At 47.4% G+C, this 211,640-nt stretch overlaps 17 protein-coding genes, 1 long non-coding RNA gene, 2 other non-coding genes and 1 pseudogene across 35 annotated transcripts; 6 read left to right on the top strand and 15 right to left on the bottom strand.

Annotated features, from left to right (window-relative positions):
* Window positions 1-13,150: 13,150 nt before the first annotated feature.
* On the bottom strand, window positions 13,151-23,766 carry C1S (complement C1s). The gene is made up of 12 exons (XM_090272797.1): window positions 23,600-23,766; window positions 22,585-22,736; window positions 22,143-22,350; window positions 21,767-21,944; window positions 20,802-20,927; window positions 20,167-20,366; window positions 17,790-17,943; window positions 17,309-17,424; window positions 16,830-16,908; window positions 16,179-16,307; window positions 15,401-15,475; window positions 13,151-14,364 (listed from the first exon to the last, which is right to left on the bottom strand). Exons 2-12 carry the CDS (start codon window positions 22,623-22,625, stop codon window positions 13,565-13,567), a joined length of 2,106 nt encoding a protein of 701 aa, XP_090128923.1. The 5' UTR covers window positions 22,626-22,736; window positions 23,600-23,766; the 3' UTR covers window positions 13,151-13,564.
* Window positions 23,767-30,630: 6,864 nt separating this feature from the next.
* Window positions 30,631-66,605, top strand: LPCAT3 (lysophosphatidylcholine acyltransferase 3). The gene is made up of 13 exons (XM_090272792.1): window positions 30,631-30,894; window positions 60,591-60,698; window positions 61,203-61,309; window positions 61,897-61,990; window positions 62,151-62,188; window positions 62,606-62,784; window positions 63,585-63,693; window positions 64,409-64,495; window positions 64,574-64,740; window positions 65,352-65,499; window positions 65,577-65,735; window positions 65,845-65,981; window positions 66,202-66,605. Exons 1-12 carry the CDS (start codon window positions 30,744-30,746, stop codon window positions 65,959-65,961), a joined length of 1,464 nt encoding a protein of 487 aa, XP_090128918.1. The 5' UTR covers window positions 30,631-30,743; the 3' UTR covers window positions 65,962-65,981; window positions 66,202-66,605.
* LOC150011296 (eukaryotic translation initiation factor 1 pseudogene) lies at window positions 50,943-51,399 on the top strand (annotated as a pseudogene).
* A 232-nt stretch (window positions 66,606-66,837) lies between the features above and the next one.
* On the bottom strand, window positions 66,838-72,102 carry EMG1 (EMG1 N1-specific pseudouridine methyltransferase). 3 transcript variants are annotated; one of them, XM_090272795.1, is made up of 6 exons: window positions 72,027-72,102; window positions 68,199-68,300; window positions 67,964-68,105; window positions 67,657-67,715; window positions 67,433-67,582; window positions 66,838-67,115 (listed from the first exon to the last, which is right to left on the bottom strand). In XM_090272795.1, the coding sequence occupies exons 1-6, from the start codon at window positions 72,084-72,086 to the stop codon at window positions 67,002-67,004; spliced, it is 627 nt and encodes a 208-aa protein (XP_090128921.1). In that variant the 5' UTR covers window positions 72,087-72,102; the 3' UTR covers window positions 66,838-67,001. The 3 variants fall into 3 exon arrangements, with proteins under 3 accessions (XP_090128921.1, XP_090128920.1, XP_090128922.1); XM_090272794.1 differs by lacking the exon at window positions 72,027-72,102 and adding an exon at window positions 71,794-72,006; XM_090272796.1 differs by lacking the exons at window positions 67,433-67,582; window positions 72,027-72,102 and adding an exon at window positions 71,794-72,009.
* Window positions 72,103-72,164: 62 nt separating this feature from the next.
* Window positions 72,165-76,818, top strand: PHB2 (prohibitin 2). The gene is made up of 8 exons (XM_090272793.1): window positions 72,165-72,471; window positions 72,608-72,692; window positions 72,989-73,068; window positions 73,975-74,159; window positions 74,473-74,602; window positions 74,703-74,806; window positions 75,248-75,325; window positions 75,705-76,818. The coding sequence occupies exons 1-8, from the start codon at window positions 72,345-72,347 to the stop codon at window positions 75,783-75,785; spliced, it is 870 nt and encodes a 289-aa protein (XP_090128919.1). The 5' UTR covers window positions 72,165-72,344; the 3' UTR covers window positions 75,786-76,818.
* Window positions 74,885-75,158, top strand: LOC150011293 (small nucleolar RNA U89). The gene has a single exon (XR_016511064.1). It is a non-coding gene; the product is annotated as a small nucleolar RNA U89 (small nucleolar RNA).
* An 894-nt stretch (window positions 76,819-77,712) lies between the features above and the next one.
* LOC150011291 (uncharacterized) lies at window positions 77,713-78,905 on the bottom strand. Its single transcript, XR_016510654.1, has 2 exons — window positions 78,720-78,905; window positions 77,713-78,347 (listed from the first exon to the last, which is right to left on the bottom strand). It is a non-coding gene; the product is annotated as an uncharacterized LOC150011291 (long non-coding RNA).
* A 2,050-nt stretch (window positions 78,906-80,955) lies between these two features.
* On the bottom strand, window positions 80,956-96,823 carry PTPN6 (protein tyrosine phosphatase non-receptor type 6). 3 transcript variants are annotated; one of them, XM_090272789.1, is made up of 17 exons: window positions 96,519-96,823; window positions 94,389-94,476; window positions 91,338-91,460; window positions 90,930-91,124; window positions 88,017-88,206; window positions 87,741-87,857; window positions 87,522-87,635; window positions 87,085-87,181; window positions 86,614-86,693; window positions 86,267-86,416; window positions 84,401-84,532; window positions 84,119-84,273; window positions 82,280-82,347; window positions 82,022-82,173; window positions 81,832-81,923; window positions 81,313-81,454; window positions 80,956-81,150 (listed from the first exon to the last, which is right to left on the bottom strand). In XM_090272789.1, the coding sequence occupies exons 1-16, from the start codon at window positions 96,520-96,522 to the stop codon at window positions 81,340-81,342; spliced, it is 1,872 nt and encodes a 623-aa protein (XP_090128915.1). In that variant the 5' UTR covers window positions 96,523-96,823; the 3' UTR covers window positions 80,956-81,150; window positions 81,313-81,339. The 3 variants fall into 3 exon arrangements, with proteins under 3 accessions (XP_090128915.1, XP_090128916.1, XP_090128917.1); XM_090272790.1 differs by having other exon boundaries at window positions 94,389-94,514; window positions 96,519-96,822; XM_090272791.1 differs by lacking the exons at window positions 94,389-94,476; window positions 96,519-96,823 and adding an exon at window positions 91,553-91,713.
* A 362-nt stretch (window positions 96,824-97,185) lies between these two features.
* CUNH12orf57 (chromosome unknown C12orf57 homolog) lies at window positions 97,186-98,873 on the bottom strand. The gene is made up of 3 exons (XM_090272788.1): window positions 98,629-98,873; window positions 98,158-98,334; window positions 97,186-97,415 (listed from the first exon to the last, which is right to left on the bottom strand). Exons 1-3 carry the CDS (start codon window positions 98,678-98,680, stop codon window positions 97,264-97,266), a joined length of 381 nt encoding a protein of 126 aa, XP_090128914.1. The 5' UTR covers window positions 98,681-98,873; the 3' UTR covers window positions 97,186-97,263.
* A 74-nt stretch (window positions 98,874-98,947) lies between these two features.
* On the bottom strand, window positions 98,948-99,010 carry LOC150011288 (U7 small nuclear RNA). The gene has a single exon (XR_016510964.1). It is a non-coding gene; the product is annotated as a U7 small nuclear RNA (small nuclear RNA).
* A 722-nt stretch (window positions 99,011-99,732) lies between these two features.
* On the bottom strand, window positions 99,733-111,383 carry ATN1 (atrophin 1). 3 transcript variants are annotated; one of them, XM_090272784.1, is made up of 10 exons: window positions 111,236-111,383; window positions 106,660-106,853; window positions 106,370-106,507; window positions 106,105-106,218; window positions 103,420-105,419; window positions 102,973-103,195; window positions 101,941-102,637; window positions 100,960-101,103; window positions 100,444-100,624; window positions 99,733-100,278 (listed from the first exon to the last, which is right to left on the bottom strand). In XM_090272784.1, the coding sequence occupies exons 2-10, from the start codon at window positions 106,684-106,686 to the stop codon at window positions 100,245-100,247; spliced, it is 3,558 nt and encodes a 1,185-aa protein (XP_090128910.1). In that variant the 5' UTR covers window positions 106,687-106,853; window positions 111,236-111,383; the 3' UTR covers window positions 99,733-100,244. The 3 variants fall into 3 exon arrangements, with proteins under 3 accessions (XP_090128910.1, XP_090128913.1, XP_090128911.1); XM_090272787.1 differs by having other exon boundaries at window positions 101,941-102,634; XM_090272785.1 differs by having other exon boundaries at window positions 103,420-105,416.
* Window positions 111,384-115,567: 4,184 nt separating this feature from the next.
* On the bottom strand, window positions 115,568-123,414 carry ENO2 (enolase 2). The gene is made up of 12 exons (XM_090272777.1): window positions 123,308-123,414; window positions 122,161-122,260; window positions 121,344-121,439; window positions 121,131-121,189; window positions 120,756-120,825; window positions 120,155-120,288; window positions 119,707-119,929; window positions 118,619-118,816; window positions 117,676-117,877; window positions 117,008-117,116; window positions 116,789-116,847; window positions 115,568-116,493 (listed from the first exon to the last, which is right to left on the bottom strand). Exons 2-12 carry the CDS (start codon window positions 122,243-122,245, stop codon window positions 116,424-116,426), a joined length of 1,305 nt encoding a protein of 434 aa, XP_090128903.1. The 5' UTR covers window positions 122,246-122,260; window positions 123,308-123,414; the 3' UTR covers window positions 115,568-116,423.
* Window positions 123,415-123,753: 339 nt separating this feature from the next.
* On the bottom strand, window positions 123,754-131,625 carry LRRC23 (leucine rich repeat containing 23). Of its 6 annotated transcripts, none has more exons than XM_090272779.1 (8): window positions 131,531-131,625; window positions 130,923-131,116; window positions 130,730-130,842; window positions 130,044-130,297; window positions 127,289-127,419; window positions 126,510-126,646; window positions 124,654-124,957; window positions 123,754-124,070 (listed from the first exon to the last, which is right to left on the bottom strand). In XM_090272779.1, exons 2-7 carry the CDS (start codon window positions 131,046-131,048, stop codon window positions 124,678-124,680), a joined length of 1,041 nt encoding a protein of 346 aa, XP_090128905.1. In that variant the 5' UTR covers window positions 131,049-131,116; window positions 131,531-131,625; the 3' UTR covers window positions 123,754-124,070; window positions 124,654-124,677. The 6 variants fall into 6 exon arrangements, with proteins under 6 accessions (XP_090128905.1, XP_090128907.1, XP_090128904.1 ...); XM_090272781.1 differs by having other exon boundaries at window positions 124,712-124,957; XM_090272778.1 differs by lacking the exon at window positions 123,754-124,070 and having other exon boundaries at window positions 124,114-124,957.
* An 11,203-nt stretch (window positions 131,626-142,828) lies between these two features.
* On the top strand, window positions 142,829-145,157 carry SPSB2 (splA/ryanodine receptor domain and SOCS box containing 2). The gene is made up of 3 exons (XM_090272776.1): window positions 142,829-143,026; window positions 143,155-143,908; window positions 144,774-145,157. The coding sequence occupies exons 2-3, from the start codon at window positions 143,245-143,247 to the stop codon at window positions 144,899-144,901; spliced, it is 792 nt and encodes a 263-aa protein (XP_090128902.1). The 5' UTR covers window positions 142,829-143,026; window positions 143,155-143,244; the 3' UTR covers window positions 144,902-145,157.
* Window positions 145,158-145,243: 86 nt separating this feature from the next.
* Window positions 145,244-148,592, bottom strand: TPI1 (triosephosphate isomerase 1). The gene is made up of 7 exons (XM_090272775.1): window positions 148,376-148,592; window positions 147,117-147,240; window positions 146,927-147,011; window positions 146,720-146,852; window positions 146,354-146,439; window positions 145,975-146,062; window positions 145,244-145,853 (listed from the first exon to the last, which is right to left on the bottom strand). Exons 1-7 carry the CDS (start codon window positions 148,590-148,592, stop codon window positions 145,735-145,737), a joined length of 852 nt encoding a protein of 283 aa, XP_090128901.1. The 3' UTR covers window positions 145,244-145,734.
* Window positions 148,593-149,487: 895 nt separating this feature from the next.
* Window positions 149,488-162,235, bottom strand: USP5 (ubiquitin specific peptidase 5). Of its 2 annotated transcripts, none has more exons than XM_090272773.1 (20): window positions 162,055-162,235; window positions 159,216-159,341; window positions 158,897-158,963; window positions 158,565-158,698; window positions 158,273-158,418; window positions 157,826-158,010; window positions 157,298-157,392; window positions 156,466-156,659; window positions 155,640-155,711; window positions 155,258-155,345; window positions 155,004-155,129; window positions 154,327-154,480; window positions 153,845-154,019; window positions 153,137-153,225; window positions 152,312-152,503; window positions 151,660-151,803; window positions 151,439-151,584; window positions 151,087-151,240; window positions 150,731-150,815; window positions 149,488-150,135 (listed from the first exon to the last, which is right to left on the bottom strand). In XM_090272773.1, the coding sequence occupies exons 1-20, from the start codon at window positions 162,163-162,165 to the stop codon at window positions 150,042-150,044; spliced, it is 2,577 nt and encodes an 858-aa protein (XP_090128899.1). In that variant the 5' UTR covers window positions 162,166-162,235; the 3' UTR covers window positions 149,488-150,041. The 2 variants fall into 2 exon arrangements, with proteins under 2 accessions (XP_090128899.1, XP_090128900.1); XM_090272774.1 differs by having other exon boundaries at window positions 152,381-152,503.
* An 824-nt stretch (window positions 162,236-163,059) lies between these two features.
* Window positions 163,060-165,136, top strand: CDCA3 (cell division cycle associated 3). Its single transcript, XM_090272771.1, has 6 exons — window positions 163,060-163,104; window positions 163,322-163,497; window positions 163,733-163,862; window positions 164,139-164,429; window positions 164,554-164,657; window positions 164,782-165,136. The coding sequence occupies exons 2-6, from the start codon at window positions 163,378-163,380 to the stop codon at window positions 164,935-164,937; spliced, it is 801 nt and encodes a 266-aa protein (XP_090128897.1). The 5' UTR covers window positions 163,060-163,104; window positions 163,322-163,377; the 3' UTR covers window positions 164,938-165,136.
* A 939-nt stretch (window positions 165,137-166,075) lies between these two features.
* GNB3 (G protein subunit beta 3) lies at window positions 166,076-171,743 on the bottom strand. Its single transcript, XM_090272770.1, has 9 exons — window positions 171,667-171,743; window positions 171,366-171,404; window positions 169,637-169,743; window positions 169,471-169,534; window positions 169,179-169,341; window positions 169,015-169,081; window positions 168,727-168,928; window positions 167,420-167,636; window positions 166,076-166,679 (listed from the first exon to the last, which is right to left on the bottom strand). The coding sequence occupies exons 1-9, from the start codon at window positions 171,721-171,723 to the stop codon at window positions 166,573-166,575; spliced, it is 1,023 nt and encodes a 340-aa protein (XP_090128896.1). The 5' UTR covers window positions 171,724-171,743; the 3' UTR covers window positions 166,076-166,572.
* A 1,687-nt stretch (window positions 171,744-173,430) lies between these two features.
* On the bottom strand, window positions 173,431-183,467 carry P3H3 (prolyl 3-hydroxylase 3). 4 transcript variants are annotated; one of them, XM_090272766.1, is made up of 15 exons: window positions 182,919-183,467; window positions 181,832-181,984; window positions 181,283-181,481; window positions 181,046-181,192; window positions 180,442-180,578; window positions 179,925-180,014; window positions 179,623-179,675; window positions 179,421-179,488; window positions 179,176-179,300; window positions 175,992-176,093; window positions 175,575-175,725; window positions 175,222-175,339; window positions 175,072-175,147; window positions 174,133-174,273; window positions 173,431-173,979 (listed from the first exon to the last, which is right to left on the bottom strand). In XM_090272766.1, the coding sequence occupies exons 1-15, from the start codon at window positions 183,402-183,404 to the stop codon at window positions 173,818-173,820; spliced, it is 2,208 nt and encodes a 735-aa protein (XP_090128892.1). In that variant the 5' UTR covers window positions 183,405-183,467; the 3' UTR covers window positions 173,431-173,817. The 4 variants fall into 4 exon arrangements, with proteins under 4 accessions (XP_090128892.1, XP_090128893.1, XP_090128894.1 ...); XM_090272767.1 differs by having other exon boundaries at window positions 181,061-181,192; XM_090272768.1 differs by having other exon boundaries at window positions 183,273-183,464.
* Window positions 183,468-184,304: 837 nt separating this feature from the next.
* On the bottom strand, window positions 184,305-190,031 carry GPR162 (G protein-coupled receptor 162). Its single transcript, XM_090272765.1, has 5 exons — window positions 189,968-190,031; window positions 187,055-188,354; window positions 186,159-186,348; window positions 185,392-185,543; window positions 184,305-185,062 (listed from the first exon to the last, which is right to left on the bottom strand). Exons 2-5 carry the CDS (start codon window positions 187,919-187,921, stop codon window positions 184,523-184,525), a joined length of 1,749 nt encoding a protein of 582 aa, XP_090128891.1. The 5' UTR covers window positions 187,922-188,354; window positions 189,968-190,031; the 3' UTR covers window positions 184,305-184,522.
* Window positions 190,032-191,327: 1,296 nt separating this feature from the next.
* On the bottom strand, window positions 191,328-210,476 carry CD4 (CD4 molecule). Its single transcript, XM_090272763.1, has 9 exons — window positions 210,377-210,476; window positions 210,072-210,242; window positions 197,009-197,170; window positions 196,356-196,601; window positions 194,787-195,131; window positions 193,812-194,012; window positions 193,239-193,363; window positions 192,859-192,926; window positions 191,328-192,511 (listed from the first exon to the last, which is right to left on the bottom strand). Exons 1-9 carry the CDS (start codon window positions 210,423-210,425, stop codon window positions 192,481-192,483), a joined length of 1,398 nt encoding a protein of 465 aa, XP_090128889.1. The 5' UTR covers window positions 210,426-210,476; the 3' UTR covers window positions 191,328-192,480.
* Between the last annotated feature and the right edge of the window lie 1,164 nt (window positions 210,477-211,640).

The following is a 211,640-nucleotide window of genomic DNA, read 5'->3' as shown; positions in this document are numbered from 1 at the left end:
TGGGAGAGAGAGAACTGATTAGGAAATTTTGACTTCCTGAGAGCATTAACTGTCCACTTGAGATTCATGGTCATGAATTAAGAGTGAGAGGAGATGGCAGCAGAGTAAGTGGAAGCTGAGTCTACTTACTCTTGCCCCCAACTCAGACTCTTGGCTGGTCTTCCAACAAATAACCTGAACAATCAATGGATTCTTAGCTGATAAAAAGTTTTGAAGCCAAGGAGTACAGAAGATGCTTCACAACGGGCAATTTTGCCAGTGGGAGGAACATCACTTTGACATTGGGATGAAAATCAACAATTAAATTTGAATGTCCAGGAGCATTATCAACAATGAGCAAAATCTTGAAGGAGAAAAACCCCACTTGGAACATTTCCTGAGCCAAAAAGAGGAAACAAGTAGAACTAGACCTAGAAAGAGTGAAAAACAATTTTTGTTTTAGTTTTAGTCTTGGATTATTGTGGTCAAGGTAAATGTCATGAATGGGAAAACTGTTCTCTAAGCTCCAAATTAGACTTAAGTTATAGTTTGCTTTATCTGTCATGAATAGAAAAACAAAACAAAACAAAACCCCAACTTTATAATAGAGTCCCACTTCTGGGGCTAAAGACTTAGAAAATATTTTAAAAAGCAAAATTTTTCTGACTTCCAGTCAGTATGGTGGCATAGGTAAACGTGACTCTCTTCCTCGCACAACCACAAAATTACAACTAAAATATAGAATAACCATTACTCAGAACCATCAGAAATTGAGTTGAATGAAAGTAAGACAACTACAGGATTAAAGAAACCACATCCATCCAGAATGGTAGGAGGTGCAGAGATGTGAAGCAGACTGGTCCCACATCCATGTGTGGTGGGTAAATATTTGGAAGGGATATCTTGGGAGTGAGGAGTCCCAGGCCCACACCAGGCCCCCTAGCCCCAGGGTTTTAGTGCCACAAATATAAGTTCTACTTCTGGCTGCAAAAACTAGCAGTGATTGAGTCAGTGGAAGAAACTTCTGGAGTCCCAAGCACTTCCCCTTAAAGAACCCACACATGCACTTACTCAGACTCACTCACTCTGAGCACCTTGAATATCCAGCTTGGGTGATAGGGGAGGCTGTTCCACTGGACCCTACAGGACACCTACTACATTAGGCCACACTACCAGGACAGGGACTCATAGCAGCTCTACATAATACATAGAAACAAACACAGGGAGCTTGACAAAATAAGGAGACAAAGAAACATGGCCTAAATGAAAAAACAGATCAGAACTCAAGAAAACCAACTAAACAAAATGAAAAAAAGCATCTATCAGATGTAGAGTTCAAAACACTGGTTATAAGGATGCTTAATGAACTTAGTGAGGACCTCAACAGTATAAAAAAGATCCAGTCCTAAATGAAGGATATATTAATTGAAATAAAGAACAATTTACAGGGAAACAACAGTAGAGTGGATGAAGCTGAGAATTAAATCCATTATTTGGAATATACAGAAGAAAAAACAAACAATCAGAACAAAAAGAAGAAAAAAGAATACAGAAAAACAAGGATAGTGTAAGGAGGTTCTGGGACAACTTCAAGGATTCCAACATTCACATCATAGGGGTGCCAGAAGGAGAAGAGAAAGAGCAAGAAATTGGAAATCTATTTGAAAAAATAATGAAATAAAACTTCCCTAATTTGGTGAAGGAAATAGACATGCAAGCCCAGGAAGCACAGAGAGTCCCAAGCAAGATGAATGCAAAGAGTCCCGCTCCAAGACACATCATAATTAAAATGCCAAAGGTTAAAGATAAAGAAGAAAATCTTAAAAGCAGCAAGAAAAAAGCAGTTAGTTACCTACAGAGGAGTTCCCATAAGACTGTCAGCTGATTTCTCAAAAGAAAGTTTGCAAGCTAAGGGAATGGCAAGAAATATTCAAAGTCATGAAAAGCAGGAACCTACAGCCAAGACTGCTACCCAGCAAAGCTATTACTTAGAATCAAAGGGCAGATAAAGAACCTCCCAGACAAGAAAAAACTGAAAGGGTTCATCATCATCAAACTATTATGATATGAAATGTTAAAGGGACTTATTTAAGAAAAAGAAGAAGAGCAAAACTATGAACAATAAAATAGCAAAATAATACAAATATATCAACAATTGAATCTAAAAAACAAACTAAACGAGAACAGAGACATAATCATGGATATGGAGAACATTTTGATGGTTGCTAGATGAGAGGAGATGTGGGGGAATGGGTGAAGAGGTGAGGGGATTAAGAACAACAAATAGGTAGTCACAGAATAGCCATGGGGATGTAAAGTACAGTATAGAAAATAAAGTAGACAAAGAACTTATATGCATGACCCATGGACATGAACAATGGTGTGGGAATTGCCTGAGGGAGTGGGAGGTGTGGGTAGAGGGAGGATAAGGGGGAAAATTTGGACAACTATAATAGCATAATCAATAAAATATAATTTTTTAAAAGTGAGATGGTTGTTCTCATTTTTGTATGAAATTCATGTGAGTTTGGTTGTGTGTTTTTCCCCACCGCTATCATCTGCACTGATACAGGCATAGAGGAGGCAGGTTTGATTTTGCCAAATGAATATATTGAAACCATAAAGGAGCAAGAGGATCTATGGTGTATCCAAAAGAGTTATTATATGGAATTTAAGTTGGATAAAGAGGAGATCAAGTATGAAGAGATGATGGATAGTAAATATTCAGTAGGGTTGATGTATCAGTGTTTCTGGTGCTGTGGAATAAAAGAAATGCAGCCCTACAGGAAAAATAGGAGGTAGTAACAAAAGAATAAAATGTGTGAAATTGAGATTATTGAAGAGGTTATAGTTATTGGTAATGACAAGGTATATCTAGGCATTACCATGGGATTGTGTGGCTGAGATAATGTGGAAGACTGATAGAGAAGATGCATGGAACTACAAGACCAAAGCTTTAGAAAAATCACCTGTTGAAATTGCCCAAAATTAAGATAGGAAGAGTGTTAAAATGACAGTGAATCAGGAACCAAGATTATTGAGAAATGAAGGGAATGACCCAGGTTCCAGACAATTACAACAGTGAATAGATGTGGGTAAAATAGTCTGATGACATGAGCTTCAAAACTGAAGGGTTGAGAGAAAAAGGGGAGAATGATCTGGCAATGAGGACCAAGGAAGTCATTCATACACTACCAGGCCCAGTGGAATGGAGGCTGTGGAAGAAAAGCAGTTACCAATTGAGAGAGCTGCAGTAGGGTACAGTAATTCAGGGAACTGGCTCTGCAATCAAACTGACTGACTACTTTCTACCCATGTTACCTTGGCAACTTACTCAGTGTCACTGAGCTTCAGTGTCTTTGTCTATACAAAGAGATAATAATAGTATCCCATACAATCTCATACAAATATTGATGAGTTAAATGAGATAATGCATACAACAGGCTCAATGCAGTGTCACGCACATTGTAAGCTATACTGGGGAGATGTCCTTCTGGTACCTTACTACCTTAACATCCACAATCAGAGGGCACGATCGTTCTTTGTGACTGTGACCTTAGAATCACATTTTTAAAAAATCTTCACTAGAGGGTGTTTATTGATTTTAGAGAGTGGGGAGTGAAGAGAGAGAGAGGGAGAAACATCAATGTGAGAGAGAAACATTGATTGGTTGCCTCCCGCACACACCCTAACTGGGGATCAAACCTTCAATCTAGGTAGGTACCCTGACCTGGGATGGAGCCTATATTTTTGGTGCATGGGATGACACTCTAATCAAATGAGTCGCCCAGCCAGGGCAAAATCACACTTTTTACCCCTTTTCCTCCCAATACAACTTCAGTCAGTTTGATAAAATGCAACAAAAACTAATAGTCATTGAAAGTATAGGAACAGAGACGTGGTACAATTTCCTGGGTCCCAGGATAAACTTAAGGCCCCCGACTCTCAAGTAACCCCCCTCCTTTTTTCTGGCTGGTGATTAAAATGTTATTAAAAAGGAGCAAAAGTCCTTCAACCTTTATATATAAGTCAACCTGATGAATTGACTTATATCTATTCACATCAAAGGACAATAGATGCTAGTAAGGACAGCACAGGATGCTGAAAGGAAAAGGAGTGGCCAAGGACCAGGAAAGAAGGTTAAAAGTGGCTCAGGGCCACCTAAGACAAATTAAGACAACTTATAAATTTCTAGGGGGAGGGTAAAACCCTACATTAAATTGTGTCACAAGTAACGACTTCCCCCACTCACTCCCAAGAGCCATGTAGAGATTACCTACATCTATTTTAGGCAATTAATGTTTTTCAAAATCCCTCTCAGGGTATCTTTGTCCACATCCTGGGTTTAGCCCTTGCCCATGCTTACTATCTCTGCTCGGTTTCATGATGCAACCAAATTCTCTATTTTGGGGCTTCTTTAAAACACTGGCCTCCTATGGTTCCAGATTCTGTTTTTCTTTTGTCCTGAGTTCTCACCCTCCACCCCCACTATGTACTTAGACACTGTTTTGCTTTTGTCGTCAGCTTCTGTGAATTTTCATTTTCTATTTATTTTTCCTGTTGGAAACCTTAGGTTCTTTTGCTCCCTATCTAAGAGAGATCAAGAAACATCTTCAATTTATCCATAATACCCAGAAAAGACAGAATATTATGCCAAAAATATTTTAGTCAGTCCAAAGTATCAAAGACAAAAAGAAATAATTTGTTTCCACACTGAACATAAAGGGAGACAGGTCAGATAGAGTACAATATTTAAAATTAAAACCAGTGCCTTACTAGTAATTGCTGCTATTCTATGTTTTTTGTATTCTTCTGTAATAAAACAAGAGACTGGTAAAACAGAATCTGCACCCCAAGAGAACAAGACCTATTAGGGGGTCTCTCTCTTTAGGTTTAATGCTCTCCACTTTGAAGTTTCCCAGCTGTGGTTCCTGAAGCCACAACTTCATCTGCCCTCCATCATCCACCCAGCTGCCCGCTTTCTCTGGCTGAAGGGGGTGCACCCAAAATCCAATTCCCTTGACCTCTTAACACAAGTGAGGAAAGCCTGGATCTTTCAAAAGTGTCTTTTTAACACTGTAAGAAAAAATTTAAAAGTGTTATTGTACAGGGATAGCATGAGGGAGATTTCTGAGTTGACAAACAGTTCTGTATCTTGGTTGCAGGAGTGGTTACATGAATCTCCACATATGATAAAATGACATGAAACTATAAACACACATTGTACCAATATAAGTTTTCTGGTTTTCATATTATACTATAGTTACACAGAATATAACCACTATAGAAAACTGGTGAAGAATACACAGGCCTTCTCTGTAAGATCTTTGCAACTTCCTGTGAATCTTTATTTCAAAAGATTTTTTAAATTTTTATTTATTGATTTGAGAGAGAGAGAGAAAAAAAAATATATCGATTTTTTGTTCCATCCATTAATACACTCACTGATTGCTTCTTGTATGTGCCCTGACAGGGGATTGAACGTGCAACCTGCAAACTTGGTGTATTGGGATGATGCTCTAATCAACTGAGCTACCCAGCCAGGGTCAAGGAAGAGATATTTTTAATCATTATTTTAAAAATGATGGCAGAGTCTATGAATTTGATCAAGATTAAATAGTGGGGTTTTCTTTGTTTTGTTTTTTTTACACCACTTTCAACAACAGATCACCCAAACAGAAAATCAATGAAGAAATGTTGGTCTTCAATGACATGTTAAATCAGATGGCCTTAGCAGACATATACACAACATTCCATCCAAAAGCAGAAGAATACACATTCTTCTCAAGCACCCATGGAACATTCTCCAATGGATCATATGTTAGGTCACAAAACAAGTCTTAATAAGTTTTAAAAGATTGGAATCATATTAAGTATCTTTCCCAACCACAATGGCATGAAACTAAAAATCAATGATAAGAAAAAGAACTATAAAATTCACAAGTATGTGGAGGTTAAACAACATCCTCTTGAAGAATCAATGGGGACAAAGAAGAAATAAAAAGAGAAATCAAAAAATATCTTGAGACAAATGGAAATGGAAACACAACATACCAAAATTTATGAAATGCAGCAAAAGCAGTTCTTCTAAGAGGGAAGTTTATAGTGATGAATGCATATATTAAGAAACAAGAAAAATCTCAAATAACCTAATTTTACACCTCAAAAAGCTAGAAAGGAAAAAGAAACTAAGCCTAAAGTAAGTAAAAATAAGAAAATAAAGATTAGAGCAGAAATGAATAAAATAAAGACTAAAAATACAATGGAAAAGATCAATGAAACTAAGACCTGGTTTTTTGGAAAAAACAAAAACAAAATAAACAAGTCTTTAGTAAGACATATCAATAAAAAAGAGAGAAGATTCAAATAAATAAAATTATAAATGAAAGAGGAGACATTACAACTAATACCACACAAAATCAAAGAATCATAAGAGACTATGAATGCCAACAAAATGGACATTATAAGAAGAAATAAATTTCTACAAACATGCAACCTACCAAAACTGAATCATTAAGAATATGAAATCTAAACATATCAATTCCTGCAAATAGATTGAATCAGCAATCAAACACCTCCCAACAAACAAAAGTGCAGGACCACATATCTTCACTGGTGAATTCTATCAAACAGTTAAAGAAGGTTAATCCCAATCCTTCTCAAACTCTCCCAAAAATAGAAGAGGAGGAAAGACTTCCAAACTCATTTTTAAAGGCCAGAATTGAAGAAACCATTCTTGGACTTCCAGCCAAGATGGAGGCGTAGAAAGACACACTGCGTCTCCCTCCACAACTAAGAAGGAACACAACTACCTCAAAATGAGAGACAACCAGAAGTTCCAGAAAGGCGAGCTGCATGGAAGTCCAACAAACAAAGATATAAAGAAGAAATACTCATCCAGACAGGTAGGAGGTGCAGAGCTGGGGCAGAGAGGATGTGGTGTGGTGGTGGCAGCAGTGGTGGCAGCAGTGGCAGTGGCAGGCCAGCAGAAAGTGCAATCAAATATTTTAAAAAGTTGAGAGGGACACCTGGGGAGCACCCCCAGCACCAGTCCAGACTACACAGTTCATGGTCCCAGTGTCAGGGGAAATAAGAGCCTCATTGCTTCTGACTGTGCAGGCTGGTGGGGGTTGGGGCAGAGGAAGAGACTGCCAGTCTCTCAGCAGAATCCACTTGTTTAAAGGGCCCCCACGGCCCTGGAATGTCTGCAGACCCACCCACTCTGGGGGTAACAGCTAGAGAGACACCAGTTCCATACAGAAGTGGGAGAAGTGCCTGGAAAAGGGGCGAGTGCTGAGCAAGCGGCATTGTTCCCTCGCAGACCCCTCCCCCACATACAGCGCCTCAGCGTGGTGAAACAGGTCGTGCCATACTGACAAATACCTAAGGCTCCGCCCCTTACAATGTAACAGGAGCAAGAGGCACAGAGGCAAACAAACACAGGAGCCTGTCAAGATGATGAGACAGAGAAGTAAGGCCCAAAAGAGGGAACGGATCAAGGTTCCAGTGAGAGATCTAATCGATGAGGAGATAGCAAACCTAACAGATGCAGAATTCAAAACACTGGTGATAAAGATGCTCACAGGCTTGACAGATATGCTTGAGTATGGCAAACACGTAAGGGAAGAAGTGAAGGCTATGCTAAGTGAAACAAAGGAAAATCCACACGAAACCAATGGTGAGTGAAAGGAAACCAGGATTTAAATCAACGATTTGGAACATAAGAAAGAAAAGAACCATCGACCAGTATAGAATGAGGAAACAAGAATTGAAAACAATGAGGAGAGGCTTAGGAACCTCTGGGACAACTTTAAACATGCCAATATCTGAATCATAGGGGTGCCAGAAGGAGAAGAGGAAGAGCAAGAAAACTTATGTGAAAAAATAATGAAGAAAAACGTCCCAAATTTGATGAAGGAAATAGACATACAAGTTCAGCAAGCACAGAGAGTCCCAAACAAGCTAGACCCAAAGAGGAGCACACCAAGACACATCATCATTAAAATGCCAAAGGTGAAAGATAAAGAGAGAATCTTAAAAGCATCAAGAGAAAAACAGAGAGATGCCTACAAAGAGGTGCCTATAAGACCATCAGCTGATTTCTCAAAAGAAACTTTGCAGGCAAGAAGGGACTGGCAAGAAGTATTCAATGTGATGAAAAGCAAGGACCTACAACCAAGACAACTCTATCCAGCAAAACTATCATTTAGAATGGAAGGGCAAATAAAGTGCTTCCCAGACAAGGTAAAGCTAAAAGAGTTCATCATCACCAAGCCATTATTATATGAAATGTTAAAGGGACTTACTTAAGAAAAAGAAGATCAAAATTATGAACACTAAAATGACAACAAACTCATAACTATCAACAACTGAATCTAAAAAATAAAAACAAAATCCAACTAAGCAAACCAGAATAGGAACAGAATCACAGGTATGGGGATCATTTGGAGGGTTATCAGCTGGGAGGGGGGAGGGGGAGAAATGGGGTAATGGTGCAATGATTAAGAAGCATAATTGATTGGTACAAAATAGACAGGGGGGAGTTAAGAAAAATATAGGAAAGGGTGAAGCCAAAGAACTTACATGTGTGATCCATGAGTGGGATTGCTGGAGGGAAGGGGGGTACTGGGAAGAGGGAAGCAAAGGGGAGAAAAATTGAGACCACTGTAACGACATAATCAATAAATTACACTTTAAAAAAAAAAAAGGCCAGAATTACCATACTATCAAAGCCAGACAAGGACACTAGAACAAAAACAAAAAATTACAGATCAATATTCCTGATGACTATAGATGCAGAAGTCCTCAACATAATATTAGTAGGCCATATTCAATAGTATATTAAAAGGATTATACATCATGATCAAGTGGGACTTATTCAAGGGTGCAAGGATGGTTCAGTATCCACAAATCAATCCATGTGATACACCACATTAACATGAAGAATAAAAATCATGATCATCTTAATAGATGCAGAAAAAGCATTGGACAAATTCAACATCCTTTCGTAATAAAAACTCTCAAAGTACGTATAGACGGAATGTACCTCAACATAGCAAAGGTCATATATGAAAACTTCACATCTAACATTATACTAAATAGTGAAAAGCTTAACTTTTTTCCTCTAAGATCAGGCGCAAGACAAGGACGCCCACTCTCACCAATTTTATTCAACATAATACTAGAAGTCCCAACCAGAGAAATTGGACAAGAAAAAGAAATAAAAAGCATTCATATAAGAAAAGAAGTAAAATTGTCTTTATTTGTAGATGACATATTACACATACAAAACCCTAAAGATGCCACCAAAACATTGTGTGAAGTTTCAGGATACAAAGTCAATATACAAAAATCGGTTGTGTTTCTATACAATAACAACAAACTATCAGAAACATAAATTAAGAAAGCAATTTCATTTTAATAGCATCAAAAAGAATAAAATACTTAGGAATAAATTTAACCAAGGACATGAAAGATCTATATACTGAAAACTATAAAACATTGATGAGAGAAACTGAGGATGACACATTAATAGAAGGGTATTTCATGTTCATGGATTGAAAGAATTAACATTGTTGAAATGTCTATAATATCCAAAACTCTCTATAGAGTCTGTGCAATCCCCATCAAACTTAATTTTTCACAGAAATAAAAAAACAATCCTAAAATTTGTATAGAATCAAAGATGACCCTGAATAAACAAAGCAATCCTGAAAAAAAAGAACAAGGCTGAAGGCATTACCCTTTCTGATTTCAAACTATATTACAAAGCTACAATAATCAAAAACATATGATATTGGCATAAAAACAGACACATAGATCAATAAAACACAATAGAGAGCCCAGAAATAAACCCACACGTATATGGTTACTTAATTTTTGAGAGAGGAGCCACAAACATACAATGGGGAAAAGGTAACCTCTTCAGAAGATGAAGTTGGAAAAACTGGATTACCACATACAAAAGAATTAAACTAAACCCTATCTTAAACCATACTCAAAAATCAACTTTAGCCCTGGCTGGTGTGGCTCAGTAGATTGAGTGCTGGCCTGTGAACCAAAGGGTTTCCTGGTTCTATTCCCAGTCAGGGCACATGCCTGGGTTGTAGGCCAGGTCCCCATCTGGGGGCATGTGAGAGGCAACCACACATTAATGTTTCTCTCTCTCTCTTTCTCCCTCTCTTCTCCTCTCTCTAAAAATAAATAAATAAAATCTCCTTTAAAAAATCAACTTTAAAAATACATTTAATTCTAAAGACTTGAATGTAAGACCTGAAACCATAAAACTTCTAGAAGAAAACATAGGGGATACACTCATTGCACTGGTCTTGGCAATATATATATTTTTTAATCTGACACCAAAAGCAAAAGCAACAAAAGCAAAAATAAACATGTGCGACTACAACAAACTAAAACGTTTCTGCTCAGCAAAGGAAACCAACAAAAAGTGAAAAGGCAGCATAACAGATGAGAGAAAATGTTTGTAAACCACATGTCTGATAAGGGGTTAATGTTTAAAATATACAAGAAACTCACACACCTCAATAGCAAAGAAGAAAATAACCCAATTTAAAAGTGGGCAAAGAATCTAAATAGACATTTTTCCAAAGAAGATATAAAAACAGCCAACAGGTACATGAAAAGGTGCTCAGCATCACTAATCATCAGGAAGATGCCAATTCAAACCCAATGAAATAGTACTTCACCTCTTAGGATGGCTATTATCAAAAAGACAAGTGATGACAAATGCTGGCAAGCATATGGAGAAAAAGGAGCCCTTGTGCACTGTTATTAGCAATGTGAACTGGTATAGCCACTACGGAAAACATAATGGATATCGCTCAAAAAATTAAAACTAGAACTTAACCATGTGATCCAGCAATCCCACTTCTAGGTATATATCCAAAAGAAATTAAGCCATTATCTCAAAGAGTTATGTGAACTCCTACATTCATTGCATCATTAATCACAATAGCCAAAGTATGGAAGCAACCTAAGTGTCCATCAACAGACGAGTGGATCAAGAAAATATCATACACGCACACACACACACACACACACACATACAATATGGAATATTGTTCAGTCTTTAGTAAAGGAGGAAATCTTGTCATGTGTGACAGCATGGATGAATCTGGAAGACATTGTGCTAAGTGAAATAAGCTAGTCAGAGAAAGGCAAGTACTGCATGATATCACTTACATGTGGAATTTTTTTTCAAAGAAAAAAAAGTCAAACTCATAAAAACAGAAACTAGAAAAGTAGTTGCCAGGGGTGGGGAGGTAGCAAATAGGGAGCGGTTGGAAAAAGGGTAACAACTTTTTGTTATAAGATAAATGAGGTCTGATGATATAATGTATGGCATAGTGACTATAGGTGATAATATTATATTGTGTAATTGAAATTTGCTGAGAGCAGAACTTAAATGTTCTCACTCCAAAAAAGAATTTTTAAGGGTCGAAATGTTGGGTGATGGGTACATTAACTAACCTGATAAAAGCAATTCTTTTCATAATGCATATGCATATCAAATCATCACATTGTATACTTTAAATACCTTATAACTTATTTGCCAATTACATCTCAATAAAGCTGAAAAATAGTTTTCTCATATTTTTAGTTTTAAAAAAGAGAACAGATATGCAATAACTATAAAGTCACATTTCCACAGAATATATTTCTGATACTAGGCATCACAATAAAAAGCAACTTTAGCTCTGGCTGTTGAGGCTCAGTGGATTGAGCGCTAGCCTGAGAACCTAAAGGCCATTGACTCAAATCCCAGTCAAGGCACATGCCTGGGTTGCGGGCGGGTCCCCAGTTGGGGGCGTGTGAGAGGCAACCCATTGGTGTATCTCTCACATATCAATGTTTCTCTCCCTCTCTTTCTCTCTCCCTTCCCCCTCTCTAAAAATAAATAAAATCTTTTTTAAAATAAAATTTAAAAAGCAACTTTAGAGAGCCCCAAAATTCCTCTAGTGCCTTCTGGACTAGTCCAATTTTAACTGGGTCCCTTCCTATCAAGTTCTATTGGCCTCTGGGCACCTTCTTTTCTCCTTGCCATGAGGAGCTGATCCACCAGTTCATTTTCTACTGACCAAAGAAATGTGACAATTCATCTGCTTTAAAAAGTTAAGTCTCAAGTGATTTGCAAGACAGTGTCATTGATATCCTTTAAGCCACAATGGGTGGTTTTCTAGGCCTTGGTGATGAGCCCTTCCCAGCTCTGAAGTCTTCGAGGATGATTCATGTAGAACCCCTCCCTGCCATTCAACCAGGGAAATGATCTCGGGGTAGAGTTAACCATGCCAAACCATAACCATCCCACTGTACAAGGCAGCTGTGATGAGGGAATTTGTCAACAGCAGAACTCAAATAGACTGAAGATTCTCTCTGGCAGGGTAGACTTGTTTTTTCTGTTACTTGTCAGATTCTATTATCCAGTTACAAAAAAGAAGAAAAATTTCTACATCATGAGCATGTTTCTTAATCTTAACGTTTTTCCAATTCTTTTTTTCTCTGGAGAAATCCTCCTCCACCCAAAACACTGTAGTCCAAGATACAACGTCAATTTCATTGCACGTGTAATGACAGGCAGGTGGGGGAAGGGTGTTCAAGTTAAACAGTTAAGAAACAATGTAAATGGCTTTATGCTGCTTGGTCGACTTGTCATAATCTTTCTGAAGGTTCCCTACTGTGATTCCCTCTTGGTTCTTCAGACCCTTTGATTTGAGTTCTAATTACTTCATCATGTGTTAACCTCCAGTCTAAGGTCAACTGTTGAATTTAGCCCTTTTGGTCTATGGAAGATCAAAGTCCTCCTTTATTTTTTCTTTTCTTTTTTCTTTTCCCAGCAGTTGTCCCATTTTTTCCCCCATTGCTCTCCCCTACCCCATCCCCTCTCCCACAGTCAATCCCCACCCTGTTGTCCATGTCCATGGGTCATTTATACATGTTCCTTGACTAGACCCTTCCCCTTCTTTCTCCCTTCTCCCCCTCCCCTCTCAAAGTCCTTTTTTGATGGGCACACATACATATATACATACTCATATATGAGTATATACATTTAGCTGCTAAATGTCTGAATTTCCATAATATAATAGCCCTCTCCTCACATTCTCCTTCTATGGTGCTAAGGTTTTGATATGGAATAAGATAAGTCAGCCAGAACTGGGTTATAAACCTGCTTTATTACAAGTAGATAGTAGACACTGAGAATGATAAAGTAAGTGGAACATTGAATAGATAAAGGGGAAACAAAAAATCAAGGGTGTGCCCCACAATGAATTTCAGAGTCAGAACTGTAACACCAGGCAATCATCAGGAAAGGAGACTCCCTGTGGAATAGTGCAAGATAGCAGTGCCCTTCCCATGTTGTCATCCACTGATAATAAACCACACTGAAGCACCAAAACGATGTCATCATCAGACACTACCTCCAGCCTTGTAACCCAACACCCAAGTTCTATTTAAATCATACTCCTATGTCTTCTCTCAGTCATGGTGAAATAATGAGACTATTGTGAGGAACGGAAAGCAACAGATTGGTCCTAGCCCTTGGAGAAGCTGGTGGAATATGTGTGGATTAGTTAATACTTGGGGTACTATTTTCCTGCATAGTCTTCATTATCCAGTCAATGTAGTTCTTCACTCGTGTGTAAATCCCGTAAGTCCCACATTCAGGGCCCCAGGACACCAAGCCAGCTACATAGAATTTGGGATTCTGTTCAGTGGGGTCCTGAATAGCAAGGGCTCCACCACTGTCCCCATCACAGCTATCAACACCTTTCTCTCCTCCAGCACAGATCATGTTATCAGTGAAGACGTAGCTATTTATATCCACATTACGATTTTTTGCCTTCACCTGCCGACACTTTGATAAAGAAGCAATGGGTATCTTTGCCCCTCTGAGCTTTAAAACATGATCTCTTGTGTTTGTTCTGCCCCAGCCTGAGATCAGTCCTATGACTTTCTCCGAAGGGTTGTATTCTGAGGAGTTGCCTGGCAAGCAGATAAGGGAGACACTGGGTCCCATTTTCACTGGGTCTTTAAGCCGTATCAGTGCAATATCATTGTCAAAATTCTTTCGTGTTTCTGGGTTCTCCAGGAATTCCCAACCTGGGTGAAGAATCACTTGTTCAGCAGTAAGCATCTGGGCGTTCTTCAGTTTTTCACGGTTCACTGAGGTGGACCCAACATACATTGTTGGGGTGTTGGTTTTCTCCACGACATGAGCAGCTGTCAGCACCCAGTACTCATCAATGAGAGCCCCACCAGCCCGTGGGTCTGAAAAGTAGACTTGCCAGGGGAAATTTTTAATATCTGCAAGATATCCTCCAAATATCCTCTGTGTTCCTTTAAAGGGCTCACTGGGGGTGCCACAGACTAGGAAGGAACAAGAACAAGGTGGGGAGGGAGCAGGAAATAAATTGCTGGCCTTCTACAAGTCCTTCAACCACTCAAAAAGCTGCCGGGCTTCAGAGTTCTCTAGCACAATATTTCAACACCTGACTCATTCTGAACATACCTATGGACCAAACATCCCATGTTGCTTATTCCACAAGCAAGCTATGGGAGAGACTGGGTAAACTGAGGCAGTGTGTGAACTACTACTGCTTCACACTGTGGGCAACTTGACTCACAGCCCTGAAGACTTCGGCCCAGGCTCAGCAGGCAGGATCCATCTGGGAGCCAGGCTGGGAAACTCTTTCCTCATACCGGTAGTGAGGGAAGCAAGCATTCTACCTTCGTCTGATGCCCAAATCAAAAGCTTATCACCTTCTTTACTGAAGTCCTAATTGCAGCTGAGTCCCTCCTAGTGATTCATGGAACTGGGGTAGAGACAAGGTTCTCTTCTTTCATCTCATTTCCCATTGGCTGGTTCTAGGTTTGATCACTTTGCCATTACCCAGTATAACTAAAAATGAATTTTATTTCAGATTAAGTTGCCTTACCTAAATTCCTCACTGGTCAGCCTCAATGGGCTCTGAGTTGAGCATAACAGGCTTTGGACTCAGACCTGGGTTCAAAGCCTACCCCTGCTTCTCACTAACTTTGTGAACTTGCACTTAATTCACTCATCTGTAAAGTGAGCCTAATAATACCTACCTCATAGGGCTGTTGCAAGGGTTTGAATGAGACAATAAATGCAATTAATTAGCACAGTCCACAGCTCTCAGTAACATTGCTGTTAGTACCAGTATCATTATTATCTTGGCTTTGCCTATGAGCCTTCTTCTACTCAACTCTGATCTGTCTGCAACCCCTCATTTCTTTTACAGTCTCCACCTCCATGAACTAGGCTCTGGTAGGCCCAAATTGTTAAGTCTTTTCCCAAAAGAATTACAGCTACCTTCAGAAGGTGACTCCACTTACCTGCACCTGTGACTCTGGTTCCCACCCAAGCCTGAGCCCTGATTACCTGGAACACAATTTGGCAGCTCTGTGCCCAGCAACTCATTAACCCAGCTCCCGTTTCCAGCGCAGTGATACTCCCCTGGAATAGCACAAGGGACACAGGACACACTCACCACCACATCTTCTATCTTCTATTCCAACCCCTCTTTCATTCATCCTCTGGGATTTAGGATGATATTAGATCAAATAATTAGAAAATAATCTTGAGAATATCTTCCAAACAATTTCTCTGGCCTCTCTCCTGCCTAGAAAGGGAAAGGAACAGTCTCCATAGCAGAAGAAAGAGGATTATGGTAGAGACTGGGAAAGCGCTTCAAGGAGAAAAAGAAAATTAATCAATTAACTAAAATTAAATGAAAAGCAATGAAATGGGACATATTGTGTCTCATCCAGTCCTTCCTCTAGGACTACCAAAGCCTTTCCATCAAGAACACCTGTCATCATAGCATGGTGACTTGAAGCTGGAAGCATTACCTCTGCAGGCTCTACATTAAATAATTGGTCAGACGCTGGGTAACCACATGAAAATAGATATTGTAGGGGGGATTCCTGCCACAGTTGTGAAGCTGAGCTAGGTGACCTCTATGATTCATCATTAATGATTCTGTGAAACCTACCCTGCCCATATGAAAACTATATCTTTAGAATAAACCAAGAGGATGAACAGAGTCCATCTCATCTCCTTCACGTCTCTCCAAACTCTCTCTGACGTAGAAAGATTTAACTATTTACCCTCCAACACTCTCACCCTTTCTCTTTATTCTCTCATCAAAAAAACCTACCACTTTCTTCGTTCTGCATGTAATAATATGGCTCCTCACAAGTGTAGCGAACAACAGCACCAAATGAAGTATCTTCTGGTTCTTCGACTTTACCATTCCTAATGGGTTCAGGAGAGCCACAATCCACAGCTACAAGAGGAAGGCAAGAGATTGATGGTCTGGATAACCACTTCTTCCCAGGAAGTCGCTGGTCATTAGGCCACTCCCATCCTCCCAGCTATGTCCCTCCTTCCTTCCCCACGCCCACATCCATAAGCACACTTGGAATGATTCTCCACACCAGCCTTTCTGTAGCCATGCTTTCCAATTGGCAGCACTCGATTCCCCAGCCAACTGACTCTGCCAACTAAGATAGCCCCTTTCAAGCTGCAAGGAGGAACCTGGTTCTCCGTGGTTGGGGGAAGCTCCTGCAGAAGCCAGGAATAGATCTATATGGTGCCACCAATCTCACAGCTTCTTTTTTTTTTTTTTTTAAAGAAACCTGCCAGGCTGACCTAAAACCAGATCAGGGCTGGGAATTCATGACTGGCTTCCCTTCAAAAACCCGACCCACTCTCACAAACTTAAAAGCAAATCATATATTTGAATCTTGATTTTTCAATTCCCTTTGAGAGGGGAAAAAAAAAAGTATCATTTTAAAGAGATACATACGTTCACAAACCAGTTTGGAATTACTCCACTTTCCATTGCTTTGACAAGTAGAATAGAAATATGTCAAGCCAACACTTCCCTAGAGAATGATAGATGCCACCATTAATTTATAAGAAGGTATATGGAATATTAAAATAAAAAATGAAATCAATCTCTGGCCTTGAGTCAGAGGAATTCTCACCACACAAACCCTCGGGACGTCTTAGCAGAATGACCCAAAGCACCCAGGAGTTGGGGCTAAAACTTTGCCACAGCATATCAGCTTCCCTTCCCCCAGGAAGACTGTGGGCACAGAGAGAATGCCAGGCTGGCCAAGGACCTCCCCGACTCGCAAGGAAAGACTAAAAATGCTGAGCTGTTCTGTTTATGGAGAAGGTGTTATACCTTGCTTAAACAAGAACACTCGGCAAACAATAGGACGATTCTGGTATGCTCATCCTCACCTAGAGATTAGGGAAAAGCCCCTAACAGTACTGTACCTTTACAACTTCAAACCCTTCCTGACAGGTTATCTTCACCACATCCTTGAACACATATTTTTCCTTCTCAGGCTCCCAAAGAGAATTGGCAGACACTTCTTTAGGACAAGGGATTGCTTGGAAATGACAGGAAAAATAATTAACCAAATAGTTGGATAATCTCTGTTCTATTTACACCATTCTCACACTTTATAAAATTATTCAGTCATCCTCAATTCTGATTCCTGTAATTTCAATATGGAGATGTCTTAAATAATATGGCATTACTAACTAACCACTCCCCAAGTTGTCTGCCCTCATAGGTCCGATTGAAGCACTCCTAGATGATGAGGCATTTCTAGTAACCACTGACAGGTTTAAATCTTACTGAAGAAGAGGCATAATCAGGATATCCCTCCATACAACAATATACCTGTTTTGATTTTACCTTGTCCAGGGACTTTGTTACAACCAAACAAAGAACAACTTTTAGATTACTCACGATCTCCATGATAACGAAGTTTCCAGCCCTTTTCTTGCCCTGTTTGATCTGTTTGGAAGATGATATCAAGAACATTACTCTTGGTTTCAATACTTAGTGGCCCAGGGAATCCATTTCCGCAGTAAGGACCAAATTTCTGGTTTCTTGCAACAAACTGAAAGGACACAAAATAATGAAATCAGAAGAGAGAAAGAGCTAAAAAATATAAAAAGGAAAGACTAAAAGTTAGAGAGGAACTTCTGGTGAAGATGGAGATGTAAGAAGACATGCTTCACCTCCTGGTGCAACCATAGAAAGAATTATGACCAGATTTCAAAAACAAATAACAACCAGAACTGTCAGAAAGTCAAGCTATATGAAAGTCTGACAACCAAGAATTTAAAGAAGCCATATTCATCCAGATGCGTAGGAGGGTCAGAGACATGGAGATGGGACCGAGAGAGAGGGCAGCTTGGACAAGTGGCAGTGGTGGCTGCAGAACAGACAGCCTCACATTCACGCATGGAGGATAAAAATCAGGAGGGATGCCCCAGGATCAAGCAATCCCAGCCACAGTTCAGACTGCACAGCCCAGGGTTCCCACACCAGGAAGATAAATCTCCATTACTTCTGGCTGTAAAAACCAGTGGGATTTGGGGCAGTGGAAGAAACTGCCAGATTTGCCTCTTAAAGGGCCTGCATGGTCTTAGAACATGTGCAAACCCCAGGGCCACAACTGGAAGGGCACCAATCACATATGGTAAATGGGTAAAGTGACTGGAAAAGGAGCAAGTGCTGAGCAAATCACCAGAAGCCAGGCAGCAGCATTGTCCCCTCTCTGAGCTCCCCACCACAAACAGAGCCACAAAGCGGTAAAGCAGGTTGCCCCACCCTGGCAATTGCCTAAAGCTCTGCCCCACACATTCACTGGTGCCTTTGCTAGATGGGCCACACTACTAAGACAGGAAGTAAAAGCAGCTCTACCTAATACACAGAAACAAACACAGAGAGGCTGCCAAATTGAGGAGGCAAAGAAATATGGCCCAAATGAAAAACAGAAAGGAAAAAAAAAAACAGAAAAAGAACTAAATGAAACAGAGATAGCTAACCTATCAGAGGCAGAGTTGAAAACACTGGTGATAAGGATGATTAGAGAAATCATAGAATATTGCAAAAAAATAAAGGAAGAAATGAAGGTTACACAAAGTGAAATACAGAAAAATATACAGGGAACCAACAGCGAAGGGAAGAAAGACGAGGTTCAAATCAATGATTTGGAACATAAGGAAGAGATAAACAGTCAACAGTACAGAATGAAGAAACAAGAATTGAAAAAAACAAGGAGAGGCTTAGGAACCTCTGGGACAACTTTAAACATACCAACATCCAAATCATGGGGGTGCCAGAAGGAGAAGAGGAAGAGCAAGAAATTGAAAACTTATTTGAAAAAATAATAGAAGAAAGCATCCCAAATTTGGTGAAGGAAATAGACATACAAGTCCAGGAAGCACAGAGAGTCCCAAACAAGTTGAACCCAAAGAAGAACACACCAAGATACATAATTAAAATGCCCAAAATTAAAGATAAAGAGAGAATCTTAAAAACAGCAAGAGAAAAGCAGAGAGTTACCTACAAAGGAGTTCCCATAAGACTGTCAGCTGGCTTCTCAAAAGAAATTTTGCAGGCAAGAAGTATTCAATGTGATGAAAAGCAAGGACCTACATCCAAGATTACTCTATCCAGCAAAGCTAGCATTTAGAATGGAAAAGCAGATAAAGTGCTTTCCAGACAAGGTAAAGCTAAAAAAGTTCATCATCACTAAGTCATTATTACGTGAAATGTTAAAGATACTTATTTAAGAAAAAGAAGAAGATCAAAACTATGAACATTAAAATGACAACAAATGTACAACTATCAATAACTGGATCTAAAAAACAAAAACAAACTAAGCAAACAACCAGAAAAGGAATAGAATCATAGGTATGGAGATCACTTAGAGGGTTATCAGCTGGGAGGGGGAAGTAGGAGAATGGGGGAAATGGTGCAGGATTAAGAAGCGTAGTTCACATGAACAAAATAGACAGGAGGATGTTAAGAACAGTATAGGAAAGAGAGAAGCCAAAGAACTTAAATGCATGACCCTTGGACATGAACTAAGGGGAGGGTTGCTGGAGGGAAGGGGGGTACTGGGCAGAGGGGAGCAAAGGGGGAAAACTGGGACAACTGTAACAGCATAATCAATAAAATATACTTCAAAAAATAAAAGAGAGGTAAATGAAAATAATATAAAATACAACAAATGGAGGGAGAAAAGAAAGGGCAGGAGGAAAGATAATTTGTCTTCAAGGAGAAATGTTTCTGTGTGAGTTGGAAGAAAAATTAATTATCCATCACGCACAACTAAACTGTCAACGCAGTTGCCCTCTGAATCAGCTGGTTCCACATCAAAATCTTCTCTCCGCACAGTCACCACCACTTGAAAACCCTCCTCCAACAGGATCTGATATTCACACCTTGAATTCTCTGGGTATGGATTGGGATAATTGGGACTTGTGATCTCCCCAATCAGTTCAGTGAATACATCCCCACTGCAATTGACTAAGAGAGAAAAGGAGAAAGGGGTAATCAAATGTAGGCTCGAGCAAAGAAGTTTCTGTCCTATTCTACGATTCCTGTTATGAACTGACATTCCCTGACTGGAGCCCATATACAGCAATTACACACCCAATACATATTAGCAGAGCTACCCAGTGCCTATTGGGTTTCCATCACATTGCTTATGCTAGAGCCTTTCATAGTTATGAACCATCCCAGGTAGACTCTTCACAGGCTTCTCTCTCTCTTCCACAATTAATTAACTTGACTCTAACCTTGCCTTCCTCCACTCTTGTGGCTCCCCCTCGGGTAACTAAGAATAGATACCAAATCAAGGCTGAGGCTAATCAAAATCAGAAGGGTAGATAAAGCCCTTACTGAAGCCTCAAGCCATTCCAAATCCCAGGGACCATGCACACCTCTCAATGCCAAACTCACCTCCACAATTTTTCATATCATCATGGAGGAAGTATTCTGGGGGGCAGGAGCAGAAGTAACCACCAATGAAGTTGTTGCAGAAGTGGCTACAAGGGACATCTGCAAAGTCTGTGCACTCATTTACATCTACAAAAGTAGAGAAAAACAGGTCAGGGACAAAGACCTAGAAGGAAGAATGAGGTTAAATCAAACTATAAGGGCAAGAAAAAATAAGGAAGGCCTGTTGCTTAAAGACTTTCGTTTCAGGATGATATTATTCTATATTGCTCTCCTGAAATGTGATTCCAGAGTTGTATCTTAGCATTGCACAGCTATAAGGGAGCTCTCACTCCCAGAGACCTCTGACTTTTCTCACAAACAGAGCATTTCAGCTCCAAAGAAAACACTCTGCAAGTTAAACATGATGATATGTCTTCAGCAAGGAAGAACAATTAGTACATTTATTACTTTGTATGATGTTGGCATTTCTGTCAAATCCAATCTATAGCTTGGCTTTATAAGATGTTCCAACTTTATTTTAGGTGTAGAAGCACACAGAATTTGAAGGTTTGTATGTCATATATTGAATGAGTTTGAATACCATACATTCCTTGTGTGAGTCTTGGCAAGTTATTTAGCTTTCCTAGTCTTCACTTTCCTTACCTTTAAATGAAGATAATAATACCTGCCTTGAAGAGTTGAGGTGAAGATTAAATTAATATATGAAAAACTCCTAATACAGAGTCCACTTCATAATGGCTCTCAATAAATTACTATTTATTATCTGTTCTTAATATTATATCATCACCACTAAGATATGATTGTGTGTTTGAATTTCATAACAGCAATTCATAGAGGGATCCAAGTCAAGTTTACACTTCGTGAGAGTTATAAAAAGAATCTGTATTCACAGCATTGCTCAATGTCTATCCTGCTTCTAATATTATAGCTGGATTGATGAATCAATAGAGAAAGGTGGGCCTTACCTACAGCAGCATAGTACGCAGCAAACCCAGTGAAACGCTCTTCATTGGAGAAGTCTGACTTAAAGATCACCTGGAGTTTATTGTATGGAACTTGGAACTCTTCCACAATTGGGGAATTGGGTTTATTGCTGGTCCTCTGTCCACATATTTTCCCTTCTTCAAGGCCTCCTGACATTATCTAAGAGAAGCATCAAAAAGAAGTTAGGAAAAGGTAATATTTTGATACAGAGGTGAGAGGAAAGGGGACAAAGAGAGTAGAACATATACCACCTTAGGACTATTTGACTCTAGTTCACTGTATGCCTATGGCACTCCCTCCTACATCCTTCTCATTTGACCGCCCAGCCCTAAGCTGTGTGTGCTCATTATAATATACCTGCACAGAGTCATATGCGCAGTTCTCTGACAGCTCTATGTCCAGATGGGTGAAGTAGAGATGGATTCCGTACCCTTCCGAAACTTCTATATCCCAAGATTCCTCTATGTCATTGGGGTATGCCTGAGGATAGTTAGGGGACAGGATCTCCCCATACATGGCAGGCTCAGCATAAACCCATGCCAAAAGGCAAAACAGGACAATGCACCTGAAAAAAAGGGGGGGAGCATATGAAGAGGTGGGTGACACAGGTACAGCAGACTAGTGCAGAGCTCCAGCATTTGTCACGGGGAGGACAATACATGTGGAGAAGAATCTTAGGTTGAAATAAAGCAAAAAGGCATAGATCAAACCAAAACCCAGGCTTCAGACCTGAGCTGTTTTCTTGAGAAGATAAAGAGAATGGAATCCATGCACATCTCTGTAACTTGTGGTTGCTTACCACATCGTTGGCAATTTGTCCATCCCTGGTGAACAACACATCTCTTGGACCTGGCTCTCTGCACCTATGGACTTTGGAGCTAAAGGGGTGGCAGGTCTAGCAGGTCTACAGGCACCTGCTTTGGTGGTAGAGGTCACCTGGTTCAGGGTCACCTTCATAAGAATAACAGACAGGTTAAACAGAGCCCTATCACTAGTCACTACCATTTCACACCTATCTTCTTACACCCTTCCTCATTTTACCTCAATTAATTTTCTAGACCAAAACTAAATCTTATCCTTCTCCCATTGCTTCTCTGGACCTTATCCCAGTTTTTCTCCAAAAGAATGAGCACTTTCTCCCAGTTTTCTTTCTCCTTTCTTCTCTTCTTCACCCTGACTCCCCACTCTATCTGTCTATCTGTCTCTCCTGTCCTCACAATATCCACATTTCTACTCACATTTTCAGGAGCCTTTCCCTATTGTGATCCTTCACTTAGGACATTTTCTCCCTCCTCTTTGACAATTATCCCCCATCACTTCAAACCAGCTCTCTTTACTATGTTCATTACTGTGTGCATTTCTATTGATACTGCCAATGACCACTGATGGAGCATTGAGCTTCTTGCACTAGAGCGAGGCAGTGACCTTGGGAGAAGTGGTCTGAGACAGCGTTGGGTGGGAAAGGAGAAAAGGAGCCACTGAATTACAAGAAACATAAAAGGAAAATAAAGGTATTCCCTCAATTTTTTATGTTAATTTTCCAGATATATTTTCCCTTTACTAAAAAGACAAGATATCTTCCCACAGTTCCTAGAAAAGTTTTACCAGATGTAAACCCTGAAAACAGTGCTAGGCAGTGGGGTGATGTGAGGGTGGATGAGGTCATCCTAAGAGAAATAGGTTATCTATATTTTGCCTTCCTTTCATTCTGCTCTTTCCAGCCCTCCATCTTTGCCCATAACCTTTGTATGTGAAGTTTTCTGCCTTTCTTTTTTCCTCCATCAAAGCTCTGTTCTTCATTTTTAAGGTTTTACCTTCAGAAGCTGATGGGAGCAAGTGGGTCAGTCCCCTCTGTTGCCAGTGGGCATGCTGGGCGACCCTGCTGGCTCCCAGGGAGAGAAGCACAGGGCCTGGACGCTCCCTCTCTCTGCAGGAACCTCTGCCGGCCTCCCTGTCTGGTTCTGTTCATATGATTCTTTACTCCAGTGTGCATGTCTGAAATTCCCTGATCTAAACAAGAGGGGGCTGGGAGACCATGACATAGGGAAAGGGTAACTCAGCCTTGATCTTGGAGCTCCCTCTGCTTTTGAAACAAGAACTGCATACCTCTCTCAGGCCTGAGATTCCTCTATCCATGGTTAGAGAGAGAGAAAGGAGGAATGGGGAATTTCACCGATTGCCTAATGCTCTTTTTCAGCCAAGGGGTGTGTTAGAGTTTTCGGAGAAGTCAGGTGATTTGTGGGAAAAGGAGGGGATTAATCCAGGGGGGGGGGGCAAACACAGAAAGTCCAGCCCTCCAGTTGTGTATGAATCATGAATTAAGGAAAAGTAGTTATCGTTAACGTAGGTCCTCTCTGCCTTTAAAACATATTTAATGCGATAATGACAAACCTAGACCCAAGCTAGTATGGGATGATGTTTTACCTCTTCCTAAAATCCCCTCCATATCTCCAAACATCTAAGTTCTATTCACTAGTTCAGAAACAATCCAGAGTCCCTTATTCATAACCCCTGAGTATAGATACATTTCAAAATTTCAAGTTTTAAGGTTTTTAGAAAGACAGTGCAGTACATGGGCCCAATATTAGGTAACACCTCTTCCTCTCCCTCCCTTCTAGGGGCTGGGATAACAGACCATTATCAAACATTAATATTTCTGCAGCTATACAGATTGATCTTCACAATAAGTAAAATAAATAAAATTACAATTTAGTTATAATTATATATTATATTTATAAATCACTTATAATTATAAATTACTTCATATCAACCCTGGCCAGGTAGCTCAGTTTGTTAGAGCATTGTCCTGATGCGCCAAGGTTGTGGGTTTCATCCCTGGTCAGGACACATATAAGAATCACAATGAATGCACAAGTAAGTAGAACAACAAATCAATGTTGCCTCTCTCCCTCTCTCTCTCTCTCTCTCTCTCTCTCTCTCCCAAAATCAATACTTTTAGAAATGTATAAATAAAAAAATTATTTCACATCAGTTTGGGTCAGGTTTTGCTGTCAAATGAGTGTTGGTGCCAAACTTGAAAAAAAGAAAAAGAACTTTGTTTTCAGAGCCTTTTAGTCTTTTAGTATGTAGAATTGCAGATAAGGGACTAAGGGATGGTGGGCGTGTATAGCATCTCCACAAAGCCTTCTGGGGTCTCCAAGCTCTCATTTATGTTCCTTATCACTTTCTACCCCAGTGACTGCATTCCATTTAACCTAAAACTTCATCATTTGAAGATGCTCCCTTATTTTGCATACCACTAGGAATAAAAAAGCTGCCAATTAAACTATGTTATACCATTGATTGTATGATGCACCCTACTTTCAGAAGTGTTAAAAAGTGGGGGGTAGGGGGACCATGAGCCTTGGAATCCATGAAGCACAGTGTTTGTCTACATGCGTTACTTCTGGTTGACTCAGCACTGGGCCTGAAGTCCAGGGACAGGTCCACGTCCTGTCTCTGACCTCACCAGTGTTGAGAGCTTGGGCTCATTACCTAACATCCTAGCATCTTCAGTTATAAAATAAAGATAATATCAGTTCTGCCTACCTTACATGGCTGTCAAGAAGGATCTGATGAAACAATGAGAGTACAAGGGCTTTGCAAACTATAAAGCTGAAAAAAATGTAAACATCAAAAGGAAAAGAGTTATAGCCGATCAGGTCCCTGAGGGCAGATTCTGGGTCCAATTTATCTTTGTATTCCCAGCATGTCTAGCAGTGTCATTCATATAGTAGGTGGACAGATGACCATTTGTTGGTTGTTCCTTTGGCTGCACAGCATTTGAACATCTTTACCACATCTGGGAACTTCCTCATCATGAGTCTAGGAAACAAAGCCCACCACCCAGGAGAGAAGATGTAAGTCCCTTGCCACTAACAGCTCTGGAGCAGTCCATGTATTCACACTTCCATTCATCAGAGACATCTGCCTGGGCTTTGAATGCAGAGGTAGTGATGCCAAAAAACAAGGATGATAAAACTTCTGGGGACAGCGGTGGCTGCAGCAAGATGGAGGAGGAGGTTGTGCTTGCAAGCAGCACCCAGTGTCCAGCCCCAGTGAATAAACACGGCAAGCCGAAGGGTCTAGGACACAGCAAAGGCGATAGCGGTAGAGCAGCCATATTCTGACCATTCCTGCTATGAAGCTTCCACATTTGGCTCTCCAGCTCTCAGCACTTCTGTGAGCAATCCAGGATCCCCTTAATAAATTCTTCTTCTTTTAAAATCTACCAGAGTCAGTTTCTGTTGCTTCTAAGTAAAAACTATGGCTGGGTACCTTCAAAAGGATTGATTGAATGAATGAGCCAGATCATTTACTAATTGCTTTTAGCTGTGTAGCCTAATAAGTTACTTAACCTTTCTGAGCTCCAGGTTCATCATGGGTAGAATGAGAATAATATTACCTACCTCAGACACAACTATCATTATCAGGGCCTGTTGTAACCATGATTAAATGAGATGATGTATACTAAGCATTCAGCATATATCTGGTACTCAGTAAGCCCTTAGTAAATAAACAGCAATAATCTCACCTCCAAATACCAACAGTAGCAATAGCAGCATCATTCTCCTGAAGAGCTCCAGAGCATGCTTCAGTATACAGCAACAAAAAAGAGAGCATCTTGCCAAATTGTCCAGGAGTCCTCCTTGTACTTCCGAATTCAACACTTGCAAGAAAAGTTTGTGACTCTCTTACCCTCATGTGTGTTTTGTCTTCTCTTCTTCGATTTTGCCATGCAAGTGAAATATCTTATTTGTCTCTCTAAAGCTCAAGGAGAAAACAAATCACACATGTAATGGCATCTCTGGGCCCCGTTTCCTTTCCCAATTCAGCAAGAACTCAAGCCAAAACCTGTGTAAAAGAATTGAGACCTCAACCAAGATTGGAAGTTGGAGGGCCTGTAGGGGGAGCTCTCACGCCCTACAGGAAGAACTCTGTAATAGTCCTGCTCTTCTCCTCTATAAAAAATCCTCTTCTTTGTTCTAGCAAACTGCACGTGACTTACCATGGCCACATGTTCCCAACTGCAATTCTCTCTTTTCCCCAAATAAATTCTTTTTGTTGGAGGAACATCCAGCTGACTTGAAGTTTAATTTTAAGTGACACCTTTGAAAGAGTAGGGGACATGTAAAATAATCAGCTAAGTATTGTGGAGAGTCATAAAAACAATGGTGCTTATCGCCACCCTCAGGTTCATGGGAACCCCAGCTGATGTCATGATGCTGATACAGAGAGCAGAAACCAGAATCTTAAGTGTTAATATTAAATGTAACTAACACACATACACATGGTATGACTGGACATTTTAGTAAATAATCACTAGTGTTCCACAGAGTCATATTCATAATGTTAGGGTCCCTGAGGGGGCTGAATAACAGCATTCCTCTTTCTGTTCCAAATTCTAAGTTGAGAAATGAAACAAAAGCAGCAAATAGAGGTCAAAATATTCTTTTTAATAGCAATGAAGGCCAAAATAGAGGAAGTAGCCTTGTGTAAAAGCCAAATAGTAGTTAGCCAAACCCCAGAATTAAACAGAATTATCTTTCTAGATAAAGGCAACACTAGGCAAGGAGAGACCTGCCCAAAAAGAGAACATACGCTTTCTGTAGACAGTTCACACCCACGAGGGAGAAAGGCAAAGCTGAGCAAGACATGAATAATAAAGGAAAAAAAATGAGTATTGCTGTTTTAAGTCTGTAAGTTTTGGAGTGATTTCATTATTCAGCAACAGGTAACTGAAATAGCAGTAAAAATGGGATGATACAGGATTGCACAAAAAAGGATTTTTATCCCAGGTTTGGGTGTGGGGAGAGACCAGGGAGATTTCCTGGAGAAAATAACTCATGAGTTCTGCCAGCGTCTCTAAGCCAGATCCACTCATCCTCAGAAAATGTCCACTGCTTCATGATTTCCATAGGAAGCTGAGCAGGCTTCCCCACGACCCAACCCAATATATAGCCTGTCTCTCCAGTGAAACACTCAGATGTGAGACTCTGGTCTTGAGCTCAAACACACACTTTGCACCACCTCACACTCTTCACAACTCTCTAGGAAGAGCTGTGATGTTTTTGAAATTTATTGTCTCAGAGCACTTTAAGATCACTTTATAGGACGTCTCATTTCCTGCTTCCATTCCTACAGCTCTATTCACTGCATTCATACTGTCTTTTTCTTTGAAAATCCTGCCATGCTCCCTTCATCAGTGCAGGCCATGTCTTCTACTTTAGCTTCTTCTAGTGAACTAGTATCCTCAAGGTTGCAATGACCTCTGAGCCTCCATTTCCATTCCCAAACATCCATCTTGCAGGTACAGGGGTCCCTCGGTAACTGCAGGGAATTGATTCCAGGACATCTTGCAGATAACAAAATCCATTCCATTGGTGCTCAAGTCCCTTGTATAAAATGGCATAGTATTTGCACATAACCTACTCACCTCCTCCTGTATATGTTAAATCATCTCTAGATTACTTGTAATACCTAATACAAAGTAAATGCTACGTAAATAGTTGTTGTCCTGTATTGTTTAAGGATCACCTTTCTGGAATTTTTTTAAATAGTTTTGATTCACATATGTGGAACCCACAGATATGAAGGACTGGCTGTATATACAGTAGCAGGGCATGTAAAAGTCTTTGCTGAACACCTGTGTTAATTTGGTAGACTAATAGAATAACAAAATTTTAAAATATTTTGGTTCAAACACAATGGAAGTTTACCCACATAAACAGTCCAAAATAGTTCAGCCACCATGAGAAAAGAACATGGTGGGAGGTGTCATGTGGTGGGAGGTTTCTACAGCCAGGCCTTGGTGTGGTACATGTAACTTCTACTTATATTCCATTGGCTAGAACTCAACCACAAGGTCACACCTAACTGCAGGTTATGTTCCCAGAAAAGTGGAAATTAGGATTTGGTGAGCAGCTAGTAATCTCTGCCAAACCCCCCAATATAACCCATATTTCCCCAAGCTGTGAATACAAATGGGGTCCCATTAACGTTTCTCCGACTCTTCCCCTCTACCCTCTTACACAAGATCTCCAGCTCCATGGCAACTTCCTCACTGTACTGTGGGGGCTGTAACATCTCCTGGAATGAACCTCCTGGTATTACACGGAAGCCCATTAAAGGCTAAAATTGCACAGTAATGTAAAATGAGGAAAGTAATATAAAGAGAAGAAAACACTTCCTCCTGTCTTTCTGCTTATTCCTTTTAGGGATAAATAGTATAACTTTTTTTTCTTTTTTATTGAATTTACTTTGGGGTGACATTGGCTAATACAATTATGCAGGGTTCAGTGTACGATTCTATAACACAACATCTGTACAATGTATTGTGTGTTCACCACCCCAAGCCAAGGCTCCTTCCATCACCATCTACCCCTCCTTTACCCTCTTCTACCCCCACCGACTCCACTCCCTTTCCTTCTGTTAATCACCATACTCTCGTCTGTGTCTATGAGTTGTTTTGTTTTTGTTTTTGTTTTCTCTTAATTCCTTCACCTTTTTCACCCAGTCCTGCAATCTCTTTTCCTCTGACAGCTGTCAGTCTGTTCTCTTATCTATGAATCTGTTTCTATTTTGTTTATTTTGTTCATTAGCTTCCACATATGAGTGAAATCATATGATACTTGTCTTTCTCTGACTGGCCTATTTCACTTAGCATAATGCTCTGCAGGTCCATCCATGCTATCACGAAGGCTAAGATTTTCATTTTTATGGCCCAGTAGTATTCCATTCTGTAAATGTACCACAGCCTTTTTATCTATTCATCTACTGACGTACACTTGGGCTCTTTCCAAATCTTGGCTATTGTAAATAATGCTACAATGAACATAGGGATGAATGTATTCTTTTGAATTGGTTGTTCGGGTTTCTTCAGATATATTCCCAGAGTGAAATAGCTGGGTCGTAAGGCGATTTCATTTTTAATTTTTTGAGGTAACTCCGTCCTGCTTTCCACAGTGACTGCACCAGTCCGCATTCTCACCAACAGTGCACCAAGGTTCCCCTTTCTCCACATCCTTGCCAGCCCTTGTTAGTGTACTCTGAACAGTGCTTACCTGTAGGAAATAAGGATGAGAATCAGGACGGGAAAGGACTTCTGTTTTGTTTTATAAATTACTCTACTGTTTGAACTTTTATCATAAACCTGTATAGTCACAAAAGTAGTTTAATTTTTAATGAAAATGATTACGATTAAATCGACCTATCTTAACTTCATCGCCTCTGGGCAGAAGATAGCGTTCTAATATAGAAAATTACATGAAAGGGAGTGGATGAAATAAAAGCAGCAAGCAAATAGTGTTCTGGGGCGCTAAGCTCTCCTGAGCAGCTTTGGGAGTGCAGGCGGCTGGTCTAACGGTTTAAGAACGGCCCGCACATACCGTTAGGAGGCGCTCGCGAAGCCACAGCAGGATTTCCCGCCCTCTCCGTTACTTGTCCCAGTAACCCAGGCGCGCGGGCGACCGAGGGTAACCTCGCTGTCGGGGGAAGGACACTCCCCCCCCCGCCCCGACTCTCGCCTGCTCCTTCTCAGCCAATGGGAAGGCAGCGCACGAGCCAGCCGGACATTTGCCCTCACCGACTCCTCCCCTAAACAATTAGAACCCAGTTGTACAATCACCTTGCCCAAGGCTTTAGACTTTTCCAATCACAACTCTAGTTCCCGATTCCAAGCTCCGCCCTCCCTGGCAGCCCCTCATTTATTCCCGGCCAGAGTCACCTTTGCATTACAAACGTTCCGCCCCGCCCTCTGCCTACCTTGTTGCGTTAGGCCCCGCCCCTTAATAGGACCGACCAATAATTGGGAGCTCCTTGAGCCACTGGGCGGGTCTGCAGCCAATGCGCACGCCGTGGGCGGGCTCCGGGCCGGAATTCGGGGTGTAGGTATAGCGCTGTGCCCACATTTGGGGCGCAAGGAACTGAGGGGATCCCTGGGGGGCACCCGGAGCTAAGATGGCGTCTGCTGCAGAGGGGGACGTGGGAACGGTGGCAGAGCTGGCAAGGGTGCTGCGGTGGGGTTTCGAGGATCTGAGCCTTAACAAGTTGGCGACGTCCCTGGGCGCGTCAGAACAGGCGCTGAGGCTCATCATCTCCATCTTCCTGGGTAAGGACCCTCGTGCCTCCTTCCGCCCTCTCGCGGAGTCCGCGGGGAATGGGGACGTGACCTCCCCCTCGTCCCAGAGCCAGCCAGGAGGGTTTTGTGGGGTGTGGATGTGAATCCTAAAACACACCATCTAGCTATTGAAAGATAAGTCTTGTCTCGAGTCTGGGGGTGCTGTGCCCTCTGAACCTCTTAACCTTTTCATCTTCTCTTCGACCCGTGCTGTACCCTTATTTGGCGCCACCACCCTCTCAACTTACCATAATCTACCCCGTGTCCCCATGAGCTATCCTCATTTGTCTCTCTTGAATTCTACTCTTTGGCCATGTGCACTGCTGTCTGTTATTAATACAGGGGTGGGCAAAAGTAATGAGTATGCGAAACACAGAGTTTATTATTTATTAATTATTCTATTATTTTCCATACGACTAACTGTAAACCTACTTTTGTCCCCCTGTATCATCCCTCACAGGCTTCTTATTGGTAGCATAGGGCCCCTAACTTAAGTCTTTTAGCCCTGAGGGCCTCCGCAGCCCCATACTGAGTCTCTGTTTTGTGCATTGTCAGCTTATATTACACTTTCATCTCTTTTCTGTCCCATTTCTAATGTTTTATTCTTATACCATGTGGCTTTATTTTTTTATTTTTTTCTTTCTTAACCACTCACCTGTCATTTACACTGGAAATCGTTTTAAGACGGGGCTTGGGAAACAGGACTGACAACCGCCTTATAAACTGTCCATGCTACCCCAAGCGTTCATTATCTGTATGGTTCAAAGGATATAGTGTATGTGAATTTATGTCATAACAAACTGTTATAAATGATTTATAGGCTTTTTTACTGCCTCCTTCCTACATGTATTTTTTTGTTGTTTGTTTTTTGTTTGTTTTGTTTTTTAATATGTGGAAGCAGCATGCTGCTTAGAAACTGAGACCCTGGACGGGCTACTTAACCTCTCTGACCCCAGTTTTCTTAAATATGGCATGAAAACAATAATGCCTACCTGATAGGATTGCTGTAAAGTGCTGTAGGAATTCAAAGGTCAAGATTCGATATATAACTATGTGAGTAGTTGGAAGATTTTATGAATGCTATGGGACTTTAGCTAGGAGAGTGGGGGTGGGATAAGAGCAGAGGGTGAGAGAACTGAACAGTGTGAAGTTTTGAGATAAAGTTGGGCAGTTGTGGAACGTCTCAAATACCCAAAAGAAGTTTGGAATTTATCCAATTGTCAGTAGAGATATTGACATATAATATCACCTAAGAGTGTTAACTGGATCTAGATAATGGGAGAGGCATTAATTCATATCTAAACAACCTTTGCTAATATCATTGTCATTTGCCTATACTTATCAAACTAAGATGATCTTCCTTTCTTCCAAGTAAAGGTTGCCTTTTCCCTCCCTTGTAGAATTGTAAAGTTTTAGAAGTGAAAGGGACCTTAGGTTGTGTTACTTCCTCAGTACCACCCAGATCTTACCCAAATTTATCAGTACCCCCATCTAGGGTTCTTTATACCACACTAACTTTTAACTTCCCACTCCTTTAACCTTGTTTCTGACCCACTTATTTGTTGGGATTGGGATTGACAATTAGAAGTATTTACATTAGTTAGGAAGCTCTCTGTTGATATCTCAACTATAAATTGAAAATGTAACACAGTAGCGACCAATTATAAAGGGTAGCTTGTTAAATGGAGTCAGGGCTGGAATTAGGACTTGGAATTCAACCTTTTTGTGCTGCCAATAAAATACTACCTGTGCAGTACTGATGGGCAACTGCTGTGTACTGTCATGGGCATGCAACTCACTAGGAAATTGTTTTCTCTATATCCTACCCTCCCGAGCCCCCTTGCCCATTCTACCATTTCCCGTATTTCCCCTTCGTATCTCACATATGCCACTGCCTTAAGTAATTCATAGTATTTCTCATTTTTAGATCAACTTGGGGCTTCATGTTGCCTCATATCAGGCATTGCTTTTCCACATGGATATGGAGGATTGTATTTTTTAGGAATAGTTAAGTACATACATGCAAACATAAATTGATAAGCTTCACCTGTGGTGCATGGAAGACAGAGTGTATTCTGGTTGTAAATCTGTTTCATATTATAATTTCTGTGTATTATAACCTAGAAACCAGTACCTTTCAGCAGTGGGGTTCCTGGTTCCTGAACCCTCTCTTTGGGAACTGGGATACTGAAGGAAATCTTTGCTATGGGTACCTAGAAGACCTGTAGTCCAAAATTATTTCTGGCTCACTTTCTACTATTTCAATATTAATTTGGGTTAAAAGTACCTAAACGCAGATACCCCAAGGGAGGAGTTCGGTGTATCAGACATTCACATTTCAAGGTGTGAATAATTTTGAATTATAATAGATAGTCTCATTATTGTGTCCTTAGCATCTTACTTTCCCTGCTTGAATTCTGTGTGCTGATCTTGGGGTGGGCTGGAGAGCATTAAAGCACTAGCTTTCATAACTTTTTAAATGGGACTTATGGTAAGAAATATGTTTTACATTATGACCCAGTACATATATATGTGTAGACATGTATTTTAAACAAAAGTTTTGGGAAATACTACTTACCTTTACTGTAGGGAGCGTGTTTAGCTATTTTCTATCTTATTTTTAGTATTGTTTATGACCCACTAATTGATTTCATGACCCACTAATGAGTTACACCAAGTAGCTTGAAAAATCCGAGTAAGAGTCTGTAATTTTTCATATTCAGTATTTCAGGAAAAGAGTAAGACTGCTGCACTGGAATATTGCAAATAGCCACAAGACTCTATTAAAGGGGTGTGTATACATCTTATCTATGATTGCAGGGAGTTTGGTGGAAGATGAATTTTGCTATGAGCCCTGATGCTGGCAAATGATACTGGAAAACATCTCCTCTTCAACAGCTTGGGTCTCATCACTCCTTAGCATAATAACATGAATTGTTCCAAATAAATTCAATAAAATGTACCTACAGTGAGTCAAGTCCTATATTTGACCCTGCAAGGGCAAGGGCAGTGATGCAGCATGAGTAATAGAGCTACGCCCTCAAAGGTATTCTGTTCGGGTCTATTGGGGGTAGAGAATGGGCATGAGATAAGTACTCTAAGAACCACAATAAAAGGCAGATATCTAAGGGCCATAAGAGAATTACTAAGCTTTATGAGATTTAAAAATTGGGCCTTAAATGAACTTTGAAAGTTGAATAAGGTTTCAGCAGATTGAAATGATAAGACAGAAGGAATAGCATGAGCAAAAGCACTGAGGTAATAATGTGTGGTGACACTTCCAAAGAGCAGTAAGTAGTCTAGTTTGACTAAAGCAATACATACTTGAGTAGAGAAGTGAGGGAAAATAAGACTGGGAAGGTAGGTTATGGAGCCTTGAAGGCCAAGGTAATGTGTTTGTACTTAATTAAGTGCGTGATAGGGAGCCATTGGAAATATTTGAAAGGGGAATAATGTGACCAAAGCTGTATTAGGAAGATAATATAATTAAGGGTAATTTGAAGTGGACATAGACAAGAGGTAGGAAATCTAATAAGAGGGAACATAATCCAAATAGTGAAAATGACTTAGATGCAATGTGGTTGCACTAAGAGGGGAAAGGAGGGATCTCATGTGAGATATTTTTGGAATACAGAATTTTCTGAAAGGTAGATTCTGTAAACAATTCCACCTACACAGCTGCTCATGCCAGAAACCCAAGAATCAGCCTTGTCATCTCCCCACATCCTAGTCACTAAGTCCAATCAATATTACCTCCAAATTGTGTCTCAGATACATCCACTTTTCTCCATCACCACAGCCACTGACCATCTGTCACCAGAACCACCCACGTAGCCTCCTGAATGGTCTCTAATTCTGTTCTTATCCACTAGTCTATTCTCCAAAAGCAGCCAGTGGTCCAGTGCTGTGCCTCTCCTGCTCAGGGGCTTTTACACGTGGCTGGTAAGCCCCTGCCTGCTGCCCAAAGCCTCATCTCAAGCAAATTCACAACCTTTTAGCCTTGTGGCCTTTTCTCAGTTCCTCAGAAAAGACATTAAGCCCTTTCCTACCCCAGAACCATTGTACCTGCTCATCCCACTGCCTAGAATGCTCTTGTTGCTTACCTGACAGACTCCTTTTTGTCTTTTGGGGCTCGGTTCAGATTGTCACTTCCTCAGAAAGTTCTTTCCTGTGGCTCTCTTTTTAACATATGTTCCTCCTTGTACTTCCTCATACTAACAAATTTCCTTACAAGTATACATTCTAATTTGTAATTATATATTTGTAGATGAGGACAGAAACCATGTAAGTTTTGTTTACCACAGTGTACCCAAAGTTTAACACAGTACCTGCCTTATAGAAGAGGCATATTATTTGTTGAAAAAGTCAATAGGAGAATGAGTGACTTGGCAACTGATTAAATGGAGGATGAAGAAGTAGTTTAAAAACAAAGCCCTGGCTGGCATGGCTCAGTGGATTGAGTATCAGCCTGTGAACCAAAGGGTCGCCAGTTCAATTCCCAGTCAGTGCACATGCCTGGGTTGTGGGCCAAGTCTCCAATTGGAGGCACGCAAGAGGCAACCACACACTGATGTTTCTCTCCCTTCCTTTCCCTCTTTGTAAAAATAAGTAAATAAAATCTTTTTTTTTTTTTTAATCAAAACTCTGTCCATCTGCCTGGGTAGTTGGAAAGATGACAGTATCTTTCACAAATGCACAGAGGTCAATAGGAAAATTAGATATTTTTCCGTGCCAGATAATGATCTAGTTTTGGATTTGCTTTAGGTTCCAAGGCACCTCTAGGTGTCTTGAGAATTGTGAAGCCACTAAACTAAGCTCAGGACAGAAGTCGGGCTAAAGATACACTTTTAGGGGTCCATATGGTACCATAATTGAATCAGGAGGGGAATGAAATGCCATGGAAAAGTTTATAGGATAGAATAGAACCTAGTTCATGTTGATGGGGTATGTTGCTATCCCTCATTGATAACAATAGAAGACATTAAGGATTTGCTACATACCAGACATTGTTAGAAGTGTTCGGCAGTACCCCATCTAAACCTAACAATTACCCATAAGATAATTACGGTACTGTTCTTTCTCTTGCCTAAGGTCACATCCATTTCTACCTAACTCTGTAGAGTCCTGCTTTTTACCTACTGCAAATTGGGAGCATATGGAGGTGGAAAAGATAAATGTCCTTGATATCCTTTTCTCTTTTCACTCTGTGTGGTTAAACCAAGATGTAATCAGCATATGAGATACCTCTCAGCTTCCAAAGCTGGAGGTGGCCAAATAGAGCAGATGGCCACCCTGCTTAGTATGAGTGTTCTCTAGCTTGGGCCAGGACTGTGGCTTGGCTGTTAGACTGATCAAAAGTGTACTTGGGGGTAAGGATTCATTCATCAGAGGTTCAGAATTAGCATCACTGTGGTTAGCAACCTTTAAAATCAAAGGAGGTTCTGCAATTTAGTTCTCTTTGAACCAAAGTCAGGTCTGGCCCTTCAGAACTAAATCTGTTTTTCAATGCAAAAAGCTTTCTTCAGGTAGCATTGCAATGACAATACAAAAAGACCAAAACTAAGCTAGATGGAAATTACACAGCATAAACTGAACAAGTGGGACTTCTGACCATAATACAAAGCAAGGTCCAAGAATTCTACTATATAATAAGGAGGTGATCCTAAATGACTTTCAAGTCCTCTTCCAATTCTAGAAGTCTAGATACATTCTACATTTTTAGACTATCTTTATTCTTTTTGTTTTGTTTTAAGATTTTATTTATTTTCAGAGAAAGGAGAAGGGAGGGAGAATGAGAGGGAGAGAAACATCGACTGGTTGCCTCTTGCATGCCCCCAAGTGGGGGCCTGGCCCACAACCCAGGCATGTGCCCTGACTGAGAATCGAACCAACGACCTTTTGATTCACAGGCTGGTACTAAATCCACTGATCCACACCAGCCTCAACTATCTTTGTTCTAATCCATAGCTACAAATTTATCATAAGCTAAACTTTCCTGTCTGGGGATTTTTTTATTTATTTACTTTTTTAGAGAGAGGGAAAGGAGGGAGAAAGAGGGAGAGAAACATCGATGTGAGAAGCTTCCATCTGTTACCTCTAGTACTCACCCCAATAGGAACCAAACCTGTAACCCAGGCATGTGCCCTGACCAGGAATCAAACCAGCAACCTTTCACTTTGCGAGATGACACTCAACCAACTGAGCCATACCAGTCAGGGCTGGGGATTTTTTTTAAATATGTTTTTCCAATTACTTACCTGTATATACTCCAGTATCTTAAATTGCACAAAATTTCATGTTTTGAATGCCATTTTAGCTTTAATGTCAAATAGAATCAGTTATTTGCAGAGGCATGTGTAAATTAAGACCCATGAGAATATATGCACAAACAAATTTAACAAAAATAATTACATACCCACTGACATTAACTCTGTATGGGCAGCCATGGGAACCCACTGGAGGTGTTCAGTCCCACAAGCTTTTAAACATGGGATTTGGTCTTAAAAAGAAAATAGCATTTCAGCCAGACCTTAAAGAGTATGGAAGATTCTGATCAGGTAGAGATAAAAAGGAGAGCTTTTCAGCTGCAGAGAATAATGAGCATATATGTGAAGATCAGGAAAAGTGAGATACATCTGAGGAACAGCAAGTAGTCCATTTTGGCTAGAACAATAAAGGGTCCATAAAGGAGTAGTAGGGAAAAACTCAGTAGACCTCTCAGGTGTGGGGAAGTGGGGGACAGGGTAAGGTGTTAGGATGTGCATTGCCTTTAGAGACCTGCAGTCCTAGGTGCAAATTCTGGATTAAATGTGTGCTACCTGTTTCACCATAGGTAATTACTAAACTTCACCTGTTCATTTCTTAATGTTCCCAAAGGCTGAACTTACTAAAGAATTGAGGTCAAGAGTAAGGCAATTTATCTTGATAAATAATTTTTATATTATATTTAATTCATAACAAGCGGCAATATTTCAAAACAGAATGCAAAATTTACATGATTTTTTAAAAGATGATATAGTCACCAAAAAAAATTTCTTGTTGCTCAAGAACTGCATTCTTTTTACAGATATGTTCATTCTCTTCTGCCCTGGAAAAGTTAGGGAAGCATTTCATTGCTCGTTGGGGTGCTGTGAAGACTAAATGAGATAAACTGTGTAAACTATTGACCAAGTCTGACCCAATGTAGTTTTAAATAATTGTCCTCTCCCTTCCCTCAATAAGTATTCATCTTCCTTTCCTAAGAGACTCAAAAGTGTGGTCTTGGGACCAGCAGCATCAGCATCTCCTAGGAACTTGTTAGAAATTCAGATTCTCAGGTCTACCTCAGACCTACTGAATTAGAAACTCTGAGGATGGGGCCCAGGGATCTGTTTTAACAAGCCCTCCGGGTTATATTGATTACCCTGAAGCTTGAGGATCACTGGTTTAGTATACAGTCGTACACCACATAACAACATTCTGGTCAAGTCAGACCACATATACAACAGTGATGGTCCCGTAAGATTATAGTGGAGCTGAAAAAGTCCTAAAGATGTTGTAGCCATCATAACACCACTCACATAAACAAACCTACTGCACTGCCAGTCATAAAAAAGTGTAGCACATAAAGTCAGGGACAGTACTAATACTTGATAATGATAACACACAACTATGCTACTGGTTTGTGTATTTACCATACTTTTATTATTATTTTAGAGTGTACTTTTTCTACTTATAAAAAAAAGTTTTTCAGCCCTGGCTGGTGTGGCTTAGTGGATTGAGCACCGGCCTGTGAACCAAAGGGTCGCTAGTTCGATTCCCAGTCAGGGCACATGCCTGGGTTGCAGGCCAGGTCCCCAGTTGGGGCCACATGAGAGGCAACCACACATTGATGTTTCTCTCCCTTTCTTTCTCCCTCCCTTCCCCTCTCTCTAAAAATAAATAAAAAAATCTTTTTTTAAAAGTTTTCTATAAAACAGCATGTTGTATAACACTGGCAGCAGCCTGATACTCTTGTGTTTGCCGTGTTTACCTTGTCTCTTTATTGCATCACTTTCTCTTGTGCTTGATTTAAGCGTGTGTTTTGTGCCATATGCATGCCAAACGGGGCTATAGCCTAGGAGCAATAAGCTATACCATCTAGGTTTGTGTAAGTGATGTTCACCTGGTGATGGAATTGCATAATAATGTATTTTTCAGAACGTATCCCTGTCATTAAGTACTACATGACTGTATTTCTTCAAGTATCTGTTGTATAAAACTTGATGTCTTAATAGTACCTTAAACTTTTTGAAATGTCATTGTACCTTGTGATCTTTAGAATAAACAAAATGCTCTCAGGTTCTTTACAGCTTAGTTTTTTCCATTTGCTAACATATTATGTTATTCTTCAAATATTATTATTACTGAATCATATTATTAATATCATTATAACATCATTACATCATTATCATTTTATTATCATAACTATCATCATTACCTACACCACTTGTTTCACACTTTTCTAAGGTTTTATTTTTTATTTTTATTTTTTAAACACTGCCAGAGCACTCTGTACCGTTTTTTACTGTATTATTATTATTATTATTATTGAGAAACATCGATTTGCTGTTCCACTTATTTATGCATTCATTGGTTGCTTCTTGTATGTGCCCTGACTGGGGGTTGAACCAATGCCCTTGGTGTATGGGACTATGCTCTAACCAACTGAGCTACCCGGCCAGGGCAGATTTTACTTATTTATAGAGAGAGGGGAAGAGAGGAAGAAAGAGAGGTAGAGAAACATCAATCTATTGCCTCCAATACGCATCCCAACCAGGGACCAAACCCATACCCCAGGCACATGCCCTGACCAGGAATCGGACCATGACCTTTCACTTTATAGGATAACACCCAGCTGAGCCACACCAGTCAGGGCAAAAATGACTCTATATTTAATCTTCTCATCAGCCCTGGCTGGTGTGGCTCAGTGGATTGAGCACTGGCCTGTGAACCAAAAGGTCACCCGTTCGATTCCCAGTCAGGGCACATGTCTCGATTGCCGGCCACATCCCCAGTTGGGAGTGTGCAAGAAGCAACAGATCAATGTATCTTTCACACATTAATGTTTATCTCCCTCCCTTCCTCCCTCCGTCCCCTCTCTCTAAAAATAAATAAAGCTTTTTTAAGTATTCATATTTTTATTTTATTCTAAAATATATAATTTTTAAAAATATTTTTTAAGATTCTTACCAAATCTTAAAGTAATAATGAGATACTGATACAGGAAGGAGTAGATTGTTTCCAGCTTGGATGGTCAGGGATAAATTGGACTTCATCGAAATTAAAAACTTTTGTGCATCAAAGGATACTATCAAGAAAGTGAAACGATAACCCCCAGATTAAAAAATATATATTTGATAATCATTTTTGTGATAAGGGCCTAGTGTCCAGACTAGCAAGAATTGTCATAAGTCAATAATTAAGAGACAAATGGCCCAATTTTAAAATGGATGAAGGATATAAATAGACATTTTTCTGAAGACATACGCCCATGGAAAGATGCAGATAAATAAGCATTAGTAAGGGTGTGGAGAAACTGGAACCCTCATTCATTGCTGGTGGGAACATAAAATGGTGCAGCCACAGTGGAAACAGTTTGGCAGTTTCTCAAAATTAAACAGTTTATAGCATGACCCAGCAAGTCCACTCCTGGTCACATAGTATATTTAAACGAATGTAAAGCATATGCTCACCACAAAAACTTGTACATAGATGTTTCTAGCATTATTATATTAACTAAAAAGTGGGAACAACCCAATTGTACCCCAACTGGTGAATGAATAAACAAAATGTTATATTCATACAATGGAATATTATTCAGCCATAAAAAGGAATGAAGTGCTGATACGTAGTACAACGTGAATGAACTCTGAAAACATTATGCTAAGTGAAAGAAGCCAGACACAAATGGCCACATAGTGTGTGATTCCATTAATATGAAGTGCCCAGAATAAGTAAACCCAGAAAGTAGATTGATGGTTGAGAGGGGATGAGAGGAGGGTTGAATTGGGAGTGAACTGCTAAGAGGTATGGGGTTTCCTATCAGGGTAATGGAAATGCTTTGGTATTAGATAGTGTGGACAGTTGCACAGCACTGTGAATATATGAAAATCTATAGAATTGTACACTTGAAAAAAAGAAGAAAGGGGAACTATGTATGATCACAGAGGTAGAGAGGAAGAGAGAACCCAACAGACAATAAGAGGATGTGATGCTGTTATCTTCTCTTCTCTTAGAATCTTAACTCAGTAAGAACGAGTTTATTGTTTTATTTGCTGAAATACCAGTTGAGAAAAAGAGGTCTTACCTACCTTGTTTGTATGTACAAAGATTAGATTTGGCAACTCTAAAGAAAGAAGTTATCAGGACAAGTATTTGGGAGGGTTGGAGAAAGAGCAGCCAATTAGCCACCTGGCAATGACAGGGCAACCCTAGGGCAACCCTTGGGCAACAGTAGGCCAGATCAATTCACAACAGGACCAAAGAACCAAAGAACCATTTCTCCAGTGGGAATTCTGAGAGTAACAGAATTTCCTGGCATATGCCAAGTTTTCTTATGGTGGTTGATTTTTTTTTTTTTTTTTTTTTTTTAAATAATCAGGATTTGTAGGACCTGAAGTTTATATAATCTCAGGGACCTTCTTTAAGGAGAAAAAAAATACAAAAATACCTTACAAGCTTTACAAAAATATAAGTCTGTGTGAACAAGTTGCTCTCTCCCACCTCCACCCCTCATCCCTGCTCCTGTGGCCTTAAAAGGGGTCTATGGAAATAAAGAGCCTTGAAACTGAAGCTTTAGTAGCTTCTTAGAAAATTAACTTCCAGGGAGTACTGGGTGCAACTCACAGACCTTTATTTTTGAAAGTTGCTATAGGCTTAATTTAGCTAAATCGGATTGAGGGGAGCAAAGGCGCCAAAATTTCCCACCCCTTGAGCCTGGGGCTTTATATTTTAAAACCAGGTAAAAGAATACTCAGATTTTAACAATGTGTTAACATTACGTTTTTCACGAACTATGCATAGAGTGCCTTTATCTTTCATAATAATGATAAAGAATACATTCTAAGGTAAGAAAATCAAAGTTTCATTAAAAAATTCAAAGTCATTTTTAATTTATAGTGATTTTAGGTAACCACAAAATTTGCACGCATATTTCAAAAAAATCACCCACTCTCACCATAATGTGTAGGCACTAAACACCTGCATACAACGTGTTAAGAAATCAGGTATAGATGGGCTTATATAAAATATTTGTCCATACATAGAATAAATATTTTAAAAGTGACCTAAAAGAAGTACATGTATGATACTTTTACAAATATTTTCTCTTTTAATATTGCAACAGCATGTGAGATGGCTGGCATTTTCCGTTTCACAGATGAAGAAATTGAGGTACAAAACATCTAAGTAATTTTCCCAAGCTACAGAACTGAATTTCTTTTTATTTTTTTAAGTTTTTTTTTTTTTTTAATTCTCACCCAAGGATGTTTATTGATTTTAGAGAGAAAGAAAGGGGTGGTGGAGGAAGAGAGAAACAGAAAAACATCAGTGTGAGCAATAAACATCGATCAGTTGCCTCAACTGGGGATTGAACCTGCAAAGTATGTGCCCTGACCAGGAAGCAAAGCTGCAACCTTTTGGTGTACAGGATGACACTCCAACCAACAGAGCTATCTGGCCAAGGCCAGAAGTGAATTTCTAAACTAGATTACTCTTGACCTGAGTCCAGGGATGTTCTACAGGCGTACCTTGGAGACACTGCAGATTCAGTTCCAGACCACTGCAATAAAGCAAGTTGTAATCTTTTTGCTGGTGGAGGATCTTGCCTTCAGTTTATTAAAAAAAAAAAAACCTGTGAAGTGCAATAAAATGAGGTCTCCTCTACTCCATCAGATAATCTAGCTAAAAGTTGCAACCATGTGGTTTACTACCTTAAAAAGAATTAAAATATGATTAAAATGCACTGAATATAGACAACAAGGGTATTATTTTATGCCTAGTAAAGGCATTTCAGTGTCTTAAAGCACCTCAAAGTCAGTCTGGACATCTCTTGTCCCTGTTCCACTAAAATGAAGACATGCCTCCTTTAGCTTTAATATTTTTTCAATCTATAAATTTTGTAGAATTTTTTTAGGGAAAAAATTTACCTAAGGTAACAAAGTAACTGTGACCATTTGAACAAACTCTAGTAATACAGAAAATACTATAATCCAGGTGTTCAAACATAAAGTTAATATTCTTGACTTCCCTTTTGCCATCTCATCAGACTTGAAATACTCCTCCAGGCTTGCCTCTGATGGATGACTAATTTTTCCCACGCTAAGAAGCTAGTGAGGCCTATGAGTGTCTGATTCCTGTGGCATGACAATAAAGGCGATTGGAAACATCAAATTAAGTCTTTTGTTGTGTCTTAACTTTTCAGCTTTTGCAGCAGGTTCTACCAGTCAATATGTGTATATATCGGTCACTAGCACTAAGCTTAAGAGAGGGCCTTGCTTATTAAGGGCATTTAACTGGAGCAAGGGATTTTTTTTTTTTTTTTTTTTTTTACTGATTGACTTGAGAGAGAGAGTAAAACATCAATTTGTTATCCCACTTATTTATGCATTTATTGTTTGATTCTTGTATGTGCCCTGACTAGGGATCAAGCCCGCAACCTTGGTGTATTGGGATGACACTAAACCAACTGAGCTACCTGGCCAGGGCAAAGAATTACTTTTGGTAGGACTGTGGGGCAGTTTAGGTTTAGGTTGTTTGGTTGGGTTAAGGACTAAAAACTAATATTTCTTAACATTCCTAACAACCCTTTCTTTGTCACAAGTAGCATTCACTAGTTTACCTTGAAAATATCCCCTCTATTCTTTTATTCTCAGGTCATTTTGATCACTTGTTTCAGTTTCCCTGAATCTTATACCACAATTGCCAAAATGTTTGAGATACTCAGCTGGAGTTAACTTTCAGAAATGAACTGCTATATTCTTACTACATAGTATGACGTTAGGGACATGGTGTCCCCAAGGATTAGATTAACAAAGGAAGTATGGGAGAGCACCTATACTTAACATTAAAATGAAGTCTTTAAATGCTTTTAGATAGAAAGATAAGCAAACATAAACATGGGTGTGCATATGTCTATACACAGGTGCTGGAGTACAGATGACTATTGAGAAATCAAAAGAATAATACAGCTGTAGTTTTAAAAGCACATAGCTAGTTATTACTAATTCACTCACAGATACTGCCAGGTGCTAAGGTATGAGGCAAGGATATCAGAGTGGAAATCAAATGATGTGGACTAATTTAAGCCGTGCTCTATTAACCTTGGGAATGCCAGTTATCCCCTTTGGGCCTTAGTTTCTTATCTTTCTAATGAAGGGTTTGGAGTCAGTGATTTCTAAGGTTTCTTCAGTTCTAAGAATCTGTATATCCAATGAATAACCATTCAGCATATGACTCAACTCTAGCTAGAGAAGATTCAGAATGTGGAAGGTATATTGGCATCTTGCCCATACTATCAACAAGGCTTAATCTGGTAAAAAGAAACAAAGGACCAGTTCTGAACAAATTCCAAAGGTGAGCTTCATCCCCACCTAAATGTCCATAATCTACAAGTGTCAGCTCCAGCTGACAGCAATCAGTAACTAAGTTCTATCTGTTAAGTGCTTAATCAGTTACTTCTCACTTAAATAGACAATGTCAAGCAAGGCCTATTGGTCTTTGTCTTCTTTTTTCTATATAGGTCTTTACCACAAGGAATTTCCAGTTTGGTGAAAGAAGAGAAAAAAATTGAGTGGCAGATCTTCAAAGTAGAAATAATCAAGTTAAATTATCATGTGAAAATATTGATAAAAATAAACTACAAATATTCCATGTTCAAAAGCAGTCCCATTTTATATTCTAGTCTGTGATTCTTGGAAAAATTTAACTGAAATTTGATAAACAAGCAGATAGATTCTGAATGTAGCCTTCTAATACTGCCCAAAGCAAAATACCCATTATCTATGGTAACATTCCATAGTCTAAAAAAATCACAACCTCCAGATGAGACTCTTTTAACTAGAAATTCCATAGTGGCTTTAATCTTATCAGTAAACAATCCCAAAGAACAGTGACAGGCACAGCCTCTTTTTGAAATTGTGTGTCCTCATGTAAGCATAAATTCTGAGTTTCAGATGAGTTTCAGTTGCTCTACTTTAAGGAGCCCATTGACCATCTAAACCAGATCTTCTCATAAGTGAAGGTGAGGTTCAGGGAAGTAACCTGGGCCACATTGCTGAAGGCTAAGAAAGAGATGGGTAGACAAGAAATAGAGGTGACGAGTTAGAGACCAAGATTCTAGGAGGCTAACTGCAAAAGGAATAAGTGAAAATGAACAGTGGCTGGAAGCAGCAGCAAAGGGACAGGGGTGGGTGGGGAGGGCTCGAGCGTAACACTGGAGGCCTGTGCAGTGTTGAAGGTTCAGGAGGTAATGTGCTAAGTGGCTGTGACATGGACTTAGAGGTGAGACCATGGGTTAGAATCCAGCTTCATCAATTACTAGCTCATCAGCACAGGTTAGAGACCTACTTTGATTTGTTTGCTTATTCATAAAGACAATATTATTTATTATTTACCTCATATAGTGGTTATGAAGATTAAGTAGGATAATGGGTGTAAAGTACTTAATTCAATGCATGACACCAAGTGTTCAATAAAGGTTAGTTTCTGGTATTGGTGATAATAATAGTTACTGTTATTACTGAGAAGAAAAGAATAAAGAAGTTAGCAAGAAAGAGCATAACAGAAGTTCCCAAATATGAGTGGTATGGGTAGAATTCAGAGGGCTGGGACCAAAGGGAAGGAGGAGGTGTTTCAAAATAAGGGAGGGGACATCTTCCTTTGAATCTGGAGAAAGGATAAAAATATGGATTTTAAGCAGAGCTTCTTAAGTTTCCTCATAGACAATTCCCTAAAGTCCACGGTAGGAGACTAAGTAAATATATACTCTCAGGAGCTCCAAGGTATTTAGCATAAAGTGGCTATGAAGAGACAAAGTCTTAAAGTCTCGTGTTGTGTGTTTAAAATGCAGGGCAACTTTGCATTCCATTTTGTAGAATTTGTTTTAATATAATTAAGTTACTTACCAGTTAAATTACTTAAATATTTTCTTGCAACTTCCTTCACCTGACCCAGTTTGAGCTGCTCATACTTGATACATGTCAATTGATAGTGATGTTTTAAATCAAAAGTCAGAGCTCTCTGCCATGTTCCTATATAATACCAACTTCTGAAGAAAGATTGAATGTTCCATAGCTGAGGAATTGCTCACTTATGTTTTCAATAACTTTTGTAAAAAAAAAAAAGAGTATTATCTCTGGCTGATTAATTCTCTGAGGTTGGGTTGTGTGTTCCCTCAAGTCCCCCCAACCCCATCTCATTCTGCTTCTCCCACACTGCCATCCTTCCCAAGGGAGGACCCACCTCACCCATTTCACTGAGGAAATTAAGGGTCTTACTGTCAACTTCCTCATCTGCCTTCCCTATTTCTACACCAGCCTCCTTGCCTTGCCCTCCAGTCTCGGGGAGAGCCAGGTTTTCTCCCCGCTCAGGGAAATCCTTCTTCCTGTGGTGCAGATACTGTCCTTTTCCACTCCGCTGCTTCCTTCCATAAAACATGTATGGATAGAATTTCTCTGTCTTAAAGAGATTTTTCACTTCACTCAGTGGCCACACTCTCTGGCCAAACTTCTTGAACGAGTAGCCTTCATGTCCAGCCAGTTTCCTCTTTGTGCACTCACTCCCGTGCGCTGCCCTCCGTGCTCAGCAGGCTCTGCCACTGCAGGTTACTGGTGACTTCATTTTCAAGTTCAGTGTTGCTGTCCTCTCCCTCGCCCTCCTTAGCTTCTGTAACATTTGATGTTTTTAAACTCCTTTTCTAGTGAAATAGTCTTCTTCCTTTCCCACAGGTATACTATCCTGATTTACCTTCTTGTTTTTGTTTTGTTTTTTTGTTTTATCTCAGTTTCTTTTGCTTACACTTCCTTAACTACAGGCATTTTTCCAAGACTCAGCCTTGGCCTGCTCTTTTGTGGTCTGTCCCAATGCGAACTTATCTTTCTTCCTGGCTTCAACTGTCACGAGCAGCACCACCACCAGAGCCGGCTTTCTCCTTCAGCCATTGTGTCTCTGCAGTGACACCACCTTCTTTCTAACCTCTGAGACATGGAAGCTTGAGGTCAGTGGTCTTCACATTGGGGTCCATGTACCCTAGGGGTACACAAAGACTTTCCAGGGGTTACATGGGCATGAATAAGGGAATCAATTTCCAGATTTTCAACTTCTAGATATACTTCTTTCTAAAATTGATATGCTTGAAACTGTCTGCTCTGAAGGTTCTTTCCCAGTTCTCTCTCAGTCACCCTTCACCAGCCTGAAAAGGGAAAAAGGCATAGAGGGTTGCTGCAGGGTATAAAAATTCCACAAGATGCCATAAAAATAAAGCAAAGAGGAGCAACCCCTTATTTTATTCAGGCAACAAACGCATGGCAACCCTCTGCTTATCTATCCATCTTAAAAGTAGAATTCAGAAATAAGATGGTTGTCATGAGGGAGAAGTATTAACATATTTCTTTGAGTTTAAAAATGAAGTTAACCCTGGCCAAGGTGGCCCCCTTGGTTGGAACATCATCCTGTCACCGAAAAGTTGCAGGTTCAGTTCCTGGTCAGGGCACATACCCAGATTGCAGGTTTGATACCCAGTCAGAGCACGTACAAGAAGGCAATCAATCGATGTTTCTCTCTTTCCCTTCCTCTCTCAAAGCAATGAAAAAAATGTCCTCAAGTGAGGATTTAACAAACAAAAACGAAGTTAGACCTTCTTTGACTGAAAGTAAGACTGATCAAGCTGGTTGGTTTGCCATTTGGATTACATGGCAGACATTTTCAGTATGTATTTAAAGCACATCTTCAATATACTTAACAAAGGCACACATCATTTGTGGTTGTTTATACTTACAGATGTTAGGTGGCAACTTAACAATGGGAGAGGGGATTATATGGTTTTTCAGAATTCTTTCAGGAGCTATTCCAGCCAAAAAAAAAAAAAAAAAAATTGAAAACATTGCAGTGGCTTAACCATCTTTAATTCAGCCTTTTCCGTCATCCCCACATCTAGCCAATTTCAGACTCTACTTGTTTTCCCAAACCTTCTGGTTCATTTTTGTTACTATCTCACCCCTGGGGTGAAAATAGTCTTGAGATGACTATTCCATGCTCTTCCTTGCCCGTTTCTTTTACTACATTATTCCCTTCCCCTCCCTCAGAATGAAATGCTTTTTCCTTCTGTCTTCTCCGTTTATCCTAAATGCTCTGGTCATTATTGATTTCTCTCTTCTCTAACCACTCCAATGTTGGCTATTCCATGCAATTAGCACTTCTAGAACATCACTGTTTGATATTTCTTCTCTATCTAAAAAGCTCCTTAAGAGTTAAAAAGCATCTCTTACAATTTATAACAATTGCCCCTTTTACCTAATGCAGTGCTGACCACATAATGGATGCTTAATAAATATTTTACTGACTGTCTAGAATACAGAATATTCCTTTATTAATTCTTTCATCCCTTCAACAAATAGTTTTGAGACCTTTTTTGTACCAGAAACTATACCGGGCACTGAGGTACAGTAGAGGGAAAATAGACAAAATCCCTGCTTTCAAAGACTGATAAATAAATAAAATATATAGTATGTGAAAGAGGAATAAGTCCTGAGAGGAAAATACAGCAGGGAAAAAAACAGGAAGTGTGATGCATGGAGGGTGTGGAGAAAGTGTGCAGTTTTAGATAGGATGGTCACTGAGAGGGTGGCTTTTTAGTAAAGAAGGGACAGGGGTTATAAGGAGAGACTTGAGCATATCTGTGGAAAAAGCATTCCAGGAAAGAAACCTATTACGGGGAGGCTACAAGGCTGGACCTGCTTCATGTTCCAGGAAGGGAGAGCTTTGTGGCTGGAGCAGAATGGTGGAGGCAGAGTAGGAGATGAGTCAGAGAAAGGTGGGGTGGGGAAGGGTGAACAGATCTATAGGTTCTGGTCAGACTGCCTTTTGTTGAGTGAGATTGGAGGCCTTCTGAGGGTTTTGAGCAGATGAATGAGCAGATCAGACTTACATTATAATAGATTCCCTCTGGATGCTGTGTTAAGTATAGACTGAAGGGAGGCGAGCAGAAGCAGGGAGACCAGTCAGGAGGCATCTATAATAACACAGGCCAGAGATGGTGTTGACCTGGACACATGGGAAGAAGTGGTCAGATCCTGGGTTTACTTTGAAGGTACAACAGGATCTGCTTACTGATTGGGTTGAGGGTGGAAGGAAGGGAGGTCAAGAATGATGGCAAGGTTGCAGGGTTTCAGCCCAGAGTGAACAGAAGGGCAAGTTGCTGTTTGCTGAAATGGAAAAGGCTAAGGGAGGGGAAGGTTCATTGAGGGACATATGTCAGCGGTTCAGTTTGGGACTTGTTAAAGTTGAGATACGCTTTAGGAATGTACCTGCCCGAGGAGTCAAGCAGGCTATACAAGTGTGGAATTCAGGAAAGAGGTTTAGGCTAGAGATGAGAATTTGGGAGGCATCAGCAAACAGATGGTATATATCTAAAGCCATGTGACTGGATGAGATTGCTGTGAAAGCAGAGGTGAAGCAATCTCATATTTATTGAGCATCTAGTATGTACTGGGCTTAATATACATATCCTAAGCTATATATTTTTAAGATTTTATTTATTTATTAGAGAGAGGGGAAGGGAGGGAGAAAGAGAGGGAGAGAAACATCAGTGTGTGGTTGTCTCTTACGTGCCCACAACTGGGGACTTGACCCTCAACCCAGGCATGTGCCCCGACCGGAGATCAAACCAGCGACCCTTTGGTTCACAGGCCAGCGCTCAATCCACTGAGCCACACCAGCCAGGGCTAGATTTTTATTTTACTGATGAAACTGAGGCCCCAAAACATCAACTAATCAACCAACCTGAGGTGACAACTAGTTAACAGAACCAGGTATTCAAATTGAGATCTGTCTTAACACCAAAGTCATGTTCTTTTAACCATCCAGTGCCTTAATAGTACATTGCATTTTAGAAAAAGTGCTCTTGGCAAACCATAATCAGTACCCTTATTTTTAAAAACATGATCTCTTCATCTGAAAAGCAGATGAAAGGGAAATCCATCAGTCATTTGATTGTCACAGAACGAAGATTAGATTCAGAAGCTTCGATATCCACTTGCCCCAGAATTTCTCAGATAAGGCCTGCTTCATCTCCCTCTAATTTAAGGTAAATGTATGTTTGTATAATTTTGTGAAACTTAGAATATTTTAGACACTGTGATAATTACTTTATGTGCATTATCTCCTTTAGTCCTTATAATAATTCACTGAGGCAGGTACTAGTAATATCCCCATTTCACAGGTGAGGAAACTGACACTCATGATCAAACAGCTATTATGTGTCAATTACTATTAGTCAATCCATCACAAAAGGTATACAGGAAATCATGATATGGGAGATCCAAAGACATAGGAGGCCTACAGGAAAGATTGTAAATGTAAAAATTTTAATACAAAACAAAAAAGTACAGAATGACATATTATAGTATATAATAATTTGCCAAATGAGAATCTTAGTCCTAAATGCCATTCATTTAAGGCATAATACACAGGATTATGAGTTCATTGTGGTCAGAGGTAGCCTTGAATTGGGTTTTGAAGAATGGGTAGGATTTCACTTAGTTGAGGTGTGGAGGTACTCCACACAAAAGTAATTGGTGTGAGTTAAAGTATAGGGATAAAAGATACAAGACATGTTTAGGCAAAAACAAGACCAGTTTTAGCTTAAACGGAGAAGCGGAAGCTTTAACTAGAAATGTAGTTTTGCCCCAGTCGCTGAGCCACTGCCAAAGACTCAGCAACCTTTCCCTTGAGCCCCCCTTGTTTCCCAACTCTCCATGCCCCCTGCGCACCTTCTCCCACCACAGCCTTCTGCAGGCCGTTTCCACTGAGAAAAAGGGATCGGATCGTATGTCCGCTATCCAGAACCTCCACTCTTTCGACCCCTTTGCTGATGCAAGTAAGGGTGATGATCTGCTTCCTGCTGGCACTGAGGATTATATCCATATAAGAATTCAACAGAGAAATGGCAGGAAGACCCTTGTCCAAGGGATCGCTGATGATTATGATAAAAAGAAACTAGTGAAGGAGTTTAAGAAATTTGCCTGCAATGATACTGTAATTGAGCATCCAGAATATGGAGAAGTAATTCAGCTACAGGTGACCAGCACAAGAGCATATGCCAGTTTCTCGTAGAGATTGGACTGGCTAAGGACGACCAGCTGAAGGTTCATGGGTTTTAAGTGCTTTTGGCTCACTGAAGCTTAAGTGAGGATTTTCTTACAATGAGTAGAATTTCCCTTCTGTCCCTTGTCACAAGTTTAAAAATCTCACAGCTTGTATAATGTAAGCATTTGGGGTCTGCTTTTAACTTGGACTAGTGTTAACTCATTCATGCAATAAACTGAAAAGAGCCATAAAAAAAAAAAAAAAAAGAAAAGGAAATAAAGAACTGTAGTTTAGAAGATAGACCTTGAATCTTAGGTTTAGGAATTGGTACTCTGTTGAGCAGTCAGTTGGGAGTCATTGATGGTTTCTGAACAGTCAGGTGGGAGTCATTAATGGATTCCGAGCAGTTGAGAGAAAAGTACTCTGGTGTAGGATTACTGGGAGTATGAGGCAATTGCAAGAATTTAAAGGTGGGTGCTTAAGGGCCTTAAATGCAAATATAGCACAAGAAATAAACAGGGTGAGACACTGCAAAGGCGGAATCAACAGGATTTTATGATGAGATACAGAGAACCAAGGAAATGGAAGAAGCAAGACAACTTCAAACTTTTAAATGAGATTGACTTACCTGGAGAATGCTAATACCACTTAATAAACAAAAGCAGAAGCCAAGATAAGGCTGATTTAGGGAGAAAGTCAGGTTTTATAGAGCATAAGCTTGTATATAAGATTGTATGAGATAGTAAACTAAAAATGTCCATCCAGGAAGTAGGAAATGTGGAATTGAAACTTGAGAAGTTAGGATTAAAGATGTGTATTTGTTTTTGGCATAAAGATCGTATTAAGTTACATAACAGTAGATGTAGTTTCCAAAGCAGCAGCATAGTAAGAATAATCAAGGCCAAGACTGAATCCTGGAGGTCAGGAGCCAGAAAAAAGGCCTTCATTGAAAGAGACAACAAATTGTAGCCGGCCACCATTTGCCAGTGAGAATAAACATTTAGGAACTTCCACAGCAATTTGACAGTGTCATATCATCCAAGCCCATGACTTTGTATTTTACAAAAGGCAGTGGTCCACCCTGACCAGGTAGCTCCGTTGGTGCGTCATCCTTATGCGCCAGGGTTGTGGGTTCGATCCCCAGTCAGGGTACATGCCGGAGTCAACCAATAAATGCATAAATGAGTGGAACAACAAAATCAGTGTTTCTTTCTCTCCCCCTCTCTTTCTTTCTTTCTCTAAAATCAATAAATATATTAAAAATAAATTTAACAAATAAGATAAAGTACTGGTCCATAACAGATGGGAAATTTCTTAAACTGTCTATACCACTGACTGAGAAGTGCTGTGTTAAGAGGATAAAAGCATAATCAAGGAGTGGTATACGATGGGGGACCCGCAAACAATGGAATTAATCTTCTGAAAGGTGAGCCCCTTGTAGTACAAGCATCTCCCGCTAGGTGAGTGTTTTAGGAACCCATCTGTATCTGTGTACCAACTGGCATTGTAAGAAGCTACATTAAGCCTCAGTGAATTTTTTTTTTTTGAAGACTTTAAATGCATTTGCTTATTTCATGATGGTTGATTTACAAGTGCACCTGCTGAGTATTCACAGTCTTCAACCAAAAAACAGCATGACCCCCATGCCCTACCCTATCTATTCACCAATCTCACATCGAGCAACATTTTGTTGTTTCTCTGGATGAAAAAAAGTACTCAAAGGGAAACTTTTTGCTGATGTGTAAGAAGTGAAACAAAAAAACAGCACAAGTACTAAAAGGCATCAAAATCGATGAGTTCAAAAACTGTTTTGAGCAGTGAAAAAAGTCTCAATAGGTGTATTGCATCAAATGGAGAATACTTTGAATGTGACTGAAATTTAAACATGTAAGAATAAATACACAATTTTTTATAAATAAATTCCAGTTTTTTGGGGCCCCCCCTCCCCATATACCGACAAGAACTCAAGATATGTATGTTCACACAAAACGTGTACTGTACACAAATTTTAATAGCAGCCTTATTCATAATACCCCAAAAGTAGAAACCACACAAGTGTCCATCAACTGATGATGTGGTATGTCCTCTTTGGAATATTATTCAGCCATTAAAAAGAATGAAGAACTGATAAACCTTGAAAAGATTATGCTAACTAAAGACCCAGACACAAAAGGCCCACATATTGTATGACTCCACGTATTTAAAATAACTGACAGTATTTGTAGTCAATGATAAAACTCAAGATTTTAAGTGAAAATTAGAATTTTGGAAAACTTGTATCCACTACCATCAGCTTGACAACTTCCCAATACATAAAGACTTTTCTGCTGAAAATCAATGGTTATATTTAAAAGATGTGATTTTTTTTTTTTTTTTTTTGATACTGTAGTCTAATGACGTATTGTCAGTAATTTGGAAGATCTGCCTAAAAAACACCAATATTTTCCATATGACCAGTGTATAATGTTACAAAAATCATGCCTGGGTAAAAGACCCATTCAAAGCACATGAGAGACCACTGGATTTTAACATAACAGAGTATGAAAAGTGTATTGATATGGTTGCTGCAGTTCCACCTTGCAACTAACCTTTAAGAAACTACTTACCTGTCGAGTTTAGGTATAGTATCAAAGAATAATACCCAAACTTATCTGAAAAGGCTATTGATTCACTTTCCAACTATATATCTGTGTAAAGCCAGATTTTCTTAATAACATATTACAACAGATTAAATGCAGAAGCCAGTTTAAGAATCCAGCTCTCTCTCTCTCGGCAGCCGTCCGTCTCGAGAGACGATGGTGTAGCTTCTTAAGAGTCTATCTGCACCGCCGAGAATGGCTATGCAGTCCGACTCGGGAGTGACACGGTATCTGTCTCCTCCCGTGTTGAATCGACATCTTGCGATGACGCTGGAGTGTCCTCTCCAGTGAAGCTGAAGCTACAGAGCCTGGGCAGGGTGATATGGAGGATCTGCTGTTGCCCATGCAGCAGACCCAAGAATCCAGCTATCTTCTAAATATTTAGCTAGAGCCCTGGCTGGTGTGGCTCAGTGGATTGTGCACCGGTCTGTGAACCAAAAGGTGCTGGTTCAATTCCCAGTCAGGGCACATGCCTGAGTTGCAGGCCAGGTCCCTAGTTGGGGGTGTGTGAGAGGCAGGTCCCTAGTTTGGGGTATGTGTGTCCCTAGTTGGGGGTGTAAGAAACACATTGATGTTTCTCTCCCTCTCTCTCTCATTCCCTTCCCCCTCTCTAAAAATAAATAAAGTATTTGAAAATAAATATTTAGCTAGAGAAAGGCCAGAAATTTATACAAATGTAAAACAATGTCATTCTTTGCATGTAAAACAATGTCATTCTTTGCATTGAATGGTCTTGTGTTTGTTTTGGAAAATAGTTTTCATTAAAAGTATGATATTTATATTAACATATAATAGGTTTTTTAAAATGAATTAGTAATTAAATATTTTAAATTTTCTTAATTTTTTTAATACTATAGATATTGATAGATAGTATCCATACTAACAAAGTTGTGTGAGGTCCTCAGTAATTTTTAAGCGTTAAAGTGGTCCTGAGACCACAAGGTTTAAAAACCATTACTATATGCTGTGGATGTTATGTCAACACTTTGGTGTTTGAGGTGGTTTTCTTTTCTGTAAAACTGGTACCAGACTTCCGGCCGAGATGGAGGCCTAGACCTAGACGGACACCTCAAAACTAGAGACAACCAGAAGTTCCAGAAAATCGAGCTACAATGGAAGTCCAGCAAACAAAGATATAAAGAAGAAATACTCATCCAGACAGGTAGGAGGGGCGGAGCCGGGGTGGAGAGGACACCACGTGGCAGCGGCAGCAACAGCGGCAGGCCAGTGGAAAGTGCAGTCACACGTTTTAAAAAGTCGAGAAGGTCACCTGGGGAGCACTCCCAGCATCATACCAGACCACACAGCTCACAGCTCCAGTGCTAGGGAAAATAAAGGCTCATTGCTTCTGACTGTGAAACCAGGGGGTATTGGGGCGCAGGAAGAAACTGCCGGTCTCTCAGCAGAGTCTGCTTGTTTAAAGGGCCCCCACGATTCTAAAAAGTCCACAGACCCACCCACATTGGGAACAACGGACAGGGCAACAGCTAGAGAGGCGCCAGTCCCACGCAGAAGTGGGAGAAGTACCTGGAAAAGGAGCCAGTACTGAGCAAGAAGCATTGTTTCCTCTCAGACCCCTCCTCCACGTACAGCAACACAACGTGGTGAAACGGGTCACATGGTACTGACAAATACCTAACTCTCCGCCCCTTACAATGTAACAGGTGCGACAGCTCTACCTAAGACACAGAGGTAAACAAACACAGGAGCCTGTCAAGATGAGGAGACAGAGAAGTATGGCCCAAAAGGGGGAACGGATCAAGGTTCCAGTGGGAGAACTAAATGATGAGGAGATAGCCAAGCTAACAGACACAGAGTTCAAAACACTGATGATAAGATGCTCACAGGGGTGACAGATATGCTTGAGTACAGCAAATGTATACGGGAAGAAGTGAAGGGTATGCTAAATGAAACAAAGGAAAATCCACACAAAACCAATGGTGAAGGGAAGGAAACCGGGGTTCAAATCAATGATTTGGAACATAAGGAAGAAATAAACAGTCAACCAGTACAGAATGAGGAAACAAGAATTGAAAAAAATGAGGAGAGGCTTAGGAACCTCTGGGACAACTTTAAACATGTCAATATCCGAATCATAGGGGTGCCAGAAGAAGAGAAAAAGCAAGAAATTGAAAGCTTATGTGAAAAAATAATGAAGCAAAACTTCCCAAATTTGGCAAAGGAAACAGACATACAAGTCCAGGAAGCAGAGAGAGTCCCAAACGAGATAGACCCAAAGAGGACCACACCAAGACACATCATCAATAAAATGCCAAAGGTTCAAGATAAAGAAAGAATCTTAAAAACAGCAAGAGAAAAGCAGAGTTACCTACAAAGGGGTGCCTATAAGGTTATCAGCTGATTTCTCAAAAGAAAGTTTGCAGGCAAGAAGGGACTTGCAAGACATATTCAAAGTGATGAAAAGCAAGGATCTACAACCAAGATGACTCTATCCAGCAAAGCTATCATTTAGAATGGAAGGGCAAATAAAGTGCTTCCCAGACAAGGTAAAGCTAAAGGAGTTCATCATCACCAGACACTATTATATGAAATGTTAAAAGGATTTATTTAAGAAAAAGAGGATCAAAACTATGAACATTAAAATGACAACTCACAATTATCAACAACTGAATCTAAAAAATAAAAACAAAATTTGACTAAACCAGAAAAGGAACAGAATCATAGGTATGGGGATCATTCGGAGGGTTATCATCTGGGAAGAGGGAGGGGAAGAGATGAGGATATGGTGCAGGGATTAAGAAGCATAATCGATTGGTACAAAATAGACAGGAGGAAGTTAAGAATACAGTAATATAGGAAAGGGTAAAGCCAAAGAACTTATATGCACGACCCATGGGCATGAACTAAGGGGGGTGGGATTGCTGGAGGGAAGGCAGGTACTGGGCGGAGGGGAGCAAAGGGAAAAAATATTGGGGCTACTGTAACAACATAATCAATAAACATACTTTAAAAAATAAAAATAAATAAAAGAAACTGGTACTAATATCTGGCTAAGCCCACATATAGCAGTCCTAAATACATATTCTCCCTCATATTTCCAAAACATGCTCTATTTTCCTTTTTTTTTTTTTTTATTGATTTGAGAGAAACATTGATTTGCTGTTCCACTTATTTATGCATTCATTGGTTCTTTTATTTTTTTATTGTTGTTGTTCTACTACAGTTGTCCCATTTTCCCCCTATTGCTCTCCCCTGTCCCACCCACCCCCTCTCCCACAGTCAATCTCCAGCTTGTTGTTCATGTCCTTGGGTGATTTATACTAGTTCCTTATCATTCATTGAATCTTGCATGTGCCCTGACAGGAGATCAAACCAACAACCTCAGCATCTTGGTACAATGCTTTAACCAACTGAGCTACCCAGCCAGGGCCAAAACATGCTCTTATTTTCTTTTCAGCAGAATCTTATAAATCACTCAGTAATCAAATAATCAAATGAGGTCATATCCTATTCCTACAGAGCCCAGAAATAGCACTACAAGATGAAAACGCAAAGAAATTTATCAGACTTTAATGCAAACAGCTCATTTCTATTTTTTCAAATGCAATCTCAGAACCTCTAAGATTAATAAGTAATTTCACAATGATTATAGAAAATAAGGAGTTCCACTAGCAACTAGCTTGTGGTAGATCCTAGTCCCTGACGCCAACAGCACTCAGACCCGTGTAAAAATGTCCAATAACTGACTGGAGAACACAACTGGACACACTGTGTGCTTGAACACCTGAACCCTGAGCAGGACCAGATTCCGTGTATCCCAGCAGTCTGCTCTGAGATCACAGCATTTTAAGTGCCCTAGGTTGCTCCTGAAGTACTCCCATTCTAGTACGGCATCCTCGGGTTTAGGGGATAGGTTAGGCCATCACCCTGCATGTGCTAATAAGTTTCTGAAGACTGTCCTTTAAACAAGTAAAGCAACAAAACAATTATAGTACTGCCAAACAAGTTCTTAAAAACCTCCCTACCAGGTTTATAGAACAAACCCATTAGGTGCTATTACAGGAAACATAGCAACTCTCAGTCATTAAACTCAGAATTTTATTCTCAGGACCTGGTAAGTGCCTTGCACTAGATTTTAGTGCGGTAGTGCTTCTTAACCCTGGACTCACATAGGTCACTCAGACCTACTGAATCAGACCCTGACGGGTGGAGAGGAGGTACTTTCATTGTTTTTTGAAGATTTTTTTCAGGTGACTGTAGCCACTATATTAAGCATTGGCTCCCACAAAAAAGCAGTAAGACTTGTGGGACAACACTCTCCAAAAAAACAGCACGTCCCTAACGGGGTGACAGGCAGCCAGGCTCCAAAGCCTGCTGAGCTGAGCAACAGCCAAGAGCAAGGTTTGGTGTTTACACACTCAAAATCAGCTCTGGTTGTCACAGCAACTCACCCCAGCACAGTTCCTTCTTCCCCTTTGCGGCTTCAGTCCAGGCTTTGCTGCCCTCTCTTACGGTCTTAATGTTTTTTCTTTTTCTTTTCCTGCCAATCGCTCCATCTCATCATGTGTTTACTAGTATGCAGTAATATTTCACCTGCCTGTGTGGAACTCAACAACCTCCACTCCCCCAAAATACACCTGAAAGCAGGAAATAACATAAAGGGCCTTGAGTGGCCAGAACAGATATTACCACGCTAAGCAGTAAGTCTGTAAGAAAAGCACCCAAGACCCTTACTCTTGTCTTATGTATTTTTTAAAACAAAGTTTGGTTTCTAAGGCCTGCAGTAAATTAGAAGTAGGGAAAACAGCTTTCCTTGGCAGGCATACTGAAAGCTCAATAAGTGACTACTGATCCCTGAATAGGAAGGAAAGTAGCAGAAAAGCCATAAGAAATGGATACAAGAACTCAGAATGCAAGACAGAGTAGGCCCTATTTAGAATCAGGGATCAGGGCAGTTTTACATACCTCAAAAGTTGAAGGTCATTATGACTTCACTCTAGAATTATCACCCAGATCACCCAGAAAATGTTATATTCAATTTAAGGAGGCAGAGTGGTGTGTGTTGCATTTTTTAATTTCAAGCATTACAGATGATTCAGGGTTTTGGTGATTCAAATTGGTTAAGGGTTTTGGTGCTTAAAGAGGTTAACTTTTAGCTATCTAGAGTTTATGAGTACTCTAGATAATTAATTTCTCTTCATTTATACCCCAATTCCTAAAACATGAAAAATAAAAAGCGAAAGATTTAAGGCAGTCAGATCTTATTCTATATATTTTCTAGTACCTGGTTCCGGTTCTTAGCAATACTTGCTGATAACATGGTGTTCTGTCCCTGCCAAATTTGATATGTGATATGTATGAGACTTGATCCTATTTCTTTGCTCATTCATCTGACTGTAAAAGAGTCATAGCTGTCTCCCTCTCCCTGGAGCAAGTAATCCTATATCACTTCACCTTAGCTAGCTAGAAAATAAACCATTACATGCCACCTTGTCCCTCACTATGTGATCTATAAACAGAATACCTGGCATATAGTAACCATTTAACAAATATTTGTTGAGCCCTGAATGGTGTGGCTCAGTGGATTGAGCATTGGCCTGCAAACCGAAAGGTAGCTGGTTCGATTTCCAGTCACGGGACATGCCTGGGTTGTGGGCCAGGTCCCTGGTTGAGGACATGTGAGAGGCAAACGATCAATGTTTCTTTTGAACATCAATGTTCCTCTTCCTCTCTTTCTCCCTCCAATCCCCTCTCTCTAAAAATAAATAAATATTTTCAAAAATATTGGTTGAATGCATAAACCAGTAATCCACAGGATATCTATAAAATTAGCCACTTGCATGAAGCTATAAATTTGATGAAGATTCTAGCCCATTATGAGAATAGCAGTCAAAACACCAGCAAATCTTGGCACCAGGAAAATCAAATGGTGAATACGCTGTAATTTGAAAAACTGGGTTACATAAATACACAGGCTGGGATCATAAGTTTAAAAAAAGAAGTATAGGAAAAAAGACTATGACATAAGCCCATTACACAGCAGGATTATCCATTTACTTAATAAATAATTGAGCACTTTGGGCATGACACCCTTCAAAGCATTGCAGAGCTAACCAAATTAACAGCTACATTGCCAGGAATAAACGCAACTTATAATTTAAAAGCAAGAAGTGTAGCAACTATGAACCATGAGCATCTCAAGAGCAGAATCATGGCTTAGAAGACATTTTTCCATTATACTTAATGGAGTTACAACTCAGTGAATGCCCAGACCTCAGTATGAAGAGCACCCATACGTATCCTGTAATTGCTATGCAACTGTACACACAGTCAGCAATCCCTGTTTGTAGCTTTATGTTCATTTCTATTTACCTATTAATCATCTGACCGATAATACTATACTAGCAGAAAAGGATAAAATTATATTAGATTATAAAACTGTAAAATAGCGTTTCTGGGCACAGTTGGGTACCCTCAACTCTTTGTATCATTGAAGAAGAACACAATAGAAAATTCCTAGTGATATTTAATTAGGCTATAAGAGAACTATAAGAGAAACCTAGCCTTAGGACCCAGTTTTGTATTGCCTCCATATAAAACTACTGTCTTCAATTTTAAATGTTTTTACAGAGACTTTTGATTCTTGGGATATTGTTATCATCTTCTCTGTTGACATCCATATAATGTATTTTTTTTCCTCTCTGGGCTGAGTTTCATGCCAAATAAACTTCCAAAACAAATAACCCTCTTCTGATCTCCCCTCAGGTTACCCCTTGGCTTTGTTTTATCGGCATTATCTTTTCTACAAGGAGAGCTACCTCATCCATCTCTTCCACACCTTTACGGGCCTCTCAATTGCTTATTTCAACTTTGGTGAGTCAACTGAGTTAGCAGTGGCACTGTGATTAGAAGGAACCTAGGAAGGAACAGACTTGAACAAAACTTCTGGAATTTGATGGATAGGGAAGTTACAGTGCTCTGCTTGCAAAGAGAAGGTTTGTATGGACAGGAACACAGCTTAAATTTGTTTCTGTACAATCATCTCTCAGATAAAACATTTTGAGAGTGGTTACCCTTCCCAGACCCCATTAACAGAGAAGCATCAGTTTCTGTTTGCTGTGGCTATAACTGGGTGATAGATCCAAGCAGTCTCCTCAGGAGCAGCCCTGAGCTCAAACATTCAGAAATACAGTAACTGCCTTACAGTCCCTTTTATTTATACAATTTGCTTCCCTTCCTCCAGAACATGAGGCTTTTTGACAAAAATATCCTATACCAAAATAGTTTTTTCTTTATGTATTCTCTTTGTGTTTAGAAGTCTCAGGATAGGTAAGAATGCAAAAAAAAAGGCTAAAATGTGCTCTCTTCTGCACCCAGGAAACCAGCTCTACCACTCCCTGCTATGTGTCATCGTTCAGTTCCTCATCCTGCGACTAATGGGCCGCACCATCACTGCCGTGCTCACTACCTTTTGTTTGCAGATGGTAAACATCTTTCCCTTGGCACCTCAGGTCACACTGACAGCAGTTCAGGGTTGGGGACAGGTCAAGGACTGTGGTGTAGAAAGAGCAGTGAATTAGGAGATCCAATTTCTAATCCTTCCTCCCAGTAACACTTAGCAGTATGACTTTATTCAGGTCACTTTACACGGGCCCCAGGTGTTCATCTGCAGGTGGCAATGACAATACTTTACCTGCCTCAAGGAAGAGGTGCCAGCTCGTCCTTTGCATAGGACAGTGCATTGGGTTCTTTGATTCTGACCAAGATTAGCCCAGCTATCCATGAGGGAAGTCACTTGAAGGCAAGGCAGAAAATCAGCTTAGAATGAGCTATAGAACCTAAGCATCTAAACTATTTAGCCCTCATTTTGCTCAGAAACCTTGAGGCAAGTCTCTTCCCTTTTACAGTTTAAGTGTCTCCATTTATAGGAACTTCTTAAGGCCTTTAATGATGAGAACAGGAGGAAGGAAAAATGAAAAAATACATTGGAAAACAAAAAGAATACACTGGATTTCAGAATAGGGAGAAAATAAATCATAGCAGTAATAGAATAAATACTTCCCTCTCCTAGGCCTACCTTCTTGCCGGATATTATTACACAGCTACTGGCAACTATGATATCAAGTGGACAATGCCTCATTGTGTTCTGACCTTGAAATTGATTGGTAAGTGTTAGGTCACTACCCTCCCCTTTACACCTAGGCTCCTCCCCATCTGACCATCAACTTACTCTGTGCTCTCCCCCAACACTCCTGCGACCCCTCAGTCCACAGGTCATATCCTCAGTGTCCTCTCCCTCTACCCACACCTTCTCTTTCTGCTCAGGTTTGGCTGTTGACTACTTTGATGGAGGGAAAGATCAGGTAAGAACAATTCCTCCAAACAGGTTATGGAACTAAACCAGAGGGAAGGAGAAAGGCTATTGTTACCAAAAGACTGAACCCAAATGCCAAGGGCAGAGCCCCTCCCTCATCCCCAGCCTGTGTGACCTCCGTTTCAGATAGCAGTGAGCAAGGATCAACAAACCTAATTTGCCCAGATCCAGCTCTTGCACAAAGTCCAGAGATCAATGCCAGCAAGGCATTTGGAAAAGCAGCAGCAGCCAACTGTTGCTACACACACGTGTTCCCACAAGAAGCAACTGCTTTTCTCCATGGGACCCCTCAGAGGTGGCTACTTGAAGAACCAGTTCAGTGGGCCAAAGGGTGCAGAACACACAAACTGGCTCTTGCGTGGAGATTCAAGGCTATCCTAAACCATTCATTCTCTTCTCGGCATAGAATTCCTTGACCTCAGAGCAACAGAAATATGCTATACGGGATGTCCCTTCCCTGCTGGAAGTTGCTGGTTTCTCCTACTTCTATGGGGCCTTCTTGGTAGGGCCCCAGTTCTCAATGAACCACTACATGAAGCTGGTGCATAGGGAGCTGACTGATGCACCAGGGACGATACCAAACAGGTAAATGCCCCTCTTGGTTAAGGCCTCTGTGTAGGTGTCCCACCCACTCTAACGCCACTTCTGAAGTGACTTCCCTGAACACCAACCCTGGCTGCATTCTCCAGCATGGCCCTGGCTCCTCAGCCCAATGCCACACAGGCCCTGGACTGTCATAACAGGCACTCTGTACCTGCTCACTGCACACAGTGGGCCCATTTCAGCTTAGGTCACATCCAGGCATCCATTCTGACCCTATAATACCAAAAATAATTCACTTTTATGCCACAGGATTTTGCCTGAACCAGTCATGTCCCTGCCTTTTAAGACCCATTTTCTTGGTATAAAAACATATATATTTTAAATACATATAAAAATATATCACAGCAGAAAATGTAAGTTACCAGAGAATCCCTTCACTGAGAATGTGTCCAGCCTGTTTGAGCATCAACTCAACCAGGTCAGGAAGGAGTAGACTCACGATTGGTCATCATCTATGTGTTGCGTTTTCAGTCCCGCTCCAGAGAACACTGGCGAGACCTTGCGATCAGCAGTATTCCTGTCAGTAGTATTCCTGAGGGGAGCACCAGGCTCAGACACACAGCTCCCTGCCCTATGGCCCTCCCTTCCCTGTGACTCGCAAGGGTTTCCATTCACCGTTCTCATATCCAACCACCTAGAGAAGTCTTCCCCTGAGACTCAGTATAGATTTGGGCAGTGGAGCTACTCATCCCACCCCAGGTGGAGAGCTCCCCTCCATGATCTAAGGTCAGAGGGTGAAAGGAGCGGCCTCACACATTGTGACCCCACTTGTTCCTTTCCAGCACTGTACCTGCTCTCAAGCGCCTCAGTCTGGGCCTTGTCTACCTGGTGGGCTACGTTCTGCTCAGCCCCCACATCACAGAAAACTATCTCCTCACCGAAGACTATGAAGTGAGTTGGCTCCTAAAGCAAGAGCAGTGTGACTGCATCCAAGGTAGAAAATGGACAGGCAAGGATCCCTGTAGGTAGCCAAGAAGTGGGTAGTAACACCGCCGACAAATCCATGTTGGTTTTGCTCTAGATCTGTGAGAGTTGGTGTCAATGCCAGCCGGGCCTGGACACGTTCATCAGCCAGCACTGAACGACCTTCGCGGGCACAGGGCTGTGCCAGGTGCACTTCTGCACCCCTTACCTTCCCCAGGAGCAGCCGTTAATTTGCTGTATTACAGCCCAGCATAGCAGCTTCTGGTCCTCTCCAGTCTGTTTCTTCTTGATAGATTGGGGGCTTCTAAGGAATTCAGAATCCAAGGGAAGGGCAAGTGCTGGCTTTTGCCCCCCCCCTCACCTGAAAGGCTTGCAACAGTTCCATACCTACTCTAGGTAGGTCGTCTCCTTAAATGGAGCATGAATACATGAAAGTCCCTCAGTACTTAGTGCCCCACGTGCTCAGTACGTCAAAAGGAGAGTTAAGGACAATGGTGTCCTGGGACTCTCCGAGGGAAACGAGGTGAATGGACGTTCACTGGCCTCTTTGCTCATCCTCTCAGCCTGTTATAGGGCAGTTAGGCAGACTGTCAGGCAGACATGAAGCAGTGAGCCACAGGTGTGGAAAGGAAGAACATGAGGGAAATTCACCTGCGTAATGCACATTTGTTCTTCTCTCAAGAACCACCTTTTCTGGTTCCGCTGCATGTACATGCTGATCTGGGGCAAGTTTGTGCTGTACAAATACGTCACCTGTTGGCTGGTCACAGTAAGTAGAAAAGATGAAATGGTATAGACAGGCTGTGGGAAGAGAGTGGCAAGAACCCTGAGTCAATCCTTCCCTCAGGAAGGAGTGTGCATTTTGACGGGGCTGGGCTTCAATGACTTTGATGAAAGTGGAAAAGCAAAGTGGGATGCCTGCGCTAACATGAAGGTGTGGCTCTTTGAAACAACCCCCCGCTTCACCGGCACCATTGCCTCTTTCAACATCAACACCAATGCCTGGGTGGCCCGGTAAGCAGCAGGGAGGGGAGGTCTGGCCCTGAGTTTATGCTTTCCACCACTTTTCCAGGTATGAGGGCAGAAGTGTATTATCACTTCTATCTTCTCACTTCGAACAGAACTTCCAATCATTCTCACATACACCCCTACACACTTACTTGTGTCCCTATTCCTATCTGACCCCCCAAAACCATTCCCGTCATTATTTGAAAAACAAAAGCAAGATATAAAAGTGCCTTGAGTCCTGGGCTTTAACCCTAATCCAGCCACTAGTTTTATGTTTTCCACTGCCCTGTTTATAAACATCTTTGTTTATTTATCCCACCACTAGAGTGTAAGCAGCACAAGTAGAAAACTGGTCTGCCCTGTTCACTGCAATTCAACATCAGACACTTAGTAGGTACCAGTCATCTAAGTGGCTTGCCCAAGTTCACCCAGCTAAGCCTTAGGTCTATTTCCTGTCTAAACTGAGACGTCATTGCCTTTCATCTCTAAAGCTAATCAGACAGCATGGCCCCTCTGACCCCAAGTGGGAGCCAGCCACCACCATTGCACTGCTCAGGGCACCGAGAACCCAGAGGCAGGATGGTGGGAGTGCAGCTCATCCTTACCCTTTTCTCTAGTTACTTCTTCAAACGACTCAAGTTCCTTGGAAATAAAGAACTATCCCAGGGTCTCTCACTGCTATTCTTGGCCCTCTGGCATGGCCTACACTCAGGATACCTGGTCTGCTTCCAGATGGAATTCCTCATTGTTATCGTGGAAAGACAGGTAGGCCTTAAGGGTGGTGGGTGAAGGGGATTATGAGAAGAGGCAAGACTCTGATTACCTCTTCCCTTCCTCCCCAGGCTGCCAGCCTAATTCGAGACAGCCCAACCCTGAGCAACCTGGCTTCCATTACTGTCCTACAACCCTTCTACTATTTGGTGCAACAGACCATCCACTGGCTCTTCATGGGTTACTCAATGACTGCCTTCTGCCTCTTCACATGGGACAAATGGCTAAAGGTAATTGAGGGCCCACCTGCAAGGATGGGAGGGGACCACTGAAACCTCAGATGGTAAGGGATGTATAGCATGCCCTTGGGCTACCTCGATGGTCTGTATCTCTCCACAGGTGTATAAATCTGTCTATTTCCTTGGCCATGTCGTCTTCCTGAGCCTACTATTCATATTGCCTTATCTTCACAAAGCAATGGTGCCAAGGAAAGAGAAGTTAAAGAAAATGAAATAATCTATTAATCTATTTCCCTGGTAAGTTAACATCCCTACAGCTAAACTGAAACTGCCAGCTTACAGAACCAAGCAATAGGTAGGCGGGGGTGGGGATAGTGTTGGAATTTGGGGTGACTCTCAAGGTAGCCTGGCTACAGTATGGGGCACTAACTTAACATGCCAGGAAGAAGCTAGAAGGGCTGCAGACCAGGGACTAGGAGTAACTCTGACCAGCCTTCCAATCAAATTTCTTCTGCAGGTGGCCTAGAGCAAGACTGGTGCAGAATCAACTTGTCTCCCTTTCTACACTCCTTCGCCCCAGAGCAGAGAACACAGACGCCAGGGAGTAGGAACACATGACACTCCCAGCTGTGTCTCTGCTGACAGCCAAGTCTTCATTTGGGCCAAAGGGGAAACTCTTGTGGGAGGAGTAGAGGGGCCCATGTCCCCCCTCTGGGCTCCCCCATGCACGTTGCCTTATCTCTTCCCCCTCTAGCCAGGAATCTGTTGTGTTTCTCTTCTGCCAATTTACTATGATTGTATATGTGCCACCACCACCACTCCCCCCATGGGGGGGTGGGGAGGGGCACAAGGCCCTGCCTGCTCCACTTTTTCTACCTTGGAACTGTACCAGATAAAATCACTTCTTTGTTCAATTTTTCATTGCTAGCATTCCTGGCTTTCTTCCAGACACAGATCTCCGTGCTCGCCATGGCTCTAGTGAACAGTAAGCAAGGCTGTCTCCTTCATAGCACAGTAATTGCAGGAGTTTGGAGCTAAAGCCCAGAACCAAACTGCACACACTGCAACCCCACACCTTTCCCTGAAGTTTAAGGAGAACGAACAGCTTACACCATTAGAGACTAAGTTTAGGAATCCCCAAAAAACAACCAGGTTTGCAAGAACGGTGTTTTTAAGATAAACAAAGAGCAAACATACAGCCTCGGCTTCCACTAGCCCCACAGTCTTGGTGCAGGAAGGTCCTCTTCCAGCAGTGACTTGGAAGAGTCAAGGGATGCCATGTCAACAGTCTCTGTGTTTCAGAACAACGTCCTATTGTCAAATGACCTTCCATACTTCTTCAAAGGCTGTAGTAAGTTTTGCACAGGTGAGGGCAGCAGAAAGTGGGTAGTTACTGATGGACACCATCTTTTCTGTATACTCCACGCTGACCTGAGGAGAGAACAGTTCTGTCGGCCAGGAGGTTCAGTCCTTGAGGACAGGAAATTGGGCTGAGCTCATATTTCAGTGCTATTTAATATCAAATTTGTACAAAGGATGAAGACAGTTTAGCTCTATTACAAATATGCCAGCAGACCTCAAAGGATGCATCCTGGGGCAGGTTGGGAACCTATGCTTATCTGCCAGCTTTGTTCTTACCCTCTATTTCCTAACTGCTAAGGACAAGGATCATCAAAAGGCTGACTGCTCTTGGAATTCTGTACTAAGCTTCAGCTCTGAAGAATCTAAGAGTTGAGCCCAGACCTTACCTTGCCATGGGCAAAGGCCCCCACCACAAAAACAATAGGGTCACTTCTGGGCACCAACTCTCGCACATCACTGACGACTGGGATGGAAAAAGAAGTGCCAATTTTCATACATCCAACTGGGAAGTGATCTGACACTGGATTCTTAATTACCTAAAGTAAAAGAGAAAAATGAGCCCCCAAAACATTATCAGAACCCTACCTCCAATCAGGTGTTAATTCCTCACCTTCAAGAGCTTCTGGGGGCCATCAGCTGCTCGAACACTGAGTTTGTGTAAAAGCTGAACTAGGGCAAAAAAAAAAGTTCAGAGCTAGGTGGAGACCGCATTTCTGCCCTGTACTCTAACCAGAAAAATCCATAGATAAGGTGGGCTCCAAGTGTCCTTTACAGCTGTACTGTATGTACTCCCAAAATGCTATGATGAACAAGCACTTGTCAAGCATATGACTAGTCCTCGTTCTTGGATTATGCTTCCTCTTTCTCCCTTCACTTCTGCCAAGTTTATTCCAAACTTTAAGTCCTAAAGATCTCACCCATAAGGCCACAAAAACGGTCAAAGGTTCTGGGAATTCGAGTCTGGGGGTTCACTTCAATCAGCACATTCTTCTGGGTATGGATATAAACCTGCAGCAAGCCGGCTCGGTTCAGGGGACTGTCCATCAGCATCAGTAAACTCTGAAGGAGGCAGACACCAAGGCACAGTTAAGACTGAAGAAAAGTAGCATGCAGCTATTTCACCTTCCACAGACTCAAGGGATTGTGAGTTACCTGGTGAGCTATGTCTGGTCTCACTTCCCCAGGGTCCCGGCCATTCTTCAACAACATAGACTTGTGTTTGTCACAGTTTAGTAGCTCATATGTCTTCCCTACCTGAAGAAGAGGGAACATGGCAGAGAACATATGCTGCTTTTACCTAGCCCAGTGGTTTTCAAAGTGTGATCCCCAAACCAGCAGCAGCAGCATCTGGAAACTTATCAGTCAGATTCTCAGGTTCACTCTAGATTTGTTGAACCAGAAGCTATGGGGATAGGGCCAAGCAAGCCCTTCAGGGGTTCACTGTGTGGCCACATTTACCCTCCCTCCTCCCTTCCCCCACTCCTGCACCATAACTGAAATTAGAGGGAAAAGGGAAGAAGGCACACAACCTGTGATTTCAGATTATTTAAGCTGGATTTAATTTTAAAACCTGTGGCTATTAGTCAAAGCTGGTGAGGGATTCTGGAACCAGGTGGAGTGAGGTTAATGAGCAAGGCTCCTGTTTATCACAGCAGCACTGTGATATACTGGGCAAAATATACGTGGTTGTTACCTTCAGTTTGCTTATAGCAAACATGCACTAAGTGAAGATCTGCAAATCTGAATGAGAAGTGACAATTCTAATGATGCAGGATGTAGTTTAATCAAGGAATACCTGTCAGAAGTAAAATAAAAGGGCTTATTCCTAGTTTTAAGATGTGTGAGCCAAAGATATAGATGGAATAAAGAAAAAGCAAAAATGTGCAGAAAATAATGCTGAAACAGTGGGAACTGAAACACTGAAGGGCAGTGAATACATGTGAAACTTCTTTTAAACTGCAGAAGCTCCAAGTATCCACAAAGAACTAATTTGGAATAACAGAGGCATAAGAACGACTAAGGAATATTATCCTGGCAACTCTGTATACTAGAAAATAAACAGGTAGAAGTTTGATACTAAAGGTCTGTCTGGATCCATCTGTAGCAGCTAAAAGAAATAGTTGCAAATTGCAATTTGGAGTCCTAGGAGCATTAAGATGCTCAGTAAAAAGTGTAAAGACATACTGCTAAGGACAAACACAGATTTTGAAAGGATAAATTTTTATGTACCAATAGAACATTTGTTATGTCTGACAACATCTTAAAATATACAACTCCAAAAAGTGGGTGAAGAGGCATGTGGACTTTGAAATTAAATAACTGAAACAAGAATGTCACAAAGTAAGCAGAGAAAAAGAACAAAGGCCAAGAATTAGGACCATGGGGCACTCTTATAGAAGAAAAAGAATCTCTTAAATAAAAGAATCCAATTTTAACCCATTAGTAAGTTATAACCAGGATTTTTAATGAAATACAATAGAAAAGATCAGAGGACTTCACGTGCAGTAATGGTAAGTGATGGTTTATGAAACTTTTGGTTTTATACAGTTGAGTGTGAGTATTGGCTCAGTGTAATTTTTATTGTGGGTTGTGGTTAAGCTTGAAAACCACTAACTAGAATAATTCAGAATGATTATCATGTGCACTTTCTATAGTAAGTACTGGAGACAAAAGAATTTTTAAAACCTTATTCTCAGGGATTCCTACAGGCCCACGAGGAGGACCAGGAGTCCCCATTCCCATTCACCATTCCAAAAAGGATTTCATTGTTTAAAAAATAAATAAAACAAAACCTATTCTCTGCCCTTATAGAGCCTTCTAATGGAAAAAACAAATAGTAAACAACCACATGACTAACTCAAATTGTGATAAACATTATGAAGGGAAAGTAAATGGTTCATTAAAGGATAATATGAGGCCTTGATTTATACAGGGAGTCATTTCTATGAGAAATTAACATTTAACCAATTAATTAAAAAATGAGCAGCCTAATAGACTCAATAATTGTTAAATAAATGAACATTAAGTAGGAATTAATGAAGCAAAGAACGGAGTAAAGGGAGCTTCCATTTAGAGAACATTATGTGTAATAGCGTTAGGGTATAAAAGAACCTCATGCCTTCAAACTTCTTAAAGAAGGCCAGTGAGGCTGGAGTATAAAGAATAAGTGGATACAGGGCAAAATCTGAGGTGCTGGCTGCACGCTCTCCGTCCCTCACAGCCACGCCCCACAAAACTGAGGAAATCAACTTTTCCTCACAGCCAATCAAAAGGATGCCAAATCTGTCAAGATCAAGAAAAATAAAGACAATGTGAAGTTTAAAGTTCAGTGCCTTTATACCTTGGTCATCACAGACAAACAGAAGGCCAAGAAACTGAAGCAGTCCCTACTCCCAGGTTTGGCAATGAAAGAGCTGAAATGAAGCAGTCACACTGATCTGTATTAAATGTTAAAAATTCAAAAAAAAAGGTAACTAGGAGAGATAGGCCCAGAAGTGGCTAGCACAAGCAAGAGTTACCAGCACAAGGAAGGCATAAGATAACAGTACAAAAGATTGCAACCAGCTATGAATTCTGTCACCCTTGGAGTACCATTAATGACAACTTGGCCTAAATCTTCCAGAGCATTGTCTAGGAATTTTAATTTGGCCATGACCTTTTCAACTACTTAATAGGTAACATGGAATCAGTAACAGTAATAACTAATTCTAAGCGACAGACATTATTCTAAACCCTTTACACATATTAACTCCTTTAATCTTCCCAACAACCCAGTAAGGTACGTACTACTATCATCCCAAAGGGACACAGGAAGAAATGGAGTGATTAAGTAACATTAAGAATTAATAGGCTGGAAAGGTAGCAGACAATTGAGGGATGAATATTAGAGCCTATAATTAGGTTAGAAATATCAACCACAGAAGAAAATGAAAGCGGGGGGAGTGGTTCTAGATTGCAAGCTTAATAAAGTGCCATGGTGGTTGAGGAAGAAAACATGAAAAAGAATCACAAAGATTACTTGGAAAACGTACTGCTTTTAAAGCACTTTCATTACATTCTCCCTATAAAGTATTACCCTCCGCTTTACAAACTGAGGACAAATCGTTCTCAAGAACACACTTAAAATAACTGTAAAAACCAAGATTAAAATCCAGGTCTGACTTCTAAATCAGTGCTATTTCCTCTGCGCCTACTCATTGAACAAGCACTAAACGATGAGAAACAAGAAAGTCAGAGGAAATGAGAACACGGCAGTCTTAAGCCGGAATTGCTAGGTCGTTTGGGAAAGAGCAAAATGATAGGTAAAAATAAGAACGTTAAAGTATTAAGTGATAATCTGATCCAGTGTTTCGAGGAGGGTAAACAGTAAACATCTTTTATAAAACACTTAATCCCTAAGCTACTGCAACCACCTTTCTCCTTTCCTAGTAACTTATCGTGGGATGATGTCGGACACCGCCGTGGACAAAACTCCCCTCCCTTTAGATGACTTAATGCCACAGAATCTTAGTAAATCAACTGGAAGCAAAGACATAACGGCCGCAGTGGAATTCAAGAAGGTCAGGAAAAAAAAACAAGTACTGCCAACCCAGGATGTTAAACCAAAAGACAGTTAACTAAGCCACTCTTCCTCCGAAAGCATGTTTCAACTCTCGGCTTTCTCCATACACTTTGAGCCCCTTACCCTCATTCCATGAGGCCACATTCTATCGCTAGACTAGTTCTCCACTTTCTTGTCCCACATTACCTTGACTGTCTCCAGACTGGCCCCTTCCAGCACCACAATGAGCCTACGGCCTCCCATCTTGCTTCCCGCCCCAAGTCGGGGCCGCTTGGGCTCCACGACATCCCAGTCTTCCTGGTCTCCACCGCCACGCTCACGAGGTTGGAATCCACCACTGGGCGCAGCCATCTTACAGCCGGAAATTGTGCTAATGTTCTGAAATTAGAACCTCACGCTTTTCCTAATCACAAACGTACTTCCGGATGCCATTTTGAAAGTGGGCGCTTGGAAATGGCGATGTCTTGCTGTCTGGCCATACCGAAGTCTCTCTAGGAGAGCAGGGTTTCAGAGAGGCAGGACTTCCTGATGCGCAATTCCTGTGCGCGAAGTTCGGGTCCTCCGTGGACGGGGCGGGGGGAGGGTTTAGAAGGGAGCGCACTTCCGGTGCCCTTTCTCCTGCGAGCACCTGGGCCACGGACCCGCGTGTGAAGGGTTCGGTTTCTAAACTGGAGTGGGGTTAGAGACGGGCCGGCACCCCCTCCTGACCTTTGGTGCCGCCGGCCTCAGGATCGGACATGGCCCAGAACTTGAAGGATTTAGCGGGACGGCTGCCCTCCGGGCCCCGGGGCATGGGCACGGCGTTAAAGCTGCTGCTGGGTGCCGGCGCCGTGGCCTACGGGGTCCGCGAGTCCGTGTTTACGGGTGAGCACCCTCCGCCCGCTTTCCGGACTCCTCCCGTCCCGCTGGTCCCCGCGCTCACTCAGCCCCTCGTCCCACTGGGGTATAAGCACGTATTCTAAGCAGGGACCTGGCCTGATCCCCACCCCTCTCCCCACAGTGGAAGGCGGGCACAGAGCAATCTTCTTTAATCGTATCGGTGGCGTGCAGCAGGACACCATTCTCGCCGAGGGCCTTCACTTCAGGTAATGGCGGGCAGAGCGGATTCACCCTGACCCTTCACCCTTGAACGCCAACCCACCAATGGCTGTAGTAGGACTTGCAACGGATTCAGCTCTGGTCTTTTCACTCCTTACCCATCTTCGAGGACAGTGGATGCTGCCTGGCCATAGCTATAGCAGCACACAAATGTGCTCTAAAAGAAGAAGGAAATTTCCTCTTGTCTGTGGTCATTAAGAGAAGGAGCAGGCCAAGAAACACGTGAGGAAAACTAGTGAAACTGCGGTTTCCCAATAACTGTTATCTGTTCCCTCTCCTCCAGGATCCCCTGGTTCCAATATCCCATCATCTATGACATTCGGGCCAGACCACGAAAAATTTCCTCCCCAACAGGCTCCAAAGGTAGGTTTGGACACTTCGGAAGCCACCAACAGATGGGCTACCTAAAGTCAATAAGGAAGCCTGGCAAGACCCCTAGGGCAAGATGGTTGTGTCAGAGCTCTTGGGCCTTGGTTTTCACATCTGCAAAAGAGCTGGAATAAAAAACCTTCTGGGGTCGAAGTAGAATATTCTGGACACTGTGTGTGTTTGCACTTTTTTTATTAACTGTTCCTACCTCCTAAAGTAAATTCAATGAGAGTACTGTTTGTCCTTTGTCTTATTCACTGCCTTGATCAAAGCCTTGTTTTAAAGCTTTTTGTTTTCTTTTAACTGCTTGACTTATTAATGATACCCACTAGTACACCCTGTCCTGGGGAAACTTGGCCCCACTCTTCACTGGTGCACTTGGTTCTTTCTAAACCACATCTAGAAGCTGGGCCATTGAGATTGCCCAGACCCCCCCCCCTTCTTCACACACTGAGGCTTAGTAGCTCACCTGTCATAGACTTTTTTTTTTTTTGTACTATTTTTAGTGTAGGTCACTTAATATTCCCTAAATCCTACCTCCTGAGAATAAAGGATACATAAAACACAGTCCTCATCCTCAAATCCTGATAGTCTAGTCAAGAATACAGGTGATTATTTTAAATCCTACAGTAGAGCTTGCACACAGTTCAGTGGCCAGTAGAAAAAGAGAGGTTAGCTTTATTGGCAGAAGGATTGTGGATAGTGAAGACATCACAGTGGACAAGGTTGCATTTGGCCTGTGTCAAGTCACATCTGGTTGGCCTGATTAGTCTCTCTGCAGGGAAGTTCTAGGCTGAATGGCATTACATGGAGGAGATAGTGCTTGGGGAAGGGTGCTGGGCTAAGAGGCCAGGTGAGGCCCGCATGGCCTTGACCAGCCACTGCTGACCTCACTCTTAGACCTGCAGATGGTGAACATTTCCCTGCGAGTGCTGTCTCGACCCAATGCACTGGAGCTTCCCAGCATGTACCAGCGCCTAGGACTAGACTATGAGGAGCGAGTGTTGCCGTCCATTGTCAACGAGGTTCTCAAGAGTGTGGTGGCCAAGTTCAACGCCTCACAGTTGATCACCCAACGAGCCCAGGTTGGACCCAGCTTCCATCACCATCTGCATTATGTCCGCATTTTCCTTTTACACCCAGGGCACCGGGTATTAAAAGAGGTAGCTTATTAGAAAAAGGTTGTGACTCCAGTTCCATTCAATCTAAAAGCTGCACTAATGGCCACTATGGAAAACAAGAGAGCCAAAACTAGAACTTAATAGGTACTAAGAAAAGGTGAATTTCTGCCTTTTTCAGAAGATCTGATATTCACATGGTCACAGCAACACACCTTTCTTTCAGTTCTCCAGTCCCCTCAAACCACCTCTCCCTTCCCCTCCTCACCCCTACCCTCAGGTGTCCCTGTTGATCCGAAGAGAGCTGACAGAAAGGGCCAAGGACTTCAGCCTTATCCTGGATGATGTAGCCATCACAGAGCTAAGCTTTAGCCGAGAGTACACAGCTGCTGTAGAAGCCAAACAAGTGGGTGAGTTACCAGAGGAATAAGTCAAGGGTTTCTGAGATGCAGGAGTGGTATGGGGTTCCTGACACCTCACATTTGTGACCTCTTGTCTGTCCCACCACAGCACAGCAGGAGGCCCAGCGGGCCCAGTTCTTGGTGGAAAAAGCAAAGCAAGAACAGCGGCAGAAGATCGTGCAAGCAGAAGGTGAGGCCGAGGCCGCCAAGATGATATCCTTCTGCTGGAGAAATCTCAGCTCATCCCTGGAGCATATGGCTTTCCTGTTCTCCCTTGTCCTCCCTCATGGGCTGGCTGATGAGACTAAGGCGAATGCGATTCCGTGCTCTCTGATTCTTGGCTCTCTGGGGGGGTTGCGGGGGGGAGGTTTCAAATGGGATCTGAAATCTTAGTGGGGTTCCTGAGCTTGGCTCCTCACTGTAAAACAGATCAATAGCACTACTGGCCTCGCCTCTGTTCCTGCTGCTACCTCCATTTCCTGGCAGCTGCCTGCAGGGGGGCCCACAGGTGAGGACCAAAGTAAAACTAGGCACGAACCACCTGAGCACAACCTTGGATCTGACAGCCCTGAGGAGGGCTGGAGCGACGGAAATAGGATGGGTCCAGGGATTGAAACCTGGCCTTGTGTGAACCCTTAACCCCACCCTGCTCACCTTGGAGAAGCACTGAGCAAGAACCCAGGCTACATCAAGCTGCGAAAGATCCGGGCAGCTCAGAACATCTCCAAGACGGTGAGTTTGAGAACCCAGTATCCCTCATAGAGCTTGCTTGGAGAGAGAGAGTTTTCAGTTAAAGCACACTGAAGTGAGGTCATTAAAATCACGCTTATTTAGGTTTCTACACAGACTGGCTTCTCTGACTCACTTCCCTTCATAAAAAAACAATTTGGGTTCTGTTGAACTTTTTGTTCACACCTCTGTTACAGTACTAACACAGGCACAGTTGCTTGCTGCTCTGGGTCATGGTGTGAGGACTGAGACCATGTCTTTCTCGTTGTTAGATTCCTGTCCTTAACCCACATGTGTTCCATCAGTGGTTATTGAATGCAAGGGTAGGAATTGAGGTCATCTTTGCTTAATACAAGCATCTGTCTTGTTCTCTGCCCTGTAGATTGCCACATCACAGAATCGTATATATCTCACTGCTGACAACCTTGTGCTGAACCTACAGGATGAAAGTTTCACCCGGTGAGAGATGTGACCTACACAGCGGGGTGTCACAAAGAACATGGGATCTGAGTCTGGTCACTTGGGCTGTAGAGCCTGTTACTAGCTTACTTGTGTGACCCTTGAAAGACACCATTTCTCTGAATCAAAAGATAGAAAAGTATAGGCGACTTGAATCTCAAGTGATTGATTTTATGAGAATTATTCATGTGAAAAGCACTTTAATTGTAAAGTTTTGTCTAACTAAAAAGTGAAAGACTCGGGAGTCTTACTCAGGAACCCTAACATTGCTGCTTTGGGATGTGGAAGGATGCTAGGGAAGGAGAGGTGAGGATTGGCAGTAACCAGGAGAACCAGTCTCTTCCTGTCCAGAGCCTGAGATTCCTGGCTTCCAACCCATAAGTCTTTTTCCCTTGGGAGCAAAGGAGGGTTTAGAGCTGGGTGGGGACTGAACTGTAAGTCACCTGTATTTTTCTTTTCTTTATGTTTCCTGTTCATCTGGTGACCTGGTGTCCGCAGGGGAAGGTAAGTTGTCGATGCAGCTCCTCTCTCAGTACCTATCTTCTCCCCCACCAGCTAACCTTTCTCACCTCCCCACACACTTCATCAGGTGGGAGGGCAGTTGAGAAGGGAGTGGCCAAGATGCTGTTCCTCTCACATTTATGTCCCCTAATAATCTTATCTGTTTCCTTTCCACAGTGACAGCCTCATCAAGGCTAAGAAATGAGCCTACTGACCAAGATCTCCACCCCCAGAGAAGCGGATCTGTTTCTGCCCTGGTGTTTGAGGAGCCAGCTTGGGGATCCAGCACAGCCCCATGCTGCCCCCAGTATCGTGTGACGCTCCCCTCTGCATCTGTCTTCCCACCCCTTCTCAGATGAATGAAGACTGACCTGTTTTCAGGGAAATGACTTTCCTCCTCCCTGTGTTGGCCAGGGTTGATGGGACAGTGTGTGATTTCTTAGTGATTTCCTACAGTGTTGGCTCCTCTCTCAAGGTTGGGAGACGATAAACATCATCCCAGGAATTCTCAATAAATTTTTATTACTTAAGCACAAGTCAAGGCTTCACGTGTCTGAGCTGGGTTAGGGGAGGCATGCATGCGCACGCTCACAAAACACTGCCGTCGTTCCTCGTCTTTGCCAGCAGGGGGCGCACGGACTTTGGCCAGGGCAGTTACAGAATAATAACAGGCCTGGGCTCAGCTGCTCTCACCCTGGAAGCCGTGCAGTCTGAAAACAGGACCCAAGCTGGAAACAGCAGCCCCAGCTGCACTTCCCACCCCATCTTCCATTTAAGGCTGGAGCAGCTGCGGCTTTGCTGAACTAGGGCAAAAATGTGATGACCCCAGCAGGAGCTGCTTCCTTAGTAACGGTTCCATGCAGCTGTGGGGGAGACGACTCATGCCAACCAAGGAGCTTAGGCATGGGGTCACGTTGCCTGCTGTGAGCTACCCACACTGCCAATGTCACAATCCCCAGGTGTGAAGGAACCAATATAAAACGGCTCTACCTGTGGAGATGAGCTCTTCACTCCCACAGCTCGGCCCCTCAACAAAACAGGTGCCTGTTTTCAATCCCTACTTGAGCCACCTCATCTCCCCAAGACAGCCCTAGTTGAATCTCAAACACCAGAGAAAGGAAGCCACAGCTGTGCCTGATGCCACGACAGTCCAATTCCTTACAGGAAGACAAGGGACAGTTGGAACCGTAAGACAGCACTGGGGTTACAGTGTGGTAGGGGAGGAGGTGAGTCTCACAGGGTGCGGGACTGGATTCATCTCCAGTTTCTTAGGTTTTTGAAGAAGGTAGGTTGAGTCTCCCCTGCTCTGCAGGTTGAATGTCATGAAAGGGACAGGGAAATGAAGCAGATGTGGAAGCCCAGCTCCTCCGGAGCTGGGAGCCTAAGATGAGATCGACAATTAGACCAAAAAACGGGTCAAGTAACCTGAATCGGTCTGTGACAAGTTCCCATCCACACTTTATTGAGTTCATTTCTCACAGCAGGCAGAGTGGAGGTGCCTGGAAAGCAAGTGTTTTCAAATCCTGAGGCAGCTCCAGAGGCAGCCATTTTGTCTCCTCCCCATTGTTCCCCTTTTCCTAATGATTTACACCCCCATCCACAGGGTAAAGGTCAGAGGTTGTTGGTCAGGAGGCCTCCATGGTCTTCAGGACTCCCTGAAGGTCACTGCTGAGGGAACCGGCCCGGGGGCCATCTTTACCAGACAGTGTTAGGAGCTTCACAATTAGACCATCCAACACTGTACTGGAAGATGGACCCAGAGCCGGCTGACATGCAGCTCCAGGCTAGAGCTGACCAGCTGCTACAGGGACCCTGGCTGCAGGCCAGGTGAGGTTTCTTGAGAGCACATGAGCCAATCCCAAGCTCAAGGTCTGCTGTGGGTTCTGGATCCACCAGATGACAAATCACTCCAGGTTGGGGGAGGGGCTCGAAACGATCGTGTCCCTTCAGTGGGCAACTCGCCAACCAAGAGCCACTTCATTTGCAGCACCCTCCACTCAAGATGAAGGATTCCAGGGTGTGTGGGAGGTTCCGGAATGGGGGGTGGCTGCAGCCTGCTGGGGGCCTGAAGTAAAGGATGTCGCTGGCACAGGGACAGGGGCCTCCATCTTTACCCGGCAGTATTAGAGACTCCCAACCAGCACCCAAACACTGCTGGGTAAGACGGGGTCCCCCACCCAGCCTGCCTATCTCCAGGTCAGGTAGTCTTAGGCCCAGGCTCCCTGCGGAGAGGCTGCAGAACCCTGGCTCCCTTCCCCCCTCCACCCGAGTCCCTGAGGACACTTCCGGGTGAGCCCTGTAGCCCGCCACCACCTCCACCCAGAGTAGCTGATCCACTGAGGCCCAGGCAGAGCTGCAGCAGCCCCCTACCCACCTGTTCCCTGCCTCTGAGCCCCTTCCCCCACCATCCACATAGCCTGTCCCAGCCCCCACATACCAATCCACCGGCCCTTATTACCCCTCTGAAGTCTCCAGCTCAGTCCCAGGACCCCTCTCCGAAGGCCTTTACCAGTCAGCAGGCCACCTGCCCCGCAGAGAGCGAGCGCAGAGGAGAGGAAGGGAACTCAAGCCCAGGATTCAACCGCCGCCCTAGCCTCCAATCTTCCTTCTTCCTTCTCCTCCGGCAAGCAGCGCAGCCTCCTCACCTGGGCCCCGCCCGCCCCCTGCCTGCGTACAGGTGTGTCCTCCTGCCATAGGCTGCCCCCCCACTGCCTTAACTCCTTGCCTCCCAGCACCAGCCCTCGGCGCCTCCTCTGACTCCCAGCCACTTTAGTAGGCCTTCCACCCTTTCCTGGCAGTGTCCTCTCTCTTACCTGCCACCTCTGGCCCCAGGCCTAGATCAGGGAGACTGCTTGGTCTCCAGAGGGACAAAAGAAGTTTGTCTTTGGGCCCCTTTGCCTTCCTCCTTGGCCTCTCCCCGCAGCCACTCCTGCTCCCAGCTACCTTCTTCCTCTCCCAGCTACCTTCTTCCTCTGAGGCCTCTGACCTTACCTGTGGCCAGACCTGGAGAGCCAGAGATCCCTGAGGTCAGCAAAAGTTTAGCTCGGTAGGGCTGGGCTGTGCCCAGGCCTAGTGCCCCACCTGTGCTGGGCATCCCTGCCTGTGGGAGGCAGACAGGTCCCAGCATGGCGCCTCCCTGTCCTTGCTCGGCCCTAGTGTTGGGGTGCCCGCCTCTGCTGAGAGGCCTGAGCTGGCCGGAAACATCAGTACTGACCTAGACTGCTAAAGTCCTGAGCTGCTCTCCTTCAGCCCTCACAGACTCAGCCCCTGCAATTGTCCAGAGCGGAGCGACTGGGGACTGTGCTCTGTTCTCTAGAAGGACAAAAGTCAGGCAAATCTCCTTCTGGACCCACCTCATGGCCCTGGGTCCAAAGTCCCAGCCCACAACGGCAGTTAGCCCAAGGGCAGAGGGTGTGGAGCCTACCTTTTGTGCAGCTCTAGCTAGGACAGAAAGGGCGTTGCTGGGAGAGGGGCCCTGAGGCCCACAGGTGATGGCCACACCCACCCACACCCTGGAGAGAGCCTTAGCTCCAGGGAGCTCATTGTGTTGCCAAAGCTGAGGCCTCTCTCTCTCTCTTTCTTTGTTTTCTTTGCATCCTTCTTAATACCTGTCTGTACTTATTTTATGTTTGTGGACAGTCTCTGGATCTGTCTCCCCTACCACTCTACTAAGTCCATCATCACACCCCCTGCACGACTTCCTTCAGTGGACACGCAGAAAAGAAAGTATATGCTGAATGAATGACAGCCAGTATTGCACCAGGACTATGCCTACTCCTGAGCCTGCCCAGCAGGGGCAGGGGACTCTCACAGGCTTAACTTCCCAGGAGTTTATAAAATACAGCCTTACTACAAAGGAGTTACTGATGGCCCACTCTGGACATAGGGGAAGGAAGAAGGGACAAAAATAAAACGGATAAGGAGCATAAGAGCAGCAGCAGCCTCAGTGGAAGGAGCAGGGGTCTCCTGTGAGCCCAGAAGCCCAAAAAGCAGAGGAAAAACCAGAGAGGTCCTGTGCGTCCTGGACTTTATTATCTTCTTTGCTCTTGGACCTAGAAGTCAGCACCAGGAGTGGGTGGTTTTATCCCACTCAGGTTGCATCTCCAGAGGCATGGGTTCTGGGGCCAGATGGCCTGAGTCAGAATCTTAGCTTTGCTGCTCTAGTCCTGTGACTGTGAGCAAGTTAGTGAATCTGTGCCTCAGTTCCCCCCACTGTAAAATGGGAATGATAGATACCCAGACTGGATAAACACGTGCAGTCTTTTAAACAGTGCCTGACAGGAGTCTCTGAGGTCTTGCTCCCTGATATATGTGGTCAGTTTGGCTCAAATAAACTCTTACAAAAATAAGTAAAAATTAAAAAAATAAACAGTGCCTCACACACGGCAAGCGAGTAACAAATGACCATTGCCCTTGCAATCATCATGCCTTATCTCAATGATCTTCACAACCACCCTGTTAGGATCATCCTCCACCTTCCAGGGAAGAGCCTGAGGAAGCGGCCCTCGGTCACACTTAGTGTGTTGAGCAGTCTAGAACCAGGTCTGTCTGACTGTGAAGATGAAGCTTTTATTCACCCCACTCCCCACACACACCCACACACCACTCCCTACCCACCTCCCCCTTCACCCCTTTCTGCCCTGCCCGCCAGGCAGCACAGTTAGAGACCCACACACAGTGATCCTGGGGTCTTTATTTACAAGAGTAGAATGGTCTGGCCCCACCTGGAGCCTTGCTGGGCTATATACAGGGTCTGGGAGAGGGAGGGGCAGGCACGACTATTTAAATTACAATAGAGTTGGGCTGGCAGCTCCTGGGTTCAGGCTGTGGAGGTTCACTGGAGGCTTCTACAGGGATCAGGGCGGAGACTGCGGAGAGAACGGAATAAGGGAGTGAGGGCGTGGCTAGAACCTGGGGAGTGGGAACAAGAGCAGGTTTACGACGCTGGAAAGGGCAGAGTAAGGCTGCAGCCACCCACCCATCCAGGGGACACTGGGGGCAGGGCAGGGCCCTGAGCAGAGGAACCATACCATGGCCGCCTCGGGAAGGTGCCCAGCTCACTTCCTCTTGAGGGAGCCCTTGCCCTTGTCCTTGTCCGCTGACCGCTGCTTCTTCACCTTCTCCTCCTTCCTGTTCTTACTCTGCAGGTTCTCGTACACATCCTCCCTGTGTCTGTAGGCGGGGTGGGCAGGTGTGGGCAGCTTGCATAGGTCAAGAGACAGTGCAGCCTTGCCCAGCACCAGCAGCCCCTTCTCACAGGTGAGTAAACTGAGGCCAGGAAATCGAGGAGATCTGGTCTCTGTCCTTACACTAAACAGCAGCTCCTTGGAGGCAGAGGCTGCATCTCATACATTAATATATTACCAGTACCTAGCACAGGCCCCATGCAGAGGGAGGGCACTCAAGAAATACTAAACACAGGTTCAAGCTTGAACTTGAACCCGTGTCTCCTCAACAGCAGCACTTATCCTCTCTGGAAAGAGAGGGTCCAGCTGGGAAGGAGAACGTGGAGAATGCTGGGAGGTGGCAGGCAGGGAGGGGCCACTCACTTGGAGGAGGTGCGAAAGGCCTTGGCGTGGGCATTCTTCATGGCAGGGGGGTAGGAGATGTTCCCGTACTCTGACTCCTGGCCCTTCTGGGACTGTGGGCAGAAGAGTGGTGGGAGGGCAGTGGTCTCAGACAGGTCCAGGTGATGCCTACTGCCCTCTGCAGCTCTACCAGGCCCCGCTTGGCACGCACCTGCATGACCTCCAGCTTCTTCTTGGTGGTTTCAATGAACTGGGCAATGGCCACGTAGATGAACTTGTACTGCGCCTCCGTCTGCACCATGCCCGAGCGTTGTGCCCGCACCATCTGGATTGTCTTCTGAATGTCAATGTCACAGTCCAGCCCTGAGCGGGGACGACAGTTGGTGGGTTGGCCCTCAGGCCTGGGGGGAGGAGAACACAAGAGGCTGCTCACCCACCCTACTGCCTGCACCCGCCAGGCAGCCCTCACCTTTGGTGGAGATGCTCTCCATGAGCATGTCGATGACAATGATGGTGCCCGTGCGGCCGATGCCCGCGCTGGAGAGAGACAGGGGCACCATCAGATGCCCGGGCCACACCTCCCCGGGAAGGGGGCCCAGAGCTCATCTCCAGCCGTCACTGTCTTTCCACTTCCTCCACTCCCTGCCTCTCAACTCCTCATTTCTAGACAGTGGCTGCTGCCAACGCCAGACGATCCAGGACCCCCAGTCCCACCACTGTCCTGCCCAACCCCCTTCCATGGACCTTCTCCAAAACCCCTCGGCCTGAAGGAGGCCTTCCCCTTCTCCCTTCATAAGTTATATTTGGAGCTTCTTTCTTCAGGGCTTCATTTCCCTTTTTCTTCAGACTCTGATGGCAGGAAAGGGCAGCCCTCAGACAGTGGGTTGCAGGGGACACATGGGTCAGGAGAGGTGGAAGAGTAGGGCAGCAGCAAGTCTCTCCCCCTTCTTCCCCCACCTTCTGCCTCCACCCTCCCACAAACCAAGCTCAGGAACCTCAGGACTCCCATCCATCCACATGCACCTCAGTCCCGCCCCTTCACTGGGCCTGTCTGGCTGGTGCCCTGAGTAGCGCTAATTTCAAACCCAGATTGTCAAAAATAACCCCCCCTCACCCACTTCCTTCCTGTAACGTCTAAATAAAGGCCATGGGGATTTCAAGAATTGGGTGAGAGTAGAGCGGGGGAGACAGCAGGAGGGTGGTTCCTATGATGGGCCTGCCCCTGGAAACAGGGTATGGGGGCACCTCCAGGTCCCAAGCCACCCAGCCCTGCCCCAGAAAAGCAGGTGCTGGTGGGATGAAAGAAGTTGTGGGCCACACAGCCTGGCTCACACGGAGGTAGTGGGAAGAGAAGCGCACAGAGCAGGTTTCTATTCCCCCGTTCCCTGACAGCTCCCACTTCTTGCGGGTTTACTGTATTCCAGACACAGCAATAGCATCTCATTTAATCCTCCCCACAGCCCTGTGAGATCCTGATTTTACAGATGAGGAAGCTGAGGGTCAGGGAAGTGAAGTAATTTGTCCAAGGTCACCCAGCTGGTGAGTGGAGGAGCTGGAATTTAAACCAGCAGCCTCGGTCCCAGACCCTGTGCCCGCTACTGCCCATCCACCCAGGCTAGGCTGGCTGGGTCAGCCCGTCTGCAGGACTCTGCCCATCAGACCTGATGGGACCCTGCTCCTCTTTGCTGACTCCCCACCTCTCCACAGGAACGGGACCTCCTGATCAAGAACACGAGGGTCTCCATTGGAGTGAGTGATGTATACGCCCCTCCTGAAGACATCACCTGTCCCTACACACTCAGGCCAAGTTGGAGGGCATTGGCTGGGAAGGGGAGCCTGGGAACAGCAATGAAAAAGCCTGCCACTCAGGAGGCTACTGATGGAAGAAGAGAAGGGAGGGGAGCCACACTGGTCCCACATGGAGGGTGTTGGGGCCAAGAAGAAACGGGCTGAGTGGGCCAGCACAAGGAAACAATGACTAGGACCTTGGGCTATTGTGAGCACCACTCCAGGCTCTCCCCTGACCAGAAGGTGACCTGCTTCTTCAGGCAGGGTTGGACAAAATGGTACATCCAGGGAGGACTCTGAAAAAGCCAACCCCATGCACAGGATCAAACAGTGGGGTTGGTTCAAGCTAAGTTTCACCCATGGTCTGGAGCCACCAGGGAACCCAGAAGAGGCTGGGGGAAAGGGGAAGGCAATAAAGGAGTTACTATGTAAATTTCTTACAATAATGCACAGCACTTAGCAATATTTACTTGCCAGCTACTATTTTTATGATTACTATTACTATCTTTACTCTTCTCACCTGCAATGCACGATGATGGGCCCTGCATGAGGCAGATTCTCCTGCCGCTGATTGATCTGGTCCAGGAAGCTGAGAACGCCCCCAGGCTCGTTGGGGACCCCATGGTCAGGCCAGCTCAGGTACTGGTAGTGCCAGATCTCCCGCACCAGGTTCTCCTGGACCGAGTACATAGTCAGTGCCCCCTGCTCCCACACGTTGCTCCACCACCACCCCTACCACCAACTAGACAAGAGAACAGGTCCAAGGAGGGCCCAGAAGGGGGCAGCGGAGGGGAACACTCACATTATCCAACGGGGAGACATGTAAGGTGCGAAGTTTGTACTCGGCTGTGTCACGTTCCTCACAGTTGGTGACAGTGTAAGGTCCATACACACGCTGAGTGCCCGCCTCTGGCCAATACGGGACACATTTGTTCTGGAAGGGAAAGTGGAATTGGACAGTGAGGCACAGAAGCAGGCCTGAGGCTGGGTGCTCTAGGCCTTGTTCTAGGTCCTGAGTCCTGGTGCTGGCCCAGTGAACATCTCTTAGATGAATGGATGAACTGGCCAAAGGTCAGAGTCTTAGGATGCAGTGCTGAGACTTGACCAGCCACCTAACCTTACAAGTCATTCAATACATGTCTGTTGACAAATGCACTGCACCTGAAGCTGTGCAAACAAGGCAGGCATTACAAACAAGATACAATCTGCACCCCTGTGCCTCCAGGAGCTCACAGAGAGACGGGTGGACAGGGAAAACATGGAGCGTGACACAGAGGGAGACTAACTCTCTCTCTCTAGGTTATGGAGGAAATCAGAGATGGCCTCCCAGAGGAGGGAGCATTTGCACTGAGTCTTCTTCACAAATGAGGAGTCTGTCAAGCAGAGATAGAGCGGAGAGAGGAAGTCATTTCCTAGCAGCAAATGAGCTTGTGCAAGGGTACAGAAACTTGAAAGAGCTTGGCCCACTGGAGGCAATGGATGTTATAGAGAAGCCGCCAGGCCTTGAGTGCCAAGTCTTAGAGTGTGACTTTATCCTCAAGGCAACTAGGAGCCAGTGAAGGGCCTTCGACAAGAGAGCAACATGGTACAGTTTGTGATTTGGACGGGATCACTTTGACTCCAGTACAGAGCATTCTGCAGTGCAGGGGTGAGAGTGAGGGGCCGATTCCAGAGAGAATTATGAGGCGGAGGGAACAAGAGGGGCTCTTGACTGGATGGGGATAGGTGGGGGAGGGGCAGGCAGAATAATTTTCTTTGGGACACTTTAGGCTGAAGCCCCATTAAAAACCTGGGTCCAGCCCTGGCTAGTGTGGCTTAGTGGATTGAGCGCCGGCCTGTGAACCAAAAAGTCGCGAGTTCAATTCACAGTCAGGACATATGCCTGGGTTGTGGGCTGGGTCCCCAGTTGTGGGCACGCAAGAGGCAACTACACATTGATGTTTCTCTCCCTTTCTTTCTCCCTCCCTTCTCCTCTCTAAAAATAAATATATAGATAAAATATTTTAAAACCTGGGTCCAGCCCTGGCTGGGTAGCTCTGTTAGTTAGAGCATCACCCTGATATGCCAAGGTTGTGAGTTGGATCCCCAGTCAGGGTACATACAAGAATCAACCAATGAATGTACAAATAAGTAGAACAACAAATCGGTGTTGCTCTCTCTCTATCCCCATCCTCTCTAAAATCAATAAATAAGACTTAAAAACAAAGCCCAGGCTGATATGGCTCAGTGGGTTGAGTGACAGCCTGTGAACCAGTGGGTCGCTGGTTCCATTCCCAGTCAGGGCGCGTGCCTGGGTTGCAGGCCAGGTCCCCAGTTGCGGGTATGTGAGAGGCAACCAATCGATTGATGTATCTCTCACACATCAATGTTTCTCTTCCTCTCTTTCTCCCTCCCTTCCCCTCTCTCTAAAAATAAGTAAATAAAATCTTTAAAAAAAAAAACAAAACACAGCGTCTGGTAGTCAGGAGAGACCAAGGACGGAAGCAGGGATCTGGGAGTCAGAGTGTATCTGAGACTTTGTCTCTGTGCCCAAGTTTCCCAAGAAGGGTTGAACCCTTGTCCTCTGAGGTGCCTTTCTGCCCTGGCATTCTTTGATTTAAAGGTGGTGGACAATGAGTACTGCGGAGGGGGTATGGGGACCAGGGGGCAGCGAGGGGCTCGGTCCTACCCGGCCTTTCTCCACCTCTCGGGTGGTCATGACGATGACACGGCTGTTCTCCTGCCATATCATCTGCCAGAAGTCATTGACCGTGGCCTCCAGGCAGCCCTGGCTGGCGATGTAGGTCTTTGCATTCTCATCAGGGCCTAGAAGCTGGTTCTGGATGCAAGTGCAGAGAGACGTACGCCAGGACTGTGAGCCGCTCAGCTCAGGACACGCCCTTCGCCCCACCGCCCTCAGCCACACAAGTCATCAGCTTTGCCTTGGCCCACGCACCTCTGGACCTGGTGCCCCCCTGAGCTGGGAATCCCCAGGGCCCAGCCTGTCCTCCTGTATGACTGGCGGGCAACACTCACCTTAATGTAGTTGGCGTTGATGTAGTCAGACCCAGGGGTGTTACTGTCACGTCCCTGCAGGATCACTCGGCTGTGGTCGACTGAGAGTGGCAGAGAGGACGCAAGAAGGGCCTGGGTCAGCAGGAACTCACCAGCCCCTGGGTCAGACCCTTCCTAAACTCACAGGCTATTCTTGTCTGAGAAGCCATGAGGCCCTCAGCACTGTGGGCAGGCAGGGGATCTGTATCAGTTGGGGTGCAGGTTTCAAAGGAAGGACAGTGGTGAGGATGGTGGGTGTGGGAGGCTCTGCTGGGAGGAGTAGAGGCTTTTTGAAGGAGAGGAGGTTTTCTTGTGTGGGTGGGAGGTAGACCCTCCCTGAGATGGGGGTAGAGGCCCTATGATGGGGGAAGTTGGCTGAGGGAAGGAAAAGTTTCCTGGGTGAATGGATGCTGCTTGGGAGGGGGAGAGATGGAGGCTGTGGCAGGTTCTCACATGGGAGAATGTTCTTATAACGGTTCTTGCTCTTGTTCTCTGGTCGCTGCCCTTCCAGCCGCTCATGCAGGTTCTTCACCTCCTGTTTCTGCAGACTCTGAGGGGTGAGAAGGAGCAATGAAGCACCCAAGAGGGGCATCCTTGTGGGGAGATAATATGGGGCAGATCAGCCCTGATTGGGTAACTCAGCTGGTTAGAGCATCATCCCTATACAATAAGGTTACTGGTATGGTCCCCCATCAGGACACATACAAGAAGCAAACATGAATGCACAAATAAGTGGAAAAATAAATCAATGTTTCTCTCTCTCCCTTCCCCTCTCTCTCTAAAATCAATCAATAAAAAAAATGTTTTTAAATGGGCAGATCAGTATCAGGGGTAGAGAGAGAGGGTCTCTCCACCTCATGCTAGTCGCCTTGATGGTCCCCATCACGCACCTCAAACTCTTCCCAGAAGCCGGCCTTGGCTGTGTTCTCTGACTCATGCTTCTTGTTCAGTTCCAAGACCCGGTTCTCAATGTCAGCTGCATTCACCCGCGTGGCGTAATACGGCTGGGGTGGGCGAGGGTGAAAAGTCAGTGACTTCCAGATCTCAGAGGCTCACGGGGCTGAGGGACTGTTCAGGGGAGGAAGGAGGCATCCAGGCCCACCCCTCACCTGCCGCAGGTAGACAAAGGCACCCGAGGCCTCCTCAATGCCCGTCTTCTTGAAATGCTCCACCAGGTCCGTGAGGCTGTCAAAGGTCTCTGAACCACCCACCGTGTAGCGTCCACCCTGAGGGATATCAAGTCAGGCCACCCCACAGAGCCTAAGGCTCCCTCCCTCAACCCCCAGCCTTGGATGGAAGCCTGGCCTAACCCTCCCCACCGCCCACACTGTGAACACAGATGGAAGCCCCAGCAAGATTCCTCCCCCACTGCCCGGCTGCCTTACCTCACACATGACTTTAATATGGGTGACTTTGAGCAGGGAGCCTGTCCCAGCCTTGGGCTGGTCACTGAGCACGGACAGCACAAAGTCTCCAGGCTGGCTGAGACTCTCACGCACAAGAAATGTCCAGGGCTCACCCTTGGCCTGTAGCAGTGTCTCCGCCTGCCCCCCAGACATGTGGCCATGGTACCACCTAGAAAAGGCAGCAGCAGCAAAGATGAGTCCTTGCCCTGTCTGGTGTGGCTCAGTAGGAGACTGAGTGCAGCCTGTGAACTGAAAGGTCGCCAGTTTGATTCCCAATCAGGGCACACGCCTGGGTTATAGGCCAGGTTCCCAGCTGGGGGTGAGCAAGAGGCAACTGATCTCTGTACCTCTCACACATTGATGTTTCTCTCCCTCTCTTTCTCCCTCCCTTCCCTTCTCTCTAAAAGTAAATAAATAAAATCTTTTTTTTAAACAGAGTAATTATTTAAAAATAAATAAATGAGTGCTGGGTCAAGGGGCAGTTCCTGAGAAGAGATACTCACAGAGAGTGTCAGGGAAACAGTATCTGTGATGTGTCAGGCACTGTGCTAGATGCTTTCAAACCCACCACCATATTTAGGTCCATGAATCACAAAAACACAAAGAGGTAGATACCATCCCCATTTTACAGATGAGGAAACTAGAGCTGGCAATTGCACACTGACTCGGGGTTCTCACTGATAAAAAGCAAGCCTTAGAAGTTCTAAGGAGGTCCACCTCTGGAATTTTAAGACAAAAGCAGAAAGGAAGGCCTTATCCAGAATACCTGGAGGGGGAGAAACCCAAGAAGGGTCTCCATCAAAGACAGGGCTAGGCTAGGGAAAGAGGACAGAGAGCAAGAGAAATGCAGAGGACAAACCACAGAGAGCCATGGAGATGGGAGAGACGGAAGTCACCAGGGAGGCATGACGGGGTGACTTGCCCAAGGAGGCGGGGAAGACAGGCAACCAGCTGGGGAGAGTGGTTTAGGGGGCTCCGGGGTGACCAGGATGATGCCATTGAAAGGGAAGCCGGGGTTCAGAGGGGCTCAAAGGGGTTCAAAGGAGCAAAAAGCAGAACTAAGACCTTTCCCCGAAGCATGCCCCCTTCCCAGGAGGAAACTGTAGCCCCACAATGCCCAGCCCCACAGGAAACCACGTGATGGAAAAAACACAAAACTCCTTCTGGGGAGAGAGTGAGAAGTGAGGTTGTGAGGTTTCCTCAGCCCAGGGACCTCGGTGGGGGGGGGCATTTTCCAACCGCAAGGAAGGGGGGAAAGAGGGAGGGGACCCATCTGTGTCACCCATCTCACTCCAGCCCAGAGGAGACCACAGCTCAGAGACCTCCAGAGTCTCCCAGACCACCCCTGGGCCACCCCATCCCACCACTTAGGGACAGGCTACGGTGCCAGGGTAATGAGGAGGGGTCTAGCCCTCATCCCCTAGGCCCCAGGATGAGGAAGTTTCCATGCAAATGTCAGGCTGACCACAAGCACAGAGCTAGCCATCAAGGGGACAAATGCAAATTCCTGTGGAGGGGGAGGGGCAGCAGTCAAGGCAGGGACACAGACAGAGGTTTTGAGAAAGAGCCTCCCACACATTTCCAGGGTCAGGGTGAGCCCAGGCATCCAGGCGTGGGTAACCAAAAGGGCCTCTTAAGAGGCACCTTCCCTGGTCTTGACAAGCCCCAGCCCCAGCTCTGCTCTTCTCCTCTTTCTCCCAAGTGATGTGAACCCAGGCCTCAGCCTCCTCCCCAGGGAGTCTACTCTGCACCTCCTTCTCTCTCCCAGATCAATACCCAACCTAGTGCTTCTCTATGGTCTGGTCACCCCATTCTCCTCAGGCAGGGCAGAGACTGTCTGTGGGCAAGGGCAGAAAGAGGATATGAGGAGTTCAGAGGGTCTGGGTGACAACCCACCATGCATGTTGCAGGTGGGACATAGGGAAAGGGCGAGAAAGTACAAAGGAGGGCAATGATGAGGAAGGTCATCGATGCTGAGGCCTCACTCCTAGAAGACGCAGCTTCAGTGGAAATGGATCAATAGCTTCATGTAGACTGAAGAGAGGTCCCCAGTGGTGGGACATGGGACCTTTACGTCACCTCATCCAGTTCTAAGTTTTAATCTGTGACTTGAATGAAAATATTGATGCAACTTGGGAGGCATGCATCTCAGTAACACTGAAAACTAACATAATCCAGTTCAGAATCATTTCAACAGTCAATACACAAATACAGTACAAGGGCAAGTTGGCTTGGCCCCAGGAGTGTCGGGATAAAAAACTCCCTAGTTTTTCAACTGCCCTTTGCCTTAATAGGAGCTGTCATCAGGCTATAGCTGCTAAAATGAGCCACCTGGGATGCTGAGTTGTTCATGTGCCCCCACCTCCCACCCAGACTTTAGGGAGACCACCTGGAGAGTGGCCAGCCCAGCTCCGAGGCCACATCTTTGAAGCCAAAAGGATGGAAGAGAAATGCCTTGAGTATTACCCTGTGCCCAGGTACTAGGGGCAGACCCATTCCCTCTGGTTTGTTAAGATAAGGCAGTAAGTGTCCTCATAGGCATGAGTCCTGTGCTCCTTCTCAATACCCACCCCTTCCTCTATTAACCTATCCTAGAGGAGGGAATAGTTATAGGAAGTCAGATTCAGTTTCACTGAAGGAAGAAGAGCTTTCTAACAACAAAGCTGGCCACAAGGAGCAGCCTCTCTGTCACCAGTAAAGCCTGGGTTTTCAGCTGATGGAGGATCCTGAAGAAGGGCAAAGTGACCTCTTACATCCTCAGGGATTGATGGAGAGGGGTGGGAGGTTAGTGCCCTGATACACAGCCCCAGGGTCACGTGGAAGAAAGGGGGCCCCAGGAGAACCAGGATGGGAAAGACACTGACAGGTAGAGGTGGAAGCAGAGCCCCTCACCTCTCACTGGTGGGGTCGGAGCAGTTAAGCGGGTACTTGAGGTGGATGATGGTGCCATCGCGGTCCTGTAGGACACCATGCTGCTTCGTGTAGTACTCCACTAGCTCCGTCAGTGTCGCAAACTTCTCCCCTCCATATAGGTCGTAGAAATCCCCTGAGTTCTGGATCCGAATATGGGTCACCTGATCCCCTACCCTGCAGGACACCAGGCAGTGAGGGCAGTGGGTGCAGGAGTCAACGTGGGGACAGGTGGGGGATGGGCTGAGTATGGGGCATACACAGGATGAGGTGGACAAATACAAGGACAGGGACACGCTGGGGTTGGAGGATGGGGGGTTGGCATTGCTGTGGGGGAAGCGGTATAAACTGCCAAAATATTGGTTCCAGGCAGAGTTGAGGGCCACCTACCTGACAGAAAGGGAGAAGTCACCCTGGTTCTTGCGACTAGGCCGAGCCAGGAAACTCCCGTGGACACCTCGGCCCTTGAGCAGGGTCTCTGCATCCAGCCCACTGAGGTCTCGGTGAAACCACCTGGGAGACCCAGGAGGGCGGTGAGGAGAGGTTGCATGGGCTCCAGGGCACCCATGCCTCCTGCCTACCGTGGGTGTTTTCCAGGCCCTTACCTCACCATCCTGGGGGCTCCCCAAGAGGAAAGGGGTGCAGGGAACGAGGTGGTGCCAGGGAGTCGGGACAAGCAGAGAACGCTAGGGGAAGCCTCGGCCCTCAGTGCCCAGACCGTCTCACCACCCCTGCAGTCGTGGTACTGGGCCTGCCACTCCAATGGCTTAGGGCTGCTGACAGGGCGGGGACAGGAAGGGGCGCGGCCCCCTTGGGGAAACTCACTGTACTTCTCATTTTAGAGCAGAGGGAAGAGAAGCACAGCCGGTGGAGATGGGGGTGGGGATGGGGCCCACTTCCCACATCTGCCATCAAAAACCTTAGGAACATGGCATTGCACAAATAAGCACACATGTGTACCTGCCCCAAGCGAAGGTCATGCTTCATACATGTAAACTCACACAGTCACAGGCCATCTCCTCCTCCCCCACCAGCTGCTCCACAGCTTTCTCAGGTCCAACTTAATAATGATGGCCAAGGTGATCACTTCCATTTAATGGAAGCTTACCATATGCCAGGCATTGTGCCTTATCTGATTTACTCCTCACAACAGCCCTATGAAGCAGGTACTATCTTTATCCCCATTTTATCGACAAGGAACCTGAGGCTCGGGGAGTGTAGGGAACTTGCCCAAGATTATTCAGTGAGTAAGTGGTAGTGTCACAACAAAACCCAGCCTGTCTGGTTCGAAAGCCAGTGATTTTAGCCCTGGCTGGGCCCAGTGGATTGAGCATCAGCCTATGAATCGAAAGGTCACTGGTTTGATTCCCAGTCAGGGCACATGCCTGGGTTGCAGGCCAGATGCCCTGTTGGGGTGTGCGAGAGGTAACCAGGCGATGTTTCTCTCACACATCGATGTTTCTCTTCCTCCCTCCCCTCTCTCTAAAAATGAATAAATAAAATATTTTTTAAAAATACAGCCAGTGATTTTAGCTAACACATGCTGGCTCTCTGTGCTTCAAAAAACAATGTGGGAGACTCTTCTTCCATTGGGGCTGCAGCAGAAGGACATGCAGATGCTGACAAAGAGAGAGGTACCCTTGCCTTCCTGGCATACATATCTGAAGAGCTGCATCTGAAGCTGAGGGGTAGACAAAATGGCCATTGTGTGGCCTGTCAAAGTTGCACCCTTTCTACTTATTGCCCTCAGGCCTTTTCCCCCAATCTGTCCTAACCATGTAGTTGGAGCCCAGGACCCAAATGGGGGGATGTGCAGAGTGCGGGAAGCAGGTGGAAGCAGAGTTACAAGGCCTCTTGGGTCCAACCACCCTATGCCTGAGCCATAGCTTCTTGACAAGTGGGTCTGCTGTGAATCAGCCAGAGCTCAGAACAACCAGGGGCTGTCTCCTGGGGACTGGGGCCAAGGTCTCTGCCATGGCTGATATTCTCAAGACTGGTTGACCTTGAGAGGTCCTAAACACTCAAACTTATGATGCTCTCTGTGTATAATTACAAACACAAACACAAACACCACCCATCCAAAATGAGATGAAAGAAGCCCAACAAAGAATATAAAAGAAACTCATATTGGTGGCTTCCCCTAAGGAGGGAGACTGGGCTGGCTGGAGGAGAGGGCTGGGAGAGATGTTGACTTCTCCCTTGTTCCTTTTTGAAAGTTGTAGCATAGGCATGCATTACCTTTATGAAAATAAATTGACTGGCAGAATGCAATTTCCAGGAAAGTTCTAGGGGTGTTGGTTATGACCTACATCTTGATCTGCGTGGTATATACATGAGTGTGCATTAATGTGAGATTCATCAGACTGTATGCTTAATATTTGTGCACATTATGTATACCACATACCTCAATAAAAACAAGGAAAAATAAGTAACAATGCCCAACAAAAGTCTATTTTTCCTATGATGGCTACTATATCATTTTTTGAAACATAAATTTCCACCCTAGGGCGTTTTTTTTTTTTTTTCTTTTTCTTTAAAGGTTTTATTTATTTCTAGAGAGATGGTAAGGGAGGGATAAATGGAGGTAGAGAAACAGCAATGTGTGGTTGCCTCTCACACACACCCAACTGGGGACCTGGCCCACAATCCAGGCATGTGACCTGACTAGGAATCGAACCAGCGACCCTTTGGTTCACAAGCTGAATCTGGATCTACTGGGCCACACCAGCCAGAGCCATGCTAGGGCTTTTTATCTCCTCTTTCTGGTACTCTGGGGAACTTGCTTGGTCTGGTTTTTGCATGGTCTAACACTGATTGCCCCTCCAGTCTTGAATAGTCACACTGAAAGACCATGAACTATCTCCTACAGCAAGGGCAAGAAGAGCAGCTCCATGGTCCATTCTACCACAGGGGGCCCACTGCCAGTCTTTGTCACCTCCAAGCCCTCAAAGCTTAGCACAATGCTTCACATAGAGTACAAGTCCAATAAGCAAGCTTATCAATACCCATACACCTACATGGTCATAGGTGCAGCTCCTGGTCCTACAAATATACCCGTGGCTTGTCATATACCAACATGCACACACACACACAATCATCCACCTATGTACACATAGTCCATGACAGGCACCTCATCCCCCAAGTCCATCTACACACATACTTGGTCCAGTACAAATACCCACATGAACACACCATCCTGACCCCATACAAAGTTGCAGTTTCATGCTCAGCACTGAACACCTGCTGCAAACCAGCGCCAGCCCACTGTCCTTCTGGGGCTTACACCCACTTGGTAGGAATAAATTAGCTAGGTTCTGACCCGTGGAAGGGGCAAGAATTTTTCTGAAGTGTGTCAAGCCAGAAGACAGACACTAAGGTAAGATGTACAGTCTCTGCTGTCCATTTAACAGGAAAATAAATAACAACCACCACTTCCCTTACCTTGGCATAGGCACTCCAGTGTTTGCAGAGCACTTCCACACACACAATCCCATCTGGGCCTCACGCGTCCTTGTGTAGAGAATATTTTCTTCGTTTTTTTAAGGGAGAAAAACAGGCTCAAGGAGGCTGAGAGTTACAAAAGTAAGTGTCTAATTCAGAAGAAAAAATTATTCACTTGGGAGGCAGGGAAATAAAGGTAGATAGACAGAGATCAGTGGTGATGCAGAAAGACAGGCAGTCTATATGAGCAAACAAGGCAAAATAATCTCAAGAAAACTATTGCGCTTCCCCGAGCCTCAGCATCCACACCCGATAAATGGGCTTCACAATACTTCCCAAATACTGATACAAAAAGCTGACATGTAGTAGGGTTTTAGTGCCAACAGCTTTTACACTTCCACATGCCAACCCTATTTAATGGGTCTTATTAGCTCAAGTTTAGAAACAAAAAGAAATGCTCAGAGAAGTTAAATAACTTGCCCAAGGTCACAAGCTCATGAGTGAGAAGGTGGACAAACCAAGGCTGTCTGATGCCAGAGCCTGTTGTCCTTCCTGGCACAATGACCACACAGCTGGAGCAAGCATCATTGGGAAGGGGGGGGGGGGGTCGGGTGTTGAGCACTGCTGGGTGTGAGAAAGCCACCCTGCTGCTGCAGAGCTGCACCAAGAGGCTGGCTGCTGTTGTAGAGGGTCTTTCAAGACCAGACTGAGGAACCAAGGAAGGATTCTGCACCAGGAGAGGCTTTACCAACCACCTGGTAGGAAAACAACCATGGCAGGAATAAAAAAGGAGCAGGGTAACCCTGGCTGGTGTGGCTCTGTGGACTGAACGCCGGCCTGCAAACTGAAAGGTCACAGGTTGGATTCCTGGTCAGGGCACATGGCTGGGTTGCGGGCCAGGTCTCCAGTTGTGGGAGTGTAAGAGGTAACTAATTGATGTATCTCAAAAAAATAAAATAAAATAAAATGGAACAGGGAAACCAGATGAGTGGATATGGGGGCTGACAGTGACAAGGTATGCACCGGGGAAGGCAGCACAAATGGAAAAGAAGGGCACGACCAACCAACCAACTCACCAACACTCCAAACAGGTCTGCACTATAAGATCCAAACTCTAACCGGACTGCCTGGGCCCTGCCTTCCTCTCCACTACTTTACTTCCGGCACACTGAACTTGTTCCCACAGCGAGGCCATTCCCACTGCCCAGGGTGCTGGGCTGGTTCTCCTAGGTCTCAGCTCGTCCTTACTCAGGAAAGCCCTGCCTGACCCCTCAAGCGGCAGCCGCAGTCACATGTTGTTTCATTTCACTCTGAGAATCTGAAATGAGCCTACTTATTGGATTCTTTGTGTAGTCTGTTGCCTCCCACTGAGATGAAGCTCTGTGAGAGCAGAGACATTGCACACCAGTGTGCCGCAAAAAATGTTAAAACATGCAACACCTGACTACGTAGTCAGGGGCCCTGACCTCTTTTCCCTTAGGTTTTCAAATTAAAAAATGACCACAGCCAACACAACCGTAACTGTTCAGTATGAATGAATCAAAATTATATGCATTTTTAATCAGATCAGCAAAAAACATATTTTTTTGGTGTGCCGCAGAATTTTAGTAATTAGTTTATGTGCGCCGTGAGATGAAAAAGGTTGGAAATCACTGAGCTACAGTATTGCCAAGCACCTTAAAAAGTACCGGGCACAGAACAGATGTTCACCATGTATCTGCTGTATGAATGATGCAAGGGAGGGGAAGTGAAGGGGAACTGAAAGAAAGTGGAATGAGGCAAGCTTTCTCAGGTTTGCCTTTCAGACACATTATATTTCAGGTGATGTGGGCTACGCAGAAGACAGGTCTTAAGCAGACAGCAGAAGCAGGGGACCCGAGGGTGGAGAGAGAAATGTAATGGTGAGAATACAAAGCTGTCAGGGGAAAAGTGCTAGAGAAGGGAGGGAGCCCCCCACCAGGAGCATGAATGAGCCTGGAGTCCCTCAAAACTTGAGGGTAGGGACAGGATGCAGGGAGCAGTGACAAATTGCATTCATGGTCACACACCTGTCAGGAATGAGCGTGAACCTTGCTCCTTCCTCCCAACCTAACAGGAGACTGCAGCACCCAGGTAGAACAGGAGACTTACCCATGAGACAGCATCTCCCTCGAGGGATGGGGGTGTCACAGGCAGCAGACCACAAGGGGTGGGGCTGAACCCAAGGTGCAGCTGTGTAGTGGCCCAAACCTTGTGAAAAGTGCTCTGAACTCAGCCACTTCCTCCTCGGTGCTGTCCACCAGGCCAGTGGTACAGCAGGAACAAACCTCTGGACTAATGATCCCCAGAAAAGGGGCTGGTGGGGTGAGGTTGGTCTCAGACCACGCACAGCAGCTTACTTTTCCCTCCAGCCCTACTCCTTGATTGGGAGTCCAGGGCTGCTGTGTGCCTGTCCAGGGCCTCCTTCCCTTGGGAGGGGAGGAGCCACCTGGAGCTCCACCTGGAGCTCCAGCTGACAGGGCAGCAGGAGTGCGGGTGGGGGCAAAGACCAGGAAGTAACGCTGGCCAATCAAACACCAACCAATCGGGAGCCTCAGGAAAAGCCCAGGAAGCCCCACTCCTCAACAGAGGTGTTGCCTGTGCAAGCCCACCCACCCACGATATTGAGGGGCTGGCCCACCCTCCTACCGCGCCTCATAACAGGGTTGGACCCAGCAAGGGTACAGGAAGGCTCTGAACAGGGAGACGAGCAGCTGGAATGGCAGAGGGAATCTGGGACCAGGAGGCGGGTCAGGTCACAAAAGATTGACAATGAGGCTAAGTCAAAGGCATGTTTATTATCCTTTGAGACATCAAGATTTCCCTTCCCAGTAAGTGTCACAGGGGAGGTCAACCCTCAAGAGGCAGCAACGCTACCACCTGAAGCAGGCCCGTGGGGCGGCAGTGTCATGGGCGGCAGGAACAGCGCCTTCAGCTTGCCCGACAGGCTGGCAATCTCAGGATCCTGGGCTTCGTAAGACTTGACCAAGCGGGCAAACTTAAGTACACCTGCAAGGGGGATCTGAGCGTCAACCCACAACCCCAGGGAATGGAGGTGCCCAAGACAAGGAAGGGGGTAGCTTGAATATGAATCCCTGGCTTCTCCCCATCTGGCCAGGTAGCTGCCTGCAAAACAAGGCACATGCAAGGCCTTTGCCCTGTGAGGTTTGGATCAACCACTTCCTGGTCTACACAGGGCACTGCTACATGGGATGCAGTGACTTCTCACTATCAGATGAACAATTTTAGCAATTTAGTCCTAGGAACCCAAACTATGAACACCCACAAGATCCCATGTCTATAACCACAACACAGGAGGGCCATGGGCCAACTGACCTAAGTCAGAGCTCATCAAAGAAACTGAGCTTCCAACCCTCAAGTACAGATTAGCTGAAACATCTTGGAGGGGCTGCAAAAGCCTGAAGTCGTCATGCAGACATCTCACTAAAAGCTTCCAGAACAGGGTTCAGGTCCAGCTCTACTGTGACCTGCAGGACTTAGCTTACTACAAGGGTCTGTTCCATCACCTTAAAATGGAGTAATAGTATAACTAATAGTAACTACAAAATGCACTTAGGACTTCACCTGGCACAGTTCAGAGAAGACCCTAGGCTCTCAGTGCCAATACTGTTAGATTGTGGGTGCCGCCGTGTGGCGAGAAGGGAGACGACAGCTCAGGGACCAAACTAATCCAGCACCCTTTCTCCCAGATTCACTACACCACAAGCACCCTCCTTCCCGTCCGGCCCACCTTCCCCGTCGCAGCTGAAGCCATAGGCTTTGATAACCTCCTGCTGAATCTGTGTGGCCACCGGCAGCACGAATTGCAGCATCTTGCCCATGTCGTTGCACGCATTGTCTCGAGCCTCGTCCATGCGTACGGCGTTCTCAGGGGCCGAGAACGCCTGGATCACCTCGGCCAGGACCACTGTGTGGCACATGCAACCCAGGGTGGCGTCCCAGGGTAGACACCGGAGCATTGCCAGCAGGCCCAGCCGACAGAGCAAGGAAGAGGGCAGGGAATTAATTAGTGAACTGCAGCCGTAGTAACCCGATAAACACGGCCCGGAATCCCTCGCTCTAAGGTACCCTTCTTAGAGGAGGGGAAAGGATGGTACCGCATTCTCCGTCACCCGGCGATGCAAACACAGCTCTCGCTGTTATCCTCCGCCCGCACCCTCCTCCGGCAGGCAGCCCACCCGGTGACAAGAACGCTCCTCACCCTTGGCCTGTTCGGCGCTCAGGGCAGCAGGTTGGGCCGAGGCAGACGCCATAGTGCAATAGTTACAAACACAGCACAACCAAGGAAATGCTCAGAGAAAAAGAATGGAACGTCTCCGATAGGAATCTCCAGGCAGATCAAGAAAGGAAAACGACAATGGCCACTACCGGAAGTTCTTACAGCGTAACTTTAAGACCTTTTACTATTAACTCCTAAATAGTCAAAACACTCGAAAACATATTTGAAGGTTCAAATGCTTAATAAAAAAAAAGAAGTTGTTATGAACAATTCGTTCTATTGTTGAACATAACACGTAATAGTGGGTCTTCCGGTAAAGACAGGAAGACCTACTAGACAAATTCAAAAAGAGCTGTAAGCACTACAGGAAGTCGCCTGGAAAGAACATGGGATATCCATGAACTCCACTATTGGTGAGGGTGAGCTCAGAGTGGCTTTTCCTAATACTTATTACTGCATAAACGAGGTACACTGTAACATTCAGAAGGAAAAACACTAGTCTAAGGAACTTGTATCATTCACTTTTGGAGTTTGCGAACGTTTGGTTCGAGTTTATGCAAATTAGACCGATGCTGATTGGCTGAAAGAAGTTAGCCACACCCTTAAAGAACGGAGACAGTGATTCGCAGCTGTAAAAGCTTGGAGGTAAAACCGCTCTCGCACTTTCCTTAAAGGGCCTGCTTAGGAACTGGTGCTGCAGCGTTACGCCCTCTCGTTTCTCTTTCCTTCCAGGTATTTGAAATTCTTCTCAAACCACAGGGTAGACTCCTGGATTCAGTCTACGGCCCCCACTTCATAACCGTCTCAAACTGTTCTACAGAAAGGATTCAGACTGGTGGCTCCTAGCTGTCAGAGCAGTAGCAGAACCGCCTAAAGTTTGAGCATTTCCTAGACCTGACCTTGGCAGAGGTGTGCCTTTTCCAGGCCTGACTTCCCAGCCTTGGGAGGAAGGAGGGGTCTAGCTTCAGTAGTACCCTCTCCAACTGTCCACCCAGTTCTTTCAAATGGCTCGTCCTTTCCAACTTCCCAGCTGGTCTCTCTTGAGGCCCCGCCCCCAGAGCCCGCAAATAACGAGTCACAGCCATCTTCCTGGGGAGTTGTGAGGATGTTTTGTTTGGTTGGTTTTGGTTGGGATGTTTTTTAAAGAGCGTCATATAGATATTTATATATAAATTATTAATGTGGGGCAGAGGCAAGGAGCATACATCGCAGAAGGGGCGCGCACACAGGGACTGGGGAGGGGAAGGGGCGGCACACAATGCTACGCAAAAACAGCCACATCTAACAGATGAAATAATCACACCAACGAGGTGGGGGAGGGCGTGGTGGCCACAGGGATGGGGCATGGGAGAGGAAGAGAGCAGGGGGGGCAAGGAAGAAGGACCTGGTCCAAGATACTGTGCGCTTTCTGCCCCCACCCCCTCCCCACCTCTGCACACCACAGGAGCCTTGGCCTTCCATCTGTCCCTTCCTCCCTCCCTCCACCAAGCTGCCCCTGCAACTGAGCAGCACCCCTCCTCGCTCTGGATGGCAGGCTGGGAGGGAGAGCTCCAAGGTCCAGGTGCACACTCAGGCCATGGCTGCTGTTGATTGCAGGTTTACAGCGGCTTGTCACTTTCCTTTTTCAGGTGACTGGGGGGAGATAAGGTGCAGAACAGAGATGAGAGATTGACCTGACCCCTCTCCCAGAGGATGGTGGAGGGGATCCCTCCCCCAGGAGACTAGTTGTACTATTCCCACTCCCCCACACCCCAGGCTTACATCCCTTCACTCCTAACTAGGGGTGCCTGGTAGTACCTGTAGTAGTCCTCCTGGGCAGGTAGTGGCACACTGTGCAGTGGATGATGGGCGTGCAACCACTGCTGCTGCTCTAGTGCCAAGCGCTGAAGCTCAGCGGACTGCGCGTGCATGGCCTGCAGCTGATGAGCTGCTGACATCGGGGCAGAGAGGGAAGCTGGCAGGTCCCGGTAAGGAGCAGCTGTAGGCAAAAAGGGCAGGGGGCACATAATTGATGGGGTACTGATGCCTATTCTGAGCTAGGAGATAGCCAACCATTTTATGTACAGAGGAAACTGAAGCTAAAAATGTTGGGTAACAGCCAGTCCTGCAAAACGCCAGTTGTGGAGTTAGGATTCAAACTTCTTAGCCTGGCATTAAAACCTATGCCTCTCTTGGGCAGGGCCTACTCCCATTTCCAGTTCCTCTGGGTACCTCCTCATCCCTTCCCAAGCCCAACTAGGACAATCCCACCACTCAAATTCCTTTCTGCCCTTGTCTCATTAGACCTTCCCAATCTCCGACCTCCATCCTTACCAAAGAGCTGGTGACGAAGAACTTCGTTCTCGTGCAGAGGGTGAGGAAGAAGGGGGTTGGGGAGGGCTCCAGCTGGGTAGGGTATCCGGGTAAGGTGAGACCCTGAGGCCAGGGGGTCAATGAGAGGGTGCACCGAGGCAGAGGCTGAAGGATAGAGAAGAGAAATGTGTCACCAGAAGGCAGGTTTGGGGAAAACCATCCATGTAGCTGAAGGGATCCAAGCCTGTGAAGAGAGATGGGAAATCAAACACAGGGCGATCCAGAGTAGAACAAGAAGACACAAGAGGCAGCATGAGACACTACTAGAAGAGGAACATACTGATGGCAGAGGGCACATTACAGTTGTCAGAGGGGTCTGAGGAAAAGGAAAGAGAAGTGGACTGCTTAGAGGAGATGAAAGAGAATAGAAAGTTTAGAAAATGAGACAGGAAGAGAACAGAGGTTAAAGAGAGAAGAGGCTCAAGAGATGTTGGAATGAACATGAGTATAAGGCTAGATTGGGCAATAAGAAATATAGTGAAGGGAGAGTAAGCTCATTATCATCTAGGATACCCACAACCACCAGTACAAGGCTCTTTTTGAAAAGGCACAGGAACGGGGAGGAATGTAAAAGACCTCCAGCTGGGAGAAGTTGGCAAGAAACCACAACAGAGTTGAATCTAGAGAAGCAAGGAGACAGGTATGTGCAGAGCTGTAATGGCAGAAAGGTGGTGCTCTCTCAAAGGTTTCCAGCATGAGCCTCTATCATGGGTGGGAGGCTCGACTCTGAAGAGGATAGGGGTGTGAGAAATAGTCTTTGTGGCAACACTAGGGTATGAGGTGACAGGCTGGTGGATGACAGGGAGACAAAGATCAGGGCAGCACTCAAGAGAGAGGCTCATGGCAGACAGGGAAGTCCTGACTTGAGGAACAAAAGAGCCCAATCACTTACTGGGGGACAAGGCGGCCCCAAATGATCAAGGAAGGAAGTAGGAGTCTCACCTGCATGGATGGCATCCTGCTGGTGGAGGTGCAGGTGAGAGTGGATGTGGGAGTGCTGGTGGTGATGGGGGGTCACATTGAGCATCTGCAGCCGGGCCAGTGGGTCATTGCCCAAGGCTGCCACCCTTTCTGCATGCTGCCTCTCAGCTGCCAGACGCTCTGCATAGGACATGTCAGGCCGCAGGGCTGGCCCAGCGGCCAGCGCCAGACGTTCCCTCTCGAGGGGCCCCAGGCTCGGATGAAAGGGGAAAGGGTGCAGGCCAGGCGGGCCAGGCTGCAGAGCCAGGCCCCCATGTCGGGGAAAGGGATCCAGGCCTGGCCCAGGAACCCCATGTAGGGGTTCCAGCTCACTGGGCTTCACCTCGAAGCCAGGCTTGAGACGGTCACGGAGGTCTCGTTCTCGGGCTTCCCGCTCCCTCTCCCGGGCTGCTGGGTCACTGCTGTAGAGGGCTGGGACATTGTAACCCAGGAGCCCCGGGTCCACTGCCCCCAACGGCACGTAGAACGGGTGGTTGCGATTGCCAGGAGACATGACGTGGGGCCGGGCATATTCACTGAGAGTGCGCAGGGCTGGAGTGTCAGGACCCAGGTAGGGTGGCACTGTAGCCACAGCACTGCCTGGCTCAAACGGAGGGCGATGGGGTACAGGGCCGAGAGATGGACACTCCACTGGAGCACGTCCCTCCTGCGCCAACTTCTGTGGAGTACAAAGAAGAGTCAGAAAGAGCAGCTCTGTAAAAAGGTGACCAGTCCTAAGCTCCTCATTTACCTCAGCAGCTGAATGCAGCCTACCAGGAACTTCCCTAAACACCTTACAATCCACAGATAGTTTGACCTGAGCTCTCCTTCCCACAACCCAGGCAGGTATTCCTTGGACAGGAATCCTTCGGTCTCCATCTTAGGCTGCAATGCCTCCTCCTCTCCAAGAGGTGGCGCAATGACACCCCACCCCTCGAGCCTCAGAACGCGGCGTAGAGACCTAAGGCGAGGCGGGGCGGGGGGGGGGGGGGGCGCACGTGGTGACGCACTTACCATGCTCCGTTCGAGCTCGCGCTCCTTCTCGCGCTCCCGCTCTTTCTCGCGTTCCCGCTCGCGCTCCCGCTCCTTTTCTTCGCGCGCTCGCTGCTCGGCCTCGCGCCTCACCTTCTCCACCAGGTCGGCCCGTTTCTTGGCCAGCTTGGAGCCCTCCAGTGGCACAAAGTACAAGTCGCTGCGCGCGCACGAGTTAAAGCCGCGGTCCAGGTGTTTGTTGAACCTGCCGGGTGTGGAGGCAGCGCGCACGCTTAGACCCTGGGAGCGGCCCCGGCCTCGCGGTGACTCCGGCCCAGTCAGCCCCCGCAGGCTGGGAAGGAGCGAGGGTCTGCAATACTTTAAAAAGCACCGCAAAAACGAAAACACCCCTCCCTCCATACCGCCTCCTTTCTCCGTCACCCCTTCGCTGTTCCCCATCCTAGGACCAGGGGCCCGCGCCCCACTCACCTGGCCGACTGACTGGCGTGGCTGGGAACGTCTACCACTTTGGGAGGGGGAGAGGGGCTGCGGGCCGTGGGCACTGGGCTCTCGGGGGTCTCATATTCCTCAGCTGGCTCCTGTTTGATCTGCGTGGCACTCAGGGGCGGCCCTGAGGCCGGGCCAGCAGGCGGTGGTGGCAGGGATGCCAGGCCTGAAGACCCCGCAGGCGGCAGGGATGGCCCAGGCCCCACCGTGGGCGAGCCTGGCTTGAAGGTCCCTGGGCCTGAGGGCGGCGAGGCGCCTCGGTAGCCTGGTGGGGTCCCCGTTCGGAAGGAGGGCGGTGACCCTGGCTTGTATCCCGGTGGGGTGGCTGTCTTGTACGCCCCTGGGGACTGGGCTCTCTTTCCATACGGTGGGGGCCCAGGTGGGGAGGCTGTTTTGTAGCCTGCTGGCGAGGAAGCCACTGTGGCGATGACTGTGGAAAGTGTAGCCGAGGAGGTGGTGACAGGAGGTACCGGTGGGAAGGGGTAGGGCGCCCCTTGGGGCCCCTGGGAAGGAGAAGGGTGTGAACATGGGTAGGACCCTTGAGAGGAGGAGGAAGAGTTGGAAGAGGAGGAAGAGGCTGGGGGACCATTGGGGCCTGCTTGGCTGTAAGACACCTGGCTGTGAGGTGGGGGCAGGTGTGCTGGCCCTGGTGGGTAGGGCCTCAGAGAGCCCAGGGAGGGAGACATGGCGTAAGGGTGTGCATGATGGGAATTACTGCTCTCCAGGGGGTGGGGATATGCTCCAGGTGGAGGGGGCCCAGAGCTTCCGTGATGTTGTTGCTGCTGCTGTTGCTGTTGTTGCTGGTGGTGATGGTGGTGTGTTGGGGCTGGTGGGTGGGCAGTGGACTGTCCTCCAGTAGAAGGAGGGAAGGGGCCGGGGTGGGTATTGCTGTTGGCTAAGAGGCGGCCATAGGGAGGGGGTGGTGGAGGACCCTGGCTCCACACAGCCTGGGATGGGAGAGAGGGCTGAGTATACTTGGGTGGCTGATTAGAGACAGAGAGGCTTGTTGGGGGAGGGAAGGAGTGGGGATAACTGGGCAGTGCCTGGGAAGCTGGGTATTGGGAGGCAGAGGCAGAAGCAGATGAAGAACTGGAAGAGGAGGCTGCTGCAGAGCTACTACTAGAGGATGAATAAGGATATCTCATGGGGGGGGCTGGGGCAGAAGAGGAGGAAGCAGGGGGCAGAGGGTGGGGTGAGGGAGCAAGAGTGGGGCCCTTCTCTGGGCCAGGAGGAAGTCCACCCATACCCTGCCCCATGGCATGGGGAGAGGGCAGATGCCCAGGTAGTGGCTGGGCCCCGAGCCCAGGAGGAGAGGCTGATGCATTGTTAAGGGGTCTCAGAGCAGGTGGGGGAGGCAGGTTTGGTGTCACATGGGGGAAGGTGGCTGGTGGTGGAGCAGAGGGTAAGTTTCCACCACCCACTGGAGTGTTAGGAAGCTTTGTTGGGGGAACACCACCAGCCCCAGAGCTTGATATTGAAATGGGGGTGGTGGGTGGGGGGTGCTGCTTACCCCCACTAGGGGCCCCCACTGAAGAGGCAGCCCCTCCGCCCTTGGGACCCATTGGGGGTCCAGACAAAACCCCTCCACCAGCACCCCCAGGATAGAGCTGTGGATGAGGGGGATGGGCCCCAGGAGGAGCCTGGAACATCCGAGATGCAGGGGGTTCCATGGGAGCATGATATCCAGTGGGTGTCACAGAAGAATGGGGTTCAAAACCAGGCTCTGGCTGTCGGGGGTTGCTGTCTGGCGGTGGAGGGGAGGGAGGAAAGAGCGGAGGTGGGTGGTAGGGGCGGGCTGGGCCCTGGGACAGGCCAGAAGACGAGTCGGAGTCATTCTCAACACTTCCAGGGCTGTAGATGCTGGGGGACGTGCTTCGGTTATCCTGGTCTATATCCCTCGGGTCACTGCTGCCATCATCATTGAGGCTCCGCCCATCTAAGCTGTCCAGATCCGAGGGGGACTGTGGTCGAGGGAGCTCCTGCTGCAGAAAAGGAAGGGTCTTTTTCCCCCTTTCCTGTCCCTTCTTGCTTCCCCTAGGATTGGGGCCTCCCTGGCACAAAACCATTTCCTCCTCTCGGCACACCATAGTGCCACAGTGCATGAATACTCTTACTCAAGCCCACTTCCCTACCATCTCTGGATTCCACCACTCTCCCTGCATTCTCAGCTGCCCGCTAGCAGTTAGTCTTGTTTCCCTTCTTGTAAAACCCTAGTCCTTCCTCAAGTGTCCCTCTCCCTATCCACAGCTGAACCCAAATCCCTGTCTTCCACCAGCTTATATCCACCCTCCTCTCAACTCCTTTACCCCGTTAACATCCCAGAAACCCTTGGTTCTTAAAAGGACCACCTCTGCAATTTCCTTATGATTTATCTGTTCCTTCCAGTAAGACTTCTCACCCTTCACCTCCTCCCCAACCCCTTCCTGAAACTCAGGTCCTAGGAAAGGATAGGCTAGGCTCCTCCACACTTCCAGTCCCCTTTGACCCAGCCTAGTCAAAGCCCTAGAGAACTGTCTGGTATATTACAGACAGCACCACTTTAATAAGCACTAGGATATGACTCTTTTCATATCTCAGGTGAGATTAAAATAGGAATCCTGAATGAAAGGAAGTATGGGGGAAAGAACAGTCAGAAGACGGGTCAGGGTGGCTGCAAGGGTATCCCACCTCAGTTTTGGGCTTTTTTGGTGCGTTGGTCTCCTCACTTTCACTCTCTGAGATCTCCTCACTCCGGCCCTGCTTGCTGACCTTTGGGGTGGAGGCTTCCTCGACTCGTGCCTTCTGTTAGAGAGAAAGAGAAAATTCTTGTCTTGTACCTCCCAAGCCTCCACCATGACCCTGTGCCAGACAGGAAGTTCCCCCACAACACACACACACACAACCTCAGCCCCAGCGTCTGAGCATCCTGTGGGAGGACCTCAGGACAGAATACCTTGGCTGTCTGCCTAGACTTCTCGGCTTTGCCATCACTGCTAGATGTGCTGACCCCTCCAGGGGAGGCCCGGCCCCTCGATCTCAGTTCTTCCCGGGGCCCAGGGGCCTCTTTCTTCCGTCCACTCCTCATTGACATCTGAGGGAAAAGAAAGAAAACAATAAAAAGGTTTTTTTTACATTTCACCTACCTTTCGGATGCGCCTTATTTCTATTCTTTCTCTCCAGGCCCTTCCCCACTAGCTTCCCTGCCCCTAATCTTTCATGTCTCTCAATGAAGCTGTCACTCACTGAGTCTTTATTCTGTCGTGTCTTCATTCTTCAGGCTGTGGAGACCCCATTCTCCTCTGCCTGGGCAGCTGAATACAGAAACTTCTCTGCTTCACCCCAAGTTCCCCACAGCTGTGGCCTGGGCAGCAGGAAGCAGGATCTCCAAGTTTCCAGTGCAGGCACCTGGAACTTGCAGGATTTGTTTTCAGTGAAGCCTGTTAGAAAAGACCATCAAAGTCTCCAAATCAGGGAATAGAGTCTGAAAGGGTGAGCACTGTGCTTGTCCAGAGGCTGAGCAAGTGGCCCAGCCCTAGGCCTTTCGGTCAAGAAGGTACAGGCCCCGTAACATATCTCTGGCTTACCCCATGGGCTACCCAGCTATCTACAAGTGAAGGAGACTCTGTTCACAATATCATCTCTTTCATCCCTGGGGAAGGCTATAAAACTCTGATGTATCTATGAACCCCAATTCTAGAGATGACACTATTTTACCCTTCACTATCCCTAGGAAATATTTGTGCACACATGAATTCCACAGGGCTTTAGAAAGCAGCATAAAGAAACATAGCTCAAGTATTAACTAATTTATTGAGTACCTTCTTTATGTCAAATCCTTACATACACAATTTAATATTTAACAACCAACCCTGAAAAGTAAGTGTTCTTATTATTCCCATTATATAGGTGATAAAACTGAGGCTCAAAGATTGTGATTCTGACTTGCCAACTTCATGTGATAATATCCAGTGAGGAACCAGTGACAGCACCAGAATCAAGCCCACCACTCCCTGATTTCAAAGCCCATGTTCTTTCTTCTATACTTTGCTATATTCTCATCAGAAGTTGGCATGATTAATCTTCAGAAGACACTAGATCAGTCCCAGAGGTAAAAAAGAATCTTTTTTCACATCAGAAGAGGTGGGAAAAGACTGTCCCATTCTGCAATGCAAAGGCACACAACTCTACCAATCCCAACACCAAATCCAGGTATCTCTAAAGAGCAGAACTTCACTTTTGAGAGCACCACAAAGACCCTCTCTCTAGTACATGGGTTCCTGAAGGCTAGAGGAAAAGGGAGAATTTTTCACTTTGCCAACCAAATCAGTGAATATCAGTGAGCACATAGTGTAAATTTACAAACTTTTGTGAGTCACCTGGCTTAGATGAGGACACACACCTCCTCATAGATTATCTATATCTGTATCTACATGGTCAGCTATTTTCATTTGCACTGGTTTGTATTTTTTGCTAAGAGTTGTATCTTTCCATACTACTGACCATATGATCTTTAAAAAAAGTTATCTTGTTACTGTTCTCTTCCTTTCTATATTCCCCACTAATGTCATGTATATATGGGTGTTCTGTTCTTATTTTGACCTTTAAACCCACTAACTTAATAGGTCTTCTTGGATGAAGTGCTGGGAGCCTCAGTGGGAACAGAGTAAGCTTACCTGCCTGTTTTGAGTTAGGAGGCCTGGCTAGGCAAGTGGCATTTCCACATCCTAGATCATATTTTCCCCAAGGATTCAAAGTAATTACTTCTCACTCACTTCCACTGAACCATACCGAGGCAGGTAGTGAGGGGTGAGCCTAACCTTTCCAGGAAACTTAATAAGAATTTGCTTAGAGTAACAAAATAGCTGGACAGAGCCCCAGGTCTTCTGAACTTACAAATGATGCTCTGCCCAGTAAACCAGCCATTTTTCCTCAATTACAACTATTACCACATTTTTGTTGTGTAGAGTGATTTGAAAATATTGTCTTCCCTGGCTGGTGTGGTTCAGTGGGTTGAGCGCCGGACTGCAAACCAAAAGGCTGCCAGTTTGATTCCTAGTCAGGACACACGCCTGGGTTTCTGGGAAGGCCCCATGTTGGGGGCATGCGAGAGGCAACCGATCCATGTTTCTCTCACACATCAATGTTTCTCTCCCTTTCTTTCTCCCTCCCTTTCTCTATCTCTAAAAAGAAAGAAGGAAGGGAAATACTGTCAGCACAAAAAACCCAAAGAATAAAACCCAAATAATAAAAGGGGAAAACAATCTTAACAAAAGCACAACCACTGGTGACTATTTGTGACTGGTGTGTCTTGGCCAACCCCTCTAGAGAATACCCATCTCTCCTCCCCACCCATGTTCACCAAGTCAGTTACAGCTAGGTCAGACAAATGTATGAATGTACCGCAGCAATCCTACTGTGACCCACCCCCTACCTCAACTTTTAAAATCAGCTGAAATCTGATAAAATAAGAAATGAGTAGCTTTGAAAGATAAAAGCAGTCATAAAAAAGCAGGTAATCCTGGGCCAAGGTGAGAGCAGTTAGGGTTGTACCTGACTCAGGGGCATGTTTTAGCACCAGCAAGCTAAACTACACTCCATCTTGCCCTAGTAGCCAGTCACTGTAACTAACATTTATAGAGCACCTACTATGTATCTGGCAACAGACAAAGCTCATTCACCTTCATTGCCTTACTGCAATAGGAAAATGATAAAAGACCAGACTAGGGAAGTAGAAAAGTGAAAATAGGGAAAGAGTCTCTAAGTAAAAACAGAAAAGGAAATTAAAGGAGAAATATGAGAAGGCTGTCCGAAGGAATACAATACAGGGACAAGGCTTTTCTGGGAAGGGCTTGCAGAGTGAATTTCAGGATCATTGGCCCAGCCCCCACCATCGTTCCGGATCTACCAGACTAACAAACCAGTCCAAAGCAACTGCTAGATAACAATACAGCCCAGACCAGCAAATAAACAGTGCACTGGCCTAAGCCTTCAGAGAATCCAAGATTGCCAGAGGGACCTCAGAAATCATCTTATCTATAACACCTTCATTTTACAAGGAAACTGAGGCTCAAAGAAACAAGTGACTTGCTCAAGGTCACAGAAGTACAGCCAGGACTAGACCCAGGTCTCCTGGCTCCAGTTCCAGAGTATTTCCACTGCACCAGGCTGTTCCACAGCCCTTATGCCTGGGCCACCCTCACCTGAGATGGGCTTGGAGAGCCCAGCCATTCCTACAAGGCCGGAGAAATAGGTCAAAGGTTAGCTGAGGGAAGGGGTCACTGTGTCGAAAGAGGAAAAGATTGACTGGGGAAGGGAGATTTCAAGTTTAAGAAAATGGAAGAATATCAGTGTGAAGAAGCAAAAAGACTACTGTGTACAAAAAGTCCCTAATAATAAGAGACAGAGTCAGAAAGAACTACTAAAAGATGGTATAACAAACAGAGCATTTCCACGCTCCCACAATGCCTAGAGGGAGAGACTTGGAGAAACACCATGACTGTCAAGTAACAACCTACCTGTATCCAACAGACTGCTAGACGCAAGGGGGTGGACCCCCTGTGAAACATATCCACCAGCAACACCAGAAACATTCTCCAGAACCCAGACAACACTCCTAAGGATATAGCCAAAGGCTGAGGTCCAACCAACACTCTGAACCCCTACCTATTGGACATCCACTGGTTCACTGCTATGGCAAAAAAATGGCAGAACCTACCCCTCAAGAGTCCATCCCAGGGGTCCATCTGCCAGCCACTCCCCTTGCAGTTGCCAAAGCAACTCCTACTCTCCTATAGTAAGTACCCTCAGGAAAGAGAGCTTAAGAGTTCCTACCCCAGCAGAAATAAGCCCATGCACAAAGGGAAATCTCTGAACTCAAAATAGTAATAAAGACTCTCCCCCACCACAGAAAACCACAGCTAGAGGGGCAGTGGGATACCCTAGGAATCTGAAGGTGGAGGTGACAACTTGTCTGGAGTGCCTACAAGATGGCCCAATTCTCTCCTCTGTTTCCATCCTCCCAGAAACCCCTTCTCCCAACTCTTCAGTCAGTGTTCCTCCCTCCATTAGTTTTAGGATGACCCCATAGTACTGGGCCCCAGTATGCCCCTCTCCAAGAAGTAGCTCTGTCTGAAACTGGGAGGGAAAAAAAAAAAAAAGGACCAGAGGTGATATGAAGTAGGGGAAAGAAAATTGAATCACAAAAGCATTGCCTTCCGAATCCCACCCCGGAACACCTCGGGGTACTCTCAAAGGTGAACCCTTCCTTGGTCCTTTCCCCAGGCTCCATTCTCCTCCTTCATTACTACAATCCCTCTTTCCACCTACCACACCCCTTCCCCATTTCCCACTTCCTTTCCATACCTATCACCCCCAACTCCGGGCTCGGAAACCCGGGTTCTGGGCCTTTGGGGCTTTTCCTGGAGACCTTATACTCCACCTCTCTGCCAGCTCCCCAATTCCTTTTTGCCTTCGCCCCGAAGCCCCTTCACGGGTATCCCCCGTTTATCCCCAATCAACCCTCCACCTCGGGGTCCTAACTACCCTCTATTACCCCACCAGCCCTCCTCCTGAGGCCCTCCCACCTCCAACCTACCCGATCCTCTGGGTGCCCTGGCCCCCGTCCCTCCTCCGGGGGCCGGCCCCACTCCGAGCCCCAGCTTCTGGCCAGGCGGTGCCCGCAGTGGGGGGACCCGATTGGGAAAATAACAAATGGAGGCGGCGGCGGAGGCGGGAGGGGGAACTGGGAGGGAGGGTGGGGGTTGGGAGCCGCGGGCCCGAACCCGGGCGTGCCCGAGGCCCGAGCGGCGGCAGACCTTACCTGGTTGTAGCTCGGGACGGCTGGCTGGATCCAAGCGGGATTCAGGGATCCTGCGTCTCCGGAGGGCGGCGGCGGCCGCTCCCCGCCCCCCTTTCCTCTTCCCGCTTCAGTCGCCGCCGCGACGCCGGCGGCGGCGGCCCCGACCCCCTCGGAGGGCGACCCCCATCCCCCTCTCCCCCGACTGGCCCCGATCTCTCGCCGGCTCCGGAGCAAATCGCTATCCCGGCTCCCGCTCAGCCCCTCCCGAGGCCCGCTGCCTCCCCGCGGTCCCCGGAATGGCGGGGCCGCGCAGCCCGCCCTGCCGCTCCGCTCGCCCCCGCGGCCCGGAGGCCCTCCGCGCGGCTCTGCCCCGCTGCCTCCCGCCCGCCGCCCGCGCCTGCCTAAAGCGGCCCGCACTCGCGCTACCCTCGGCCCCCTAGGAGGCCTCCGCCCGCGGCCCCCGCCCCTTCCAGGGCGGTCGTCTCCCTCTCCACCTCCTAACCCCTCCCCGAGGCCAACAGTGCCCCCCGCACTGGGTCCTGGCCCCTGGCCCGGGTCCCGGCCCGACGCGGGGCTGCGGGCGGGCTGGGCGGCGCGTCCGGCGACTCGCACAGGAAAGCGGCCGGCGAAGGGAGGGAGCCTGGGAGAGGGGGATGGGAGAAGGGAGGAAGAGGGAGAAGGAGGGAGAGCGGAGGAACGGGGAGAGAGGGGCCAGGAGGGAGACGCGAGGGAGGGAGCGCCAGGCAAGCTGCGAGGGGGGAGGGGGATCGGAGAGGAGGAGGCGCTGTGCGAGTTGGCCGAGGCCGAGGGGGCCCGGGGCGCGGGGAGGGGTTCGCCAAGGCGGAATGTGGGGAGCCCGCGGGCCTGGCACTGGAGAGGGCTAGGGAGGGAGGGGCTGTGGGTTATAAGTTTGAGGGCAAAAGGGGTCTGTGGCTGAGGTGGGGTGGGAGGTTGTGGGTATGAGGCAGAGATTGGGGTAATGGGGTGAGATTGAAAAGATGGAACTACATGGGGGCTTTGGGGGCAATGACCTGTGTGATGAGAGATGAAAGAAGCTTGAGTGACAGCGTCTGTGGCAGACATGTAGGGGGAAGGTTGGGGAGGCAGTTATGACGGGGAATGGGATGGAAGTTTGGGGTCATAAGGAGGGGAAGAAATTGAAAAAATGGAGACATATAAGGAGATGGGGTTTCTGGAAGAGAATAGAATTTGGAGGTGACTAGTGTTGGGAGAAGAATAGGAAATACAAGAATTTGGGGGTGATGAAGGTAAGCTGGGGAGAGACAAGTTCAAGGATGTCAGCTTGAAGTGAGAAAGGAAAGCATAAGGAACCTGAAGAAGGGATGACAGAAATGGAGCCAGATGCATTTTCTAGGGGGGGCGGGGGGGGCTGAGGTTCTGGGTAGGACAGGAGGATGGAGGACAGGGATGGCTGGGTTCTGGAGGTAGGGGCTTTCCAAGAGAGCTGAGGATGATTTTGATTGGCAAGACAAGGTAGTTAGAATGGAGTGGGTGTGGATGGGTAAAGAATATTGGAAGGAAATGTAAGATAAGCGAGGTCTTTGGGAGCAACATGGAAGAGGGAAGGTCAGTGATGCAGAAGACAAGAGAGTGGAAGGAAAAGCAAGAGAAGGAAATGATAAAAATGGGGGAGGGCAAGCTCCAGTGTAGGGAAGAGATTAATTTATAGAAGTGGGACACCATTCTCAGACCCTCTGTCTGGTGGTGTCTCCATTAAAGTCATCACCAATGGCACTTGGGGCCCAGGGAAGGGGTGGGGTGGGGATTAGGCTCAAAGAGTAGCCAAGCACTGAGGTGCCCTGGTCCCCCAATCCCAATCATTCTAATGTGGAGACAGTCCTCATCACAGGCCTAAGGCTCTTTCTTCTCCCACTGCTCTCCAGGCAGCCTCTGACACTGTCAGTCTGCCAGCCATTCCCGGTCTCCAGCCTTGAAGGCAGCACACCCAGCAGTCCACCACCAGTGTCTTCTGGGCTGGCTCCCTGGCCCCACACTAAACAGCAACATCTCCCAGGACAAAGGACGCCAAGACACTGGTTGGTTTTTGGCAGCTGAGATTGGGAAGGCCAGAGAATGGGAGGGAGGGAGGCTGGGAAATAGGAAGAGCTGGAGCTGGAGTATGGATTGGGAGCCCTCACTAGCTCTCCAGATTTGGGGTGCGGGTAGGGTATGTGTGAGGCCAGGACAGCTAGAGGCCAAGGGTGGACCTTGAATGGCAGGATCCCACTAGCCTGGAAAGGAAGGAGGTTGGCTCTGTAGCAACTCAGTAGGTTTTGCCTCATATTCTCTTGGGCCAGACTCAGCCAAGTTCTAGAAATACCCAAAAGCTCTAAAAAGATTCTAAAGCTCTGGGGACCCTGAACAAAAAGACTTCCTTGGCCTAGGAAGGAATCACCACTCTTTAATCGCCTGAATTGGTTGGCGCTTTTCCACCCCATGCCCACCTTCCTTTTCTTCAGGACCTTCAAGAAACTGGGCCAGCTCCCTATTTCCCCCCCAACCCCCCAATGCTCTGCCCCACCCCCTAATGCTCTCCCCCATCCCAGTGTCCTAGGATAGCTCCTGCTCCTATTCCCCACCTCCCAACTTTGCTCCAAGACTCCTCCTACCCCCTCATCCACCTCCCTATTGCATTTCCTCTCTCTCTCTCCCCCACCCCACCCCACCCCCTCCTCGGTTCAGTCTCCTGCTGGGCCCTAGCCCAGGCCCTTTCCAATTCCCTTCCAGGTTTTTTTTCTTCTTTAACCACCAAGGGATGGATTAGGATGATGACATATCTGAGCCTAAAAGAAAAATTTTGGCATAGGTAGAACAAGAAGATGAGGAGAGTCAGAAAAAAAAGCCAAGACCTACCCCTTCCAATTCCTCTCCCACCTGAGGGCCAGGCTGACAGTTCAGCTTCAGGAAGCATCACACACACACCACCACCACCATCATCGCTCACCCCAGCTCCCTCTCTGGCCCCAGCCCCCCACAACCCACTGGTCTCCAGGCAACGGCACAAAGGGAAAGTGGAGAGAAGGGCCTGGGAAGCCCTGGCAGAGCTAGCTGTAACCCAATCCATCCAGTACCTGGGTTGGGGGGTAGGCGGGTGGCAGGGCATGGCTGCCAGAGAAGGTGACTTAGTAAGGAGAAAAGGGCAGAGGTTAGGAAATGTGGCTCCAACCAGAATAGGCCTGGTCAGTCTAGGAGTTACTGAATAAAGATGAATATAATGCACCCTAGAGAAAACCAAGAGGTATGGAGAAAAGTACAGTGTGCCCCAAGGGCACAGAAAAGGCGCCAGAAGAGAAGAGAAAGATGAGATGCCCGCACCGAAATGAAGAGGTGCCAAGGAGAGGGGGCAAGAAGTTCTTTGAACTGAAAAGAGGAGGTATCAGCGACACAGGAAGGAGAGGGCAGAGAAATGGGTCCTGCCCATGTAGAACTGGAATCTTCTAGTCCTGGAGCTGGGCGCAATGGCAGAGGGAGCCCAGGATCAGAACTCAGTGGAAACAGTGGGAGGCCCACAAAGGGAACAACCTTGAAATTCCTCCCACCCCGCTTTAGCCACACTCCAGTATGGTGTCCTGCGGAACCTTGACTCCCTCTAGTGGCCACAGCTTCCCACAGTCCCTAATATCCAAAGCACTGAAGGGGGTTGTCCCTCTGGTTGGTTTCTGGGTTCCCATCTCAATGCTGGGTGCAGCTCCATAGGAGCTGAAGAGCTGTAGTGTCTCCAGCCATATGCTGGCTGGCACCCTCCTCGAAGGTTGAACCAACTTGGGGGGAGTTTGTTGAATAGTTCAGGTCCTGAATCTTCAGTTTACTGGAGGATTGTTTCCTCAGGCCCTCTCTACACCCCCTAGTACCATTCTTCCCGCCCTGGTTCCCCACCTTGCAGGAAGTGATGACCATGCAGTGCTGTTCCATCCCAGAAGCAGACAGGATTTGTTTGGGAGAGGCCCAGTACGGGAGCTGCTCTAGGTCAGATTTACCCCTTCTTTGGTCAAGGCCCTTTGGGAATCTGAAAACACTTTGGACGCCTTTTACCCAAAATGCACATAAACACAACATGTTTAATAAGTTTAGGAATTTTTGCACCAAGTGAAGAACCCCTAATTCACCTGGGTCCTGGGGCCAAGTTTGCTGCTGAGAAGGCAGGGCAAGGTAGACCTCACCGGGCCAGGGCGGGATAGGCAATGTCATCATCTTGCCATATTTGTTGTATTTGTCTTCCTCCTCCTGTGTGTGTCCTCCCAGCTCCACTCTCCACCGTCACCAACTTCCTTCCTGGTGCTCCATCTTCTCTCCCCTGATATGGACTACAGTAAAACTCCTCAGACACAATAATGCACTGTGATTCAGACTTTAATGGTGGTGCTCGTTTGAATGCCACAGAGGTGGTGGCCACTGTGGAATGTGGCACAGGGAGTGCAGCTGGAGGAAGAAGAGGGAAGGCAGAGCTGGGAAGAGTTCCGGGGAAGAGCCCCCAGGTGCACAGCCCCACCTCTGGCCCCAGCCAGGCTTCAGTAAAGGGTTGGTACACACACAGGAACTGCCGGCAGGGCCCTTTTCTGTTACCCTTAGCATTCCAGCAAGACTTCCCATCCCAGGCCACCTCGGAATCTACAGCACATGAAATACAGACACTAGTGCTCCCCCCTCCAGTCAGGCCAATTTTTTGGCCCTGGAGTTATGGGGAAATGATTAACAGGATGAATGAAAAGATGAATGAATGAATGAATAAATAAATAAATAAATAATAACATACTAAAACCTTAGACCAGGCATGCCCAGCAGCCAGCACCTCCTCCACCTCAGCACCATGCAGTGCCTGGCTCTTATGCAACATGGAAAACACATAGAACCAATAAAAAGCACAGGTGACACATGGCCCCTCTCTAAACATCTCAGCAACCAACCCTGATGCTCCAATCACAGACCCTGATCATTCTTCCATGGACCCCCCTTATAATCCTCAGTCCCGTGGCCAGTCTTTGAGGAGAGAGAATAGGAAGGAAGAATTGAAGAGTGTGGAACCCAGAGGGGGAAAGCAGGGACAGCAGGGGTGGGACAAGCCCAGGGGCAGCGTAGCAGGACAGCCAGGGGGTCTGAGGTGAAATATCACAGAGCAGGACAGGAAGGGGCTCCAGGATGATGAGGGGGTGGGGGCAGTGTGGTCCAAGTCTCCAGGCAAGTAGAGGCTTCACAGCACGCTGGGATTGCGGAAATTGTGTCCTGCGAAGCGAGCTTCATCCCCAAGCTCTTCCTCAATTCTGAGAGATGAGCCAGAAAGAAAATGTCAAGAAAGCAGGAGGATCCTGCTTCTCTTTCCAGGAGGCCCTCAGTCTCCAGGCACCCCACACCCCCTGCTCCTGTGTCCTGGCCCAAGCATGGGCATTACTGGCTTTCCCATGTGACCCATAGGATTCATCCAACAGGCCATCAGTCAACCCATCTTTCAATCTTTTCTGGACATCTACTGTCCAGGACCAGGGCACTGGAGATGGAACGGTGGACAAACAGCTTTTACCCCTTAGCCTTGGGTTTCCATTCCCCGGGTTCCCTCACCTCATGAGCTGGTTGTACTTAGCCAGACGCTCAGAACGGCATGGGGCACCAGTCTTGATCTGAAACATCCAAAAAGATAAGCAGCTCAGTAGCTTCCCCTTTATTCCTTGAAAGGAAACTTACACTCCTTTGAAATTCCCCTGACACCCTCAAACACCTAGGAGGAGAGACCCACCTGAGCCTAGAACCCACCAACTGCTCAAAGATCTTTGCACTCACCTGGCCTGTGCACAGCCCCACCACCAGGTCCGCAATGAACGTGTCCTCAGTCTCTCCTGAGCGATGACTCACCATGACCCCCCAGCCATTCTCTTGCGCCAGCTTGCACCTGTATCCATACACCAGCACTGACCTCCAGCTCCTCACACTGGGCACTCTCTTCCCAGCCCCAAAGTTGGTCTATGTTAAGAAATATCTGGCCCTGGCTGGTGTGGCTCAGTGAGTTGAGTGCCAGCCTGTGGCAAACTGAAAGGTCGCAGGTTAGATTTCTAGTCAGGGCACGTGACTGGGTTGCGGGCCAGGTCCCCAGTTGGGGGTATGAGGACAAGAGGCAACCAATCAATGTATCTCTTGGGCATCAAAGTTTGTCTCCCTCTCTTTCTCCCTCCCTTCTCCTCTCTGAAAATAAACAAATAAATAAATGAAAAGGAGAAACTTTGGCCTCTCCCTTACCAAAAAACAAAAAGAAAGAAAGAAAGAAATATCTGGAGGGAAGCTGTCTGGGAAGGGAGCAGAGAATCGGTGATGGTGAGAGAACTGAGGGCTACAAAGGTGATTCCAGGTTCCCTGTTCTCTTTAGCATCTGTGGACAGGAGTAGGCTTAGAGCCCCTGCAAGATGGGTCCTGAGAAACAGGGGCTGAACAGGAGCGAACCAGGAGGCACTCACGCTTGGATGGCTTCAGTGACAGAACCTATCTGGTTGACCTTGAGCAGCAGACAGTTGCAGGCCTTTTCTTCCACTGCTCGCTCAATACGCTTTGGGTTGGTCACTGTCAGGTCATCACCCACAATCTGTATCCCTACATTGGCTGTGAACTTCGACCAGGCAGCCCAGTCATCCTGGTCGAAGGGGTCCTCAATGGAGACCACTGCAGGGAGAGTGGTGAAGGGGCTGTTGATCCTCCATGGGGCTCTGCACCAGGCAGACATGATTCCCTGAAATGCCCAGATCCCCTGGCTAATGGAGCCTGACCGCCCTCACTGCCCTGTCCCCAAATAAGGCTACCCTAATTGATTCTTACCTTGATTCATTCATAAACCTTTCAAAAAACAAGCATTCAGAATCTTGCTCACAACCTATCTGCATTTTCATATTTTCACAGCTAGGTAGCCCTTCCTTGTTACTAATCAAAATCCTTTATTCTGCAATTTATGTCTAAAGCCAATGGTAGAGCTGAAGGGTAATTCAGTTCCTCATCAGCCTTCTGTTCACACATCACATCACTTCCAGCTCCATTCAGCATCCACAGTTTTATCCATCAAAAATACTGAAATGTGCTTGTTTGCTGCCAGGTCCCGTCACCCTCTCAACATTCCTGGTTTCTTCCAAAGCCTTCCCCATGATCCCAGTAGCTTCAGAGCACATGACTTTAAGCAGGATCCAAAGCAGATGGGACAGATTCATCATAGGTACCTGCACACTTACACTACATACAAAGCCTAGGCTCTGCAGGCTTCTTCATCCCATCCCTGGTTCTTAGGTTCTTCTTAGGACACCTCCACCTGGCACCTGAGTCAGCACCCAGTAAGGCCCAGAGTTGCCGCAACACATCCCTGCTGGCCCCCTGCCCTCCCCTTGCCCTCTCTCCCACACCCCACCTTGCTCTCACCCGGATAGTCCCTGACAAAGCTCTGGTAGAGGGACCCCAGCTGGTCCCCAGTGATGCAGCGGGAAGGGTCAGCAGGAGACTTGAAATCCAAGTCATATTTGCCATCACGATAAAACTCTGAGGCAGCGACATCCATGCCAATGACGATCTTTTCCGTGTAGCCAGCCTTGTCAATGGCTTCCTTCACCAGTTCCAAGGCTGGAGATGAAACATAGTGAGATTATTAGCAGGAAGGGCAGACAGGAAGGAATGGGGGCAAGGAAGAAATTCAGGGCAGTGGTAGAGGACTTGCTGTGCAGAAGTTTGGCTAAGGATCTCCTTGGGGTTATCCCCAGGTCTGGAAAGAGCAGGCCACCTTCCAGGAAGGCAAAGGAATGGACTTTTGTTAATAAGTGTTTTTTTAATAGCTGTAATTTATTGAGGGCTAACTATATCACCTAAGTACTTCATATATATGATCTCATTTAATCTCCATAATGATACTATGAAGTAGATACTGTTATTAGTATTCACATGTTACAGATAAGAAAGACAAGGTATGGAGAAAATAAGTAAGAAACATCACCAGCCAGTAAGTCTTCAAGTCAAGATTCAAATGCAGGCAGTTTGGCCTCTGAACCTTAACTCTTAGCCACTATAGGTATTGTTTCTATTCACTATACAGTTTCTCCCAGGGCAGAGAAAAGCTAGGGAATCCTCGAGGCCTAAGAAGCTGGGATGAGAATGGGATAGATTTGAAATAGATTACTTGCAGTTTGGTGTGTCTCATCAAACTGAGAACCCTAGGTAGGGAGTTAAAGTTTGGGGGATCCCACAGATGACCTACATCACCTTCCAGCACTCCCAGGGGCTCCGGTAAGAACTTGTAGTTGCTAACAAACCTGACTAGGCAGGTGAGGCCTGTTCGCCTAGGCCTGCATGTGAATTTGGCAGACCCTCTGGAAGCCACTCCAAGAAGTGGCACCTCTTAGAGCTAACAGGAGTCAAGGACCATCCACCCATACTCCTCAGGACTTGATGAGGTATGTGGCCCTTCCCAATGGCCCAGAGCCGGGGGTGGGGTGGGGGTGGGGGGCTCCTGGTCTCACCTTCACTGTTCTCCAGGATATTGGGGGCAAAGCCACCTTCATCTCCTACATTGGTGGCATCCTTGCCATACTTGTCCTTGATGACCCCCTTAAGGGTGTGGTAGACCTCTGCCCCAAGCCGCATGGCATCACGAAAGCTCTCAGCACCCACCGGAAGGATCATAAACTCCTGCATGGCCAGCTTGTTGCCAGCATGAGAGCCACCATTGATCACATTGAAGGCCTGGGAGCCACAGGACAGAAAAGTCACTGAGCATTTTCCTTTCCACCCCTAGGAATGTTCGCCCAAGATCCCCAGCTTCCCCCAGCTTCCCAGACTCTGAGTCTCATGTCCCCATCCTTTCTCTTTAGCTGCCCCAATTCTCTTGCCTTCCATTCGTCTTCACAAGGTTTCATGCTCCCCCTTCCCCCACCCCTGGGAAAGGCACAGACATGGCACGGTGCTCACCGGCACAGGCAGAATGAGGTCTGAGTTCCCAGCCAGCTGAGCAATGTGGCGATATAGGGGCAATTCCCGCTCGGCTGCCCCTGCCTTACACACGGCCAGGGACACACCCAGGATGGCATTGGCCCCAAACTTGGCTGGGAGATTATAGAGAAAGGCACTGAACAAAGATGTCCCCTTCCCCTTCTAGCCCTTGCCTCCAACTATACTCTGCAAAGGAGCCAGTAAAGGAGATCCCCTCCTCCCGCCTCTCCTACAACATCTCATCCATTCTCTCCTGAAATAGCAGGGCTGTTGGGGAAGAGGTGACAGGAAAGGGCAGAGAGCTGCACATATTTCTAAATATCCCAAGATCAGGCTATCTCATGACAACTCCCTCCTCTTTATGCTGCACAGAAGTTCTTCCTCTGTCTAATATCACTCACCCTCCCCACCCCCCCCACTGCAGTTAAACTCATCTTCTTCTGCTCTGATTTGGGGTGGGGGCGAGGATGGAAGAAGTCCTTCCTCAGGAAGCCCCCGCAGCACTAGCCCCTTCAGTTCTCTGACTGTTTCACACATCCCCATCCTCAGCCTCCCCACTTTTTTCCCAGCCCCTGCTTACATTTGTTCTCAGTCCCATCCAACTCCAACATCAAGTTGTCAAGCTTCTCCTGCTCCACCACAGATAGACCCTATGGGCAGAGCCACCATCACCCAGGGCCAGAGTGGAGCTGGGCCCTAAGACACAGGGCCCCCCTCCACACAGGCCCACATCCAGCCAAGATCCCACCATGTTCCCATGAGAGTGGCCTGTGCCTGGATCAGGGGACCTGAGCCCCCCTGGGAGCAGAGGGCAGTAAGGGTCATCTTCCCACCCTTCCCTTGGTAGCCATGATTCCCCAAGGGTGGGCCTTTCTCTCTCCTCGTCCTCCTCCTCTGACCCAGGATTCCTTCGAGGACCCTGGTTCTGCCACCCCCAGCAAAGAGTGAGCCTCACTGAGCTGATGAGGGCTGGCGCAATGGTGGTGTTGATGTGGTCCACTGCCTTCAGGACACCTGGGGAGAGGCAAGGAGGCCAGGCTAGGTCAGGCCAGGAGGGGCCAGAAGGGAAAAGAGGGGGAAGAAACGCAAGCAGAGTCTTGGGGACTGGTGTGAGGTAGGAGTATAAAGCTGAGGGATGAGAGAGCTTGGAAAAGAGAGAGGGCCTCACCTTTGCCTAAGTAACGCTGTTTGTCCCCATCCCTTAGCTCCAGAGCCTCATAGATCCCAGTGGAGGCTCCACTGGGCACCGCAGCCCTGAAAAGACCTGGGAGAGGAATATGGAGTGAGGAGGAAGAGAGAGAGACACCACAAAGACCAGGGATCCTTTTAGCACTCCAGATCTAAACTCCGGTCTGCCACATCCAGCCCTCTCCCCACACTGCTCCCTAATACACAGACGCACTCAGAGACATACACACTGCTCCCCAATACACACACATACAGACACACACTGCTTCCTAACACATACACAGCTCCCTAATATACAACTGCTCCTTAATACACACACTGCTACTAATACACATACTGTTCCCTAACACACAACACACACACATCTCCCTATTACATACACACTGTTCCCTAATACACACACAGAGACACACACTGCTCCCTAACATACACATATGCACACAGTTCCCTAAAACACACATGCACACACAAAGGCAGATGCACAAGCAAAGGCCTCCTCATCTGCCCCACTAAGGTCAAATGAAGTTCTGTATTCGCATGCACACACACAGGTGCATTCACAAGTATGCAGAGGCAGTGCATGCATCATACACTAAATTAGAACATGGAGGCCGGCATATCCTAGCTCCCCTGGACAACAGGATCCAACCACCACAATCCAGGATAAGAGCCTGGCCCAGCACCCCACCCCTGATGGAAATCAAGGAAACTTCCCCTCCCAGGCCAAGGCAACCCTGCACTGGAGTGTTGGGGTGCTGTGGGGGCTGAGCTGTGTCTGTTCCAGGCCCGCTCAGTACCTCTGGCAGTGTAGACATCCACCTCCACCGTGGGGTTTCCACGGGAGTCCAAGATCTCCCGGGCCCAGATCTTCTTTATCGACATGATGGCTGGGATCTGCTTGGGTGGAGGGAAGTAAGGAGGAAGGTAAGAGGCTTAGAGAGGTGGAGCCTGAGATCAGTGGGAGGGGCCAGAGGCTAGGAAGGATGGGAAAGAGGTTACTGCAGTGGGTGGGGGCTGGGGAGGCGCAGGCTGCTACCTTAGGCTGTAGAAGGGATCCCAACCCCCCCAATGGGGAGAGGAGAAGGTCAAAGCAGGGAGGAAGGGGAGGTCACTGCAGTGGGAGGCGGGGTAAGCTCCAACACTGAGGTGGGAGGGCAACACAGTGAGGAGTAGAGGGGCCCAGCAGGGGTTCCCTCATGCCCTCCGCAGCTTTGGCAGCTGGCTGGTGGTCTTCCCCCAGACCTCCTCTGAGCGTAATGGCTGCCAGATTTGCCTTTCTCCTTGGAGCCAAGAAGAGGAGAATAATCTAGACAGCTGAAGCCTTTCCTCCAGAGCTCCCATCCCACCCAACTCAACACCCAGCCCCCACGCCGAGGTCCCAGTCTCCCTCCCCATAGACGTACAGTAGAGAAGTCTGAGGAGAGGGCCCCGGGAAAGGCTCTCAGTCCCTGGGGGTTGCAAGGTGGAGGGGGGACGGGGGCAGGTTGGGCCGGTCCTCTGGTGGCCCCTAGACACATTCTTTGCTCCCAACCCCGAGAGGGGCGAAGTGGGGGAGGAGTGGGGGAGAGGCAGTCTAGGGGAAGTCCGGGATGCTGCGGAAGGGTGAGAGGAATCCCAGATGCAAACCCAGGAGGACTTGCCGGGATAAAAATACACAGCTGGGGGAGACCCCGAACTTAATGTCGACAGAACTGGAGGCGAAGCGGGGCTTGGGGAGAGGGGCAGGCCAGGGTGAAGGGCTGGTGCCCAGATGAGGAGGGGGCGATAGCCAGAAACCGAGAGGAGCGGTCCGGGAGGGCGGGGAAGGAGGGCGCCGGGGAGGCGCGGGTGACAGCAGGTGCGCAGCGCCGGAGAGAGAGACGTGCACGGGCCAGGGGAGCTGGGCAGGGGCGTGGCGGCCAGGGGACGGGCGGGAGGGGTGCAGGGGCCAGGCCGGGGCTTCACCTCGGGGCTGCAGACTCAGTCGGCAGCGGCGGTGCTGGCGGTGGCGGCAGCAGTGGCGGCGCAGAAAGAACAGGAGTGGTGGCGGCGACTGCGGCTCCCGGGCGGGCGGCGGGCGGGGGAGGCGCCGATAGGGCCGGGCGGGCGCATGTGACCCGGAGCCCCCATGAGTCAGGAGCCGCGGGCGGGCGGAGGCACACGTAGGAGCTCGGGTGGGTGGCCGATGGGGGTGTGGTGGGGGCGAGAGGTGGCGGAGGGCTAAGGGTGACCCAGAGCCTGCCCTTTGCAGCGCCCACGCAAGCTCCTGCCCACGTCTCGACCCCCTAGGAAGTAACAGGCACAGCCTCCCCAAGGAATCTGCGTCCCGAGGCCGCCACAGCCTGGAACGCCTGTCAGAGACTTCTATCTCACAAACCCGGTCAGACACAAGAGTATGAAAACGTCTCTTTATTTGAAAACCGAGCTGTTTCTAACACCCCAGCCCGCCTCCGCAGCCCCTCTGCAGCCAGCCCTACCGGCATCCTCTCGCCGGTCCAGGCTTGGCTCCTACCAGACCTGCCTGGAGGATGCCGGCTGCTAGGCTCCAGGCAGAGCGCAGGCCCTCCCACCCCACTGCCCAGGTGCCCAGAGAATCTGGGCCGCAGGCTGTGATGAATCCCCAAGTCTGGGGCAAGAGAAGGAATCCTCTGTCTTCAGATGAGGGTGTGGTGTGGTGACCCCTGCTAATGGAGTCTTCTCATGTCTTGGGGCCAGCGTCTTTTATCCCCTGGAGGAAGAGGGCAGAAGGAAACCGTCTGGGCCCTGCTGCCTCCGCCCCCATCTGAAGTGCCCCACTGCTACACTCTCCTGGGCTCCTCTCCTCCATCTCTTTCTGCCTCACCCTGCCCTCCTTTCTTCCCCCTACCCCTGTCCTGTTATTTTTAGCTTCAGGTTTTTAGTTTGGGATCTTTCTCTTCTGTCTTCTCTGCTAAGCTCAGCTGTATTCCTCACACACCACCAACCACCTCCCCACCATCACCAGCATCTTGTCCCAGTCCTAGACTTTCCAGCTCATCTTCTCTCTAGTTCAGGTCTGGCTGCCCACCCCACACCAATATCTCTACCTGCCACCCCAGTTCTTTTCATTTCTTCTGGCTTCCTGATGTATTTCCTAAACTTTTTCTCAGCTCCTCCTAGGTCCTGCTGGTTCTTTCTACTCAACCTGAGACACCGCTTGACTCCTAACCCTGATCCTTCCAAGGGTTCTTGCCTTTTCCCTTCCTTGCCCACCTCCTCCTATAGCGACTTCTCTTTCCCCTATGTGCTAGGCACTTGGCCTCCTCTTCCTGCCTCCCTGCCAGCTTCCTTACTATCCTTGAAGGCTAGAATTGCTTCTACATCCGGAGCTGGCCCAGTTCCTCATAGTACTCAGGCTCAGCCTCCTGATCCTGATCCTGCTCCTCCTTCATCCTCTGCCGAATCTCATTGGCCTCAGCCCGATCCTCCTCCTGGTAGAACTCTTTGTCCAGACGTTCCAGGTGTGGCATTTGCACCAGGGCCTCCTGGCGGTAGTCGTTCTCATCTGTACATGGGTTGTCCAGCAGCACCAAGGCTCGAAGCTTGGGTAGGTCCTGAAGCTTGGCAAGCTCCCGCAGGTTGGCTACCATATTGCCCCTGTCAGTACAGTCAGGAGAGGTCCACTGGGTTTTGGAGGCCAGCTGCCAGGAATGGGGTCTCTAGGGGAATCTTCCATGGGCTTCACTTCCCCTAGAAACACTGCCTCTATGGATTGGCCTGCCTAGCATTGCCAGACTTGCTGCAGAGATGCTGTCCAGCTCTACTCCTGTCTGGCTTCTGCCCTTCAAGGAATCTCTAAGTATCATATTCTATTCTGTAATGTGTCATATTTATCCTTTTGGAGCAGCAAAGCTAGGTCACACTCCTGTCTTGTAGTTGACGAGCGGGGGAGAAAATCTCCTTTGCAGGGACAGACTTCTGTGTCAACGACACCTAATCAGAGGTTGGAAGATAAGACTTGGGCCAGTGGAGAGGGAAATGGGATTGAAGCTCAAGGTGGTGGGTGCTATGTTGGTGCTCCCCACTGAAAGGAACCTAGAAGTAGGGATGGGATGGGACCTCCCAGTCTGAAGAGCAAGCTTCATCTCCTAATATGCCTGATTATACAGTATTCTGTGTTTGTCTTCATGTTCTTGTTTCAAGCCTTTATAAAATCAGGTTTAAATGTTTCTGTCTTATCTCAGTGGAGGTGCTGAACCTCACGTGGTGTTTCTCACTGGGAGCTCTGCATGCACTTTGTGCTGGACTGTCCTGTCCATTGCAGGAGGTTTAGCATCTTTGGCCCCAGAGGCACCTCCTAGTCATTGAAACAACACATCTCCACTGCACTTACTTCCAAACCTCCCCAGTGAACAGTCACTAAGAAGAACCCACTATCCTTGTTTAGACTATTAACAGGAAAACAGAAGTCCCTCCATCCTACCAGACCAAGGTGGCAGAGCTAATTAGCAAGAGATTGCTCCATGAATTAGGGCTGCTGTTGGGGTTCAAGGTGCAACCACCTCTCCCTACTGGAGATTCTTGACTGAGGAGGCCTTGTTGACTAAGAAGGCAGTTTCCTTACATCTTTGCTTAATGAACACACATAAAATTCTCCATCAGACAAGTGGCTCAAAGAAAATGCCCCTGACCCCTTGTGCTTTTCTATCTACAGATTTCTTTTCAAATAATTTTACTGCTCACATCTGAGCACACCTTGTGTTTTATATCAGTAAGGCAGCCTTACAAGTGGGGCTCAAGACAAGAGAGTCAGGAAATGGGAAGGAGAATTGGGGTCCAAAAGATGGAGAAATAGAGTAGAAACTTATACGGGATAGGACAAAAAAAAAAAAGGTTTGGAGCCAGACTGAGTCCATTGAGAACAGGGACCATCTTTGGTTCCTTTAGATTCCTGAAACACAGCACAAGGCCTGGAACATAGCACATTCTCAGTAACTGTGGATTGAATGCATAAGGATTTGGGGTCTCAGACTATAAAGATCTTAGTGTCTTAGTGTTACAATTAGGACTGAATGAAGAAGAGCGTATGGATGAGATGAGAATCTTGGAGTGGGCTAGGATTGGGGGATTGGGGCAGGGAAGAACAGAGGGTCAAAAGCTGCTCCTGGTCAGGGGTAGGAGCAAGATGGGGCCTGGACAGGGTGCATACCTCAGGTTGAGGTACTGTAGTGATTTCATTTCCTTGGAGAAGCCACTCAGAGTTTCAATCTGGTTGTCTCGAAGGTGCAAGGTAGTGAGATTATTTAGATTCTCCAAGCCTTCCACCTTCTTCAACACGTTCTGTGCCTAGACTCCAGGATACAGTAGAAATATTGGGAGACAGGTGAGGGACAGGGAAGGAAGAGAAGTCAGAATGAGATGCAGCAAAAGAGAAAATCTAAGAGGTAGACAGGCGTGTAGGAGGGGAGTAGAAGGGGATAGAGATCAGTAATGAGAATTAAGAAATCCAAGAGAAGCTGCCAGTCCAGAGAAAGGTCAGCAGTACCCCTACTGACTGCTCATACCACCAAAGCCCCCTCTGATTAAGGAGGCGATGCTTCAACCCACCCCCAGGTCTAAGAGCCCCACTGCTCTACTGAGGAGAAATGACTTCAGCACCATCCTGGAACGAGGAAGCTCAAGAGTCCAAATGACTAAATATTTAAGTGGCCTCCTTAGTCTGTCTGTAGCTAAGTTAGGGCACAATATGCAAAGTAAACTTTCCTGTTATCCTGTGTTACGTATTATCAGCCCTGCTAGGTGGTCAGCAGCTTGTCTGTTTTAACTGCATTGCCACGGCATATAGAATCAAGCAAGGGCTCAGTAAATGATACCAATTATCATTATGATGATAAAGTTAGTAGCTAAGCCTACTAGACGCCAGGCATCCTGGCCCACACCATAGTGCCCTCCTCCCTGCACCAACCACCCTCTGGCCCAGTGAGCTACCAGGAAGAGGTTCTTCAGTTTAGGGAGGTTGATTCCCAGTGTGCTTTCCAGTTGGTTCCCTCGAAGCTCCAGCGTGTGCAGGCTGATCAGTTTCTGGGGGTCCAGACCTGTCACCATGTGGATGTGGTTCCCTGGGGAGCAGAAGAGTGTCAAGAGCTCAAAGGGCCACTCCAAAATGTTCAGCAATAGAGCCAGAATTTTGGGAGCCTCTGCATCTTTCTCTCCCTCTAATGCCAGGTGGATATGAGGAGAGACAAGCCCAGATTTAACACCTCAGGGTCTCTAGGGCAAGTGGTCTGGTGGTCCAGGGCCTCAAGGACTTGTCCACCTGCAATCCACATGGCTAACTCCCTCTCCCTCCTCAAGTCTTTGCTCAAATATCAGCTTGTTATTTTTTTTTCTTTTTAAGTATATTTTATTGATTATGTTGTTACAGTTGTCCCAATTTCTTTTCCCTTTGCTCCCCTCTGCCCAGTACCCCTCTTCCCTCCAGAAATCCCACCCCCACTTAGTTCATGCCCATGGGTCGTGCATATAAGTTTGGCTTCACCCTTTCTTATGTTATTCATAACTTCCCCCTGTCTATTTTGTACCAACCAATTATGTTTCTTAATCCCTGCACCATTTCCCCATTTCTTCCCCTTCCCCCTCCCAGCTGATAACCCTCCAAATGATCCCCATACCTATGATTCTGTTCCTATTCTGGTTTGCTTAGGGTTTTTTTTTTTTTTTTTAATTTTCAGATTCAGTTGTTGATAGTTGTGAGTTGGTTGTCATTTTAATGTTCATAGTTTTGATGCTCTTTTTCTTAATAAGTCCCTTTAACATTTAATATAATAATGGCTTGGTGATGATGAACTCCTTTAGCTTTACCTTGTCTGGGAAGCACTTTATCTGCCCTTCCATTTTAAATGATAGCTTTGTTCAATAGAGTAATCTAGGTGCTTGCTTTTCATCACTTTGAAGATTTCTTGCCAGTCCCTTCTTGCTTGCAAAGTTTAATTTGAGAAATCAGCTGACTGTCTTATAGGCACCCCTTTGTAGGTAACTCTGTTTTTCTCTCGATGCTTTTAAGATTCTCTCTTTATCTTGAACCTTTGGAATTTTAATTATGATGTGTCTTGGTGTGATCCTCTTTGGGACTAGCTTGTTTGGGACTTTCTGCGCTTCCTGGACTTGTATGTTTATTTCCTTCACCAAATTTGGGAAGTTTTCTTTCATTATTTTTTCACATAAGCTTTCAATTTCTTGCTCTTCCTCTTCTCCTTCTGGCACCCCTATGATTTGGATATTGGCACATTTAAAGTTGTCCCAGAAGTCCCTAAGCCTCTCCTCATTTTTTTCAATTCTTGTTTCCTCATTCTGTGTTAGTTGGCTGTCTTTTTTCTTCCTTATGTTCCAAATCATTGACTTGAACTCCAGTTTTCTTCCCTTCACCATTGATTTTGTGTGGATTTTCCTTTGTTTCATTTAGCCTAGCTTTCACTTCTTCCCTTATGCATTTGTCATACTTAAATGTATCTGCCAAGTGTGAGAATTTTTATCACCAGTGTTTTGAACTCTATGTCTGTTAGGTTGGCTATCTCCTCATTGCTTAGTTCTCCCACTAGAACCTTGATCCATTTTCTCTTTTGGGCTGTACTTCTCTGTCTCCTCATCTTGACAGGCTCCCTGTTTGTTTGCCTGTGTCTTAGGTAGAGCTGTTGCACCTGTTACGTTGTAAGGGGTGGAGCCTTAGGTATTCATCAGTACAAGGTACCTGTTTCACCACGTTGTGGTGCTATATGTGGAGGAAGGGTCTGAGAGGGAACAATGCTGCTTGCTCAGCACTTGCCCCCTTTCCAGGCACTCCTCTCGCTTCCCTTATGGGACTGGTGTCCCTCTAGCTGTTGCATTGACTGTTGTTCCCAGAGTGGGTGGGTTTGTGGATGTTCTAGGACCATGGGGACTCTTTAAACAAGTGGACTCTGCTGAGAGATTGGCAGTTTCTTCCTCTGCCCCAACTCCTACCTGTTTTCATAGCCAGAAGCAATGAGGCTTTATTTTTCCCAGCGCTGGAACCGTAGCTACACGGTCTGTTCTGGTGCTGGGAGCGTTCCCCAGATGTCCCTCCCTACCTTTTAAAACATGTGACTGCGCTTTCCACCAGCCTGCCACTGCTGCCGCTACTGCCGCCGCCACACTGCTTCCTCTCTGCCCCTCCTACCTGTCTGGATGAGTGTGTCTTTTTATCTTTGTTTGTTGTACTCCCATGAAGCTCAATTTTTCGGAACTTCTGGTTTGTCTCTAGTTTTGAGATAGTTGTATTCCTTCTTAGTTGTGGAGGAGGACGCAGCGTGTCTATCTAGGCCTCCGTCTTGACTGGAAGTCTCAAATATCAGCTTTTCAATGATGTCTGTCCTAACCAACCTGTTTGAAATTGCCACCTCTGCCTCTCCCCACTTATTTCTTTTAACCTAATCTATTTTTCCATAGCACATAATCTCCTTTTAACTTAGTGTATAAATTTCCTTATTGTGTTTATTGTGTTCCTTATCTGTCTCCCCACCTAGATTGTAAGCTGCATGAGAAGGACTACTTTCTCTGTTCACTGCTTTATCTCCAGTACATAGAACTGCCATAATGAATCATAATTGTGTCTGAATGAATAAACGAATGAATGCAAATTCCTATGTGGCACAGCCAAGGGCCACATTGCTCACCTCTGTTGTCCCCAGGCTGGAAAGACTCTGTGTAGCCCATCCTAAGGACCTACCTTTCAGATTCAGGATGCTCAGACGAGGATGAGAGATGCCCTCAGTGTCAGTGATCTGGTTATAGGCAAAACTGGCAATCTGCAGATAGGGCAGTTCATTCAGCTGGGCACTCCGCAGACGGTTGCCATCAGCCTTGAGCCAGAGCAGGTGGGTGAGGTAACTGAGTGGAGACAAGTCTGTCAGATGGTTCTCAGAAACATCAACGTAGCGCAGATGGATGTAGGAACGCAGCAAGGAGATGTCTGTCAGATCTCTAAGAGATGGCAGAGGCCACAGTTAAAGTAAGAATCCAGCAAGGACTGGCAGAGGTGCTAAAGCAGAGGACCATGTGGAGAGAGGGAGAGGAATGGGTGGCAGATGGGAAAGGTGAGCAGGGAAAAGGAGGTATGTGGGTTCTTAATAGTGGGCAAGGATCTTGTGTCTGTGTAGGGCTGAGACCTTACACCTGAAGGACAAGTGAGGGAGTCCAGCGGAAATCCCCATACACCCTCTCACAGCCACCAACCCTCAGGCCATCCTTGACACAGGGAGTCTCAGATCTCCTGAAAAGTAAATTCTATCATTCCCTCCCACTGGCCCACTGGATCCAAACTCGCAGCCAAAATACCCAGGAATGAGAATGAGAAAGGAGATTGTGCCCTACAACTTCAGTCCTCTTCTGTACCACTCCCCCAGATGCACGCACCTTTCTTTAACCTCTAGCTTGACATAAGCATGGGCCAGTCCACTGCCAGTCTTACAGAGCAAAGAAAGCCCTTCCTTCATCATGTTCTCTGTGAGGGGCGTGGGCATCCACTGCTGGAGGAAGTGGAGTCAGGCACCCTTTCCAGCCCAGCCCTGTCCTTAGCCCTAGGACTCCTTCATCTCCATACTCTCACCTCCTCAGAGACGTCTTCCTCCTCTTTCCTGTCATCCTCCCACTCCTCTGTCTCCTTCTCATCATCTTCCCTTTCCAGATCATCCTGGTCTGTTTCAAAATCTTCCAGATCCTCTTCATCTGACATCTTTCTTCTCTGCTGAAGGCTCTGGAGTCTGGTCCAGCTGGATCCTGGTCCTGGTCCTGGTTCTGGTTCTGAGAAAGAAGGTCTCAGCGTCTGCCCACCCTCAGCTCCCTCACCTCCATTGACAAGGACGGGGGTATCACCCCTGCCATCACCTCTCATCTCTTCCCAACTCTGCTTCTTTCCTCATCCCTATGAACATCTCATTTTGATTCCCAACCTCCGTATTTCCCACCAAGAACCCCTTTCTTTTCAGAATGCCTTTCCAGATCCCTGAGACCTTTCCTGCCTTTCGCACTGGCTCCAACTCTCCTCCAGAAGCTCTGTCTCCCTGCTTCCTGGACTCCCCTTCCGCAGTTCTTCCTATCTGCCTTACGACCCCTCCCCTTGCCGTTCATCCCTACCCCTGCTCCACTCGTTTCTTCTACCTCTCCCACCCTGCTTAGACTCATTGCCCTGGGCCCTGGGGACACCAGTCTTCCCACCCAATCCTCCTTCGCAGAAGGGCTGAGGGTCCGGTTCTGTTCAATTACAAGCAGTTCAGGAGAGGGTCTTGCCCCGAAACTACAGGATTGTTTTGGAAGAGGGGAAAGGAGGCGTTGTATACTGTAGTTATGGCAACGGGGGGGCGGGGCACTGGACAGCCCTTGAGAGAAGAGCTGCAGCTAACTGAACTGGATCAGTGCAACTGACATATTACAAACCCACTTTCTCAAACCTAGGAATCCGGATGAGGGGCGTTGATTGGCCAAGGGCATAAGACATGGGGCGGGGCTTAGAACCCTGCTGAGGGTAGGGAGAGGGGGCGGGGCTGTCCATTACTTTACCTGAGACTTTAAACGGACCGGATATACTCAATGCAAAGTACTATGAATTCAAAAGAAATTCATCCCCTGAAGCAAAAGGCGGGGGACGAGAAGCAAAAATACCAAGGTAAGAGGTCTGGTTCCCGCCCCCTCTCACGTCACCCCCCCCACCCCCCACAAAGGTCCCATCCATTTGTTATTTTCAGATAGGTCTTTGGAGTGGAAGAAGCCCAAACCCAATAAGATCTGAGTTACAGTCCTGGAATATCTGCAGTTTACTAGCAACTTATCTAAGACTCCACTTTCTCATCTGTAAAACAGGCATAACTATACCAACTGCTAAGGATAGAATATGAGTCTAATCTATGCTAAAGCACTGTACAGATTACTAAACCCAGCTTGGGAGCATTTCACTCCTCCTCGTATCATGGAATGGTTTGATGCAAAAATTTTTGGGAGAAAACCCAACATGTGACCACTAAAATACTCCTCACACAACGTTGTTACATAAATAATCAACAAGAACCGATATAGCCAAACCCAGGCACTTAGGCCTGTGACTTGTTGAAGGAGATAAAAACAGAGAGCTTGGGATGCAACAATATTTTGTGCCAGACATTGTGTGAAATGCCTTTTCGAGTGATATTTAATCTCCATACCAGTCCTGTGAGACAGATAGTATTTGAAAGAAGAGAAAATAAGATCTAGGGTGGTTAATATTTGACACAATTTCTGTCTAGGGAGGTTACCAATCTTGTGGGATCTAATATAAATAAAACAATTAGGCAACAAGGTAAGATACATGTGATTAATTGTGAAATTGTGTGTTACAAAGTGGTCCAATGGAAGACGTGGTGAGCTGGAAATCAGTAAATATTACCTCCTGCCCTGTTCAGCTTAGGTTATATAGTTAACAGACAAATATGTTTTGTTAAGTACTCTGTGCTAGGCTGTGCCTACTGAGCACTCAAGGACAGTAAAACACAGTCCCTGTCTTCAGGGGCCTTACAGTCCAGTGACAGGGTTAAGTAAACAAGCAATTCAATACAATGAGTGGTCATAATAATGATTCCCAACACTTAACAGAGCTTTTACTTAGTGCCAGGATATAATTTTATAGTACATGTGTATGCATAATATCATGTGTTCAGCACAGGGTCCAGACAGAGGAAGCACCTTTGGTAGTTCTGCTGGCTGGAACAGTAGGTGGACGTAGGGGGGTGGTGAGGTAGGATCAGCAAACAGAGCTGGATCACACTGAGAATGTGGATTCTATCCTGAAAGCTTTTGAGGAGCCATTGGAGGTGTTATTTTGTAGTTGGCTGAGGTGGGCTGAATCTGCACTGTGTGATGAGAGTAGATACTCCATCCTCCTTGATAATATCCTTCCCCCAGTAGCTGGTCTAAATAGAATTTCATTCGATTATAAAAGTAATACTTAATTAAAATAAAATCAGATAATAGAGAAATGTATAAGAGGAACATAAAAGTCCATGATCTCCCTCAGCACCACTCTCATTTTTTAATAAAGTTAATTTATTAATAAAGATGTTTAAAAAACAAAAGTGGTATCAATTAAACATTGTTCATCAGCTGGATTATTGTCATTTAAAAATATGTTTAAGACCCTGGCTGGTGTGGCTCAGTGGCGTGAGTACTGGCCTGAGAACCAAAAGGTCACCGGTTCAATTCCCAATCAGGCACATGCCAGGGTTGTGGGCCAGTTGGGGGCATGCGAGAGGCAACCAATCAATGTATCTCTTCCACATTGATGTTTCTCTCCCTCTGTTTCTTCCCTCCCCATCTCTCTAAAAATAAATAAAATATTTTTTTAATGAAATAAACTGTAAAATCTCCAATACAGGGACAACTGTTTCAGTTTAAGCTATTTAAAAAAAAAAAAAAAAAAAGGCTCCATAACACATTATGAGGGTGATCTGAAGTAATTCCATAGTAGATGGAATTACTATTTTTAGAATTCTTTTCCCAATACATTAATATACAATTTAAGTTTTAAAGTCAGCTCACAGAATTCATGAAAAATTAACAACCAACCTTCACAAGCCAGCTTTAGCACACCACTGCATATTCCACTGAGTCCCAAATTTTTATTTTCAGCCAAGGACTCTTTTTTCAGTCCCAGGATTATACAGCTAACTTCCTACTTCTCTACTTCTAAGACTCACAGGCATCTCAAACTTAACATATTCAAAACCAAATTCTCTATCTTTTTTCCTAACTGCTTTTTTTCAGCATTCCTTCTATCGCCATTTATATGTTCAAACCAGAAACCCAGGGTCATCCTTGTCATTTTTTCTCCCTCAGTAACACCTTCCTCACTAGCCCCCACTGAATCTACCACTAAGTGTGACCTGTTCTACCTTCAAATGTATCTTGAATCCATCCACTTCTCTCCATTTTCTGTGACACCTTTCTGGCCTAAGCTATCACTCCCTGAAGCTACTACAGTAGTCTCCTAAGTAGTCTTCCTGATTCCACTCTTTCTCTCATCCAATTATCTTCCTTAAGCAGCTCTAGTGAACTTTTTCAACTGTAAAGAGAACCCTCCCTCTATTTTAACCCTTCAGGCTTTCCTATTGTTCTGAGGATAAAATACCTGGTCATCACCATGGTCTATATGCAAAGCCCAGCTAGGTCTGTCATAACCTTTGCAGTTGGGCTTGAGTCACACTTGGCCACAGCCTCTTTTCAGTTCCTTGGACCTCAGCTCCCTCCTTTCACTTATACTCTTACACATGGAACTCAAATTAACTCCCACTCACCCCTCTAGGCCTCAGATTAAATGGAACCTCCTCAGAAAGGCCTTTCTTGACATCTAATCCAAATTAGGATCTCCTCTTACAATTCCATTTTTCCTTGATAGCAGTAAACACAATTTGTCTTTACATATAAATTTGTGGGTCAAGTCTGTTCCCTTCTAGATGTCATCAAGGATTTCTATGTTGGCTTCTTCTAACTCCAATAGACCTTGAATTTCACACTGCGTTCTACTGCCTGGCACAATGCATGCTACATAGTAAGTGCTCAATAAATGCTTACTGAATGAATATTAAATGTGCTTTCTAAAACTAATCAAAGATGCCCAGACTAGTGTGGCTCAGTGGATTGGGTGTCATCCCATAAACCGAAAGGTCACTGGTTCAATTCCCAGTCAAGGCACGTGCCTGGGTTGTGGGGCAGGTTCCCCAGTAGGGTAAATGCAAAAGAAAACCAATCAATTGTTCCTCTCACACATTGATGTTTCTTTCCCTTTCTCCCATCACTTCCCCTCTCTCTAAAAATAAATAAATAAAATCTTGTTTTTTTAAAGACGTGGTTTGATTTAAAAAATAAAAAATAAAAGTAATCAAAGACACCCTCCTCTCATTGTGGATTTGTCCTTATATAGATGAAATGTGCTTACCTCTTCCCTCTACTTTGAGAATCACAGATGAGGAGTAAAGAAAGAACAAGCCAGGGAGATATCCCAAGTCAGGACTCGCTAAAAGTAGAGACCCTGAAGGGTATAATGGTAGAAGAAAAAAAATCGTAATAGCTGAGGCAGTATTTTAAAAATTATCAAGGATATGCCCTCGCTGGGTGACTCGGTTGGAGCATCCTCCCCTACACGGAAAGGTTGTGGATTCAGTCCCACGTGTGGGAGGCGGCAGGTGGACGTTTCTCTCCCTCTCCTTTCCTCTCTCTCTAAAGCCAATGATAGAAAGCATTCTCCTGTGAGGATTTAAGAAATAAATAAGGATAAACAAAAGGGTACTAGATTTGACAAGTAAGACTTTGGATGATCAACTGACACCTGGGTAAGGTTGGCAAAGCGTAAGAGGCATTGTTTTTTAATTAAGTATATTTTATTGATTATGCTATTACGGTTGTCCCAAATTTTCCCTTTGCCTGGTACCTCCTTTTCCTCCAGCAACCCCCCGCCCCCTTAGTTGATGTCCATGGGTCAGAGGCATTGGTTATTGTAGTATGTGTGCCCTTTTATGCTGCAGTTTCTAACATTCACTGTCTCCTACTTCCGGCCTCCATCTTCCAAGGTGAACAAAGATTCCCCGGAGGGTCCCTAGATCTTAGGAGGATGAGAGGGAGATGGAGAAGCAAAGAAAAAAAATTTGAAGGCTGGAAGGAGGGAACCCTTCAAATGTAAAGAAACTCAAGAGTGCAGAAGCCCTAGTCCCCTCCACTCCACTCTGGAGCCGGGGGTTGCAGAGGCGTGGCGCCCATTAGCAGCCCGCTTAGCGGCCCGCGTTTCCACCCTGGCGCCTTTGTTCCGGGGCAGAACTTTCCAGACGCTAACGCTGGCGCCGGAAGAAGGTTGGTGGGGCGGAAGCGGCAGTCTAGGGCAGGGCCCTCGGTTTAGTGCTTCCGGCTCCGTTGTATCCGCAGGGAAGTGGGCTGGGAGGAGACCCCAGCAACGGGTGCCGCCGCTGTGGGGCGCGCGAGCACGTCGGGCCACCACCCGCCCGCCCGCTCTCTCGCCGCGGGTAGTGAATCAGCCGCCCCGCCCTCCCGGTTTTGCTGCGGTTATGTAACTGGCCCCCCGGGCGGCGGGGCTGGGCTGGGCTTCTCGGCTGCGGCTGACATTTTCTGCATTCGCCAGCTGGTCAGCATTCTCGGGTTTTGCAGGATGGCTTGTTGTTTAACCTTTTCAAGCCTCGGTTTACGAATCTGTAAAAACTGTGATATCTTTGTTGTGAGGTTTAAATGAGATGCAGTATGGTAGTAGTCCATCAAATACACATTTAGTGTGAACTCAGCGATACTCAGATTAAATAGGGTAGAAGGTTGCCAGCCACCATTTTGCATGAGCGCGAGATGGGAGACTGGACTCTTATGTTCTCTTGGCACCAGTTCTGGGCCTTTCAGTGTGTGTATCTTGTGAAGCTCACTGCGATTCTTGTGTTTTGTTTTCAAAATTAGATTCTGGCGTTTTGTCTTATGATGCGTTTTTCTGTATAACAGTACCCATCCGAAGGCGATCCAACCATTTCATTGGGCACATAACCAAATTTTCAGTAATCTCTTTCCATGCTGGAAAAAAACAAATAAACAAAAAGCTTACTTACCGAGGGGGTGGTATGTTCATCTCCACTGTGACACATAAATACAATATGACCTCAAATCCACACGTGCAGTCAAGATTCAACAAATTTGTGAAGCAGGGTCATCAAGTTCTATACTCCAGTGAGAGCCAAGTTCACGTGATGACTTTTCAAAAAATATATATTTATTTTACAGGTAGGGAGGGGAGAGAGAGGGAGAGAAATTTCGATGCCAGAAAGAAACATTGATCAATTACCAATGGTGACCATTTGCTTTGCTGGAGGATGCCCAACCAACTGAACCACACCAGTCAGGGCTCATGTGGTAACTTATATTTTTTAAAAATTTTATTTATTTTTAGAGAGACAGGAAGGAAGGGAAAAAGATGGAGAGAAATATGTGCCGGAGGTACGTAGATTGGTTGCCTCTCACACACCCCCAACTGGGGACCTGGCCTGCAACCCATGCACATGCTCCGACTGGGAATCAAACCCAAGATCTCTAGGTTCACAGACCAGCACTCAATCCACTGAGCCACACCAGCCAAGGCTCATATGGTAACTCTTTAATGAAGACTGAAAGAACACTACATTTACGCCTGGAAGAAATGAACCAGAAATCTATTACTAACAATAGTACTATGTGACAAAAAAAAAAGAAAGGAAGAAAGAAGAAGAAAAGAAAAGAAAAAAGAAAAGCTCTTAGTCTCAAGTCACAGTTCAAACCTCCTGCCAGAGAAGACAGTCTTTGGATGGGAGGATTTCAAAACCAGCCACAGATGGCATAACAGTTTTGGAAGTCACTTTAACCTCAAAAACGTGCAAACTGTTGGTGAGGCTGTATCTGTGAAGGAATAGGCAGCAAAACCCATCCAGAGCTACTGAAAAGAATTACTGGACAAAGAGCTATCTTCCAGAATATAATGAGGCTGGTATCTTCTTAGGGGAAAATGCCCAACTGCTTTTGTATTTCCAAACTAGATACACAGGGCAGCTAATGATCTTATGACCTCCTCTCCCTTCCTCTCTCATGGTGGCAGTGTAGCTCTGTATTTAATAAAGCCAAACATGTTCTACAGGGATACAGATTCCAGTGGTGTAAAGAAGGAAAAAAGTTGGTTGTGCTTTAGCAATCAGATGCAACGTCCTGGGTGTCTGCAGCACTCTTTCTGATTTGAGTCTAGAAGTTGGGTGGGCCCTCAGAGAGAATTGCCTTGGCTTTACTGTTGCTGACTACAGATAGCGTTATTGTACTAAGGCACCATGCACTTTATGAGTGTCCTCAAAAGCCATCAAAGTCTTCCTCCCCCCAGCATCACCCCTATCCTACACTCTGCTGATCTAAGTGTGATTTGCTATTTCAAAGCCACATATATGGAGCTGAGATTCTTCCTTGACTCCCAGAGCCATTAATACTGACTCTAATATTAATGTGGTAATGAGCTGCAAAAGTTGGAAGTTCTTCAGTATTGCCAGTTGCATCATTTATATCAGACAGGGAAACAATCAAACCTAAACCAGTCCATGCATATTGGGAAGAATGTATTTAACATTTTAAGGATTTTTTTTTTTTTAATCAACAAAGAGATGAAACTTGTTAAGTGGCTTAAGGAGTGGCTTGTGAAAGAAATTGAAGAGATTCTTGAGAGCCACAGAGAAAGACTAATAAAAAGTTTGAGGAACTGATAAAATCCCCAGAAGATAAAGATATAATGAACAGGAAGAGAAGATCAGTTCAAATCTTCATGGATATGTTGAAGAGTTCCATACCGCCAAATATCTGAATGATTTAATTTCTGAATAAAAGTGCTCTATAGAGAGAAGCCTGAAAATGTACATTTGTATAAACCAACGGTTGTGCACATATGTAGGCACCCAATAAAAATGTGTGCTTTGCTTCACCAAAAATCTTGTACAATAATGTACATAGTAGCTTTTGGTATAACAGCTAAAAACTGGAAACAATTCAATTGCCCATCAATAGAAATATTGTAGTATATACATACAATGGAATAATGTAAAACAACGAAAATAACTAGCTGCTATTTCATGCAACAACGTGGATGGCTCACAGACATGATGTTGAGAAAAATAAGTCAGACATAAAATACATACTGACCCTGGCCGGTATGGCTCAGTTGGTTGGAGCAGTTGTCCTGTAAACTGAAAAGTCACAGGTTTGATTCCTGGTCAGGGCACATGCCTAGGCTGTGGGTTTGGTCGCTGGTTGGGACACATACGAAAGGCAGCTGATCCTCAGGTGAGGATTTAAAAAAAAAAAATGTGCTGGCTGGTGTGGCTCAATGGACTGAGTACTGGCCTGTGAACCAAAAGGTCACCAGTTCAATTCCAAGTCAGAACACATGCCAGAGTTGTGGGTTCAGTCCCCAGCTGGGGGCACATGAGAGGCAACTGATTGATGTTTCTCTTGCATACAGATATTTCTCTCCCTCTCTTTCTCCCTCCCTTCCCCTCTCTCTAAAAATAAGTTTAAAAAAAAGTTTTAAAAAATAAAAATAAAAATGTAATATATACTATATGGTTTCATTTATATGAAATTGAAGAAGAGGCAAAGCTAATTTATACTGATAGAGGTCAAATAGTAGTGACCTTTAGGGGTTTAGTGTAGGGAAGGGACAAGAAGGAGCCTTCTGGGATGCTGGTGATACACTTGATCTTGATGCTAGAAATGGTGGTCCCATAGCATATAAACACAGTCATGCCTCAGTACTTGTCAGCTTCAGAACTCGTCAAACTCTGCACTCATTGCATTTTGACAAGACAAGAATTTCAACCCTCCGCACTTGCTCAGGACTCATCACACTTGCTGGAACTTGTGTAAGTCATGACACCATCCGCAAGAGGAAATGTCCTGAGGTACCACTGTACATAAAAATTCATTGAGCAATTTAAGAATAGTGTACTTTATATATGTTACATATCAGTAAAAAGTTAAAATTATTTGTAGCATTATGGAATATTTGAGCTATTATCAACAAATGTTTGAGCAGTTCAAGAAACAATGGCAACAATTGGTAATTATGACACTTTAAACAACCAGCAACTTCTCAAGCTAAACTGGAGTTGGCTATGCCTTAGGCTCACTTCTCTGTTCCCTAAGCCTTCATCAACTTGGTTATCACACAGATCCTGCACTAATATTCATCACAGGCCACTATCCACAGTCATGATGTCATTAATTCTGTTGTCACACTGGCAAGAATATCCAGGTTGGGTGGATGGCAAGTGTTAAGGTTTACATCTTTCTTTCTAATATGCTTTCTCCTCTCTCTTTAATTAAAATATTATAAAACGTTATTCTGTACATCATTGTACAGGGTGGGGCAAAACTAGAGTTACAGTTGTGAGTATGTGAAACACAGTTTATTGTATTATTTATTAATTATTATATTATTTTCTATATGAACAACTTTAGACCCACTTTTGCCCCACCCTGTACATGTGCTGCCATATATTGTATTTGGTGCAAAACTAACATATGCTGTACCTAATAGGGGTAAGAGATTTTCAAGGGTAATTCTGACTATGAGGCATAATTGTCCCCATACCTCTCCCGAGTCTATCCTCCCAAAATGTGAAGCTTGTAGCATAGTACTTGACACACAGTGCCAGTTCATCCCCTTCAGCCTGCGTGCCCACCTCCCACAACCCACCTATGCTGTCTAACCAAACGAGGCAATGAGCAAATAAACCTTGTAAGTAATCAAACCTGAATTCTCTGCTGCACTGTATTCTTCATCACCCTCTCCTCTACACTCTCTCTGCAAGTCCCCTCATTGATGCTTATAGTTAATTCCAGAGTAAAGGCTGACACACCTCCCAATTTTATCTCTCTTTCCCAGGTCTCTCCCTCCTCCTCCATACCTATCATTCTCAAGTGTGTTCTGCATGGTTTCTTCTGGTTGTTGCCCAGGCACCTTAAAAACATGTCCTAAACTGGATTCACCATCTCTCTCACCCTCTTGCAGCTGCCCCCAGTTGCTCCTTTTCCTGTCATCTCCATCTTCATTAGTGGCAGCACCATCCAAAACACTCTTCCAGGTTGGAAACCTCTCTTTCTCTCTTTCCTTTCCCTGGCCTCAGCATCTAATCAGTCACCAAACCTTGCAGTTCTATCAGTGTTCCTTCTTTTAAAATTTTTAAAATTTATTTTAGAGAGAGGAGGAGAGAGAGAAACATTGATTTGTTATTCTACTTTATGAATTCATTGGTTGATTCTTGTTTGTGATTTGACTGGGGATCAAACCTGCAACCTTGGCATATCTGGACAATGCTCCAATCAACTGAGCTACCTGGCCAGGGCCCTATCAGTATTTCTTGAATTCTTTTAATCCTTATTTCTACTGCCTTATTTCAGTCTCATGACACTTGTCACCTGGGCTGCTGGAATGAGTTTCAGTGCTTCATGTCCTATTTCCTTCAAAGCCTCCTCAACATTGCTGCCAGAGTGGTTTCTCTAAAATGAGTACCTGACCTTGTTCCTCTCCTGCTTCTCTCCTACCTGGCTCCCCTGTCCACATGCTAATGCTTGTATTCATTAAGTTAGTCCACAAGGCCTCCTTGATCTGGCACCAACTCCTCTAGGCTTGTCTCCATGCTTCCTTTCTGGCTACAGCAACCCTGAAGTCTTTGAACTTCCCCAAACCCAACTACTGCTTCTGGCTTTTTTAATGACAGCTCTGTCTGGAATGCTCTCTACATGCAGCTACCATAAACTCACCCTCATCCCGGAGAAACACCTCTCAGGCCAATTCCTAGTCATTCTTTAAGATTCAGTCAAGTGTCATCTCCTCCGGGACACTTTCCTAACTTCTTGATCCCTGGTTAGCAGTCCCATCCTTTTTACTCCCATATACTTTCATTATATCTCCATAATTTCATCTTCTACATGATAAACTGTTTTTTTTAATGTCCTTGTAAATTGTTTGAGGACTCACTGCTCAATCTTCAGTGCTTAGCACACATGATCACATTTGAACCAGAAACTGTTCCAAGCGCTTTACATGTATAATACCGCACTAAATTCTAATGACTATCTCGTGCAATAGATACCAGTAGCATTTCCATTTTACAGAAAAAGAAACTGCACAAGAGAAGTTAAGAAATTTACCCAAGGTCACATGCATACAGGCCTTCAGGTATTCACACCTAGTCAGCCTAGCTCCACAGCATGCATCCTTCGCCACTACATTATATTGCCTCTCTGTAGAGTGGGCACTTAGTAAATGTTAAGTAAATAATAATAGCTATGCTTAGTGAGTGCATGCTAAGTACCTGACTCCATACTAAGTGCTTTAAGTGGGTTATTTCAATTCCACAATAACTCTATGAGGTAAGTACCATCATTATTCCCATATTACACAAAAGAAAACAGGTTCAGAGAAGCTTGGTAAAATCCCCAGGGTCACACAGCTAGTTAGCATAGTTTCATTCACAACCAAGATCTTAATCATTACTCTCTCCCAAATGAGACCTACACTTTAGGAATGGATGGACATCCAGGATCAAGACTAGCACAGCATGGAGACCTATAACATCTACTGCTCAGAGCCGGAAACACAGCATTCAGAACCTCAGACATAGAACGGACTGACTCAGAAAGAGACCTACCCAAAAACAGTGACCCAGAGTCACAGGACAATGGAAACAGAGGTCAGCACAATGGAAGAACCTCCTATACCTAGGAGGTCCACGCCCCCTATACCTAGGGCTTCAGGAGTTGCTTGCCCGGGTGGCTCCAAGGTACTGACAGTGGAGAACAGACCTCCAGAGATCCCAAAGCGACGCAGGAGAGGCCTTAACCTCGTGGGGGCGTGGCCCCGGTGCAGGCGCAACGTGGGGCGGCCACGAGAGGGTTAATGGCTGGGGCGGGCCCAGTGGGGCGGGGCAAAGCCTGGGGGCGGTGCTGGAGGCGGAAGCGGCCAGCCTTCTGTGCCCCGCGCTCGCCACGGAACCCCAACACCTTCCCTCTTGGGGAGCCAAGCAATGTTCAGGAGCCAGCGGTGCTGCGGACACCTGGCAAGCGAGGTGGACGGCCCTGGAGAGGCTCGAAGAGGGTGAACTCGCGACAGTCTCGGGAGACTGGGACAGATGGGTGAGGACAAATTGATGGGGGAGTAAGAGGGAGGAGCAGGGCAGTGGGCAAAAGGGTGAAAGGATGGGTCGTATGGGTGCGGAGCCCCCACTAGGTCCCCACCCTCTTCTCTCCCAACTCCTCTCCAGGTCAGTCCCGAACGGAAGCGCAACTTGCCGAAGAAGAGAGGCGCCCAGCAAGACTCTTCCGGGGAACCCTCCAGCTAGCTCCTCACCTCCATGGGCCAGACGGCTCTGGCAGGGAGCAGCAGCGGCAACCCCACCCCACAGGCCCTGTACCCTGACCACTCTTGTCCCGAAGGCTTGGAGGAACTGCTTTCTGCTCCCCTTCCTGACCTGGAGACTCAACAGCGCCACGGCTGGAACCCCAAGGACTGCTCAGAGAACATCGAGGTCAAGGAAGGGGGATTGTGCTTTGAACGGCGGCCCGTAGCCCAGAGCACTGATGGGGCCCGGGGTAAGAGGGGCTACTCCAGGGGCCTGCACGCCTGGGAAATAAGCTGGCCGCCGGAGCAGCGGGGCACCCATGCCGTAGTGGGTGTGGCCACAGCCCTAGCCCCACTGCAGGCAGACCACTACGCAGCTCTGCTGGGCAGCAACAGCGAGTCGTGGGGCTGGGACATCGGGCGAGGGAAGCTATACCATCAGAGCAAGGAGATAGGGGCCCCCCAATATCCAGCCGGACCTCAGAGGGAGCAGCTGGAGGTGCCGGAGAGGCTGCTGGTGGTTCTGGACATGGAGGAGGGAACTCTGGGCTACGCTATTGGGGGCACCTACCTGGGGCCGGCCTTCCACGGACTGAAGGGCAGGACCCTCCATCCAGCAGTAAGCGCTGTCTGGGGCCAGTGCCAGGTCCGCATCAGCTACCTGGGCGAAAGGAGAGGTGAGGCCTGGGTTAGGTGTGGGAGAGTGTTCTGTCACTGGTGGCTGTGGTTTGGATTGGAAATCCAACGCCTTAACAAGAGTGGAGGGAAGGAGCCTTCATCTGACCTGCCTCCCTAATCCCTTATTCAGTGCCTGAAATAGCAAAGGGTCTTCACAGCTGTTACCTAATTTAATCTTCCCAACAGCAGTAGAGGTAAAGGTGAGGCTTTGGGAGTGCAACTTGCTGTAAGTGGTGAGCCCCTAGATCGGAGGGAGGCACTCCATAGATTAGGGTTGTACAGGAGCTATCAGATCCTGGAGCAGAAGTACAAAAGGTTAAATGGGTACTGGGCTAGGTGTACAAGTTCACAAGGAAGAGGACAGGCAGTGACAAGCACCCAGGGTGTGACACATACATACCTACTTCCTCAAACCCCAGAAGGAGCCATTTTGAGGAACCAGTGGGGCCAGGGCTTGGAGCTGATTGAACTTAACTGTTCTCTGTAGTAGTCTTAGCAGAGGCTGGATTCCTCTCCTATCACCCACGGTGAGCAGTTGTGTTGTGGAGGGCCATCCTTCCTTTCACCTCATCAGCCCTGGTCCCAAGGCCTCGCTGGAATCCAAGCCCAGGCCAGCTCCACGTCTGTCATAGCCACCTTACCTTATTGCTTTGAGTCCTTTGCTAGAGCTTCACCACCAGCTCTGACTGGGAGTGTGTGACACCTCCCACCCTAAGAGCAACTACAGATCTTCAGGGTGCCTTAAATTTTTCTCAACCAAGGGAGCAGACTCAGAGCAGGAAAGTGGAAGGGAAGCCCTGTAGTTTGAGGATGTCTGGTTGGTACCTGCATTCCTACTTACCTTCCCCTCCTTCTCTCCCCCAGCGGAGCCACACTCCCTTCTGCACCTGAGTCGCCTGTCCGTGCGCCAAGCACTAGGGGCTGCCCGGCTGGGCCAGGTAGCTGCTCTGCCCTTGCCCCCTGCAATGAAGCGCTACCTGCTCTACCATTGACCCTGTGATGCCACAGATTGGGGGGCCTTGATGCCATCCCTCCCCGGGTGCAGGGAGGAGGCACTACTGGCTTAGACCAGCTACTTAAAGCCAGTGAAGCTGGGCCTCTACCCTCAATCCAATCTCTGGGGAACTTAACAGCCCCAGAGCCAGCCGCCCAGGGGTGAAGAGAGAGCTGTTATTCAATGCTGTAGTGCCCTGGTACGCAAAACTTTTTTTTTCCAAGCAAAAATAAGAGAGATGCTGTTGTGAAAACTTTCCTGCGGTATTTTTTTGCACAAGGGTCCTGTGGCTGCCTCAAAAAGGAAAGAGAAATGTGAAAACAAGTACAATGAAGAAGGGTGAACCACAAGGCTTAGTGCCAGGTGTTTATTCCCCCCCACCCCAAGTAGGACTGCTCACATACACAACACACACAGGCGCTGGCACCAGGGGGGAGAGCAGAACCCCTGGCCTCTGACGGGGGGACAGGGCTCTCTCCCAGCCCACGGCCCCATGGTGCGAGATAGACGAGGAGGATGGCTTCTCTTTCACGCCTTCACTGGGGACTGAGGGGACCCATGAGCAAACTACCCCTTCCACCTCTCAGCCAAGGAGAAGCCACCTTGAGGACAGGTTTTGTTCCAATTATTATAGTAAGTGGAAAAGGGATTGGCCTGGTCCCAACCATTACAAGGTAGAATGTAAATGGTAAAGAAGTACAGTTTGGATTAGGCCACAAGAAGGAACAGGTGATACCATCAGAAGCATGTGGGGGAGGGGTGAGCAGTTGCTGGGCTTCTGAGCTTCGTAGCCCTTGGCATAGCAGGAAGGGTAGGGGAGATGGATGGGGCTTATTGTTTGGCATTGATGATTTCCACGAATTCAGGCTTGAGGGACGCACCACCCACGAGGAAGCCATCTACATCAGGCTGGCTAGCCAGCTCCTTGCAGGTTGCCCCAGTCACAGAACCTAGGAAGAGAGAAGAGAGGGTGAATGGTCAGGGATGGGATGGGCATACTCCATTCCTACCTCCAAGTCTAAGCCTTGTTCTCAGCCCACCCCAACTCAAGCTGGAGCCAAACCCACTCACCTCCATAAATGATGCGAGTGCTCTGAGCCACTGCATCAGAGACATTGGACTTAAGCCATCCCCGGAGCTTTTCATGTACTTCCTGGGCCTAGAACAAGAAGCCAGACTAAATTAAGACTCTTTCTGCCTTTCTCTGAAAGGGGAAAAATCCCTGGGCACCAGGGGCAAGTCAGTGTGGACACACACACACACACACACACACACACCATGGAATGGATGTCTGCACCTGAGTTACCTGTCCGTGCTCGAAGCACTAGGGCCCCCTCTCTGGGCCTGAGGGGTCCTGTCTTTAAAAGGAGGGGTTGGCCCAGAAGGTCTCTGTGCTACCCAGTTCTACTGAGGCAAGGTAGGATGAGGGTGGGGTTCTGGGCTTGTTTACCTGTTGGGGTGTTGCAGTCTTGCCTGTACCGATTGCCCACACAGGCTCATAGGCCAGAACAACCTTGCTCCAGTCCTTCACGTTATCTTTGAGACAGAGATTACAGATGGGTGAACAAGGAGCTATCCAGCTGGTACCCAGCGAATAAAGAGGGTGTTATGTTGCCTCCTGGTGTCTATTAAAGGAACTACAAGAGGCATCAATACCATGGGGCAGGAGCAGAAGTGATAGAAGATGTCAAGGATTCCCACCTTCCCCTTTCCTTTCCTGTAGCAGCATGGGGATCAAGTCAGGCTGCAGGGCATCTGCCCCCACCCTCTGTATCTCCATGGCCTTGGCCAGGCTCATAGGTCCCTTCAGAGATACCTGCGATGACCTTGGTTTGTTCGAAAACGACCTTCTCAGTGATGCCAGCTTCCCTTTCATCTAGCTTCTCCCCAATGCAGGCGATCACTCCAAGTCCCTCGGACAAGGCATGGGCCACTTTCTGCCCAATCAGCTGTTGAGGAACAGAGTTGGTGAGACTCCACTCTTGGAATAAGGCATCTCTTATCTCTCCTCCTGGTTACTAACCTCATCTGACTCCCCAAAGACGTGCCTTCTCTCCGAGTGCCCCAGCACTACCCATGTGGCTCCACAGTCTTTGATCATGCCAGGGCTATAGGAAGAGATGAAGCCACAGGTCCACAGGGAGCCCACCTGTGGCTTTCCACTCAATGAGGAAAGAAAGGAAAGGGTCCCCACACATCCACTTGCATCTCACCTGATCTCCCCAGTAAAGGCCCCATTAGTCACTTTGTAGCAGTTCTGGGCAGCCACGGCAATCTTGGCATCTAGCTTCTGCCTGGCGAAGTCAATGTAGGCGGTGGGGGGTGCACAAACCACCTCTAAGAATGAGATCACAACATTTTCCAGACTCCGTCCAGTGCTCTGGAACCCCCTAGCCTTCACCTACTTTCTTAGTTCTGCTTTCCTTTCCTTTTCACCCCAGCAAGATGATCTTTGTGCACATCCCAAACTGGGCCTGTTTCCAATTCCTAGAGCCTTCCAGGTTCCCACGAGAGGCCACGGCCCTGCCCTTTGCTCTTTTAACAGCAGTGGCTCTGATTTCCCCAGGCTATTCTGGGCCTGGGCACTTCCTAGACTCAGCATTCCCTGGGGGCCAACCCCACCTCCCTTCTAAAATAGCTCATCCCTACCTCCCAGAGGCAAGGCAAGGATTTTCAGCAAAATAACAGGCCAACTCCTGGGGTTGGTATTGCGGTCTGTGGCAAATTAGCCAGAAAGGGATGCCTCTTCTGATCAGGCCGGTGTCTGTGATTTAGGTGGATGGGAAGGGCTGAGGACAGTATTCTGCGGCTGGGTGGCAGGGAGCTACCAGCTCATAAGAGACCCTGCGCTTTCGCGGTTCCAGGTTGGAGAAAGCCGTGGGATCGCTCCTCATTCCCGAATGGCTCAGCCTGTTTGGCATCTGCTCAGCCCCTTTCTGCAGAAGGCAGGCCTCATCCAGGCTGCGCAGGGTAAAGGAGCAGAGCGGGAAGCTCTGGAGACCTAAGAAGCGCGGCAGGAGCACTCGGCTCGCCAGGCCAGGCGCTGGGAGGAGTCTCGGGCTACGTGCAGCTGCGCACGGAGCCAGGCCGAGGGGCAGGTGACTGGAGGCCTGCACGCCCACTCAGCTGCCTCCACTCTCCCCCACCCCCCAAATCGCCAGCCTCTCGCGATCATCCACTGTTGCTAGCCTCCGCTTCCATGCTCGGCACCTGGCGGTGCAGCCCCGTCCGCACCCCGGAGCCATCTTCCTCTCGGAGACCAAAAAGCCCTTTCCCGCCCCTGCCGAGCTCACCATTAAATGTGGCCCCGATTTTCGCCATCGACATACCCCCAGCACTGCCAATGTCCGGATCCCCAGTAGCCCTCGTTCTCAGCCTGCATCCAGGTCTACGAGCACACCCGGTAGCTCGGGAGAGGGCACTCCCCTGCCCTCCCCCCTCCCCTGCCTTACCCTACCCCGATGAGGCTCACCGGTGTCGGCCGGCACCTTGGCGGCATTCAAGGTGTTGATGAGTTCCCCCAGATTCGTTTTCCGCCCATTCATCTTCCAGTTCCCCCCCACGAAAAACTTCCTGGAGGGCGCCATAGCGCTGGTACCCGCACACTGAAGGTCAGGATCACCGCGCAGCCGCGGCCGCTGCCCGCTTATATAGAGCGCCGTGAGACAGAACCCCGCCTCCTGGGCCATGGTTAGCCCGGCCCCTGCCTGCAAGTCCTGCCCCCCACCCCGCCTGCCGCCCTTGTGGCAATATTCTGACGTTACCCCCTTTCTTATAGCAACGTTCTAGGGGCATCGGGACTCAGTCGCTTCAGCCTGTTGCCACTCAGGAGAAGGCGAGAACTGTGAGCCCCTAAGCGCGGGGAACCAGCACTTCAAGACCGCAGCCCTCTAGGGGGCCAGAAGTAGTTCCCAGGGGAACTAGCTGGCAAGTCCGACCACTCCAACTGCTTGGTCTGGACCACTTTACTCAAGAGTACAGGGGGGTGGGGGGTCTGAGGGGCACCTTTCCAACTCTGGGGAAAGGAACTCCCTTCCCCCATCCAAGTATTTAGCTATATCCGATTGCTGGGCAGGTCTACCTTTGACCCTGCAGGGAGTGTCTAGCCCACAGTGAAGGGGCTCAGGGAGGGAGACGGCCACGTTGGCACAGAAACTGGACAGCTCAGGAAGAGGCGGTTCAGGACACCCCAACACCCCGCCAGGAGCATCCCACTCCTTGCTCCAGGCAGCCAAGGCCTGACAAGAGGTGACAAGAGGCTGCAGGGCGGGGTGGAGGCCCAGAGCTTCCTAGCCACTGGGGACATTTGGGAAATACCCACATGAGCCCCCTGGTGGAAGTGTGGGTGATGGCGGGAAGGAAATATGGGCTTTTAGCCCCATCCATCTTTGCTGTCACCCCACTCCACTTCCCCAGGATCTGTTGGCCCCAGTGCTCTGCTCACCCTCCGCGTCCCAACAGCTCTAGACTACTGAGACCTAGAGAACTGCCTACCCAAGGGGCAGGGCTGGGAGTTTTTGGACGCTGGCCCTCCTGCTAGCCCCAAGGAAGGTAAGTCTCCACAAGGTATCAAACAGGACACAATTTAGCCATTGTACTTTTATTCACATCATGTATTTTGGCATTTTCCAGAGAAGGACAGGGAAGAGACAGGGTGGAGGAAAGACTGAGGCAGGAGGGCAACGGGGTCCCCATCTCCCTCATATCCTTCCTGGCTTGACCACACAGGAAACAAACACAAAGGGGGAGGGGAGCAGGGGCACCCCCTCCTGTGGAAGAGGCTGCACAAAGCGACACCCACCCACACACACACACACACAAACAAGCCCCCTCCACACCAGGAGCTGGCATCATTACAGAAGCAGAGGAACGGGTTCAAGGGAAGGAGAAGCTACATGGTCTCCTCACAGACAGGCGGCCACCTTCCCGTCCCCTTCCTGCTCTAACCCCAGCGTCTCTCGAGTGCCTCTCCATTTTGCCTGGCCATTCTCTTAGGGCCTCTATCTTGTTCCCTGCTGCAGGGGGCTGAAAGAAAAAGGGTCCCAAGCAGGCGGGCTGCAGTCCATCCCTCAGCTCCTCTTCCTCATGCCAGGTGGTCTGTCCCCTGCCCTCCATGGTTAAGGGGTCACGGCAGGTTCTTAACTGGCCACTCTCTGGTAGAAGTAGATGTAGCCCAGGTCCTTGGGCGGCTTCTCAGAGGCACACACTTTCTGGTCATTGTAGATCACCCATCTGGGGAAGGTGGGGAGGGGTGGAGATGGATGAACCAACTGGGCAGTCCACAGTGCTTCAACTAGTTTCTCTGACAGAACCTCTGGATTCAATGCTGGTGATTCTGGGGAAAGGTCCCTAAACCTAAAGTCTGGTTGCTACCTGTCTGAAGGGAGCATCCCAACATCACCAAGGTCATTTCCCCTGCTCAGTGTCTTCGGATTCTCCAGGCTCTTTACAGCCAACCCCCCACCCAGTCCTGTAAGGCAGAGGTTGGCAAACTTTTCTGTGAAGAGCCAGATGGTAAACCTTTCAGGTTTGGTAGGCTATCAGGTCTTTGTTATAATGACTCAACTTCCCTGTTGCAGTATGAAAACAGCCACAGACAATATATAAATAAGGGAGGCTATGCTCACTAAAACTACTTACAAAGCAAGTGGCCTGATGCAGCCCGCAGGCTATAGTTTGCCCTGTCTCTGCTGTCGGACATTCCCTTACCCCTGCTGTGTTCGTGGCTCCCATCAGGCAGTCCCTCACCTTCTCCAGGATTTCCAGAACGCCCCTACCCATTTCCACACCATCCCCCCATTCCAAATGCACACTGCTGGGCCCTCACCTGCCTTCCTTCTTGATGTGGCAGACATAGTGACCACACATGGTGGAAGTACCCATGTGACTAATGAAGGCAAAGAGCTGATACTCTAGGGAAGAAGAGGGGGGGAGGGCAGAGAAGACAATGAGAGAGGGATCCCTGAGTAACAGTCCAAAGATCTATCTAACAGCTCAAACTCAGGAAGTGTAGGCATGAATTGGGTCAAAGGTCTATCTCCACCTCCTAGAATCACATCTTTGGGAGTCAGATCACTGTAAAGAAACTTCTGCCCCCTCTGACCCATGAGGGAAGCAGAGCTGCCTTGGAATGAGAACTAGCTAGATTCTACCAGGCCTGTCCTCTTTCCCCGGGACACTCACTTCCGGAACCATCCCGGACTTTAGGTCCCACTGGCACAGACTCGGAGATGGAGTCGGCAGCTGAGCGACCCTCCGAGATGTCCATGGCAGCTTCCGCGTCTAGGTCATCAATGTGGCTGAAGATCCAGTCCACAGCCCGTTCTAAACTATTGTTCTTGGAGGGGAGAAAAGCATTACATTTCCAACAAGTTCAGGGGCAAGAAAACCACCAGTGAGAGCCTCAGCTCCTTCATCACAGCCACAAAAGGGTGGAGCCCAGCCTTGGCGATACCACACCAGTGCCCTTGGTCTTGCTCACTCCCACCCTCTTCTAGCTCAGAAGTCCCAGTCCTGAGCTGGGGGTGGCCCCTACCGTGGCCCGCAGAGCTTTGAGGGCTTGGTCCCGAGAGAAGCCCATGGAGACAATGGTAGTCACGCAATCCTCTGGTGGGGGGTCCGCAGCAGCACTTGTGGAGCCAGGCCCACTGGAGCCAGGCAGGATGAGGGGGTTTGCAAAATCTGTGGACAGGAAGGGGTTGAAGTGTTTGAGGGAGGATGGTAGTCCTACCTGGCCCTGCTACCCAGCCTGCCTACCTGGATCATCCATGTGCGACATGACCCAGTTCATGGCAGCTTCAGCCCCGCTGTTGCCCGTGTAGTAGACGGCTTTGCGGCAGGCGTCCATGGGGAAGCCCATCTCCACCAGCTGGATGATGACTGACTCATCCAGCATGGGGGCTGTGGTGAGAGAAGTGGGGGCACAGTGACTGAGTCCTTGGGCCACTCCTCCTCCTCCCCCTAGTCTAGCCCCACCACCCTCTCCCAACCATTCCATTCCATGCCTTTTTCTCCCATAGCCTGGCACCGTATCCCAGAACTAAAACGACAAACTATACAATGTGGGTCCGGTATCCTAAAGGCGCAGGACTGAGGCTAAAGATCCCCCATGGATCTCCTTCCTTGCCCATCCTCACAGAATGGGCCCTGGTTCTGGAGCATGATACCCAGCCCCTGCCACCAACCAATGAGGTAACAAGAATAGAAAGGCAATTAGCCAATGCTACTGCCATCCACACAGAGAATGTGGCTGGGAGTGCTCCAGTCGGTCCTCACGTCCACCAAAAGAGGGCAGAGGAAATTTGAAAGGGAGGACAGGAGAAACACAAAGGACAGGGTTGTGGGGAGGCAGGCCGGGGAGACCCCCATCAGCAAGGGAGAGAGACAGGCAGGAAAAAGAGTCACTAACATGTCGGAGAGGAGAAGTGAGGGGAGCAGAAGGAGTCTTCGTCTTCGTTGCCATAGAAACCAAGGCTACCTTTGGGCTCATCCGGAGTGACCAGGGGTGGGGCAATGTCAGGCAGCTCCTCCTCTCCAGGTTGTAGCCCTGTACCCCTCAACTGGGAGATGTCTAGCTCCTCTGGCATCTCAATGGACACATCTGTAATCGGAATGGCAGAAAGAGGTCACTTCAGGAGCTCCCTGAGGCCGTCCTGAGAAAATACTTTAGGACTCTTCAAACCCCTGCACCACATTTTGGCTCTGCTCAGTAATAAGGAGCTGTTCAGAGAATACCACCAATCTCAGAGGTCCCAGTGTAATAAAAATAATTGTGGGTCTGGGAGTCAGGGGACCTGGATTCTAGTCCTAGATTTACAACAAAGGAGCTGTGGGCAAGAAAGGGGGCCCCCAACCTGTGGGACAGGATGATTTTATACTTTTGTAGGTCCCAACTCATCTAGGAACTGCAGTTAAACCAGCAGTTCTCAAAGTCATCAAGGGCCTGTAAGACCCATGAGAGCTAATTATTTCAAGATTATCAAAATAAAACAACGTATCAGTTATAAAAATTAAATTATGAAAATCACTTTTGGTTGTAAATCATAACTATATAACCAAAGAAGTCTTCTAATATTTTTAGTCAGTGCTTTTCAAACTAGACATATTTTGAAATATCTAAGATAACGTTTTCCTTTCAGAGGGAAGTTAGAGGAACATTAGTTTACATGTATCAAGGCCCCTTCTTTTTTAGTATTTTCTGCTTAACCTGACTCGCTTGTCCCAGCCATCATACCCAGTTTCTTGGGCACCCAGTCTAAGCCGAAGGTGAACTTCTTGATCTGGATGACCAGGTAGTCAGGGAATGAGGCAAATCGTGTGGTCCTATGGAAGAGAGAATGTCCTGGTAGCCAGGCAATCCCAAGATTCTCCTATCCTGAAACACCCCCACCCTGGGGTTCTGCCTCTCAGGGGTGGATGACCTAACAGCCCAGAAGATACTCCATGTTCTTATTTTGCCCTGGGCAGGCACCGGAGTGTCTGCAAACAAGGAGCAGCAGAAGCCAGGAGAGGGGCTGTCTTATTGGCAGGAGCAGCAAAGCACTGGATGGCTGAATTCCCTTGAGACCAAGCACTCTTATAGCCCGCCAGCTCAGGCCAACAACATCTGGGCAAAAAGTAAAACCATTTGCTGAAAGCCCATGTTCTATTCCCTACTAAGTGTCTGCTCTGCCAGGACTGAGGGAGGAAGTGTAGAGACGCTGCACTAAAAAGTGACCCTGTGCCATGAGAGACGAGGGAGTGATTTGGGCAGGATAAGGTGATATGTAGTGATCATCTGAGTCTGCTCCTGCGAGGGCTTCTTGGTTCCCACCAGCGTCAGATTACCAGCCTCAACTGATGCAGTCCTGAGATTCCTCTCAGAAAAGGAATGACAAAGAGAAAGAGGCAGATGGCATTGTTGGGACTACCCTGACACAGGCCCGAAACCAACAGGACTTACTTGACAGCTACTGATTTGGCCTGCAGAGCTGTGCTCCAGAAGTCATCCACCTGCTCAGGGGCCCCATAAGCCTCCAGGCAGGAGCTGAAGGGCACTTGGGCCCGAACCAGCTCCGGCAGTGGCAGCTTCTCCTCTTCGGCTTGCCGCTTCTTCTCTTCGTACTCCAGAAGCTCCTCTGGTGACAGAATTGGTGGGTGGATCCCTCAGAGGGTGATACCTCTTTCCCTCCTTAGCCTGGCCCTGCTGGCTCTGGGTCCATGGCTACTTCAACTCCTCCAGCCCCACCCAGTCCTACCCAGCGTGCATTCATATATGATTTTGCTTCTTTCTCAACGTAGCACTGCTGACAAGCTGTGGGCAAGGTTAATCTGACCTCCCTTCACTGGCCTAGCTTTGGACTTCTGGCTGAGGGAGCAGAGGATACCGTGGGCTGTGCTCCTGTGCCGTGCCCCAGCACCCAGGCCCGGCTGAGAGTCACCCACCTTTGTTAAGGGCCGCATCCATGGGCACAGGCAGCTGCATGATGTAGTCTACTCGCTGGGTGTACTTCACCTTCTCTGTAGCCAGGCACTTGATCTTTTCCTCCACCAAGAAGCGGAACACTTCATTAGGATTTTCGGAACTCCGGCAATTCCTCTACAGGAAAGAGACAGGTGGAGAGATCTGGGCAGCCAGGGACTGGAATGGAGGCCCAAAAGGGTCCCTGGTGGTCAAGGAGGGAGGGGAGGGAGAGGAAGGGAGGGGAGGGGAGGGGAGACCACCACTGAGAGCGCAGGGATGCAGGAACAGAGTAGAAGCCTTCCCCAATTACCCACCCCCTCCCTGATTCTGGCTCGCTCACAGTGCTGCGGGACTGTGTTGGAATGTGCTTATAGTTCTCTTGATAAGTAGTAAGTATCCTGAGCATTTTCTTTGGGTGTATCCCTCCTGAGGCAGCAAGCCCGTCAAGTGTAAGGGCGACTGCTTGGCTCTGCTATTCTCCTTGCGTGTTATCACTACTACAGGGAAGGCGCAGTGCACACCGACTGCCAGGTACTGGGGTGGGACTGGGTGGGGCCGAGAGAGGCAAGAAAGGGCAGGAGGCAGAGGAAGAAACTGCAGGTAGACAGAAAGACTGCTCTTAGAGGATGCCTTCCCTCGCCGTCTTCTCAGGCCTTACTTCCACCATGTTGATAAGGTGAAGGAAGAACTCTTGGGCATCCTGCTGCCGGTTGGTAGAGAACTCAGGGTGACCCTTGCCAATGAGGGCCTTGAACATCCGAGGGGCAATGCCATCTTGAACGTCCTAGGCAGAGCCAGGGCAGTGAATTGCCAGGGGCTCAAGAGGCCACCAAGTGGCCTTCTTGAGACGTCTCCCAGACCTCAGTTTCCCCATAATTCTAGAGTCTGAAAAGGACAGAGCACCAGACTCACCTTTTGTTCCAAAACCTGCTCCCCATCGCTAGACTCCGGTGCTGGTTTGGAATACTCTCCGGAGAGAAGGCCATGGCCCAGCTTGGCCCTGCATTAACATCCAAGAAAACCACTTGGCTTTAGTCAACTAACAATAATCTGACATTTCTGTATAACTCTTCCTCCCCAACTCAATCCTGGCTTAAGGCCCTCCTTAATGTGGAAAACCTTAGGTTCCACAGGAACCCATCTCAAGGGACAGAGCCTGCTCAGAAGGCAATCACTGGAAAGCTTCTAACCAGCCAGGGCTAAACTGCTGCCCCCTGCAGTGGTCACGGAGGAGAGAGGAGGCATACAGGCAGAGGTGCTCAACAGCCTTCATACACAGGACCTGACTACATACACCTGGGTGCTGAAGTCCTGGGTCGGGTCCGTTGGGGCATTCTGGAAGATCTTCTCCAGCTTTTCCACATACCTAAGAGCCAAGGGAAGGAGAGTTGCAGGGGCTTTGGTCTGGCTCAGCAGAAAAGCCAAGGGAGAAATTATCTACCAGCTCGGTGAACAGGCTCCCTCTAGAGTGGGGAGTTACATGGTTGAAGCTTGGAGTCCATTTCTTTCCAGCAACCTGCCCCTCTTCCCCTCTCAACGACATCAGCCCGAAGGGCACTGAGGCAGTCTTTCCCAGCCTCCTCCCTAAGAGAGCCAGGGGAAGGAGAAGACAGCCTGGGAGAAATAACTACAGTTCATAGTCTTTTGAACAGGACTTCTCAACACGTTTTAAGTTTTCACATATGCATCAGGTCCTTCCCAATTAGATGGTCAAGTCCCTTATGCTAACAATTTGCCCTTCTCCTATCTTAGTGTCCCAAGTCCTCCCTCTCCCCCAAGTGTTACATGGCCACATTAGGTGCTTGTCTGATGTCACTGGCCTAAAATAAAGACCACCTGCTCATCCTTACGTCAGTCAGGAGGCCTCAGAGAGCCCTGGGATTTGGTGTTCTGCTCTATCAGTGGCGTTTGTGTGTGACTGGGTGATGATGGTGCAAACCGACAGCCGGCTCCCCTCACAGCACACCGGCCACAGTGTCAGAGGGACTAAAACTGCACTGGAACGGAGGGGCTGAGGGCAGCTGAAGGAGGAGTGTGCCTACAGGCTAATGGCCAGGAGAGGAGCTGGGATGGTAGGCGCACAGAACCCAGGGGCCAGCAGCGGGGAAGGCAGCACTCACTTCCTCTGGAAGTCGGGGATGCTGAAGAGCACCTGGACCACCGAGTTGAGGTAGCAGCTGTTACCCAAGTTCCGGATGCCTGTGTAGCCAGGCCCGAACAGGGGCTTCAGTGGCACACTGGACTCCTGGATCAGCTCCCATTCGCCAATCTGCTGGTTCATATCTATCTCCAACTCAGTCATTGTCTTGTCCGTCTACAGGGAAGGGGCACTTCAGATCGGGGGAGAGACTCAGCCCTGGATTTTCTACCTTGATATAGCTGGAGCCTAGAATTTGTTGAATTACAGAGGTATGCTGGATCTAGTCCAGTTCGCATTCTAGACGGCCACAAGCAACTGTCCCAGAGGACTTGGTCGTCGGGCTTCGATGAGGCAATTCCCTTTGCTTGAACTGTTTTTCCCATTCCAGTTACCCTTCCTCACCCCTCAGGTCTCCACTCAAGCAACACTTCCTCAGAGGAACTTCCCTGATGCCCTAGACTAGGCCAAGTCCCCCTGCTGTAAACTACTGCAGCACCCTCCACATCTCTTTCATAGTACCCTTCGGTTTTTAGTTGTTTAGTTATTTTGTGAGCATATGATCAACGCCTGCCTTTCCAAATAGCATGTAAGTCTATGAAAGCAAGGACAACAGCTGCCGTATTAGTGACTAACACAGACTGGGACTCAAGAGTATTTAATGAATGGATAAATGATTCTAGAAAGTTCTTCAAAGCTCAAATATCTGGGAAACTGGAATAACTGTGGCCTCTCTCCAGGACCCTGCCTCAGGCAAGGAAGAAGGGCCTGACAGAAGCAGGAATAAGAAGAACCTGAAGCCGAACGGGTCTCACCTTTTGCATCTTCAGCATGTCGATGCCAAAGTGGGACAGGTGCTCAGCCAGGTTGGGGTCCAGGACCATGTCGTCCTCATCATATGAGTATACATCTAGGACAGAAGGCAGGAGCAGTGTCAGAGGGGGTGGCTCAGGACTGGGCTGGCCACCAATGCCACCCCGCGTTGGGTGGGACAGAAGGATAAGCCTTTAGGGTAACACTCTTGGTTCCCTTGAACTTTCTGGGAATAGCTTTCAGGGAGGGTGGGGTGACACAGGGTAACTGCTGGAATTAATTGTGACTCTACCCCATAGGATAAGTTTCTAGGGTCAGATGGGTTGGGAAGGATGCTTACTAATCAGATAATATTGGTAACTTCTAGGAAGGGAGCTGAGGTTTGAAGAGTAATTGAAGATTTAGTCTCATCTGCAATTATTTTCATTGTTTATCAAGAGAAAGTACTCATATATCACTCATGCCACATAAAATGAGTAACAGTTCAAAAATATTTCAGCATGGAGGTGACTGAGGAGGGGAGGGAATACCAGCTCCGTCAGGTGTGATGGTGCCCAGTTTGACAGCTAATGGGTAGCCTGTCTCCCTGAAATGCTCCACAGCATGGTTGTTGCCCCCACTGCCATCGAAGTAGCGTCGGCCACAGAGGATGGAGCCATCTGTCAGGTTAAGCCATAGGTTCTCCTTCATGTCACACTTGGAGCACTTCCAGCCACTAACCCAAGGAGAAAAAAAAATGAGCTGAAATACGGGTTGGGGGTATCTGGGAGTGGCAGAGAGAAAGGGGATTCTGTGGGCCCCTGCCAATCGAATATCTTTCTCTTCTCTCCTCTGGATGTCCTCCTGCTCAGGTCTTCGCTTCCAAGTCTCCGTAATTGTCCTGCTCTCGGCCCTCCCTCCCACCAGATCTCCTGGGAAGGTGGCCTCTTTGCCCCTGCTCTAGGAGTTGTGCCCGAGGTAGAGGGGCCAGGCCTCACCAGGGAGGGATTCGAGCAGGGTTGTCCAGTTGCTTGAGGTTGAAGGCATGCTTAGACAACTGCCGTACTTCCCCATCCCAGGCCTGCACTTCCTGCTTGCGGGAGGCTGAATCGGCCGACAGTAGCGCCTCCACTGCACTGGTCACCTGGGGGAAGCAGAGGGTCAGCAGAAACAACATCCAAACCCCATCCCTACATGCCCCCCCAGCACTTTATCAGTGCTTGCCCAAAACATCACTGCCTTAGCCCCACCTGCCCTAAAATCTTGGAGAGGGTGGAAAAATATTCATACCCGATCTCTGACAAAGTCAGGCAGTCCCCCCAACCCATCCCGGGCAATCTCCAGGTAATCTGGCAAAATGACAATCTTCACGTCTTCATCGTATTCAAACTTCTCCTCGCTAAGGTCAAACCCACCTTCGACACCTGATGAGACAAGAGAAGAAGAGGGAGTGTAGGACCACGACCACAGGTAAATGTCCCTCCGCTGACCCAGTACTTTACTTTGTCCCCTCCAGACCTCTAGGGCCACTGATCAGGCCCATTCTTCTGGGGCTTTCCTAATTATTCTGAGAGCAGGAAAGCCCTGCTCGGGGAGAAGACTAGGACGGCAGTGGTGCTCACCAATAGCCAGCCGGGTGGGCTTCTTCCGGGGGGGGTCCCCAGTGCCTGTGGTGGTGTCCTCCTCTTTCTGCAATGAGGCAGGAAGGGCAGGGTCAGCAATGAACAGCAGGTAAGGAAGAATTGGGGAGGATAGAGGGGATGAAATAAGTCAACCTCAGAAGAGAATGGAGCTAAAAAACACGTGTGCTGAGCTTTAATGACACCATCAGTTACAGGCGAGAGGGAAATTGAGGCCTACAGGAAGTCAAAATGGAACAGATTCAAAATGGAGACCCGGTGGGATGTGCCAGAATGTCCCAGGCCTAGCTCCTATCCCTACCGGGCGCCGGGTCCGCCGGAGGTGCAAGTAGACTCGCTGGCCCGTCTTGTTGAAATGTCTCTCCACATACTGTTTCCCGAAGCCCAGGAATGTGTTCATGCAGATGTAGAGGCCACCCTCAGATTCCTGCAGGACAAGAAGCAGAGGAGGAAACACAGGGAGGATGAAGCCTGGCTAGGTGGGGAAACTAAGACCTGGGCTCAAAAACTGCTGGTTTCCAGAAGAAAGGTTCTGTTTTCTAACACTGTGTGGCCCTTGGCAAGTCATTTACCTCTTTAGGACTTAGTACATGGCTAAGATTCTCCCCCGTCTCCTATGACTTTATTAATCAACTAGGACACCAGAAGCTGAATAACACCTATCAGTCAGCATTCTTTTTCCTCCTTGCTCCTTCTTTGGGTTTTGGAGCCCTCCAATCAATTGCAGAGAACTCCTCTACCTCTTCCTTGGAGCTAAGAGACTCAGAAAGTAAACAAGGACCAAATACCATGAACTTCTGGTGCCAGAAATTATATTCAGAGGGGAAAAGGGTCCTTTCCTTGGAGCGGAAAGATCAACATGTCAGACATCAAACTTAAATCAAGGATGATGATAAACCCTACCTTATCTCCAGGATTAAGAAAACATACAAGACTGGAGAAGCAGAGATTCTTGCCAGTAAGATCAGACCTTTCCTTTACTATACTCTGCTAGGCAGCTGAACCCTGGTCCACATTGAATCTTCTCCCTCCTCTCCTGCTGAAGTCTAGCTCCAGTGGAACAATGGCCTACGTGCAGCTCACAGCTAAACCTAGACCCAGCATGGCAGGGACATGAAGTCTGGCATTCTCCAGTCATCACCCTGTCACCTCCCCTCTGACCAATACCTAAATTCCCACTGAAGTCCCATCAATCTCCAACCTCAAAGCCATCCCCTTTCTACAACGATCTAGTGACACTTGCTGACAGGTAGAATACACACAAGCCAGAGAGGAAACAGGGAAAGACAAGTGTCCACTCTAAATCTCGGCTGACGGGAGAGGATGGGCTTCCTCCAAACTGAGCAAGTCTGCCAGTGCCTTTGTGAATAAAGTGATGGAGAAGGTGGAGAAGGAAATTGTGGAAAACAACAGGCTTCCCTCAGATCCAAGTTTTTGAGCAAAAGCTTCAGTGGCCTTGAAAAAATTCTCTTCAGTGATATTAAAAAATAGGGCACCATCAAAGGCAGTTCTTCATCCCACAGATTGTGTACCACTACCTAGAACACTGTGAATTATAATATTCAAAAACAAATAGGGCATTTCTCATCAGGAAGGTCACATAAGCTCTCTTATTACCGTGGACTCAATTTGAAGATAATCAAATATGCTGGAAGTTCGTTAGCAAAGTCAGCTCTGCCACGCTGGAGATCTCTTTACTTGAAGTGAAATAAATGTAATAACATTACAAAAATTCCTTTTGGATTACATATTCAAAGAAGTTTCTAGAAGAGAGGCGGGAATATAAAGAGGAAACCATTGACTTCTACCAACAGTTGGTAATTAAGAAAAACCTTTTCCTCCTGAGAAAGATGTTGCTTCACCAAGCCATGCATCTGATAACCTGGAAGGCATGAGGAAACCGCAGGGATTAAACTCCTCTGCTGGAAATTAGAGATGGTTTCACCAAGGATTGGGAGCCCTGGGGCTCTGCTCTGAGCAGTCCTCTTTTAGCTTTGCCAAAGTCAGACTTCAGAGTAGCAGCATATTATTTGAGGCCAAGCTCAAAGCCTAGCAAACCAAGCAAACCACAAGTCAGTGGTGATCCTGAAGTGGGCTTTAGATTATGCTCCTATACTCAGCACTGCATTAATGAAGCCTTTCCACTCTGACTTGCAGTTTTCCTGGCCATGAGCTGGTCTGGCTGAACACCCTGGGCAGGGCCCAGCAGCTGCTTGAGGGAAGGGGGGTGGATCCCAACTAGGCTGCTGTCCTCTCAGTTCAGGCTCTGGCCTGGGCAGAGCCTTGTCTCTCTTGAGGGTGACACAGTAAGGCAGAAATGCAGGAAACGAGGTACCGGGTGGAGCCTGTATAACGTGAAGCACGGTGTGGGTGGTGGCTTTGTCTAAGTAGTCAAGAGTGGGAGTGGGATGGAAAGGGGCCTTAGTATCCTGCAAGAAAGAAACCATCTCTTTGGGAATAGTTTAAAAAGGGTTCCCTCTGCTTTCTGTGATGGGCGGGAAGAAGAGGGGGCCGCGAAAATGGTTCATTTTAAAGAAACGACTAGACCTCTCCTCTCCTCTTTCCCTTCCCTCCCTCCCAACAGCGACCCACCTCCCCGCCCCCTAGCCATATTAACCGTGGATGGAGGCTCTGTAACTTGGCCCTTTTCAAAAACGGCCTTCTTCAAGCCTACTTCCAGACTACTACGGGACTAGGAACTGCAGCACCCACCCTCCAACCCCAACCCCGGCCCAGAACAGCGGGGGGTAGCCTCATCTCTCCTACACGAGACTACAAAACCCGGAGAACCATGCGCGATAGGCAAGGCCAACTCCCAGGCTTTCCCAAGTAGCCATATGGGGGATGTAGTCACACAATCGGCTTGCGCCCCTAGCTTAACACAGCAGAAGGGAGTGAAGGACTATAATCCCCACAATGCTGCACGAGACGGGGAGCAGGCGAGACAGGACCGGTGGTTTCCGGGATCGGTAGTCATACGACAGCTCCAGATAATGAAAAGCAACGGCAGGGAGTAGCATGGAAGACTACATGTCCCATGGTGCATCGCAAGGAGGCGGCAGCCCAAGCTTTGCAGGCCCCGGCAGAATGACCAGGGCTATGGAAGTCGTGCTCGCTACGGGCGTAGGGAATGGGCTTACCGGTGTGTCGAAGGAGAAGGCGCACTCGTCTTTGTGGACCCGGTCTCCAGCCTTAGGGACCCGGATCGTCGGTAATACTGACAGCAGCGCCTCCTCACTCAGCTCCGCCATGACACCGGCAGCAGCTCCTCCACACAGAGCAGCTCCCACCGTTCCTAGTCCCCCACCTCCTTACCCTTGCGGACCAATCAGCACTATTCGTTAGGTGCATGCGCTTCAGGGAAGACGAGCGAGAATGGCAGTTGGACAGAACCTGCGTACTAGTGCTCCGCCCCCTGCCTTACTCTTGACTAAACCCAATGAAAAGTGCTTCCCATGCAATGGATGGTGGACAGAACCAATCCCACTCTTCCCGGGCAGAGCGCCTGTAGAGCAAGGAGGTGTACCCCAGTTTTCGCTGCTCGCACTCTGGGACCCCTACTGTCCCTTAGCATGCCTTCTATTGAAGAGCAGAAATTGACGACTGTTTAAACCAGTTTCAGAAACTTTCCTGGAGCCCTCTCTGATCGGAAAATAGAAGGGCAGTTCTTGGTATTTGAAAGGTGGCTACCCAATGAGGCGGAGTTTCAGAGGGTTAGAATCGAGTGATTGATAACGCCGTCAACCAGTAAGGATTATTTCTCTCGCCTCAAAAATCTTCGTAACTCTTATCTCCGCCTGAATCTGTACATAATAGCATAAATCATTCTTTTTTTAAATAAAATCATTTGGCTTTAAAAGTTAAGTTCTCAAAAGCGAAGATTGGCACTATCTAAAGGCTCACTATGGACACCTCGCAGCCTGAGAGGAACAAAAGTCCCCTTTTATCAAGGAGGCGTCAACCCTCGGCAAGCCAAGCCATTGCCCACTGACCCTATGGTTCGCATGATAGACGTCCTCTCAGCCCAATGGCTTCCTTCAGTGGGGGCGGATCTCACAGAGTAGGCCTATAGAAGTCTGTGTCGGCTCAGCCAATAGGGTCACGGCAGGGGGCGTGGCGGGAGTTTTGAATCTCAGCTTCGGGAGTTGAGGCTCGAGCTGCTGTGCAGCAAAAAGTAGAGTTGGGGCACGGTAAGTGACTTGAATAAATTAGTGAATAAGTTAGAGGGTTCGGCAGTCCCTGAATAAACCCTCTTGTGAGCTGCACCAGTCATTGTCCCCACGGAGGCCTCTAGCTCAGCATCCAGGAGGTTCCTTAGCTGGCCAGAATCTGGGAAGATAAGGTGGTCTGGAGTTCGAGGTCGCACATGGTCGCGGTGAGAGCTGAGATCTGAGTCACTTCTCATAGGCATCCCCTCCTCGCCCCAGGCCGGGCCCTGCCCCACCCTCTTCTTCCCTGTTGAGATGGGCTCAGCCAAGAGCGCGCCAGTCACTCCTGCGCCGCCTCCGCCGCACAACAAGCATCTGGCTAGAGTGGCGGACCCGCGTTCACCTAGTGCCGGCATCCTGCGCACTCCCATCCAGGTACTCTGGGCCGGGTAGAGGGTAGGTAGAGAAGCTGTCTGAATTCTTTGACGTCTGCTTAACCTGATTCTGAATGTCCCCACTCCCCACCTCTACTTTGAGGCCTTACTTTCTACATTCTCCTGAATGCCTGAGGGCTTTGGCAATTCCTGCCTGGAATGTTGGCAGGATGCTGAAGACCTGGGAGGGAAGAAGACTCAGGGCCCAGACTTTTAACAGCCTTTGATCCTGACAGGTGGAGAGCTCTCCACAGCCAAACCTACCAGCAGGGGAGCAGCTGGAGAGTCCTAATGAGGCCCAGGACTCAGATCCCCGCTCTCCTACCCTTGGCATTTCACGGACACCTATGAAGACGAGCAGTGGAGGTAAGTGTTGGGCCCAGAAAATTCTGATAAGGCAGTCAGCTAGTATCCTTGGGTGGGAGTCAATGAAGCCATGCTCTCAGGGCTCCTTCTTAAAGGGGCCTCCACCCTCCTGCTGTGAACCCATCTCACTCTTTCTCATCATTTTGATCCCTCTCACCTTGATTTCCCTCTTCTCAATTCCTCACCCACCAAGAGCCTAAGTCTCCTATATTTTGTCCTCTTTGCTGAACAACTTGTATCAGAGGGTCACTGTCTCGCTTCACTTCTTCCCTTCAGAGCCCCCAAACCCACTGGTGAAACAGCTGAGTGAAGTATTTGAGGCTGAAGCCCCCAAATCAAATTCTTCAGAGCCTATTCAGCCCCTAGAGCCACCTTCGTCTTCTGAATCGGACTTGCCTCTGGGCACCCAGTTTTCCCTTGAGGACCAGATGCCACATGGGAGCCAGGCTGAGTTTCCCTCCAAGCAGGTGTTTTCTGAGGAAGAAACAGGACAGCCCTCAGAGATCCTTCTGGCCAGCCAGGGCTCAGACATGTCCGTGAGAGACCCTGAGACGCCCAGATCTTCAGGTACAGAATCTAAGGGCAACGTATAAGGAAGAGAAATTGGGATCATCTTCTGGGGTAGTTTAGGAGAAATAAACTGTAAGCCCCTAATTTTGGCTCCTTGCTTTTAACTCTTTACCCACCCTAGGTTCTAAGTGCAATAGACGGAAACCAAAGAACAAGGTACTGGGGAGATCTCCCCTCACTATCCTGCAGGATGACAACTCCCCTGGGACTCTGACACCACGACAGGTAAAGGGAGAGGGTGAGAGCTATTCCTAAGAAGTCCAACGGACAGGGTGGGAGGCCTTTACCTTATCTTTCCTCTCCTGAACCACCTCCCTCCCTCCCCCAACTTGCATACTTCCTTTTATAGGGTAAGCGGCCTTCTCCCCTGAGTGAAAATGTTAGGGAACTAAAAGAAGGGGCCTTTCTGGGAACTGGACGCCTTCTGAGAACAGGAGGACAAGCATGGGATCAAGGCCAGGATCATGACAAGGAAAATCAGCACTTGGCCTTGGTAGAGAACTAGGCCATGTATGGCCCAGCCCTGGCTTCACCAGGGGTCTAGTGATACTCTGAGTCCTCTCACCCCTTCTTTCCCTTGGACACTGGAAAGGCTCGTTGTCTTCAACTCCCCCTAAACTACCAACTCTGTAACTGAGAGCTTTCGTGGGCTTTCTTTGTGTGTTATGTGTTTTTTGTATATTAAAGGAAGTTATTTTAAATGATGTTATTAAGTGTTATACCTAAATGTTTATGAAGAAAGGCAGCCTGGGGAGCTTGTGTTTCCTGGCCTGAGTGCCCCTGCACTGATACCTGCAAATCTCTTAATGTACCTCCCTTAAATCCTGGTGTTCCCCAGGGCTCTGCCCTTGGCTCTTTCCTCTCGCTCCTCCTAGGTGTTCACCTTTAGGGATCAGCTTACTATCTACCTATATTCTGGTAACTTCCAGGTGTCTCTATCTAACCAAGACCTTTATCCAGCTGTCTCATAGGCACTTCAAAGTCAGTTTGTTTAAAGATGGATCTGTAATTTTCCCCTCAAAGGCTGTTTCTTTTCCCCTCTTCTTTATCCCAGTAAATAACAGCATTATCCGCCCAAACCCAAACCTTTGCCATCATTTTGAATCCCTCTTAACATCCCACTTGGTCACTAAATCCTGCTGATTCTATATCTTTAATCTCTTTCCTATCCCTTCCCTTGTCTCCCCTGTCCTATTGCTCTTGCATTTCTTGCTGCCTGCTTCCTACCTGTTTCCTTCATTCCCTCCTGTCTCCCCTCACTCCATTTCATCAACCAACATTGCTGCTAGGGTCATCTTTCTGAGAAGCATATCTGATCATGTTACTGCTTTGCTAAAAATTTTTCAGTGGTTCCCTACTGCCTTTGATCATCTGATTCCTTCTCAACATAATCCTACTGTACACACACACGTGTACACACCATAAGCAGGCTGTGGTGAACTGCTGTGCACGCGCTTCCAGCCACCTGGTGAATGCCTTCTCTCGTGACCCATCTCAGGCTTTCCCCACAAGACTTGGGTTTCTCCCCCACCTCCCTTTCTGCCCACAAGCTGTCTGGCACCCAACCTTTATCACTTGCACCTGCAATACTTTATTACGGGAACGGAATCTTTTTGGAACAGAAGTAGGTTAGAAGACAAACATCACAGATATACCAGGGTGCTGTACTTTATTGCAGGTACTTTGCAAGGGGGAAAAATAAGGTAGAAAATGGAGAAAGCATAAAGAAAACAGGGGCCAGGACCCTGGTGGTGCCAGAGCCATAGTCACGGGCCGAGCACCCTATGCCACACAGGTCTGGACAAAGGTAATAGCTCTTGGGGAGGAATCCTAGGGCCTGGAGCCTCACACTGGAAGCCTGCTGGACCTGCCAAGGGCTGGGAAGGGGTCAGCGGTCCTTGCTCACTAAAGGGGAAACTGTCAAAACCATGGGAGGATATAGGGAAGTTCTTTGGCAGTTCCTGATGCTGCCTCCCAAAAGCACACTCCCTGTACCCCCACTGTCCTCAAAGGAGAAAGCTTGGTGGGAATGGCAGCTGGGGTATAGAAGAGAAAGCCTTAAAGGAACCTTCAAGAAATCAGGCAGGGAAAGGGGCAGCTGAGTGTCTTCATGGCCTTTTACCTCCCACCTCTGGCTTCCTCAGTTCCAGATTTTGAGGAAGCTGTCCCAGGAACCAGTGGCCACTGCCATCCCATCAGCTGTGACCCCCAGGCAGCTGACCCTGTTGTCGTGGCCAGAGAGGATGCCTGAGGAAAAGGGAGAAGAGACAACATGTCTCCAATTGCTCATTTGGCAGGGAGTATGTGTGCACGCACAGGAATCCTAGGTTAGGTAGGCTGGGCTCTGACTTCAGTGCCCCTCCCCCATGGAGACTGGAAGACAGAAAGAGGATTAGCCCTAAACTGTAGGGTTTCTCTTGAGGCCAATCTCTGTTGAGAACCTGGGGTCAGGGATGGGCAGAGAGGGATGGGGAAAGGTTGGAAGTGCCAGAGTGCTATGAAAAGAGCAAGGGACATCTTGATGGGTGCTGGAAAATAGGGAAAGTAGCCCTTTCATGCTGTTTCTTTGTTTCCAAACAAAGAGATGGAAGCCCAGAGAGAAATGACTTGCCCAAGGGCACTCAGAAAGTAAGCCCCAGAATTAGGATTTGGATCCTGACTCTTTCCTTCAGAGGATGTCCCTGAAACCCAGACCTGACTAGACCTTCAAGGTCCTCAGATCTGCAGATCACCTTGAAGGAGCTCCTCTGGCAGGGAGCAGTCATGGCATTGGGCGATGGAGAAGGACCCCTTAGAGCAACTGTTCTTTCCGAGAAGATGATCCTACATTGGAAACCAAAGGGGGACTGGATTCCAGGGGCAGAGCTCCGAGTTATGAAATAATTAGGGAATAGCAGTAAGGATCCAACAAGGGGAGCTGGATAGAGGGTATTTCCAGCTGAGGCAGCAGTTTGGGGCAGGGGAGGTGGGGCTGGGCTGGCCCTTACCCACACGCTCGCCCTTCATGGAGTCCCAGACATTGCAGTTGAAGTCATCGTAGCCTGCGAAGAGCAGGCGGCCACTGAGGGAGAAGGCCACAGATGTGATGCCACAGATGATGCTCTCATGGGAATAGGCTGTCAGCTCCTGGTCTGCCCTCAGGTCAAACAGACGGCAGGAGGCGTCATCTGAGCCTGTGCAGATGGCTTCTCCGTTGGGGAAGAACTGAGGGCACAGGTGGCAAGGAGGTCAGGACTCTGACCTGGGCAGCTGCTGCCTCTCCTGCCCTCTCCCTGACTCCTGCCTGGTGGCTGCAGGGTGAGCTCCTTCCCTCAGCCTCCCTGCCTGTCCCTTCCCTGGCCTGCTGTGAGAAAGGCCGCAGCATTTCATGCACGCTGGTGGCTCCCCTATACGCTTCACTTGCTCCTCACGACAGCCTACAGACTGGCATTATTCCCACAAGGCTGAGGGAGTGCCTGCAGCTTGCCCAGGGTCACATGGCTGGAAGGGCGGAGGTTGTCTCTGACTCTTCTCCCCACTACAGTAGCTGGGTCAGAGTGCAGGAGCAGGGTCAAGTGCAAATGCATAGCCTGAACCTCATCATGAGGAAATGTCAGATCAACTCAATTAGAAGGAAAGTCTACAGAAAATTGCTTTGTACTCTTTAAAGGTGTCAATGTCGTGAAAGACAACGGTAAAAAAAAACAACCAGTTCCTGCTTAAAGGAAACTAAAATGTAGCAAGAAAATGCAATACCTGTTTCTGGCGGGGGGGGGGGGGGGACTGCTATTACAGATATATTTGAGATAATTGGTGAAATGTGAATATAGATTGTAGACTATAGTATTGTGTCAATGTTAAATTCCCTGATTTTAAGAATTACACTGTGGCTATGTAGGAGAATGGCCTTGTGTTTAGGAAATACTGAAGTATTTAAGGGATAAAAAGACATGATGCCTGCAACTCAGAAAATCCAGGGAAAACCATAACAACAAAATGTGTATCTACATCTAGGTGTATGTGTTTGTCTAGTTAGCCAGCTGTCAATCATCCATCCATCCAATTATCCCCCCATCCCTTTATCCCTTCCTGTTCAGAGAGAGAATGATAAAACAGATGTGGTAAAATGTTAGCAGTGAATGTGGGTGCTGGGTAGGTGGAAGCTCTTTTTGTTACTCTCACAAATTTTCTGTAAGGTGACATTATTTCAAAGTGGAAAGTTAAAAAGATGGTAGGGAGCCCTGGGAGGCAGTGAGGGATGTGTGTGTTGGGGGTGGTGAGGTGGTCCCAGGGGTTGGAGCACAGAGGGGCTCACACAGATAGCGTTGATGTCCGACTCATGGCCAGTGAAAGTCTGCCGGCAGCTCCCCTCCCGCACATCCCAGAGTTTGGCACTAGCATCACAGGCCCCGGAAATGAAGAGTTTGAAGTCGGGAGACACAGCCAGGCTCATGCAGTCCCCTGTGTGTCCCACAAACACAGTCTTCTGCTGCCCGGTCTCGATATCCCACAGAGCGCTGCCAAGAGGAGAAGAAGCTGTCACAGGGAAAGGCCATGACAGAATCGCCACCCCAGCCCAACACCCATAGTATTCAGTCCTCACCACGTGCTGTCCCCTGAGCTGGTCACAATGTTGTTGTCGTCCAGAAAGCGGCAGCAGGAGAGATAACCTGGGGGAGGTTAGGACAGTGCCCTGGCTTTAGAACCACAACCCACCAACCCAGGGCTTCCTTGGACCCCTCGGGATGGGAAGACAGGGTCTCTCACCTGTGTGAGCAGAGAGCTCCCGGCTAACCTTGACATTGCCCTCGCGGGATTTGAGGCTGTAGATAGAGCACATGTTGTCCAGCCCCCCACATGCCACAAAGTTCCCTGATGGGGCATAGGCACAGGTCATGACCCAGGAGGAGCGCAGAGGGATGGCATGTACCTGCAGGAGGTTAGGGTGAGCAGAGGCAGGACCCGAGCTGAGGTCCCAGGTGGAGAGGGCTGAGGAGGGCAGGCATAATGTCCCCAAGGAAGGACGGGATGATGGAGGGGTGGGAGGCAGGGCTGGTACCTTATTGGTGGTATAGGTGTCCCACACGATCAGTTTTCCATCTTGTGAGGCACTTACTAGCAGCCTGGGGAGAGGGCACCCCACTTCACATCCCACGTCACACACCATGTCACCCAAGCCTCTCCTTCCTGAATCTCCTCCCTTCTGGGCGTGCCCCAAGACTCACTTGGAGTCAGTGGCCCAGTGCATGGCATAAATCTTGGCCAGGTGTCCCCTTAACGTCCGTCTTGTCCGCATCTGGACTCGTCCCACGACTTCTAGGTCAGACACAAGCTGCAGAAAAGGGGACATTAGAAATCAAGGAGAGCAGAGTATGTGCCCAGATGTCAGTGTCACAGCCACTGATCTGTACAAGTTTCTGTTCTGTGCCAGGCTCTGGGTCAGGCCTCCAGCCTTAAAGAAATAAGTCTCTGCCATGGAGTGGCTTAGGTTGATGTGAGAGACAGCCAGTGGCATGTTGTTAAGTGTTTAACAGCTCTCTCTCCCGTGTGGGGTAGGAGAGGATGAGGGGAGGTGGGAGGGTGATTTTGATCCTCTAATTCTCCCACCTTGACCAATTTCAAGCTGCTAGTGTAAAGTCACTGAACAGGAACTTAGGTAGATATGTACACATTTGATGGTTCCAAACTGTTAGAAACCTGCCCGCACACACCACTGCAGAACAGCCGGGTATCCAGGGTGTCACCGTGACCTTGAACGGCACCTTCTGGAATATGTTGTCCTATATGTCTTTCCAGCTTCTAAACTTAGTCTGGGGCTCCAGAGCCGATAAAACTTGATTTGCCATTTATCTGCTTTATTATCTTGGTCAAGTTACTTAACATCTCTGAGCCTGTCCTCATCTATAAAATGTTCATAGCACCTATCTCATGGGGTTGTCATAAAAATGAAATGAAATTGTCCTGGCCAGTTAGCTCAGTTGGTTAGAGCATCGTCCTGATATGCCAAGGTTGCAGGTTTGATCCCCAGTCAGGGCACATGCAAAAATCAACCAATGGATACATAAATAAATGGAACAACAAACTGATGTCTCTGTCTCTCCCTCAAAAATCAATTTTTTAAAAGGAGTAAGTTAAAAGAAAAGAAAATGAAATGAAATTATGTATTTAAGCAATTTAGCCCATGGTAAATGTTCAGTAAATGCTGACTCTTATTAAAATGTTTAATCCTGCCCTGGCCTGTGTGGTTCAGTTGATTGGAGTGTCATCCTGTGCACCAAAAGGTTACGGGTTCTATTCTTGGTTAGGGCACATACCTAGGTTGTGGGTTCAATCCCAAGATGGGGTGCATGCGGAAGGCAACTAATTGATGTCTCTCTCCCTCCCTCCCTCCCTCCCTCCCTCTAAAACTTTTTCTCCAAAAGCAATGAAAAGATGTCCTTGGGTGAAGATTTTAAAAAAAAAAAAAAAGGTATTTAATCCTATCTAAGGTGCAACCAACTCTAGGAAGCACCATTCTTTTATGTATCACTAAGAAAGAAAAAATGCTGCCAACTTTAATTGTAAGGCATCAGATGAATACATCTTGATTTCAGAAATGTCAAAATGTGAAAAAGCGTGCATCTTAGGATAAGCGAAATACAGTATTAAGCACCTAATGAATGGAGTCCATAAGGGCTTTGTGATTTACAAAGTACTATCCCTCTCTTCATCCTCACCACCCTGCAAGGTGAGGGGATGTAGTCTCTCCTGTTTTATGGATGATAATAGGGACAGCATCTTGTCCTTAGCCTCCAATACGGTCCCTGGCCCAGAGCAGATCTCACTGTCTGTTGAATGAATTAATCAATGTTATTCCTCATCCAAGGACATATTGTACTAAAGCTTGGGTAGGTCCGGGAGCTCCCTTGCCCTCTCCTTCCCTCAGGCCCTGCCTCAGAGGAATAGGAGTCTCACCTCTGCCAGAGTAGTGTCAGCGCAGGCTTTCCTGGCATCCTGGGGGGGAAGCAGACATCAGGGGAGGAGAGGGCAGGGTGGGGGGTGCATGGGTCTCTAAGATAGTTGGGCTTGGGTCTCTAAGGTAGTTTGGGGACTTCTCAAGTATGAGATCCAGAAAGTCTCTGGTCACTTCCAAGTCAGGGGTCTCTAGGGTGTCAGTCAAGAATGGATCCAGCCTCCTCCCCGCCTAGGCCACACTCGCTCATGTCCCCATTTCTATGTTTTCTGGGATTCCCATGTGGGACATTTCCGGAGTTACTGCAATCTGCTTCTTGAGCTGTTCCGCTTCCTGCCGCAGCTGTTCCATCTCCCCCATGGCTGACAGGCTGAGGGATAGCTCCAGCTTCTGCCAGAAACATGGGGTAGGTATAGGGGGATCCCCACCAGGCCATGTTTCTGTCCCTCACACCTCACACCAGACTGCTCACGAGGGATGGCGCCCATTCCAAGAAATAGGGAAAATGACCAGTTGGCCTACACCACCTCCCCAACTAGCCGCTCCAAGTTTGGGGTCCTCTGCAGCTAGTCCTAGCCTTGCCCAAGCCCTCCCTGCAGCCCTCAGCCCCAGAGAGCAGAGCCAGGCCAGCTCCCTCTTACTTGGGCTCTGACTGGACCTCTCCCAGGTTTCCAGCTCCGGTTCCCAGGCGCCTCCTCACTCCCTCAGCAGCGATGCCAGCCTGTCACCTGCCCCAGCTCTGCTGCCAGAGGAGCTGGCCTGGCCTGGCCCCACTCTGGGGCGGGGGCGGGGGGGCACTGACAAGGAAGGGTAGGGCCAAAATGACTACTGTCAGGCAAATGCAATCAACTGGCAGGGGTGGGGAAGAGGACAGGGAGAGAGGTGTGTGGCTTCCAGAGAGACTTGGGCCCAGTGTGGGGGAGGGGTAGGAGCAGGAATGCTGGGGTGTAGAGGAGCAGCCCCCCACAACAAGCCCTGGAGGGAGGAGGGTGGAAAGGGTGCTTCCGGCTTGGTCTCTGCGGGCAGAGAGCAGAGAGCATCAGGCCCCATAGGATTAGAGGAAAGCTGTGAGGATTAAAGGTTGACGTTTGGGAGGGTGCAAAGGAGCCACCACAGCCCCAGCAGTCCCCCCAGGCCCTGGGCCCCACCAGTGGCGATGATCTGGGCAGTCAGGGCCTGCCTAGCAACCAGGCCAAGAGTCGGAATACGAGGGTGAGAGATGGCCCATTATCAATACCCAAAGCTGTGTCCTTGGCTCAGGGCGGTGGGGAAGAGGGTTCTAGTGACTACTGGGAGGGTGTAGGCAGGAGCTGAGATTAGAAGGGACTGATCTGGATAATCCTTCTTCCCAAAAACCCCAACCAGCTGCCCCAGGATCTGATCCTGGGTCGCAGGCAGCAGGGGGAGGACAGGGGATTGAGAAAGCACGATGGACAGGCCTGCTCCTGCTCTGGGTACAGAATGGATTGCAAGTGGAGGGCAATCTCATCCCCTGTTCCCACCTGGGTTTGGCCCATTCCTTGTCCTCGACTCACAAGGTCGTGCAGGAGCTGTGAAAGCAGGAGCCTTAAGGGGTCAGGCTGCCCTAAGTCTTGGCCAAGCTCAGAGGGAAAATAGGGCTTAGCATTGGAAGCCCAAGAAGCAGCTGTTAGGGGTTTGGGTTTATTTGCATGAGGGGAGCAGGTGGCTGAGATTTCCCTGACAAATCACAGGCTTGAGTGGTCCCACCTTCGGGAGGCCCAGTGACACATGACACATGTCTCCTCCCAGGCCAGCCACTCCCACCTCCAAGCACCAAAGAAAGAAACTGTGGTACACTTGACGGGCCTGGGCTGAGGGAATCCTCAAGTTCTTTTCTTTTCTTTCTTTAATAAATTTTTTTAGATTTTGATTCATTTTTAGAGAGAGGGGAAGGGAAGGAGAGAGAGAAATATCAATGTGTGGTTGCCTCTCAAGCATCCCCAACTGGGGACCTGTCCCGCAACCCAGGCATGTGCCCTGACTGGGAATTGAACTGGCAACCCTTTGGTTCACAGGCCAGCGCTCAATCCATTGAGCCACACCAGCCAGGGCTTCGAGTTCTTTATTGACAGGCTGGGAGAAGGCAGTAGGGTTATTCTCCCCTCTCATCGTCCTTATTTGAAGCAGTTAGGCCCTGCCCCTTGCCATTTCTTTCTAGGGAGGCATTGCATCTCCTCTGTTTGTCCAGGGTTGGAGGTCCATCAACTGGGGCCAGGCCTGGCTCCTCAGACCTGGTGAGCTCAGGGCTGGTCTGTGCAGTGTCCTCTGAGTGCAGGGCTGGATGACCCTTGTGATCCCCAGGATGGTGAGGGTACAGGGACAGAGAGAGGTTGCTCTTCTGCTCCTGTTACATGGGGGCTTCTTGTAGGTCCTGGCATCAAGGCAGCCCTCACAGGTCAGGTGGTCACATCTCCAAAGAGCTGGCTCAGCCCCTCACAGCTCCTCTCGGACTCGAGGAGGCTTCCCAGTCTTGTCCTGGACCCGCTGAAGCCTGCGGCTGGGGGGTTCTGGGGAAGGGTTTCTGCTGGGCATTTCTTCCTCCTCCTCCTCCTCCTCCTCTGGTTCCTGCAGAAGCTCTTTGGCTTCTGTCCACTCCTGGGAGGAGGAAGGAGAGTCTGGCCCAATTCCCTACATCCATCTTGCCCCAGGGACCTCCCTGGGTCATCTCAGCCCCTGCCCCTCACCCATCAGCCTGCCCACGCATCACATACCAGGAGAGACATCCTTCCTATTCCTGCTCCTCCTCACCTGCTCCCTGTGCTCAGGTGCCCACGTGTGCCAAAGTGCCAGGGCGCAGCGCCGGCCCCGAGTCACGGCCCACACACCATGGGGATTCTCCCCACCGGAGCTGAAGGCCACCAGGCGTCCGCAGCGAGGACGAACCTGAGCCTGGGGGAAGAGGGCAGGTTCAGCTCCAGGGACAGGCCCTCAGAGAACTTGGCCCTGACTCCCAGATCAAGACAGGTCAGGGGGCACTGAAAGGTCAGCTCTCTTGCCCATTACTTCCTACTCCTTAATACAAGGACTATCTTGGGACAAATGAGAAATTGGCCTCCACTTGGGGAGCACAAATGCCAGACTGAAGCTAAAGGAGTTGGAGCCAAAGGCAGAAGGGGCCTCTATCAGGGGTCTCCTATCGGTTCCTTCCCCTGGTGCCCCGGCTTTTCTTGTCCAATCCTTTGACCTAGGTGTGAAGTAATCTGCAGAAATGAGCACAGGACCAGACTCTGTGTTCTGGGGATAAGGATCTTGGGGAAATTCTTCCTCCTCAAGGAAGGCTTGGATTATAGGTAGCTGGTGGTGGTAAGCAGAGGAGGTAGTTGGGTAAGAGAGCAACAATGAGAAATCATTGTTCCTCTCCTCCTTCTACCTATTTCTAGCCCTTAGTTTCTACCTGGAACAGGGACTTGGGTCCTGTGCTCACCCACCCTCCTTTAGGAAGTGAGGCAAACACTGAAGGTGGGGTCTGGAGGGGCCACTTCGAAATCTCCCAGGGGTGGGGAGCATAATCAACTTCTGCTAGGAGAGCTACTGAACACAGACACATGCTGAAGAGGGCCGGGGAAGCCGGGAAAGGAAAGGATTAAAGTGGCCCCAGCCATTTCCCTACATTTGCCTCTGGGAATCTTCTGTTTTGAATCTTGAGCCCACAGCTGGGCTCCCTGTCGCAACCTCCACCCCACTTACCCTGACAGTGAGGGCGTTGGGCTCTGTGAAGAACAGGTCCCCGCCCTGGAAGTCATCGTTGAGGTAGAGGACCCCACTGAAGGAGGGAGACAGGAGGCAGTGAGATCTCAGTTCAGGCCCACCTGCCTGACCTCTGGAGGGGCTGCCCACCTGTAGTCTCGATAAGTATAGGCTGGGGGCTCCTGCCAGCACTCTCCTGTGTCAGGGTCCAGGACGCAGTTGTCGGCATGCACGGGGTGACTCAGGTCCATGCGCTGCTCTTGCTCCCCTAGGAAGCAAAGGGGCCTGGTGAATGCTTCTGTGCCCATGCCCAGCCACCACCATCGACACCCACCCTGAAGTTTGGGAGTCACAGCTGAGCGGAGGCTAGGCTCCCGTTGGGCAGAGGAATCAAAGTCTTTTAGAAGTGAAGGTTAAACCCCCACAGTTTGGGGGTGCTGAGAGTAGGCAGTGCCCCACAGCGACCCAAGGTCGGGGAGGAACAGTGGGATCCTGGCAGTTACCTTCGATGGCAGTACGGCACACCAGGTGGGTGAAGGAGAGATGCAGGGGTCGTTCCGGGGAGAAGTAGGCCTCAGTTAAGGTCCGCACGCGCTCGCTCACCTCCAGAAGCAACTTAGCCCCCGGAGTGCCCACAGCTCCAGCACGGGCCAGCTGCAGGTAGTGGAAGGAAGTGGGGGAGAGGCAATGGAAGGGAGGGTTTGGAGTCTCTCTGCAGCCAGCTCTGTCCATCAGCCCCAGCCGCTCCTTCCACTGGCTCCATGGCAGCCCCTCCTCAGTTCTGAGCAGGGGACTCAAGAACCCTCAGTCCCAGGAGCACCCCTCCATGGGAGAAGCCCAGTCTCTGGTGCCCAGCTTTGTGTATACTCTCTTCTCCAGTTCCTGGCATCAGACCAGGGAATGGGTGCCTCCTCTCTCACCTGTGCAGCCTTGAGCACTGTGAGCCCTTCGAAGCGTTCGTGGGGGGTGTGAGGAGAGCGACGACCCCGGTAGCCAGACCTGGCTCCGGCCTCAGCTGCATCCTAAATAGGGAGAGAGTTGACTGTTGAGTCACTGTCCTTCGGCCCCAGACTTTTGACCATGTCAGTGCCCATGGGCTTCAACTCTCTCACTCCCTCGAAGAGACTAGAAGCTTCCAGAGTTCTCTGGTGGCTCCTTTTCCTGAGCTGCTGCTCTTCCCCAGAAAATGACTATCTTCATGTCTGAACTGTCACTTTCTGGTAAAGATCTGGAATCACCCCACTAAGGGGCCTGTACAAAGAACTCTGGAGAGCATCCTACAGTGGGGAGAGGGCCTCTTCGAGGGTTAGGACAGCTGAGAAAGGGTGCAGGAAGGGCTTGATCATTCATCCCTGCTGAGCCAATAATAGAGGAGTTCCTCTGGAAACATGACTCCAGCAGGAAGCTAAGTCAGGCCAGGTCCCACCGAGGTATCTCTCTGACCTCTTCCCACTTTACAGGCATGGAGAACATGAGAACCCTTGATGTGAAGTCCCAATTACCCAACAGATACACAAAACTGTCATCATCTGGGGGTCATCTGGTGTCTGGATGTTTTTTCCTGACACCTATTCTTCTGTTTGAAACTCACTTAAAATACCACTACCTAGTTATCCCATATATAAACTTCATCTCTGAGAGACCACCTTGTCATGCAAGCCACCTAATCTTTTATTCTTGCATTCATTCATTTATTCATTCATTCAATCAACACATTTGTACTGAGCATCTACTATGTGCCAGGTACTGTTCTAGGCACTGGGGACACAGTTGTGAACAAGAAAAGGTCCCTGCTCTTACAGGGTTTATATTTTCAGATAACAAACACACCAACCAGATCAATTCAGATAAGTTATGAAGAAAATAAAAACAGGGCTACAACCTTGAGAGTGCCCAGGCAGGGACTGGGGGATAGCTAATTGATGAGGGGACATCTGAATTGAAACCAAGTGATAGGAAGGATCCACTTCAATATCCAAGAGAAAAATGTTCCAGGAAGCAGAAATAGCAAGTGCAAAGGTCCTGAGGCCAGAATGAGTATAGTGTGATCAAGGAACAGAAAGGTCTGATACTTGGGAGTTATCCCTGATGCCATTCTTTCATCCCACATAGACTTAGTCCTTAGTTTTTCTATCTTTGATTTTCTAAATATTCCTCATCTGTCCCCCTCTCTTCACTCCCTGGAAATGAGAACCTAACCTAAAGCAGTGGCACTCCTGCGTCACCCCAGACTCTCTCCTTTATTTTCCTCTCCATTGTATTTCTCCACACTGCCACTAGAGGGCTCTACCAGTTCTATAGGATGGCGGTGACTCAAATCCTTTAATAAGCTGTCCTACCATCCTTGTAGGGGAGAGAAGGCCCTTCACCATCTGCCCTGTGATTCCAGCTCTGGGCCTCTCCCCTGTAACTCCTCTGAATAATGTAACATCCTGATGATAACAATGACAGCTAAATACTGAGCACATTCTATATTCTTCTATGATTTTTACCATGTACTAACTCATTAAATCCTCACTGTATTTAGCCTCATTTTATAGCTGAGGAAACTAGGCTCAGAGATGCTAAAATACATTGCCCAGACTCACACAGGTGGTCATTGTGGGGTCTGCCTTATGCTTTTAAGCCCTGTACTCCACTGCAGTTTCCAGAATACCTTGGTCCTCTCCCTCCTAGCCTGACTCTCCTCTCTTTCTCTGTCTCATTAACTCATCCTTAAGACTGAACTCAAAAGCCATCCCCTACCACAAGCCTTTTATGATCTTGCATTTCGGTGCTTTTTTTTTAAAGATTATATTTATTTATTTTTAGAGATGGGGGAGGGGAGGGGGAATAAGAGAAAGAGAAACATCAATGTGTGAGAGAAACATCCATTGGTTGCCTCTCACACATTCCCAACCAGGGACCTGGCCCCATAACCCAGGCACATGCCCTGACTGGGAATCAGACCAGGCAACCTTTCAGTTCACAGGCTGGCACTCAATCCACTGAGCCTCACCAGCCAGGGCGCATTTCGGTGCTTCTATTTGAAGGAATACATACTTCTTTTATCAAACTTATCACCCACTCTAATTATGTGTCTCCACATCTGATTCCTTCTCTCTACAGTGAGCTCCTGGATGCAGGGTCTGTGTTCAGGTACCTCTCCCTGGAAACTAGAAGTTCGAGTACACAGCAGGTACTCAAAAGAGTGTCTGCTAAAGAAACACTAGCCTAGAATGAGGATTGATGCTTCATAAAATGACAGGCTCAACCTAGTGAATATAAATCATTCAACCTGAACTAGGGGGGAATTCAATGGATGGGGAAAAAAAGCCTGTGTGTCCACTGAGCCATCAGCCAAGCCAGTAATGAAACTCCAAGGAATCCTCATGCGCATACTTACACACTTTTATGCCTTTATGTTTTTTGTTTTTGTTTATTGATTTTTGGAGAGAGAGTGAGAGGAGAGAGACATCTATTTGTTGTTCCACTTATTGATGCACTCACTGGTTGACTCTTGTACTTGTATGTGCCCTGACCAGGGATCGAACCTGCAACCTTGGCATACCAGGACGATGCTCTAATCCAGTGGTTCTCAACCTTCCTAATGCTACGACCTTTTAATACAGTTCCTCATGTTGTGGCGACCCCGAATCATAAAATTATTTTTGTTGCTACTTCATAACTGTAATTTTGCTACCGTTATGAATCGTAATGTAAATATCTGATATGCAGGATGTATTTTCATTGTTACAAATTGAACATAATTAAAGCATAGTGATTAATCACAAAAACAATATTTAATTATATATATGTTTTCAGATGGTCTTAGGCGACCCCTGTGATAGGGTTGTTCGACCCCCAAAGGGGGTCTAAGCAAACAAGCTACCAGGCCAGGGCCTGATTTTTGTTTTATTTTGTTTTTCCTATCAACTCCTAGCAAAATTCTTTTTGTAAAGAATGTATACCCCATGCCCTCTAAGTTGAGATGAAAAGGAACTTGTCCACAGCAATGAAGCAGTGGCAAGTCTAGCCCCCTCTGGAAAATCAGAGAAGACAGAAAAGGGGGCACACAGCTATGCCTGGGGTCCCAACTATGCCACCTACCATAAGTCTTCTTACCTTGGCCAGCTGCAGCAACACCCCACACTCGGCTGTGGTGAGCAGCCCATCCAGCACCGCTCGCTCCGACCCATTCAGCTGTCTTGCATCCTGGGTCAGGGTTACTCCTTCCAGGAGAAGGACATCTGCAGGTGAAGGGACAAGGCAGAGGAGACAGGGTCTCCTGAAGGCAGACCCAGCAGTAGCCTCAGCTGGCAACCCCCAGACCCTCCAAGCTCCTGCCTCCTGTTCTCCCAGCAACTTACCCTTCCAGTTAGTCAAGGGCTTTTGTTGTGGAGGTTCGTGGTCCCAAGGCCGATGCTCTTGATCCTCTCTCAGGGGTGAGAGACATGCTCAGTAGATGCACAAACCAGTTCAGACCACATCTTCCTCAGACCCAGCCTCCCAGGAACCCTTCTGTCACCTTCCAGCTCAGGGCTGGCCCCTCCCACCACTGGCATCTCCTACCTGAGCTTTTCTCTAAGTGTCTCAGGGATGAAAGTTGCTGGAGTCCAGAGATCCTGGAACAGTCAAAAAAAGCACCATCACCCACCAAGTCCAGCCTCGATCCCTGATATTAGACTCTGAACTACTATATTAAGGTTCTCCTGCTTCCAGGGGACAAGGTGGAGGTGGGAAAGGCCCTCGGCACTGGGCCAAACTCTATAATAATAACAACAACAAATACAACTCACATAACACTATTTGCCAGGTGCTATTCTAAGAACTTTACACATGGAAGTGAGATGGAGAGAAGTGGCGTTACTTACAGGATCCTTGAAGCTTGTCCCCAGGTGCTCCATGGCATAGTAGAGCTGTCTCTTCTCCCCCAGGGATCGAAGGACAAAGCGCTGGATGTCCTGAGGTGGGGTGGACAGCAGGCAGCAGGGGGTGAGACAAGGAGAAGTGGGGCAGGGAAATTAAAGACGGAGAGGAGCTGGGCAGCCCCAGGTTCTGGGGAACAGCCTACTTGCTCCATAAACACCTCACTGTGCCTCTCCATTCAACTTCACTCCCTCAGCAGCTTCAGGACATCTGGGCTCAAACTGGGGGAGAAGTCTGTGTATAGGGTGCAGGCAGGCAGGGGTGAGATTAAGGGAAGAGCAATGGGCTGGCACTTGGACTTGGAGCCTGAAGTGGGGAGTAGGGCATGGAGACACATCACTGCCAGACTTGAGGTTGCCTCTGGTGACGACAGTACTCGGGCCAGAACTGGGGGGACGGAGTTCAGGTTACTGCTCAGGTACATTTGTTTGAATTAAGAGCTCACAGGGTAAGTGGGGGTACCTCTCTTGGCCCGAGGCCAGGTCTCGGCTCTCCCAGCTGGGCCTGGTACTGGTTCAGAGCTTCCTTGGCAGCCTCATCCTCCGGATAGAAGAGCAGGACACTCAGGACATTTTCCATTGCCTGGGACAGGTTCCCCACTGGAAACAGAGCAATAGGGTGGGGTGGGGCACAGAGTCCAAGAATGGCCATGGTCCCTGGGCAGAGGCAGCGATGACAGGTGGACAGAGGTAGAGCCAGAAAAGGTGATCTCCCAGTGCCAACCAGCTCCAACCCCACCCCCTCAGACATGCTTGGCCACTGCTTTTTTTCCAAGCTTACTCAAACATACATGAGCAGAATGGGCAGAGTTCAAAGCGAAGGAAAAGAGGAGAGGATAAAGTAAGATGAGAAGCAGCAAGGGCAGAAGGAGCCCTGTGACCCATCTCCTGAGCTTGCCACAGTGGTGCCAAAGGAAAGCAAGTTAGAGTCCTCCAGAAGTGATGGTCCCCATGGAGCCCTGACCAACTACAGATCCAGAGACAGGGATGAAGAGACAGGGCTCAGGATACCACCAAACTCAACCCTTCACTTTCCCTGTTTCCAATCCATCACCCCAAGGGCTTACCCTTCCCCAACTGACCCTGAGCATGGGCCTCATGCAGCTGCCTCAGCTGGCTGGGAAGGAAGTCGGGGACAGGGAAGCTGCGACCAGGCCGTGTGGCCGTATCCCCCACACAGCGCTGCCGGCACTGCAGGACCCGAATCCAGTGTCCTGCAGAGGACACAGAGGACCCATAAGCTATTTAGCTTGTCATGCTCTTCCTCCCGGCACTGTGACCCTGCCACCCTTCCAGCTCCTTACCTGCAATAGCTTCATAGAGGCCCGTCTGGCTCCCAGTTCCCTCCTCCTCTTCGTCCCTTTGATGTTCTTCAGGCCCCTCACAGCCAGCCCGGCAGCTCTCCATCTGGGCCAGGCTCTCCTGCAGGGCCTCCTCGAGCCTGGGCAGTGCCAACCCTGCCTCCTGGTGCCCCAGTAGCTCCAGGCCTGAGTCATAGGCTGCCTGTTGTAGAGGGGAGAGGTCAGTCACTTGAGATCCTGGGGGGGGGTACCCCAAAAATTAGGAAGCAGAAAGAAGGGGAGGAGTGTTGGTCTCATTTGGAGCATGAACTCCAGGTCCCACTTCACTTTGGGGAAGACAGGGGTGGGACTCAGGATTGGAATGTGGGAGGGGCTTTAGTGGTCCTCAGAAAGAAAACTAAGTCCCAGAGAGGGACTCCTTATCCTGGGTCACTGAGAACGGTACCCAGGTCTCCTGATGCCCAAGACACACAAAGCCACAGTCCAGGGAGGCCTGTGCATCTTGTTAGTCAAGCGTTGGGGGAGGAACAGGGGTCCTGCTGAGGGTCTCACCCAGTGTGGAGGCGTTTCAAGGTCCCGGAAGCTCTGCGGCCTAACCCCAGACATACGCCTGTACTTAGCTATGTCCTCCCGCATCTGCAGGTGCGTGGGGTTTGCTACAAAGAAGGTGTGAGCTGCAGCTGCTGCCAGGTCTAGCTTCTTCAGCTGGGAGGCAGGAAGAAAGAGGGAGTCAGTGCCCTGAGGTGTGGGTGTCAGACCTCTCTCTCTCACCAGCCTCTCCGCTCCAGACAGACACCTGGAACTGCCAGGGAGCCTTCTGCAAGACTTGTCAGTCAGAACTGCCCGCCTCCCAAGCTCCAGGTCCCGAGACAACAGTATGTTAGCATTTTCAGGAGTCTGGCAGCTAAGGAAAGGGAGTCTAAAGACTTTGGAGTCAGTGGGATATGGGCGGAGAGTCCTCAGTTTGGGAGACAAGGAGGAAGTGATGGCTAAGTAAGGTGGTAGGTGGGGGAGACCTGAGTGACCAGCAAAACCCGTAGGTCTTTAGGACCCTGAGCTGAGGTGTGTGACCAGCCCCCCTTCCCCAGCCACGTAGACAACAGCTACCGTCCCAGTAGCTGTGCAGTGTCCACTGTCCCCGCACCGCGCCTTCAGATACTCTTCCTTACAGGCCCTCAGCCTGATCCCCCTCCTCTCGTCTTCCCAAAGCTCCCTCCTGCCCCAAGGAAAGTCTCACACCTACCCGCCTCCCCATACTTCCCGTCCAGCGGCTGGTTTCTCCCCTACCCCTCCGCTTCATCCCTAGGAAGAAGCAGCGCTCACCCCCACGTAGGTCTCATAAAGACCGACTCCGATTTCAGGCCCCTTCCCTCCATCTTCGATGTACTTCCCCTCCGCTTCAAGACCCCATCCCATTCCAACTTCCCTCGCACTGTCCCTTAGGCTGTCCCTCTGAAACTTCAGTGAGTACTGGATGTGATTTTGGAAGGACCTACTCAAAAGGAGAGGTCTGCTGACCGCCCCCTACGGCCCCACCCGAGCCCTGACGCTGGCATCCCGCCCTCTCCTGGTGAGCAAAAGTAGGACAGCGACGTGAGTTGGGGCAGGACCCCACAATTCGCCCAGGCGGCTGGCGCACCTGGTAGTAGGCCCTCTGCAGGTAGTTGTAGGGCTCCCGACGGCGGAAGGCGTCCCGCAGCGCGCTCCCTACGCGGAGCCGCGCCGCGCCCCCGGGACCCAGCCTTTGAGCCATGCATTGAGTCAGGCACTCCGCGCGGCGCAGTGCGGCGCGGAGCAGCAGCCGCTCCCAGGCCCCGGGCGCCCGGCCGGGCCGGGAGTCAGGCCCCGGGGCGTCGGGGAGCGCAGCCCCTAGCTCGGCCGCGCAGCGCTCTCCGCAGTCCCGCCGAACGCGGCCCAGCGCCGCATAGCTCCGCAACGCCTCCCGAAGCAGCGCCACCGCCGGTGCCCAGGCCCCCGCCGAGTAGGCACGCACCCCGTCGGCGTAGAGCAAGTCAGGGGCCTGGGGGGGAGCCCCGGGGGACAGCGTAGCCAGGCCTGGGGGCTCAGGGGATCCCGGGGGAGGCAGCAGTAGCAGGAGGAGCAGCAAGTGGAGGAGCCGGAGCATGGTGCCGGAGCCTCCGGCGGCTGCCGAAGGGAAATGAGAGATCGGAGAGGGAGAGAGAGGAAAGGGGGCAGGGAGAGGGAGGGGAAAGGAAAGGAAGGAGAGATAGAGAGGAGGGAGGAGATGAAGGGAGAAGGAATGAATGAGCGGAGCCAAAGAGAGCTGATGGGGCTGAGACCCAACCCTGGGAGAGGCCAATGTGTGAGAGAGAAGTCGGAAGGAACCTGGCAGAAAGTGGAGAAAGCGGTCTTTAAGACCAGTGGGGTAGCGAGGGATGAGAATCAGACCAAGAAACAAATCATGGGCAGAGGAGGGTAACTGGCCCGAACTGGAGCGCCTGGTCCTTTGCAGGACTGCATGAAGAGTCTCCTGGGACCATTGATGCCAGACCCTGAGGCCCCTGGAGTGGGAGTCACTGCTGCAGCTATGTTCCCTGTTCCCCTCAACTCTTGGGGCCAGGAAAATGAGGGTGGATGCTTCCCACATGCTCACAAGCCCCCTCCACCCTACCCCACCCAAACTCCTGGAAAAAGAGCTTTAGAATGCAGCATAGAGGAGGGTAAACTCCAGGTCTGGGACACCAAATCAGTCCCAAACCCTTTTCTGCCCAGTAACTGGGCCCCTACATGGATTTGGGGGAAGGAGGCATGGGGGATAGGATCACACTCTAAAACCACCTCCACAGATCTGAACAAAGATCCTTTAGGCTCCCAAACCAGTGACTCCCCATGCCCCCCAGCATGAGATGCTCTTCTAAGCCCTTCTCTGGGTATGACTGCATGTTTTAAGTTTGTCTTTCTCTGTGGGTATTTCTGTGCCTCTGTCCACTGCCCTTGCTCTATTTTGTCCTCTATAAGCCACTCTACCCCCAAGCCTCTGACCATAGTACACTGCACACAGAGGTTTCCATAGTAACACTTCAGACTTTATTACATTTTCCTAGGGGTGATGGAAGGTAAGTAGGGCATCGGTAACTTGGATGGGAGACAACAGGGGCCCCAGGACCCCAAATACAGTGCCCATCTCCCTGGAGTCTGGAGGCAGCTGCCCTCGGCTCAGGGCCAGAAGGAGGTATTACCCAACCAGACCCCCTCCTCTGAGTCTAGCAGGCCCACTTGGGCTCACAGGGTCAGCTGGGGGAACATGGGGTTACCGGGGCCCCAGGATCCTCCCCAAACTCTTGCACTCTCCTCACCTCCTGTCAGGGAGCAGCGTCTCCCCACACTTAGCCCCAAAGGAAGTCCAATGGCTCTGCTATCAGGGGACCCAAGGGAGAGTCTGCGGGGTGAGATGCCCAGTGGCCTGGGCCTGCGAGGAGAGGTGGTCGGAGAAGGCAGAGGTGTCTCATCAATGAAGGTGGTGATCTCTTCCCGGAAGAAGCCAGGACCCCGTGATGGCCCCCCACCTGACCCCAGAACCCCACCCTCCAGAAATTGTCTAAGGCTGGCTAGCCCTCCACCTTCAGTCTCCTCCTCATGTTCCTCATCCTCCAGCCTTTGTCTTTGTCCCAGGTACTCAGGAGGGTCCCCCAGGGCCCGGCTCTGGCCTGGGAGGACCCGGATGTCATCGGAGGATGACCACTTGTGCAGGAAGGAGCCCGGTGTCCGAGGAGTAGAGAAGATGTTGGTCTCATCGTGGGACAGACGACGGGACAGAGGGACCTGGGGAGAGGAGCAAGTAGATCCAGAGGTGCTGCAGGGACAAAGGGGGTAGAGGCAGGGACCAAAGTGGGGACTCTGCAAGATGGCTCTACCCCACTTAAACTATAGAACATCCTCTGATGGGCAAACCTGGTTTTGAGAGTTCTGAAAGGGAGCTTCTCTTGCCATGCCTTTCTTTTCCCCACCCATTATGTGCCCTGCAGGCCAGGGCTAGGGAATGGGTGTGTGTGTGTGTGTGTGTGTGTGTGTGTGTATGTGTGTATAACAGAGACTGAAAAAAAGTAATGAAGGGACACCCAGAATAGGAGGTATATTCCCTAGTCCCATACCTGTAAGTAGTGGACGCTTTCAAGAGGGGGAAAGAGCATGTGCCTCCCAGGCAGCAGCTTCACCTGGGTGGGGTCCCCTGGTCCTGTGGCCCCATTGGCATCAAAGCGAACTTTGCACACTCGGCCATCTGCATAGTCATCACAACCCTCATCTAGGAGAGAAAAGGGGCAAAGTGGTTACAGGCAAGAAATGCCCAACACTCCCCGCCTCCCTTTAAAATCTTCCATCCCCTTTTTATAAAGTTCCCAGGATAATCTTTCCCTTCCCACTATTCTGTAAGCTCCAAGAAGAAAGTGAGAGTGGTCTGTTATATTCAATGCTGAATCCCCAGTGAAGCATACATATAGACATACTTATTGAAACAATCGTTACTGCGTCCCCCTTTCCCCCCCAAAAGATGTCCCTATAGCTGGGGTCCCATTCAGGAAACTTAACCTCCCCTTCGTTCCACACTCTTCCTTTACGGTTGTTAGGACTCTGGACTGTTTCTCAGGCACTCTGCCCATTGGAGGCAGAGCTGGGTAGTGTGGACTTCCAGAGGGGAACCAACGTCCCTTGGAGGGAACCCTCAGTGCAAAAGGAAGCGGTAAGTGTACGTCGTGGCTTGTGATTAGGGAAACGGGGGCCTAAGTCAGCCAGGGGGCGCACAGGTTCTGTCCAGCAGGGGGCACTCCAGGGTAGTCCGTCCCCGCACAGAGAAGGGCTGGTAGAACGGGGCAGAAAAGGGAGCCGATGCCCAGGAAAAAAGCCTGGTAACTCTTCTGACCGTCGTCGCCATCCTCCTCGGACATGATAGCCACGCACTGCTCCCACACTGTGCGCACGTCCGCGCGGTAGCGCTCGCAGGACCAGATGAAGGAGGGCAGCAGCAGCGTCTGAGCCATGGAGCACCACAGCACAGCCAGCACCATCCACGGGGGAGCCGAGTCCGACTTAAGGGAGAAGAAGCTCACCACCTGGTGGAAGGATGGGGAATGGCGCCCGGTCAGGGCCCAGAGCGCAGGGGCCCCACTTGACCCCAGATCCGATACCCTAGTGCAGCTGGTGGGCAAGAAGTCAAGAGGGAATGGCCCTGATCGCATCAGATCAAGACAAAAGCAAAGTTGGAGGTGGAGACAGGGAAGGGATTGACTCAGGAAGGTCAGGGGAGAGGACTAGCACAAAGCCCTGGGTCTCAAGGGAGAGAAGGAGAGGTAGTACAGCAAACTTGAAGACACAAAAATTCAGGAATAGGGACCAGACAGGGATGCAAAGAGCTGGGGTGGTGGGGTGAGCTCTCTGGAGTTTCCACCCTGGAGTGCTCAGAGACCCTGTGATATCCAGAGGGAAGTAGGAAATAGAAAGTGGAGCTCAGCATCTGAATCATAGGTCTGGGGCCCTGAACAGTGGAGCCTCAGGATAGATGATGAAACTGAAGGACAGGTAGTAGGCTGAAGGATGGATGATGAAGTTGAATAGTGGGAACTGGAAAACAGACGGTGGAGCTGGGGGTAATGGGAACTAGAAGATGGATGATAGAGATGGGGGCTGACAAATGGAGTGGGGATGGGTAGAGGAGAGGAAGATGGATTATGGAGCTGGAGGTCAGGCGATTGTGCTGGGGCCTGGTTTGGGAAGAACAGGAGTGGGGGGGAAGAACAGGAGAGGGGACCCCAATCTCACCAAGATGGGCACCCCTGTGAGTGAGTCATAGAGAAAGACGATGGCGCTGACCAAGTTGGTGACCTGCAGGGATGTCTTGGCCGATTCGGAGCCATCCAACGAGGACCGCCGCTTCCCTCGGGCATCTTCCACCACAATGGCTGGCACCTCAAAGGCTGGCCGTGTACCCAAGCCCCCTGGCCCGCTCCCCTTGGCCCCACCCCCACCCCCTGCTCTCCGGGCCTGTCGAGCCCTCCGGGGCCTAGCCCACAGCGTCTGATAGAAGGTAATGGCCACACAGACCAGTCCCATGACAATGCCCCCAAGTAGCAAGAGGCTGAAGCAGACGCCAAAGCCGAGGCCAATCTTGGAGACTATGAACTGGCAGCCTCGGGCATAGTAGCGCTCACCGTTGTTGTGCCAGCCAATGGAGGGCAATGTGGAGAGGATGAAGCTGACCATCCAGATGCCCATGACAGCATGCAGTGCCTGCTTCTTGGCATTGCTGAGGCGGTAGTTGACAGGCCAACGCACCATCCACATGCGATGGTAGGAGAGTGAGGCAACTGTGAAGCAGGTAGCCAGGGCCAGTGTGTAGTAGGTGGACACAAAGACCTTGCAGATGCTCTCATTCCAATCATAGTCAGAGGAGGCCTGGCGCCGGAGCTGCACCACAGCGAAGGTAGTGAGGGGCACAGCCGCCATGAGTATGTGTGTACCAGCCAGGAAGCAGAGCAGCAACTCTAGTGGCTTGTGCTTCTGCTGCTTGGCAGAGATGCTGAGGATGATCCAGGCATTAGCCAGCAGGGCCAGGAGCCCACAGGCCAGCCAGGACAACGCATTTGAGCGTAGGGAGGCCTCCTCTGGGCCTGCCCCTCCCCGAGCCATGCTATCCTGGGCCCCCCCACCCCCTTTGAACTCCTGGGGGTGGGGGCTAGGTCTCACCCAGGAGCCCCACTCACACACATTCCCATGATGCCCACAGTCCTTGCCTTGTAATGAGGCAGGCAGCCCCTAGGCCTACCCTACTGCTCAGCATTGCATGACTGACTCAGCTAAGGTCAGGTATGGAGGTCAGGGGAGGAGACTGGTGGTCAGTGGAGGTGGTCCTTAGCTTCCATATTGGATGGGACCCTTCTTGAAGTATCTCTGTAGTTGACTGGGGAATAAACTGCTTGATCTCCCAACTAGGAGACTGGCTGGGGAGTTTTGGCTCCCATGCTGGGACTTGCAGGTCTCCTCTTCTTCTGGTTCTTGACCAGTTGGGGATCTCCTGGCTGCCCCAAGGGATGTTGGGGTTGGGCTCAGCCACCTGGACAAACTGCAAAGGAGAGATGAGATGTGGAAGGGGACGGGCGAAGGTAGGGCCTAGGCTGGTCTCCAACTGGCTTCTTGTGTTCCCCTTGAAAGTATAAAAATGACCGATTACTAGGCAGGCAGCCCCTAGGCCCACCCTACTGCTCAGCATTGCATGACTGACTATGGGGACATTCAGAACATTCTCTTCCTGCTTTAAAACGGCTGGTTGCTCAAACACCCCACACAGCCAAGTGCCATGTTTTCCAGACCTCCAGAAAAGAGGTATTCTGACCTTCTGCCTTCTATCTCTTTTCAGTCCCTTTCCTCTCTCTGGCACTCTCAGCTTCCTCCTCCTGTTCCCCTATCTTCATGCCCCAGAATCTCTCATCAGGGCTACTGATGGCAGAAGAATGACTTGTTTCTTCTTGAGGGTTCACAATAAACTTGGATACGGTATTACAGCCCCTCCCCAAACTTCCAGGCTTCCAGGCCCCCGGCCTTGGTGCTCAGTCCCATTTCCCAGCACTTGTATGATTGCCCGCCAGCTAACCAGGAATCTGGGAAGACAGGAGAATGGAGGCTGGGACTGAGTAGGGACTAGGGAACCTGAAGGCGGGGAAACGGCAGACATCAGAAGCATCCAGAAATGGAAATAGCGGGAACTAGGGGGAAGGAGGAGAATTTTAGCAGAAGAGAAATAAAGAGGGGGCAAAGTGACAGTATCTGAAAATAGAAGGAAAAGCCCAGAGACCCCTGGAGAGGAGGCTTTAGAGGGAGGAGGTTTGGAGGGAGGGAAGGAGGCAGCAGGGAATCGGGAGGCAGAGAAGAAAATCTCAGTGATAAAGCGCTGACTCCCACCAGTAGACCTTGAACCTTTCCTCCCCTGCCCCAGCCTCGGTTTCCCTCTGATGGATGGGAGGGAAGATAGTCCTGAATTTCATGACGCTGAGCTTCAGGAAGCCCTGGGGTGGGGGTGAAGGGGCTAAGAGGAAATCAGGTACAACCCTAAACAGAGTGGAGGCAGGAAATATGGGCATAATGGTTTTGGGATAAATAGGAGGGAAACTGGGGCACAGCAGTCGGAGGGTCTGTTTCTCGTGGAAGAAACTCAGACCCTTGCCCTGCTCCATAGGTCCTAGTCCACCCCCAACCTTTGTCTTCTCTCTGGAGCCCAGTACACCCTAGTTGCCATGGCAATGGCCAGCCAGAGGCAAGTGGAGAGAATTGGTCAAGAGCGCCTCCCCCACTTTCCTCCCCGACAACCTCCACCGCTTCCCACCCACTCCTACCCAGGCCCAGCCGGAGGGCTCAGGGAGATAGAGATGGGGAGTCAGAGAAGGAGGAAGACAGGACGGATCTGAAGGACAGAGAGAAGGGCAGAGAAAAATCAGAGGAAGGTGGGAAGGGGATCTGGGAGACACCAGGGTGGATACGGGGTCCATTGCCCTTCGCCCTTCGGGGTTTCGGAGTAAGGTTAGGCGGCTCCTCCCTCCCTCCTGCCGCCCACCGGGTTCTCCAGGGTAGAAACAGCAGGTGGCTGTGGAGGAAGGGCCGGTCTGAGGGAGAGGAGGCAGCTGGGGATGGGAGGGGGGAGAGGGGAGGAGACCGCAGGGTACAGGGCAGGGGTCGGCTTACCTCTGGCTGCGCCCAGCACTGCCATGGAGACCGCACTCTCTACGCGGCCCGCCTGCTCCGGCTCGCCCGCCCTCCGCTTCCCTCCCCCTCCCCCCTCCTGGCCTCCCTCCCTCCCCTCGGTCTCAGCCTCTGCGCTCAGGCCGCCGTGCACTCTGCCTCTGTCCCCGGGGGCTCCGCCAGCCCCTTAGCCCTGCGTTGAGGGCCAGAGGAGAGGTTTTAGGGGGAAGGGGGACGAGTGTAGGGCGGGGAACTGGACGGTGGTGACTTGCAGGAGGAGGGACAAGGAAGGCACCGAGAGGGAGGGGGCCAGGAAGATGGAGGGGAACCGACTTCATTGGTGAAATGGTTCGTGTCTTACCCCCACCCCATCCCGTTTTCAACACGAACACAAGTTCCAAGAGGCAGCTGGTGGTGTACGTGGACGGAGGAGCTGGTTGTTCCAGGAGGAAGGAAGCGTGTGTCACTGTGCGTATCTGTATGAGGGCTGTGCCTAGGGTGTAGCTCAGAGGGGCACGTGCTGGAGACTCTGGGCAGAGAGGGGGCTGATGCTGCAGCCAGGCTGCTTGTGGGGTGAAGGCACACAGGTTCCGAAGGATGCAGGGATCCACACAGATACACACCTCCTGGAATACAAACTCACACTCCTTTTGTGGGTACACACAGTGCGCACGCACACATTAGTTTCTCAGGGTCCTTGCTCTCCACCACACGTACACGAATGTGAAACACACACACCCCTACAGACTCTCCCCCTCAGTGCATTCACACTCGCGTGACTACAAAGTCTTAGCTTCACACACACATGCAGGGCCCTTTGGGTGGGAGGTAGAGGGGTAATCAGCCTCCAAAGAATTTTTCCCTCCCAGAGGAACGTCATCTCCTTCCTGGGGGCAAGCCTGGCAACATCTGCTCTGGGTCCGACCCCACAGATCAGAAGATTCTGGGTCCCCAGAAAAGAGTCTGCACACACACACACACCTCTCTCTCTCCTCTCTCTCTCTCTCTCTCTCTCTCTCTCTCTCTCTCTCTCTCTCTCTCTCTCTCACACACACACACACACACACACACACAAATGAAGAAGAGCGTCTTTACAGTAAGTTTACGTATTGTATTTTTCTGTCAGCTCAGGGAGCTAGGGATTGAAGTGGGCAGGAATACAAGGCAAGCAATGGGGAGCTCTGGCAGCAATAGGGTGTTCTTCTCGGAAGAGGCAAGCTGGAAAGAAAGGGAAAGTGAAAGGGCATAGGGACTGAGGGAGGTGATGAGAAAAGAATGGAAGGAGAGGCAGAGGAGGCCAAGGATCCTGATAGAACTGGGTCAAGAAGAAGAGGGAGAATACTTGTAACCTTGACTTCTCCTGTAAAGGAGCATGCAGGGCAGGGGGACTGAGGCCCAGCGCCATCACCCTTCATAGGAGATCCTCTCAGAGGGCTCACTCTCAGGCCTGTGTCCCACCCCCCTCCCCCTGGCAAAGCTCACCTTCCAGAAGGTTCTTCACAGGCTGAGTGGTGGGTCACTGGGTGCTCTCTCCCACAGGGCCTGTGCTCCAGCCTGTGCTCTGATTAGGAGATCTGCAGGCTTTGTCCTCTGGTAACAGGGTTCTGCCTCCAGCAGGTGATGAAGGAAGGATTTTAGGCAGGGAGGCTGCTCTCCGTGTTCCTGACCTCCCTGAAGCAGGCCTCCCTGTGGTGTTATGCTCCTGTGAATCCTAAAGTATATGCTGGGCATCTGTGACGGGCCAGCTGCAGAGATCTGTGTGGTATTTGTTCCCGTGTTCAACAGCAGTAGAACTAGGGATCAAGCAGTCTGGGCCAGTCCTGACCCAGGACTTACTAGCTTTGTGACCTTGGGCAATTATATGACTTCTCTGAATTTCATTTCTGGTCTATAAACTGGAGATGCTAATCTTGGTCTTGTCACCACCAGCCTCATAGGATTTTCCTAAGCTTTAAATAGATGAAGGATGTGAAACCGGTTTATAAACTAAGTGTGTTGCTTGGGCAATAAGGAATTGTGTCTGCACAGGTGTGAGCTGTGCATGTGGGAGAGTGTCAGAATGGAACAGGGGAGCAGTCAGGAGCCTTTAGATCTGGATCCGTCCTCAACTGGCTGTGTGATCTTAGACTAGCCCCTGCCCATTTCTGGTCCCAAATTTCTTTCCTGTAAAATGACAGTCCTGTACGTCGTGCTTCAGACACCCAGCCTCACACTCCAGGCCAGGCAGGGCTGGTTCCATGTGTTTCCCTGGGATCCGAGTGGATAGTAAGGGAGAGAGTTGAGAAGAGATACTCAAAGAAGGCCAAGGGTTTGACTGAACAGGGAATGAGGAAGCAGTGCAGTGAGTAAGCCTCTGGAAGAGGAGACCCAATGGCCAACTCTGGACAGAGCAGAAGATGCCAGAGGCGCTGAGATCTGCTACATTCATCTGGTCCGCAGGCCCAGGAGCCCATCAGGAAATGCAGGGTAGATGGCTGGGGAGGCTGCAAGTAGGAAGCTCCCCCTGGCCCGGAGCCTCAAATGAGATTACATGTCTTCTGTAACCGGCTGGAGGATAAAAGAATGAGAGGAGCAAGGCTATTTCTCCCCAACTCCCTTCAAGTTCTAGGACCTCCATGGCTCCCAGACCCTTCTTCTCTTCCAGTATGGTGATGGCCTCTGGGCCACAGCTGTCTGCCACACACACACCCCTTAGTCTTCTGCCTGCTTTCTACCTCTTTAGCCATCCCTTTGTACCCTTGTCTCCTCTCCACCGCCTCCCTTAGCCTCCATCTCCTCATTTCCACCCCTCCTCCCTCTTCATCCCCTCCCTCCCCCCTCTCCTTTCCTCCTCCTGTCCTCCTCCTAGCCCTCCCATTCTCACCACCCCCTTCTTTCTCCTCCCAGTTCCTTACTGGGGGCATTGGCAGGTCTTCTTCTCACTGAGGAGTCTCTTGATCTGAGACATCCGCTCTTCCTGGCGCTGTCCAGGAAGAAAGAGGGGAGTTGTGAGGGTCTCTGGCCTCCATCGGGGAAGTACCCCTTGGATGGAGGAGTAGGGAAAGCTGGGAGGGGAGAAGTAGATACTGTGGCTGAGACCATCTGTCCCAGAATTAACTCTCTGCTCCTTCCTGCCTCTCCCTTCCTGGGATCTGGGACAGAGCCCAGTCTGCAGTAAGGAAACTTGGTGGTGGGCAGAGAGAAACAGAGCAGAAGCAGGTCACATAGGATATCCTTGTTGCTATGTCGGAGTGGTGGGTGGGGGGTGGGGGGTGGTCTGGGGAGGTTCACTCACCCTTCGTCGCCAGCACTTGACACAGCAGAAGATGCAGAACCCAGTGAAAATCAGAAAGCCTATGATTGCCCCCACCACAATGGCCAGGAGCTTTGGCCAGTCCTGGGTTAACGCTGAGGCCAAAACTGCAAGAAGTGGGGGGGAGGGGTGTTCAGTTTATTATCTCCCATCAGGACACAGGCTGAGGAAGGGGGTTTAAGGTTCAGAGACTACAGGGTACTCTGGGGAGCTAGGAGTAGTGGTCTAGTCTGTGTGACTTACATACACATGTGCATGCACACACACTGATGTGCTGCGCACACATGCACACAACTGCTTGTGGCTGGCTTTGGAAAGGAGATAGGGTGGGGGCTCTTGGTCAGGTGGGCCTTACTCTTGGGCTGCAGACCTTAGGGAGGTGGGAACCTGCAAGACCACAGGTGGGGACCTAGAGCTCAGGACACCCCACCTCATTGCTCCTGTATCGAGACACCATCCACATAACTCACCCACTCAGGGCAGTTGGGAGGCTGGGACCCTGGGTGGTCTGCACCAATCCTGGGAGGCAGGGGCTTAGGGTTAGGCCTCACTCACCCTCGACGTTGGATTCCAGCAGGATTTTGTCCTTGTCGCGCAGTAGACACTGCCACATTCCCACCTCAGGGTTCAGCACCTTCACCAGCTTCTGTTGACTTGAGACCTGTTCAGACTGGTTTTTCAGCTTCAAGCTTAGCATCAGCTCAGGGGGGCTTGGCCCCAGCACTTCACAGGTCAATTGGTCCTGGGTCTTAGTCACTGCAGGGGAACAAGAGCTTAAGGTTAGGAGCCTGGTCCTCTGGGTTCTTGGCACCTCCATGCTCTAAGGGGAACCAGTAGAACAATAAAAATGACACCTTATGTGAGTGTTCTTCTTTTAGCATCTTAGAGCACATTTTTATGCAGTTCTAATAGGGAAAACACAGCTTTTGAGGTCCAGTGGTCTTGGATTCGAATCCCAGCCCCACTGCTTACTATCTGTATGTTCCCTGAGTACGTTGCTTGGCAACCTGAGCTCCACACAATTATTAAATGCACAAATATTTGTAAAGCACTCGATTGGGGCCTGGGGTGTAAGAAGCATCAAGTGTTAGACATTATTACTTGTCTATGATGATTATGGAAATAGGGAAGCAAAGAACCTGGTGTGGAGCCTGACATTATCTTCATCAGTATCACATTCAGAGCAGATTTTGTTATCCTCGTTAGGGGAAAGCAGACACACAGAGGTGGGGGCTTAGCCAGGGTCACAGAGGGATAGGGCAGAGGCAGAACTATAACCCTGGTTGTCAGCACACGCCCTTTGGCAATTCTCAGTGGAATATACCTTAGGCTGGCTCACAGATGTGGAAGATATATGGATTCCAGTTTTAGTGCAAAACCAGCTCCCAAACCAGTGGGCCCTTCATCAGCTCCATCAGGTAATCAGGGCTTGGGCAACCGTTTGGGGGCCTGTCCTGGCTTAGGAGGAGCCCTGGGTTAGGGCCCTCCACCTCCCACCCCTGCCTTTCCCTTCTCAGCCCAGCTCCTCACTTCTCATCACCACAAGGTTCACTTTCTGGTGTAATGGATGCGATTGCCACCGCTTGAGTTTTAGGGTCAGGTTTCCAGAACCAGCATCCTGTGGCGAGGCCTTGGGCAGGCTGAAGTAGAGTGGGAGCTTCTCCTTCACTTGGATCTTCCGGTCTTGGTGATTCTTCCCCACAGATACCTTCCCGTTCTCAAAGGAGAAGGTGATCCAGGGCTGAAAGGAGGAAGCTCCCTCCTCCTGCCAACTCAGCTCCCCATCCAGGTTTTCATCTTCAAAGGTGAGTGGAAATGAGAACGCTACTGGCTCCCCCACTTTTGTATAGAAGGTGTTAGGGACGTTCTTGAAAGCTGGAGGCAGGAAGGGAGAGAACCTGGGTTAGAAGGAGATAGAATGATGAGGGTGTACAGGGTAAGGTAGGCATGTGGTGGGGACAGCAAAAAGATGAAAGGGGACCAGGTGCACCCAAACACCCAGCTTGCCATACCAGGCCCCTAAATTCCCCTCTAAGTCTTCAGTCTTCTCTCTCATTTCTCCACCCCAGCATGTTCCCACAGCAGTGCCTCCTCCCCCCTGGAAGCCCTCATAGAACAGCCCAGCCAAGCTCCCTGGAGCACAGAGGGTATTTACTTAGGCGCTTAGATAGCACCCTTGTCCTGGCTGGAGTCGCTCCCTTGGTTGGGCATTGTCCCGTGAACTGGAAGGTCTTGGGTTTGATTCCCAGTCAGGGCACATGCCTGGGTTGCAAGTTCAGTCCCTGGTCAGGGCATGTTGTAGAGGGAACTGATTGATGTTTCTCTCTGGCATTGATGTTTTTCTCCTTCCCTTTCTCCCTCCCTTCCCCTCTCTAAAATCAATAAGCATGTCCTCAGGTGAGGATAAAAAGAAAGAGTTAGCACCCTTCACAAGATAAGAGCTAACACTATGTGCCAGGCACTGTTCTAAGCGCCTTCCCTACTATATGCTCACTGTAACACTACAAGGTAAGTACTCCTGTCACAGTGAGTGTCATCCCCGTTTTACAGAAACCAAGGCACAGAGAGGTTCAGTAACTTGCTTAAGGTTAAGTCAGAGCCAGGATTTGAATCTGAGTCCAGACACTACCCTACCTTGTGTCACACAGGCCTCTGGGGTAAAACCTGCATTCTTGGCTTTCAGTTTTCCCTGCAGTGGCTGGCTCAGGGTTCTAAAGGGGGCAATGTAGGATTTCCTCAGGGCTGGCTCATGTCCCTGAGTAAGTGGGTCTGCCAACTTGGTGGGAATGGGGAGCTGAGGCAACAAAGGAAACAGGTGTCCCTGAACCTGACACTCCTCCTTTGGGGCCTCCTCCAGGGGTCCCTGGGGTCCCACACATCCTCACGTCCCATGTTCCTTCCTTCCTCCAAATCCACCAGACTGAGGAAGCTTTAAAGGCCCAGTGTATCCCTCAGGAGAGACTTCAGCTTTTGGGGAGCCTGGCCCTAGCCTCCCCTCTGTCCTTAGTACCAGACCCAGCAGCAGCAGTCTGAGTTGAGGGAGGGTCCGTCAGCCTCTGAGGTAGGGGGTAGTCTGCAGGGGACAAGAGCAACTCTTACTCAGCACCAAGATGTTTATGTTCAACACCAGTGTCTTCTCTGCCTCGGAGACAGTGCATGTCCAGGTGCCATTCTCCTGTAGCCCCAGCCGGGATAGTGAGAGATTCTTGCCCTTTCCCTGCAGTTTATTCCCTGGACTTTTCCATGTCACTGAAGGGTTACTTTCAGAGTAGCTCTCCAAGGTCAGGGTCAGGCTCTCCCCTGCCAGCTGGCGGACGCTGCTCTGGGTGTGCGAACTTGCATTCACTGTGGAGGGAGCAGACCACCTGTGTCACACACACATTTTCCCCAAGGAGAAGGGACGAAGCCAGGAAACCAAGAGTGTCTTCCATTACCCCGTCCCAACATCTCTCTTCCAGCCAACACCCAGCTTGCCCACCCTCAGCCCTAAGCAGGACTTCCCCACTTCCCTCTCCCTTCTTCCTCCCACCTCTTCTCCTCTTCTCTTCCTTTGTCTCTCCCCTTCCTTCCTATGGCTCCTGCCCCTCTCCTTCTCCTTCCCCCTCTCCAGGTCTCTTCCTCTCCCTACTGCTGACCCAAGGCCTGAGGAGGGTTTGAGGAGATGTGGTAGCCAGTCTCATATGACTCTGGGTTGGGAGTCGGGGAAGGGAGATTGGCTGGAGGTGCCCACACCCCAGGCCTGCTGTACTCACATCTGAACACCAACAATTTCACTTTTGTCGTTGCCTTGTTCTCCAGTTCACAGACATAAGACCCTGAGTCTGTTATCTCAAGTTTGTGGATGATCAAAGGAAAGGATCCTTGGTCCCACATGGATTTTTTTGATTCAACGCGCGGTTGCAGCTTGGTGGGACCTGGGAGTAGAAGTCATATGGAGGAGGTTGGGGGAGGGCATAGTGGAGACACGGTACCCCTGGAAGGCAGGGCCTACAACTCCTCTGATCTGAGTTGCTAACATCCTGCAGAATCTGCCCTCGTCCTAGTCAGAGAACTCCAGACTGGTGAGGAGGTCCCATCACGTTCATTTACCTGGCCAGGACAACATCTCCCTCATCCAAAATAAAGTCACATCACATTTAGAGAACACCAACTCCTACATGCTAAATACTCTATACATGCATCACCTTAAGTAATCTGCAAAACAATTCCAAGAAATAGGTACTGTTTTGCTTTTTTTTTTTTTCCTGTTTTGTTTATTTTGAAGATAAGGAAACTGAGGCTTAGGGAGATTAAGTAGTTGCTCAAACTCTTACTTATACAATGTCGGCAGGAACATAAACCAGTACAATTTCTTTGGAATGTAAATTGTAATATCTACCAGAATTCCAAGTGCACATATAAAACTAAATGTCCACCAAGAAAGGATACTTAAACAAATTATAGTTTACTCATTCAATAGAATGCTATAATAGAAGGATGAGGGAGCTCTTTATATAGTGAAATGGAATAATATCTAAGAAATATCATTAACTGAATGAAGCAAGATATTGTATTAAATAGGCTATCATGTGTCTAAAAAGGAGGGGAAATTTATTTACTTACCTATCTGCCTTGTATGTGAACAAATATTTCTAGACATAAACATAAGAAAATGGTGAACTTGGTTGCCCCTGGGGACAGGAAATGAATACCCTTGAGACAAGTGTGAGAGGGGAAGCTTTTCACTATATACCCTTGTCTACCTTTTGAATTTTGACTCCGGTAAGGGGTGGAGTGGGATTAAAATTCAGGCCTGTTAGGGACACTATGCAGTATTGTTTCTGGAAAGTTCCTCAGGCATGGACATGTGGCTTCCTCCAGTCTCCTCCTTTTTAGTATCTAATAACCATCATCAAGGGGAAGTTCTTCTCTTTAGCTAACCATTTTCTGGGTGCAGTGGTGGCTCCAGAATTCATGTGGAGGAGGACTTTAGAGCTGAATTTACATAGCAAACACACAGTTTTTCACTTAGAATGCACTTTTACAGGGAGGGAGGAAGGTGGCTGAGATAAAGCTCCCACCCTCAACCCGCTGGGCACCACCTCTGCCTCCCAGAGCAGTCATAGGCCTTCTGCCTATATTGGCCTTAGTGGGGGAGACTGGATGTCGTGCGTTCTCCCTTCTCTTCTCTGCCAGACCTCCTAGTCCCCTCCCCCACGTCTCAGGCCCATCCTCTCCAGGAGGCCTTTCCAGAGAACTTGCAGCCCTGGGCATGGCCCAACCCCAGCTTTCCCTCCAGCACTGCCCGCACACTCCTTTCATTTGCCCCATTGGTTGTTCTTACCCTGCTTGCTCTGTCCCATGGGTCTACACACTGGTTTCGTTCCTCAGTTTTTCTGAAATCCTACTATAGTCCTTTCACAATTTACCAAACTTCTTGGAAAAGAAACCTTCTCTAGTTCAGCCCCATTTTTCACCTCTTTTGATTCCCTCCTCTGTATATAAGCACCATTCCCTTTTCTTCTTTTTGGATTCTTGTTCTGACATCTGCATTTAGGCGTTACCCCAGACTCTGTCTTGGATCCTCTTCCTCACTTCTACAGATATTCTAAATTCCACTGCATCCCCTCTCAGCTCTGCAGATGACTCCGAAGTTGATATTCCCACCTCCATCCTCTCTCCTCAATTCTGGGGCCCACATTTCCAGTGGCTCAAGGGATCATTTTTATAGGATTAGCCTGACATCACCCAAAACTCAGTTAGTTCAAAATGAATGTATCCGTATCACCCTTCCCTAAAATAACTCTTCCTCCTTGCTTTCCTTTTCCTCTCTGGGCCCATCATGGCCCACTTGTCCAGGCCGTCCCATACTTGGCAAAAATGATTGCAGAATGGTGTGAAAGGTCTAAGAGTGCAGTTGAGTCTGGAATAAATTTGTGGAGGAGACCAGCGTTGAACCAAGACTTAAAAGAAGGATAGGTAGTGCACTAGAGGGAGGGGGAGTAGTGAGGACATCCAGGAACCGGGCAAAGCTCTAGTGGGCAAGCACCACAGAGCTGTGAGGAAACCACTTGGGAGTGGAGGTTTCTGGCTGGGAAGCTATGGGAAGTGATGCTAGAGGTGAATGTTAGGCAGCAGCTTCTAGGCTTTGTCTAGTGGACTAGGGAGTGACATGTGCAGGGCATTATTGCTTGGAAAGTCGGTGCTGCAGCAGGTGGAAGAGAAATCAAAGTAGAAGAGACTGGTTAGTAGCAGAGAGAATGGCCAGGTATGTGGCTTTGGAAAATGATGGTGGCTTTGCCACGGGAACAAAGAAGGTGAAACAGAAAAACACTTCCAAAGGAATGAATGGCTCTAATCAGTCATGGATAGGAAAGCAGGGATTGAAGTAGAAAAAAATTGACTCTGTGGAATCAGGGGAGTGATACTGCCTTTGTCAGGGGTCTGGAAGCTGTTCTGCAGGAAGCTCAATCACAGAAAGAGAACAAAAGCACTGACAAAAGCCTTAAGAATTTTTAGAAAGGAGCACATTGTTTCAATGTCACAAGTGATCAAAGAAATGCAAATTAAAGTAACAATGATATATTTTAAACTGTCAAATGAGCGAAAAGAAAGAAAGAGAAAAAGAGAAAGAAGAGAAGAGAAAAAAAGGAAAGAAAGAGAAAGAAAGAAAGAAAATAATTTAAATAATACTACTCGGCCTGGCAAGGGTGCTAGTGAGAGAGGTCACATAGTGACATTCACTAGACCTATTGCAAATGCATAAATCCTTTCTGGAAGCAGTTGTGTAGTACAGCAACTATTTTTAAAAGTTCACATCCTTAATTTTATTTCTAGAACTTTATCCTTAAAGCAGTACTTTAAAAATGCAATCCAAAATGTGAGTACACAAATAACTATGATGTTAATAGTGCACAACGTTAGACAAGAGGCTAATGGCTACATATTAGAGGACATGAATTTGATGGACTGTTAGGATGGTACCAAAAGTAATATTTATAAATGATTTTTAATGAAATGGAAAACATTCATAATGTACATTTTTAGAGTTGTGTTAAGCTAATCTCTACTTTTTAAGTTAGTTATTTAAATTAGAAAAATGACACAGATACAACACTTCCCTTTTCCCTGACCCACCCTTCTAATACTATTGTGAACAGTTTGGTATAGATCCCTCCATGCTTTTTTCTTAGCTCACACAAACATATATTCACACACATTTTGTTTTTAAATTAAAATGAGAGTATATTACATACATAGCTTACTCTTTCCACTTAACAAAATATGCTTGACATCCTGAGCATATGAATGTGAAACTTTTAATTCTTTTTGTGGGCCACAGTGTTTTTCTCTGATGTTTGACTGGAATAGAATAGTTATTATCTAAAAGTGTTTTATCTGCCCTGGCTGGTGTGGCCCAGTGGATTCAGAGCCAGCATGTGAACCAAAGGGTCGCTGGTTCGATTCTCAGTCAGGGCACATGTGTGAGTTGTGGGCCAGGTCCCCAGTTGGGGGCATGTGAGAGGCAACCACACATTGATGTTTCTGTCCCTCTCTCTCTCCGTCCCTTTCCCTCTCTCTAAAAATAAATAAATAAAGTCTTTTTTAAAAAGTGTTTTATCTTTCTAAGTTGCTCTTTCCTGCTCCTTTGGCTAGAGAAAACAGGCTTTTAGGCAGGCTTATTGTCTGTGTCCATTGACCTATCCAGATTGCCAGATTCTTCTGTTCCAAGACTGGGATATACTACAAGGCAACAAGAAAATTCGCCACATGTTTTCCCTCAGATGCTGAGGTCCCTACCAGTTTGCCCTTATCGCTACACCTTTCAAATTTTCCTTATGTTAGCCCTGGCTGGTGTGGCTCGGTTGGGCATCATCTTGCAAATTGAAAGGTCACTGGTTTGATTCCCGGTCAGGGCACATACAGAAGGCTGGGTTGCGGGTTCAGTCCCTGGTCAAGGCACGTCCAAAAGGCAACCAATTGATGTTTCTCTCTCATAGATGTTTCTTTCCCTCTCTCCCTCCCTTCCCCTCTCTCTAAATATCAAAAATTTAAAAAATAAAATTAAAAATTTGTCCTTATGTTATTTCTATATATAAGAAGGGTTTTCAGTTGCACTTAGTGAGAGAAATACCAAAAAAGTATGCTACTATAGACTGAACTGCTGTCCCTCCAAAATTCATATGTTGAAGTCCTAACACTCAGTGTGATGGTCCTTGGAGATAGGCCTTTGGGAGGTAATTAGATTTCGATGAGGTCATGAGGACTGGGCTCTCATGATGTCATTAGTGCCCTTATAAGAAAAGATACCACAGACCTTGCCTTCTCTCTCCATTATGAGAGGACACAGCAAGAAGGCACCATCTTCAGACCAGGAAGACAGTCCTTTTCAGAACCAAGTCATACAGGCACCTTAATCTCAGATTTCCAGACTCTAGAACTATGGGGAAATAAATTTCTGTTTTTTGACTCACCCAGTCTATGGCATTTTGTTATAGCAGCCCAAGCACACATACATACATCTACTTCATTTTCCTGAAAGCCCTCACTTTTAAAATTGTATCATTTTATTGTACAAACACAATGGAATTTGCATGCACACGTACTGTGCTAAAGAGCTTCCTCCTTTAAATATGTAAATGAGCATACTTGGATTAACTCTGGTTATAGAGGTCAGAACTACCAACTGCCTCATAAACAAGTATGCCCCCAAATGTCTTTTAAGTCTGCAGTTATATTTTATGGAGAAGGATGTGGTTTATAACATTTATCATATCTGTAGAAATTAGTAATTTTATAAAAATATTCTATTGTATTTACATATATACATGAAAGCCCTCATTTTTAATTTAATTTTATTAATTTCTTTTTTTATTGTTGTTCTATTACAGTTGTTCCAGTTTTTCCCCCGTTGCTCTCCACTGCCCCCAACCCCCACTCTCATAGTCAATCCCAACTCTGTTCTCCATGTCCCATGGGTCATTTATACATGCTCCTTGACTAAATCCCTCCCCTTCTTTCCCTCCTTTTCCCCATCCACACTCCCCTCTGATCACTGTCAGTCTGTTCCTTGTTTCAATGCCTCTGGTGCTATTTTGCTTGTTTGTTTGTTTGGTTCATTGATTTCCTGTATTAGGTAAGATAGTATGGTATTTGTCTTTCGTTGCCTGACTTATTTCACTAAGCATAATACTCTCCAGTTTCCTCCATGCTCTTGCAAAAGGTAACAGTTCCTTCTTTCCTTCTGTATAATATTCCACTACGTAAATGTACCATATTTTTTTGATACATTAATCCACTGATGGGCACTTAGGCTGTTTCAGAAGCCCTCATTTTTAAAAAAGGATTGTATTCATTTATTTTTAGAGAAGGGGGAGGGAGGGAAGGAGAGAGAGAGGGACAGAAACATTGATCTGTTGCTTCTCACACACACTTAACTGGGGACCTGGTTCTCAACCGAGGCATGTGCCTGGACCAGGAATTGAACAGGTGACCTTTCAGTTCATAAGCTGGTGCTCAATCCACTGAGCCACACCAGCCAGGGCCACTTTTTTTTATTACCTGCATAATTTCCCACAGTTGTACATAGTTCAACTCTTTCCTCACTAATTAATATTCAGGTTGAAGTCTATTTTCTCATATTATAAACAATGCTTATAAAAACATTCTTGCATAGGTATCACAAAATATGCACAATTTTATTTCTGTCAAATAGATTTTCCAGAATAGCTACTACTAGGTAATAAGGTTTTAGAATTTTGTATTTATTAAACATAGCTAGATCACTTTTATTGATTGATTGATTGATTTTATCTTATTTGTTTTTCTTTAAGACTAAGCTTTTTATAAAGATTTCATTTCTTTACATTTAGAGAGAGGGGAAGGGAAGGAGAAGGAGAAGGAGAGAAACATTGATTGGTCATGTCTCCACATGCTCTGACTGGGACTGGCCCACAACCCAGGCATGTGCCCTGACTGGGAATCAAACCAGTGAACTTTTGCATTACAGAATGACACCCAACCAACTGAGCTGCACTGGTCCAAGTTCACCAGATTACTTTTTTAATTTAGTCTAATAATTTATCATCTCATCATCATATAATGTTTTTAGGGAGTAGAATAAAGGTATATACAATAGATTAATAATATCACCTATGTAAATAATATGTACTATATTTGCCACACTAAACAAAGATTGGAAGGAAATAAGTCAGATGTTAGCAAAGGACATCTGAGTGCTGGAATTATGTGTGTATTTGATTTTCTTCCTAAAATAATTTGTAATGAGCATGTAATACTTCTGAAATCTGAAGAAAAAAAACAGTAAAATCAATTAACTTTGTATAAACAAAGTAATATATTGGAAGGTGTAAACTAATACAGTCAAATCTTATAGCGATGTAATTTCAGAAAAATCTGAGAAACAAAAAGATATCTAAAGATCAAGCTGACCTGACCCACCAATTTCACTTCTAGGAATTTATCCTACAAAGACATTTGCACTGTGTCCAAAGATACAAGGTTTGATTCACTGCAGAACTGTTTGGCAGCAATAAACTGAAAACAGCCTAAATGTCCACCAATATGGGATTAGTCAAATAAGTTGTGGTATAATTATACAAAAGAACTATACAGACTTGGAGGGGAATGGTCTGCCTGCAGTATGGGGAATAGGTCAGCCCTGGGACCCAGTCAGCTGCTCCCTCAGTTCTCTCCTCAAAGCTACCGCCCCAAATTCTCCCCAAGCGTCTCTAGTCCTCCTCCTGCCCTCCCTCTGCTTGAGCCCAGGTATTTGCTGGAAATGCCTCTGACTTCCCGGACAACATCTGGTTCTTCATGGAAGTGGCTCTGTCTCCTGCAGCATGGACGCACTGTACTTTATTTGGCACCTGTGTGAATGGTGTTCACTGTTTACAGTTATTTGAACCAGGACAGCGACAGATAATGAGCTGTCAGAAATGCTGGTGCTGACCTTGAAGCCACAGTCTCTTCCTTCCCTGGGGAAGGTCTGCAGGACATTCTCTGCTTATGGTTCTCCTGACTCATCCTTCTTCAAGCAATGGGGACACTCAGGCCACTCAGGTCATTCTCAGTCTCTTGGAAGGCAGGGAAAACTGGAGCTAACATCAACTTCCATTCAGAAACACACAGATTTCAAAGCTTGTCTCCCCAAGGTCAGAGCTCCCCAGGCCAAGTCAGAGAAGTCCCTGCTCTTGTTTTCTCTTCCATGACCCTACTAGAGAGTCAGGCCTCACCTTCACCCAGAAACCAAGTGCAAAGAAGAAAGGTGCTCAGTCAGGTTCAATGTTTCTAGAATCTGTCCCAAGTTCATCTAATCTAACGCACTGTTATGACCCCTGCCTGAAACATGGTTTCAAGCTGTTCTACTGAGTACTTGAAGTAGAAATGTGATGACAAAACTAGTTAATTAACTGAAAATCTGAGTAATGAACTAAATTTAGTGAAAAGTAACTCAATTTCCTACCCTGGCTGAGGTCAACTTAGTGCAGTACTGACTGTAAACGGTAACGTGGCTTTTTAACTAGCAAAGAATCCTTTAGGCTTATACTCCTTTATGGTCATGAATTTTATGCATCCTAGGATGAATAGCCTTACATCAAAACATACTCTAATTGTATACCTACTTTAAGAAGTAATTTTCAAGTTGTTCTTTTTTGGTTCAATACACATCTGACTCTCTTTTCTACTCAACTTCTCTGCCTATTTTTGTGGGTTTTAAGCCTTTCACCCAGCAGGCTACCCTACAGAATAAGTCACTTTTAAGACAGAAGTATCAGTAATTACTCAATTTAGATAATAAACTTTGTTGGAAAAAAAAAAGGAATATATAGTCACCGAAAAGAAATGAAGTAGAAATATATACAGATCGATAGATATAGTTGCACATACATATGAATATAGAACAATCTTCAAAGTATCTACCTAATAAGAAAATTAAAAACAAGGTTAGAACCAAATGTGTGGCCATGGTATGCTCATCACTTGAATGTCTCTTTTTTTTTTTACTATATTATATTCCCAGCACCTAGAATATTACTTAGTAATTGTAGGCCAGAGAGAGAGGCAGAGAGAGAGAGAGAGAGAGAGAGAGAGAGAGAGAGAGAGGATAAATTGATTTAAGAGAAGAGCATACTATATACATATGGGCTTCTACGTGCACAGTTCATCTCTTGAAGGAAATGTAGAAAGTGACTAAAACAGTTGCTGCTGGGAAAGAGAGCTAAGGAAATGGGAGATTTGTTGTCACTGTATATTATATGCATGGTTTTTACATTTTTACCATGTACCTGTATTAATTTTTTAAGTTATTTTAACTGTAACATTAATAAAAATAAAGTCCCAACAGAAAGTCAACTTATTTCAAGCAGTTTAGCAGAATAAAATTCTAGGATAGAAAAATTGCTTTCATCAACAGAAACACTACAAGCCAGAAGGGAATGGCAAAAAATATTCTAAGCAATAAAAAACAACGGCCTACAACCAAGAATACTCTACCCAGCAAGGTTCACATTAAAAATGGAAGGTGAAATAAGGTGTATCCCAGACAAAAGAAGGCTAAAAGAATACATCTCCATCAAACCAGCAATGCAAGAGATGCTAAAGGGTCTGTTTTAAGAAGATGAAGAAACAGAGAGCGACAGAGAGGAACACAAGTACAAAGGGGGAAAATGACAGCGAATAAGTAAATATCAATAATAACCTTAAATGTAAATGGATTAAATGCACCAATCAAAAGATATAAGGTAGCTGAACGGGTTAGAAGGCATGACCCACATATATGTTGTCTACAAGAGACCCACCTCAAAACATAAGATCTACACAAACTGAAAGTGAAGGGATAGAAAAAAACATTTCAAGCAAATGGACATGAAAAAAAGCTGGAGTAGCAATACTTATATCAGACAAAACAGATTTCACAACAAAGGCCATAAAAAGAGACAAAGAGGACATTTCATAATACTTAAGGGAAAATTTATGAAGAAGATATAATACTTGTAAATATATATGCACCCAACATAGGAGCACTCAAATATAAAAGAAAAATCTTGGAGGACTTCAAGAAGGATATCGACAGCAACACACTCAGAGTAGGGGACTTTAACACCCTATTGTCAAAAATGGACAGATCTTCCAAGCAAAGAAACATCAAGGATATTGTGGCATTGAATACACTCTAGATCAAATGGACTTAGTGATATATACAGAACCTTTCACACCAAAGAAGCAAAATATACATTCTTTTCATATGCACATGGAACATTTTTTTTCTTTTTAAGTATATTTTATTGATTAGGTTGTTACAGTAGTCCCAATTTCTGTTTTTTGCTCAGCTCTGCCTCATACTCTCCTTCCCAACAGCAATCCCACTCTCCTTAGTCATGTCCATGGGTCTTGCATACAAGTTCTTTGGCTTCACCGTTTCCTATATTATTCTTAACATCCCCCTGTCTATTTTGTACCAACCGATTATGCTTCTTGATCCCTGCACCATTTCCCCATTTCTCCCCCTCCCCCCTCACAGCTGACAACCCTCCAAATGATCTCCATACCTATGATTCTGTTCCTATTCTGGTTTGCTTAGTTGGATTTTGTTTTTATTTTTTAGATTCAGTTCTTAATAATTATGAGTTTGTTGTCATTTTAATGTTAATAATTTTGATACCCTTTTTCTTAAGTAAGTCCCTTTGACATTTCATATAACAATGGCTTGGTGATGATGAATTCCTTTAGCTTTACCTTGTCTGGGAAGCACTTTATCTGCCTTTCCATTCTAAATGATAGCTTTGCTGGATAGAGTAATCTTGGTTGTAGGTCCTTGCCTTTCATCATATTGAATACTCTTGCCAGTCCCTTCTTGCCTGCCAAGTTTCTTTTGAGAAATCAGCTGATAGTCTTATAGGCACCCCTTTGTAGGTAACTCTGGTTTTCTCTTGCTGCTTTTAAGATTCATTCTTTATCTTGAACCTTCAGCATTTTAATTATGATGTGTCTTGGTGTGATTCTCCTTGGGTCTAGCTTGTTTGGGACTATCTGTGCTTTCTGGACCCACATGTCTATTTCCTTCACCAAATTTGAGAAGTTTTCCTTCATTATTTTTTCACATAAGTTTTCAATTTTTTGATCTTCTTCTTTTCCTTCTGGCACCCCTGTGATTCAGATGTTGGCACATTTAAAGTTGTCTCAGAGATTCCTAAGCCTCTCCTCATTTTTTAAAATTCTTGTTTCCTCATTCTGTACTGGTTGACTGTTTTTTTTCCCCCCTCTCTCTTTATGTTCCAAATCATTGATTTGAACCCCGGTTTCCCTTCATCATTGGTTTTGTGTGGATTTTCCTTCATTTCATTTAGCATAGACTTCCCTTCTTCCCTTATGCATCTGCCATACTTAAGCATATCTGTCAAGTCTGTGAGCATCTTTATCACCAGTGTTTTGAACTCTACATATGTTAGGTTGGCTATCTCCTCATTGCTTAGTTCTGCCACTGGAACCTTGATCCGTACCCTTTTTTGGGTCATGCTTCTCTGTCTTCTCATCTTGACAGGCTCCTGTGTTTGTTTGCTTCTGTGTCTTAGGTAGAGCTGTCACTCCTGTTACGTTGTAAGGGGCAAGGCCTTAGGTATTCACCAGTACAGGGCAACCAGTTTCACCACGTTGTGGCTCTGTATGTGGGGGAGGTGTCTGAGAGGGAACAACGCTGCTTGCTCAGCACTCACCCCTTTTCCAGGCACTTCTCCCACTTCCATTTGGGACTGGTACCTCTCTAGCTGTTGCCCTGGCCGTTGTTCTCTGAGTGGGTGGGTTTGCAAATAAGCTAGGACCATGGGGGCTCTTGAAACAAGCGGACTCTGCTGAGAGATGAGCAGTCTCTTCCTCTGCCCTAACCCCCACTGGTTTGCACAGTCAGAAGCAATGAGGTTTTATTTTCCCTGGTGCTGGAACCATGAGCTGTGCAGTCTGTTTTTTTGCTGGGAGTGGTCTCCAGCTGTCCCTCCTTACTTTTAAAAATGTGTGACTGTGGTTTCCACTGGCCTGCCGCTGCTGCCGCTGCTGCTGCCACCACCACACTGCATCCTCTCTGCCCTGGCTCCGCCCCTCCTACCTGTCTGGAGGAGTATTTCTTCTTTATATCTTTGTTTGTTGAACTTCCATGCAGCTCTGTTTTCTGGAACTTCTGGTTATCTCTAGTTTTGAGGTAGTTGTATTCCTTCTTAGTTGTGGAGGGAGACGCAGTGTGTCTGTCTTGGCCTCCATCTTGGCCAGAAGTCTCGGAACGTTTCCAAAGATAGATTACAAAACTAGCCTTTACAAATTCAAGAAAATTGAAATTATATTAAGCATATTTTCAGATCACAGTGGCTTGAAACTAGAAACCAACCTCAAGGAAAAAACTCAAAGACATTTAAATTCATGGAGACTGAATAACATGCTATTAAATAATGATTGAGTTAGCAATAACATCAAGGAATAAATCAAAAAGTTTCTGGAAACAAGTGAAAATGAAAACACAACAGCCCAAAACCTATGGGGCACAGTGAAGGCAGTCCTGAGAGCAAAGTTCATAGCAATACAGGCCTACCTAAAAATGATAGAAGAATTTCAAATTAACAACCTAACCCTACATCTATAAGAACTAGAGGAACAACAACAGACAAAGCCCAGAGTGAGTACAAGGAAGGAAATAGTCAAGATCAGAGCAGAATTAAATGACATAGAGACTAAAAGAACAATTCAAAGGATTAATAAAACCAGCAGTTGGTTCTTTGAGAAGATATAGAAAATTGACAAGCCTTTAACCAGACTCATCAAGAAAAAAAAGAGAGAAGACCTAAATTAATAAAATCAGGAAAAAAAAATATGCTTCCAGGGTTTCTGGGAGCTGTGGTCCTGAGCTCTGTCCAAGGGTGTGAATTACATAATGGGCACCAGGAGCCCATGGTCCAGGAGTGGATGCAGGTAAGTTCGATCACAGGGGGCCTCTTGAAGCAGCTGTTTGAAGAATGAGAGGACACGGCAGGCAAGGGGCAGTTAATCTAGTTAACCTGCTGATATCTGCTTTGTGTTTTCTTGGAAAGAGATCAGGAATTGGGGATTTTGTTAATTTTAGGGAATGGCTTTTTCTTCATGTTCAGACAGGAAGAGTGGACATGGGTATCTGAATCATTACCCTGGGAACCCAGCAAGAACCTCCGTGCCAGAGGGTTTTTTTCCCACTGGAAGGGAAGATGTCCATTTTCAACAAAGATGGTTTCCTGTGCAGTTTGACAAATTCAGGTTTGGGTGCACTGAGGATAGATTCCACAGGAGAGCCTAGACCTGAAAGTTCAAAGACCAAAGCTCCAACCCCGCTCCACCTCTAACTGGGTACAAAAGCTCAGGGCAGGGATTTCCTCTCCCTGGGTCTCAATTTTCTCACTAGTAAAACCAGAGTCTTAGACTGGAGCCATATTTTCCAGAGTTCAACCATTCACATACCTTATACATGATTTTTGGTCAAATCTACCTGTGTTATTTATGTAACATTTTAAAATAGATTCACTTTTTTAAGTCAAATGACTTCATCTTGAAAGGAAACTTTACATTGCTACAATAAACAGAATGCCAGTATCACTTGACATAAACAGAAAGCAACTGTTAAAAAAAAAAAGAAAGAAAGAAAGAAAAATTATCACTACCACTTAAAACTAACACTTGTACCTGAGTCTCTGTCGACCTGAGCCCTCTGGGATCCCAGAGTTTACTAGAAGCACAGCATTGACACCAGGAATGTTCAATCCATAATGCTTTTCTCCCTGAATGGGGAGCTAGGCCACCTACCTCTAACCAAACCTGTACTCAAGGATGTGCTTGCCAGAATTTTGGTCCCAGAAGCATCTTTCCAGGTGAAGTATGTGCTCTTCTGGGAATTTTTGCAGGGCAGTTCTACTGTGTCTCCTGCCTTACCCAGCACCACTTCTTCCCCCTGAGCGATCCCTGGGAGCATCAGCGCTAGGTGGAAAAGAAGGAGGTCAGGCCTCAAGCCAGTCACTGCCCCACCTCAGGCCCCATCCCTACCTTTGCATTTCTTAATCAGCCCCTCCTCCCAGCCCATCTGCACCCACACCCCAAATCTGAGCACTTACCCAGTTGCAGCAGCAGGAATAGGTGCCTAAAAGAAGTTCCCTGGTTCATTGTGGCCTTGCTGAGGCAGGCAGGGACCTGGGCCTTCCCTTACAGAAGGGGCAGGGCCTGAGGGAGATACTAATTGTTAGGCAGCAGGCATTTATTGGGTGTGGAGCATACCAGGATAGTAGGCAATCTCTCCCTTCAGGACCCTTAAGCCAAGCAAGGGACCTGGAGGGCATACCTCTATGCAGACACCCACCGGTATGTGCCACATAATGCTGTGGACAGGCCAGGAGTGAGGTCTATGCCGGCTGGCATCAAGAAAGATTGATGAAGAAAGTGACAAATTGGTGGGGACTGGGACCAGGAAGCCAAGCAAGGTCATAAAGGTCTTTGAATGCCATGCTGGAATGCTGGGACCTGACCCTGGGTCATGGGGAGCCAGCAGAGGACTTTATGTAGAGAAGGACATGAACAAATTTGCAAAATGGTTCCCTTGAACTGCTCTGTGAAAGATTCATGGGAGGAGGCCAAGCCCAGGAGTCAGGATTGTAACAGTTTTGACAGAGGAGATGAGGCCTGAACTCAGGCAGTGGCGTGAGAATGTGTGGAAAAAGATTGACTTATGGGTTAGTTCTGAGGTGAGACTTCCAGGATTTGGGGCCTGATAGAATGTAAGCGGTCAGGGAGAGAAGGAGCAGAGTATGGTCCTGCTCACTAGCAGACCGACCTCATAATAACTCCTAAAGGGACAAGCATGAGATGCTGTTTCAGCATTTAGATGAAAGAGCAGGAGCCACTCCTGTGAGTATAGAAGACTGTTGCTGGCTGAGAGGAGGAGGCTGCAGAAAAGTTCTGAACAGACCTTGAGGAAGGGGCAGCATTAAGTTAGAGCAGTGATTCTCAAATCAGCAGCAGCATCACCTGGGAACTTGTTAGAAATGCAAATTCTCAGGCCCCATCCAAGACCTGCTGAATCAGAAACTGGGGCTGGATCTAGCAGTCTGTGTTTTCACAAACCTCCAAGTGACTGATGCACGCTTGAATTTGAAAACCACAAATTAGATGAAAGAAAAGGGAGGGGCATCATACCCCAAGGTGTGCCGAGGTGGTGGGCTGTTCAAGAGAGTTGGGAGTCCACTTCCGGCCAAAGTGGAGGCCTAGACAGACAGGCTGCATCTCACTCCACAACTAAGAAGGAATACGACTACCTAAAAACTACAGACAACCAGAAGTTCCAGAAAATCAAGCTGCATGGAAGTCCAACAAACAAAGATATAA

The sequence above is a fragment of the Furipterus horrens genome, unplaced genomic scaffold, assembly GCF_987537825.1.
Source record: "Furipterus horrens unplaced genomic scaffold, mFurHor1.1.pri manual_scaffold_4, whole genome shotgun sequence".
Lineage (NCBI taxonomy): Eukaryota > Metazoa > Chordata > Mammalia > Chiroptera > Furipteridae > Furipterus > Furipterus horrens.
This window is presented reverse-complemented; position numbering and strand designations above follow the sequence as displayed.

Bases quoted from the DNA above. Each gene is read 5' to 3' on its own strand.
- C1S (XM_090272797.1), bottom strand. From the start codon at position 22,625: ATGTGTTGTTCACCAGGGATGGACAAATTGCCAACGATGTG. The intron at 21,945-22,142 runs GTATATTATAAT...TGCTTCTCTTAG, and splicing joins GCGCATATGACTCTGTGCAG to ATAATGTCAGGAGGCCTTGA. The intron at 15,476-16,178 runs GTAGGTTTTTTT...GTGCTATTCCAG, and splicing joins CATGCAGAACGAAGAAAGTG to GGGAGTATCACTGCGCTGGA.
- LPCAT3 (XM_090272792.1), top strand. From the start codon at position 30,744: ATGGCGTCTGCTGCAGAGGGGGACGTGGGAACGGTGGCAGAGCTGGCA. The intron at 61,991-62,150 runs GTAAGTGTTAGG...CTTTCTGCTCAG, and splicing joins TCTGACCTTGAAATTGATTG to GTTTGGCTGTTGACTACTTT. The intron at 62,189-62,605 runs GTAAGAACAATT...TTCTCGGCATAG, and splicing joins TTGATGGAGGGAAAGATCAG to AATTCCTTGACCTCAGAGCA.
- EMG1 (XM_090272794.1), bottom strand. From the start codon at position 71,958: ATGGCTGCGCCCAGTGGTGGATTCCAACCTCGTGAGCGTGGCGGTGGA. The intron at 68,301-71,793 runs GTAATGTGGGAC...CCTCTTCTTCAG, and splicing joins CCAGTCTGGAGACAGTCAAG to GTAGGGAAGACATATGAGCT. The intron at 67,716-67,963 runs GTGAGATCTTTA...TTTTTGCCCTAG, and splicing joins CCGTTTTTGTGGCCTTATGG to TTCAGCTTTTACACAAACTC.
- PHB2 (XM_090272793.1), top strand. From the start codon at position 72,345: ATGGCCCAGAACTTGAAGGATTTAGCGGGACGGCTGCCCTCCGGGCCC. The intron at 73,069-73,974 runs GTAGGTTTGGAC...CCTCACTCTTAG, and splicing joins CTCCCCAACAGGCTCCAAAG to ACCTGCAGATGGTGAACATT. The intron at 74,603-74,702 runs GTGAGTTACCAG...GTCCCACCACAG, and splicing joins TGTAGAAGCCAAACAAGTGG to CACAGCAGGAGGCCCAGCGG.
- PTPN6 (XM_090272789.1), bottom strand. The intron at 91,125-91,337 runs GTAGGTGGCCCT...GGTGTCCTGCAG, and splicing joins GACTTCTCCCTTTCTGTCAG to GGTAGGGGATCAGGTGACCC. The intron at 82,348-84,118 runs GTGAGAAGAGTA...GTCTCTCTCCAG, and splicing joins CCCATCATCGTGCATTGCAG to CGCGGGCATCGGCCGCACGG.
- CUNH12orf57 (XM_090272788.1), bottom strand. From the start codon at position 98,680: ATGGCGTCTGCCTCGGCCCAACCTGCTGCCCTGAGCGCCGAACAGGCC. The intron at 98,335-98,628 runs GTGAGGAGCGTT...TGTGCCACACAG, and splicing joins GAGCGCCGAACAGGCCAAGG to TGGTCCTGGCCGAGGTGATC. The intron at 97,416-98,157 runs GTGGGCCGGACG...TCCCCCTTGCAG, and splicing joins CTTCAGCTGCGACGGGGAAG to GTGTACTTAAGTTTGCCCGC.
- ATN1 (XM_090272784.1), bottom strand. From the start codon at position 106,686: ATGAAGACACGACAGAATAAAGACTCA. The intron at 101,104-101,940 runs GTGAGACTCCTA...TCTATCCTTCAG, and splicing joins GCAGGATGCCATCCATGCAG to CCTCTGCCTCGGTGCACCCT. The intron at 100,279-100,443 runs GTACTACCAGGC...ATCTCCCCCCAG, and splicing joins GCCCAGGAGGACTACTACAG to TCACCTGAAAAAGGAAAGTG.
- ENO2 (XM_090272777.1), bottom strand. From the start codon at position 122,245: ATGTCGATAAAGAAGATCTGGGCCCGGGAGATCTTGGACTCCCGTGGA. The intron at 121,440-122,160 runs GTACTGAGCGGG...TTCCTCTCCCAG, and splicing joins GGATGTCTACACTGCCAGAG to GTCTTTTCAGGGCTGCGGTG. The intron at 120,289-120,755 runs GTAAGCAGGGGC...ATAATCTCCCAG, and splicing joins GGATGGGACTGAGAACAAAT to CCAAGTTTGGGGCCAATGCC.
- LRRC23 (XM_090272779.1), bottom strand. From the start codon at position 131,048: ATGTCAGATGAAGAGGATCTGGAAGATTTTGAAACAGACCAGGATGAT. The intron at 130,298-130,729 runs GTGCGTGCATCT...GCCATCTCTTAG, and splicing joins AAGCTAGAGGTTAAAGAAAG to AGATCTGACAGACATCTCCT. The intron at 124,958-126,509 runs GTATGCACCCTG...CTGTACTGACAG, and splicing joins CTACAGTACCTCAACCTGAG to GGGCAATATGGTAGCCAACC.
- SPSB2 (XM_090272776.1), top strand. From the start codon at position 143,245: ATGGGCCAGACGGCTCTGGCAGGGAGCAGCAGCGGCAACCCCACCCCA. The intron at 143,909-144,773 runs GTGAGGCCTGGG...TCTCTCCCCCAG, and splicing joins CTACCTGGGCGAAAGGAGAG to CGGAGCCACACTCCCTTCTG.
- TPI1 (XM_090272775.1), bottom strand. From the start codon at position 148,592: ATGGCCCAGGAGGCGGGGTTCTGTCTCACGGCGCTCTATATAAGCGGG. The intron at 146,440-146,719 runs GTATCTCTGAAG...TCTGTCTCAAAG, and splicing joins ACAAACCAAGGTCATCGCAG to ATAACGTGAAGGACTGGAGC. The intron at 145,854-145,974 runs GTGAGTGGGTTT...CTCTCTTCCTAG, and splicing joins CACTCGCATCATTTATGGAG to GTTCTGTGACTGGGGCAACC.
- USP5 (XM_090272773.1), bottom strand. From the start codon at position 162,165: ATGGCGGAGCTGAGTGAGGAGGCGCTGCTGTCAGTATTACCGACGATC. The intron at 154,481-155,003 runs GTAAGGCCTGAG...TCTTTCCTGTAG, and splicing joins ACCTTATCAACATGGTGGAA to AGGAATTGCCGGAGTTCCGA. The intron at 151,241-151,438 runs GTAGGGGCCACC...CTCCCCTCCAAG, and splicing joins TCAAAGCTCTGCGGGCCACG to AACAATAGTTTAGAACGGGC.
- CDCA3 (XM_090272771.1), top strand. From the start codon at position 163,378: ATGGGCTCAGCCAAGAGCGCGCCAGTCACTCCTGCGCCGCCTCCGCCG. The intron at 163,863-164,138 runs GTAAGTGTTGGG...TCTTCCCTTCAG, and splicing joins TATGAAGACGAGCAGTGGAG to AGCCCCCAAACCCACTGGTG. The intron at 164,658-164,781 runs GTAAAGGGAGAG...TTCCTTTTATAG, and splicing joins GGACTCTGACACCACGACAG to GGTAAGCGGCCTTCTCCCCT.
- GNB3 (XM_090272770.1), bottom strand. From the start codon at position 171,723: ATGGGGGAGATGGAACAGCTGCGGCAGGAAGCGGAACAGCTCAAGAAG. The intron at 171,405-171,666 runs GTAACTCCGGAA...CTTCCCCCCCAG, and splicing joins AGCTCAAGAAGCAGATTGCA to GATGCCAGGAAAGCCTGCGC. The intron at 169,342-169,470 runs GTACCAGCCCTG...AACCTCCTGCAG, and splicing joins ACACCTATACCACCAATAAG to GTACATGCCATCCCTCTGCG.
- P3H3 (XM_090272766.1), bottom strand. From the start codon at position 183,404: ATGCTCCGGCTCCTCCACTTGCTGCTCCTCCTGCTACTGCTGCCTCCC. The intron at 175,148-175,221 runs GTGGGCAGCCCC...TCCCTCCTTCAG, and splicing joins TATACTTATCGAGACTACAG to TGGGGTCCTCTACCTCAACG. The intron at 174,274-175,071 runs GTAAGTGGGGTG...CTCTTCCCCCAG, and splicing joins CCAACGCCCTCACTGTCAGG to GCTCAGGTTCGTCCTCGCTG.
- GPR162 (XM_090272765.1), bottom strand. From the start codon at position 187,921: ATGGCTCGGGGAGGGGCAGGCCCAGAGGAGGCCTCCCTACGCTCAAAT. The intron at 186,349-187,054 runs GTGAGATTGGGG...TCCTTCCACCAG, and splicing joins TCACAGGGGTGCCCATCTTG to GTGGTGAGCTTCTTCTCCCT. The intron at 185,063-185,391 runs GTATGGGACTAG...TCCTCTCCCCAG, and splicing joins AAAGCGTCCACTACTTACAG to GTCCCTCTGTCCCGTCGTCT.
- CD4 (XM_090272763.1), bottom strand. From the start codon at position 210,425: ATGAACCAGGGAACTTCTTTTAGGCACCTATTCCTGCTGCTGCAACTG. The intron at 210,243-210,376 runs GTAAGTGCTCAG...TTTTCCACCTAG, and splicing joins ATTCCTGCTGCTGCAACTGG to CGCTGATGCTCCCAGGGATC. The intron at 192,512-192,858 runs GTAAGGAACTGG...TTTATCCTCCAG, and splicing joins AAGACCTGCCAATGCCCCCA to CCGGTTACAGAAGACATGTA.